The sequence below is a fragment of the Oryctolagus cuniculus genome, chromosome 19, assembly GCF_964237555.1.
Source record: "Oryctolagus cuniculus chromosome 19, mOryCun1.1, whole genome shotgun sequence".
In the NCBI taxonomy this organism is placed as follows: Eukaryota; Metazoa; Chordata; class Mammalia; order Lagomorpha; family Leporidae; genus Oryctolagus; species Oryctolagus cuniculus.
This window is the reverse complement of record NC_091450.1, coordinates 25,886,031-26,140,604: the sequence shown is the minus strand read 5'-3', so window position 1 is coordinate 26,140,604 and position 254,574 is coordinate 25,886,031. Positions and strand designations below refer to the sequence as shown.

The following is a 254,574-nucleotide window of genomic DNA, read 5'->3' as shown; positions in this document are numbered from 1 at the left end:
TGCTTGGGATGCCTACACCCCACACTGGAGTGCTTGCGCTTGAATCCCAGCTCCACTTCTGATCCAGCTTCCTGCTGATGCACACGCTGGGAGGCAGGCAGCAGGCGACCTGAGCTACTGCCACCCACATGGGAGCCCCAGACTGAGTTCCAGGCTCCTGGTTTTGGCCTGGCCCAGCCTGGGCTGTTGCAGGCATTTGGGGAGCAAACCAGTAGATGGGAGCTCTCTGTCTCTGTCTGCCTTTCAAATAAAAAATTTTTAGAAGGCGAAGATGGCCATGTGAAGCCAGAGAAACACAGGGAGAAGGTCATGTGACCACCAACGCAGAGACTGATAAGCAACTGTAACCCACGGATACCACAGAATGCTGGCAAACCACCCAGAAACTAGCAAAACCCAGGAAGGGCTCTCAGACAGGTAGTACAGGGAGTGAGGCCCCCCACAGACTTCTATCTCAGACTTCCTGCTGCCAGAACTGTGATACAATGTTTCCACTGTTTCAAGTCCCCCTAGTGCCTTTCACTGGTTACAGCAGCCCCAGACAACTTGGATACCTGCTTTCATGAAGCCCCCACCCACTGGATTTTGGGCTATTGCTACTGAATGCGCTGCATCTTAGCAGTTACATACATATTCCTTTAGGTGCCCCAGCATTGCAGGTGGCAACTAAGATCACTGTGCCACAACACCAGCCCCAATCAAGACCACTCTTAAAGTAATGATGTATCTTCTAATCAACAGCACTCCAGAGTCAAGAAAATAAAATAAAATAGGTAGATATCTAGCGGACTTTGGTATCATGAAGACAAGGATACCCTGAGTCCTAGGAATCAGAGCAGAGCCTGGCAAGTAGTGTTCTAGTTTAGTAAACAAATGTGTGTTGGGGCCAGTGCTGTGGTGCAGAGGGTTAAGCCACCATCTGTGGTGCCAGCATCCCATATGGGCGCTTGTTCAAGCCCCAGCTGCCCCACTTCCAATCCAGCTCCCTGCTAATGGCCTGGGAAAGCAGCAGAAGATGGCCTGAAGCAAGTACTTGGGCCTGTGCCACTCACGTGGGAAACCCAGAAGATGATCCTGGCTCCTGGCTTCAGCCTGGCCCAGCCCCAGCTGCCGATATCATTGGGGAATGAACCAGGAGATGGAAGATAGATAGATAGATAGATAGATAGATAGATAGATAGAACTCTGCCTTTCAAATAAATAAGTACATCCTTAAAAAATAATAAGTGGGTGTTGAAAAACAGCTTGGGGGAGGGGCCTGGATATTATCCAAAGGACCAGGGAAGAAACTGAACTAGGACTGGATGAGGCCCCAAGCAGAGATATCCACTCCCCCCGTATGAAATGCAGGCTTCTTCGCCTAGCCCCATGCAGCTGCACGACTCCATAATTCTAAAAAGATACCTAACTGTGGGCATTTGGTGCAGTGGTTAGGCTAACACATGGGACACCCACTGCCGATATCAGAGTGCCTGGGTTTCAGTCCTGGCTCCACTCTCACTCCCACTGCCTGCTAACACACACCCAGCAAAGCAGCAGTGACAGCTCAAGTACTTAGATCCCTGCCACCCACATGGGAAACCTGAGTTCTTCAATCTTGGCTTCTACCTGGCCCAGCCCCAGTTATTGTGGCACTTGGAGAGTGAATAAGCAAGTGAGAAGATGGGAGCTCTCTCTCCCTCCAGCCCCTGTGTGTGTGTGTGTGTGTGTGTGTGTCTTTGCTTTTCAAATTAAATGAGTAAATGAATAAGGTTCAAGTGTAAAAACTAGTAATCTAGGGAAGGCAAGGGCTAGGGGAGAGGTAATCTCCTATAGTGGGGAAATTGTGAGCCCGCGAGACACCTGGCCATGTCTGGAGACATGTTGTGGTTGTCGGGTGAGAAAGGAGGTATCGCTGGCATCATGTGGCTGGAGACCTGGGGTGCTACTCAACCTCCCACAGCACACAGGACCCTCCTTCCCCCCCGCCACACCCCCTCCCAATTACAATTATCTGGCCCAAGATGTCAACGGTGCCAAGTCTGAATAACCTTGGCCAGAATTCAGATTTGGTTTTATTTTAAGTGGGTTGTTGGAAAGAAGAAAGAGAAAATAAATGAATTAATGAATTGATGGATGGGTGAGTGGGTGGTGGGTGGGTGTGTGGATGGAAGAATGGCAGGTGAGTGATGACTGACTGATAGGTAGACAGACAGACAGACAGACTAGCAGATAGGGTATTTAGTGCAGCAGACTCATTTCCAATTACCTTGTAAGCTGTCTAACAGGAACAGGGTCAAGGAGCCACCCAGAGGATTTCATGGTGGGATGGAGACACAAACCCTGAAGACCTCCCACTGGCATCTTACTCCTCTGCTCCCTTTCTGTTACACTTGTCACCATTGTAATTCAGTAACAATTGGGTTTATCACTGAAGGACTCTCTCCCCTACTGGACCGTAAGCTCCAGGACAGCTGGACCATGTGACCTGCCCACTGTGGCCTCTCCAGCAGCGAGCTAGAGCGGTCGTGACTAGTTTCTCCAATAAATAAATGAGCGTCATTGATGACCGTGCTTTCAGAACCAGATCCCAACAAATGAGGCTCTGACACCTGGGATACCCAGAGGATGGCTGCAATCCACGCTGCCTTCAGACATCTGGGCTGTACCATCACCAGCCACGGGGTACGGGGTCATCTTTCCTTCCGTCTACACAGCATCATCATTTCATGCCTCGAAGCCAAGGGGCTTTTGGGTCTCCCTGGCTCCCAGACACATGCAGACCGGGAGCAATGCGGAACATGGTGCTTGAGAAAGCAAATCAGAATGCTGTGGGCCACGTGCAGTCAGGGTCTGGGAGCACGCACGCGGAACGCAGACAAATGTGTGGACATGTTTGGCATCCTTATTTTTCTCCCGAGTACCAATTACTCATCCGGGGCCCAAATGGTGGCAGGCTTCCCTCCCCAAGGGGACAGATTGCAGAAACCAGCGGAGGGACGTGGGTAGAGGGGAGGCTGAGGGGGCAGAATTGGATGGCATTCTTGCTGCAGATGGGGCGAGGGGGAGCACCGGGGAGCTGCTACGTTCCAGGGCAGCTGCAGCCTCCTGCAAGGTTATCTGGAGCGGGCACACGCGCGAGAGCAGAGCAACGGGGCAATAAAAGTGAGTCATCATCACCCAGCGCGAGCCAACTCAGCCACTCGGGGCTCGCCGAAGCGTGTCCCCAGATGCAAAGTTACTCGAATTCAGGAATGAGTTGTGCCTGCATAAAGGGCATAAAAACGTCTGTGAGCAGAGCATAAAGCCCGGGGCTGGATGGCGCCAGCATGGCCCACAAGCCACCGTGGTCAGCTGACAAGCGGCCCTGAGTCGCGGGCTGGGGACAGACACTGCCATGCCTTCTGGCGACATCTGTCCTCGGGCGCCTCACCCAGCTCCAAGGCTGCCTGGCTGTGCGACCTTGGGCAGGGACAGCACCTCTCTGATCCTCTCATCCCTAAATGATCCCCGAGGGCCTTTTGTACTCTGAAGCTCCTGTGCAATGTGACAAAGAGCCCTGCGCCTCATTATTTCCAGGGCTGACGTCTGCATTTCAACACAAGGTGTCTGCTCCCGCCAGCAGACTCCAGCCAAGGGTACTCGCTCCTGAACCCAACTGTCCACGTCCAACTCCTGGCCCCATCATTCAGAAGTTCTTTGACTTCAGGCTGCCGACTTCACCCCTCTGAGCCTCACTGCTGCATGCTGAGGATAACAGAGCCAACAGACAGGCAGGGAGCCTTATCCCAAGTCCCCAGACATCACCTTCCCATTGCAGTCACATTGTCCAGGCCCCTGAGGCTGAGGTTTCTGGAGCCAGAAACTGGCACGGAAGTCAGGGCGTCATAGAGCCACAGACAACCATCTGCAAAGGTCCCCAGCCTCCACGCCTTCTTCCTCTCCTTACCCTGCGTCAGCTTCTCTGTAACACCTGTTATAAGCCAAAATTATCCACTTTATTTACTCATTTATTATCCATCTCTCTGCATGCATCTAAGCTCCATGAAGTCACAGACGGTGTCTAGTTCTTAACTGTGTTCCCAGCGACTAGCTTGCATCTCCCAGGTGCTCCACACACCTGTCGTGGAGTGAATGAATGAACTGCCCGTTACCTAGCTGCTTCCCACATCAACCTTCCCAGAGCTTCTGGATGTCCCCACTTTGCAGGAGGGGAGACTGAGTGACCACAGGTGGGAGCGGCACCCAGGTCTGCCTGACTCTGAATCCCTCGTGCCAGCCCCTCCCTGGAAGCAGTCTGCACTCTGATGAAGTTTTGGCGACAGCAGCCAATCCCCTGTTCCAGCTCAGCGCCAGCAGGGACTAAACAGCTCCGATGACTGCTCCTAGGGCTCCGCCGCCCCGCCGGGTACCAGCATTCACGGGATCCCGAGCGCCTGAGACCACCCGGACCAGCAAGCCCGCTTGGCACAGAGTAAGCGCTCGCAAACGCTGAGGACCCCAGGCATGACCTCCTGCCCAGCTAGCCGTGGTCCTCTCTCCTCCCACTCCTCCTTGCCCCCGCCGTCTCCCGTGAGACGCACCCCCACCCCCAGATGGACCCCTCCCGCACTGTGCCGCTCCCGGCACACGCAGCCCGCGCGTGGGGCCGCCCCCGCGGTCGAGCGCCGTTTCCGGTTGTGCACTGCGGCTGCCCACGCCGGGAGCCCGTCCTCCCCGCCGCCTCCTCCGCCCACCGGCACGCACGGGGCACGCGTGGGCGCCGCGCTCCTGCCGCCTGTCGCGCGGCACCTGTGGGCGGAGAGCCAGTCCCGGCTGCCGCGGCTGATTCAGGACAGCGAGTGTCGCCACCCCCTCACTCCTTAATCCCCTGCAATCTGGCTGCCTCCCTACGTCCAAACCCCACCCCCACCCCCCGCCCGGGCGCACGTGACTCCCACTCACGGGTCCCGCGTCTCTGCCCGGCTCCGCGTGTGCAGCCCGGGGGCGTTTCATGGCGATCCCCGGCAGGGTCTTCTCAGTCCGTCCTCCGTGGCCGTGGCCCTGCTTGCCCCGAGCTTGCCTCCACACCCCTGCCCGGCGTAGCCTCACCCAGGCAGTGAGCGCGGCCACGTGGCTGGCCTTGGGGCTGTGGGCAGCTTGCCGGGCCTCAGTTACCCCCTGTACAATGGGTATCAGAGGCAGGATTTCTGTGGACGCCTATGTCGTGCTTAGCGCAGGGCCCACCGTCCCCCTGCCCTGCTGCTTGTTCGGCGCGGCAGCCAGGTGGTCTCGAGGCATCAATCGGGCCTGGACAATCGCTCACCTGTAACCCCACCTGGGGGCTTCTCGTTGCTCCTAGCATAAAGTCCAAATCCTCACTATGGCGAATCCGTCCCTGGCCATCCTGCCACCCCATGTTGGGTCACTCCTCCCTTGGCTCACAGAATTTCAGCCACATTGGCTTTCTTTAATAATAAACACTAATTCCAAATATAGTGAAAATTTAAATAGGTTGAATACGTTAAGTTCAGTCATTTATAATCTAATGTTGAAGGCACCAAGTCCATTCCTGTACCAGGATTGCTGTGTGGCTGCTGCCTGGGCTGGAAGCACTGAGCCCCGACTTCTCTGTGCCGGGGCTGTGCACCCAGCTCTTCTCTCCTCCTGCCCACCTTCAGGCCTCAGCTTCAAGGCCACCCCCTCCGCGGTCTTCCCTGGCCACAGAGAGAAGACGCCGACCACGTCCCCTCAGACCCCTGTGTCCAGGCCACCGGACCCATCTCTGGGCTGCTGCAGTACTGGCCGCTCATGGCTCACACCCAACCTTCCGAGGATCATCCTTGGCTAACGGGGGCCACCTCACCTAGGAGGTCATGTCCTCTCCCTGGCCAACAGCTGACTGATGGGGGAAGGGAGTCTCCAGTCCCAGCCTCCTTATCTACAGACAGGACAGCAGCCGGTGCTCCAGTGCCCACTGTGGGATTAAGCCAAGGCTGGACTTCTCCCGACGCCTCCACCTGACCCAGCTCCTCCCTGACTGCCCGTCCTTCCATGGCTCCCCCTCCATCAACCTCTTGAACAAGCGCTGGCGTCGCCCGCTCTGTTTCTAGGGAACCCAAGTTGACACACACCTGCTCCTTTAGAGCACCTGTTACACTCTTCAACGACTGTTCTGTGCATTCCCTTCCTGTCCCTGCCACCACAGGGCAAGCTTTGTGAGGACAAGACTCCATCACTTTGTACCCAGCACCTGGGTAGGGCTGCACATGCGAGGTGCTGGACAGCTGCTTTGTGAGTGAGTGACCTGAGCCACTGTGAGCTTCCGAGGGCTCTTCTCTGCTTTCTCAGCCCTTGACCCTCTCCTCAGGCCATGTGATTCCTTCCAGGGGACCTGCCAGGACCTCAAGCTCAGTGGGTCCCCGTGTTGATTCGCCATTGACCCTGGGGACAGCACCTCTTCCACTGACTTCTCTACCTCTGCTGCCGTTGGAAATGCAGTGCCGTGTCTGATTCATTCGGCTCAGCACCCCCGGAGCCAGCCCACATCCCCGAGCTGTCCAAGCCAACACATCCACATGGTCCTTCTCTCTGCTCCCCCTCCACACGCCCCACCCACCACACTCACAGCCTTCAGCCCAGCTCAGGTTCAGGTGTCCTACATGCAGACTTCACCTCTCCTGCATCTGTTCTGCATAGCCTGCTAGACTAATCCTCCCACTGCTGACCTCGAATCACGTCCCTCCTGCTCATAAAAGCCCTACAAGGCCTGAAGGGCCATGTCCCAGTGCCTGGCCTTAGCCTGGCACTCAAAGTCCTCAATGATCAATCCTCAAGCCACCTCTTCCAGCCTTGTCCATAATGCTAGGAATAGTGAGAACAGGTGCAACAAAGACAGCTGACCTCAGTAACTCCACCATGGGCCAGACCAGTCTAAAACACTCACAGCAAATGCCCAGCTCTCATAAGTACTCAGTGAACGTTTGATGATAAATGAACACAACGTGCTAGGTATCTCACGTACATGATTGTATATAATCCTCGTGACAAGCCAATGAGGTGAAGAAATGGAGGCTGAGATGTAGCTTATTCCAGCCACCCAGCTAGGGGGGAAACCAGGTCTGATCCACTGGAGGCCGATTCTGTAGCTCTATGGGATCGCCTGTACCCCGTTCCACCCTCTACCCCACGCCTGACACTGACTCAAGCTGGGCCTTTGCTTGGCACACTCTTGGTGTTCCTGCATATGCAGATTCTTTGTGACCTAACTCAAAAATATCATGTTTATTGAGAATTCTTTTCAGAACCACCCCCAGCCATTGTGTCTTCCATCGAAGTCCCAATGTGCTGCAATCCTCCCATGCATGGATTGATATATTCACTGAGCACCTCCTCTGGGCCAGGTCCACGTCAGATGGGTGTCCCCGAGAGGCGCAGACGCAGTCCTCTGCCTTCAGGGCTTCACAGCCAAGTGCAGGAGTTCATGCGTCCAGTGAACACTGGCCGGGCCCCGGCTTTGTGCCAGGCATTGTCCTAGGAGCTGCAGTACAGCAGCCAGGAAGAGTGATGGCGTCTGCCCCCACAGGACTTGTGCTGCCCGGGAAGGAGCAGACAACAAACAGTGACGACCTGTCCTGTGTACAGAGGGCTCGCTCTCCCAGTCGCTCTTCTGAGCACTCTGTATGCGTTACTGCTTGGATCCGCACAGCAACCCTTTGTCTCGGGTACTATTACAATCTCCATTTTATAGATGAGGAAACTGAGACTTGGAGCGGTCGAATAACTCAGTCAAGTTGCTCAGCTCGTAAATGGTGGACTGAGAGCTTAACGCAGGCCATAGAGTCAATGCTGTGAACCACTGCGCTGTGCTGCTGCCTGGGTAATTACCCAGACAGACAAGGCGCATACCCAACAGTGGGAATGCCGGGCTCAGGGACAAACAGGAACATGAAAGACACTGGCAAGGACATTGGGGCACTCGGGCAAGCCCTCCTGCGGGGTAGGCATCAGAGCTTAGGCCTCAACAGCAAGAAGGAGCAGACACAGACAGCGGCTTTCAACTGAGGGTGCTCCAGAACGCCCTGGAAATGTGAAAAGCAAAAATTCCTGAACTTCCTCCTAGATGTTCTGTGCTGAAATATAATAGTGGGGCCGGTGCCATGGCACAGTAGGTTAATCCTCCACCTGCAGTGCCGGCATCCCGTATGGGCGCCAGTTCTAGTCCTGGCTGCTCCTCTTCCAAACCAGCTCTCTGCTGTGGCCCGGGAAAGCAGTAGAAGATGTGGCCCAAGTGCTTGTGCCCCTGCACCCACATGGAAGACTAGGAAGAAGCTCCTGGCTTCGGATCGGTGCAGCTCCGGCCGTTATGGCCACTGGGGAGTGAACCAATGGAAGGAAGACCTTTCTCTCTGTCTGTTCTCACTGTAACTCTACCTCTCAAGTAAATAAATAAAATCTTTTTTTTTTTTTGGCCAGGCAGAGTGGACAGTGAGAGAGAGAGAGAAAGGTCTTCCTTTTCCGTTGGTTCACCCCCCAGTGGCCACTGCAGCCGGCGCGCTACAGCCGGTGCACCATGGTGATCTGAAGCCAGGAGCCAGGTGCTTCTCCTGGTCTCCCATGGGGTGCAGGGCCCAAGCACTTGGGCCATCCTCCACTGACTTCCCGGGCCACAGCAGAGAGCTGGACTGGAAGAGGAGCAATGGAAGATCTTTCTCCCTCTCTGTCTCTCCCCCTGTCACTCTACCTTTCAATAAATAAATAAATCTTCTTACAAAAGAATCATCAACCATTGCAGACATTCTAAGCGTCAGGTAAGAAGCATCCCAGGTACCAGACAAGATCATCTTCACAACTCAGTTGATGCCCTGGGGTTTCTGCTGACTGTCAGGCTCACCTGGAGGGCAAGTTGCTGGCTGTGACCAAGATGGCTGCAGTCCCATCAAGGCGGATCCCCAGCAGTGTTAACAAGGATGCGGCCGGGCCACACAAAAACAAAAAGGCCTGAATGAGGGCCCTGAAGACCATCCACACCCATTCTTGGCCAGACACTAGAATTTGTGAGTGCCTTTGTCACAGCTCGCCACTAAACTGTGCAGTGTGTATGGAATGAAAACCTGCACAATGTATCGGCTAAGGCAGGGTTTCGCGGCCTGGGCACTGTGGACCCTCGAGGCTGCTAGTTCTTGGTTGTGGGGTCATCCGTGCAGTGCAGGACGTTGAGTCGCATCCCTGGCCTCCACCAACTGGACAAGAGTGTCAACCCCATCTCGCCTCACAGCAAGCAAAACTGTCCCCTGCCATCGCCACCCTCCTCTGGAGAGCAGAGCGCCCTGGGGTTGAGAACCACTGGGGGAAAGAGAGGGGCTGTTGGGCCCTAGCAGGGTCCAAATCTTGGCTCTGCCACTTCCCAGCTGGGTGACCTGAAGAAAAATACTTAGCTTCTCTGTGCCTCTTTTTGCTCATCTGTTGAGTAAGGATGATAAAGTATTTGGTCTCACAGAGTCACCAGAGTTAAATGCAACAATACCCGTGAAATACACACGCAAGCGCTCAGAGAAGTCCAGCTGTCTCCGCTCCTGTGCTTCAAGGAAAACAGCACTCAGCCTAGGACTGGGCACAGAACGAGTACTTAACAAAGTCACCTAAGATTGCCTCTCTTACTGCTTTCTTACTCATACCTGGACTGCTCCCCCTGCCACCGTCGCGTCCTGGGCACCTGGCTGGCTCTCGCTCACGCTTGCCAAAAGGAAGCCAGCAGGCTTGAGAGGAGGCCGGGGAGGCTGTGCACATTCCGAAGACGTGACCTTGCGGCTCAGCATTCTTCAGCGTCTCTGAGTGAACGCAAGTTTTGCAGTAGGGAAGGGTTACTGTGTTTGCAGTACAGCAACTATACTCACAATCCAAAAATTTTCCAAAGGCTGTGTTCCGAAGAATACTAAGCTCAAAGTGCGTTTCTCTTTAAGGCAGGTTTTCGGGCCAGAAATGCAGGCTACCCTTTCCCTTCCTGTGCAAATCAGGCATGTTCCAACAGAGAAGACGGAGAAGCCCTGCGGTCGGCGTCACCAGAGCCTGGGCTCTGGGACCCCGGGGACCAAGTCTGGCTCCTCATGGTCGCCCCACTCCTGGCATAAAGCTGAGCCGAGGCATACTTAATAAAAATATGACAAATGAGTAAAGGAAACGAATATCTACATAAATGAACTTGTTAACTAAAGAATCCCGTTTGTGGTGTTTAACGAGGGCATGCCAAGCTTGTCAGACCACTGCACCGTGCACAGCCCCAGGACTAACGCCTCCCAGCCCACCCTTCCTGGGATGACGAGGTGCAGCGGAGCAGCTGCGGAGGCAGCCATGACCAGAGGGTCGTTCCTGGCATCGGTGGCTCCCAGAGATTTCATCTGCAGTGAAAACTCATTGAAAACATTTCACTTAAGCTCCAAAATGAGACCTAGGAGATGAAAAAAAGGAAATGCATTCTTGGTCGAAAGGATTCTTTTTCTTTAAAAATGCATTTATTCAGTCGAGAGACAGAGGCAGACAGACAGAAAGAGATACAGCGCTCCCATCTGTTAGTTCACTCCCTAAGCGCCTGTGACGGCCAGGGCTGGGCTGAGGCTGAAGCCAGAAGCTGGGTCACGCCCGTGGGTAACAGAGATCCGTCCTCTTGGGCTATCACCTGCTTCCTCCCAGGGTGTGCATTAGCAGGAAGCTGGAATCAGGTACAGAGCCAGGACTTGAACTCAGTCACTCCAATATGGGATGTAGGTGCCCCAGCTGGAGTCTTAGCCACTAAGCCAAATGCCCGCCCCAGGATTCCACGTTTTTAAAGCAACATGACAATCTCCGGTGCCATTCTGTGTGCACTGGCGTGGTGGAGGAAACACACAGAAGTGATCCCACTCTCGCTGCTCACAGCTGAACAAATGTCTGTCACAGCATGGGCACAGCTCCTACACCCCAGAAGACTGACTCTGAGTCACAATTCTATTCAACAGCGAGTCTTTGGCTTATGGAAAAAGTCAAGGAAGTTGCCTATTGCAAGCTTGTTCCAGGTTCTGACTTTTCAAGTATGTGTTTAAGTGAATGCCCACCTTGTCTGCTTCTAACCTGTCCCTCCAGGTGAACAGTTAGCAAACTAAGTCACCGTGGGAAAATGGGTTCCACAGGCACAAACGATGGCAGCAGACATGGGAGAACCTCCGCTGAGATGGAGCTGGGTCTCTGAGTGCCCGCTCCCTGCCAGACACAGTTCTAGGTATTTCACATGTGTGCCTAACTGATTCACCCAACATACAGCTCACAGAGCAGCACGCTCCAGCCCCGAGAGGTTCAGTGGCTGGGCCGGGCCCAGGACACAGGCCAGTCAAGGTAGGGGCTGGCCCACGGACCAGTCCCAGCACTCCACCCCGTAATCACCAAGGCTGCTCTACCGTTTAGAAAAGGCTTAAGATCTGCTTTACTTACACATTTATATAATTAATACTGGAATTAATTCTCTGCTGGCAGCATGGAAGACATGGGGAGAAACAGCCCGCGTCTGCACCCAGGATGCAGGAGATTTTTCCAGCACTTAATACCCCCAACTCGCTACTTAACAAGAAAGGCAAGAGACAGCTGTCACTTAAGAACTGAGCACTGCGCCGACTCTCCCCCTTTGTTGTCTTCTGTTATTGCCAAAAAACATCTAAAGCAAACAGAAAACTCCGGCATGCCAGCCAACTTGCATCATTTGAAGGAATCAATTACAAATGATGATATTCAGAGCAGTCATATTCCAGCCTACCTCCTCCTTCCCGCCCTCTGAACACTGCTTGATCGAATGTGAACACCAGGCCAGGAATTTCCCTTATATCTCATTTAATCCCTAGCTTAACCTGAAAAGTGACTTTTTAAAGATTTTATTATTTATTTGGAATGCAGAGCAAAAGAGAGAAGGGGTGGACTCCATCCACTAGTCCACTTCCCAAATGGCCACATTAGCCGGGACGGGGCCAGGCCGAAGCCAGGAACTCCATCAAGTCTCCCATGTAGGTGGCAGAGCCGTAGCACTCTGGCCAACATCCACTGCCTTTCAGGAACAATAGCCTGAAGCTGTGTTGGAAGCAGAGCAGCTGGGAGAAGCCAGCACTCCAACACGGGATGCTGCCATCACAAGTCGCAGCTCAAACCCCTGCACAACACTGGCCTGAAAAAGCAGACATTGGCCGGCGCCGTGGCTCACTTAGCTAATCCTCTGCCTGCGGCACCGGCACCCCAGGTTCTAGTCCCAGTTGGGGCGCTGATTCTGTCCCGGTTGCCCCTCTTCCAGTCCAGCTCTCTGCTATGGCCCGGGAGTGCAGTGGAGGATGGCCCAAGTGCTTGGGCCCTGCACCCCATGGGAGACCAGGAGGAAGCACCTGGTTCCTGGCTTCAGATCGGCACAGCGTGCCGGCTGTAGTGGCCATTTGAGGGGGTGAACCAACAGAAGGAAGACCTTTGTCTCTCTCTCTCTCTCTCTCTCACTGTCTAACTCTGTCAAAAAAAAAAAAAAAAGCAGACATTGCCCCCGTTTTAAAGATGAAAGGACTGAGGGTCAGAGTGATCCCATGTTTTTGCTATGATCATATTCTACTAAAGGACACAGGAAGCATTCTAAATGAAGCCTCTGTTTCCAAAAACTCTAGTTCTGGCTGTCCTACGCATTTGAAGGTAGATTCATCAGACAAGTCCCCCAAGCTCCAGAAAACAAATGTTTAGCCCAATATGCTCACAAGAGCTGGAGGTGCTATGTTATTACAATTGAGGTTCTGCTAGTTAAGAAGCAGAACCAATTAAAAGGCTATTTCCTTTGTTCTGAGCTACCTCAGGCTTGTTGACAAGATTGACAATACAGCAGAGTGATGGTTAATAACTCTGAACTGAAATGCTAGGAATCTGAGCAGAAGTGAAGGACCACATGATCACACGTAACCGTGGGTGGGGCTCAGTGGTGAGGCCAACACTTGTGAAAACGGAATTAATAGCAAAGCTTCTGGTATCCTTCCAGTCCATCAGAGTGTGACATGTTTAAAAAATGTTTTAATATTTTTCCATATTAATACAAATCAAGTAGAGACATAAAATCTCTGTGTCTTTCATTTCTTTCAGGTAGAAGCACAGTTTGCCATATTCAAATACAAGATCTTGATAACTAATGCTTGCCCATGAAAGACTAATAACAATGCATCAACGGCTACAATTTATTTCCCATTCTGCTTGAAAATGTTCAGAAAGCCCTAGGTGAACCATTTCTTCCAGAATTTTACAGCTTCGCTGATGTTTTCCAGGGCACTCATCCCAAACTGTGGGGGTGGCAGTGGGGTTGGGGATGTCCTCCTGATGCCAGAACCTTCATCTGATTATTTGAGTGTTTAAGATTCACTTATTCGGCCGGCGCCGTGGCTCAGTAGGCTAATCCTCTGCCTTGCGGCGCCGGCACACCAATTCTAGTCCCAGTCGGGGCACCGGATTCTGTCCTGGTTGCCCCTCTTCCAGGCCAGCTCTCTGCTATGGCCCAGGAGTGCAGTGGAGGATGGCCCAAGTGCTTGGGCCCTGAACCCACATGGGAGACCAGGCAGCCATTGGAGGGTGAACCAACGGCAAAAGGAAGACCTTTCTCTCTGTCTCTCTCTCTCTCACTGTCCACTCTGCCTGTCGAAAAAAGAAAAAAGAATAAAAAAAGATTCACTTATTCATTTGATGAACTGCTTTTGAGCAATAGTTTTGTTGTTGTTGTTGTTGTTGTTTTTTAGATTTTGTTTGTTTACTTGAAAGAGTTATAGAAAGGCAGAGAGAGAGAGAGGTCTTCCATCTGCTGGTTCACTCCCCCAATTAGCTGCAATGGCCAGAGCTACACCGATCTGAAGCCAGGAGCTAGGAGCTTCTTCTGGGTCTCCCACATGGATGCAGGGGTCCAAGGACTTGGGCCATCTTCTACTGCTTTCCCAGGCCATAGCAGAGAGCTAGATTGAAAGTGGAGCAGCCCGGACTTGAACTGGTGCCCATATGGGATGCTGGCACTGCAGATGGAGGCTTTACCTGCTACCCCACAGAGCCAGCCCCCAGCAATAGTTTTTTGTCTCATTCACTTTCCCTAACATTGAACTAGGGCAGAATGGGAAATGGACCAGGTTGAGCTCCATGGTCATAAAAAACAAACTAAATAAACTAACACCTGGAAGGTGTGTGACTATGTCACCGGGTATGTTCAAATCCAAACTCCAGAGCCTGTGACTGTGACCTTCTTTGGGACTAACATCTTTGCAGATACCAAGTCAAATGAGGACATAATTAGATCAGAACGGATCTTAAATCCAAAGACTGATGGGTTCCTCTGTAAGAAGAGGAAATGCGGCCGTAGACACAAGACACGTGAGGAGTGGGCCACTGAAGACAGACACAGAGTCTGGGGTGACACAGCTTCAGGCCAAGGAACACCACGGACTGACAGCACCACAGGAGCTAGGACAGGTGAGGGAGGGTTCTCCCCAAGACCCTTGAGAGACAGCACAGCCCTGCCGGTGTTTTCATCTCAGATTCTGGCCTCCGTAACAGTGAGAGAGGAAAGTTCTGTTGTTTAAACCACCCAACTGGTGACTGTTTGTTATGTAGTCCTAAGAAACCAAACAAACAACTAAGACAGTATCAGAGTAGGACATGGGGTACAAAGGAAATGCGGACGGCTGAGGGGTAGGAGTGAGCGTGGAGGGATGGGCTCATTTGGATGGTGTGGTCAGAGGAAGGCGGGCTAGCACAGGGGCAGGACTGTCAGACGCAAGATGCTTAGCTTGGGTGCCTGTGCTAGCTTGCACTGCTAGAACCAGACTCGTGTGAATGGGAGGCCTGAACAGCAGGTATTTATTGCTCACAGCTTTGGGGGGGGGGGGGGTCCAAGTTTCCCCCTGAGGCCTCTGGTCTTGGCTTGCAGTTGCTGCCACATCGCTGGGTTCCCACGGCCGCTTGTTTGCAGGTTTGGAGAGAGAGGAGGTGGGCACTCGGGATTTCCTCTTTCAAGGACATTAATCCTACTGGATCAGAGCTGCACCTTGTGGCCTCCTTTAACCTTATTTACTCCAAATAGAGAACTAACTACTCTTGGGTTAAGGATTCAACACAGGAACCCTGTGGGCACATGTGCATTCAATCTATAACAGAGATGATACCCCAAGTGAAGCCCTACTAACGATTCAAAACACACGGGTGACTGTGAGATCCTGGTGAAGCAGGTGCCAGTTCAGTTCCCCAAGTCCTTCTGCATGCGTTAGGACGTATGTCTCCTGCGTCCTGGCCCAGATTTGCAGATGTGGCCTCTGAGCCACACAGATGGGACCATTCTAGGGATCAGCAATCCATTTCATATTCTTTTTTTTTTTTTTTTTTTTTTTTTACAGGCAGAGTGGACAGTGAGAGAGAGAGACAGAGAGAAAGGTCTTCCTTTTGCTGTTGGTTCACCCTCCAATGGCCCCCGCGGCCGGCGCGCTGCGGCCGGCGCACCACGCTGATCCGATGGCAGGAGCCAGGAGCCAGGTGCTTTTCCTGGTCTCCCATGGGGTGCAGGGCCCAAGCACCTGGGCCATCCTCCACTGCACTCCCTGGCCACAGCAGAGAGCTGGCCTGGAAGAGGGGCAACCGGGACAGAATCCGGCGCCCCAACCGGGACTAGAACCCGGTGTGCCAGCGCCGCTAGGCGGAGGATTAGCCCAGTGAGCCGCAGCGCCGGCCCATTTCATATTCTAATAATGACAAGGTTGACACTGACATTTTCCATAAATCCATTAATTCCAAGTTTGTTTATGATCAGCAAACTCAGTGGGTCAGTGAGGTCTACTAAAAGCATTCCACGCCATAAATAAGGACAGGAATGGCTACATAATCAGCTGGGGCCAGTGCAAAATAAAAATGAGGTACCCTCGGCGCTGTGGGATAGTGAGCTAAGCCTCGGCCTGCAGTACCGGAATCCCCTATGGGAGCCGGTTCATGTCCCAGCCGCTCTATTCTGATCCAGCTCTTGCCATGGCTTGGTAAAGCAGTGGAAGATGGCCCAAGTGCTTGGGCCCCTGCACCCACGTGGGAGACCCAGAAGAAGCGCCTGGCTCCTGGCTTCGGATCGGCTCAGCTACAGCACTGCAGCCATCTGAGGAGTGAACCAGCGGATGGAAGACCTTCCCTCTGTCTTTCCCTTTCCCTCTCTCTGTCTATAACTCTACCTCTCAAATAAATAAATAAAAGCTTTAAGAAAAGAAAGAAACTGAGAGGCCCTCTGAGAAAACATTAAGAAGAATTCCAAGCTGGTGACGGCAGAGCACTAAGGCAGGTGAGGCGAGTGGCCCTGAGAAGCATCAGCCCAGTGCAACTGATTAAGACTCTTATCTGTGTGCGGTACACATCACCAAGAGGACCACGTGTTTTCCAGGAAACTGTACCATATCATTTAAAAAAATTACTCCTTTTTCATTTTACTTGAAAGGCATAGAGACAGAGAAACAGAGATCTGAATGGCTGGTTTATTCCCTAAATGCCCAAAACAGCCAGTGCTGGGCCAGGCTGAAGTCAGGAGCTAGGACTTGATCCAGGCCTCCCACGTGGACAGCATGGACTCAGGCACTTGAGCCACCGCCTGCTGCCTCCCACAGGAAGCTGGGTGGGAAGTGGCTCTGGGACTCTGCAGGTGCTCTGATTGGGATGCAGGTGTCCCACGCAGCTTCTTAGCCACTGCACAAAATGCCCAATCCCTGACCTGATGTTTTTGCTTTTTGTTGGTTTGTTTGCTTCCACTGCCCTCGCTCCCCAAGTTAAGGAAGGGTGATGACAATGCAGCTATAACCCTTTCCTCCCCAGGAGACCTCTAGGGTGAGGAGACGTTGGATCTGAGCTCTCCCAGGAGGTCAGAAGAAGTGGTAGAGATGAGACGAGAGTGGGGGCCTGGCAGACCCATGTAAGGACTGGGCTGCATTTCCACTGCGAGGAGACCTCAGCAGCAGGCTCGGGCAGGGCGTCGTGTGATCTGGCTTGACACTTCTGAATGCTGCCCCAGCTGCTGTGAGGAGTGCACAAAAAAAGATGTTCTTTGTGACCCTGAAAGTGACAGAATCGTGAGAGAAATGGTCAAAACTGCCGTTCAGACCCAACACAGCAGGTAGCACAGAGGTTCTATGTTAATGGTCTGGGTTTTTTTGTTTGTTTGTTTGTTTGTTTTGTTTGTTTGTTTGTTTGTTTTTAACAGAGTTAAACAGTGAGAGAGAGAGACAGAGAGAAAGGTCTTCCTCTTTCCGTTGGTTCACCCCCCAAATGGCCACTACTGCTGGCACGCTGCACTGATCCAAAGCCAGGAGCCAGGTGCTTCCTCCTGGTCTCCCACGTGGGTGCAAGGGCCCAAGCACTTGGGCCATCCTCCACTGCCCTCCCAGAGAGCTAGACTGGAAGAGGAGCAACTGGGACTAGAACCCGGCACCCATATGGGATGCCAGTGCCACAGGCAGAGGATTAGCCAAGTGAGCCACAGCGCCAGCCCCTGGTCTGGGTTTTGATTTAACTTTTATTTCCATGGCTATTTATTTGAGGTCTGTCTTCTTAGTAAACAACACCATGGAGCAGTTGCCTTGTTCTCAACTCTAAGGCCTAGCACAAAGCCTGGCACAAATTAACACCCAATAAATATTTGCTTTTTTTCCAAAGATGTATTTTATTTCTTTGAGAGGGAGAGACACACACACAGAGATCTTCCATCTGCTAGTTCCCTCCCCAAATGGCTGCAACAGCTGGGACTGGGCCAGGCTGAAGCCAGAAGCCAGGAGCCAGAGCACTTGGGCCCAAGCACTTGGGCCCATCTTCTGCTGCTTTCCCAGGCACATTAGCAGGGAGCTGGATCAGAAGTGGAGCAACCAGGACTCAAATCATCACCCATATGGGATGCCAGCACTGCAGGCAGCAGCTTCACCCACTGAGCCACAATGCCTGCCCCAGAATTGTTCTCTTGAAGCCAAATGCTTGTGTCGCTGTTTTCTCTTGGACTTCATTGTAGTATAATATAGATAACAGAAAGCTGACCATGGGAGTCACGTTTCCGTGTCCAGCGCCATGGCATTCAGTCCGCTCACGTCTTGTACAACCACCATCATCACCACCCATCTCCAGTAAACCGTTCATCAGCCCAAACTGAAACGCAGCACCCGTTACATAGCAACTCCCCTCACCTCCCTCCCAGCCATGACAACCACTGTTCTACTTTCTGTCGCTATAAATTTGACTATTATAGGTACCTTCTAAAAACTGCCTGGAATTCACTATAAAGTAATACAGAAAGAAATAAAGATGAATGAAACACACAAAATATTGTTCAATCTACAAAAGCACTATCCAATAGAACTTTCTCTAACAATGGAAACCTTCTACATCTAAGCTATATAATACATGTAGCTATTGCACCTTTGAAACAGAGTGTGATTAAGGAACACGATTTCATTTTATTTAATGTAAATTGCTACATGTGGCTGGCGTCTGTCTTACTGGACAGCAGAGGCCTATGATGGCTGGAGGAAGGTTCATGGTACCGACTCCTCCATTTGAGCATGTCTGAAGATTGTTATAATAAAAATGCATAAAATGACTTGGCTGCTTTCTGTCCTTGGGTAACCTTGGCCAGTGGCTTGTTCCCCTTCAGTCTCTCACCTGTAACTTGGGGCCCCATAGCTGCTGCTCCCAGCCCCTGCAGTTCCTGTGTGGCCTTGACATCTGCTGAGCCTCAGAGACTGCACATTCCCCAGCTGTCACCGGATATGCCCCCCCCCCCCCAGCCAGAGGGAGCCGCAGCAGCACTGGGTTTGTTCCCTAGCACTGGGCCAGCTGCACCCCATCCGGTCCTCCATCCAGCAGGCTTCAATCCCTGGCCCACCGATGAAATGATTCACACAAGTCACCTGCGTCTTCTCAGGAAGCAGGGTCACCTTAACCTCCTGTTACTACAGAAAGTGTTGGTTCATTCTCTTCCTGACGGCCACCCCACCCTGGCAGCCCTAAACGTTTTCCAGTGCCCTTCTCTCAAGGCTGAGTATGTGGCTAAATCCCTGCTGTTAAGCTCATCTGCCCGTAGTAAGATGCCCTGTATTCAACAATCTCATATTAGGGTGGGAGACCCTTTTTCACCCACAGTGTGAGCGGAAGGCAATTAGAATATATATCCCAGGGCCGGTGCTGGGGCAGAGCAGGTCAAGCCTCCACCTGCAGTGCTGGCATCCCATATGGGCGCTGGTTCAAGTCCTGACTGCTCCACTTCTGATCCAGCTCTCTGCTATGGCCTGGAAAAGCAGTGGAGGATGGCCCTAGTGCTTGGGCCCCTGTACCCACATGGGAGACCAGAACAAGATCCTGGCTCCTGGCTTTGGATTGGTACAGCTCCAGCCTTTGAGGCCATCTGGAGAGTGAACCAGCGGATGGAAGACTTCTCTCTCTCTATCTGCCTCTTCTCTCTGTGTAACTCTGCCTTTCAATTAAAAAAAAATTATTTATTTATTTGAAAGGCAGAGTTATAGAGAGGCAGAGGGAGAGAGAGAGAGAGAGAGAGAGTCTTCCATCTGCTGGTTCACTCCCATTGGCCGCAGCAGCCAGAGCTGTGCCAATCCAAAGCCAGGAACCAGGAGCTTCTTCTGGGTCTCCCATGTGGGTACAGGGGCCCAAGGACTTGAGCCATCTTCTACTGCTTTCCCAAGCCATAGCAGAAAGCTAAATCGGAAGTGGAGCAGCCAGTACTCGAACCAGCGCCCACATGGGATGCCAGCATTGCAGGCAGCAGCTTTACCCTCTACACCACAGCACCAGCCCTGAATAAATAAATCTTTTATATATATGTGTGTGTGTGTGTGTGTACTCCTAATACGATATTTTTGAGAATTACATGAAATGCACAGACAAAACTACTTTCAAAATCTCAATAAAAAAAAGTTAAATGCAAGGGGTTTATTAACCTTGCTGTAGGTTTTATTAATCCTCTGCAAATTGAGAAAGAATTCTCAGACTGTTGTTGCAACTAAGTGGGTGACTACCTGGCCCAACCTCATGATTCACCCCTAACTGCTCTGGTGGTTAAATAGAACCGCATCATCTTCTCTAACTCATGTTTGCTTTTCACTCCACGACCAATCATAAACATATTTTTACTTTGATTTAATCTCTTTTAAGAGCCCTACCTTATTTCGGTGCAGAGCAATATAATTAATCTAATGAACTTCCTCGCTGATCTCATCCGTTTCCGGTACTTTGAATTACTCTGAATACCCTCTAAATGCCGCTGACTCATTAATTTATGTCTCTAGCCCATTCATCTCTTACTCCCAGACCTGCGCACCCAGCTGCCCGCTTGACCTCTCCACTGGGGTGCGCCACAGGTTCTGCAAATTTAATGAGTCCCACCCACATCCCCTGACTCCTCCAGTGTCTTGTCTCCTTCAGACCAGCTTTTGCATCCTAGCATCCCCTCATTAATAAATGAAATTCTGGGGCCAGCAGTGTGGTGTATCGGCCTAAGCATCCGCTTGCCGCACCGGCATCCCAAATGGACACCGATTCTGTCCCGGCTGCTCTTCTTCTATCCAGCTCTCTGCTATGGTCTGGGAAAGCAGTGGAAGATGGCCCAAGTCCTTGGGCCCCTGCACCCACGTGGGAGACCTGGAGGAAGCATCTGGCTCCTGGCTTCAGATTGGCCCAGCTCCGGCCACTGCAGCCTTCAGGAGTGAACCAGCAGATGGAAGATCTTTCTCTCTATCTCTCCTGATCTCTGTCTGTAACTCTACCTCTCAAATAAACAAATAAAATCTTAAAAATAAATAAAATTCTGACTCAAGTTGACAATGCATTGGTATGAGAACTATGCTTTTTAATTTTTTAGAATTACCTTTTTAAGTGTCATTATTTTAAAATGTCAACAACTAGGAGCCAGTGTTGTGGCATAGAAGGTAAAGCTGCCGCCTATGATGTCGGCATCCTATATGGGCGCCAGTTCAAGTCCCAGCTCCTCCACCTCAAATCGAGCTGCCTGCTAATAATGCACCTGGGAAAAGCAGAAGAAGATGGCCCAAGGGCTTGGGCCCCTGCACTCACACAGGAGACCAGGAGGAAGCTCCTGGCTTCAGCCTCACCCCATCCCTCCCACTGCAGCCATTTGGGGAGTGAAGCAGTGGATAGAAGACCTCTCTCTCTGTCTCTCCCTCCCTTTCTCTCTGTAACTCTGTCTTTCAAATAAATAAAATGAATCTTTAAAAAAGTCAATAACCACCCCCTAAACACAGATGCTACTCAACTTACAATGGGATTGCATCCAGATAAATCCATTGTAAATTGAAAATATCATAAGTTGAAAATGCACATAAGACGCCCACCCTACTGAACATCTCAGCCTAGCATCACAGCATACTGTAGAGCATCCCGTGTTTCCTGTCTTCATCGGTGGCAGACTGGCAGCTGCGACGGCGGCCACCACCCAGCATGATGAGAGTATCGTACCACATATTGCTAGCGTGGGAAAAGATCAAAATTCAAAATGAAGTTTCTAATGAACGCATATTGCTTTCACAACATCCTAAAGTTGAAAAATCGCAAGTCGAACCATCATAGAAATTCAGGACCATCTCACTACATTTTTACTTTCTACATCACTTCCAGAAAGGAAAGAGTTACAGCAACCTCTGACCCATTCTTTCCCAACCAGGGAGCCCCTGGAAATGATGGCCTCCCCCAGACCCTCTTAAAAATGGGCAGTGTGTAGCAGAAAGAGACAGGGACTCCCTTCCCTCGCATGTGTTTAGCAGGATGAACTTGGCCCATCCAAATTGCTTACTGTGAGTAAACCTGGGGTTTTATGGGAAATGGATGGCTAAAGAATAGGAAGTGATTATCTAAGCATTTCTATCTATACAATTAATGGAGAATAAAACTGAAAAACCACAAAACCAAAACTGTGTGCTCTGAGGACAATGATCTACACCCATCCTTGGGTATTCATTGATTAATCCAAAACCAACACAGAACTATTAGGAACCTGCTCCCTCATAAATCCAGGCTCTTCTAGAAAAGGATGCAACATTTGTGCCCACATCTTTCTTGTACTTAGTTGGGTTTGGTGTTGGATTAAACTGATGATTCACAAATCTAATTTGACAAGTCAACTCTTTGTGCCAACACAATTTCCTTAAGGAAATTTCCCAAAAATGAAAATTACTTAACATTTTGAAAGTAAAAGAGAATGCTTTAGGATTGGAATTGATTTTTAATTGAAATTTTCATAGTAAATGAATATATGCACATCCTTAAAATTCTGCTCCATACAGTCAAGTTCTTCTCCTGAGAAGCTTCATCTACCTTCCATCACCCAAATGGAGCATGAGTGTTCCCCATTCTCACGTACCCATACCCCAACTCTGGGCTCAGTCATCTTTCCCACCAAGATCGGTAGAAATCAAAGGCGTCTCACGCCTGCAATAACAGTGATTAAGCGCTGGTGTTGTGACTCAGTGGGTTAAGCCACAGCTTAGGACACCTACATCCCATATCAGTATCAGTTCAAGTCTTGGCTCCTCCACCCCAATCCAGCTTCTTGCTAATGTACCTGGGAGGCAGCAGATGATGACGGCACCCCGATCCAGCTTCTTGCTAATGTACCTGGGAGGCAGCAGATGACGACGGCTCAAGTACTTCAGTCCCTACTACTCAAAGGGGAGAACTGGATAGATTTCCAGGCTCCTGGCTTCAGCCCGGCCCAGCTCTGGCTATTCCAGGCATTTGGGGAGTGAACCAGTGGATGGAAGGTATGTCTCTCTGTGTCTCTCTCCCTACTTACTAATCACCCTCTTTCCACCATGCTGGCTGTAAGTCCCCACTTTTCCTTGTTGTATTTGAAATTGAACCCAATCTCTTTCCCTGATTGTAAAACCCCGATTTGCAGTGGGTCCTTGGATAAAATTCTTACTGCCCTTTAGTAAGTGTGAGAATATTTTCCCCCTGAAGAATATGGACAATCGCAGCAGGACTGTGTACTACAAAAAAAGCAGATTCCTGAAAGGAAAATGGGATGCATTAAGGAAAAACAAGCCAGGGAGGTGAAAAAATACCGACAAATTTACAGTTGCAACGGCATCTATAGAATCACAATTTGGGAGCTGATCCATTGGGACTCCTCCACCCTCCTTTCCATTCTCTGATCTGAAAAGTCAAGCTCACGGGTAATTAGTCAACTTATTTAATCAATGCCTCTCTCTGCCCTGAATTTGTAATTTGATTTTCCTAATGATGTGTCAGCAATTTTGAGCCTTCTCTGATCTGTAAACTCTCAGAAAATAAACCTAAAGCCACATAGCAGTTGGCTGTGTCGCAAGCCTTGGAGGAGTCTCACATGTGTGAAGATGTGCTGTAGGGACCTAGGTGTGGCTCCCCAGCATTGTTTTCTGGGCTTGCTAGCTCAGAAGACTCAAGCCTCAAGAGGCTAGGTTTTTTCTGCTTTTTTAGGTTGGTTTTTTGCTTTTCGGTTTTAACATTGCTTAAGCTCCAAGACTCAGCTGTGCCTGAAGCTCCCTAAACATTTTGGTTAAGTTAGTCAGTACACTTTGTTGGTTGGTTTGGTTTTAGTATTGAGCTTGCCTCAGTTGCAACTTAGAAAGCTGTAACTAATACAATAGCACCCGGCAGGGTGGGTTTGAGGCACAGCAGGTTAAGCCACTGCTGTGGAGGTTACTACCTGGGCACCTGAGATGGCAAAGCCTCCAGCAACAGGGAAATCACCAGTCCCCAGAGGCAGGAAAGCCCCTAGGCAGCGGCTCCCAGATTACAGCCCACGTGGCAGCAGCCATCAGCTTCCAGGTGCCCTGGCTGCCCGCTATTCCCTTGCAGTATAGACAGTAAATCTAACTCTGCTCACGCTATCTGATGGCTCTGGTGAACTCTTTGACGACTCGCCACACCAGCCTCAGTCATAACCATTTAGCATGACCGCGTCCCATTTCAGAGTGCCTGGGCTCGTGTCCCAGCTTTGCTTCTGGCCCAGCTTCCTGTTAGTGCACACCCTGGGAGGCACCGATGATGGCTCAAGTGCTTGGGTCCCTGCCTCCCACAGCGGAGACCTGGATGGAGTATTCGGCTCCTGGCTTCAGACTGGCCCAGCCCTGACTGTTGTGGCCATTAGAGGAGTGACCCAACAGATGGAAAATCTCTCTCTCTGTCTCTCTCTCTCTCTCCCCATCTCTCACAGTCACTCTCATTCTAGCTCTGCCTTTCAAATAAACAAATCTTAAAAATATTTTAAAGTGCCATCTGATTTAGTAACATCAATAATGATAGTAGGAGTGTTTCTGTTTAACTACATACTATCACACAGATACAGAATAGAGGAAAAAGCATAAGACAGCAAAATCAGAAAGACAGACACATTTCTATCCCAGCTCACTCTTCCCTTGTTCCATTCATCTCTATTTTCTACTTCCCTTTTTACGTCTTTATTTTTTAAGAGTTATTTCTTAATTTCATTGAGAGACATGGCAGTAGAGAGGGACAGTGGGAGATCTTCCATTCACTGGTTCACTCCCCAAATAGCCACAACAGCTAGGTCTGGGCCAGGCTGAAGCCAGGAGCCTGAAACTCCACTTGGGCCTCCCACGCAGGAGGCAGGGACTCAAGCACTCAGGCCATCTGCTGCTGCTTTCCCAGGCACGTTAGCGGGGAGCTGAATCAGAAGCAGAGCAGCCAAGTGCTCCAGTATGGGAAGTAAGTCAGCATTGCAGGAGGCATCTTTACCCACACTGGTCCCTCCACAGGACTCTCATTCGAATCCAAGTCCAAGTTCATTAACCACCGGTGAAGACCATCCACAGTCTGGGCTTATATCCACCCAACATTTGTCCTGCTTTGAACATACAGTTCACTCATTCATTCAACAACAGAGTGCTGGCAAGAAGACAGCGGCTGGCACAGACAGTGGGCCAGGGCCACAACATGATTTTTGCGGCTTCTACGCATTCCACACCCTGGAGTCTCTCCCTTCATAAAAATAAATACGAAAAAAACCTATATTTCACAACTGCATTGATATGAAACCAAATAAAACCTAGGCTGGATTCATTGTTATATATTCATTATTATCATATTAAAGTGCTGCTTCTGATTTCAAAATAAAATTGAAATGAAAACATACTTAAAGTATCATGGCCCCAGGTGCTGCATCCCCCACGTCTACTGAGAAATTAGCCCTGGCCGGGGCTCAGTGAGTGGGCATGTGCACACATATTTGCATAGAAAATACCTACACACCTGAAGCTGCAGGTGGTCCAAGCATGCTTTCTCCTTCTTCACCTCTCTGAGCCTTTGCCTCCTCTGCCTACAAGTCAGTTTCTTTCCTTCTCTGCTGGTTGACAACTTTCAAACAAGTCCTTTCAGTGTGTGAGATCCGTTCGGGGACATGATACCACCAGCTGAATCATCTCTGGGTCATTTGGGGCCAGAGAAAGGACTTTTCAAAGAAATTCAGTAACTTTGATCAGCACAGTTAGGAGTTGCTGGCCTATGTCTTTATATTCTCAGCTTCTTTTGGAGTTACTCTAGGAGTAGCTGTAGCCAGGCCCGGAGTACAGTCCAACCCACCCGTCCCTCACCCACTAGCCTTTTGAATTGTGCCCTGCGACATCAGACAATGAAATCTGGCCATGAAGCAACCCCATTTGTTAATACTGTGCAAAACACTCTGCTGGGAACAGAGAGACGACCAGCCAGAAAACAGAACATTAATGACGGAGTTAAGAGTGCAGTGGAGAGCCGGCGACGTGGCTCAATAGGCTAATCCTCCACCTTGCGGCGCCAGCACACCGGGTTCTAGTCCCGGTTGGGGCACCAGATTCTGTCCCGGTTGCCCCTCTTCCAGGCCAGCTCTCTGCTGTGGCCAGGGAGTGCAGTGGAGGATGGCCCAGGTGCTTGGGCCCTGCACCCCATGGGAGACCAGGAAAAGCACCTGGCTCCTGGCTCCTGCCATCGGATCAGCGCGGTGCGCCGGCTGCAGCGGCGGCCATTGGAGGGTGAACCAACGGCAAAGGAAGACCTTTCTCTCTCTGTCTCTCTCTCACTGTCCACTCTGCCTGTCAAAAATAAAAAAAAAAAAAAAAAAAAAAAAAAAAGATCTTCCTAAAAAAAAAAAAAAAAGAGTGCAGTGGAGTAAACAAACCCAGTAGTGTGGCCCTCTCTGCGGAGGAACTCCCCACGCAGCTGAAGGAACGCCCTGTGGAGCGAGCTGCAGGGTAGTGCTGAAGGAGGCAGATCCACAGCCTTCCCACGCCTGCGCCCTTACTGCGATTTAACAGGGAGGAAGGTGGGTCCCGGTGGGAACTGAGGGTGCACAATGCTTGCTTTCCCCAAAAGTTATCTTTAGCGCCGGTGCCGCGGCTCACTAGACTAATCCTCCGCCTTGCGGCGCCAGCACACCGGGTTCTAGTCCCGGTCAGGGCGCCAGATTCTGTCCCGGTTGCCCCTCTTCCAGGCCAGCTCTCTGCTGTGGCCAGGGAGGGCAGTGGAGGATGGCCTAAGTGTTTGGGCCCTGCACCCCATGGAAGACCAGGAGAAGCACCTGGCTCCTGCCATCGGATCAGCGCAGTGCGCCGGCCGCGGCGGCCATTGGAGGGTGAACCAACAGCAAAGGAAGACCTTTCTCTCTGTCTCTCTCTCTCACTGTCCACTCTGCCTGTCAAAAAAACAAACAAACAAACAAAAATAACAACAACAACAACAAAAAAACCACTACCACCAGCCCCTTCGGTTTTGCCTCTCTTGGAGCCCCTCTCCTGACCATTCCATCAGGTCTCTAATTTAAATAAAGCTTGCTTTTCTCTCTGCCTTGTCTGCTTGCCTGTTTGGACATTCTTCTTCCACGTGAGACAAAGAACCAAGGTAATCTTCTCTCTGCAGCCATTTCACCGGTTACATCACCAGTTTCTTGCTTTTCTTGGTAAATATTTAGAGCAGTCACTGAGCGTGAGACTGTGCCAAGGCTGGATGCTCCTCTTCGAGGTGGTGGTCTCCCCCCACCCACGGGTAGATGCCCAAGGGACGTTTTCTCATCTTCTTAGCACTTGCTCTGCTAGGTAACAGTCTGGCCGCTTCTCCAGCCCCTAAAGTTATCTGCAGGCTTTCTGAGGAAAGAGAACACATATTTACCCTTGTATCATAGCACCTTGTCTGGCCCAGGGTAGATGCTGGATAACTCTTTATTACTGGAATGTCTGGAATTTTACCACCATTCATTCATCCAGTGGGTTAAGCACTATTTGCTGTCAAGAGGTCTCTTAAAATTCAAACTACCTTGGGGCTAGCACTGTAGCTTAGCGGGTAAAACCACTGCCTGCAGTGCCAGCGTCCCATATGGGAGTCCTTCCTGGCTGTTCCTCTTCCGATCCAGCTCTCTGCTATGGCCTGGGAAAGCAGTAGAAGATGGCCCAAGTCCTTGGGCCCCTGTACCCATATGGGAGACCTGGAGGAAGCTCCTGGCTTTGGATCCGCGCAGCTCTGGCCATTGCAGCCATCTGGGGAGTGAAACAGAATATGGAAGATCTCTTTCTCTCTCTGCATCTCTGCAAATCTGCCTTTCAAATAAATAAATATATTTAAGGAAAAAAAAGGAGCCTCTTTCTCACTCAGCCTTTCAAATAAATAAACAAATAAAAACAAAGAGGTCAATATTGTGGCACAGAGGGTTAAACTGTCATGTGTGATACCAGCATCCCATATCAGAGTGCCAGTCTGAGTCCTGGCTGCTCCACTTCTGATCCAGCTTCCTGCTAATGTGCCTGGGAAGGCAGTGGATGACAGCCCAAGTCCTTGGGTTCCTGCCACCCTTATTCCGGGAAACCGGAATGGAGTTTCTGGCTCCTGGCTTCAGCCTGGTCCAGATCTGGTTGTTGTAGCCATCTGGTAAGTAAACCAGCAGATGGGAGATAATCAATCAATATCTCTCTCTCTCTCCCTCTCTCTCTCTCTCATTGGAGATGGCTGCTCAGAAGTTCCTGTCTTTGTATTGTGCACTAGGTTGGGTCAAAACTAATATCTTAGCCAGCACCGCTGCTCACTAGGCTAATCCTCTGTCTGCGGTGCCGGCACACCGGGTTCTAGTCCTGGTCAGGGCACCAGATTCTGTCCCAGTTGCCCCTCTTCCAGGCCAGCTCTCTGCTGTGGCCCGGGAGTGCAGTGGAGGATGGCCCAAGTGCTTGGGCCCTGCACCCCATGGGAGACCAGGATAAGTACCTGGCTTCTGCCATCAGATCAGCGCGATACACCAGCTGCAGCACGCCAGCCGCGGTGTTGTGCCTGAGCGAGTGCTGACAGAGGAGCGCCACACACTGAAAAAGTTTTAAAGTCCTTTATTGCCGGCGGCCAAGAGTGGGCTCATGCCCCAAAGAACTCTCGACCCCGAGGCCCAAAGCTACAGGGTTTATAAAGGCAAAAACCGCAAAATCGGGAGGGGGAATACATGGTTGCTAAGATCAAAAGAGAGTACATAGTTACTGGGGTCAAGATAACCTAAGACCTAAGTGAAATTAATATTCATTATAATCTTGACAATACCAGTTACAATCTTAACAATTTTCAATTATGATCTTGACATTAATCCAATTATTAGTTTTAATTATATGTAAGACATAGACAAATCACATCTTTATTATTAACCCAGGTGCAACCTTTCTACTTTCAAGCTTGAGCGATCATGCTAGGGGGTTTCTGTGCTCTGCCAAGGGTGATGTAGTGCACTGTATTGTCCGACTATTTGAGATCATAGTTTCAGACCAGAGTCTCGGGGGGGGGGGGGGGTGCTTTCCCAGAATAGAGTCTCAAGTGCTCCAAAATGGAGTCCCTACTGTCAAGGTGCTACTTCAGCGGTGGCCATTGGAGGGTGAACCAACAGCAAAAGGAAGACCTTTCTCTCTCTCTCTCTCTCTCTCACTGTCCACTCTGCCTGTCAAAAAAAAAAAAAAAACTAATATCTTAGGCTCTTGCCTTTTACTTAGAGAAGAATTCTAAGCACAGGCATGCGGCATTGCAAGGTTTATTTACAAAGTGAGAAGAATACACAGGTACAGAGGGCTTCATTTAGGGAGAGTGGGCCAGGAAGGGTAAAAAGGGGAATTTCATAGCCTGCTCTGTTGGCCCTAGGTCCGAGAAGTAAGGAGAGAAAGAGAGAGAGCGCCTTCCCCGGGCTTCTTCTCAGTTTTGAAAGGGGGAGTGGTTACACAGCAGGTAAGGGGAGGTGCATCTTGGGGAGGAGTCATCTGTCTGATGATTGGATTACACGGGGTGGGGGAGGTGTGGCCTCAGGCTCAGGAACTTAGTCTGTCTCCCAGATTTTTCCCACTTCATTTGCACAAGAAAGAACTCAGATGTGAGACACAGAGTAGCAGTAAGCAGGCAGCCAAGTCTAAGGAAGAGAAGTAGAGAGTGAGTGGCAGCTTTGGGATCTGCAAGGAGGGGAGGCCTACACTCCGGGAATGGAGAGGCCTACTTCCGGGGAAGACAGTCCTCGTCAAGGTCCCTGCGGGTGCCTAAAGGTCAACCAGTGAGCTTCAGACCCGCCTCAACCTTTAACCCCCACGCCCTGAATCTATAAAAGGAGCTCTCCCAAACTCTGACTTCCCTGGCCTCTGCTCTGTTGCTCTGTTGGGACCAGGGAACCTTGCCCGGGAACGGAAGCCCAATAAAAGCCTGTGAATTAATTGATTCGTCTGCCTGGGAAGATTTGTTACCCGCTGGACACCTTACAGTGAGATGAGGACGTAAGCCTCAGCCACTGCAACTCCTAGCCTGAAAGCACAGGGACTTTTTTCCGCATTCTCTCAAGAAACCAGATCAATCCCACACCCTGTATTGTTCCCCACCCCACCCTCTGCATTCTTTTCCAAGTTTGAAAGCCTGTGAGAAGCAGCTCAGTGCAGCTCACCACCCTCCCCCTCCCGACCCTCAGCTATGGAAGCCCACCCTGAGCTATGGAAGACCCAGACCACTGGAGGGCCGAGCCCTCTGCCACATGTCTGCTCTGTGTGCATGCCCGCCGTCAGCCACCTCTGCGGGTTTATTTTTCCTTGACTAAATGTGTTTTGGCTGTGAGTTCATATCCTGTCTCTTCTGTTACTTACAGAGGGACCAGGCAGGCATCTCAGAGAGGAACTGAGAACCCAGCGTGCAGTCAGACTGGGGCCCTCTGTTTCTCCTCCCCCCACACCCCCTCTGGGATAGGGCTTGGTGGAGGATTTCCCAGGCATGGAATTCCTAAAATTCCCCCTAGAACTTCGTAAAGGACCTAACAGCTCCCTTGGTGTGGGAAGCAATGGGGAGCCACCAACCAGCTTATTGAACAATGGCTTCTGAGAGGTAAACTGCTTTGCTTCCTCACCACACAAAAGTTCCCATTTTGCTCCAAAACATTCCCACTGTTCTCCCTCATACATAGGCTAATGTCTGTCTACCCACCTAACAACCCTGCCTTTTTAATAAATCTTTTTAAAAATAATTAAGAGGCCCAAGAAGAACTATCTCCCAACAGCCAGGAGCTCACACTGTGTTGTGTCCGAATTTCCCAATCAATGCACAAGGCACAGTCCTGGATGCAAAAGCAGAGGCTGGGACCCCCTACCCGCACACAGCCATTTAGCCGGGCATAGGCAAAAGGCATAAGAGAGGTTTTCATAACCTCACACTTACAAGGGTGCAGGTTACCTCCTAAGTAGGTTACCTTCTTATTCTCTATATGGCAAGGTATTGGGACCTAACATGCTCATTGGTTCATTTAAACGTAAAGACTATATGCAAGGTGTCTGGCGCGTAACAATCTTCCCAGGCAGACGAATCAATTAATTCACAAGCTTTTACTGGGATTCCACTCCTGGGCGAGGTTCCCCGGTCCCAACAGAGCGGGGAACAGGGAAGTCACACGTCAGAGACTGGGAGGGCTCCTCCTATAGATTCAGGGCGTGGGGGTTAAAGGTTGAGGCGGGTCTGATCCTCACTGGTTGACCTTTAGGCACCCGCAGGGACCTTGACAAGGACTTTTCGTTCCCGGAAGTACGGGTAGGGACTCTGCATTCCCGGAAGTATAGGTCTTCCCTCCGTGCGGATCCCAAAGCTACCACTATATACGTTATGTGGCAGGAAGGCCACACAAAGGGGATGGCATGGGGAGGCACTGGCGGGGAGCATTGGGCCGTAAATTCCAGTTGAGCTGGTGGGGAGCAGGAGGTCATAAATTCCAGGAGAGCTTACTTTCTTTGTTCTCAAGGACCCGGCCTGCCCTCTTCATGGCCCAAGATGAGGCCTGTACAGCAGGCAGGGACTGCAATCCCTACAACTGTGCCATGCCCTAAGCTGCTCTCTAAGTCTGGCTACAGGCAGGCATATTAAAGAGTTTATAGCCAGATAACCACAGTTAACATTTACCAGTAAGTTTCTAGGTCTTTTCAGGGTCAGGATTTGAACCCAAGTGGATCTGACATTACTAGCATCCCCCTCTGTCCAAATACTCACTCACTGGTTAAACAACAAGAAATACATGTAGCTGCTTCCAATCCACCATGCTTTCCTACACTGCACTGGCCCAGACGAGACTGGGCCAGAGGAAGTCTTGGTCCACCCCAGCTGTGATCCAAGTGCCTCCCCCACAGAGCTACAGCTACTGTACCTACTCCAGAGTCGGGGATGCCTTTGTGTGTCTCAGACACAAGGAAAAGGTCCCGGTGGGAGCGGAGCATGAGGGTGGGCACCAGGGGCGGACAGGCAAGCTGGACTGTGCAGCTGCCCGGCGTGTGCACGACCTTCAGAGTGGGGGAACAGATAAGGCTGACTCTGTGAGTCATAGGCAAAAATGCTGAAATGATGGGAGAAGCAATGAGATTAATGATGACAAAGCATCGCTCGCTTACTAAGTGTTAATTATGATCTTTGTTACTCTGATATTTATTTTCTTTCGGTGGCAATATCAGCTCCATTTAACCGGTGAAATTGCTGCACTAAAACACACAGAGCCTGAGCTGACAGATTAAGCCGATGATAGAACAAGGAGTAAAACCTGGCTCTAGTTCTTCCCAACACACCATGCTGCCTGTCACAGCCAGCCCTGAATACAAATCGCCAATGGCAGGAAATGCGGCTACAAACCAGTGCCAACAGTTTACACAGATGCACTACGATGATGTCATTTCGCAAGTGACAGGTACATCATCCGCTCTCTTGAGCCCTGCCCAGCCCTGCAGTGGCATCTCCTGCCAATGCTAATGACTCCCAGGACTCTCCAGTACCCGACCTAGAATCTTCCAGGAAATCTACAATCCTAAACCAATGCCAAGGAACTGCATCGCCTGCCTCCTTGCTGCCACCACCAGACAGCCTGCACCAGGTGACGCCAGGGTATGGAGCCGGCATTTAAGGGGCACAGTATCTGCAGACGGGGCTATCCTGAGGCTCCACTCCAGAGTACCCCGCGTCTCTCTAGATCCAGCCCAGCCAGCTTCCCTTCGCCGCCAGTGAAGGGAGATGCCTCCGGTTCCTTCACTGTGCACTTGGTGACCTGCACTTTGGGTCTAGGTTTAAGCCCTTTCTCCAGAAAGACCCTTCCTTGACCTGCAGCCATCTGTTCAGATTGTAAGAGCTGTGCTGGGCTTGCGGCTGTCCAGGGAACAGAATGCATCTCCCCTTTACCTGACTACCTTGGAGTAGGAAGCGTGGAATGTCTTCCAGTCTTCAAAACACTCTCCTTTCTTTCCTCCCTGCCTCTCTGTCTCTGAGCGAGTGCAGTTGAACTTACACGTGTTCTGCAGCTATAGTGTGATTTCATTTCAAAATTCATCTGCAGTTGGTCCTGAGTTCAAATCTCAACCCTTCTAGTTCCAGATCATGCCCACAGGCAAGTGAGGCTCACAGCCTCCTGACCACAGAACTAAGCCGTGTCAACCCAGGGCTCAAAAACAGGCCTCTTGAGGTCAAATCTTGTACTCCATCAAAGCATTGTCAGGGCAGGTATTTGGTACAGCAGTTGAGACATGCTAGGTGTCCCATGTCCCATACTGGAGAGCCTGGGTTCAAATCCCAGCTCCATTTCAGATGCCTTTAGCATCCTGATAATCACAACTTGGGAGGTAGCAGGTGATGGTTCAAGCACTTAGGACTCTGCTACCCACACGGGAGACCCTGATGGAGTTCTGGGCTCCTGGCTTTGGCTTGGCCCAGCCCTGGCTGTTGTGGGCATTTGGGGAATGAACCAGTAGCTGGATATCTGTCTGTCTGTCTCTCTCTCTGTCTCACTGCCTTTCAAATAAATACAAATTTTAAATAATAATAAAAATTCTCATCCACACAGATACACATGTGTCCAAATCTTCTTTACTTTATGAAGGAAACAAAAGCATGTCAAGACAGTTCAACATGATAACAAAAAGGTTGTGAACATTAAAAAATGAGTAAAAGAAGGCTAAGCATGATGACTATTACCAAACTACACACATTTTTAAATGTCCTACCGGGCAATAACCTTCAGATTTATCTCCTCTGTGAGAAGGAAAAATTAATACACCTGGTTGAGTTTAAATTTTGGCCCTAACCAATTGTGTAAATAAAGTTGTGTTTCCCTAAAGAGAGAAATAAGCTTTAGGTGAGTTTGTTTAAAAACAAAACTAATGCGACACAATCATCTTGCACCTTGGTTCCAAATGTTAGGTGAGCTCCTTCACAAGTCTTAACCTCCCACACCATCACTGTTGCTCCTGTCCACGCCAAGGCAGCCACTGCTTGTCCCGCTCAAGAAATCCCCACCATCCCCATCCTGGGGTTTTCCTCTTCTGCACAACAGAGGAGTTGCCATACAACCCCAAACCTTGGTCTGCTCGCCCGACGCACAGAAAGCCAATCACTGCCATCAGGGTGATGGAAGGAGTTAGGTATCTACCTGCAAAGCACAGAGGAGCCAGGCATCTAGCACTTCATTCCCAGGCTCCCCGAGGGCTTAGGGATCAAGGTTCTTATGGACTGAAGTTGGGGCTGAGAGGCGCGTGATCAGCTTGTAGTCTACGTTTCTGGTTGGTCAGTGGTGCTTGTGCCCTTCCTCTGATTGGCCAGCATTGCCATGCTCTCGAGGGAATTTTTACAATGGCCAAATGGGCTTCAGTTGGTATGAGGGTAACATACAAATGGAAGTTACCTTCTGCCCCAAACCTGGAAGTTCCCTGACTGGGCCTCAAATTCCCCTACGTAAACCCCTCTGGATAATACTGGCCGACAAGGTTTTATATTTGTAGAAATAAATGAATTTTTAAGATTAATTTATTTGAAAGGCAGAGTTACAGAGAGGCAGAAAGAGAGAGAGAGAGGGAGAGAGAGAGATAGGTCTTTCATCCACTGGTTCACTCCCCAGATAGCCACAATAGCCGGAACTGCGCTGATCCGAAGCCAGGAGCCAGGAGCTTCTTCTGGGTCTCCCATTCAGGTCCAGGGGCCCAAGGATTTGGGCCGTCCTTCACTGCTTTCCAAGGCCACAGCAGAGAGCTGGATCAGAAGTGGGCAGCCAGGACCCAAACTGGTGGCCATATGGGATGCTGGTACTACAGGCCAGGCGGCCCTACCTGCTACGCCACAGTATCAGCCCCCAATAAATGAGTCTAGTGATACAACCTTGTAGGGCCAGCCGGACCCATCCCTCAATTCAGTGGCTAATCCTAAAGGACGGGCAAGGACAGCTTGGGCTAAGGGAGACAGACGGGGACTGTTTTGAAATCTTGCCTATATGCCTATACACACACACACACACACACACACACACATATATATATATGCCTATTGCCTATATGAGGGACACTCAGAGGGGTTCAATCACAGTCTCTATTCACTGCCTCTCCAGAGCCTCGTCTGGGCTAAGATGTGGAGACATCTCACCCTATAATGAGCAAGTCTAACCGTTGGTCAGGAGCCAGGGACACGAGCTTCCCTCCAGCTTCCAAGGATGTGACTCATGACGGGGGAAACTTATGTGCCAGCCCCTTCATCCTCTCCCTTTTGCTACTCTTGTATTGAAAACGTCGCCTTCTCACTGACCTTCTCCATTGACCTCAGTCACTGCTGGAAAGTCAAGTGCCTCCAAAGAAAGTCATCCTGTTCAGGAGCCGCTGAGCAGAAAAGCTGCTACTGGCTCACCGGGAAACGTATCGTGAGCAGAAAAAAAAAGTCTCCCGTTCAAAAGGGCCCCTGTGGTCCTGACCTTGTCATGGAGGAAGAAACTAAAGACTGTACTGGGGAAGAAACTGCATGGGAGCAGCGTTTTCTCCTCTTGTGGTTGTTTATATTTCCCCCTCATATTACTTCCATCCAAAGGACTGACTTTGGAATTAATGTCCTCAGAATCAATTAACTGTCACAGTAAACATTTTTAACTTATCCTTGGCATTCCTGGTGTCACACGACTCCATGGGAAGAGCCAGGGACAACTGCTGGGTTTTGATCTAAAGTAAGATACGTTCCCTCCTCTGGTCATTTTCCTTTCTGTTTGGAAGCTGGACCTTGGGCCACGGAAACAAGGACAACATCTGGAAGACGAAGGCACCATGATACGAAAGGACCCTGGCAGCTCTGCACAACAGGACCATCAAACTGCGTGGACTTTTCTGGGAGAGCGAATCTGAGGATACATGCATCTTTCCGCCTGTAAGCCACAGTTAACTGAGGTCTCTGCTGTGTACTGGTCTGCCCTTAATGTGCTATAAATCGTTCTGTCTTCATTATCGCAAGATATCATTCCTCTGCCCAAATACTCTGAATCATAGGAATCTTTTTTTTGCAGGAAATTAATCTCTCTTTACATTTCATTTTTCCCTTTGAAGTTCTCTCCTATTTGACAATTTCTGGACCTCATGATTTTGATTCCCCAAAGCTTTTTATCGATTACACAAAGCTGTTCAATTATTGGAATTCTCTCCATTGAGTATTTGCAGTGGGGGTGCAGGAGAACAGTGAGCTGTGTGTGTGTGTGTGTGTGTGTGTTTGTGTTACTTGGGAAACTCTAAAATGGTCAATCTTGCAGAGTGAATACACTAGCAAGAGGAAGGAGCCTTCTATATCGTTTTATTACCTCCTACACTGCTAAGGACACTTATCAGGTCTCTGTATTTCTTTCATAATAATGAGAATTAGTTAATAAAAATAAGTGAGCTTCTGGCTTTGATTCAGAAGTATACAATTTGGAGTTGGAAAGGAATTTAGAGGAATCCAAGCCAAGATGTATTATCAAGTGGAAAAAGAAGGAAAAAGCACTTGAAGGTTTGTTTGACTATTATGATCCTGTCTGGGCTTGTAAATTAAACATAGGACATACATATCCATGGAGGGGGTGTATGTAGACGGACAGAGCTCCATAAAACGGGAAGAACACATCCAAGGAGTGTACATCAAACTGTAAACTGAAGTTATTTTTAGAAGTTAAATATAGAGAGGAAGGTAGAAATCTGGCAAGCCCTTGGGAGGCCACATTCTGTGTCAGAGTCCCAGCTCCGCTTCTAATTCCAGCTTCCTGCCAGTGCACACCCTGGAGGCAGCCAGTGATAGTTCAAATCCCACCCATGCGGGAGATCCAGATTAAACTTCAGATTCCTGGCTTTGTTCTGGCCCAGCCCTGGCTCCCTGTCTCTTGCAGGCATCAGGGGAGTGAACCAAAGTAGTAAAGATTTCTTTCTGTCTCTGTCTCTCTGCCTTTTAAATAAGATGAAAATCATTAATTTTTTCAATAAATAAAAATGGGGGGGGAATTTTACTTTCCATTATATCTATTTTTGTAATGATTTTATTATATGGGTTCATTTTAATAATAAGAAAAAAACATAGATCAGAAAGGGAAATAGTTCAAACAATTTTTGAATTCCTTCTGCAACAGCTCTAACATTCAGGCTCTGGTTAAATAATTTCAATAAGAAGGATTCATTCATTCATTCATTCATTCAGAATGAATTCACCCAGGGGTCTGTACAAAATCATGGTTCATCATGCGAGGCCCTGGGAATACAAAAGTGAAATAAATCCAGAAAGCTCCTAATATTGGTAGGGATGGAGGCGCTCGGCCGGGAAGAAGAGAGTGGAGAGAAAAGCAGTGTCGCCAAGCATCGCACCTGTGTTGTTCACCGCTACAGCCCCAGCTCCTAGCCTAGCGGCTGGTACACGGGAGAAGCTTGGGGAACACAAGGGCATCTCACAAAGCGTGTGGAAAGTACAATCAGAGTTCATCTTAGTGCAGAACAAGTTTGAAATCCATGCACAGCTGTTTCACAGAGCACATTTCAAATGAACTTCTGAGAGCCCCCAAGCAGCGCCTAGGAAAGTCAGGCCTCCCAGCTGCCCACCCTCCCTTAGATTAGGGTGACCTTGCCTGCCTTCCGACAGCACTGAAGTTAACTCTGATCTGAGGGAGCAGTTCCGATTCTAATCACAGGACTCCTGAGATCACTTGCTTCGATGTTGCTGTGGATTTGTTCTGAGAGGAGGAGCGTGGTGGGGGCAAGAGGCGCAGAGTCACCACACAGACCCCGGGAGTTGGGTGAAAGCAGACCAGAGGTGAGTAGCCTGCAGACTCATTTATTTCAGTTGGTACAGCAGCTTATATAGCCAAGGCAGCCAATCCGGTCAAGGGGTGGTTTATGCCCTAACCAATCATAGCCTGTTGCCTGGCAGGCTCCGTTGGCATGTGGTTTCCAAAGCCATCCAATCACAGCCTGTTGCCAAAATCAAACTATAGAAAAGATCAACACCCAGTTGTCAAATTTAAAAATCTTTAGATATGACCCTCAGGTGCCTCTATTTGCCATAACCATATCTACCCTCAAGGCCCCCTTAGGAGTTATTTGGCAACAACATGGACTACTCTTTTGGGTGCACATAGCCTGGAGCGTGTGTTATAAAATAGTTAACAAAGTAGATGCCATCCTTATGATGGGACTTAAATTACTATGCCAATAAGATATTTATCACAGAGCCAGACATAGTGGTCCTACCCCTACCACAATGAGAACTGTCCACATTGATGCAGAATAGTATGCTCTTTCAAACATTAATGATAAATTTCCCAGGACAGGTTGACAATCATCTGCCAGCAGACAGGCTACTCTAGACATTACAAACCTTAGAAATAGACTATTTAAAACATTCTTTCCCTGCTAATCAACCTATACCCATGGCACCATGTGCGTTTATGGACGCCAGCAAGTCACTGTTTGGAATAGTGATCAAATCTTCAACAGAAAAAGATAAGATCCATAAGATCCCATGGGGGATCAACACAGTTGGGAGAAATAAGGGCAACAGTCAAGGTTCTACTCCTTAGCCAGGATGGGACAGTAAATACATTTTCAGACAGCAAATACTCAGAACAGATAGCAAAGATGATTCTTTTTGCAGTCTTTAACCCAACCAATAAGCCAACTGACCAGATGTTCACAATACTCAAAGAGCTAACTGAGAATAGAAAACACCCATGGTATATCTCACATGTAAGAACACATACTGGGTTACCTGGCTTTATTTTCCAAGGTTGATCGTCTTATCTCCTGCAACGCAGCTTCCATTGGACACCTAGAACAAGCCCATATTCTACACCAAAAATTTCATGTCAGCAAGCAACATAAAATTGCTTTTCCTGGAGCTAACAATGAGCCAAAGCAAATACCTAGTGCACTCTTTCAAGAATTGTACACCCCTCGCCCCATTAGGCCCACTGCAACAAGCAGGAGTGAATCCGCGAGGCCTTGCTCCTAATAAGCTCTGGCAAGCGGACGTCACCCACATTAACTCCTTTGGTAAACTTAAGTTTGTCCATGTGGTGGTAGATACTTATTCAAAGGCTGTATCTGCAACAGCCCAATCCGGAGAAAAGGCTAGTAAGGTGATAAAGGCAGTTAAGTCAGCCATGCTGGTCCTTGGTGTCCCCTGGACCATAAAGATTGATAATGGGCCAGCGTCTACATCACAGGAATTTAATTCCTTCCTGAAATCCTGGAACATACAGTCTGCCACAGGCATCCCATACAACCCACAGGGACAGGCAATCATTGAAATTACTCATAGGATGATTAAAGATCTCTTACAAAGACAGAAAAACAATCATATGCCCCCAGACCCACAGCTTGCTTTGACTGAGGCCCTTTTCACTAAAAATTTTCTTATTTTTGATTCCCAAGGGATCAGCCCAGCTAATAAACACTGGGGATCCTTTCCATCCCAGACCCCAGCCCCTATTGTTAGGTAGAAAGACCCCCTAACAGAATGGTAGGGGCCATACCCTCTGCTAACCAAGGGTCAAGGATATGCTTGTGTCTTTCCAAAGAAGGTGGGACAGCCCATTTGGGTACCAGCCAGAAACATCAAGCCTGCAACTGACAGCCAACCAGAACCAACTGAACAAGACTGAAAGTCCACCTTGTTAGCAGACGCACCTGCCCTATCATCCTACCCTGAGAAACTGCCCATAGCCACATCCACTACTGCTTTATACCCCACTAGCTCTGGTCAGCCACTCGAACAGCCCACATCCTGTGTACGGTTACGCCATTCCTGATTACCATTGTTCCTCATTCCTACCCCCATCTGAGTAAGCACTCCTGTGGTCTCCCGTTTTGAGCACTGGTTAGTCAACGATGGGTAAGATCCCCTGGGGGACAACCTAAGACAGGCACAGCTGCATATGGAGACCACATGGAAACGGGGTCAACAATGGTATGGCCAAGAATCAAAAATAAACGAAAAGGGGGAAATGTGGTGGGATGGGAAGGCCATGCCAAGAAGGCTGCTGGCAAGCAAGCATCAGTTACTCAGAAATGGCTTGGAAACAACATGGTAATGGAGCCTGCCTGGCAACAGGCTATGATTGGTTAGGGCATAAACCACCCCTTGACCGGATTGGCTGCCTTGGCTATTTAAGCTGCTGTACCAACTGAAATAAATGAGTCTGCAGGCTGCTGGCCTCTGGCCCACTTTCACCCAACTCCCGGGGTCTGTGTGGTGACTCTGCGCCTCTTGCCCCCACCACGCTCGTCCTCTCAGAACGAATCCACAGCAACACTTCTCCACAGATAATACCTAGATACCAGTACCGTCTCAACAAGGGTTTTGTTCAGGGGACTTCTAGATCCAGCAGGGAAACTCCAGGCCCAGAGCAGAAAGTACTGAAGCCCACCTGGCCATCACAAAAACTCCCTGAAGGGGTCGGCCGTGCTGACCCATTGGGAATTTGGACACGAGCTGAACGTGCAACCAGACCAAATAGCCACTGTGACTCCAATGAGCCCCCTGTCACCTGGCCAGAGGCAAACGTGCTACTGCCCCGGCCCTTGTTCCCGGCTCTCACTCCCTCCTTGCAGCTTCCTTACAAACTCCTCACTCAGCAGAACAACATTCTGTAGATGTCAGCCTGCTACCTCGTCATGTATCGATAGATTACACTTTCTCTTTCCTTTATCCTCAAACCTTGTCCACGTCATTCTGATTTGGCACTGTCGACAAGGATGAGCTTTCCAGAACAGCTGAACAAAGAGGAAGAGATGGCATCTCACCGGGTTTTCAGGTGGAGTGGAACTTGTATGACAATGTGGGGACAGATGAGACAGGTTCAACCCAGGCAGTAGTGACGTCAGTGGGGGTTGCGTCTCCTAGTACAGGAACAGAGAAGAGAAGGAAGGCGTAGTCTCTACTCCACAGACTGAGCCTTCAGCTAATACCTCTTACACCTCACACTCACTCACGCTTTGCTCTATGAGCAAAGGTGCTAGGCCATTGTGGTAATTAGAAAGTTAATGATTGTTTTTGTAGCTATTGTGAATGGGATTGATCTTAGAAGTTCTTCCTCAGCCATGGCATTGTCTGTGTATACAAAGGCTGTTGATTTTTGTGCATTGATTTTATACCCTGCTACTTTGCCAAAATCTTCTATGAGTTCCAATAGTCTCTTAGTAGAGTTCTTTGGGTCCCCTAAATAAAGAATCATGTCATCTGCAAAGAGGGATAGTTTGAGTTCTTCCTTCCCAATTTGTATCCCTTTAATTTCTTTTTCTTGCCTAATAGCTCTGGCTAGAACCTCCAGAACTATATTGAATAGCAGTGGTGAGAGTGGGCATCCCTGTCTGGTACCAGATCTCAGTGGAAATGCTTCCAACTTTTCCCCATTCAATAGGATGTTGGCTGTGGGTTTTTCATAGATCGCTTTGATTGTATTGAGGAATGTTCCTTCCAAACCCAGTTTGCTTAGAGTTTTCATCATGAATGGGTGTTGAATTTTATCAAATGCTTTCTCGGCATCTATTGAGATAATCATATGGTTTTTCTTCTGCAGTCTGTTAATGTGGTGTATCACATTGATTGTTTTGCGCACATTAAACCATCCATGCATACCAGGGATAAATCCCACTTGGTCTGGGTGGATGATCTTTCTGATGTGTTGTTGCATTCTATTGGCGAGAATTTTATTGAGGATTTTTGCATCTATGTTCATCAGGGATATTGGTCTGTAATTCTCTTTCAATGCTGCATCTTTTTCCGGCTTAGGAATTAAGGTGATGCTGGCTTCATAGAAAGAATTTGGGAGGATTCCATCTTTTTCGATTGTTCTGAATAGTTTGAGAAGAATTGGAGTTAGTTCTTTTTTAAATGTCCGGTAGAATTCAGCAGTGAATCCATCTGGTTCTGGGCTTTTCTTTGTTGGGAGGGCCTTTATTGCTGTTTCAATTTCTGTCTCAGTTATGGGTCTGTTTAGGTTTTCGATGTATTCCTGGTTCAATTTAGGTAGGTTGCATGTGTCCAGGAATCTATCCATTTCTGATAGGTTTCCCTGTTTGCTGGCATACAATTCCTTGTAGTAATTTCTGATGATTCTTTTTATTTCTGTGGTGTCTGTTGTTACGTTTCTTTTTTCATCTCTGATTTTATGGATTTGGGTCTTTTCTCTTCTTTTTTTAGTTAGTTGGGCCAATGGGGTGTCAATTTTGTTTATTTTTTCAAAAAACCAGCTCCTCGTTTGGCTGATTTTTTGTAATGTTTTTTTTTTTGGATTCAATCCTGTTGATTTCTTCTCTGATTTTAATTATTTCTCTTCTCCTACTAGATTTGGGTCTGGTTTGCTGTAGGTTTTCTAGATCCTTGAGGTGAATTGAAAGCTCATCTATTTGGTGCCTTTCCAATTTCTTGATGTAGGCACCTATTGGTATAAACTTTCCTCTTAACACTGCTTTTGCTGTATCCCATAAGTTTTGGTATGTTGTGCTGTTATCCTCATTTACTTCCAGAAAATTTTTGATTTCTCTTTTAATTTCTTCTATGACCCATTGTTCAGTCAGGAGCATGTTGTTCAATCTCCATGTGTTTGAGTATGCTCTAGGGATTCCTGAGTTGCTAATTTCCAACTTCATTCCTTTATGGTCTGAGAAGCTGCATGGTATGATTCTAATTCTTTTGAATTAGCTACAAAAACAATCAAATACCTTGGAATAAACTTAACCAAGGACATTAAAGATCTCTACAATGAAAATTACAAAACCTTAAAGAAAGAAATAGAAGAGGATACCAAGAAATGGAAAAATCTTCCATGCTCATGGATTGCAAGAATCAATATCATCAAAATGTCCATTCTCCCAAAAGCAATTTATAGATTCAATGCAATACCAATCAAGATACCGAAGACCTTCTTCTCAGATCTAGAAAAAATGATGCTGAAATTTATATGGAGACACAGGAGACCTCGAATAGCTAAAGCAATCTTGTACAACAAAAACGAAGCTGGAGGCATCACAATACCAGATTTCAGGACATACTACAGGGCAGTTGTAATCAAAACAGCATGGTACTGGTACAGAAACAGATTGATAGACCAATGGAACAGAATTGAAACACCAGAAATCAATCCAAACATCTACAGCCAACTCATATTTGATCAAGGGTCCAAAACCAATCCCTGGAGTAAGGACAGTCTATTCAATAAATGGTGCTGGGAAAATTGGATTTCCACGTGCAGAATCATGAAGCAAGACCCCTACCTTTCACCTTACACAAAAATCCACTCAACATGGATTAAAGACTTAAATCTACGACCTGACACCATCAAATTATTAGAGAGCATTGGAAAAAACCTGCAAGATATAGGTACCAGCAATGACTTCTTGGAAAACACCCCAGAAGCACAGGCAATCAAAGCCAAAATTAACATTTGGGATTGCATCAAATTGAAAAGTTTCTGTACTGCAAAAGAAACAGTCAGGAAAGTGAAGAGACAACCGACAGAATGGGAAAAAATATTTGCAAACTATGCAACAGATAAAGGGTTAATAACCAGAATCTACAAAGAAATCAAGAAACTCCACAAGATCAAAACAAACAACCCACTTAAGAGATGGGTCAAGGACCTCAATTGACATTTTTCAAAAGAGGAAATCCAAATGGCCAACAGACACATGAAAAAATGTTCAAGATCACTAGCAATCAGGGAAATGCAAATCAAAACCACAATGAGGTTCCACCTCACCCCAGTTAGAATGGCTCACATTCAGAAATCTACCAACAATAGATGCTGGAGAGGATGTGGGGGAAAAGGGACACTAACCCACTGTTGGTGGGAATGCAAACTGGTTAAGCCACTATGGAAGTCAGTCTGGAGATTCCTCAGAAACCTGAATATAACCCTACCATTCAACCCAGCCATCCCACTCCTTGGAATTTACCCAAAGGAAATTAAATTGGCAAACAAAAAAGCAGTCTGCACATTTATGTTTATTGCAGCTCAATTCACATTAGCTAAGACCTGGAACCAACCCAAATGCCCATCAACAGTAGACTGGATAAAGAAATTATGGGACATGTTCTCTATAGAATACTATACAGCAGTCAAAAACAACAAAACCCAGTCATTTGCAACAAGATGGAGGAATTTGGAAAACATCATGCTGAGTGAATTAAGCCAGTCCCAAAGGGACAAATATCATATGTTCTCCCTGATTGGCGACAACTAACTGAGCACCAAAGGGGAAACTTGTTGAAGTGAAATGGACACTATGAGAAACAGTGACTTGATCAGCTCTTGTCCTGACGGTTGATGTACAATGTAATACTTTATCCATTTTAGTATTTTGTTTTTCTTCTAGTACCATTGGTTGAACTCTGTAATTAACACACAATTATTCTTAGGTGTTTAAATTTTAACTGAAAAGTGATCCCTGTTAGGAATTTGGAAAACATTATGTTGAGTGAAATAAGCCAATCCCAAAGGGACAAATACCACTTGTTCTCCTTGATAGGTGACAACTAACTGAGCACCAAAAAGGAAACCTGTTAAAGTGAAATGAACACTATGAGAAACGGTGACTTGATCAGCCCTCACCCTGACTGTTGATGAGCAGCTTAATATGTTATCCCTCTTAGTATTTTTTTTTGTTTGTTCTACTTAATACTTTTGGTTGAACACTGTAATCAATACACAATTCTTCTTAAGTGCTGAAACTTAACTGAAAAGTGATCGCTGTTAAATATAAGAGTGGGAATAAGAGAGGGAAGAGATGTGAAATTCAGGACACGCTCAAGCTGACTTACCTCAAACAGTAGAGTTAGAAACATACCAGGGGATTTCAATTCAATCCCATCAAGGTGGCATGTACCAATGCCATCTCACTAGTCCCAGTGATCAATTTCTGTTCACAATTGATCATAATGATAGGACTAAGAACCAAAGGGATCACATAAACAAGAATACTGTCTGCAAATACTAGCTGATAGAATCAAAAAGGGAGAGAATGATCCAACATGGGAAGTGAGATACACAGCAGACCCATAGAATGGCAAATGTCCTAACAGCACTCTGGCCTCATAATCAGCCCTTAAGGCATTCGGATCTGGCTGAAATGCCCATGAGAGTATTTCAGGCATGGAAAGCCAAGACACCCTGGGGGAAAAAAAAACCTAAATGAAATATCTCCACGAGTGAGATCCCAGTGGAGAGAATGGGTCATCAAAGAAGGAGGTACCTTTCTCTGAAGGGAGGAGAGAACTTCCACTTTGACCATGGCCTTGTCTAAAAATGATCGGAGTCAGTGAACTCAGGGGGCTTCCATAGCCTTGGCAGCTCATGACAAGAGCCTAGGGTGATTACTGAGGCCATAAACAAGAGTGTCCATCTGTTAAGTCAACAACAGGAGTCACTGTGCACTTACTCCTCATGTAGGATCTCTGTCCTTAGTGTGCTATACATTGAGATTTAATGCTATAACTAGTACTCAAACAGTATTTTTCACTTTATGTTTCTGTGTGGGAGCAAACTGTTGAAACCTTTACTTAATGTATGCTAAACTGATCTTCTGTATATAAAGAGAATCGAAAATGAATCTTGATGTGAATGGAAGGGGAGAGGGAGTAGATAAGTGGAGGGTTGCAGGTTGGAGGGACGTTATGGGGGGAAGCCATTGTAATCCATATTCTGTACTTTGGAAATTTATATTCATTAAATAAAAGTTAAAAAAAAGAAAGTTAATGATATTCATCATAGCTTACTTTGATTTTCTTGCAATTAGTATAGATATTATATTTCTTTGGTATACTTCTGTTCCATTGTACCCATCTTATGATAAAAAAAAAATAAAAGAGTTTATCATTAGTTATAACAGGATATTTTACCTAATTGCCAAGCAGTCCCAAATTTAATTCATCCTTTTGAGGTAAACCTCAGAGTTTACTTTTGAGTTTGTTCATAATTTTCCTTACTTTCTCAATTTATCTACAAAGAAATTGTGTTACCTTTAAAATAGCAACTTTTTGAAAATTATAGCAACCATATTTTTTTTCTGTTACAAACACCCCAATCATTTTGAGGACAACAGGTATCACCCATAAGGGAAAATCAATCTTTCCCTGCCACTAAAAGTGAGAGAGACTGTTTTCCTCTCCTAGTCCCAGAACATTCCAGAGAGAAACCTAAGTATGTAAATCCCTCCTCTGACCTTTTGGTATCTCTGTAGATCTTTGTGAACCTCTTTGGGGTCCAGGAAACCCTTTTCCAATTTTATAACCCAGAATGTTCCTCAAAGTTCTGGGATTCATCCCTTTTGAAAGGCAAACATCTGAGAAGACAACACCCCAGTCTCCTGGTCAGTGTGCACACCTGTTCTTTAACAGGCAGGGAAGGGTAAAGAAGTTTGACTATAATTTTTCAGCCACCTCAGAGGGGAAACCCAGTGTCCTTACCATCCATCCCAACAAAAGAACTCCACAGTCCTTGTCCACAATGTCAAAGCCCCTGTACTTAGTGCTACCTGGATATGGATGGGACTTTTCTCTCTCTCTCTACAGATTTATTTATTTATTTGAAAGGCAGCTACAGAGAGAGACAGACAGACCGACCTTCCACTGGTTCACTTGGCTGGGTCAAATCAATGCCGGAAGCCAAGAACTCCATCCAGGTCTCCCATGTGGGTAGCAGGGGCCCAAGCACTTGGGCCATCTTCTGCTGCCTTCCCAGGCACACTAGTGTGAGGAGTTAGATGGGTTAATAGACAGTTAGAAAAGCCCTTGAGGGAACGAGGAACCAGGCGTCTGTAAACCTGCCAGCACTGATTAGACAAAAGGTGCTGTCCCAAGAAAATGAAGAGACAGTTAGGGAACACAATGGGTCCCCTATCCACAGGTAACTGTGGGGAATCCCACAGGAGTCCCAAAAACAATTCATGGATCACCACTTACCCAATGATCTGTTAGAGTTGGATTGCTCTTGCCACCCCAAAAACGCTCCAAGAGACCTTCTCTCATGCAATTAACAAAGGGTAAGGTTTATTGATGATCCGACATGTCGGGGCCCCCGTCCCAGTACAGGCGAGCGGCCCCAAATAGTCTTGGGTTGGGGTTTTTATACACGTTTAAACAAAGAAAATCAATCATTGCATAGATCAGACAGAGGTATAGAGTAAACAATTGATACAAGTGAAGTGATTTTACAACCAGTTGATTTATGAATACAGGGAGTACAGGATATCGAGTAAGGGCCTGATTAGACCTCAGAGAACCATATGGCCTATACAGGGAGTATCAAAAAGCCTCCTATTGCCAAAAGGGAGGGCCACACAACAAACATAACAAGGTTGCAGGAACTGCCTTGATGATACCTAGGAATGCAGCTGAATGGCGATAAGGGACACATGGTGGGGTCAGGGTTCCAGGAGGCAAAGAGATATACGGTGACTTCTTCTATCTTACTTAGGTGAAACTAAGGTTACGCTCACATTGGGGTAATTTACTGACTAATTAACTTTATAGAGAACGGCTATGCAGAGCAAGTCTAACGAGGTCAGGAAAGTTCACCAGAGGAGGTGGGGGGGGAGCGGCTTTTAACTTTTTAACCCTTCAGATCAAAAGGAGGTGGACCATGGAGAAATCCATTGGTAGCCCCAAAAAGAGTTATAGGTTACTGCTGCTCACAAAGCAGTAAAAATAATAAATAAAAATGGAGTTACTTATGCTAAGCCAGAAGCTGATGACATCACTTATGCCAAGCTCAGCGCTTGCCGGAAAGGTGCTCCTCTTCAGACTGAACAGACATCCCTGGGCAGTCTGATAACGTGTGTGCTACGGACGATAACCTCAAGTTACCTTCCTACTTGCACGGTGACTGGCCACACCCGAGGAACACTCCAGATACACCCTGCCCTAGACAGTGGGTTGGTGGCACCCCGGGAAACACTGAGAGGGAGCGCAACTGATTGGTGACGCCCGGACGCCTGCTGGAGACTCCGCTTTCCGAGTGGCAAGGACAACAAGGGAGCCTTTTCCACGCTCTCCATCCTCTCGGGGTGCATGGCCCAGTACGTGTGACCTCTGGATCTCCTGTTTCTTGGAGCTGAAGAGCCAGCCCATTACTCTGTAGCGGCACGAGGCGACTACTGGACCAAACTCCATCAGAGCCGATGCCTCGCCACCTCGCCTGGACCTCTCATCAGCCTGCTGCCAGACCCGACCACGGAGCTGGACCAGACCTCTCAGCAGGGGACCTCTCCAACTCCGCACTTCACAGTCCACCTGGGAACTTCAGGCCTACTGCCCAGAGTGACAGTCATCCCACAACTTCCTGCCTGTAAGCGACTGTTCAGAGATCCGTCTCTCTGTTAGGTAGGAAGTCAGATAAGAGCTTATGCGTGTGTGACAAAGGCCCAAAAAGTGGACATCTAGGTCCAGCATATGCATCTCAAAGTCATCCCAATAACGTTCCAGGGGCAGCCCAGTATTTGCATCCTGCCCTGCCCCTTCTACCCGATAACCTGCCAGGTGGGGGTCCCCGCCCCTTCTGCCTGATAACCTTCCAGGTGCAGCCCAGTATCTGCATTTCAAATATCCTGCTCCTCCAGAGGGTCCTGCCCAACCTTCCTCTAACCAGGGCAAAACCAGCCAGGCTTCCTCCTGACTGATAACTTCAGGGGGAAAACTCAGATAGGAATTTTTCGTATTTACATCCAAAAAGTCTTTTGTTTCAGGAGGGGAAGATGTGAGAAGGCAAGACCCATCCCCTTAAAAACACCCGGCTTCAACCAGACTGCACGCTCAGCCCTCTGCCTCTATGCTGAGCCACCCGCCTGGCTTAGCCAGGTGTACTCTCTCCACTAAACCTTGTAACCCCACTCTCCCCAGTTTGAGTGACTGGGCGCTCTCTCTCAGGTTCTGTCTGGAGAAGTGCCCAACAGTTCTTACGGATGTCCCTACCCTAATAAACCTTGCCATTTGCTTTCTACTTACTCTGTCTCATGTCTGAATTCTTAGTTGCGTAAAGACAAGGACCCTACCATTCTCCAGTAACACAACCACCTTTACTAGGTCTACTCCCGCCGCTGGATGCACTAATTAATTTTAAGAGATGTTCTTTGAATTTTCCGCAGAATGAGATGATTTGCTGCATGGTGTTATAATGTATGGAATGTCTCTGGAAACCCTATATAAACCCCTGCAAAGGAAACGAGAGGGGTCCTTGCCAGAAGACCACTGTGATGGTTGGAGGCGTGGACCCAGCCCCAGCTAGAACAATAAACCTCTTTGCTTTTGCATCACCAAGGGTTAACTGAGTCAGATCGGAGCCCTGGATGGAATTCTCTACAGTGAGAGGTGGGATCTTTCAGGCTAAGCTAGGGGTGCCCTGCCCCCAGTGATATGGGAATTCTAAACTGCAAAGCTGAAGTCCAGGGTTGTAGTTTTAGCTCAACCGCCAAGGAACAGTAGCAAAAGACCCTCAGGGCACAAGACCTCACAAAGGTATTCACTGTCATTGGTTAATCATCTCCACTTGAATTGCCACCAGATTCACTCAGCCTGGGGGTGGGGGGATATCTTTTCTTCCCACTTTAAGGAGACAATGGACCACATCCTCAGCCAACATTAATATCCTACAAATCTTTGCCACGAATTTGATTCAGATCTACCCCAAAGCACCACAGACAGATGATGCATAAAGCAAGCCTTGCAGTGTTTGAAATTTAATGAGTCTTCCCACTCTGGAAAATGTCTTTTTTAATATAATGGGCAAAGAAGGGCTTTGTGTCCAGTAAAAGGGCAGATTTTCTTTTCTAGGCAGTAATTATTGAACAAAACACACTCTCTCCCCACCCTACACCACCCCCCCCCCCAAAAAAAAGGAATGAAAGGATCATCCAAGCAATGTCTGAATGTTGGCGCTAGCACTTGGTGATAAGTGATCGGGTTAATGTGGTTATAAATATGCATTGTGTTTCTGCAAAATTCAATCTGGGAGAAAGACAAATAGCAGTTCCTTGATTTTTTTTGTCCCTTATCTCAGTTTATTGGTCATTGTAAATAAAGAGCATAAACTGGCAAAAGGCACAAATGTCAATATAAAGAGTGGAGTAAGATGTAACTGAACCACAGAGGATGAGTCAGGGGTATTCGGAGATGAGGACCCGGTTAGGCCGCCAACATCGCCGGTCAATGATGCTGGAACTGAGCCCCGTGTGTGCCTTTGCTGAGGATGCAAGATACTCTCAGGTTCTCATCTCCCACAGCCTCCCAGCCTCCTTCCCCACTTTTACCACTGCAAATCAACCTCTTAATAAGTTGTGCAGCAGGCCCTACAGGGTCCCTGATCATAAGATTCATGAGGTCATTCATCTCCCCCTAGGGATGATGTCTTGACATTCAGTCTTGTCTTGAGGGTTCTTTTTTTTCTAGGAATCTCAGGCCCCAAGCAAGACGTAACTAACACCTGACTGACCAAGGCTCAGTTTGCCATCATCGAAATTCCCAGAAGAACACAATCTTGCCAACCAATCACAGGAGGGCCAGGAACACTGCGGATCAACCAGGGCCTGCAAACAGCCGGAACACACACCTCTCAACTCCTCTATCTCTAAGCCCTTGGTGTGGGAGAAATAAGTCTTTTCTATCAAACCAAAGTGATTCCATGTTAGACTGTAGCCTTCCTTCATCTTATCTCTATAAAGAAGCTCCCAGTTCCGAGAATTGTGTGTACCAGGAATTGTGTAAGTTAAAAACAGCTTAAAGCAACTTTCCAACTTCCTGCTCTTTGCCACTTCCGCATTCTTGCCGGTTTAGACAATCGTGAAGTAGATTGTGAGCCAGAGTCTCAGCCAATGGGACCAAAGGCCAGAAGACCCCGCCCCATAGTTAAAGAATAAAAGAGCAGACTGCCCACCCCAGTGTGCTTGCTGCCTCAACTCAGGGATGCTACACACCGCTCTGCAGAGGTCAACTGCCTTGGCGAGATCTCCTTGTCTCTTGTGTGTCTCTGCACAACACCGATCTGCACTTCTAACACTGGGGAGTCCAGCGACCAAGCAACAGCTGCCTGGCTCCTTGCTCCGTGCGTTGCAATGAATGGCTTGCTTCTTCCTCGCCGATGTCAGGGGCTGGCTTGCTGCACATCAGGCAGGAGACTCAGGCTTTGGGAGCTCTGCCCTTTACTGCAGCTCTTCTCTTCTGCATGAGTTCATCTCTGGCTGTGTTTTGTTCAGTAAGGCCTAACAGCAATAGGCTCTTCTGATGGACCAAGGACACAAGCCTCAGCCGTTCTCCCTCACTGCCCAAAAGAGATAAAACTCTGGAATGTATCCCTTGCCCTTGAAACTCAATTGGGTCTCACACCCTATTTGCCTTCATACCCACCCACTCCCCGCCACAGCCACCTGAAAGCCCAGTGCTAGAATACTTGAAAGACCAGTTCCAGGAATTCCCCTCTGCCTGCTGCCCCCTACCCCAGCCCCAGCCCCAGCCCTCCTAAAATATGAAAAGGCCCGGCTTCTGGGGGTGGGGCCTTCTGCCACGTGTTCCATCATGTGCACTCCGGCAGCTGGTCACCCACCTCTACGGATATATTTTCTCTGAATAAACGCGGTCTGGTTGTAAATTCATACACTGCCTCCTCTCTATTCTGCACCTCTTTTCCTAACATTTTGGTGCCCCGAGTGAGGAGGCACCAATCTGCAACTCTTTTCCTAACATCTTCCATACACGTGCAGTAGGTTGGTGTAGGCACACTCTATGAGGCTCACCGGGACAAAATCGGCTGTCAACTGCTGACCGACGTCATCAGAGTCAGGGTGAAGTATCCGAGTTAACTTAGAAGTCAAAATGGGGACCCTAGTCTGGGCATTTGCTTGAGTAGAGAGCTCTCTGCAGGTTTCTGTTCAGTTAAAGCTTTTATGTTTTTCTCACAAAGTGAGCACATGCTTAAAGTCGGGTTTAAACAAGACAAATTCATGTCACAGCTGTTGTAAAGAAAAGGGATACAGATCAGAGAGGAGACAGGATACGAACTTGTAGCCAAATATATTCTGAGAAAATAAATAAATTTGCAGAGGTGACAGACCACCTGTCCATGTGTACACAGACCAAACACGTAGCAGAGGGCCCAGACCCCTGCAGGCCGGGCCTTTTTATATCTTAGGTGGGCTAGGGGTCCAGGGTATGGGGCAGTAGGTAGAGGTGAGCGTCTCCACATTGGCTCTCAAACCTGGAGAGGAATGCAGGGTGAGACTGAATTGGTCTCTTGAATAGGGCAGGGGTAACAAGAATCTAAAAAGACTGAGGCTCAGGTCCTTGTTCCACCAGCTGTTCTTTACGTTAAAGATCAAAGACGGATGCCTCTGGTGATAACTAGTAGATTTGCGTATTAACTAAGGGCTAAACTACAGCTTCTACCTCAGAGGATGGCTACTGCAGGGTGGACTGTCAGAGTAGACTCATAACAATCAGTTCTCTTCCCCATTCTCTTCCCGCGGCTCACTAGGCTAATCCTCCACCTGTGGCACCGGCACCCCAGGTTCTAGTCCTGGTCGGGGCTCCAGATTCTGTCCCGGTTGCTCCTCTTCCAGTCCAGCTCTCTGTCTGTGGCCCGGGAAGGCAGTGGAGGATGGCCCAAGTGCTTGGGTCCTGCACCCACATGGAAGGCCAGGAGGAAGCACCTGGCTCCTGGCTTCAGATCGGACTTGAGGGGTGAACCAACGGCAAAAGGATGACCTCTCTCTCTCTCTCTCTCTCTCTCTCTCACTGTCTAACTCTTTCAAAAAACAACAACAACAACAACAACAATCAGTTTTCTTCCCCATTACCAAATGTTCTAATAGTCTCTAGGACACTACCAGTTTCTGATCACAAGATACAAGTGAAGCATGTGGAAGGCTGAGAACTTCCCCACCAGAAAGCAAACGTCATTCCCAGGTCCTTTCTTATTTCCTTAGGACACACCCTGGCTCAGACTGCTCATACGGTAAGGGGATCACTTCCCAAGAGAGACTTGTTAAAACACTCTACATATCTACTTTATACTTCAACGGTTACACAGCTGATGTGGGCATTTCCCAGTGAGCCCAGGCCCATGGATCCACAGATTCCAGGCTTGCTCAGTATAAGCATTCCGGATTAAACAGGTTTTTCCTGCTAAAAGCAATCCACTGCTCAGGAAGGCTGGGACCAAGTCAAATCTCCCCCCTTATTCCTCTCCCAAGTTCCTTCCACTCGAGTGTTTCCACAGACCCACCACCCTCATACGAGAGGAGCTAACCTTGGCTAGAGGGATGGGTCCAATGATGGACCTGTGATTATCACATCAGAGTCCTCTAGATGTGACCAGGAACCAAGAGGACAAGAACGTTGTGCAGCGGTGTGCAAGCTGCTCACTGAACAACATGCTTGGCCACGTGTGGTGGCCTGTGAAATGTGGGACCCGGAGGCTGCTGGGGTACAGGAGACTGGTTTGTGTCAGAATAGAATGAAGCTGATATTTACGTAAAGAAGAAAACTGAGTTAGAAAGTGAGAACTGAGTCTAGCAACATTCGCATCCCAGTCATCCTAACTGGAAAAAAGAGTTTAGGATCCAATGTTCTAACCTGGAGATTTTTTTAAAGCTTGCTATTTATTTATTTATTTTTATTTGAAAGGCAGAGCAACAGACGGACAGAGAGCTCTTTCATCCTCTGGTTCGCTCAAGTGCCTGCAACAGCTATGCAGGGCCAGGTCAAAGCCGGGAGCCTAGAACTTCACCTGGATCACCCACACAGGTGGCAGGGGCCCAATGAGCCATCACTGTTACCTCCTAGGTTGCACATTAGCGGGAAGCTGGATCCGAAGCAAAGCCAGGACCCGAACTCCATCACTCTCATATGAGATATGGGCACTGCACCACCACATCCACGCCATCGAGGGTATCTTGACCCTCCAGACAGTCCTCCCTCCAGTTACATCCTTCGTCTGTCTCTCATTCTGCTGTGGTCAGGCTCCACTCCCCATCTCCATCGCTTGCCTGCTTTGTTTTTACTTCCCTCTCATCTCCCAACTCCTCCGCCATCTCCCTCCATTTCTCTCTCTTTCCACCGTATGAAACAACTTACAATTTCCTCATAATGTAACTAAAAAAAAAAGAAAAACCCAAAGTTCACTTTTTTATACAATTACTGAATATCATAGCTACAAATTATCAATGCAAATTAATACTTAAAGAACAAAACATCACAGAGGGTCAAATTTGCTTAGGGCTAAAAATTGACAAAAGAATATAATTTTCTCCATGAAATGTGTGTCTTTGCTAAATTTATCCCAGGGAAATAGGACTTAACCAAAATAATTGCCTCAAAATGAAATCAATAGTAAATTATAATCAGTATGTGCAATATGGGAAAAATAATAGATTAAATAAAATTTGTTGCAAAACTAAGTAGAAAACAATTGATTCCATGCCACTAATTATAGCAAAATAAAAGTGAAAAACATTCAACTAAAATTAGAGAAGTTTAATTGACCCATGTAGATAGCTCATCATGGAATTAAATTGGCTTGATGGAGTTCACTTTGGATAATGCTTTCTCAGTGAGAATTCACTCATACTAGCGTAATTTTGGTCTGTACATTTGTATCCCAAATGTCCTTCGTGTCAAACTGGTGTGTGAGAGGCTTACAACATGTCCCAGTGCCGGAGGCCAGCGCCACCTCTGACCACTCTATTTCTGCCCAATTTAGTTTCAGTTGGCTTTTGGGCTCTTCCATCCCAAAGTCCCCTGACTAAGAACAAAGATAACAAAGACCTTGCAGTTCCTTGGAGAGGAACATGCTCACCATCACACAGAGCAGGTGCTGGGAGACCATCTCAGGGTCTCAGTAATCAACTGGACTTTGGAAAGTAGAAATCTCAGTAATTATTCTGACCTGCTGCTTTATTCAGAGCCTGATACATACAGCAGCTGCTGGAAAACAGGTCTTAGGGGGCCAGCATTGTGACACGGTGAGGAAAGCTGCCACCCGCGACTCCAGCATCCCCTACGGGTGCCAGTTCATCTCAGCTGCTCCACTTCCAATCCAGCTCCCTGCTAATGTGCCTAGGAATGTAGCAGAAGATGGCCCAGAACCTGGGCCCTGCACCCACATGGGAGGCCTCAATGAAGCTCCTGGCTTCAGTCTGGTCCAGCCTCAGCTGTGGAGGCCATTGGAGAGTGATCCAGGAGATGGAAGATTTCTCTCTGTCTGTCTCTCTCTCTCTGTGTAACTCTGCCTTTCAAATAAATTAAATAAATCTTTAAAAAAAAAATGTGTTGGATAGGTGGATGGCTGGCTGGCTGGATGAATGTATAGATATACAAGGGCTTGTTTTTCCCAGTAAATCTAACTTCTGTCTTCTATCCTTGGCTTACAGCATAATTACAGGGGTTAAGTATGAAGATACCTAGATCATCCAATCTAGCCAATAGAATAGAACTCCAGAGATATAAATTACTAGGTAGGGTAGGATGTCAGGGCTGCTAACACTCCACACACCAGAGAACTTAGGAGAACGATTATTACTCATACAGAGGACTGTTAGAGAGAGCAGGGTGGGAAGACACAAACCCAGACTGACTGAGGAAGGTGAAGAGAGAGGAACGCGGGGCATTTTTAGTGGCTAAGAGATGAGGCTGGGGTAATTTCTTATGAGGTTTAAATTTCTCACAATACCAAAGGGGAAGGAACACATCTAATCAGTCTGTCCAGAAGTGGGGCCAATGAAAAAAGGCAAAGTGAGGTCGGAAGCAGCCAGCAATTAAACATCAAAACCCAGAGTTGGGGGCAGCTGTGTGGCCCAGGGGTTAAGAGCCCCAAGCCTCAGATTGGACCGACAGCCTGCTCCTGCTCCTGACTCCAGCCGCCCACTAATGCGACCTGGGAGGCAGACGCGATGGCTCCAGTAGCTGGGTTCCTGCCACCCATGTGGGAGACCTGGACTGAGCCCGACGCCAGGCTTCAACTTCTACCCAGATGTAGGCATCTGTGAGTAAGCCAGTGGACAGGAGCTCACTCGCTTTCTCTGTATCTCAAATAAAGTCATTTAAACATTAAAAACAAATCAGTGTCAGAGTCTTTAATACAATAACACATTCCTAACCTACTATATAGGGTCATTATGCAGATGAAATGAGAGAACAGCTTAGTTTTTTTGGAAACATTTTAATCTCATATCTGCATATGACTTCATCAACAACATGATAGATTAGGGATCAGCAGGCTTTTTTAGTAAAGGGCCACACAGCAAATATTTCAAATATTTTAGGTTTTACGGGTCATACCATCTTTGTCACAGATACTCAATTCACAGACAATACATAAACAACTGGGCAAGGCTCTGTTCTTATCAAACTGTATTTATAGACTCTGAAATTTGAATGTAATATAATTTTCAAATGTCATTTGAAAATTTATTATTTTTCAACCATAAAAAGATGAGAAAATCATTCTTAGCTCACAGGCCATACAAAACACAGGTGGTGAGTCAGATTTGAAGCACAGGCCAAACTTATCAAATGCTGTGATAAATTACCGTTACATTATCTTTCAAAAGTGTTCTCTCCCTCACTAACATTTCCATTGATGGAATACATTTCCCAGTTCTGTTGATGCTATAGTTGGCCATATGACTTGCTTTGGACAAAGAGATCTTAACAAGTATCAAGGATTTTGTTAACAAAAAAAAAAAAAAAAAAAAGATTGACATACAGGGCAAAGAAATAGCATGTACTTGAGAAACAATGAATTTCAATCCAGGTACACGGAGTCAAGGCGGCCTTCACAGTGTCTGTAAGACTAAGAGGGAACAGGTTTTTATTACAGGGGGTTTCCACAGGAAGTTGCCTTTGGAAGCAGTTCATGAGCCGGTGGCTGGGCAGGAATCCTGCACTGGAAACCCAGTCAGCTAAGGGGTGCTGGAGACCAGCAGCTCCTGGAACATTCTGTGTGTGGGCTGAGCTCCAGCAGGTGTGGGCGCAAGCCTTCTTCTTAGCTGCTTTCTTTCCTCCCACGACGTAAATCAAAGGTTGAAAGGCACTGGCACGGCTGGACTCACCCTCTTTCAGCTCTACCTTCACCATGACAGAGTTTCTCCGGGAGTAGCTGCCGCCGCTGCATCCCAGCCCAAGAACGAAGACGCAGGCAGCAGAGCTCGCCGCCCCGAGTAGAACCACCCACTAGAGCCTTCCCAGGAAAGCCAACTCCTCAGCAAGCCTGCAGATGCTTCAGAAATAAGAGCTGGTGCTGCGTGCAGGGGGCTCTGAACTGCTTATTACTCAGCAACCACTCGCGGATACAAGTAACATCACCACTTTAAAGCACCTGTGCCAGGGGCCGGCGACAAGGCGTAGCAAGGAAAGCTGCCACCCACCATGCTGGCATCCCATATGGGCACCAGTTTGTGTCCCGGCTGCTCCACTTCAGATCCAGCTCCCTGCTAATGGCCTGGGAAAAGCAGGGGAAGATGGCTCAGTGCTTGGGCCCCTGCTACCCACATGGGACACCTGAAAGAAGCTCCTGGCTCCTGGCTTCAGTCTGGCTCCACCCTGGCCACTGCAGCCATCTGGAAAGTGAACCAGCGGAGGGAAGATTCTCTCCCTCATCCGCAAACTCTGACTTTCCAATAAATCAATCTGTGAAAAAGAACCTGTGCCATGCACTGTTTCTGTTATGAGGCACTGCACTGATTTGCTTCTCTTACTTAATGGATTAGAAAGCTCTCGCTCCTTTAAAATATCCGAGAGGAGCTAACTGGGAAGGAAGAGGTTTATGCTGGCTTATACTTAGGAGGTGCACGGTTCAGGATTGGGCGGCCCCTGAACTTGGCCTCCGGCAGAGGCAGGCAACGGTGGAGTGGGTGTGGAGGAACATCACCTGGTAAGCTAGGAAGCAGTGACAGACACCAGAGGAAGGCCCGGCTCACAGAACTGGTCTTCTAGTGAGAGCTGCCATCTGAGGGCATGCCCCCCGCGACCCACAGACCTCCCTGTCAGATCCACCTCTCAGACGCCGCCATCAGATCAAATCCCGTCCGTCACCCATCAACCACAGACATCAATCCACTCACTGTTAACGTAAGGCTGTGGGGTTTAAACGCTGCGTGAGTCTGGGGAGCCAAGGCCTGCTCGATCCCTAACGTCCCTTCTCTGCCTCAGTTATTTTCCACACTTTACAGATCAGGATACGGAGGCTCTGACGTTTCTGAGAGGCTACAAGAGACAGGAGATAAACCCAGGTCTCTCTAGTTCCATTTGGGTTTCAAATTCCAGTGGTGCCACTTACTCGCCAGCTATACACTTAGCCTCTCTGCGCCTCAACGTGTGCATCTGGGAAAAGCAGGTAACAAGTATTATCAACTTCCTGTGGGGACTCGATGAGATGATGTCTGCAAACTATTCCAACACCTGCCAGACAGGAAGTCACAGATGTAGCCGCCCGGCACTGCAGTCACCGCTACTGGTAATAATGCGCCCTGCAAGCCATGCTCACACTGCTTCTCTTCCAGGAACACCAGCCCCGCCCCGCCCGCCCCACCCCGAGCTCTCCACCTGCCTGTGAGGAACAGCTCACTACCTGCCCTTGGGTGTCAACTCCACTGGGCTCCCCTGCGCCCCTGGATTTCTCATCTCGCAATTCTTAGTCCCCATTGCACTTGTGTGAGTCCCTCTGACACCAGCCAATTCTGACACGGTGACAGGGATCTCAAGGAGAGAGGCTTGCAAGCGGCAGCTTTCTGGGGACAGGCACGGGGCTGCAGCTAGGTCAGCCTCAGTGATCTGGGCACATGAAGGGTGACTTTGTGTGACAGTTGTGTAAGCAGTGCTAGGGCTCTGAGATAATCAAAAGTTGCGTATCTGAGCACGTATTAGAAAACTTACGGCTGTTTGTGCCGGGGTATATACGACAATGCCCTGCTTTCTCCCAGAATTGGGAGAGAAAATTCTCCTCTGACCTGCGGCAGGAATAAAAGCTGTTTTCCTGTTAAAAGCCTTGGTGTCCTGCATCTCTGTCTCAGAGTCCTGCTACCACACCAGCTGAGTGTCCTCCCATTCCACCCAATTACAATTCTATCCACCTGCAGGTAGAATCTTGCAAGTTAGAGACTAACCCTACTGTAGTGTGCAAGTTCTGGGCCACCTGAATGTGACTAAGCCCCTCTTTAGATCGGATAATGGGCTTGAATTGCTAGTGGGTATGTCTGGAATAGAGGTTCCCAGCTTTGTGCAAGAAAGAATTCAGGCATGAGACAGAGACTGGTGGTAAGACAGGTGGCAAGGCGTAACGGAGCAGGGTGTCCATCAGAATGGACGGGCACCTCTCCAGGTGGAATCTGAGAGAGACTGCCTCGCCATTCAGACTGCGGTAAGCACAGTTACGTAGTTTAATGGAGAGAATACACCCAGCAGACTACGCAGGCGACTCAGCAAAGAACCAAGGGAGCTAAGAGCGCCAAGAGCAATACACCTTCTGGACCAGGCGAGCGTCTGAGGAAGGGGCTGACAGACAGCACAGTCTGTGTTCAGACTGGGACTCACAACAGAATCTGGTCCAGGTCTGCTGACCATTTTTCCTTCCCTTGACCCTCTTCTCCTGGACAAAGGGTTTTCTGGCTGTGAAATCAGTAAGATTTCTCCCAAGGTTTTCTTCCAGTGTTGTATTGGGTAGGCCTCTTGGCATTAGGCAGAGAAGATCTTCCTGGGGTGTTTTCCTTGAGGGGGAAGGCCAGACCCTCCTACAAAATTACTGGGGATATGAGTAGGACATTGTAGTGTGAAATACTGGGCTGCACCTTTCTTAGGGCCTCAAATAATGACTCTGTCCTCGGTTTTAGATCCTGTGAGTTTAAACTTCTTGTTAGATTTGTTTTCTCCAGACTTGAAAAAGTAAAATTCTAGGTGGCCGTGCACATGAAACCTCCAACGGAAGCAGTTTCTGCAAGCTGGCATTGCATCCCCCAGAGAAGCCACCTCCTGCTGAGGAGCCACCTCCTGCTGGGACCCTGTCGTGACTCCCCTTCCCCACAACGCCCCCTTTTCAGCATGAAGTAGCCAGAGCGATCCTCACCCAGTCCCCCTAACAGATGTTAGGGTCCAATCCTCTTGAGGGGGAATGTGAGGAGTCACATGGGTTAATAGGCAGTCAGGGTGGTCCCAGTGGAATTTGGGGTGTAGAGTGCTTTCTTCCCCCCCCCCAAAAAAAGGTTATCTTTAGCAAGATCAAAATGTCCATCCTCCTTCCTTTGGAATCTCCAAATTTACCGTAAGACTAGCAAGGACGTGGTCATTTCATCCTCCCGAGCTCACAGTTTATTGTGAAAACAAATTACCTATCCCACCACTCTAGATGGTTTTTTGTTTTATCATGAGCAACCCAGATAGGATAAAGGATTATAAATCCAGTCTTTTGATGGGTTTTGTCCCTGCCTTGTAACTGAATGTCAACCAAAATTGCACTTAAAATCTCAATTGCCACTGGGTTCTTTGGGTTTTCCCTCTCCTGGAAGCTCTCTTCCATGCCGCCCTGGCTGGAGGTCTTTGACTCTGATAACTCTTGCTTTTAAAATCTCTAAATAAACAAATACTGGGCTGCTTCCAATGCGTGTGTCAGGCTGCCACTTTCCTTTCCTTGGGTACTTTGTTTTCCTCTCACACACGCAGGCTAATTTCTATCTTCCGATCTATCAGAATGGCTCAGAGAACTCCAGGAAACAAGGTACGTCTGGTGTTTACTGACTTCTTAGAAAGGACATAGCTCAGGGACAGCCACACAGAAGAGGTGTGCAGGGAGAGGACTGGGGAGGCTTCCGCGCTCTCTGCAGGCACGCCACCCTCCCAGCACCTCCACGTGCTCACCCACCCTCATGCCTTGCAAACCTCCTTGCTCAAGTTTTTCCCTGTTCTCCTCGGCCTCCGTCTCCAGCCCCAGCTCCCCTCCGGCAAGGCCAGCGGATGGGGCTGCAAGTTCCCACCCTCTCACCACTGGGCTTTCCTGAGCACCAGCCCCTTCCTGGAGCCACCAGGACGGGAGAGGGGACACCTTCAGTCACCTTATTAGCATAAACTCCCAGTATGGTGGATAAGGACTCTGTCATGAATAAAGCAAATGCTATGCCTTCATCCTCCTGGACATTCCAAGGGTTTTAGGAGCCCTGTACCAGGAACTAGGGACAAAAATCAAATGTATTTCTCATTATATTGCAACTTGACTGTCTCCCCTCCTAGATTCTGAATCTTGAAATCCTCACTACCTGCCCCCTAGAAAGAGGCAAAACGCACTTGCTGCTGTCGTCTGGCTGTCACGGCTGCAGTCTGCTTCCTGGTGGAAAGCCTACCTCAGAGCTGCCCAGCTCGTTCCGTGCCCTGAGTCATTCAGCAGAGGGGTTCACGAGCATGCTTCTGCATCCCCTTTCCCTGGGCCCTGAGATGGCTGCCGACTTGCCCAAGGCCTCCCATCTCTGCAAGAGCTCGGACTTCCAGACCTTGGGGTTCTCTTTCCATCTCCTCCTCAAAGACACCCAGAGGGCCTTTGAGCATACTGGTGATTGGGACTGAAAAATTTCTAAGCCTGGAAACATATCCCAGCTCTGCCTCCTCGACACCTCTCTTTACGTTGTCTTTGTAGGTCATCCTTTCTCCACAGCGGCAAAAAACAGACTGAGTCAAACAGACCCCATCACTCTGGACGCTTCTCTCTGCTGGGGCCACAAGAGCCCCACTGTGCGTCTGGAGACAAATGGTGGTCACAGCTCTGGGCTTCTCCTTCCAAAAATTCCCAACCGTCCAAGGTCAGAGAGAGACTAAAGAGAGGGCAAACACAAACAAGTGTCCCTGAGGATGAGTGATTTTGTCTGCATCCAGAAAGAAGAGTAACAAGGGAAAATGCACCAGCAGCTCAGCCTGAACCTCCTCTGTTCTAGGGGCAAAGGAGAATCCAAGTCCTGGATCAAATCTCTGCTCTTAGAGCAGAGTGACCTCTAAGGGTAGGTATGGCAGGGGGTCCTTAGGACACTGGCTACAGGATCTTGTGCCTCCCCTCAGCCCAGCACAGAGAGCAGAGGCCAAGACAGCAGGTGCAAGGATTGTGATCCTGGGGAACACTAGAATGTGCTACCATCTTCAGACACAGGGGTGCCCCACCACCCGCTGTGAGGCCAGTCCTACTGTCACCCTCGCATCCATTTCACAGACGCAGAAACTGACATTCCCAGGAGTGAGACGAACTTGCCCTGGCTTGGCTCAGCTCATCTGAGGGAGAATTTAAATCTGGAACAGGCTGGCTTCAAAGTCTGTATGTCCTCTGGTGCTGCTACTGTTGTGATTTTGCTTTGTTTTTAACTCTTCTATCTTGAAATAATTTTAGAGTTACAGGAAAGCTGAAAAATTCTACAGGGAGCTCCTGTACACCCTTCACCTGGACTCCCCGAATTTAAGTCTTATACAGTTCTCCTAACACCACCAGGAAATTATTGTTAGGACAAGCCTGTACAACAGGTCAAGTCCCAGCTGCTCCACTTCCAATCCAGCTCTCTGCTGTGGCCTGGGAAAGCAGTGGAAGATGGCCCAAGTCCTTGGGCCCTTGCACCCACATGGGAGACCCGGAAGAAGCTCCTGGCTCCTGGCTCAGTTCTGGCCATTGCAGCCATCTGGGAAGTGAACCATCGGATGGAAGACCTCTCTCTCTCTCTCTGCCTCTCCTTCTCTCTCTCTGTAACTCTTTCAAATAAATAAATAAAACTTAAAAAAAAAAAGAAGAAGGACAAGCCTGTAGACTTGCTCAGTTTTCACCAGTTTTTCCAGTAATGTCCTTTTCCACTGTCTGGGAAGAAAAACATTTCTCCGCCCTCTTAGGTTCAGTGACTGGGGCCCTGTGCATAAATGGACAAAAGACAGATTAGCAAGAGAAAAGACAGATTTTTATTCAGGTATGCATGTGCATTGGAGTTCACAGAAGGAAAAGAACCCAAAGAAAGGAACAGTCAGAATCAGGGGGCTTACGTAGCATCTTAGGGGAAAGAGAGAGGAAGGGCAGTTGTCAAGAAACAAAGGACTTTCTGGAAAGGTGAACAGACTGGAGAGAGGACAGTTTCTTGACGATGGCTCTGAGGGTGTCTCCAAGAAGGCTAAGCTGCTCCCAGGGATGAGTCGTTCGACAACAGAGGGGTCTGGGTTTTGGGGAAGCTCTGCTTTTAGGTGAGTAAGGGACTGCAGGAACTCAAAAACAATCTTTCTGGCACAATGGTTTTCCAGACCCTTTGCCGGCCTTGTTTTCAATTATGTCTTCTTGGTCTTCTCCAGTTTGCAACAGGTCCTCAGTCTTCCTTTATTGTCCTGACTCTGATACTTCTGATGAATATTTATCAGTTATTTTGAAGGAAAAACTTGAGGCTTTCTTGTGTCAGAGTGCACTGGGCTGGGGGTGACTAAGGGCACAAAGAACACAACTCATCACAGACTTTAGAGTAAGTGGGCCTCTCTATGGTTAAGGAAACAAGAGAATCTCTTAACACAGTACTTTGCCTGTCTCAGATTCCACCAAGTCAAACAATGTTTTGCAGCTACCCACTTACGCAGAACATCCAGTTGTGTTCCACGTATGTTAAGGTCAAGCCATAAGTCCTGTTAGGGAATGAGCACAGATTGGCTTCAACAAGTCTCTCAAGAAACTGCACTGATGAGGCTCTGCATTGTGGTGTAGCTGGTTAAACTGCCGCTTGAGTGAGACACCAGCATCCGCTATGGGAATACCAGTTTAAGTCCCGGCTGCTCCACTTCCAACCCAGCTCCCTGCTAATGCACCTGGGAAGGCAAAGGAAGATGGTCCAAATACCTGGGCCCCTGCCACCCACATGGGAGATTCCGGATGGAGATTCAGGCTCCTGACTTCAGCCTGGCCCACCCCTGGCTGTTGCAGCCATTTGGAGAGTGAGCCAATGGATGCAAGATCTCTCTCTCTCTCTTTCTATCCCTTGCCCTCTCTCTATCACTTTGCATTTCTAATAAATAAATAAATCTTAAGAAGAAGAAGAGGAGAACAAAGTAGGGGAGAAGAAGAGGAAGAGGAGGAAGAAGAAGAGGAAGAGGAGGAGAAGACGACGAGGAGGAAGAAGGGGGGCAGAAGTGGATGAGGAGGAGGAGGAGGAGGAAGACAGCAGGAAGAACAACAACAAACTGCATGGATACTGGAGATTCATTCAACACCCCGTTACTGGACTCACAACTAGCTTCAGTGTCTGACCATCTGCAGTTGACCCCGCACCCCTAATTCCTGACATGCCATTAATCATGTCTTCTAAGCACAGCTTCCCCTTTGGAACTGCTTAAAAACCTGACTGCCCTCACTCAGGAGGATGGCTGTTTGCCGGACATTAGTCCTCCACCTTCATCATCTGCCCGTAGATTATTAACACTTTCCTTTATCTTCAAACCTTGTCCTCATTATTCTGATTTGGCACCACGGACAAGAACCCAATTTTCAGTAATAGTCGTGGGTTTGCCTGAGAACAAAACAACAAATATGGCTGTGTGCTTGTTCTCAAGACAGGATATTATTACAGGGTCTTTTTCATAGAAGCAAATTATTATTCATTACAGTTATTCCGCCACCAAACATCTATTAAGCTTCAACTACGTGCCAAACATTATGCTCACTGCTCGGTATGGAGTCTTGCTTTTAATCTTCACAGAAATTCTATTTTTTTAAAAAACTAGTATTTTATTTATCTGAAAGACAGAGTTAAAGAGAGAGGTAGAGTCAGAGAGAGAAAGAGGTCTTCCTGTTAGGAAACTGGGGCAGTTTTAGCCAGGTGGCCGCATGGCCCAGCTACCTGTGCCAGGCTCCACCCCCATCCTAATGAGATTCTCTGCTCCTGCTTCCCTGCCCGCCCTCAGGCAAAGTTTTAAAAGGGCCCCTTCCTGAACACGTGCTCTCTTGGTTCTTCTCTCTAGCCTCCTCCTCTGGTCTCTTGGCTCTCTCTCTTGGCTCCTCTCCTCCTCTTGTCTCTCTTCTCTCTGTCTCTCTCTCTCTCTTACAGTCTCCTTCTCTCTCTTTCCCTTTGCCACCCCTTCACTCCGGTCTGTTGGGTGTTCTCCAATAAACCCTTTCCCTTACTCCGGTGTTCGGTGTGTTTTATGACGGCTAGCATTAATATATAACACTTTCAACCACTGATTCAGTCCCCAAATGTCCGCAATGGCCAGAGCTGAGCTGATTCAAAGCCAGGAGCCAGGAACCTCTTCCAGGTCTCCCATGTGGGTACAGGGGTGCAGGCGTACACCTTCTGGATAGGTTAACGCCGGCGAGACCTCGGAGACACCAGACGCGTTTATCGGCTTTTCAGCTTCCACTTTATTTTTCAGCAGACTCGCGTTACATGTCGCGAACGCCCGCCCTGTTACCAGCATTCATTCACAACTCCTTCATTCACCACTCCCGCTTACTACTGGTGTTCATTCACAGCTCCCGCCTGTTACCGGCGTTCATTCATTCACCCCGCCTGTTACCGGCGTTCATTCACCACTCCGCCTGTTACCAGCGTTCATTCATCACTCCGCCTTTTACCAGCGTTCATCCATTACTCCGTCTTTTACCAGTGTTCATTCCTTCACTCCGCCCACCGTCCACTTATTTATATATGATTCACGGAAAACATGTTACCAACTCAGCAAGAGTAAGTGTGGGAAACATGCAATAACAGGATGCTTAAAGTCAAAACAGGATCTTGCAATTAGCAACGGGCAGGGTGGAAAAAGCCCAGCACTAAACTTCTTTGTGCTTGTACATGTCGGGAGGGGCACAGCTGGCCAGGCTGTCCCGTTCCCCGACACAGGGGCCCAAGGACCTAGCCCATACACCACTGCTTTCCCAGGCTATAGCAAAGAGCTGGATTGGAAGAGGAGCAGCCAGGACTCGAACCGGCACCCATATGGGATGCCAGCACTGCAGGCCAGGTCTTTAATCCACTGTGCCACAGAGCCAGCCCCAGCAATTCTACTGATGTAGTCAGGTAGCTAGTGACCAATGAGGAGCTGAGAACTGCTGGCACCCAAGCCACAGTTGCAGACACTCCCCAAAACCTTCCCCGCTTCTGTGCAGATACAGCTGCCAGGTGGTGCTGGCTAGAAATCTCCACCATGGCTGCAGGCTCAGCTTACCTACTCCCCACCCGGCAAACATCATGATACTTCCTAGATTTAAACACCTGCACTGTTGCCCAACATGCACCAGCCGCCATACATCCTTGATTCCAACAGCCGTGTTGAAGCCCTGCACACATCAGACACCTCCTAGGGGCATGCAAGTGGGGAACACTCGAGCCCCATCCATAACTTCACCCTACTTGAATATTCAATTAATTGTCGCCCCAGGCACCACCCCCATCCCAGCTCTCCCTTAGGAGGTTGCCCACACTCTTGAGTGTGCCCTCCCTTTGCCTTCCCTTGCGTTCCTGCTTCCCCCCATCTACGTCACCTCCCTGAATTCTTTCCCCCCATCTACGTCACCTCCGTGAATTCTTTCACATGTAGAGACAAGAACTTAGACCATGTCACGCTGGGGGTCTTCCCCACAACTGTGAGATTGGGACTCTCCTTATCTCTGCTTCACAGACGGGAAGACTGGGATTCTAAGATAAAGATGACTTGGAGAGTAGAAAGCATGTGAAAGAAAGCAGTAGAAAGAATGCGGAGAGTAGAATAAGCAGAGCCAGAACTGGAACCCAAGTCTGTCTCCCTGAAGTCTCCGTTCTTTCTCTTCGTGAGAGAATTAGGATCACCAAGCCTGACTTAATCTGAAACATCTTGAAAACTGATCTGGGGCCCCTTGCATCAGAGAAAGGACAAATTCTGGAGTCAAGGTCCCAAGCTTGCATGGGAAAACTGTGATCAGAGCATGGCCAAGCCCTTGACAAGTGACATCATCAGCTCCGAGAAGGAAACAGTTGACTCAACACCTACCACCAAATCCTGTCGATGGCGGGCCACAGGCCAGTGCGTGGCTGGAGGAAACTGTCATATTATGATGGTGACAAAGAATAATGGTTGCCCAGATGATGGTAACAACGAAGACACTTGCTTCCTATGAGCTCCAGGGTGAGAGAGCAAGAGGAAGCTCATCTGGTCAAAAAAAAAGCTCCAAGTCATTTCCAAGCTAATTCAAACATTTAAAGAGAAACTGCTTTGAAGTTGGAAAAGAATGCAAGGGTTCTGTGACCAACAGAAGATAAAGAAAAAATTACAAGTATGTGTGCAGTAAATCTGTCCACAAAACAAGAGCCTGGTCATCTCTTATCACACATCATGAGTCTCTGGATACAATGCCGCTGTCCAGTCATTATAGACGCCTGCAGCCGAGAGGTAAAGGTGACCAAAAGTTCATATTCCTAGGAGATGTACGTAAGTCTTGCTTCCTTCATAGCTTCCCAACTGCATCCTAAATAGGGCTTCCTTTGAGTTCTATTACTTTTGTTGACAGTCTCCCTTCACACTGATGCTCAGAAATATGGTGCAATCTCTATTCCGGAGATCCCGGGAATGGCTGTTTTATGTATATGTGCAGCCTTAGCCACTGCCTTTTCAGTTTTCCCACACTCAATGTGATCTTAGTGTTAATATTGATTATGGTTATTGATATAATAGCATGGGGCAGGTGTTTGGTCTACCCATTAAGCTACCTGTTGGCAGGTCCATATCGCACTTCAGAGTTTCTGTATTTGATTTCTGGCTCTGGCTCCCAATTCCACCTTCCTGCTAACACAGATCTTGGGAGGTAGCAGTTGTTCAAGTATGTGGGTCCCTGACCTCACATGGGAGACCCAGAGCCTGGCCCAGAACCAGTAGGTAGCAGATCTCTGTCGTGCACACTTTTGCTCTCACTCTTTTCCCTCTCTCCTTCCCTCTCTTCTTCTTCCTCTCTCTCCTTTTGCTTTTTTTTTTTTAAATTTATTTATTTATTTGAAAGTCAGAGTTACACAGAGAGAGGAGAGGTAGAGAGAGAGAGGTCTTCCATCCGATGGTTCACTCCCCAATTTGCCACAACGGCTGGAGCTGCATCGATCCAAAATCAGGAGCCAGGAGCTTCTTCTGGGTCTCCCATGCAGGTGCAGGGGCCCAAGCACTTGGGCCATCTTCTGCTGCTTTCCCAGGTGATAGCAGAGAGTTGGATCGGAAGTGGAGCAGCTGGATCTCGAACCAGTGTCCATACAGGATGCCGGCGCTTCAGGCCAGGGCATTAACCCATTGTACCGGCCCCAGAATTTCCGCATTTTTCTAACTATTTTTATATGCTTTTTCTACAAAATTGCTGTCCCATGTCTAGGGCCCGTGTCTATCTTGTTTACTATTCCACCTCTTCACACCTGAACGCATTGCCTAGCAAGGACTCAATACACACTTCACTGTCACTTCTACCCACCGCCCCCATTCTGTCCCGTGATGGATGCTTACTCCTCATCTGAGACTGAGCTCCCTACAAGCAGAGCACAGGGAAAGCCTGCAGGTGCACACAGGGGACATTCTACAAACCACCTAACCAGTACCTCTCAACAATGTCATCAGAAACAAAGACAGCCCGAGGAACTGTCACAGCCAAGAGGAGCCCAAGGAGCTGTGACGACTGAATTTCGTGTGATGTCCTGGATAGTGGATAGAAGCCCGGAACGGGAAGGGATACCGAGCAGAGGAGAGACCTGAACAGGGGAAGTCTCAGCTGACCTGCAGTGCTCAGGAAGAAGAGAGTCCTGCCCTGAGGCAAGCTGGCCCAGCTTTGTAACCTTTTAGAGAGAATGTAAGCTCCCAGGCATCTCATCTCCCATCTGTGCACAGGGGAACTTAGGCCAGTGAGGGGCAAGGCTTTGGTAGAGGCCACAGACATAAAGCATTCAGTCCAGTATTCTGAGCATCTAGCACAGACCAACAGAATCAGAACCACCCAGAAGCCTTGTCAGAACACAGATTGCTGGGCTGCACCCTGAGTTCCTGATCCATGAGGTCTGGATAGAGATTAATAATCTGCATTTCAAACACATTCTTGGGTGCTATGGGTTACATCGCGTTCTCTCCAGACTCCTATGTTAAAGTCCTAATCCCCCATGTTACTGTATTTGGACTTCAGACTCCCAAGGAGTAATTAAGGTTAACTAGGGCTTTATTCAGTGGGCAGATGCCCCTATAAGAGGAGCAGACACAGAAGATCACTCTCTGCCATGTGAGAATACAGTAAGAGGTGGCCATCTGCAAGCCAGGAAAAGAATCCTCACCAGGAACTGGATCAGCTGACATCTTGACCTTGGATTTCCCAGCCTCCAGAACTGTGAGAAAATAAATTCTGCTTGTCTACGTCACCCAGTCTGTGGCATCTGCTTGGCAGTGCTAGCTGACTTAACACACAGGTGCACCTAATGCTGCTGGACCATGCTTGGAGAGGGCAGGTGCCGAGGGAGCACCGACCGGCGAGAGAGACCTGGGCTGGGTACCACTGGCATTTGCCGCTCTCTTCTCCCACCTTCCAGTCCTTCCCGGGAAATCTGAATAAAGTAAAGGATCTAACATATAATCAGATGGGAAATTAGAGTGCTCATCTGGATTCTAAAATCCCAGAAGACTCTTCTTACTAGTTTTTGAAGGGAAATATGAGTTTAGGGGCTGGCACCGTGGCACAGTGGGTTAATGCCCTGGCCTGTAGTGCTGGCATCCCATATGGGTGCTTGTTCATGTCCTGGCTGCTCCACTTCCGATCCAGCTCTCAGCTATGGCCTGGGAAAGCAGTGGAGGATGGCCCAAGTCCTTGGGCCCCTGCACCCACGTGGGAGACCGGGGGAAGCTCCTGGCTCCTGGCTTTGGATGGGCACAGCTCCAGCCACTGTGGCAAACTGGGGAGTGAACCAACGGAAGGAAGATTTCTCTCTCTCTCTCTCTCTCTCTCTCTCTCTGCCTCTCCTCTCTCTGTGTAACTCTGACTTTAAAAAAAGAAAAAAAAAAAGAAAGAAAGAAATATGAGTTTAAGCATTACTCAATACCTGGATCTGATAATGTCAGATACACACTATGGAAACACACTCATGCATGATGCAGTTAAATGCTTATTGGCCAAAGCAACCCCCCCTACATCTTCCCTCTATATGAAGTCAGCAACTGTGACTTTATAACCTAAATTTAAAAGTTCTTTTTTTTTTTTTTTTAAATAGCCATGCGTCCACACCGATGTAAACAGGTGACTGAATAAGTAAGCGGGGGAGAACACATTTATTGCACAGGAAAATTCCCATAATCCACAGAAATACTCTTCCCTTAAGGTGGGGAGCAGAACTCCTCACGCCTTACGTTGGTCGTGCAGAATGACTTCCTTGCAATGAGCACAGTACAGAAAGGAAGAGGTGAAGCGACTCTGTAGTGAGAAACCTACAACGCCATGTCAACCAGGTGATCAAGTCAACGCCAGCCAGGAGCAGCCACACCAATGGTACGTGCCCTTGATGTGATCTGGTAACGATGGCATTTTTCCTCTAGGGTCTTCCTCCGAAGAACATACAGCCCAAGTCTAATCAAGAGAAAGTCACCAGACAAATCACAGTGGAGGGACATTCTACAAACCACCTAACCAGTACTTCTCAGCATTGTCATCAGAAACAAAGACAGCCTGAGGAACTGTCAGAGCCAAGAGGAGCCCAAGCATCCTTGTCTGGCTGAAAAGCCCATGAGAGCATTTCAGGCATGGAAATCCAAGACACTGCTGCAAAGAAAATGTCCTACATGAAGGATCTCTGTGGGTGAGACCCCAGTGGAAAGAAGTTGCCATCAAAGAAGGAGGTACTTTTCTCTGAAGGAAGGAGAGAATTTCCTCTTTGCTTACGGCCTTGTCTATATACTGACAGAGACTGTGGACTCAAAAGGCTTCCATAGCCTTGGTAGCTCTTGTCAAGAGCCTTGGGTGATCACTGACATCATACATAAAAGTGTTCATTGTTAAATTAACAATAGGAGTCACTGTGCACTTACTTCCCATGCAGGGCCTCTGTCCTCAATGAGTTATGAGAATTAACTGTAAAACTCATTCCCAGTTTGTGTGTGCGTGTGCACAAATTGTTGAAATCTTTACTGAGTACAGAGTCAGTCTTCTGTGTATAAAGTTAATTGAAAATGAATCTTAATGGAGAATGGGACTGGGAATAGGAGAGGGAGGAGGGGGTGGGGTGGGAAGAGTCACTATTGCGATTGTTCAGATCACATCTGAAGTTGTACTTATGAAATTTGTACTCAGTAAATAAAAGGTTTCTTTGAGTGGGGGAGGAGCATAAGGAGCTGGGACCACTGAATGGGGCATCCTGGACGCCACCCTGGAACAGAAGAGGGAGACGAAACCAAGGAAATAAAATCCTTGCAGCTATCTTCTGCTGCTGTAATACGACATCGCACGCTACGTAAGTCTTCAAGAAAACAGGTCTATCTGGCTCAGCTATGCCGGTCCGAGTGTAACCACACTGCATACGCCTTTCTTTTCCTCTTCATGTTCTGATGAATAAAAGCTAAGTACCGAGCTTGTGACTAATCAGAGTGTCTGTCCAACTCAACAGGTAAACAATGCTTGCTTGAGAGTTTCAGAAGCCGGCCATGGGGTAGTGGGCTGCCGTATCAGAGCATCAGGCCCTCCCTGGTCAGCGTGACCAGGGGCCTGCAGGATGAAAGCAGCGTTGTGACGCCAGCCAGCCCCTTATCACTTGGCGGGAGGCCAACACGCAGCTGGCCCTCTCTTCTGTTCCCCTTTCTCCTGACTCCCCCATATCTCTTCTTCCTGCTCCTTTAAACATGTCCCTTGTTAGCTTGCAGTTAGGAGTAAAGTCTGCTTTCCTCCAGGAGAAAGCTGGCTTCTGGAATAAACCTGTTCCCCCTGCACCAACTTTTGTCTCGAGTGCCGGTTTCCGAGTGGTGAGCAGCCCAGGCCTATTTGTGCCTCATAGCACAGGTTTGAGGGGCTACATCTGGTGAAGACCTTCTTGCTGGCAGAGTCCTGAGGAGGTGCGGAGCATCCCAGGGCATGTGTGCCTATATCCTCTGATCTCTTTTCTTAAGATTTATTTATTTGAAAGGCTGAGTTACAGAGAGAGAAGGAAAGATCTGCTGGTTCACTCCCCAATGGCCACAATAGCCAAGACTGGGCCAGGCTGAAGCCAGGAGCCAGGAGTTTCAGCTGGGTCTCCCACATGAGTCCTTGGGCCATCTTCCACTGCTTTCCCTGGTGCATTATCAGGGAGGTAGATCAGAAGTGGAGCAAACCAATGCTCAGATGGGATGCTGGGGTCACAGGCAGCAGCTTCACCAGCTACAGCAGAACATCAGCCCCTCTGTCTTCTTATAAAGCTACCAGGATTCAACCATGGGAGCTCCACCCTGATGACCTTCCTAGCCCTAACTCCTTCCCATAAGCTCCACTTTTTTTATGATTTTATTTATTTATTTGAGAGGCAGATTTATAGAGAGAGAGAGAGAGACGGACAGACAGACAGAGAGGTCTTCCATACACTGGTTCAATCTCCAAATGGCTTTAACAGTCAGAACTGGGATGCTTCGAGGCCAGGAGCCAGGCAGTTTCCTCTGGGTCTCCCACATGGGTGCAGGGATACAAGCACTTTAGCCATCTTCCACTGCTTTTCCAGGCGCATTAGCAGAGAGCTGGATTGGAAGAAGAACAACTGTTACCGGAGAAGCAAAAGTTCCTTGTCTTTGCACAAGAAAGAATTTAGGCATGAGACAGAGAGCAGTGGAAAGCAAAACAGCAAGGTTTATTAGGGTAGGGGCATCTATAAGCACGGATGGGCACCCCTCCAGACAGAACCTGAGAGAGAGTGCCCAGTTCACATTTAGGCTGGGATTTTTAAGGGATGGGTCTTGCATTCCTGCCTTTTCTCTCCCCCTCTCCTTTCCCTCCAGAACAAAGAACTTGTTGGGTATAAATTTGAAAAATTCCTTTCTGAGTTTTCCCACTGAAGTTGTCAGACAGGGGAAGCCTGGCTGGCGTCGGCCAAGGGGTCTTCTCTCTAGGGGGCCTGCCTTAGAGGAAGGATGTTTATCAGGCCAGGTAGAAGGGGCAGGACCCCCTGGAAGGTCATCAGGGACTGGATGGGACTCTGAAGTGCAGATACTAGGCTGCACCTGGAAGGTTATGGGGTGACTTTGAAATGCAGATGCTGGACCGCTGTAGATGTCAATTCCTTAGGCCCTTGTCACACACACATAAGCTAATTTCTGACTTCCTACCTAACACAACCAGGACAGAACCAGCGCCCATATCGGATGTTGGTGCCACTGGCAGAAGCTTAGCCTACTATGCTACAGTGCCACCCAGAGCCCCACTTCTAAACAGCCTAGTCCAAGTCTCTACCCTCTCAACACTGCACAATAGGGATTAAATGCCAACGTGAGCTTCAGAGCTGACAAACCAAATTCAAACCACAGCATAAACCAAGGACTTCAGTTAATGTCTGTTTCAGGAAAATCTAGTGTAAGAAAATGGCAGCCCAAAGTGGAGGGTGAAAAAAAAAAAAAACAAAGAGAGAAATGGACAAATCCAGGACTTCTGAATATGCAATTTTGTGGGGACCTTACACACAGGAGCGGGGCTGACAGCAGCTGCAAGACTAGCAGGATTCTACAGTCCACAAGGGCAGAGACTTACGGTCGAGCTCAAAAGAAGGTGTCTGCCAATGGAAAGAGGACCACTTTTCAAGGAACACGAAAGGTGTTCAAGGAACATGTCCGGTATGATCCAAGTGTCAAACAGTCCTGCACCCAGCACTCCTCAGACCCTCCTAACCGCCTTATTGGATGGTTCTTGTACGTGCCCCAGGTGCAGGAACCTGGTCAGCTTTAGCTCAAGTGGTTACAATCAAGAAGTCACAGGTTACGGCAAGAGGCATCCCTACAATAATGATGCACCAATACTGGTTCACCGGGGTGGGTGTTTCAGAGCCATGGTTTAAGCCAGCATGTGGGACAACCCAGCATCACAGAATGCCTGGGATCAAGTCCTGCCTCCACTTCACATCCAGCTTCCTGCCAATGCACATTCTGATGATGGCTCTAGTACTTGGATTCATGCAACACATGCATGTGACCTGGATGGAGCTCTTAGTTCCTGGCTTCAGCTTTGGCTCACTGCCACCTGTTGCACACATTTAGGGAGTGAACCAGTGAATGGAAGATTGTGTGTGTGTATGTGTTTGTGTGTGTTTCTCTGCCTTTAAAATAAAATAAACTGTTTAAAAAATAAGTCACTGATTTTAATAAATGTACCATACTAATGTAAGAAAATAAGAAGAAATCAGGTTTAGGGTATATGGAAACTCTCATTACAACCTTCTCATGTTTTTCTTTAAATCTAAAACTATTTTTTAATTGTTTCTTTAAAAGGAGAAATTAATGATTTTTTAATCTATTGAAAACATGACATTAATTTAAAATAGTTCCTGAAATATTTGGATTCAGGAAGAAACTTCAGAATAAATCACATTAATAAAATATAGCAAATCTGCAGAGAAACTGATTTCTCTAGAGAGTAAGAAAATAACACCCAGCACCTAGACAATGATTCGAGGGATCAGAGCAGGAACATGACTGGGACAGGGAAATTATTCCAATCAGCCTCCTGCTGCAGAACCCATAAACATAAACATGAAACTATGCTATGAATCTCTGTGAGAAAAGAAAGGTGACCAATAGCTTGCGTTGCACTTCTCTGCCCACCTGCGATGCTATTCCTTGCAGATGGGGAACATGGGCTGCCAATGGCTCAGACAGACATCGGCTGGGGAACTTCCAAGTCGAGCCTGACTCTCGATGGGTTAAATCATTGTTACATGTCATTTCCTCTCCAGAAGATGGAGCTTTAGTCTAAAATATGGGTGTAAGACAAGCTGGCAAACGGGGCTCAGAGTGACAGAGCTCAAAGGATAAAATGTGGTCTCTGTCAAGGAGGGTTTCAAAAGCATTTTAAATCTCCTTGGAGATGAGTTTGACCTGATTCTCCAACCCATCATAAACACCCATTGCTTCAACTGCTTTCATCCAAGCAAAAAAAGGAAAATTTCAGTGGGAGTCATAAAAACGATTACGTATCATCTCATTTTTATATGGTATTTCTTTTCTCAGAAGTCTGAAGGCTCACTATTAACTTGTACGGTTCATCTGTTGAAAGCGGTGACATTTAAGTTCACTGTTCCAGTGAATTACGCAAATATGAATTGTATGAATGTTCTCCAAACTATTCAGATGCAAAATTGATCTCTTGTGCTTTATTCTAAAACAGATCAATGTGCCTTAACCCCCATCTCAGCCATATTTTTCTATCTAACCTCTCCACGTCAAACTCTAGGGAAGAATTCTGATTGGCATATTCTGAGTCGCATGCTCATCTCTGAGCTCATCATACGGACCACCAGGATAGCATCATGAGGAACCAGGCAGAATCATGTGCCCAGTCAGGGGTGTAGCCGGCAAAGGACAGCACTGTGATTCGTCACTATCCACCTTCTCTGAGGTCAAGGAACCTCAACAAAATTTGAGTTCTGTTAAATGGTGCTATAGTTTGAATATGATTTGGTCCCCAAGCTCATGCAGGACTTAAAATTCTAAAGTCAGAGCCGGTGCTATGGTGTAGTGGGCTAAGCCTCCTCCTACGTGCTAGCATCCCATACAGGCACCAGTTCCAGTCCCGGCTGCTCCACTTCCAATCCAGATCTCAGCTATGGCCTGAGAAAGCAGTAGAAGATGGCCCAAGTCCTTGGACTCCTGTACCCATGTGGGAGCCCCGGAAGAAGCTCCTGGCTCCTGGCTTTGGATCGGCCCAATTCTGGCCTCTGTGGCCAATTGGGGAGTGAATCAGCAGACAGAAGACCTTTCTGTCTCTGTCTCTCCCTCTCTCAGTAACGATCTCTCAAATAAATAAATAAAATCTTTAAAACTCTAAAGTCATAAGCCAGTGGGCATTAAGCAGGTGAAAACTTAATCCTACCACAGTGTTTAGGAGGTAGACCTAGTGGGAGGTCTTTAGGTTACTGGGAACATGCTATAGGACAGTAATTTGAAAGAGATGGGGGGGGTAGAGGGAGAGGGAGAGAGAGAGGAAGACAGAGAGAAAGAGAGAGAGAGAGAGAGAGAAAGTTGGTTATAAAAGCCTGAGTTGGGTCCAACCACTGTGTTTTCTGGCTCCACACATGCTTTCCCACTGCCCTCTGTTACCCTCACCAGGTGGCCAAGCAATGGGGTGATCTTAGCCTTGAGCTCCCAAAACTGTGAGCTAAACAAGATGTTTCTCTTAATGAAGTTGGTTGCTCAGGTGTTTCATAGTGGTAACAAGAGTTGACACATCACATGGGAGGAGGGGAGGAAATGGATGTGTTTAGACAATATCCAGTGCCTGCCACGCTCTATGTATCAGAAGGCAGTTGCTTCATCACATATGTATCAGAAGGCAGTTGCTTCATCACATAGCACCCTGAAGGTCAACTTTTAACAATAGGCATTCAGAGTCTGTGTTAGCCAGCTTCCCACTGTTTTCACGGGATTCCTGGGAAGGGCTGCTCTAGCTCGGAGGCTCACAGTTCACAGTCAGGTGGCCGCATGAGTCTGACATCCGGGGAAGGCTGGCGGCGGAAGAGCATTTGCAGAGGAAGGGTCACCTGGACAGCCAGGACCCAGCAGAGAGGGGCCCGGGAAGCACTCCCGGCTTATATGACCAACCTCTCATGGGAACCGCTTTCCTGGAGACTTCCTATCTGACCCACCTCTCAGATGCCACCATTAGATCGAGCCCCTGCACCCATCAACTGTTTACATCTGACATGAGTTTGGGAAGCCAAGGCCTGTTCAATCCTTAACAGAATCTGTAGGTTAGTTTGGTGGTTCTGCAGGTCTCAGCCGGCCTCCAGCGTAACACCTGTGTCAAGTGTGGGTTGTATAGGCAGCTTTCTGATCTAGGATGGGCTTTCTCACAAGATGGAGGGAAGGCTGGCTGTGCCTTAATAGGTTCCCCCACACGGTCTCTCGTTCTCCAGCTGGCTGCATTAGGCTTGTTCACATAACAGATTCACGGTTCCAAAATAAAGAGCAAAAGCCAAAGGGCCCTCCTAAGGCCTAGATCCAGAACTGGCACACCCTGAGTTCTACTGCATTCCACTGGCCGAAAAAAGTGATGCCACCAGTCCAGACTGAAGACCCAAAGAAATGGACTCTCTTTAAAAAAAAAAAAAAAAGATTTATTGATTTGTTTGAAAGGCAGAGTTACAGAGAGGCAGAAGAGAGAGAGAGAGAGAGAGAGAGAGAGAGAGTCTTCTATCCACTGGTTCACTTCCCAAATGGTCACAATGGCCAGAGCTGCACCGATCCAAGGTCAGGAGCCAGGAGCTTCCTCCAGGTCTCCCACGCAGGTACAGGGGCCCAAGCACTTGGGCCATCTTCCACTGCTTTCCCAGGCCATAGCAGAGAGCTGGATTGGAAGTGAAGCAGCCAGGACTCAAACCAGGGTCCGACTGGGATGCCAGCACTGCAGGCCACAGCTTTTACCTGCTATGCAACAGTGCCGGTCCCTGTCTGCCCTCTCTGTCTTTTTTAATAGTGCTGCAAAATAACATTGCAATGAACGTTCTTGGAGGGAAAAGTACAGAATTGTGGTCAGTTTCGCCATCAATCTGCCTTGTAATGTTTTTCATAGAGAGTAACCTTTGAGTATGCTTATATGGCTAGATCATATTTCTAAGTGTAAATGCATCACAATTGAGATGGAAAAAATCATGCAAAAGGAAATTTAACTATCTTCAAAATCATGCAACCTCACATTTTATGCAATCAAGCGATCGGACTGCTGTATTTTTTTTTAAAATTATTTATTTGAAAGTCAGAGTTAGGGATTAGGAGAGACAGACATCTTCCATCTGCTGTTTCACTCTCTAGATGTCCAGGTTGGAGTCAGGAGCCAGGAGCTTCATCTAAGTCTTCCATGTGGTGGCAGAGGCCCAAACTCTTGGGCCATCTTCCACACCTTTTCCCAAGCCATTGGCAGGGAGCTGGATTGGAAATGGAGCAGCCAACAGGAACCAGCGCCCATATGGGATGCTGGTGTCACAGGCAGCGGCTTTTACCCTCTATGCCACAATGCCAGCCACTGGACCACTGTATTTTGATGGACGTTTTGCTGCATTTCCATTTTACATTCAGATGCACACACATTGAGTGTAGGTAAGTTGACTGTTGACTCTCCAAGGACTTCCTGCTAAACCTGTTGACCAAGCAAAGCTAAGTGTCTTTAATTTAACACAGTCAGAGGGAAAAACCATCTGGACAGCATCTTGATGGTCTCGCAAAATGGGAAAATGAGCACTGAAGAGGAAAAACAGTTTTCCTCTACTTTCTTATGTTTTATAACTAGGGCCTACAAATTAAACAAAAGACCAGTGAGAAAAAGCACTCCATTTTTCTTAATATTTGCATGTATGTGTTCACAGAAAAGAAATAAAAACTCAGAAAAGCAGTTGAACTTGTAGGCTTACATACTCTTTCAGTAAAGGAAAGAAGGGGGCCGGTGCTGTGTGCAGTAGGTTAATCCTCTGCCTGCGGTGCTGGCATCCCATATGGGGGCCAGTTCTAGTCCTGGCTGCTCCTCTTCCAATGCAGCTCTCTGGTACAGCCTTGGAAGGCAGTAGAAGATGGCCCAAGTCCTTGGGCCCCTGTACCCACGTGGGAGACCCGGAAGAAGCTCCTGGCTCCTGGCTTTGGATCAGCCCAGGTCCTGCCATTGCAGCCATTTTGGGAGTGGACCAGTGAATAGAAGACCTCTCTCTGTCTCTCCTTCTCACTGTCTGTAACTCTGTCAAATAAATAAATAAAATCTTTTAAAAAAAAATAAAGGAAAGATGGTCTGGGCCTATAGGGATAATACATTTGGGAGGAGCAATGAGGAACTAGAGGATGGTAAGGGCTACGTTAGTAAGGTGAGGTCTGTTTAGATAAACTCATCTTGGTGTCAACTCCTCCTTTTCAAGATAAGAATTACTCTTGTCTCCCCGGTACTGGGATAGGGAGGTGCTTTTCTCAAAGGGAAGTGTAAGGCCTGCTTCCATGCAGATAACAGCAGGACAGAGAGGTCTTCCTGTATCTGTTGGTTCTCAACTGCCTTGTGCTCAAAATCATCCTTACTCCAAAGAAGCGTGATTTGGGGATGGCACAGCCTGGTCCCTTTCATTAGCAAGGGGCAGTTGTAGGCTGGGCAAAGTTTATGCCATAATAGCTTTAGGTGTGTGGGCACAGTGATCTTGAAGCAAGTCTTGAAGCAAATCTTAACAAGTAACCTATAGCTGGGTCATAGTTTTGTCTTCTAGTAACAAGCATTTCCTGGAATAAGCAGCTAAATGTTTTATATCTGGCTCCTCTATTATTTAATATCAGGATATTGAAAAGTGTCTCTGCCCCCAGAATCATTTAATTCAGGGACAGGAAATTATGTCCATTTTCATTCTCAGATATATTCAGTGTGTTTTATTTAGCCCCTACATTTCTCCAACTCCAGCTGTCTCTGGGTGAGATATTCTATGACCTTACTTCTTAAAAGTACAAGAAGATTTTGATCTGCACACAAAGTAGGTTTAAACGCAAGCAAAACAGCCAAGACAACATTTAAAAAGCGAGCTAAATTCTAAGTAGGGAATTAGTTGAAAGGCCTGATTTCACTATTTTTGCAACCAGGACACAGACTCCCACACAGCCTCTTTTAAAAATCGCTTTATCTTCAGAAAAGCCAGCTTTCTCAACCAAAGTTCAGTACATTTTTACAGTAACACTGTAAAAAGCTCTGACATTGACAGATTCCAAAGAAAATGAGGCAAGATATAAAACTTAGAATACTACTCATTGAACATATGGCTAGACGCTTTATTTAAAGGAGAGGACAAGGAATTCAGAAGGGCTATAATTAGGAAGAGGCTTCATGCCCAGCTCCCAAGAACAAGCAGCTTTCCTGGGACTCTGAACACTTAAGATAATGGCCCCTGACATTTTGAAAAATGGCCATATTGTACCAAGTCAAGAAACGTGACAAGGTACACTCTGTGAGCAGAAAACTGCATGAAGTGACATGCTTTCTATTGTCTATTGGCGAGGGTAAGACGACGGACGGACGGGGTCTCCTCTGTTGCTATGACGATCGTTTCCCTTTGTAAGATGGACAGCCACGCCATGACCTGGGGGGTGCAGCCGATGTGGTCACACGTGGAGCTAAGTGGGAAGCTGCCTTTCAGCCCCAACGTGCTCCATTCCGTGCGTCACACAGCAAGCCCCATCTCTCCAACGAGAGCAATCATACCTACACTGCATCCTTCCCAAAGCTCCACCGGTGCTGTCCTACTGCATCGGCCTGACCTGCATAACCTGGCTCCTGGTCCTCCTGGCAATTCTGACATGTGCCAATGCTCTTCCACCACGGTCTGCTGGAAGGCCTCTCTTCGCAGGGCTCTCCCCTTTGCCTGGAATGCTCTTCCTCTAGATCCTTGCATGACTGGTTTCTCTGTTCCTCCCAGTGGCAGGAAACTTTACCTTTGATGAAAGACCGTCCCTGGCAACCTAAATACCAAAGCTATTATTCCAGCCCATGCCTTTCACTTGTTTTCATCATAACAAAGACCTCCAGTTATAATTATCTGAAGTCTCTGTACATCTTGTATTTTACCGTCCTCCTGCCTAATAGAACTGGACTCCTATGGGGACTCTGTCAGTCTTGTTCACTGCACTGTCATCAGGATCTGCTATATTTAAACTCAAAAGACATTTATCAAACACATGAATGATAAAGGTCAAGTAAGGCTTTTGATTCATGGCATTCCTGAATTACCCAAACATGCGTCTGACTTCCCATTTCATTTTTCCCTACAAAAATGCCCCTTGAGTAAAATTTCCAGCCATCTGCAGGATCTCTAATGTGTGGTTCATTTCCCAATCAAATGGAATCACACCCTTGTCTGCATTTCTAGGTCTATAACTGAGTCTTTCCCTTCCTCATCGCGCGGAAGGTGTTTTAACTTGCGATGGTATTTTTACATGAATTTGCCTTGGTCTCCTGCTGGACTGGAAGTGTCTTGAGGTACTGAGCCATGTCCTCCAGCCCCCTGCTTTCCAGTCTTCAAACAGCTTGTGGAAAAGCACATGGTGAAAAAGCATGCATGGATTTCAAATTATTCCATTTCTCCATGAATTTTCTTAAGTCTCCCCGTAGTTGGCAGTATGGAGTGGATTTTAGACACATGGCCTGGATTTGAGTTCCTGCTGTAGGAGCTTAAGGCAATTACTTAACCTTCCGAACATTCATTTTCTCACATGTAAATTGGGGTGATCATAATAACGTTGGCAAACCAAGCCTGGCTCGGTCTGGAGCGGCCATGCTTTGTCAGTTGGCCAAGGCTGGGTTAGAAGGTGCTGGACCAGATACACCACGCACCCTCCGGAGAAAGCAGCACAGGCTGGGAAACTCTGATAAGGAAAGAGGTTGCTAGGCTAAGCCGGGAAGATCGGCTGTTAGGAAACACTGTTGATTTATTCTGTAGGCAAAGGCGGTCTCACCGCATTGCACTATGAAGACTTTTCAATACACAGGCAAGTTGTGAAAAGTTTCCAGTGAATACCCATGTATCTGCCACGCAGAGTCAACAATTAGCATCTTACTATAAAGTCTCTGCTTTATTATATATCTGTTCATTCCTCTAGCCATTCATCGACTTCTCCTGACGCTATGCAAGATTTTTGAGGAGGGCAATTATTGGCCACAGTGCACAATCCCTTTAAACTCTTCCCCACGCCTTTATGCTCCAGGTGCCAGACAGAAGGGAGTTCATCATCCTCTTGCTTTTCAGAGTCCTGAATCCAAATCCTTCACCCCGGCCTCTCTCATCCAAACATTCTGTTTCACAGACTTTAAAACTGATGACCCAGAAAACCACAATTTGTCTGCATGAACAAAATCAATCACCTCCACTCTGGGTTACTCGTTTTATTCTTTTAGCTTGATTGAATTTTTAAAACTCAATTGAAACGTGATATAGGGTGGTAATAACAAGTCAACAAGAAAAGGAGCATAAAGAAAAGTTTAATGACTCTCCGCCCCCCTCCAAGACCAAGGAGTTAATCACAGCTCTCCACTTTGAGAGCTCTTGACTTTGCTTATCCAATACCCTTGGGTAATGACACTAAGCCCTCAGGGAGACCTCCCTCTCCAAGTGCAGGAGCCCAAACCCTGTGGGGAGATGGACACAGGGACTAGGTCCTGCTACCCAAAGCATTCTGTCTACAGGCTATTGTGATGAGCGTGTGACTTAAACAAAAGCAGTAAGACTCAGATCCAAGACTTTTCCAGAATTACTGAGCAAAGATAGCTCTTTCCCCTGGGGCTACTCACCTATAGGAATATAAACCTATGAATCCAAGAGTCGATAGGTACAGAAATTGTCCTAGAATCGAGCTGGCAAATACGAATGGCCAATGTGAGGAAGAAGGAGGAGGAAGGAGGGGAGCAAAGAGAATGGGACTGGGCACCGAGGTCCAGCTCGGCCTGGATCCTATGCCTCTGGACTTTTCAACTGTGCAACTCAGTTCTTCCACACTTACTGCTTAAGCCAGCCTGGCTTGTGTTTCTGCCCCTTCTACTGAAAAATCACTTTCAATATTTTTTTATTTGGTTTATGAGTTATAAGGGTATTTCAAAAAGTCCATGGAAAAGTGGAATCACAAGATAAGTTTATCTGGGTGCAAAAAAATGAAATTCATGCATAGGTTTTTCAAAATATGCATTTTCTATTAACTTCCTGAAGACCCTTCATATGCATGAATTGCATTTTTTCCACCAATACAAACTTATCTTTTAATTTCATATTTCATGACTACCAAATTCCTACACGCAGGCCAAGATTTTCATCTAATTATAGAAGTTTCCACAGAAACTCTGTGTAACTGGGTACATACAATGGTCATAACCATAGATTTCTGTTCATTCTGGTTTATCTGTGCAAATATACTTGTAGCTAAAAATGGGTGTGTGTGGTAGGTGTGGGGAGAATTTTAGAGATGAAAAATCTGTGATTCTATTGACCATGAAAATGCAAAAGGAAATGTGGAATTGTTATAAAGTCCCCAGCTTTTCATGTAATCCCACGCTTCAAAGCCTTATTAAGAAGGGGCCCCCGATTTCATACCTTCTCAGTACCTCCCCCCACTTCCCTCAAACCTCCTTTCTAAAGCTGCATGAGAACGTAGTTATTTTGTTGAGAGACCAGCTGCTCTGCACAGGGAAAATGGATAACAAGCATGTCTCTGAGAATAACAAAGGAGGCTGGCCTTGAGGAGCAGGGAGTGAGGCTGATAAAAAGTCCTTGAGAGAGGAGTAAGTAGCTAAAAAAACAACACATGACTTTGGGAAACAGAGAGATCATTTTAGGCAAGAGAAGTAAACATTCGGGAGCCTAGACTGACAAGAGAGGAGGTGGGGGCAGGTCTGCATGGCCCAGGGAAGAGAACTTTAGAGAGATGAGAAGGGCATTGGGGAAACACCAACGGCCTCTGCAGCTGCTTCTTAAACCCTCAGAACAGGGACACGTCTTTACCCTGTCAGTGCGAAGCTGGTATGAAAAGTCTTCAAATCTAGTAACAACGTGAAGACATCGAGTTTTTACTGTGTGCCAGATCCTATCCCATTGATTTTCATACTTTACTCATTTAACCTTGCCAAAGAAAAATGGAGCTGAAAAACAAAACAAAAACAACAACAAAATTTACTCAGGAATTATTAATTATTGCAAGAGGGGAAAATAGACCTTAGTGAAAAAATGGACTCAATTCCAAATCCAAGGGCAATGGGAATTTATAGCCAAGGAGCATGGTCAGGGTCAGAGGACAGAAAAGCACTAAGAGGGAACTCAGGGGTTAGAGGAATCCTGCCAGACTGATTCGGCAGTCCTGCTGCAGGAATCGCCCGGAGGAGGGACTACGCCGTGTGACCAGACACTGAGGACAGAGAATGCTGGCTGACTCAGTGCAGCAGGATTCTTGCTAAAACTGAGCGCTACCGCAGACAAAAGAGGCCCAAAGTCGAGAACTCCCTGGGAAGAGGATTCAGAGAAATCTACAAAATGGTCAAGGAGAGACTCCACCAACCCTAAAGACAACTCTGATAGCATTACCTCCTCGTGTGAATGTGAACGCTGGGGACCGGGGAGGCCTGCTGCCCATGGCATCAACACAACCAAGGCCTGCTCCGTGTTTGGCCACTTTTTCCCAACTGGTGGTCATGTGATCCTCTCCAAGTACCTCAACTTCAATTCTTTGGAGGGTGATTAACTACCCTGAAGGGAGAAGATAACCCCTGTCCTCACCCATCACAAGGGCCATGGCCAACAGATACTGCTGTAACAAAAGCTAGGTTGGCAACAGAAAAACTTGATAACAGATTCATGTAACACAGTTTGGCATGCCTTCTGCCTGTAGCACTGACATCCATACTGTTGGAGGCATGCTATAGGCTGCATCCTGCTAATGCTAATCATGATAGGAGGTGTATTTTTTTCCCTCTCTCACAGACTCCCACACATTAGCATTAACAGGGAACCATGCCCATGCCCATGCCCGTTACCAGGGCTGGAGCCCCCCAGCTCCCTCCCCATCAGCTCGGACAGGGTGTGGCCAGCTTTAAGGACTGTCTGCTCAGGGTCTTTTACGGAACATTTTTCTGCTTCTCTGTTCAACCACACACCTGTCAGCAATTCCTGGAATAGGCTGCTTTTTTTTTTTTTTTTTTTTTTTTTAACAGGCAGAGTGGACAGTGAGAGAGAGAGAGAGAGAGAGAGAGCGAAAGGTCTTCCTTTGCCCCGTTGGTTCACCCTCTAATGGCCGCCATGGCCGGCGCGCTGCGGCCAGCGCACCGTGCTGATCCGATGGCAGGAGCCAGGAGCCAGGTGCTTTTCCTGGTCTCCCATGGGGTGCAGGGCCCAAGCACTTGGGCCATCCTCCACTGCACTCCCGGGCCACAGCAGAGAGCTGGCCTGGAAGAGGGGCAACCGGGACAGAATCCGGTGCCCCGACCAGGACTAGAACCCGGTGTGCCGGCGCCGCAAGGTGGAGGATTAGCCTAGTGAGCCGCGGCGCTGGCCTGGAATAGGCTGCTTTTGCAGAAAGCCCAGTTCCACGCTGTAGATGGTTATCTATGTGCTTAGGTGCCTCGTGGAGCAACCCTGTCACTGTAACTTCCTGATTTGGGGTTATGAAAACAAAGGAGAATGAAGAGTTGGAGCTCCATACTTGGGACCTGAGCCCTGTTCGAGTCTGCGTGGGGGATTCCAAGATGGCAGAATAGCGACTGGGCGACAACAGTCAAAAGTGGACAAAGTGCATTCTCAGGGCAGAGTTGCAGGGAAAACTGTAGTGGCGAGTCTGCAGAAGGAGGAGAGACGCTGTGGATCTGTGTGGAAGGTGCAGGCGCGCAGCAACAAAATCGGGCATAACAAACAATCCCAGCCGCCCCAGCCGGGGAAAGCAGCAGCCGTGGAGGGCAAGGCGAGATCAGAGTGCAGCGGCCCATGCCACTGGTGACGCAGCCACAGGGCGAGGCAGCAGACTGCACTGTCTGAGTCCAGCCCGGAGCCCTGAGCGGAACAGGGCGCATGCTCACCCAGACGGAAAAAAAGGGGCATGTCTCTCTCTCCCATCCCCCCTACAATGGTGCCTGAACTGGCTAGCGGGCACCATTCTGGACAAAAGTAGGGAGCCACTGCTGCAGGTCTCATGTGCACACCCAGCAACTGACGGGGACAGTCGCCATCTTGTCAGCAGAGGCAAACACAGTAGCTCCTGTGCACAAACCAGGGAACGAGCAGGGAGAAGGAGCCTTTCCAACGCCAGTACTGGCTGCACACTCTTGTACACGCCCAGCACAGTACTGCTGCACACTCTTGTACACGCCCAGCACAGTACTGCCTGCACACTCTTGTACACGCCCAGCACAGTACTGCTGCACACTCCTGTACACGCCCAGCACAGTACTGCTGCACACTCCTGTACACGCCCAGCACAGTACTGCTGCACACTCTTGTACTCGCCCAGCACAGTACTGCTGCACACTCTTGTACACGCCCAGCACAGTACTGCTGCACACTCTTGTACACGCCCAGCACAGTACTGCTGCACACTCTTGTACACGCCCAGCACATTACTGCCTGCACACTCTTGTACACGCCCAGCACAGTACTGCTGCACACTCCTGTACACGCCCAGCACAGTACTGCCTGCACACTCTTGTACACGCCCAGCACAGTACTGCTGCACACTCCTGTACACGCCCAGCACAGTACTGCCTGCACACTCTTGTACACGCCCAGCACAGTACTGCTGCACACTCCTGTACACGCCCAGCACAGTACTGCTGCACACTCTTGTACTCGCCCAGTACAGTACTGCTGCACACTCCTGTACACGCCCAGCACAGTACTGCCTGCACACTCTTGTACACGCCCAGCACAGTACTGCCCGCACACTCTTGTACACGCCCAGCACAGTACTGCTGCACACTCTTGTACACGCCCAGCACAGTACTGCTGCACACTCTTGTACACGCCCAGCACAGTACTGCTGCACACTCTTGTACACGCCCAGCACAGTACTGCCTGCACAGTCTTGTACACGCCCAGTACAGTACTGCTGCACACTCCTGTACACGCCCAGCACAGTACTGCTGCACACTCTTGTACACGCCCAGCACAGTACTGCTGCACACTCTTGTACACGCCCAGCACAGTACTGCTGCACACTCTTGTACACGCCCAGCACAGTACTGCTGCACACTCTTGCACACGCCCAGCACAGTACTGCCTGCACACTCCTGTACACGCCCAGCACAGTACTGCTGCACACTCTTGTACTCGCCCAGCACAGTACTGCTGCACACTCTTGTACACGCCCAGCACAGTACTGCTGCACACTCTTGCACACGCCCAGCACAGTACTGCTGCACACTCCTGTACACGCCCAGCACAGTACTGCCTGCACACTCTTGTACACGCCCAGCACAGTACTGCCTGCACACTCTTGTACACGCCCAGCACAGTACTGCTGCACACTCTTGTACACGCCCAGCACAGTACTGCTGCACACTCTTGTACTCGCCCAGCACAGTACTGCTGCACACTCTTGTACACGCCCAGCACAGTACTGCTGCACACTCTTGTACACGCCCAGCACAGTACTGCCCGCACACTCTTGTACACGCCCAGCACAGTACTGCTGCACACTCCTGTACACGCCCAGCACAGTACTGCCCGCACACTCTTGCACACGCCCAGCACAGTACTGCCCGCACACTCTTGTACACGCCCAGCACAGTACTGCTGCACACTCTTGTACACGCCCAGCACAGTACTGCTGCACACTCTTGTACACGCCCAGCACAGTACTGCCCGCACACTCTTGTACACGCCCAGCACAGTACTGCTGCACACTCCTGTACACGCCCAGCACAGTACTGCCCGCACACTCTTGCACACGCCCAGCACAGTACTGCCCGCACACTCTTGTACACGCCCAGCACAGTACTGCTGCACACTCTTGTACACGCCCAGCACAGTACTGCTGCACACTCTTGTACACGCCCAGCACAGTACTGCTGCACACTCTTGTACACGCCCAGCACAGTACTGCTGCACACTCTTGTACACGCCCAGCACAGTACTGCCTGCACACTCTTGTACACGCCCAGCACAGTACTGCTGCACACTCTTGTACACGCCCAGCACAGTACTGCTGCACACTCCTGTACACGCCCAGCACAGTACTGCTGCACACTCTTGTACACGCCCAGCACAGTACTGCTGCACACTCTTGTACACGCCCAGCACATTACTGCCTGCACACTCTTGTACACGCCCAGCACAGTACTGCTGCACACTCCTGTACACGCCCAGCACAGTACTGCTGCACACTCTTGCACACGCCCAGCACAGTACTGCTGCACACTCCTGTACACGCCCAGCACAGTACTGCTGCACACTCTTGTACACGCCCAGCACAGTACTGCTGCACACTCTTGTCCACGCCCAGCACAGTACTGCTGCACACTCTTGTCCACGCCCAGCACAGTACTGCTGCACACTCTTGTACACGCCCAGCACAGTACTGCTGCACACTCCTGTACACGCCCAGCACAGTACTGCTGCACACTCTTGTACACGCCCAGCACAGTACTGCTGCACACTCTTGTACACGCCCAGCACAGTACTGCTGCACACTCTTGTACACGCCCAGCACAGTACTGCCTGCACACTCTTGTACACGCCCAGCACAGTACTGCTGCACACTCCTGTACACGCCCAGCACAGTACTGCCTGCACACTCTTGTACACGCCCAGCACAGTACTGCTGCACACTCCTGTACACGCCCAGCACAGTACTGCCTGCACACTCTTGTACACGCCCAGCACAGTACTGCTGCACACTCCTGTACACGCCCAGCACAGTACTGCTGCACACTCTTGTACACGCCCAGCACAGTACTGCTGCACACTCCTGTACACGCCCAGCACAGTACTGCCTGCACACTCTTGTACACGCCCAGCACAGTACTGCCTGCACACTCTTGTACACGCCCAGCACAGTACTGCTGCACACTCTTGTACACGCCCAGCACAGTACTGCTGCACACTCTTGTACACGCCCAGCACAGTACTGCTGCACACTCTTGTACACGCCCAGCACAGTACTGCTGCACACTCCTGTACACGCCCAGCACAGTACTGCTGCACACTCTTGTACACGCCCAGCACAGTACTGCTGCACACTCTTGTACACGCCCAGCACAGTACTGCCTGCACACTCTTGTACACGCCCAGCACAGTACTGCTGCACACTCCTGTACACGCCCAGCACAGTACTGCCTGCACACTCTTGTACACACCCAGCACAGTACTGCTGCACACTCCTGTACACGCCCAGCACAGTACTGCTGCACACTCTTGTACTCGCCCAGTACAGTACTGCTGCACACTCCTGTACACGCCCAGCACAGTACTGCCTGCACACTCTTGTACACGCCCAGCACAGTACTGCTGCACACTCCTGTACACGCCCAGCACAGTACTGCTGCACACTCTTGTACACGCCCAGCACAGTACTGCTGCACACTCTTGTCCACGCCCAGCACAGTACTGCTGCACACTCTTGTCCACGCCCAGCACAGTACTGCTGCACACTCTTGTACACGCCCAGCACAGTACTGCTGCACACTCTTGTACACGCCCAGCACAGTACTGCTGCACACTCTTGTACACGCCCAGCACAGTACTGCTGCACACTCTTGAACACGCCCAGCACAGTACTGCTGCACACTCTTGCACACGCCCAGCACAGTACTGCTGCACACTCCTGTACACGCCCAGCACAGTACTGCTGCACACTCTTGTACTCGCCCAGCACAGTACTGCTGCACACTCTTGTACACGCCCAGCACAGTACTGCTGCACACTCTTGTACACGCCCAGCACAGTACTGCCCGCACACTCTTGTACACGCCCAGCACAGTACTGCTGCACACTCTTGTACACGCCCAGCACACTACTGCCCGCACACTCTTGCACACGCCCAGCACAGTACTGCCCGCACACTCTTGTACACGCCCAGCACAGTACTGCTGCACACTCTTGTACACGCCCAGCACAGTACTGCTGCACACTCTTGTACACGCCCAGCACAGTACTGCCTGCACACTCTTGTACACGCCCAGCACAGTACTGCTGCACACTCTTGTCCACGCCCAGCACAGTACTGCTGCACACTCTTGTACACGCCCAGCACAGTACTGCTGCACACTCTTGTACACGCCCAGCACAGTACTGCTGCACACTCTTGTACACGCCCAGCACAGTACTGCTGCACACTCTTGTACACGCCCAGCACAGTACTGCTACACACTCTTGCACACGCCCAGCACAGTACTGCTGCACACTCCTGTACACGCCCAGCACAGTACTGCTGCACACTCTTGTACACGCCCAGCACAGTACTGCTGCACACTCTTGTACACGCCCAGCACAGTACTGCTGCACACTCCTGTACACGCCCAGCACAGTACTGCTGCACACTCTTGTACTCGCCCAGCACAGTACTGCTGCACACTCTTGTACACGCCCAGTACAGTACTGCTGCACACTCTTGTACACGCCCAGCACAGTACTGCCCGCACACTCTTGTACACGCCCAGCACAGTACTGCTGCACACTCTTGTACACGCCCAGCACAGTACTGCTGCACACTCTTGTACACGCCCAGCACAGTACTGCTGCACACTCTTGTACACGCCCAGCACAGTACTGCCCGCACACTCTTGCACACGCCCAGCACAGTACTGCCCGCACACTCTTGTACACGCCCAGCACAGTACTGCTGCACACTCTTGTACACGCCCAGCACAGTACTGCTGCACACTCCTGTACACGCCCAGCACAGTACTGCTGCACACTCTTGTACACGCCCAGCACAGTACTGCTGCACACTCTTGTACACGCCCAGCACAGTACTGCTGCACACTCTTGTACACGCCCAGCACAGTACTGCTGCACACTCCTGTACACGCCCAGCACAGTACTGCTGCACACTCTTGTACTCGCCCAGCACAGTACTGCTGCACACTCTTGTACACGCCCAGTACAGTACTGCTGCACACTCTTGTACACGCCCAGCACAGTACTGCCCGCACACTCTTGTACACGCCCAGCACAGTACTGCTGCACACTCTTGTACACGCCCAGCACAGTACTGCTGCACACTCTTGTACACGCCCAGCACAGTACTGCTGCACACTCTTGTACACGCCCAGCACAGTACTGCCCGCACACTCTTGCACACGCCCAGCACAGTACTGCCCGCACACTCTTGTACACGCCCAGCACAGTACTGCTGCACACTCTTGTACACGCCCAGCACAGTACTGCTGCACACTCTTGTACACGCCCAGCACAGTACTGCTGCACACTCTTGTACACGCCCAGCACAGTACTGCTGCACACTCTTGTACACGCCCAGCACAGTACTGCTGCACACTCTTGTACACGCCCAGCACAGTACTGCTGCACACTCCTGTACACGCCCAGCACAGTACTGCTGCACACTCTTGTACACGCCCAGCACAGTACTGCTGCACACTCTTGCACACGCCCAGCACAGTACTGCTGCACACTCCTGTACACACCCAGCACAGTACTGCTGCACACTCTTGTACTCGCCCAGTACAGTACTGCTGCACACTCTTGTACACGCCCAGCACAGTACTGCTGCACACTCTTGTACACGCCCAGCACAGTACTGCCCGCACACTCTTGTACACGCCCAGCACAGTACTGCTGCACACTCTTGTACACGCCCAGCACAGTACTGCCCGCACACTCTTGTACACGCCCAGCACAGTACTGCTGCACACTCTTGTACACGCCCAGCACAGTACTGCCTGCACACTCTTGTACACGCCCAGCACAGTACTGCTGCACACTCTTGTACACGCCCAGCACAGTACTGCTGCACACTCTTGTACACGCCCAGCACAGTACTGCTGCACACTCTTGTACACGCCCAGCACAGTACTGCTGCACACTCTTGTACACGCCCAGCACAGTACTGCTGCACACTCCTGTACACGCCCAGCACAGTACTGCTGCACACTCTTGTACACGCCCAGCACAGTACTGCTGCACACTCCTGTACACGCCCAGCACAGTACTGCTGCACACTCCTGTACACGCCCAGCACAGTACTGCTGCACACTCCTGTACACGCCCAGCACAGTACTGCTGCACACTCTTGTCCACACCCAGCACAGTACTGCCTGCACACTCTTGTACACGCCCAGCACAGTACTGCTGCACACTCCTGTACACACCCAGCACAGTACTGGCTGCAGACCCTTGTACACGCCCAGCACCAGTACCAGCTGCACACTCTTGTCCATGCCCAGCACAACTGTGAAATGAGTAGGGTTGCAGCAGGTAGGGATTCTGCATGAGTGTGATTCAGGTTTTTGCCGGAGGGAAAAACCCATGCTCCCCACTGAATTTCAGTCTGGCTAGGAGGACAGACGGGTGCTGGACACCCACATACAACTCTGAGGTGCCCTGAGGCTCTCAGTGTATCACAGGGACCAGGGCTCAAGCCACCTACGTGGAGGACGCACAGGCAGCTAACTCTGGGAACGTCTCATTCTCTCTGAACATCTTTTGTGCAGTTCAGGCAGAAGCACAGATGAGTGCTGCACCCACTGAGGGCTAAACCTCAGGCACTGACCACCTTGGAAGAGAAGTGATGCTGCGATTACACCAACAGCAGTGACCAGAACCCCCTTTTGTTATCAAGAGATCTACCACACCCAATTGGGTATCACCCTGCATAACTGCCCCACCTTGGAGCATGAACCAGGGCTCCCTGGCCATACCCAGCACACACCTCTGGGTATTCACTGAATGAACAGACACTGCACGAAGCCACAAAGGCATAGTCCAAAAGATAAAAGCCATCAGAGGAAAACAACAAGAAGTATCTCCACAAATTCTAAAAATAAACGCAGAAATTCAAGTAACAAGATCAGGGAACACAACTCACACCCCACCAAAAGGAATGCAACAATACTTCAATACTAGAACGTAAAGACAAAGAGATTGATGAAATGCCTGAAACTCGGGGCCAGCACTGTGGCACAGAGGGTTAAAGCCCTGGCCTGAAGTGCAGGGATCCCATATGGGTGCTGGTTCTAGTCGTGGCTGCTCCTCTTCTGATCCAGCTCTCTTCTGTGGCCTGGGAAGGCAATGGAGGATGGCCCAAGTCCTTAGGCCCCTGCACCCATGTGGGAGACCCAGAAGAAGCTCCTGGTTCCTGGCTTTAGATCGGTGCAGCTCTGCCCACTGTAGCCATCTGGGGAGTGAACCAGCAGATGGAAGACCTCTCTCTGTCTCTACCTCTCTCTGTCAAATAAATAAAATAAATCTTTAAAAAAAAAAAAAAAAGAAAGAAATGCCTGAAACTCAATTCTAAATATTAATCATAGGATTACTCAGAAGCAACAAGAAACAAATCCATGAATTAAAGAAATTCATACATCTCATGAATGAAAAATTTTCCCATGAAATTGAGACTTTAAAGAGAAATCAAGGCCGGCACCGTGGCTCAATAGGCTAATCCTCCACCTTGCGGCGCCGGCACACCGGGTTCTAGTCCCGGTCGGGGCGCCAGATTCTGTCCTGGTTGCCCCTCTTGCAGGCCAGCTCTCTGCTGTGGCCCGGGAGTGCGGTGGAGGATGGCCCAAGTGCTTGGGCCCTGCACCTGCATGGGAGACCAGGAGAAGCACCTGGCTCCTGGCTTTGGATCAGCGCGATGCACCGGCCGCGGCGGCCATTGGAGGGTGAACCAACAGCAAAAGGAAGACCTTTCTCTCTGTCTCTCTCTCTCTCACTGTCCACTCTGCCTGTCAAAAAAAAAAAATGGAGTTGAGAAGCCATGTTAGTTCACATTTCAGACACACATACAACTGAGAATTTTAACTGGGCTGCCTCAATTGTGACAACAAACACAAACGCATGATGAATTGAAACTGGACCAAACTGCAATTCACTAGCCTTTGTTAACCCTTTGAAACCACCGCTGCTTCCCCTAAATTACTGAGAGATTGAGACAGCAGCTGAAACTGAGCCTCTATCCCTAATGCTTTTGATGCAGAATTTATCGGGCCCTCCTCTCTTCCTTAGGTTGCTGTTCCACTCTCTCCGGCTTGATTGCAAGTCAGCTCCTTACTAATGAGCTCATTAAATGGGGTGGTACATGGATCAGGCTAACCTCACAAGACCCCAGGTCACAAAACTCAAAAATCAGTGATCCCCGCTGCAGCTAACATTAATGCTGCACCCCACTTTAAGATGCTTCCCAGGAAGCCCAGATGCTGATCAAACAAAGTGACCTCCAGTCCACCCATGCACCCCAGACTGGAGTCCATTTTCCCATCACTGCATTCTCAGAACAGGCCAGGCATCTCCTGTCACTGACCAAAGGAAGGCCACATCACTGCAGACCAACCAGAGACCTGCACGTGAATTAATCACGTACTGCTCAATCCCAACTTTAAGATTTATTTATTTATTTATTTGAAAGTCAGAGTCACACAGAGAGCGGAGAGGCAAACAGAGAAAAGTCTTTCATCCACTGGTTCACTCCCCAGGTGGCCGCAACAGCCGGAGCTGCACTAATCTGAAGCCAGGAGCCAGGAGCTTCTTCCAGGTCTCCCACGTGGGTACAGGAGCCCAAGGACTTAGGCCATCTTCTGTTGCTTTCCCAGGCCACAGCAGAGATCTAGATTGGAAGTGGAGCAGCCGGGACTCAACTGGCACCCATACAGGATGCCGGGACTGCAGGCAGCGGCTTTACTCACTACACTACAGTGCCAGCCCCATGTGATCTTAAGCATTAAACATGGCCACCGTTTTGTAAAACCTCAGAGTGTACTTTCAAGAATACTTGAATTTGTGCTTTTCTGAAATGTGATCCAAACAAGCCCCAGAGCGGCTGTTCACTGGGCAGGCTGGTCCTCATCCATGTGGCCTCTCATCCTCCTGCGGGCATGGTGCCCTAGGCAAGGAGTCTTGAGACACAGCTCGGAAGTTGTCCAGCAATGTATCCACCACACTCTCATGACCACGGCAAGGCACAGGCTAGTGCAAATTCAGGAGCGGAGATACAGACCTTACTTTTAGATGCAGAGTACCAGCCAGCGCTGTGGCTCACTTGGTTAATCCTCCGCCTGCAGCGGCACCGGCATCCCATATGGGCACCTGATTCTATTCCCAGTTGCTCCTCTTCCAGTCCAGCTCTCTGCTGTGGCCCAGGAGTGCAGTGGAGGATGGCCCAAGAGCTTGGGCCCTGCACCCGCATGGGAGACCAGGAGGAAGCACCTGGTCCCTGGCTTCGGATCAGCACAGTACCAGCCGTAGAGGCCATGTTGGGGGGTGAACCAATGGAAGGAAGACCTTTCTCTCTGTCTCTCTCTCTCTCTCACTGTCTAACTCTAGCTGTCAAATAAAAAAAAATAGATGCAGAGTATCATGTTGCACGTATGCATGCTTACAGGGAGGGGAGGAATCCCTGCAGGCACTTTATAAACTGTGACAAACCAGGTTTCAACATCGTTTTCTGGACTTGCTGACAAAGGGCCTAACTCGAATAAAAAGGAGGCCAACACAAAGAGTGCTCAACAGAGAAAGGACAAGGAGTGGGGAACGACACTGCAAGATGCACTCCAAGAAGAAACCCCTGGTTGGTTAAACACCATTAGTCTACACAAGCAGACTAAAATACTCTTAGACCTTAAACTCTCTTGACTTTGTTAGTTATCTGGGTAAAATTCTAACTTCACAGACAGGGCTGTCAATCAGATACATCAAAGACATAAAACAATAAAAACCATTTCTAGCTACAAATTGCTCACACTTGTTACTAATCATCTGGACAGTGTAACTTGACCTTTTCTCAATTCCCACACTTTTTGTCTTCTCAACACATATCCCTGCTGATATCCTTGGCCACTTCCCACATCTCTGCTTCCTGGATAAAGAATGTATTGATGGGGCCGGCACTGTGGCATAGCGGGTAAAGCCGCTGCCTGTAGTGCCGGCATCCCATATAGGCACTGGTTCATGTCCCGGCTGCTCCACTTCCAATCCAGCTCTCTGCTATGGCCTGGGAAAGGAGTAGAAGATGGCCCAAGTTTTTGGGCCCCTGCACCTACATGGGATACCCGGAAGAAGCTCCTGGCTCCTGGCTTCAGATCAGCACAGCTCCAGCTGTTGTGGCCAATTGGGGAATGAACCAGCAGATGGGAGATCTCTCCCTCTGTCTCTCTCTCTCTCTCTCTCCCTCTCCTTCTCTCTCTGTGTAACTCTAACTTTCAAATAAATAGATATTTTTTTTAAAAAAAAGGATATATTGATGCAAAAACTAAAAGCATGTTGAACACCTAAAGCAGGAGTGAGGAATATCCAGCCATCTGGCCATATAAGGCTCATGAAATCATTTGGTTTAACACTGCCAAGGCAACTGCAGGCGAGACTTGAAATTCAATAAATCTATGAGGTTTTCTCATAGCAACAGAAATTTATATTAAGTGAATCCCACTAATAACATAAATTTTGAGGGACAAGCAAGGAACATCCATTACTGAACAGACAGGACCCACATGGGTACACGATGGGGTAGACACATAGGCTTCTCATTGGCTCCCCACAGCCCGCCTGGCTAAACTGCACTGACTCAAAGGACAGATGTTGCCAGGTAGGCTGGGAGGATGTGTGTTGGGACAGTGTAAATGCACTGTGGCAAACTGTGGTGGGTCCACCAGTGATGAAACAGATGCTGTAAAATGATTCTCCACAACACGGATGGCCAGCGGTGACGCTGTTGACTTCTTTGCTGAGAGAAGATAAATCCAATCGAACTCTAATCCACACATCCATGATCAACAATCCCTGAGAAAATGGAATCACCCCAGTCTCGGTCCAAGAGGTTTTATTATGGACCACTGCCCCAGGCACCAAGAAGGTCTCTGTGCACAGCTGTTGTATGGACCACTGCCCCAGGCACCAAGAAGGTCTCTGTGCACAGCTGTTGTATGGACCACTGCCCCAGGCACCAAGAAGGTCTCTGTGCACAGCTGTTGTATGGACCACTGCCCCAGGCACCAAGAAGGTCTCTGTGCACAGCTGTTGTATAGACCACTGCCCCAGGCACCAAGAAGGTCTCTGTGCACAGCTGTTGTATAGACCACTGCCCCAGGCACCAAGAAGGTCTCTGTGCACAGCTGTTGTATGGACCACTGCACCAGGCACCAAGAAGGTCTCTGTGCACAGCTGTTGCAGCTCAACAATGGGATGTCAACAGCAGAATCATGGGGCTGCTGCTGTGGTGTATTGGGTCAAGCTGCCACCTGCAGTGCTGGAATCCCATACAGGTGCCAATTTGAGTTCCAGCTGCTTCACTTCTGATCCAGCTCTCTGCTATAGCCTGGGAAAGCAGTAGAAGATGGCCCAAGTCCTTGGGCCCCTGCACCCGTGTGGGAGACCAGGAAGAAGCTCCTGGCTCCTGGCTTCAGATTAGCACAGCTCTGGCCATTGCAGCCATTTGGGGAGCGAACCAGTGGATGGAGGACCTCTCTCTCTCTCTCTCTCTCTCTCTCTTACTCTCTTTCTCTCTGCCTCTATAACTCTGCCTTTCAAATAAAAAATAAATCTTAAAAAAAACCAGTAGAATCATGAATAAATTTTATCAAAAACAGAGAGCTTAACAGCTGCCAGTTTAAGGAGTTACTGAATGATCCTGACTCTGAGTCCAGTGATCCTGTTTGTCTCTGTAAAGTGTGGTGGCTGAGCTGTGGGAACAAGCTCATCAGCTTTTACAACCTGTGGGATGAAGTCAAGTTGTACAGATGAAGGATAATCCTGTCAGGGAAACTCAAGACAGCAAGTGGCTGTGTGGAATCTATCACCCACGCAGGACATGACCAGGTGCCTCTCAGGGGTGGACGTCAAGCTGCAGGGCCCCGACCAGCTTCTCAGCTCCCTGCTTCAGATGTGAAAGCACTGGACACTAAATCAGGGCTGTGGAAAGTCGATCTCAAAAGGAATAACACAGCCGGCGCCATGGCTCACTAGGCTAATCCTCCGCCTGCGGCGCCGGCACACCGGGTTCTAGTCCCAGTTGGGGCGCCGGCTCTGTCCCGGTTGTCCCTCTTCCAGGCCAGCTCTCTGCTGTGGCCCAGGAGTGCAGTGGAGGATGGCCTAGGTCCTTGGGCCCTGCACCCACATGGGAGACCAGAAGAAGCACCTGGCTCCTGGTTTAGGATTGGTGCAGCGCACCGGCCGCAATGCGCCAGCCGTAGCGGCCACTTAGGAGGTGAACCAATGGAAAAAGGAAGACCATTCTCTCTGTCTCTCTCTCTCACTAACTCTGCCTATCAAAAAAAAAAAAAAAAAGGAATAATACACTGTATCTCCCTACTCTGAAAGGACAAACGCTTTCTACGGCCCCTGGATATGCCGTAGAAAGTGGGCAAGGCTGATGGAGGCATTGGATGAGAGATTCAGGGTGGGACGAGTCAACAGATGGAACTGAACATTCCCCATTCAGTGCGGAACCAGCTGAACACAAAATCATTCAGCTGCAATGAACGCTGGGTGTAACAACTTTCCACTGCTCGAGTTCTCTAAACGTTACATGTAAAACAATGATGGACTTCCCACTTGGAGGAGATACACACTGAAGCATACATCTGTATTCAAAACCTCCCATCGCAAGGAGTCGGCTGAGCCCGAGAAAGATTGACACAACCCTGGAAAAAAGCAGTTTTGAGTAGCGACATCATCAACACCGGCTAACATCATACACCTCACCAAAGAGAAGCAGTTTCTTCCAGCCATTACACTGAGGGTGAGTGAATTAAATGGTTGATCAAAGACCCTCAGGCTAATCTTTAAGCTGGAATTCTGTATGGCCTGTGAATGATGGTATAAACATCCAAACGGCCACTGGCAGAAAAATAAAAAGGCTCCCCATTCCTGCTGTAAGGTGTAACATCTTTCCTCCCAAGCAATCCTACGTGCAGAATTCTTTTGTTCTCAGACTGCACAGACACGTCAACACACACATCTGAATTTGGATCACAATGTCCTTGCCTTTCTGGCTCTTTCTTGCTGTGCTTTTAGCTCTTGTTTTCTCATCCCACCAAACACAACAGCTATATCTCTCAGGATCCTGAGTAGCAAGCAGTGGAGAACCATATTTATTGTCTTAAGCAGACAATAAATATGAGAAAACGTTGCCCTACAAAATTAGTTAAGTCCAGCCAAAGAGCAGACGTCAGCTGAGACACGCTGCAGAAGCCCAGGCATGGCACCAACGACCCGGTCTCTCACATTCTCCTCGCCTCCTCTAAAATTAGTTTCAAATAAAAGCTGTCTCCCAGTGTGGTCAACAGATGCCTGGCGGGAGCTCCAAGCTACAGACTTCTTCCCTTTTAGAAAAAGCAACAACTTGCCCTGAAGTTTCCCTGGAAATGGGAGGAAACCTATTTCCCAGAATTCACCAGCGTCTTGTCTCTTACTGGCCCAAATCTGGTCACATGTTCAGTCATGCACTCTGTAAACACAGGGAAACATTCTGAGAAATGGGTCATTAAGTGACTCCATCCTTGTGCAAATGTCCAGAATACACTAACCCAAGCCCAGGTGGTACAGGCTGACCGTGACAGGTGGCCTCTTGATGCAATCAAGAGATGTGACCCACAGCAGATGTCCGAGGCTGATTCTGGTTAATGCAACAAACTTTCATTTTAGAAGTAGATGGAGCACACTCTAAAATAATAATAATAAGCACATTATACTAAATAAGTAAACCAGCAAAATAATTGTGTATTATCATTATTGATGGAACAAAGACATAAGCCTCAGCCATTCGCATGCACTGTCCAAAAGACAGATAAACACTGGAAGGTATTCTTTGCCCTTGAATCTCAATTGGATCTCACACCCTGTTGCCTTCATACGGAACCCTGCATTTTTTCCCATGTTCCCAAGGCTCGCCCAGTTCCAGGAATTCCCCTCTGCCTGCTGCCCCCTACCCTAGCCCTCCTAAAATATAAAAAGGCCTGGCCCCTGGGGGTCGGGGCCTTCTGTCTCGTGTTCCATCACGTGCACGCCGGCAGCTGGTCACCCACCTCTACGAATCTATTTTCTCTGAAGAAATCCGGTCTGGCTGTGAATTTGTGCACTGACTCCTCTCTGTTCTGTGCCTCTTTTCCTAACATTTATGGTGCCCCATGTGAGGAGGCACCGATCTGTAACTCTTTTCCTAACAATTATCTATTATTATTACATACTATGCACCACTGTATATGCTATACTTCTATACAACTGTAGCATGGTAGGTTTGTTTACACCGGTACATGTTTACACAAACAAGTGAGAAATGCACTATGCTTCAATAGCTGTGACGTCACTGGGGAACAGGAATTTTTCAGCTCGATTATAATCTTATGGAACCACCATTGTCTATGTGGTCCATTCTGAGTGGCAACATCATTATATGGTACACGACTGCGTGTACTTCAGACAACTTACTGAGCCCCAGAGAATGAATCTATCCTTGCTGATTAGCTGAAGCTGATCACGTAGCACGCTACCTGATCAAATCTGTGGATGGGCTCAATACCACTTAAATGGATAGATTTTGCCCAAGAAAATCCAGTGGGCTTGGAGTCAGTGAGAAACAACGGGTGCTAGGTAGCAATCAACAAGACTCAATTACAATGGCTTAACTTCTAACTCTGAAATTCCACTGAATATATGTCTACCTTCCATAACATAGTAGGACAAAAATGCATGAGTGGAAAGCTTTGTAAAAGCTCCGCTGTTCTTACTGACAGAGGCAGGGAGGTAGCCAGCAGAGAAAAACGAAGACTGCCCGCACCTGCATCTCAGCCCCATGTGCACCAGCCAAACCTTACCCCTCCATCAGACACATGCCAGGGAGCCATACACAGCTGGAAATACCCAAAATGGCTGCAGGCTGAGTGCCTACAATGATAAAGAAATTATCATAATCAGCACACCCACTCCCACCATGCATCTGATGACCTGCCAAGGTTTACAAAAAGGGGCATAGAAATAGGTAGTACTTGAGCTCTGCCCCAAACTCCATCTGCTTTGAATATGCAATTAAGCCCTGCCTAGACACCACCCCCTGTGCCTGTAGATCCTATAAAGGATGACCCAAAATTTGTTAACTGCAGCATTCTGCCATGAGGCTACTCACTCTCCCCTCTCAGAGTATACTTTCTCTTTGCTTTTAAATGAAGCTTGCTCCTGTGCTCATCTTTATCTATGTCTCCTCCTTGAATTATTTTTTTTAAGATTTATTTATTGAAAGGCAGAGTTCAGAGAGGGAGAGAGAAGGAGGGAAGGAGGGAGGGATAGAGAGAGAGAGAGAGAGAGGTCTTCCACCCACTTCCATTCACTCCCCAGATGGATGGCCGTAATGGTCAGAGCTGTGCCGATCCGAAGCCAGGAGCCAGGAGCTTCTTCTGGGTATCCCACGTGGGTTCAGGGGCCCAAGGACTTGGGCCATCTTCTACTGCTATCCCAGGCCACAGCAGAGAGCTGGATCGGAAGTGGAGCAGCCGGGACTCAATCGGCACCCATATGGGATGCCGGCACTGCAGGCAGTGGCTTTACGCGCTATGCCACAGTGTCAGCCCCTGAATTTTCTTGCACAGAGACAAGACCCTGGACCAAGCTTAGCCAGGGACCTCTCCTACGATAATATCACATGTGAATGAGAGGTACGTGCTGCCCATGTACTTCCCACAAACCACTTCTCATATTCTTCTAGAACGTGAAAGTAATAAAACAAGTATCATGTTCTGTTAATTCATCAAATGACTCAACTGGCCTTGTGCCCGTTTTCTTATTTAATCTGTTTTGATGCCATGGGGGCATGTTCTTTTCATTATTTTACAACTTCATTAATTTAAGAAAACATCTTAGACCTCTTCTCATCCAAATCAAAGTTAAATGGATCTTGGCTCCTTCTGAGGAAGGAAGAGATTTTACAGGCAATTGAGCAAGTAAGAGGATAACTGACGGTCCACTCACCAAGCCGGAACAGTGCTTGCTGGCAGAACAGAGATGGAGCAGGGGCAGGTGTGTGCCCCTCACCCCAATGCCCAGGCCACCGGCGGCAGATCACAGGCCTAATGGAACCAGATCAAAGTCAGGAGATGAAGCCCAGCCTCCGAGTTCACCAGCACTGAGGTTAGAGTGTAGCAGCCCTAGCTACCCCCATCTTGATCTGACTGTGCAGCCACTAATAAGACTTGGCACCTTGGCCCCCTCCCACCACATCACTCTACCAGGATGTCTATCCTTTTCATTCTCAGCTTTCACCAGTTTCTGTAACCCAAACAAACTCTTTCTACAGGAAGTTAACTTCCTCCCTAGGAGGTCAGTCTGCAGGGGAACAGCGTCCAGCCATGTTAACCCTTACTCCTCGGTCCACCCCCTGGTTGCAAAAGATAGCTGCTATGTGCAGCATTGCACTCCATCAGCAAACCTGTACCTTGCCTTGTACCTGGTGAACCCATAAGGACGGTGGGGCCAGTCTCCAGTTTTCTGTAGGAGACCCTGAAGGATGATTAGAATAACGGGCAGGCGTTAGGCACAGAAGACACCCATCCTATAATGGAATGCCTGGTTGTGAGTTCCACTTCTGATCCAGCTTCCTGCTGATGCATACCCGAGGAGGCAGCAGTTAATGGCTCAAGTACTTGGGTCCCTGCCTCCCACATGAGAGATTCAGACTGAGTTCTGGGCTTCTGGCTTCAGCCCAGTCCAGCCCTGGCACTGGGGGAGTAAACCAGTGGATGGAAGATCTCTTTGTGTTTCTCTCTCTCTCTCTCTCTCTCTCTCTCTCTCTCTTCCCATCCCTCCCCCCATGTAAAATGAAAATAAATAAATTTTTGAAAAGAATGGGTAGGGAAAGGAAAGCCAAGAACAATACCTAATACTTGAAATCCTACCTGAAACCAAGGACCAAGGGATCCCAGACCAGAGAGTAGACTCCTAAGCTATTGATTGGATCCCTTTGGCCAGACATTCTGTCTCTGTATACATGGTTCTGATTATTCTATCTAGCCACCAGTACTAAGCCAAATGCAACAGTATGAAAGGGTACAGTCTATCCCTTGGCCAGCCAACAGGTGCTAGAGAACCATGCCATGGTCTACGAGCACCCTGATCAAAGCATTTAGGCATTTGTGGGAACCCTAAGACTTGAGTCACTTCATTGCCTATTTGGTACAGCAGAGGAGAGATCCCCCAAAGATCTGACAAGTTCATTAACCCCAAACCAGAAATGAAGCCCAACATGAAGTCATAGTATACAACATAGTTCAACGACTACTTCCAGGCCTGAGGATGGTTTTGGGACTTGAGTGGGAAGACTTAGAAAACTCAGAATGGCCCAGTGACCAGTCAGGAGACAATTATATTCCCTGAAGGCAGACTGAAGAAGGCTGTCACCATAGTTGTAGCAGTGTTTTGTTTTGTTTTGTTTTGACAGAGTTAGACAGTGAGAGAGAGAGACAGAGAGAAAGGTCTGACTCTGTTGGTTCACCCCCCCAAAATGGCTGGTACAGCCGGTGCGTTGCACCAATCCAAAGCCAGGAGCCAGGTGCTTCCTCCTGGTCTCCCATGCGGGTGCAGGGCCCAAGCACTTGGGCCATCCTCCACTGCACTCCCGGGCCACAGCAGAGAGCTGGACTGGAAGAGGAGCAACTGGGACAGAACCGGCGCCTCGACGGGGACTAGAACCTGGGGTGCCAGCACCACAGGGGAAGGATTAGCCTAGTGAGCCGTGGTGCCAGCCTGTAGCAGTGTTTCTTAATAGTGGTGGGCAGAAGCTTGGAGTGTTACGTGGGAGACCCGGAAGAAGCTCCTGGCTCCTGGCTTTGGATCAGCACAGCTCCGGCCATTGCAGCTACTTGGGAAGTGAACCACCAGATGGAAGACCTTTCTCTTTGCCTCTCCTCTCTCTGTGTAACTCTGACTTTCAAACAAATAAATAAATCTTTAAAAAAAAAAAAAAAGCTTGGAGTGTTGTTGAGACCTGAGTCTGCTGCTGTGACTGGTGAGCGTGCATGGCTTTGGAGAGAAGACGGGGTGCACTGCAGGACCATTTATGCCTTGGATCTTGGGTCCATTCTTGGTGGTTTCACGGGAAGACACTAGGTAGGGTGACAATGGATTGGACCAAGAGACCAAGAGTGTTGAGATGGCAACCAGCTGCCCCCTGCACTTCTGTTCCCAGACAGATGCCCCACCGCAGAGATGAGAATACTCCCCCAATACAGTCAACACAGCCAGCCTTGCCTCAAACATGCACATCAGACAAACTACTTGGCTGGTGTTTGGGGACATGCCAAACAGAAATGGCCGTTGTTCAAAATTAGCATCACGTTCAGGGTGACAAGATGTCCATCCTGTGACAGCCCTTTGGACGAGGTATCTGGGGAAGCAGCCAATTCTGACCCATCTTTAAAAGAGAATAAAAATGCACGGGAAAAAGAAGGACGTGAATACCTGACGCTCTCCCCAAAACCAAGGACCAAGGGACCCCAGGTCAGAGAACAGGAAGTGGGTCTGAGAACAGGAAGTCAGCCATTCCACCAGTCTCTATAGAAACAGGACTGTGAGTAACAGAGTAACCATGTGGGCTTGGACATGGCTGGAAAGAAAAACTGATTCGTGACACTTATTGAAGCACAGGGTCAGTTTCAGGGGTTTCAAGTGGTCCTAGCTGACCAGTTCTGGGACTCAATGAGGTCGGTCTACTGACTAAACACACAAAACCGGTATGTGACACTGGACCTTTGAGAACAGAAAAGCTCTATCCCTGACCAGTAAGGAAGCAATCAGGTATCATCCAAATCTGTCTCTGGTCAGAAATTTGGGGAAAGTCTTACAGATTAGATAGGACAAGGCTGGTATGCAGAAATGCTGGTGAGGCAAGTTCTGACTAGGGAGGAGTGAGAAGGCTTGGAATCAGACCAGCATGGGTTTTAAATTCTACATTTCCTTGTTCAGCAGACCACTCACTTCTGTGCTAATGAAATGTGCCTACTGGAAATCCTACTGTAAGCACATGTAGAATTGGCCCTGCAAGATGCTTGAGGAGGCCTTACGACTATCATTAATCTTGGAGCCATAGAGTGTCTTACGGTGTGTCACACTAATAGTAAGGAAGATTCTGTTCAAGGGGAGGGGACAGCACTATGGGTATAGGGAGCACTGTGGCAGGATTTTGCAGAGAGAGAGAGAGAGATTGAACTCAACTCTGAATGGAGAACAAGCAAATGAAAATTTATAGCTAAGGAGAAGAGAAGAGGGATCAGTGGCTTGAAAATTACAGAGAAGAAACGGCGGGTGTATGGTGCAATTCTGGCTCAACTAACTCAACCGTTACTGCTGAAGGCAGGACAGGCAATCAGACATCACTTGAAATGTGGTAGAGGATGAGAAACCCAATGAGATATTCTGAGAATACAGGAGGAAAAAACACTGTTTCTCCTATACAGTCACAAATCCCTTAACAGGGGCACGTTCTGAGAAACGTATCATTAGATGATTTTGTCATTGTGGATACAGACCTAGATGACATAAACTACCAAACACCTGGGCTATATGAATGTGTGTGTGTGCGCGCGCGCATATCTCAATGCTGTAACCTATTCCTCCTAGGACTACAATGAACAAAACAATTTCATATCAAATCAAGCACAACAGAAAGTGATGCAGTCAAGAGACTTGTTAATCACGAGAATCACGCGGCTGCTGCCACGGCAGTTTACAGTCAACTCTGCTTTGTAAGTAGGAGCGTACTCTAAAATAATAATAGAAAGTACTGTATAGGGGCTGGCATTTTGTCACAGTGCATAAAGCTGCCACCTGCAACATGGGCATCCCATATGGGCACAAATTCGAGTCCCAGTTGCTCCACTTCTGTCGGGGACCGCGCAACATGTGGCCTCTTAGTGGAAAGCTACTGAAGTAGAGCTAAGCAGCCCAGGCCGTAAAGTACTGATAACGCAACCCTGAATTAAGACTTTATGACCTTCCTCTGCTGGCACAAGCATTGCAGCTGCAGGATAAACTCCCCTCCTTCCCCTGCGTGACATCCTGCCCTCCCAGACTCCCCTCCTTCCCCTGCGCGACATCCTGCCCTCCCAGACTCCCCTCCTTCCCCTGCGCGACATCCTGCCCTCCCAGACTCCCCTCCTTCCCCTGCGCGACATCCTGCCCTCCCAGACTCCCCTTCCTTCCCCCGCCCGACATCCTGCCTTCACGATATATAAGTGCGTGGTTAAAAAAAGTAAAATCGCAGCCTGATCAGGACACTTGTCTTGCTGCCATCTTTGTGTCTCCTGTCCTCTTCATTTCTCCTTCTAGGTGCTCGGCCCCAGTTGCTGTCCCGCGGGACGCGACACACGTCTAATCCAGTTCTCTGCTAAATGGTCTGGGAAAAGCAGTGGAAGATGAACCAAGCACTTGGGCCCAAGCCACCCATTCAGGAGACCTAGAAGAAGCTCCTGGCTCGTAGCTTCGCCCTGGTCCAGTCCCACACCATAGCAGCCATCTGGGGAGTGAACTAGTGGTTGGAAGATCTCTCTCTCTCTCTCTCTCTCTCTCTCTCTCTCTCTTTCTCTATCCCCCCCTCCATCCCTCCCTGTGTAACTCTTTCAAATAAAAAAAAACTTTTTTAAAAAGCATTGCATAGTAAAAAATAAACCAGAAATATTTACTGCCATTATCAAATACTATGTACCATATATACTTACACATAGGCTATACCAGTACTTTTATAACTGGCAGCACAGGAGAGTTGTATACATACACATCACCAAACACTAGAGTAATGTGTTCTACTGTGACATTACAACATCATTAGGTAATAGGAATTTTTCAGTTCCATTATAATCGATGGGACTGATCACTGTGGTACACATGATCTGTCATTGACCAAAACATCACTATGCAGCAAATGACTATATGTCACAATATCACAGGAAATGACAAAAATCAGACATCAAAAGGAGGGGATTCTGGTTAAATAGACTCAGCAGGATTTCTGCTAAAACTGAGCAATGTAGAAATGAACACTGAAGTCTAAAAGTCAAGGACTCCGGCCAGCGCCGCGGCTCACTAGGCTAATCCTCTGCCTAGCGGCGCCGGCACACCGGGTTCTAGTCCCGGTCGGGGCGCCGGATTCTGTCCCGGTTGCCCCTCTTCCAGGCCAGCTCTCTGCTGTGGCCAGGGAGTGCAGTTGAGGATGGACCAAGTGCTTGGGCCCTGCACCCCACGGGAGACCAGGATAAGTACCTGGCTCCTGCCATCGGATCAGCGCGGTGCGCCGACTGCAGCACGCCAGCCGCGGCAGCCATTGGAGGGTGAACCAACGGCAAAGGAAGACCTTTCTCTCTGTCTCTCTCTCTCACTGTCCACTCTGCCTGTCAAAAAAAAAAAAAAAAAAAAAAAAGTCAAGGACTCCTTGAAAAAGAACTCAGGGAGACTGAGTAGAGTTTAGCCAAGGTCACTGAATGGCAAGTAGGGCAGGGTCATAAGCAATGCTTACAGTATTCTGGCTGGAACACCATGTCTTTCTCTATCTCTCAAAGACCCCACTGACTTAAACTGAGTGTTCACCATGCTAATTTTCCTGGGTCCTGCTGTGGCTTAATTAGCTTATTTTATACTTTGTCTATCAAAATCTGGGGAAATAAAACAATGCTGCCAACAAAGGACCCTGCCCGATCGACATGAAGACACAATTTAATATGGAGTAAGCATTATCTTACCTACATGAAAATCAGGGAGCAGGGAAGGATGGACAAACTAGGAACAGAATTTTACACAGATTTATAACGAAAAGTAGCCCAGAGGATCGCTGACACATCCCTTATCTCTGAGACTGCCGCCCATATAGCTCCCGAGGGACTTCCAGGTTAACCTTGGAGGTGCTGACAGCTCCAAGGATGAGAGAGCCCACAACTTGGCTTTGTAAAATCAAAAGGTTGCGCCTCCTGTATGGCCCACTGTATTTTCAAGGAGACACTCTATGAGGGTGAGAAGACACCTGCACAACCAGCTTTTACTATGCCCTTATTATCCATTATAATAGTGCTAGAAAATATTATCATTATTTTAATGTAATCTAAAGTGTAATCACATTAGCTTATTAGGCAACTAGTAGTAATAATAAGCAATGCTAAGTGTCTTTGACTTTATATATGTATTATGTTAGATGTTGAGCTATGTAATCCAGGAACTACATTAAGTTGATTACACTCCCCCTTCCCTCCACCTGGCCAGATGTGACCCAACCCTGACCCAGGTCCAGGAATGTAAAAGGGAGGTATAAAGCTTGAGATAACAACCAGCCCCTACCCTGGAGTTGGAGGCAGGTGTTGGGACCTATCAGAAGTGTCAACTTGATCTATGGCATTCCCCTGAAGCCTGCTTGGACACGATAATAAAAGCTCTGTAAGAACTGGGCTCGGGGCTTCTCGGGGGGCTTCCTCTCCTGGAGGCCCTGAGAAGCCCAAGTTCGAACTCGTAATAAAAACGACCCTGCTTATTGGCTTCAGCTTCGGTCTCTGGTGGTGTGATTTTCGGGGGACCACGGACTGCGGGCATAACAAATTTTGGGGGCTCGTCCCGGGATTCACCGAAGCCCACCCAGACACCTCGTTGAAGGGTCGTGGAAGGACCGGTCCGGGTGAGTTTGCCGGCATTGTCTTTGTGTAGTCGACTGTATTATCTGAGTTGCCTATAGGTTCTGTATCTGGGCCGACGAAAAGTCCTGGCGGACGCGCTATAGGACTGTTGGCGGGGCTGTTGGGAGAGGATCCTCGGACCCCATCTGGGACTATCAGTGTAAACTGTGGTCCATCTGGTCGGGCAGAGACAGCCCAACGCGCCTGCGATCTGCATCTGTGTGTCCGTGTGGTTGCGTGTTCCGCCGAAAGCTTTCAGTTTGAGGCTGTTATTTTCCAGGTTACCACCTTTGGATGAGAAAAGAGGACACTCTACACGTTCCTGCTTTGTTCCTTTATCTGACTAACCTCACCTTCCTTCCAAACATCCCCCTTTTTAACCAGGGCTCGTAGGTCCACGATGGGGCAGACGCAGACCACCCCCCTCACCATCATAATGGATCATTTCAGAGACGTGAGGAATAGAGCTTCTAATTTAAGCGTGGAAATCAGGAAGGACAAACTCGCCACTCTCTGTAGGTCAGAGTGGCCAGCTTTTGGTGTTGGATGGCCTCCAGAGGGCACTCTCGACCGGTCAGTCCTACGGACGGTTAAAGAGAAAATCTTTCTCTCAGAACCAGATGGCTACCCAGATCTAATCCCCTGCATTCTCGTCTGGCAAGATCTAATAAATAACCCGCCGGCCTGGCTGGCGCCTTTCCTTCCCGCAGCTAAAATTCTAGCCCTACAGCGCACAGGAGCGGGCGAGTAAGCAAAATCCGCACCCGCAAGGGAGGCTGCTGCTAAACCCCGAGCCACCAAACCCTCAGCTCCTCTTTACCCGGTCCTGCCTGACAGTTCAGATCCCCTACGCCTTGACCCTCCTCCATACCTGCTCCCTCATCCTAGGCCTGCAGAGCCAGTGAACGAGGGAGCACAGGCAGCCCCACTGGAGGGAGAGAGAGAAGCAGGGGCTGACCCAGGGGGACCAGCAGAAAGGACGAGGGGTCGCACCCAACGAGCGGCGAGCCCGCACCATCCTGATTGCACGGTGGCCCTACCATTACGAGAAATCGGGCCGCCCGATGGCACCGGGAACCCTAGACTTCAGTATTTGCCCTTCTCCACTAGTGACCTCTGTAATTGGAAGACTCAAAATGCCCGTTTTTCTGACAATCCCAAAGATTTGATTTCTCTTTTAGATAGCGTTATGTTTACTCATCAACCCACCTGGGATGACTGCCAACAACTCCTCCGAATCCTGTTTACCACAGAGGAGCGAGGACGAATCCAGTTAGAAGCCAGGAAATTGGTTCCTGGCGACGATGGTCAACCCACCGCCAACCCAGATTTAATCAATGATGCTTTTCCTTTGACCAGACCCCCACAAGATGGCTGGGACTACAACACGGCAGAAGGTAGCGGACGGCTGCGGGTTTATCGGGTCTCCGGACAGCAGCACGCAACCAGGAGACTTTAACCAAATTGACCATGGAGACTGGCGCAAACCGGGTAGCGGCACACAAGCCCACTAATTTGGCCAAGGTATATGCAGTTAATCAAGGAAAGACAGAGTCCCCTTCAGGGTATTTAGAAAGATTAATGGAAGCCTTTAGACAGTTCACGCCTATGGATCCAGAGGCCCCCGAAAATCAAGCAGCAGTAGTTACGTCGTTTGTAAATCAGGCTGCTCCTGACATTAAAAAGAAGTTACAGAAATTAGAAGACCTGGAGGCAAAGAACATTCAGGATTTATTTAGGATTGCCCAGAGGCGGCTGGCGGCCCGAAGGGGGCGGCGGCGCCTGGGGCCCTGGCCGGCCTGGGGCGCACCACCACCGCCACCGCCGCCGCCCAGCGCTCCGGACCCGCTGCCCTCCGGCTGCCCTGCCCGCGAGAGGAGCGGAGGCCGCCCGCGCTGGCGCCTCGCCGGCCCCTTCCCCGGTCGTCGCGGCTTACTGAGCATCTGCTGTGTGCTGAAGATACAGATAAAATGTCATTCCAAGCCTCAGGAGCTCACCCTCAGTTACGGGAGACCCTCGAGGAATGCACCCGAGGAACGGAGGTCCTCTTGCACACTTTGGGGAGCCTGGGCTACAGAGCACCCGCTAAAACGGCCCAATTCTGCAAGACCGAGGTAACATACCTGGGCTACCTATTGAAAGGGGGGCAACGATGGCTGACCCCTGCGCGCAAGGAGACTGTGCTCCGAATCCCCCAACCGCAGTCGCAACGACAGGTTCGGGAGTTTTTGGGGTCAGCCGGGTTCTGCCGATTGTGGATCCCTGGGTTTGCTGAATTGGCCAAACCCTTCTACCTGATGACAAAAGGTCAGCAGCCCTTCCAATGACAGAGGAGGCTGAACAAGCCTTTCAGCAGATAAACCCAGCGCTGCTCTCGGCCCCAGCGCTGGGACTCCCCGATGCCTCCAAGCCTTGTCAACTGTTTGTGGACGAGAGTAAGGGGGTAGCTGAGGGAGTTCAGACTCAGCCCATAGGCCCTTGGAAACAGCCTGTAGCTACTTATCAAAGAAACTCGACTCTGGAGCCGCTGGATGTCTCAGAATGATAGCGGCCACAGCCCTGATGGTAAAAGATGCAGACAAGCTAACCTTGGGGCAAGAACTGCAGGTCACCACACCCCACGCTGTTGAAGGCCTCCTAAAGCGGCCTCCCGGCCGATGGCTTCGCAGTGCACGGCTAACTCACTACCAAGGGCTGTTGCCAAACCCTCACAGAATTTTCTTTCAGCCACCAGCCACCCTAAACCCCGCCTCCCTGCTCCCCGACCCAGACCTGGAGGCCCCACTCCATGATTGTGCCGAAGTGTTAGCCCAGGTGCACGGAGTAAGAGAACATCTACGAGATCAAGCCCTGCCCAACACTGAGGTAACCTGGTTTATGGACAGGAGCAGCTTCGTGCATCGAGGACAGAGGTACACGGGGGCAGCGGTGGTCTCAGAGACTGAGATAATATGGGCCGAGCCCCTGCCGGCAGACACCTCGGCACAGAAAGCGGAACTGATAGCCCTAACCCAAGCTTTAAAACTAGGAAAGGGAAAAAGACTTACGGTCTACACTGATAGCCGGTACGCCTTTGCCACCGCCCATATACATGGGGCTATATATATTGGGAAAGAAGAGGTCTCCTAACAGCAGAGGGAAAAGCCATAAAGAAATCTTAGCTCTCCTAGCCACTTTATGGGAGCCAAAAAGATTGGCAATTATGCATTACCCGGGCCACCAAAAACCTATAGACCCCGTGTCAAGGGGCAATTATTTTGCTGATCAGACTGCTAAGAAAATAGCTATGTCCCCAATTCAGGCTATAGTCGCGCAACAACAATTCCCCGATCCAGGACCCAGGAACTTGCCTCCAACGCCCGAGTACACCGAAGAAGATCTGCAATGGGTAAAAACACTCCCTGAGGCACAGCTCCTTGATGGGTGGTGGAGAGACTCTGAATGTCGCATCATACTCCCCGGAAAACTAGGAGAAAGAGTATTACAAAAAATTCACCACAGCACCCGCCTAGGCACCAGGAGGATACAGGACTTAATGAGACAGACGAAACTACGAATAAGAGGCCCCCAGCAAAATTGCCCAAATTGTTGTCAAATGCAAAGTCTCTCAACTCACTAATGCAGGAAAGAATGCTCAGAATTCTGGAACAAGACAGCGAGGAGATAAACCAGGAGCCTACTGGGAAGTAGATTTTACTGAGGTAAAGCCAGGAAAGTACGGGTATAAATACTTACTAGTTTTTGTAGATACCTTTTCAGGATGGGTAGAAGCCTTTCCCACTAAGAATGAAACATCTCAGGTGGTGGCCAAAAAGATACTGGAGGACATCTTACCCAAGTATGGATTTCCAGTAATGATAGGCTCGGACAATGGACCGGCGTTTGTCTCTAAGGTAAGTCAGGGGTTGGCTTCCATACTCGGGGCGGATTGGAAATTACATTGTGCATACAGGCCCCAAAGTTCAGGACAGGTAGAAAGAAAGAACAGAACATTAAAGGAGACTTTAACCAAATTGACCATGGAGACTGGCGCAAACTGGGTAGCCATCCTCCCCTATGCTCTGTATAGGGTTCGCAATTCCCCATACAAACTGGGGCTTACTCCCTATGAAATTTTGTTTGGCAGGCCACCTCCCACCATACCTAATCTTAAAGAAAATCTGATTAAAAATGATGATGATTGGCCGGCGCCGCGGCTTACTAGGCTAATCCTCCGCCTTGTGGCGCCGGCACACCAGGTTCTAGTCCCGGTCGGGGCACCGGATTCTGTCCCGGTTGCCCCTCTTCCAGGCCAGCTCTCTGCTGTGGCCAGGGAGTGCAGTGGAGGATGGCCCAAGTGCTTGGGCCCTGCACCCCATGGGAGACCAGGAGAAGTACCTGGCTCCTGCCATCGGATCAGCGCGGTGCGCCGGCCGCAGCACGCCAGCTGCGGCGGCCATTGGAGGGTGAACCAACGGCAAAGGAAGACCTTTCTCTCTGTCTCTCTCTCTCACTGTCCACTCTGCCTGTCAAAAAAAAAAAAAAATGATGATGATTTTGAACTCCTGTCTTCACTCCAAATCCTGCAGGGGGTCCATGAACAGGTGTGGCCAAAACTGAAAGACTTGTACAAGACAGGGCCTCCTCCGGTGCCCCACAGCTACCGGCCGGGCGACTGGGTGTTCGTGAAACGCCACCGACAGGAAAACTTGGAACCCAGGTGGAAGGGACCCTTCCAAGTCATCTTGACGACCCCCATTGCCCTCAAGGCCTCGCCACCCTATTATGAGGCGTCAGCTGTGATAAGTCTCTCACCCTCTGGGACAACCCAAGAGGGCTGCCGCTGGCAGAGAGAGGTGGAATCTGGGACCACCTTACAGGTCGTGCGGGGTCGGGGAACGTGCATATCCACCACAGTTTCTACTGGATCGATGTGTAGTCACACTGTCCTCAGCAACGCCTCCCTGTTCTACCCAGCGCCAGGAAATACGTGGTGGGCCTGTAATGCTTCGGGAGTGACTCCGTGTGTGTCAGGGACAGTGTTACAAAGCAATAATGAATGGTGCCTTCTAGTTAGATTGTACCCTCGAATAATATATCATCCCTATAAGGAACCCCCGTCCAGCCTAAGACCCACCACGTCACTCAGCAGAGAGCGCCGGGAAGTGGCGACCGCTTTAATCACTGTAGCTGGCCTGTTAGGACTGGCAGGGACAGGGTTGGGAGCCACTGCAGTAGCCAAGCAAGGAAGCCAGTATTCAGCTCTCCGACTGGCAATAGATGAAGACTTAACGAGAATTGACCGATCTATCGCTGGCTTAACCAAGTCTCTCAGATCCCTGTCGGAAGTTGTCCTCCAAGATAGGCGAGGACTGGACTTGCTGTTTCTACAGCAGGGAGGACTGTGTGCCGCCTTGGGGGAGGAGTGTTGTTTTTATGCCGACCACACGGGGTAGTAGAGGACTCCATGGCTAAAGTACGCGAGGGGCTAGAAAAAAGAAAAAGAGAAAGGGAACAACAAGAAGGATGGTTTGAATCATGGTTTAATTATTCTCCTTGGCTAACAACCTTATTATCGGCTATAACTGGCCCTCTACTTCTGTTAATAATAATCCTAACCATAGGCCCCTGTGTGATCAACAAACTAGTAACATTTGTTAAAGACAGGATGAACACAGTTCAGCTTATGGTGCTGTGGACACAGTACCAACCCTTAGATGAACAGGAATTATAAAGCTTAAGACCTATAAAAGAGCCAAGATTGGCTCCAAATAAGTCTCATGTGAAAGGGGGGAATGAGAAGACACCTGCACAACCAGCTTTTACTATGCCCTTATTATCCATTATAATAGTGCTAGAAAATATTATCATTATTTTAATGTAATCTAAAGTGTAATCACATTAGCTTATTAGGCAACTAGTAGTAATAATAAGCAATGCTAAGTGTCTTTGACTTTATATATGTATTATGTTAGATGTTGAGCTATGTAATCCAGGAACTACATTAAGTTGATTACACTCCCCCTTCCTTCCACCTGGCCAGATGTGACCCAACCCTGACCCAGGTCCAGGAATGTAAAAGGGAGGTATAAAGCTTGAGATAACAACCAGCCCCTACCCTGGAGTTGGAGGCAGGTGTTGGGACCTATCAGAAGTATCAACTTGATCTATAGCATTCCCCTAAAGCCTGCTTGGACATGATAATAAAAGCTCTGTAAGAACTGGGCTCGGGGCTTCTCGGGGGGCTTCCTCTGCTGGAGGCCCTGAGAGGCCCGAGTTCAAACTCGTAATAAAAATGACCCTGCTTATTGGCTTCAACTTCGGTCTCTGGTGGTGTGATTTTCGGGGGACCACGGACTGCGGGCATAACAAGGGAAGGGGGAGGAAGCCATTACTTCTCTCCTCTTACTAAACAGAAAGCTTGAGGGCAGCCTTTGGTGGGGTATTAGGATGTCACTGGGGATACATCCCAGGTCCTAGTACCTGGATCTGAGTCCCTGCTGCACTCCCAGTGTCTGTGGCCTTCAACTGTGCACTTTGGGGGGTAGTGGTGATGGTTCCTCTGCCCTCAGTCCTTTTTATGAGGTAGGAGTGGTCCTTTATTCTTTTTTAAAGATTTCATTTATTTATTTGAGAGGTAGAGTTACAGACAGTGAGAGAGAGAGAGACATAGAGAAAGGTCTTCCCTCCTTTGGTTCACTCCCCAGATGGCTGCAACGGCTGGAGCTGCGTCTACCCGAAGCCAGGAGCCAGGTGCTTCTTCTGGTTCTCCCATGTGGTTGTGTTAGGTAGGAAGTCAGATATGAGCTTATGTGTGTGTAACAGGCCTAAAGAGAAGACGTCTATGTCCAACATATGCATCTGCATCTCAAAGTCATCCTGATAATGTTTCAGGGGCAGCCTGGTATTTGCATTCTGCCCTGCCCCCTTCTACCTGATCACCTGCCAGGTGGGGGTCCCCGCCCCTTCTGCCTGACAAATCTTCCACAATCTCCCAGATGCAGCCCAGTATCTGCATTTCAAACACCCTGCTCCAGATCCCAATTCTCTAGGGGGTCCTGCTCACCCTTCCTCTGAACCCAGGATGGCGCCAGCTAGGCTTCCTCCTGTCTGATACCTTCAAGGGAAAACTCAGATAGGAGCTTCTTAATATCCATAAAATCCTTTGTTTCAGGAGGAGATGTGTGAAGACAAAGACCCATCTCCTTAAACCCCCCCCCCCTCCCCCGGCCTCAACCAGACTGCGTGCTCAGCCCTCTGCCTCTATGCTGAGCCACCCATCTGCCTGGCCAGGTGTAATCTTTCCATTCAACCATGTAACCTTGCTCCGTCCTCCGTCCGAGCGACTGCACTCTCTCTCAGGTCCTGTCTGGAGAGGTGCCCATCTGTTCTTACGGATGTCCCTATCCTAATAAACCTTGCTATTTTACTTTCTACTACTCTGTCTCACGCCTAAATTCTTTCTTGCGCGAAGACAAGAACCCTGCCATTCTCCGGTAACAGTTCCAAGGGCTCAAGGACTTAGGCCATCTTCTACTGGTTTCCCAGGCCCCAGCAGAGAACTGGATTAGAAGAGGAGCAGCTGTGGCTAGAACTGGTACCCATATGGGATGCCAGCACCGCAGGCGGATTAACCTACTGTGCCACGGTGCTGGTCCCAGTTCCTTTACTGAATAAACAAATGAGTTGAGGGTCTCGGAATGTGCAAAGCTTTCTGGGTTTCTATTGCAGAATTTAACTTCTATGTGGTTATCATGGTGTCTCCTCCTTCCTGGCCCCAGAGGAAACACTGGTGCATCCTGGGAATATGGGTATATTACACTGACAGGATAAAGTTACTGGCAAGAATTTCAGCCCATCTGACCTAACAAACTCCCTGCCTAGTAGTTCCAGACACTTTCTAGATCCTTGATCAAGAAATTCACCCGAGGCAACTGCATGTGTGGAATTTTTCACCAGTCCACGGGATTCAAATTTTGGCAATAATGATCACAACAGTAATTGCTATTATTCATACTACAGAAGAAAATTCTAAGAGAACGACCAGAATATCTTTTCAAAAATGTATTTATTTATTTGAAAGGCAGATAAACAGATCTATCATGAGCTCATTCACTCCTCAATGTCTGCATCACTGATGGCTGAGCCAGGCCAAAGCCAGGAATTTAATCAACTTTTCCCACTTAGATGACAGGGTGTGTTAGCAGGACATTGGAATAAGGGGTGGAGCTACGACTTGAACCCAAGCACTCCAATATAGGATACCTGTGTCCCAAGGGGTATCCGTTTTTTTTTTTTTTAATATCCACTGATTTTTTTTAATTTATTTTTCTTTATTTTAGAGGCAGAGTTACAGAGAAAGAGAGGGATAGACAGAGAGAAAGGTCTTCCATCTGCTGGTTCACTCCCCAGGTGGCCACAATGGTTGGAGCTAGGCCAATTCAAAACCAGGAGCTTCTTCTGGGTCTCCCACATGGGTACAGGGACCCAAGCACTTGGGCCATCCTCCACTGCTTTTCCAGGCACATTAGCAGGGAACTAGACTGGAAGTGAAGCAGCCAGAACTGGAACCAGTGCTGATACGGATACTGGTGCTGCAGGCAGCTGCTTAACATGCTGTGCCACAGTGCCGGCCCCCCAAGCGGCATCATAACTGCTACACAAAACAACCCCCCCCAGAACGTCTTGTGTACGATATACACTTTTATATCTGCAAGTACCACATGAATACATTCCCGTAAAATTATCGAAATCTGTATTATACTGCATCTCCAACATACCCCTCACCCTGGCTACTTCTTTGAAAGGTGACTGAGACCTTTTGTAATGCGTTTCAAGAAACAAAGACAGAAGTGGTCTAACGGGTTGGGCGAAATTCTCCAGCTTCCTGGATCTCCCTGCTATTTCCCTCAAATCCAAGTCCCCCGGGGCATGGAATATCTTTTATCATCTGAGGGTTCTTATTTATTTATAAGAACCTTTATCTCAAAGTCAAGCCTTGCCAGACATAAACCCCAACATCTGGGTCCATGGATAGAAAACACCTGTTGACTGAGGGGAGGCCTGATTCCAAGGTCCTAAGGATGCCTGCTCTTTCCCTTCTCTCCCTCCCTTCCTTGTCCCTCTCCACTCACTGGAAGTCTTTCTGGCCAGTGTCTCACATTCCAAGACTTCAATTGCTAGTTTCTGATAAAGATGCCCGAAGCTCTCCCTGGGATGTAGCCCTATAGCCGGGAACACTCTGGTGCATCTCAGCATCAGAAAAACGTATATCATCTTTGACTGTTGATCTGAAGGCATCTGAGAAGCAGTGCAGGAGATTCCTCTGCCCCCAGTCGAGATGCTTAAAAGCTGGCTACCAATTTAAAAGACAAAAGGCATCCTTTCCATGCCCCAGGGAGAGCAGAGGTTAAGCACTGCAGACTACTCTGCACGCTCAGCAGCCTGGAGATGATGCCAGAGGAACCCACACTGGCCTGCCTCACTAATTAGCCTTGTTCTGCCAGGTTTCTGCCTTGCTCCAGTCATCACTCTACAGAGTGAGTCAGAACCCTTATTAAGTAAAATCCAGTCAGTTTCTCTTGGCCCGAAGTGTCCTTGTTTGTCCCTTATCAAAAGGAATTTACTGAATTAAGAATGCGGCACAGCTGGCTCTGCAAGGTTCTAATCACTGGACTCAAGAACTCCTTTGCTTCTCCAACAGATAAAACTGCTGGCCAGCATCGTCTGGAGGTGTTTGTTTAGGGGAATTACAGGTCGGTCGAGGCAGGAAAATTCCAGCTTTGGGGCAGAAGGAACTACCACTTAACAAGTGACTCCCGGATCACCTGAAGCCTACCTGGCCATCATAAAAGCTCCCTAGTGAGCAATGCATCGCCAACCATCCAAAGGAAACTCGTGAGCACCACTGACCAAACAGGAACTTGGACAGAAGGTCTACGACCGCTTCGTCCCAATTTCAATCTGTAAGAAGCTTCACTCCGAATTCTTTGCACAGCCTAGGAAGTAAGTAATGCTGCCTACCTCCTTGCTCTGCGCTTTGCCAATAAATACCCGCCTTCTTCCACCACCCCAACATCAGTGATTGGCTTTCTAGACCCAGGTTTGGGGGATCTACAGCAATGCCTCCAACTCTTTGGGGTGTTGTTCTGCAACAAAAGTCTTTTTCCTCTGCTTTACTGATTCTTTAAAAATCACTGTTGTTGGTTAAAAATACCAAGTAACTGAGAATCCAAAACCTCTTCGAGAACCACTCATTCTCTGCTTTTTTCCCACATATACATAAAATATGCACCTTAAAAGCTTCTGGGACAGCGCCACGGCTCACTAGGCTAAGTCTCCACTTACGGCACCGGTACCCTGGGTTCTAGTCCCAGTTGGGGCGCCAGATTCTGTCCTGGTTGCTCCTCTTCCATTCCAACTCTCTGCTGTGGCCCAGGAAGGCAGTGGAGGGTGGCCCAAGTCCTTGGGCCCTGCACCCGCATGGGATACCAGGAGGAAGCACCTGGTTCCTGGCTTCAGATTGGTGCAGCGTGCTGGCCGTAGCGGCAATTTTGGGGGGGGGGGGTGAACCAACGGAAGGAAGACCTATCTCTTTGTCTCTCTCTCTCACTGTCTAACTCTGTCAAAAAATAAATAAATAAGTAAATAAATAAATAAACGTCTGCTTGTCTTCGGTTTTCTATTCTTAATCTTTTGTAACAGAGGTCCAGCTAACAACCTACAGGGAATTATCATTTTTTCCCTACAATACCAATGTGTAAGACAAATATTACATTTTTCTGTTTGTTCTGCCATGTGAAAAAGCTGGAAGAATGGTCCTTTCCTCTCTCTCTACTGCCAACACGATGGTGATGAGACCCTAGCCATGCCCTGAAAGACTTCTCTCCATCTCCAGTCTGTCAACTCCCTGCTCCAAACTGGAGCCAACAATTGTCCCTATTATCCTTAGGATAAACTTTGAGCTCTTAGTCCGGTAAACCGGGCTCTGAGTCTTTCTTATGCACTCACCTTTCCCACATTCTCACTCCCCACACCTCTACTTTCTCTCTTCTTTCTAGGCAGGCCAAAGGATAGGCCCATTATTCCTTCTATCTACTCCCAAAATCCAAAATAGTTTTAAAACAAAAGAAATCATTTTCTCTGCAACAAATTCACTTGGTGGCAAAACCTTATTTGTGGCTATTTATGGTGTTGGGGGAAAATCTTCTCGTTCCTCTTTTTTGTGGTGGCCCCTGAATCAAGCTAACAAAAGACAGATTAACAGCATAAAAAATTATACATACGAACACAGGACCCAATAAAAGAAGTAGCTGGCTCATTAAATCATTTAGAGGTTTATCCACCTAACTTCTGTTGAAGGTATGATCTTGTAGTTCGGTTTGGTTTGGGTTGGGTTGGGTTGGGTTGGGTTGGTTTGTTTGGCTAGGAAAAGCAGAAGTGAGAGTTAGGGAACAATGCTGACCAGAGAGTACTCCCATCGCTGGTTTGTGCCGATCAGCCGCGCCAGTTGAAGAGAATCTGAAGGAGGGAGTGGAAATGAAAAGAGGGACAAGGACGCAGAGAAGGGAGCCAAGACAATGAACTGATCAAGACTCTTTTATTCCAGTGTCTCAGCGATATTTAGACATAACCAGTTGCAGCTCAAGGAAACACAAAAGATAACAACATATGCAAGCAACTTCTCGGACCTCCTGTGACGCAGATAATTGTAACAGAGTGTTCTTGATTAACATCCTCCTTCAACACGGGAGTACGTGCCTTTCTTATCCCAGGAATTCCACAAGCCAAGATTGGCCTTGACTTGTCCATAGGCTGCCTACACTGGTTCACTCCCAAATGTCCATGAAGCCCAAGCCAAATCTGGGAGAGATAACTCCATCCTGGTCTTCTACATGGGTGAGAAGAACTCAACTACTTAAGCCATTGCTGTTGCCTCCCAAGGTCTGCATTAGCAGAGAGCTGGAATCAGGAGCCAGAGCTGGGTATCAGATCAAGGCCCTCAATATGGGATAGAGATGTTTCATCTGACACCTTAACCATTAGACCAATTACTTATCTCCTAAGTGGCCTTTTCTGAAGTTATAGCTCCTCAAGTGATGTCAGTTCGGAATCATCAATATTCCAACTGAGCATATTTTGAGATGGCATATCCTTAAATCTTTCATTATCAATTTATCCAATCTGAGTTGGGATACTAGAATTGCTTTCAAAATATCTTTTCCAAGAACATCCATTTGCAACGATTTTTATGGATACATCTCTTTTTGATAGTAAGTTATACATGAAATTCCAAATGGCTACAATGGTCACAGCTGGGCCAGGCTGAAATCACGAGTTTCGTCTGGGGCTCCCACACATCTTACTCTATCCATGGGTTGGTTTAGGAATTGGGAGAAACGAAGACTTATAGATCAGACTGTTCTAATTTGAAGTTACTTTCAGACAGTCAGTACTACAATATATACTGCAGCAAACTTAAGTCCTTATTTAAATTTCCAGCCTGGGGCTGGTGTTAGGGGTTAGTGGGTAAAGTCACTGCCTATGACTGTGGCATCTCTGATAGGTGCTGGGTTTTGTCCCAGCTGCTCCACTTCCAATCCAGCTCCCTGCTGATGTGCCTGGGAAAGCAGCAGAGGATTAACCAAGTGCTTGAACCACTGCACCCACGTGGGAGACCCAGATGGAGTTCTATACTCCTGGTTTCAGCTTGGTCCAGTTGCAGCTGTTGTGGTCATTTGGGGAGTGAATCAGTGAATGGAAGATCTCTGTCCTCTGTCCCCCTGCCCTTCAAATACATAAACAAACCTTGAAAATCAAAACAAATTCTTCATCCAATACAGAAATCCTCTCCGTAAAACAGAGAAAGTAAAGTTTTATTATCGGATAACCATTAAACCAGAATATGAGGCATATCAGCGGCACTCCACTGGGAGACTGCAAAGACGGAAAGAAATCCCACGTTCTGGAGCAGGTATTTAACCCAGCGCTTGCGATGCTGCTTAGGATACCTGCGCCCCACATCGCACTGGCTGGTCTCTATTCCTAGCTCCTGCCCCACAAAGAAGCAGTGCTGGCTCAGCTACCTGGGTCCCTCCCATCCACGTGGGAGACCTGGACTGCATTTCTGACTCCTATCTTCATGTCAGCTCAGCCTCAGCCATGGCAAGCATCTGGGGAGTGGGCCAGCAGGTGCAAGTGCACTCGCTCTCGTTCTCTCTGTCTCTCTCTCCATCTCAAATAAGTAAATTAAAACTTAAAAAAAAAAAAAAAGCAATCTCACCTTCTCATCCTGGCAGCTCAGTCTGCAGGGATGCAGGTTGGCAGGACTGCTGCCATCGTGGTCTTATCTGCCACCTTGCCCACTGGTGACCCTGACAGTCACCCCAACCCTATGAAATAAAGTCATCAGGACAATCTGCCTGGTGTTTCATATAGGGCACAGAAACCTGGAATGTCCCTTATCTGATGCTTGAAATGCAACTATTTCTTGAGAAAGTCCAGGTACATTCACTTTAGCCAGAGACCACCTCTGCCTAGCTTGGCGGATAAACCCTCATCCCGGTGATCCGTTTCTCAGGGGATCCTCTCATCTCAGACTTCTGTTCAGTCTCTAAAAACATTATACTCTGTACAATGATGGGTTTGTCTGCCTCTTTCTTTGGTCTCTAGGCACTTTCCAGCTTTGGCAGCCAGTTCTTAGTATATACTGGGTTTTTACAAAACACACACCAAGTAAATGCCATCTATGACATTCACATTCTCAAGATAAATAGCCATCCCATCCCCAAACAAGAGCTTAACAGCACCATGCACCACACAACCTATCCTAAATTCACTTGTTAAATTGGGCGGTCTTCTGTGTTTGCTAGCTGGTTTTATCTAAAGGAAAAATACATTTCTCTTATCTTAATGATAAGAGGTAGTTTTGTGACTCAGAGCAAGGCATCCGCTGAAGTTACACTCCTACATAAAGCAGGAGACAAGGGCATCATCTCCCATGGCGGCTACTTTTCAGTGAGATGGTTCCCATGTCCTTGAGAACATACCCCTGCCTTTATATACAGCACAACAAAGTTAAACGCACATAACATACGGAAATGTGTGAACCCAAAATCTTCTAGGACAGTAGCAAAACGTATTTCACAATTTCTTTGCAACACTCCTCAACCCCAAAAATGAGTGTACTGTTCACTCAGGAGTTTAAAAACTCCACTTGCAAAGACAATATTTCCTATCAATTAAGAAAGATCTTTATTCTAATAAAATTTAGTTTAGTATATTCACATTGTTGTACAATCATCACATCTCTAGACCTTTTAATCATCCCAAACAGAACCTCTGCACTTATGAACAATTAACCACCCCCCCTTTCCCCAATACCATCCACCTTCCCCTACTCTCATCCCTGGTAATCAACATTCTACTTTCTTGCTCTATTTAATTTTCTAAGTAACTCATGTAAGTGGAATCAGAATAATCCCATCTATTTTCAAACACTTTGAAACATCCACAAAGACCAGGTATTTTAAATACAAATATATCTGAATACTCTGTATGCAGTACTGTTAAATAAAACTGTACACACACAGAAATAGTCATAATCTGAAGTATATTCTAAATATGATCACTTTGGCCTTGAACCATTCCCTCCTTCCTTCCTTCTCTCCACCAAATCCACTTGGCAAGTACAGGTATGCGTAAGGATCGGAGATGTTTGAACAAGTTCATTTCCAAAAGCAGAAATAGGCCTTTCTACGAATTGCAACATGAAATGCACAAAATCTGCTAATTTTACTAACTCTGTCATACACTGGCAACCTCCGTACTGCCTTGAGACTGCAAGTTGCAAAATGAGGACTCATTTGTATATATTACATATACACAGCCAAGCAAGCTACACACACAAAAAAACTGGTTGTGTCTGAAATTACCTAACAAACACACCAGCATATTATCTTTCGCATCTTCTTCCTTCCTAACTTCTCCCAACAACTGAAGAACAGTCAGTCATATCCTGTTCACAGAAGTAGTTTAACAATTCCATTCCTACTATTTCAGTAAAATTATGTTTATAGAGTGCTCACTCACTACTTGTACTTTAAACTATATTTTGGTCGTTTTGAAACATGCAGGGGCCAGCACCGTGGCATAGCAGGTGAGGCCACCACCAGCAGTGCCGGCATCCCGTGTGGGCGCCGGTCTGAGTCCCTGCTGCTCCACTTTCGATCCAGCTCTCTGCTATGGCCTGGGAAAGCAGTGGAAGATGGCCCAAATCCTTGGGCCCTTGCACCCATGTGGGAGACCCCGAAGAAGCTCCTGGCTCTTGGCTTTGGATCAGCACAGCTCTCGCCATTGGGGCCAATTGGGGAGTGAACTGGCAGATGGAAGACCTCTCTCTGCCTCTCCTTCTCTCTCTGTGTAACTCTTTCAAATAAATAAATCTTTAAAAAAATGGAAACATGCAAATGGACTAGATGCTTCAAAAAGGACTTTGTACACTCCATGCACAGCAGTCTTGAATAAACTGTACACCAGGAACAGTTAGAACCTAAGTGTCGGGCCCGGTGCCATGGCTCACTTAGTTAATCCTCCACCTGTGGTGCTGGCATCCCATATGGGCGCCGGGTTCTAGTCCTGGTTGCTCCTCTTCCAGTCCAGCTCTCTGCTGTGGCCCGGGAAGGCAGTGGAGGGTGGCCCAAGTGCTTGGGCCCCTATACCCGCATGGGAGACCAGGAGGAAGCACCTGGCTCCTGGCTTCAGATCGGCACAGCGCCAGCCATGGTGGCCAATTGGGGAGTGAACCAATGGAAGGAAGACCTTTCTCTCTGTCTCTGTCTATAAACTCTACCTGTCCAAAAAAAAAAAAAAAAAAAAAAAAGAGCCTAAGTGTGTTCTCACAATGAACATTTGGCTCAGCATTCTTCTCCTTGCTGTGTCTTCTCCACCAACCCCATGAGCTATCACGTTCAAATTTCTGAGATAATCTTGCATAGGAATTTTAATCTACAGCATAAAAATCATATTAAATTTAACAACTATACTTTGTCCTAGCCTGTAGTCTCTTTTCATTGAGAAAGAATGGATGCTGAAAACTAGGAAATGCACACTGTATAGTGCCCTGTAGGCACTGTAGTATACACAGTACAACAAAACTAAACGCATGCAACATAGTCTTAGCTAACAGCACACACCCTGACACAGAGCTCTTCCCACTGCCCGACTTCTCCCTGGAACAGGGCACAAACACAACGTGCATTTGCTCAGAGTGGGATGGCCACTCCAAAACAGTATTTCCCATGAACTTCCACACAGAGGTATTTATGAAACGTGTTTTTGCCACCTCTACTTTGAACAATATGTCAGGCACTTCAGAACATCTAAGAAGAGTACCTATGTCCCCAAAACGACTTAGCCTTGTCAACTATTCATAGTCAGGGATAAACCACACAGAGAAAACAATGGTTCCTATACGGAGATGTCTTCTAAGTATGACTGACAGAAGGGGCCTCCCTCCCTCCCTCCCTCCCTCCCAGCTGGCGGCTCCACGGCCTCGACTCCATGAACAAATAGGGACGTAGGTCCTGGAGGGCTCTAATTCCCCTTCAATAAAAGCCATTTCCACACGGCATTTTTATAATGTTTTAGAAACCAAGTAATCGGTTTGTAAACATGCCATTTTCTAACTACGGTACAATCTCTTCCTATCTTCGTTTCTAGGTATAGAGGTCGCCGACACTTTTTTTTTTTTTTGGACAGGTAGAGTTATAGACCACCACGGCCAGCGCTGCGCCGATCTGATGGCAGGAGCCAGGTGCTTATCCTGGTCTCCCATGGGGTGCAGGGCCCAAGCACTTGGGCCACCCTCCACTGCACTCCCGGGCCACAGCAGAGAGCTGGACTGGAAGAGGGGCAACCGGGACTAGAACCCGGAGTGCTGGAGCCACAGGCAGAGGATTAGCCTAGTGAGCCACGGCGCCAACACTTTTTTTTTTAAAAGCAGGTCTGTTCCAATCTTTCCTTAATTTTGAGAGTCGCGGGGGGGGGGGGGGGGAGCGTCTTCCATCCGCTGGTTCTCTCCCCAAATGGCCGCACGGCCAGAGCTGGGCCCATCCCAAGCCAGGAGCCTGGCGCTTCCTCCGGGTGTCCCCCGCGGGCCCAGGGGCCCAAGCTCTCGGACATCCTCTCACCTCGGCCAGGAGAGCGTCCCAGAGCCCGGCCACCGCCCCGGCCAGCTGGGCAGCCAGCGGCTACGTCACTAACGGTTCTGGCGTCCACCGTCGCCAGCAACGCCTAACGGCTCAACCGCCGGCCTCGGGCTGCCGGCCCCGGTTAGGCCCGCGGGGACTCCGAGGTGACCCCGGCCCCGGCTGGCTGCGCTGGGCCCCCGCCGCCCGCCCGCACGGCCAGCGAGCCTGGCCGGCGCCTTCGGCCGCCCGCCGCGGTGCCCTTCCGCCCTCCCTGAGGCCGCGCGTCCCGGGCCGGCTGTGCCTGGACCTGGGGCGCCCCTGGCGCCTTCGGCTCTCGGGCGCAGGGGCTCCGGGCCTCCTTGCAGCCTCGGGCCAGGGGGCCGCGGTCAGCCCGGGCCCCGCGGTCAGCCCCTCTGCCTCCCGGCTTCCTACCGCGCTCGCTTCCCCAAGTCGGAACTCCGGTGTTTTTTTTTTTTTTTTTTTTTTTTTTTTTTTTTTACCCCTAGCAAAACTTCCATCCCGCCGAATATGCTAGCCCTCAATATTCTTATTTTTCCATCCCACATTTTCAAGTTTCTCTGAATCCACAAGCTCTTAATTATTGCTATGAAATGAGAGAAAGCCCTCCGGATTTTTTAAGATTTTTTTTTTTGAAAGGCTGAGTTACAGTGAGTGGTCCTCACCTGCTGGTTTCTCCCCAAATGGCGCAACAGCCGGAGCTGGGCAGATCCAATGCCAGGAGCCAGAACCTTCTGGGTCTCCCACGTGGTGCAGGATCCCAAGCACTTGGGCCATCATCTGCTGCTTTTCCCAGGCCACAGCAGAGAGCTGAACCAGCAGATGGCAGATCTTTGTGATTTATTTGGAAGGCAGAGTTAGAGGGAGAGAGAGAGACAGACACAGAGAAGTTCCAGGGCTCACCCTGGCCGAAGCAGGAGCTTCCGTATCAGCAGCAGGGCGTCAAGTATTTGGGCCCTCTTCTGCTGTTTTCCCAGGTACATCAGCAGGGAGCTGGATTGGAAGTGGAGAAGCTGAGGCTGGCATTGTGGCATAGCAGGTAGAGCCACCGCCTGCGAGGCCCGCATCCCATATGGGTGCAGGTTTGGATCCAGGCTGCTCCCCTTCCAGTCCAGCACCCTGCTAATGGGTGGGAAAAGCAGCAGAAGATGGCCCAAGTGTTTGAGCCCCTGCCACTCACATGGGAAACCTAGAAGAAGCTCCTGGCCTCTGGCTCCTGGCTCCTGGCTCCTGCCTGGCCCAGCGCTAGCCATTTCTGCTATCTGGGGAGTAAACCAGTTAATAGATGATCTCTTTCTCCTATCCATCACTCTTGACTTTCATATAAACACATTAATCTTTAAAAAGACAGCTGGGATTCAAACTTGCCCACATACAGCAGTAAATTTGATGAACACCAGTGATATGGAGCTCCAGGGGTCACAGGATACTGCAGTGGGATACTCGGACAGAGAGGCGGGACACCGAGGCTCTTAACAGGAAAGCAGGCAGGCTCAGAGGAGTCTGTCTCCAGATCCTGGGCCCTGTGCAAAGCAGGGCATTGTCTTACATACACTGGCACAAACAACGGTAACTTTCCTAATACACATTTGATTGCATACGTCTTGACTGGATAGTTAGAGCTATAGCAACGCTTACACCTGCATACATTAGAATCCCCGCAGTTGACCTAGTTCTCTTGAGCTATTTCTCAGAAAGCCCCTTCCACTCCCTGTTCCCAGAACTCCTCTAAGGCTTTTGCATTTAGCCAGTGTTTTCTACCTTAGAGGAGGGGTCCCTGCAACATTACCTTTTCTCTGCAAATAATTTACCTTCAACCTTGGGGTTTGATGACACGTGGAGGTTAGTCCTGGTCCTGGGAGGTCCTAGGTTTGTGGGGCAGAGCCTTCTGCTGGCAAGGAGTCTCCTTGTTGAATCCAGGGTTCCAAGTAGGTGGGTCTCTTGGACAGGAATGTAAATGCAGAAGCTCTGGTAGGGTCATCCTCTACTGTGTGGATGGAGAAGTAGAGAAAACTGGACTATAGAGAAGATGAGAGTCAGAATCCCGATGGCTTTTCTATCCCGTGTTCTTGTCTGCTAGGGAACAGAGGGCCTCTTCAATTCAAAACAACATGTATGTAGCTAAGGTACCTGTGAAACCTCTAACAGGAACTCCTCATATCTGGCTATCTCGGAGACTTCTTGGAAAAAAAAATCTTGCTTTGTCTGTACCCTACCCCTGAGAACCTTGGCCCTGGCTGGTACAGTTTTTTCTGTGGCTGATATTGAAGGACCCCCAAAAGTGGTGCCCTTTTGTGATGACCCCAGAAACACAGACTCCAGACCAGGCGATGCAAAAAGCAAGAGGCAGTTTTTATTCCATTTGCGCAAATGGGCCCTCTGCTGCTGCAAGCAGCGAGAAAGAGAGGAGCCCTGAGCCCCGATTACATGCAGTATTTAAAGCGAAAAGCCACAAAAGTATCATAGATTAACATTCTACTTGGTGTACACAGCTCATTGGATAATTTTCAGCAATTGACCTAATATGGCAGTTTGGGAGCGGGTAGGGAAGCATAGTCAGTGGAAAAGTACTAGGTCGAAAGGGCATGACGGGGGGGGGGGTCGTTGTGAAAGGAGCCAAGAGCCGCCATAAAAAATGGCCTTAATAAAACAGTCCTGGGAAATGGGGAGTAAACTAAGTTCACAGAGAAAGCAGATAGCTACTACCCAGAGATAAGGGCTACTACCCAGAGATAAGGGCGACAGAACATCCTGGTATGCACCTAAGCCCCCTCCCCTGTGCTTGTTCAAGCTTAACAAAGAAACCGTGAGGCACGTAGGGCACGTAGCCATCCCTTTCTGCTCTTCAAGGACCCCCTCCCCTTGTCCAAGCTTAGACACGTAGGGCACGTAGCCACCCCTTTCTGCTCTTCAAGGACCCCCTCCCCTTGTCCAAGCTTAGACACGTAGGGCACGTAGCCCCCGTTTCTCCTCCTCCTCGACGACCTCCTCCCCTTGTAGTTACCCAATAAACTTACACCACCCTATAGTATGTTAATTTTGTGGTTTTGCCCCTTAAAAGCTATGTGAGGCCGGCGCCGCGGCTCAATAGGCTAATCCTCCGCCTAGCGGCGCCGGCACACCGGGTTCTAGTCCCGGTCGGGGCGCCGGATTCTGTCCCGGTTGCCCCTCTTCCAGGCCAGCTCTCTGCTGTGGCCAGGGAGTGCAGTGGAGGATGGCCCAGGTGCTTGGGCCCTGCACCCCATGGGAGACCAGGAAAAGCACCTGGCTCCTGGCTCCTGCCATCGGATCAGCGCGGTGCGCCGGCCGCAGCGCGCCGGCCGCGGCGGCCATTGGAGGGTGAACCAACAGCAAAGGGAGACCTTTCTCTCTGTCTCTCTCTCTCACTGTCCACTCTGCCTGTCAAAAAAAAAAAAAAAAAAAGCTATGTGAGATAGCTGCTTGGGGCTCCTCTCGCTTGCTTGCTGCTTGCAGCAGTAGAGGGCCCATTTGCGCAAATGAAATAAAATTACCTCCTGTTCTATTGCATCGTCTGGTCTGGAGTCTGTGTTTCTGGGGTCGTCACAAGAGGACACCGCTTTTGGGGTCCTACAGTTGAGGAAGAGAAGCGGGCTGCTACATGCCGTACGTGCCTTGCAGTTTTCTTTGTTCAGCTTGAGCAAGCACAGGGGAGGGGACCCATGTACATAACAGGATGTTCTGGTGCCCATATCTCCAAGTAATATTTAACCGCTCCTCTGAGAACCAGTTTACTTCCTTATTTCCCAGGACCTGCATTGTCTAGGGGGCTTTTTGCGGGGGGGTCTCACAATATCTGCAAACACAAGACCCACAAGACACGGTTCATTGTTAGCTTGAGCTCATACAACGGAAGCCCATCCTCCACATCTTGTGGCTGCTGTTGCTTCATGAGACATGGCCCTTCCTCTGTGAAGTAAAACTGTGTCCCTCCCTTTCCCATCCCCTTTCTGCAGCCTCGTGGGGCTGTTGCATCTTGAGGCGCAACCCGTTCTGTATGCAGCAAGACTTTGCCTATGTGTTGCTCCTAATCAGCCTTGGTTGTCCTGAGTACTTTGGCCCGCCGAGTACCTATCAATGCCATCGAAGCCTGGCTGTGGGTCTGTTCCCGGTCTCCCATGAGCGACTTTTAGTCTATTTTCAGCTACCTACAAGCTCTGTAATTGATAAACACCTGTCCTCTCTTCCTTGGACAACTTCCTTTTCATGGCAATTTCCACTAAACCCACCATTTGGCAATCACCATCACATTTTAGAATACACACACCCTTTAATGCTGTATATTTTTCTCTCTTAGGTGTTTAATTTATAGACCTAGAAGAACAAGATGAAGATATTTCACTGCAACAACGTTTATAATAGAAAACAGGGAGAAATGTATCATGTATGCTGCTGGACGCCCAGCGTAGTAAAGACACGATCGCTGCTTGCTCGGTTCTCATGGAACTTTATTCGTCCAGATGCAAGGTGAAAGAAAAGAAGCCAAGCCCCTCTCTCTGCACAATACTATCCCCCTTATATACCCAAGGTTCCCCTAGCAGGACACTCCCAGCAAATGGCAAGTCTGTTCACATGCAGTCCATGCAGGCACAGTCCAATCAAGTCGAAGTTCATCTTGCTCCATCGGGGTTGTTTGTGTGTCTTCAGGACATCCTGTGGTTAGCACTTCCTTGACTTGTTTTTCTCAGCGGCCAGCACTTCCTTAACTTGTTTTGCACAAGCTGTTACAACAGGCCATGCAAACAGCAAAGTGAGGAAGTTCCCACAGGTGGCCAGCCTGCGGTTCCCCACACTATGCCTTTCAGTTGGGAGTTGGCTAAATTACACCAACAAAATGGAAGTGTGTGTGTGTGTGTGTGTGTGTGCAGATAAAGTCATGATAAGAGGGTTGGAGTGAGGGTATAGTTATGTTTAATAATAAAGGCATTTCAATTTTTACTGTATAGAATGTTTCCATATTTGAATTTTATAAGGATATATACAATTTAGTACTTTTTTAAAAATTGAAATAATTTAATTGTGATGGTTTAAAAAATACCTACAAATTCTAGGATACTCTATTTAAAGGGTGACACTTCCTGTTCTCTTCAGTGTGGGATTTTCCAGGTTAATTTTTACTTTCTAGCTCAAACCTGGAATCAACTTCTTTTATATATTATTTTATTTGAAAGACAAAGTTACAGAGAGAGGTCGAGACAGAGAGAGGTCTTCCATTCACTGGTTCACTCCCCAGATGGCCCCAACGGCTGGAGCTAGGCTGATCCAAATCCAGGAGCCAAGAGCTTCTTCCGGTCTCCCATGTGGGTGCAGAGGCCCAGGGACTTGGGCCATCCTCCATTGCCTTCCCAGGCCATAGCAGAGAGCTGGATCGGAAGAGGAGCAGCCGGGACTAGAACCGGTGTCCATATGGGATGCTGGTGCTTCAGGCCAGGGCTTTAACCCACTGCACCACAGCACCAACCCTTGGAATCAACTACTTCTCTAGAATCTTTGTTTTCTTGAAGTGGGAACACTAAGGGAGAAACACTGACATTAGATTGGTCATTGTTGTTGGCTTTTTCAATGAGGAAGGCTAGGAAGTTCATATATTTATTTTGCTTTCCAAAGAGAAAATAGATTATGAGTTCACAGTGTGTAAAACTGAGTTATTTGGATTTATAGTGCTTTTGTGATATAGATGAATAGTTTCCCATTCTCCTGTTTTCACTTACCTTTTAAAACTTACATTGTCGGCTGATGCTGCAGCTCACTAGGCTAATCCTCCGCCTGCGGCGGCAGCACCCCAGGTTCTAGTCCTGGTTGGGGCGCTGGATTCTGCCCCGGTTGTTCCTCTTCCAGTCCAGCTCTCTGCTGTGGCCCGGGAGGGCAGTGGAGGATGGCCCAGGTGCTTGGGACCTGCACCTGCATAGGAGACCAGGAGGAAGCACCTGGCTCCTGGCTTCAGATCAGCACAGCACGCCAGCAGTAGCGGACATTTGGGGGGTGAACCAATGGAAGCAAGACCTTTCTCTCTGTCTCTCTCTCTCACTGTCTAACTCTGCCTGTCAAAAAAAATTACGTTTTCAATGACACAACATTAAATAATTTCTATTTTGTATCAAATCTCCTATTTTTAACCATAAAAAGAGACACAATTATCCACTCTTTTTAACATTTTTTTTATCCACTCTTTTTAAAGTACAGTGACTTATTTCTGGATCATTCAGATTGTTGTTGCATGACCAAAATGATTATCTTTTTTTGGTCCAGCTAAATATTTTTGACATAATATTTTTGAAGCAAAAAAGTAAAAAAAAAATGATAATACTGGAACCCAAGAAGATTACTATGAAAAAATTTAACAAAAATTTTACAGGGGGCCAGCACTGTGGCAGATCAGGTAAAGCTGCTGCCTGCAGTGCCGGCATCCCATATGGGTGCCAGTTCAAGTCCCTGCTGCTCCACTTCTGATCCAGCTCTCTGCTATGCCCTGGGAAAGCAGAAGATGGCGCAAGTCCTTGGGCCCCTGCACCTGTGTGGGAGACCTGGAAGAAGCTCCTGGCTCTTGGCTTCAGATCAACGTAGCTCCAGCCATTGCCACCACTGGGAGAATGAACCAGTGGATGGGAGACCTCTCTCTCTTCCTCTGCCTCTCTGTAACTCTACCTTTCAAATAAATAAATAAATCTTTTAAAAAATTTGCATAATTCTACATGAAAATAAGACTGTACATGTCAGAGCACTAACTACTTGCGGATTAGAAGGCTCAGTTTTGTTAACATGTCAATTGTCATATTTGTCTTTAACTCTGATACAGTGAATATCAAAATCATAACTCTTTTTGAAATATACAATAATAAATGAGTTCTGTAATTTATATGGAAATGGGAAGGACAAAAAAGAAGTAAAACAATTTTGGCCGGCGCCACAGCTCAATAGGCTAATCCTCCGCCTGCGGTGCCGGCACACAGGTTCTAGTCCCGGTCGGGGCGCCGGATTCTGTCCCGGTTGCCCCTCTTCCAGGCCAGCTCTCTGCTGTGGCCTGGGAGTGCAGTGGAGGATGGCCCAAGTGCTTGGGCCCTGCACCCCATGGGAGACCAGGAGAAGCACCTGGCCCCTGGCTTCAGATCAGTGCAGCGCTGGCCGCAGCGCAACGGGCGCACTGGCCATTGGAGGGTGAACCAACGGCAAAGGAAGACCTTTCTCTCTGTCTCTCTCTCTCACTGTCCACTCTGCCTGTCAAAAAAAAAAAAAAAAAGAAGTAAAGCAATTTTGAAAAAGAAAAATTTGGAATATTTATACTCTCTGATCTGCATATCCACTAAAAAGCCATAGTAATCAAAACAATATTTGATATTGCATAAGGATAAATATATAGGTCAACAGAAACAAATAAGAAATCTGAAATAGATCCATCTATTGTCAATTTCTTTTAGATAAAGGTGCCAAAGTAACTCAAAGTGGGAAAGAAGTGTCTTCAACAAGCAATACTGAAAGTGGGGGGAAAATATGAGCAAAAAATGAAACTGGAAGGTTTGGAACACCTCTACATTCAAGTTTTTCATAGCCCCCAGGAAGAAGACAGAGAAAGGAGATGGAGACCAACCTCACCAGAGACAGGTTGCTCTATTGAAGCAAGAGGGGCCACAGTCTGTTCTTGCATGCAGGGTCGGGCTTTTAGATGGTTGCAACTTGCCTCCAGTGGTAAAGGAAACTTGGCCTCCTGGGGGCTTTCTGCTTATCTGTTTTGCAAGCTGTTTGGTAAGGGGGCTTGAGAAAGGTCATGAGCAGATCTCACACCACAGTGAGGGTGGGGGTGGGGGGTGCCTCTGGCGGGAGGAAGTGGGGGAGGGTAACATTTTTGTGAGCCTTATTGCCCTGCAGAAAATCAACTCTAACCACATCATATACAAAAATTAACTCAAAATTGATCAATATCTAAATATAAGTGCTATAACTATAAAATGTCTAAAAGAAAGCATAAAAATGGATCTTTAGAACCGAGGTTTAAGCCAGGGCTCAGTGTACTGTGGACCAAATCTGGCCCACTGCCTGTTTTTGTAGATAAAATTTTATTGAGACAAAGCCACACTCATTTTTTTTTAAGATTTATTTATTTATTTGAAAGTCAGAGTTACACACAGAGAGAGAAAGGTCTTGCAACTGCTAGTTCACTCTCCAGTTACCTGCAATGGCTGGAGCTGCACAGATCCAAAGCCAGGAGCCAGGAGCTTCTTCTGGGTCTCCTATGCGAGTGCAGGGGCCCAAGGACTTGGGCCATCTTCTACTGCTTTCCCAGGCCATAGCAGAGAGCTGGAGCAGAAGTGGAGCACCTGGTTTGAACTGGTTCCCATATGGGATGCCAGCACTGCAGGAGGCGGCTTAACCTGCTATGTCGCAGCGCTGGCCCCATCAACACCTTTTAAAGCTATCATTCTGAGGGAGCCCAGGAAGAAGCAGGCCAGACTAACTCAATGCCACAGCTCCTTGCTAGCACATAACATACTTAACAAAATAGAATGAAAGCCCACTGTAACAAATATTTGCCAATGGACAAGACTTAGGCTTTAACAAAAATAAGTTATAAAAATCTCCATTAAGGCCGGTGCCGCGGCTCACTAGGCTAATCCTCCGCCTTGCAGCGCTGGCACACCGGGTTCTAGTCCCGGTCGGGGCTCCGGATTCTGTCCTGGTTGCCCCTCTTCCAGGCCAGCTCTCTGCTGTGGCCCGGGAGTGCAGTGGAGGATGTCCCAAGTGCTTGGGCCCTGCACCCCATGGGAGACCAGGATAAGCACCTGGCTCCTGCCATCGGATCAGCGCGGTGCGCCGGCCGCAGCGTGCTGGCCGCGGTGGCCATTGGAGGGTGAACCAACGGCAAAGGAAGACCTTTCTCTCTCTGTCTCTCTCTCTCACTGTCCACTCTGCCTGTCAAAAAAAAAAAAAAAATCTCCATTAAGTCTGCCTCTGCTTTCACAATAGCTATTGTGTAACCACTATGTTTGCTCTTTGGAAATGACATGCTAAAAACATACAAATACCTCCAGACTGTGAGACCCCAGTGGCTTGGTCTCTCCCTCTCCACCAGCCCCTCTGTTTGCCTCTTCTCTTCTCACCATTGTGTCTGGTCTCATAAAATGTCATCAACACGCAGATACCAACCAGGACTCATCTCACCAGTTTTCTAACAACAATTCTCTTACCTCTTGATTTCTTTTGTATTCAAATGTCAGAGCTGTTATTCACTCTCTTTTGAACAGAGTTTTCATTTTGTCCACTACCTGTTCTCTTTGTAGTTTTCATCAGTTTTAACCAAATGTGCCAGGTGCTTCAAGTTTAATATCATGTTACAAGTGTTTTCTTTGGGCTAAGCTTGCTTAGAATTCATATTACTTCCTTTATCTGTGTCTTTGTAATCCCCTCATTCTGGGACACCTTTTGTACATGCCATTGTTATGCCCAGTTCGATTGTCCCTAAAGACCACCAAGGGAGCTGATACTGCTGTAAAACACAGGAGAGTTTTATTGCAAGCTCCAGCATGGATCTGAATTGAGAACCTCGACTCTTCAGGTAACAGGGTTTTATAGGGTTTTCAGAGACAGTCCATACATTATAGCACCATGCAGCACATCATCTCATTCCACGGGAAATTCAAAGAACATCTCTTAAAATTGATTAGTGCATTCAGTGGCGGGAACGGACCTAGTAAAGGGGGATGGATGGCTTTGGGGTTGATGCTTTTTAAAATGATTGGCCAAAGTATAGGGTCTGAGCCGCTAGGGTGTAGGTGCTAAACTGCAGGGTTCCGGGATGTTATCAATCACCTTAACTGCCTGAGAAGACACCTGGAACTTTAGGTATTTCCCTGCTATCTGCTGATTGGCTGTTGCTAGGGGAGTTTATCGCAAGGGGAGTTTATTTTTGTTAGACCCTCTGAGTGAGGATGCTAACACATCGAGAGGCACACCCCAAAGACTCAGAGTCCAGACCGGCTGATGCAAAAGCAAGAGGATTTATTCAGCATCTGTGCAGACGGGCCTCCTGAACTCGGAGTCCAGAGAGCGCCCCCAGCACAGAGCCACACGGTTTATATACCCGCAGCAACCAATCTGTGAGCTGATCATGTGAAAGGCATGCATCCTCCATCCAATCAGTGAGCTGATCATGTGAAAGGCATGTGTCCTCCATCCAATCCGTGAGCTGATCATGTGAAAGGCATGCGTCCTCCATCCAATCAATGAGCTGATCATGTGAAAGGCATGTGTCCTCCATCCAATCAGTGAGCTGATCATGTGAAAGGCATGTGTCCTCCATCCAATCAGTGAGCTGATCATGTGAAAGGCATGCGCCTTCTGTCCAATCAGCTACGGGATCACATGGGAGGCATGCCCCTCGTCGCCATTTTGTTGTTTACTTCTTCAGCAGTTCCTTTCCCTGTCAGCGCCATCTTGTTCACCCTGAGGGGGACGACGTCTCGCTCCCTTCGTTCCCCTGGAGGGAAAGCAGCATCCCGCTTCCCACACCGTTATCTGAGTATTAGGAGGCATACAAACTGGGTTAGGTCTTAGCACAGCCAGGCGCAAGTGTCTCAGCTAGCTAAGCATAGGGTCCCTTATTTTCATAGCTGCACCTAATTTTAGCTCTGGGGAAAAAGTTTAGGGCTGTAATTTTTAAACTTTAATTTTATTTGGGGCAAAGGTGACTTCTTGTTTTTAATAGTGTTAGCTTAAGTCACTCCATCTTGGTTTGATTTTAAGGTTCTTCAATTTTATTTTTTTCAAGTGCTTTTGGCTTAGGGTTCAGGGCCTGGTCAGGCCCGAGTTACAAGATGGAGGCCTAGTCTAAAATAGCTGCGCCTTGATCCAGGCTCAGGTTTCTTACCCTTTTATGTTCTTTTCTAAATTATATTTTCCTCTGTGTGTTTCATTTTGGATATTTCCTAAGAATCTGTCTCTTAGCCTATCAATCCTATCTTTTGCTGTGTCCATTCTGTAGTTAAACACATCCATTGAGTTCTTAATGTCCACTGTAATATTTGTTATTGCTATGATGTACATATGTTTAACAGATTCAACTTCTATGGTGATATTCTCTATTATTTTATCTATGCTATTTGTCATTTTCTCCGTACTTCCATTAGCCTATAAATCATACCAAAGCGTTTTTATTTTTTAATTTGTTTGTAATAACTACATGTTCATAGGGTACAGTGTCATTAAAGTCCTTATCTTCAATCCAAATATCTATTTTATATGTTGCCCTGCTTCCCCTGAGCTGTTTTCTATTGATTATCTCTTTAATCATCTTGTTTTCTTTATGACTTGTAACTTTTGGTTGTGTGCCAGAATTTGACAACTGTTTGGAGAAGAAACCCATCTGTCAATTTGAGACTCTTTGAAGTGTCCAACTTTGTCACTTCAGTTCCACACGACTGCTAAGACTTGTTGTTTCTCTTTCCCCTAACAGTGGCCCTCTGTTCCTTGACCCATTTCCCAAATCATCAGTTGATTTCAGGGAACATTTTTCCTTCTCTTTAGATGTTTGGTCTTCATTGCTTCCATCCCTCTCTAATAACTTTGTGATTTTTTTCTCTAGGCATTGTCAATAGAAGCATTGGCCTACCAAGATCTCTGCAGGGGTTGACCCTGTGGGGAATCCCACAGGAGTCCCAAAGACGAGTCATGGATCACCGCTTACCCCACAACTAATAGGAGGTGGACCATGGAGAAATTCATGGTAGTCCTAAATGAGTTACAGAGCACGGCTAACCACAAATAAACTACAATAAGGTAGGAGCTGATGACACCATGTGTGCTAAGTTTAGTGTCTGCCAAGAAAAACATCTCAGACTGAACAGACGCCTCTGAACATGTGTCCTAAGGATGCTAATTTCAAGTCCTCCCGATAATAGCATGGTGATTGAGAGCACCGGACAGAGCTCATACTCCCTGTCCTAGACAGCAGACTGGTGGCGCCCGGGAAATTCCAGGACGCAGCTGATTGACACCCGGACCCCCACCAGGGGCCTTTTTCCCTGGAGTGGCAAGGATGAAAGGAGAGCTCTTTTCACTGCTCCCCATCCCCTCAGGGTGAACCTCTGGATCTCCACATGTCTAGAGCTGAAAAGCCAGCCTGTTGCTCTGTAGCAGCACAAGGCGACTAGGGAACAAACTCCATCAGAGCCAATGCCTCGACACCTCTCATCAGCCTGCTGCCAGACCCAACGGCAGAGCTGGACCAGACCTCTCAGCAGGGGACCTCTCCAGCTCCTCACCTCGAAGTCAGCCTGGGAACTTCGAGCCTACTGCCCAGAGTGACTTCCTGCCTGTAAGTGACTGTTCTGAGATCCGTCTCTCCAAGTGGTAACGGAGACTTCAGACTCTGGACGTTGGACTTTGACTTTTCATGACCGTGATAGGAACCTTGAGAATGCAGCATTTATAATATTAGCCATGTGTAATATGAAGAAATGTACCTCGACCCTATGATTAAGAATAATGCCATATGCTTTGCTGTACTTATATTACTATTATTGGATTGCCTTTGAGACTGCTTCGATGCTAGGTGTGTGTTAAGATCTGTGGATTAATGAATGTAACTGTATAGATTGGTATGCAGAGTAGTGAAGCCCTAGTGTGAATTGGTATGAGGAATCAAAACCTTTCATTGGAAAGACAGTCGTGTGTCCATGTGTTCCTTCTTCCCTGTACTCTGATGCGTTGCCCTTAAGCCCTGTCAAGCTGTGTGACAGTAGGTGCTGGCAACAGACCCACTTTTTCTTAAAAAGCTTTATGGAGCCTATGGCCTCTGCCACTGTCTCACAAAAGTGGCCATCCATGGTTCATACATGAATGAGCGTAACTCCGGCTATGGTTTTGATATGGCTTGAGGGTGTCCCCAAGAGTGCATGGGTTGGGAGGTTGGTCCCCAGTGTGTCAGTGTTGTGAGGTGGTGTAGAACCTTGAAGAGGTGGTGCCTAGGAGGAAGTAATTAGGTCACCAAAGGCACTGCCTTTAGAAGGAATTGATGTGGTTCTCATAGGACCGTAGTTTTCAGGGACGCTTTTTACAGAAGAGCAAGACTGGCCTCTTCCCAGTCTCCTGGCTTCCTGTCTGGCCTTCTGATCTCTTCCTTTCACGTGCACTCCACTCCACCCTGATGAGTCACAGTCAGGGGCAGGGTGAGGGGTGTTTTGACAGAGCTGGCACCACACTGTTTGGGCTGTTTGGACTTTTAGCCCCTCAAACTGCAAGGTAAATAGATTGTTTTATAAACTACTCAGCCTCTTGGATTTTGCTGTAGAAATGGAAAACACTAATATGCATACAGCTTTGTTGCAGTAGAATTGTATGTATCAAAACAGGTGGTCAGCCCTGATCACTTGCGTCCCGTAGGTCATAGAAGTCCTTACCAAACTTTTATATCTCTCTGGGAACCTTTTACACTTCTCAAACATGTCCTTTCTGTTGGAGATACTGCTCATCAGTTTATAACAAGCAATTCTGATAGCTAGGTACCATTCTGCTTGGTACAATATCAAACGACATTAAGCATTATCTTAACTGCCTATGTTCCTGAGATCAAGATTCTGGATCTATTAAGTATAAGAGCTCAGACCAGCAGTGAGTAAATTTATTGAAGTTCTAGTTTCTCTTTGTTGGACACTTTTTAACTGTGTCAGTTAAGTTTTCCCAGAAAACAAAACCAATAGAATATATATAAATTATTGTACATAGAACATTTCTTTGATTTTTGGTGGAGTTACATCCTGATAGACCCATCCTAAGTAAAAAATATCTAGGTTGAAAATGCATTTAAAATACCTAACCTGGGGCAGGTGTTTGCCATAGCGATTAAGTCACCACTGAGGATGGCTACATGCCATACCAGAGTGTCCAGCTTAAGTCCCAGCTACTTTGCTTTCAACCAGCTTCCTGCCAATGTGTACACTGGGAAATAACAGATGATGGGTCAATGACTTGGGTCCCTGCTGCCCACATGGGAGACTCAGGTTGATTCTTGGCTCCTCACTTTGTCCTCGCCCAGCCCTAGTTGTTGCAGGCATTTGAGATGTGAACCAGTGGATGGAAGATCTCTCTTTGTCTCTCTGCCTTTCAAATAAGATTAAAATTAATAAAAACAAATTTAAAATAAGAGCTGAGATTTTGAACCACCTAACAAATAAACACCTAAACTACTCTGTATCATCGCTTAGTAACAGTCCACTGTAGTATACTGATTGTCTCCTCTTAAGATCATGTGACTGGCTGGGAGCAGTAGCTCACTGCTACTGCCCAGCATCAGAGACAGTATCATCCCCCACATTGCTAGCCTGGGAAAAAATCAGACTTCAAAGTACTGTTTCTACTGAATGCACATCACTTTTGCACCATTGCAAAGTGGAAAAATCATAAGGTGAACTATTTTAAGTGGGGGACCACCTATATAGTACACATAGTATCTTTATATACATATATTGCATACATACATAGTATATATAGAGAGAGATTACACACATACACACACACACACACACACACAAATGAAGAGGTTTATTTTCTGAAAGCTGCTGGGCAGGTAAGCAAGCCAGAAATCAGGCAGGACTTCTGTGTTACGGTCTTGGGACAAACGTCCTTCTCAGGAAAGCTGTGTTTGCTCTAAAGGCTTTAAACTAAATGGATGAGACTCATCTTCATTATAAGAGTAATCTCCTGGCCGGCGCCGTGGCTCAATAGGCTAATCCTCCACCTTGCGGCGCCGGCACACCGGGTTCTAGTCCCGGTCGGGGCGCCGGATTCTGTCCCGGTTGCCCCTCTTCCAGGCCAGCTCTCTGCTATGGCCAGGGAGTGCAGTGGAGGATGGCCCAGGTGCTTGGGCCCTGCACCCCATGGGAAACCAGGAAAAGCACCTGGATCCTGGCTCCTGCCATCGGATCAGCGCGGTGCGCCGGCTGCAGCGGCGGCCATTGGAGGGTGAACCAACGGCAAAGGAAGACCTTTCTCTCTCTGTCTCTCTCTCTCACTGTCCACTCTGCCTGTCAAAAATAAAAAAAAATAAATAAAAAAATAAAAATAAAAATTTAGAAGAGTAATCTCCTTAAAGTCAATTGATTTTAGATGTTAATCACATCTACAAAATACATTCACAGCAATATCTAGAATGTATGTTTGGAGCACTATAGTCTTGCCAAATCAATATATAAAATTTAATATCACAATAATCAGATAAAGGTGTCAAAAATTCATTAAAATTGAATTGAAAGATGTTTCAGTGTAAAAAATGAAAAATATGTGCATAATTGTTTCCTAATCTGCATTGTCATAAACTTTTTTGAAGTACCCTCATACTTTAACAATATATATTAAAGTTAATAGTATTTCTACACCATAATTTAGTGTTTGCATGCATAATCAACAATTATACTTTGTCTGTAATTTCCCCTTAAATAATATTCAACTGTTTTACTTTGATGTATCTTTGTGGAAATTATACAATAAATATATGTTGAAAAACAATACATTTGTCCATCCACTTTTAAGAACTTATTTTAGGCCAGCGCCGTGGCTCACTAGGCTAATCCTCCGCCTTGCGGCGCCGGTACACCAGGTTCTAGTCCCGGTCAGGGCGCCGGATTCTGTCCCGGTTGCCCCTCTTCCAGGCCAGCTCTCTGCTGTGGCCAGGGAGTGCAGTGGAGGATGGCCCAAGTACTTGGGGCCCTGCACCCCATGGGAGACCAGGAGAAGCACCTGGCTCCTGCCATCGGATCAGCGCGGTGCGCCGGCCGCAGCGCACTGGCTGCGGCGGCCATTGGAGGGTGAACCAACGGTAAAGGAAGACCTTTCTCTCTGTCTCTCTCTCTCACTGTCCACTCTGCCTGTCAAAAAAAAAAAAAAAAAAAGAACTTATTTTACTGAGTTTCTATTATGTATCAGATAACAGAAATGGGTACATAACTAAAATTAGGTGTGGTAACTTTTATGAAACACTTACTACGGATCTGACACCCTTTAAATTGCTTTACCCATATTATTTCTCATCTAAAAGATGAGTCTCTGCTCTGAAGCTGCTCACCAACAGTGGGAAGAAATGAATGAGAACACAGACAACAACTGGACCAGAAAGTGGGTCCAGTCTTTGACATCACAGGAAAGAATTCCAGAATGAATGGAGGTTGAATTGAGCAAACGAGAAAGTTTTTTGTAAAACAAATACACTCTCTGGAGGGGCCGGAGAATGTCTGCCTAGGGGGCTGAGGAAGTTTCTCTTTTATTATTTCTATCTTGCTATGATGGGCAGAAAAATTCACAAGATAGGGAGGAGACTTCTAGGAATACGGTGGTTTTCTTTTTTTTTTTTTCCTAGAATAAGGGCATTACCTGTTTTCTTTGCTATTTCATTCAGGTCTGTCATGGCGATTTTGGAGATGGATCATGACTGTAACTGCAATATTAATGAAAATAAGTCTAGTATTAGTTAACGTGAGGATATGGTTGACAATATGTTTTATTTTTAAGATTTAATTATTTTGAAGAACTTGAGCCTGGTTCAAGGCACAGCTATTTTAGACTAGGCCTCCATCTTGTAACTTGGGCCTGACCAGGCCCTGAACCCTAAGCCAAAAGCTCCTGAAAAAAAAAAATAAACTCCCCTAGCAACAGCCAATCAGCAGATAGCAGGGAAATACCTAAAGTTCCAGGTGTCTTCTCAGGAAGTTAAGGTGATTGATAACTTCCCGAAACCCTGCAGTTTGGCACCTACACCCTAGCAGCTCGGACCCTGTACTTTGGCCAATCATTTTAAAAAGCATCAACCCCAAAGCCATCCATCCCCCTTTACTAGGTCCGTTCCCGCCACTGAATGCACTAATCAATTTTAAGAGATGTTCTTTGAATTTCCCGCGGAATGAGATGATTTGCTGCATGGTGCTATAATGTATGGACTGTCTCGGAAAACCCTATATAAACCCTGCAAAGGAAACAGGAGAGGCCGGCGCCGTGGCTCAATAGGCTAATCTTCCGCCTGTGGCGCCAGCACACTGGGTTCTAGTCCCGGTCAGGACACCAGATTCTGTCCCAGTTGCCCCTCTTCCAGTCCAGCTCTCTGCTGTAGCCAGGGAGTGCAGTGGAGAATGGCCCAGGTCCTTGGGCCCTGCACCCACATGGGACACCAGGAGAAGCACCTGACTCCTGCCTTCGGATCAGCTTGGTGCGGCGGCCATTGGAGGGTGAACCAACGGCAAAGGAAGACCTTTCTCTCTGTCTCTCTCTCTGTCCACTCTGCCTGTCAAAAAAAAAAAAAAAAAAAAAAAAAAAAAAAAAGAAAGAAACAGGAGGGGTCCTCATCAGAAGACCGCTGCGACATTTGGAAGCATGGACCCTAGCCCAAGCTAGAACAATAAACCTCTTTGCTTTTGCATCACCAAGTCTCTTGTTGGGTTAATTGAGTCTGATCCGAGTCCGGTCTAACAATTTGAGAGGCAGAGTTATAGAGAGAGGGAGAGGCAGAGAGAGAGGGGGTCTTCCAGCTGCTGGTATACTCCCCAAATGGACACAACAGCTGGACCTGAGCCAATGTGAAGGCAGAAGCCAGGAACTTCTTCAGGGTCTTCCACATAGGTGCAGAGGCCCAAGCACTAAAGCCATCTTCCACTACTTTCCCAAGCTATACGCAGAGAGCTGGATCAGAAGAGGTACAGCCGGGATACAAGCCTGTGCCTGTATCGGATGCCGCTGTTGCAGGCAGAGGCTCAGACTATTACATCACAGCCCCGGCCCTGGCCATTGCCTTTTCTGAGACATTTGCCAACCCTGTAGTTTCTGATTTGTTATGATATGCAAAGTCCTTGGGACTTACGAGGACAGCTGAGCTCTGCTCATATGTAGCTATTGGCCTATTCTAACATCATAATAAGCATTATGCTGAGGGTCAAGGTGGAGAAATCTGATTTAAGACTGAGGGGACATTAACCAACAAACACAAAGTCTTGAAATATTAGAGTATTTTCTGAAGAAGCTGGAAATAAAGAAGCTAAAAATGAGAATGGTAAGCCAATAAAAACTGACATAAATCATCTAGCTCCAAAATTGCTTTTCATAGTAAAAAATATAGTAACAACTATGTATTGAGCAACTACTACTGGTAGTTCCCTACTGAATATTTTACAAGGATTTAGCTCATGTATTTGAATCCATGCGATAATTCTAAGGGGTTACTTTGTACTCAGAGTCATGCATGATTTGTTATTTCACTTTATAAATAAGGAAATTGGGGTTTGAGGAAATCTGTCAGTCAAGGCTCAATCATGAGAAAAGAAACAACTTCACATTTTTTTTTTTGACAGGCAGAGTGGACAGTGAGAGAGAGGGACAGGGAGAAAGGTCTTCCTTTGCCGTTGGTTCACCCTCCAATGGCCGCCGCGGCTGGCACACCGCGCAGATCCGAAGGCAGGAGCCAGGTACTTCTCCTGGTCTCCCATGGGGTGCAGGGCCCAAGCACTTGGGCCATCCTCCACTGCACTCCCGGGCCATAGCAGAGAGGTGGACTGGAAGAGGAACAACCGAGGCAGAATCCGGTGCCCCGACCGGGACTAGAACCCGGTGTGCTGGCTCCACAGGCGGAGGATTAGCCTATTGAGCCATGGCGCAGCGAGAAAGGAAATAACTTCACATATTTTAAGCATCATGAATTCATTACAGAGAATTGGACACTTATAAACTTTCAGCAGGGTTCTAGGAGTTACCGTTACATTGGCTTTCAGTTGTACCGCTGTGTCTGTGAGGCAAAGAATAAGGAATTTGCTGGGCCTGTGCTGTGGCTCACTTGGTTAATCCTCCACCTGTGGTGACTGCTACTCCTCTTCCAGTCCAGCTCTCTGCTGTGGCCCGGGAAGGCAGTGGAGGATGGCCCAATTGCTTGGGCCCTGCACCTGCATGGGAGACCAGGAAGAAGCACCTGGCTCCTGGCTTCGGATCGGCGCAGCGCCGGGCTGTAGCAGCCACTTGAGGAGTGAACCAACGGAAGAAGACCTTTGTCTTTCTCTCTGTCTATAACTCTACCTGTCAAAAAGGCGGGGGGGGGGGGGGGGAGGATTTGCTGCTGTTGCTGCTTGGAGGCCAGAAAAAATGAGAAAACTACTGTCAATTGTCAGAGCTGTGTTCTATCACTAAGGCAAGGACTGATAAAGCCTATCTTTCTTTCACTTTCCAAATCACAGGAAGTGACACCCACTCGGTAAAACTTAAAAGACTCAAAAATACTGGCGACAGAGACATCTGGGAAATGCAGTTTCAGCCGTGCCCTAGGGAAAGCCAAAAAGGGTATGGTAATAAATGTATTATTTTTCTGTCGTCGCCTTAATAAATTAACACAAATTCAGTGGCTTCAAACAACACCTGCTTATTATCTCCTGGTTCTGTAAGTCAGAAGGATAGTGGATACAGCTGGAACCTTGCTTTGGGTCTTAAAAGGCTGAAATCAAAGTTGGCCAGGCAAAGCTCTGGGGAAGAATTTTCTTCTAAATTCACACTGTTGGCAGAATTACTTGCCTCATCATGATTTCTATGTGGTCCCTTCCATCGTCAAGGCAGCACCCATGGGTGAGTCCTTCTCATGCTTTGAATCTCCATGAATTTCCTTTGTCCTGCATCTAACTGACTTTTCCTTTTAGGAAAAGAGGTTCATAGGATTATATTGTCCTCACCTGGAAAATCTAGGCTCTTTGCTCTATTTTAAGGACCAGTTGATTACTAACTTTAATGATATTTGCAAAATCCCTTTTGCCATGTAATATAACATAACCAGAAAGGGAATACCAGAGGAGGAAAATCATGATGGTCCAAATTCTGCAACCATGATCCTCATTGGAGGGGAAAAATAAACATTCTGACACCAGAAGCTAAAAGAGTTGTTCAAGATCATTCATGTTCTCAGCTTTATAAATTCTAATAAGAATTATCATACATCAAGTGTCTATAATAAGCCAAGAAATGTACAAAAATCTTGACATTTGTTATCTCTTGTATTTCTTTTTAAAAAAATCAAATAGCAGGTACAACTGATAACTTGATGCCATCATCCCATATGGGCACTGGTTTAAACCCTGGCTGTTCCACATCTGATCTAGCTCTCTGCAAATGGCCTGGGTAAAGCCGTAGAAGACAGTCCAAATGTTTGTGCTCCTGTCACTCCGTGGGAGAACCCATGAAACTCCTTGCTCCTGGCTTCAGCCTGGCTCAGCCCTGGATGTTGTGGCCATCTGGGGAGTGAACTAGCAGATGGAAGATCTCTTTCTCTGTCTCTCTTGCTATAACTCTTTCAAATAAGTAAATAAATAAAAAAATCAAATAGCAACTTTAGACTTCATAGTACTTCATGTTACAATAATTAAATTACAGGGGTATGTGCTTAGTGTGGTGCCTAAGACAATTCAGAATTCAGTAAATCATTTATTCTTGCTAATGTGACTTCCATTTTAGAGATAAAATCCTTCTGATTCTGAAAGGTGACCTAACCTGTCCAAGACCAATGGCTGAACAGTAACCTGTATGACTTTGAATACAGATTGTTCAACTTGAAGCATATAAATGAATGTAATTCATGCAATAAACTGCATAATGGCCTGTTAAGATAAATTATAGTTAAAGTGACACATGGGCATCCCATTACCCTAAATAGACAATGGTTTTGTTAGGGTTTTCAACCACGAGGAGAATGACAACCAAGAGCACGCTGAGCAAATTGTTTTATTAGGGTGAAAAACTGTGGGGAGCAGCCTCAGGGAGAGAGGAGCTGGGGCTCATGAGTAGGGCTGGGGCTTTATAGGGAACTTGTGTCAAGGGAGAAGGGAGCTAGGTGGGAGATGGGTTGGAGCGGCTGACCAAAGGGATATGGGCTGCAGGCTGGAGCAGCTGGAGAGGATACCAGATACCGTGAGACAGCGTGTCCTTGACACAGGGAGTCCTGGGGCTGCCTGATTCATAGTTGGGGCAGTGATAGGGACTGGGAGGTACAGGATGTTTCCCTGATTTGCAGCTGAGACAAACTGTGGGAACGGTGAGGCTCTCCAGGTGCACGGCGCCTCTGTGTTTTGTTTTCCTGATGCCGGGAAAGAGTGGGGGAGATATTGCAGACCTGTGTGGATTCGACATTCACAGTTTCTAAAGGCTACTCACTGCTGACAGCTGACTTTGGACTGTTAAACCCAAATGTCTTATCTGGCTGCAGATTACCCATCTCCCATCTACTCCCACACCCTCTCTTTCTTTTTCTTTTAAGATTTTATTTATTTATTTGAAGTAGAGTTACAGACAGTGAGAGGGAGAGACAGAAAGAAAGATCTTCCATCAGCTGCCTCACTCCCCAAGTGGCCTCAACAGCTGGAGCTGAGCCAATCTTAAGCCAGGAGCCAGGAGCTTCTTCCCGGTCTCCCACGTGGGTGCAGGGGCCCAAGGACTTTGGCCACCTTCTATTGCTTTCTCAGGCCATAGCAGAGAGCTGGATCGGAAGAGGAGCAACTGGGATCAGAAATGGTGCCCGTATGGGATGCCGGTGCCACAGGTGGAGGATTAACCTACTGTGCCATAGCAACGGCCCTACCATCTCTTTCTAAACAATCCTACATACACCCTCAAACTCTATTCAAAATTAGTCTCCAAAACAAAAAGGGTGTGCAAATAATGGCACTACTTCACATTTTTGCCAATTTCCTTAATGTCTGACTTACAACCACTGGATTCTCTCATCTGCTTCTGTAATCAATCTTGTTGCAATCTCATACTTCATTTTTCCAGAAGCTTCTGGAAAATTCCATGACTACTGACTCTGAATCAAAGAAGCGTGTAACATTGTTCATGTTATTATAGAGAATACCGTCAACCTTTGTGATCCCTAGAATCTCGGACCATATTGGGGCATCTACTGGCTTGGAGTAGGTTGGACCTAACCTTCTAGAAGGCCTGTCCTTGCCTCTTTTTTGTAACCAGCAGTGACCACAGGGCAGGAAGTTCCACTTTTCGATGAAGAGGGCTTTTTCAATCCAGTTGAGGGACTTATTTCTTGTACTTCCCACAGAGAAGACTCAATGATCACCTACTGAAGTCAGGGTTAACGCCAAGACTGTCTCGCAGCGGATTTCACGAAATATGTGATGCAGCCAATTTAGGGATTCCCAGTTTCCGTAACGGGAAAAAAAAAAAAGAAAAAGAAAAAGAAAACAGTACTAGGACTACCATCTCGAATCGCAAAACTTATGGGGCTTAAAAAAAAACTGGGTAATAAGTGAAATTGCCACACATTATCCACATTATCTTTAAAAAATTCGAACAGAAAAACTACTAATTGCGGAGAAGAGCTGTTTTAGTAGCCACTTTTTTAAAAACTATACAAATATTCACAGGAATCAAATAACGGCTTAACTCAGCCGCGGGCGTTCGAGATTTGGCGAGGCAAGCCCAAGGGGCTCACGGGAAGAAGCGCACGGAGGGGCGAACGCTTGAGCCCTCGCCCAACTTCCACTTCCCTCAGGAGACTCTCCTCCCCGCCCACTCTCCCTGGTCGACTCTGATTGGCTGGGCTGCCGCGCGTTCGCGCTGCCATTGGCCAGAGTCCGCCGGGAGTGGGCGGAGGAAGATTTACCTCAGCCGGTCCTGGCGGGACAGTCATTTTGCTCTGTGGTGGCGGTTGGCGGCGGTTGGGCTGGAGCAGCGGTCCCCGCGGTCCGGTTCTAGGTACGTTGGCGTGCAGGTAGGAGCCCGCGGGGGCGATGGTGGTGGGGAGCGGGCTTCGCGGGCGCTGCGCGCCTCTCTGAGGGCTCTCGGCGGCGTCCTCGGAGCGCCAGGTGAGCCGGGCGGCGGCGGCGGCGGCGGGGCCCCGGCCTGAGCGGGCACTCGCCCGGGGCAGGAGGAGGGACGCCGCGAAACAGGGTGCCTGTGCGGCCCGCGTGGCGGTCGGTCTGCCCGGTGAGGCGGCCCCGCTGGCCTCTTTTTTTTTTTTTCCCCCCTCCCCTTGACCAGTAAGTAAAAGCTTTGGTCCCGTCCGGAGTGTTTTCACAAGTGAATGGAATAAAACTTGGTCCCCGCCTCCAGCTTTTGCATCTCATTCATTACCAGATTTCTTGAGGTGTTGGAGTTACCTTTATCTGAAAAAAAAAAACAAAACAAAAAAAAAAACAAAAAAAAAAAACAGCTGCCCGAACAATTAACTGGATCTTGCCAAGCGGCTCGAATAAGCAGTCTTAGGTAGGAACTTGAACATCGGCGATAACGTAAAAATCCGAGTAACTTGTGCCTGTATTGAGCTTACCTGTATTGGATGCTGTGATGGAAGTGTTTGTTTTTTTGTTTTGTTTTGTTTTGTTTTTAATGTGGAAACGTGTTTTTCTAGGTATCTTTTAAAAATTTTTTTTTTCCTTTTTATTATCTCTGCCCCCGGCTTTTTCCAGCTGTGGCAAGCAGGTTTAAGAATGTGTCTAAACAGAGGAAACAAACATTATTTTGCTTCGTTTCTGTGCTTAACACCCTACTGAGAAAACTGTACCTTTGTGTGTTACTATGTTGAAGGTTCTAATGTAAGCCAACACATGTTGCTTTGCTTTATGATGGGATAGTTTTGCTGTGCTTAAGATACACATGGTTAAGATTTAGAGGACAATAGTAGTAAATAATTCACCTTAGGAAAATGTTACATCCGTTTGGACTGTTGTTTCTAGATTGGAATTTAATACTATTTTCATTATGATTTTGTCATATTGTAGCCAGTAAATGACCTGCGACATAACTTTGCAAAACAAATGGGGAAGAAATTCAAGATAATGATAACTTATATAACAGGAAAGATATTGAAAATGCAAATATGAAGCATCTGAATGAAGGACTAATTACCTTGAATTCAGCTTTTGTGAAGTATGCCTTTCTTAGCTTGTTTATCCCTCAGTTCATTTTTAGAAGTGTTGGATCTTAATCAAATTTATTTACTTAACTCTCAGTCTTATCTACAGATATGTACAGACTACATCCTAAGATTGACTTCTGCCTGAACAGAAATGCATAAGCAATGCCTTTTTGGAAATCATTTGCCTCTTTTAAGAACCGGTGTATCTCGGTACATCTTGAATTTTCTGCTCTGCTTACATTATCAACCCTGTATTTCACCTCAGCCATTTTTTCCATTGTATTTTTTTTTTTTTTTGGCTACTTAATACCTTGAAGTGTATGAAACTATTATTGTATGATCCTTGGATCTTTACTTGTGCCCATATCATAGTTTTATTGTAGTGGATGTGTACAGTTGTATTTGATTTGATGTAATCAACTTAAGTAATGGATAGTTAATAAAAACTTAAAAACTAAATGTTTGAGTATTCTAATTAAGAAGTGAAGTAATACAGAAATACAAAGAACTATCTTTCATCTCATTCATTCTGTCTCGTAATCTTGTATCATTTCATTAGTTCTTCAGCTGAGTCTTAAACCTATAATTGTAACTGATTTGAAAGAAGAGCTCTTCATCTGCTGGTTCATTTACCAAATGCCTGTAAAGGCTGGGACTGAGCCAGTCCAAAGCCAGGAGCCAGGAAATCATTGTAGATCTACCACTCCATATTTGGAGTCACCCAGGTATTTAAACCTGCTGCCTCTAGCAGAAAGCTAGAATCTGAAGCAGAGCTGGGACTTGAACCTGGGCACTCTTAAATGGGATACAGGCATCCCTGGCAGCATCTTAACCACTGTGTCAAATGCCTGTCCCATACCTGCTTGTAAAAATGTTACAGTAGGATCAGGTAACTTTTTATCATTCATCTTCAATCTGGGCAGGACCAATTGTAGTCAGGCAATATCTACAGAGAAATAAGCATGATTTTTTGTTGGGAGGGCAAATGGTAAGATATTTGAATATTTGAACACCTAAGGATTTAAAGTTATAAGATGTTTACATAGATTTTTTCTAAATTTAACCATTATGTAGAGGCACTGTATGTGTCTACTAGGTAGGATAATTTGCATTAGTATACCTCTGTGTTATTGTGCTGTTGATGTGAAAAAGCTTATGAGATAGCTGTGACAAAAATTGCTAAGGCTAGTTCTGGTAGTTCTACAGTGACTTTAGTACTGTTTATTTTTTAAAGATTTACTTATTTGATGAACAGAGTTAATGTAGAGAGAGAGGGAGGAGAGTCAGAGAAAATGATTCCTCATCCATTGGTTTACTCCCCAAATGGCTGCATTAGCCAAGCCTGGGCTGGGCTTAAGCTGGGATCCATGAACTCCATCAAGGTCTCCCACATGAATGGCAGGGGCCCAAGCACTCAGCCTACCATCTGCCTTCCCAGGCACATCAGCAGAGAACTGGATCAGAAGTGGAGCAGCTAGGACTTGAACTGGCACTCATGTTGGATGCCAGCATTGCAGGCAGCAGCTTAATCCACCCTGCCATGCTGACACCACCCCATACTATTTGTTAAGGAGAGAATAGTTCTAGGTGCCTTTCCAGAGTTTCGTTTTTAATGAGTGAATATTTATTAAATATTTATTGATGTTTATTAAGTATTTTTTTTTTGACAGGCAGAGTTAGAGAAAGGTCCTCCTATTTCCATTGGTTCACCCACCAAGTGGCTGCCACGGCCAGCGCACTGCGCAGATCCGAAGCCAGGAGCCAGGCATCCCCAGTCCCCCATGCAGGCGCAGGGCCCAAGTACTTGGGCCATCCTCCACTGCCTTCCTGGGCCACAGCAGAGAGCCGGACCGGAAGAGGAGCAACCGGAACAGAATCCGGCACCCCAACTGGGACCAAAACCCAGGGTGCAGGCGCCGCAGGCGGAGGATTAGCCAAGTGAACTGCAGTGCCAGCCTGTTGAGTATTAATATTAAATATTTCAAAAACTTTTTTTGTTTTTGACAGGCAGAGTTAGAGACAGAGAGAAAGGTCTTCCTTCCGTTGGTTCATCCCCCAAATGGCTGCTGCAGCATCTGAAGCCAGGAGCCAGGTGCTTCCTCCTGGTCTCCCATGCAGGTGCAGGGCCCAAGGACTTGGGCCATCCTCCACTGCCTTCCCAGGCCACAGCAGAGAGCTGGACTGAAAGAGGAGCAACTGGGACAGAATCCGGTGCCATAATTGGGACTAGAACTGAGGGTGCTGGCGCCACAGGCAGAGGATAGCCAAGTGAGCCGCAGCACTGGCCTCAAAAACATTTTAACATGTCTGTGAAAGGCATTTCGCTCAGTTTATAAAGCCATATCTCTGCCCTCGAAATTCATTACTGATAATATGTATTTGTAATGAGAAATTCAGATAAAAGAATGTTGAGGAAAGCCTGTTTCTAAAGGATTTAATAGACCTTCCATTTGCTGCATTACTCCCTAGATGGCCACAATGGCCAGGGATGGGCCAGGCTGAAGCCAGAAGCCAGGAGTTTCTTCCAGGTCTCTCGTATGGGTGGTGGGGGCCCAGATACTTGGGACATCTTCCACTACTTTTCCCAGGCCATTAGCAGGGAGTTGGATTGAAAGAGCAAAACTAGGGCATGAACCAGGACTCTTATGGCATCTCCATAAGACACACAGGTCTTAGGAAAGCCTTTGAGTGATCTTTAAGCCCCAAAGAAGTGTAGACTAGGAGAAAATGTTGATCTGTGACAATTCTGATGAATTTGGAAAAGTGAAATTAAGTTTTATAGGAAGGCTAGATTGATAGCTCCAGGGAAAATAAAATATTGTGTAAGGTAATGCAGTCATAATGTATATGACTAGACAGTATTGATTTAAATGAGAATGAGTTATAGTAAGCTTGTGGAATGTAGAAAAGAACTAAATCTTCATTGTAATAATGTTTGTCCTTCAGTATCCGTAGCGGCTTGGGGTAGGACCCCCAGCCAATACTAGAATCTGCAAATTCTCAAGTCTGAATACAGAATGGTGTAGTATTTGCATATAATTTAGTCATCTTCCCATTTACTTTAAATCATCTCTAGGCTGCTTCTAATACAATACAATGTAAATAGTTGTATTTAGGAAACACAAAAAATTGTACACGTTCATGAACTTAAAAGATGTGGAACCCTTGGATCCAGAAGGATTACTGTGTAGAAAATTGTTAAGTATGGCTAAAACTTGTAGCCTAAGAAACGCTGTTAAGACCATTATAAAATACTGATACTTTTTTAAAAAAGGTGATTATCATTAGGTATTATGGAGTATTTTGATTTATTTGAAAGAGTTGGAGGGAGGCAGGCAGAGAGAGGGGGAGAGAGAGAGAGATCTCACTTCGACTGGTTCACTCCCCAAATGGCTGCAATCACCATTCGGAGCTGGGCCATGCTAAAGCCAGGAATTCTGTCCTGGTCTCCCATGTGGTTAGCAGAGGCCTGAGCACTTAGGCTGTCTTCTGCTTTCCCAGGTGTTAGTGGGGAGCTGCATCAGACCAGTGCTCATATGGGACACTGGTGTCACAGGTAGTGGCTTAATCTACTTTGCCACACATTGGCCTGTAGCAGCTATTTTATTTTGAGCATTTTATGCTTCATTTTATACTACGGCCTTGGCTTTAAAAAAATTTTTTTTGGCCATCCCACTATGTTGATGCTGCTGATCCATAGCCCGTACTCAGTACAGTAAGAATTAGTGCATACTCAAGATATTAACTGTCAAATGGTACAACCTGGCCAATAAAGTTTTTGTTATTTTGTTAACCACCATATACCTGTTAAGGAAACTTTGTCTCTTCATAATACCATGTCTATAATTTGTACTTGTAACATGAGATTTTTTAAAAAATTTTAAGATCTTGGTTCAAATACTAGCTTTGAATGGTATGGCTTTAAAAATACTCAGATTACTTAGGCTTTAAAAATTTTTACTCTTAAAAGTTCAGTAGGTTTTAAAGATTAAGTATTACCCTTTAATGTATATAATGTATTAAGATACCATCTTAATTAGAAGCATTCCTGGAGACAGACATGTTTCATTTGAGGAAGCCTAATTCACTGGGCAGCTACAGCTTCAAACTATATAAGGGAAGAAAGTAAATGACTCCATAATCCTAGTATTCTACTCTCGATACTCCTGTTTTAATACTTGGGAGTTTCTAAACAGCACAAATTTGAGCATATCTATTAATCCCCAACATTATTAGAACATACATAATGTTCAACATGTGCAGCTTTTATAAAAACCATGTAGTTAACCTCAGCTGTCAAAAGATTGAAATTATTAATAGGTTATTGCCTGATCACAGTGTAATTAAGCTGTCAACAACAAAATATTTCTAGAAAATTAATTGCTTGGAATCCATAATCAAAAGAATTTGTAATGTAAATTAGAAAATATTTTTAAGGAAGTGATAAGACAGGATTTATCATAGTTTATGGATTCAGCTAAAGCAAGGTTTAGAGGAGAATTTATAGCTTTAAATGCCATATTAGAAAAAAAGGGACTCAGGGCGACATTGTTGTATAGCAGGTAAAGGTGCTGCCTGGGATGTCAGTATCCTATATGGGCACCAGTTCATGTCGCTGTTGGTCTGCTTGCAATCCAGTTCCCTTCTAATGGCCTGGGAAAGCAGTAGAACATGGCCTATGTGTTTGGGACTCCTGCCACCCATATGGGAGACCTGGTTGAAGTTCCTGGTCTTGGCCTGGTCTAGTGCTGGCCATTGTGGCCATCTGGGGAGTGAACCAATGGATAGAATATCTCTCTCCCTTTCTCTCTTTCAAAATAAATAAGTATTTAATAAAATGAAAAAGGGATTGATAATTGAAACTCCTAATTTTCATCTTAAGCTGGACCAAGAACAACAAATAAAATTGAAAAGTGACAAAACCATAATATCAGCAAGTAAGGATGCAATGGAACACTGTATGATAACAAACCAATAAAGCTAAAAGAGCATTTAAAAAAATATATATTACCTTGAAAGGCAGAGTGAGAGAGATCTTCGATATGCTGGTTCACTCTTCAGATGCAACAGCCAGGGCTTGGCCAGAGCAAAGCAAGGATCCTGGAACTCCATCTGCATCTCCAATATCCAGAGCAGGAACCCAAGTACATGGACCAACATCTGCTGCCTTCCCACGTTCATTAGCAAGAAGCTGGATCAGAAGCAGAGGAGCAAATTCTTGAATGGACACTGACAAGGGATGTGGTGTCCCAAGGGGAAGCTTAGCCCACTGTACCACATGCCTGCCCTGATAATAATGAATACTTTTAAAATCTTGATAAAATGGATACATTTCTGGTAAGAATGAGAATTAAAAAAAAAAGTATTACCAGTTACCAAGAATGAAGGACAGCATTACGGATTACTAATACAGACTGTTAGGAAGAACTTCATGGTGATTAAATTTGAAATGGAAAAGAAGTGAAGAGTCCTATATTTGAAAAATTTGTGAACCTTTTAATTCTGGGCCCACATGATATTAGTGGTGAACTATTTGAACATTTAAGGGGAAAAAAAACAGCATTCACACTTGAACTTTTCATAGAATAGAAAACAGCTTCTTAAGTTCATTTTATGAGGGCCAGCGTAATTTTGATAACAAAACCAAATAAGGAAAAATTAAAATAGTCCTCTCAATCTGCAGGGGATGCCTGAAGCTAATGAATAGTACTGAACCCTAATTTATACTGCAAATTGAACACCCCTCCCATCATAACTAAGTGCTTATCACATGCTTTTAACTTTGGCAGTTGGAGGTGTAACAGCAAAGCTAGTCTGAATTTCTTTTTCCTTGACAGTTTTACAGGTTCTTACCTTAGGTCTTAGAAACCTCAGAATATTTTTTTCTAATTGCCAATTTGAGAATTTTCACCTCACTTCTTTTGGCTTCTGTTTGGCGTATCTGAAATGCCAACAGCCCTGTTGCACTTTGGAGTGTTAAAAAAGTAAGTGTTGCTTGAACCCAAGCACTGTGATGCTGTGACAGTGATATTATAATTGGCTACTAAATCTAAAATGGCTACTAAGTGACTAACATGGGTAGCAGTATACAACAGAGATACTCTTCCTATTCAGCCTTTATTCCAATGTAAGACAGCATGAGATTGTGTCATACTACTCAGAATGGTATGAAATTTGAAAGACATAACAGTCTAGAAATAATCTAGGTTTAATATATATATATATATATTTTGAAGGCAGAGTGGACACAGAGAAAGGTCTTCCTTTTCCGTTGGTTCATCCCCTAATGGCTGCTGCGGCCGGCACACCGCAATGATCCGAACCAGGAGCCAGGTGCTTCTGGTCTCCCATGCGGGTGCAGGGCCCAAGGACCTGGGCCATCCTCCACCGCACTCCTAGGCCACAACAGAGAGCTGGACTGGAAGAGGAGCAACCAGGACAGAATCCGGTGTGCTGGTGCTGCAGGCGAAGGATTAGCCTATTGAGCTGAGGCACCGGCCGTATGTTTAATATTTTTAAAGAAAAATATCTTCATTTCAGTAGATTATGAAAGCGCATTTGATTAGGTTGAGCAAACATTCAAGATAAATTCCTAGGAATTAAAGGCTAATTAACTAAATGTGGAGAATACACAGAATAAATTGTAGCAAACAGTTGTGTAAATAGCACAGTTAAACCTCACATCCTGTCGTTAGTTGGTAATGAGAGAAGAACGTTTATTAGCAGCGCTCTACAAGCACTGGAGGTTGTAACTAATACACCAAGAAAAAGATAAACGGAAGAAGGAAGGGCAAGAAAAAAAAAAGTGATTATTTATTCTAATAAAGGAGTTGAAGATAGAAGATACCAATTTTTAAAAGTACTGATGATATTTCTAAATAATAGAAAAACTTTTGAAAATGCCACCATTTACAGTGTATTGAGCACCTTATGCCAAAGGCCGAGAAGGAGTAGAACAAAAAACTTGACATAAAAACACAAAGTAAAATGGCACTCAGTAGTCATGTAAAATGGCAGAAACTGTATTGGAGGGAAAAATAGTAAACAACTGTATGCTGTGTAAAGGAGACAAACTTTAATTTTAAAGATACAATTAGATTACAGTAAAAGGATAAAGATTACAGTGAAAGGATAGAGAAACTAGCGTGACTATACTGATACTAGACTTAATAGACTACAGCAAGAAGAAAAATTGCGATGAAAGGCATAAGAGTCCTTCATGAAGGTATTACAGTTATAAATATGTGCCTAAAAATAGTAGCAGGATATATGAAGCAACAATTGACAAATGAAGAAATACATAATTCAACAATAACTGGGGACTTCTATATATCGCTTTCATAATGAATCAACTAGAAAGATCTGCAAGAAAACAAGACTTGAGCATTACTGTAAGTGAGCTAAAATAAAGACACATATTTTGAACAATCAAGGCAACAGCAACAGGGTACACATTCTTTTCAGGTATACATAGAACATTGTCTAATGCAGAAATTTAAAAACATTGAAGTAATATATACATTATCTGAAAACAATGAAATTAGAAATAAATACCAAAAAGAAATGTGAGAAAATCACAAATACGTAGAATATAACACACTCTTAAATAATGGGTCAAAGAAATCATGAAGGAAATTAGAAAGTACCTCAAGATGAATGAAAATGAAGACACATCATATATAAACTTTTAAGAGTATAACTAAAGCACTTCTTAGAGAATGATTGTGTTGAGGTGGGGGCGGGGGATTCTCAAGTGAATAACCTTTCACTGTGAGAAACTAGAAATAGGCAAGCAGATATAACCTAAACTTATCAGAGTGAAGGAAAAATATGAGAATAGAAATTGAGAATAGGAAAATAAGAGAAAACAAAGGAAACAAAGTTGTTTGAAACTACCAACAAAATTGGCATTTAAGAAAACTCAAAATTGCTAAAATGAGGAATGAGTGACCTTCTGAAAGTTTAAAAAAAAAAATACAGGGGTATGATGATGAACTTTGGTGTCAAATTCCTTACCCAATTTTATTTTTGGTTTGTCATAGTGTTTCCAAATGAGATTAGAATGTGAATCTGGATGGATTAGGTGGAGGACTCAAGCGTTATCAGTTAAGTATTTGGAGAGTCTAAGTATAGAAGGTGAACTCTTTCTCAGAGCTGGGACATACTTAACTCTTGCCTTGGACATCAGATACTATTTCAGCCTCAAAAAGATTTATACCCTCAATTTTCCTGCTCTGAAGCCCTTGGACTTAGAATGAGCGTTGCTATAAAGCATCCAAGAATTTGCAGCCTACAGATCAAGAAAACCTGTTGTGAACTTCTCAACTGCCATAAGCACATGAGCCAATTACCCAAGTAAATCCCCCATTTGTATGTACACACATACCTCCTACTGGTTCTGTAGCTTTAGAGAACTCTAGTAAAAAGGATATACTGTGGAACAATTTTATGCCACTCACATTAAATAGATGAAAGGGATGCCTAAAATGACTACCAAAACTGACTGATGAAGAAAATCTGAACAAACCTGTAACACAGGCTGAATAGGATACAAAAGCCACAAATTACATGGCTTTATTGGTAAATTCCACCACACCACAAATTTAAGATAGCATCTCTTGTGGGCATTGTGGCACAGAGGGTAAAGCCACTGTCTACAGTGGGGACATTCTGTATGGATGCTTGCCTAAGTTGCTCTACTTCTGATCCAGCTCCCTGCTAATGGCTGGGGAAAAGCAGTGGAAGATGACCTACAAGTGTTTTGGCCCTTGCCACCCATATGGGAGACCAGGAAGAAATTCTTGACTTTGGCCTGGCTCCACCCTGGCCATTGTGGCCACTTGGGAAGTGAACCAAAAGATGTGAACTTTGTCACCAGCTCTCTATGTAACTCCGACTTTGGGATAAGTGAATGAATGTTAAAGAAAAAAGATACCAGTTTTAAACAAATTTTTCCAAGCTGTAGAAAAAGATGGAATACTTTCTAAGTCATTCTGTAGGCCAGTTTTCTGATAACAGTAGGTCAGAACATCATAACAAGATGAAACTGCAAAACAGCATTATGAATATGGATTCAGAAATTCTCAACAAAGTATTAGAGATTCAAAATCAACAACATAGAGCAGGGCTGGGGCCCATGGACCATATAAGGCCTGAAAAGTCATTTGTTCTGGCCCTGCCAAGGCAGTCCCAGGTGTGACCTGAATTTCAATAAATCTATAACAGTCTAACTTTTAAATTGATAATTTTGTATGGTCTGTGAATGAATGATGTTAAAATACCCAAATCGCCTTTGACAGGAAAAAGGTTCAACACCCCAGATGTAGAGAAAGAATTATGGACCATCCTAACAAGAGCTTACCCAATAATGCAAGGCTAGTTTCCCATCTAAGAATCCATGAATATAGTATTACTATGTCAATGGAAAGAGAACAAAGTCACATGATAAGCATCTTCTCAAGCGTTGCTTAAAGTCATCTTCTGACAAAATCTAATGCCTCTCTGTGATAAAAATATTCAACAAATCGCTTCTCGGCCTTTTGGCTAAGATCAAGTACAAAGATATTTGACAAAGTAGGAAATATTTGACCTGTCCTTAACCTTACAAGAGGCATCTGGGGACAAACACTAACATATATGGTTCTAAAGATGGAAGATTTTACACATGAATCTACAAAGATAACCGCTTTGGCCACTTTGATTCAGCATTGTGTTAGAGGATCAAGTTTGGACAATTAGTCAAGAAAATGAAATAGAAGCATGAAGATTGGAACTAGAGGCTGGCACCACAGTTCAATAGGCTAATCTTCCACCTGCGGCACCGGCACCCAGGTTCTAGTCCCGGTCCGGGCGCCGGATTCTGTCCCGGTTGCCCTTCTTCCAGTCCAGCTCTGTGCTGTGGCCTGGGAGTGCAGTGGAGGATGGCCCAAGTGCTTGGGCCCTGCACCCACATTAAAGACCAGGAGAAGCACCTGGCTCCTGGCTTCGAATCAGTACGGTGTGCTGGCTGCAGTGCACTGGCCGCAGTGGCCATTGGAGGGTGAACCAACAGTAAAGGAAGACCTTTCTCTGTGTCTCTCTCACTGTCCACTCTGCCTGTCAAAAAAAAAAAAAAAAAAAGATTGGAACTAGCATTGGTATAGTGGGTTAAGCTACTGCTTGCAACGCTGATGTCATACAACAAAGCCCCAGTTCAAGTTCCAGCTGCCCTGCTTCCAGTCCAGCTCCTTTCTGATGCACCTGGGAAAATAACAAAGGTGGCCCAAGCTCTTGTACCCCTCTCACCCACATGGGATACATGGTTTCTGGCTTTTGTCCAGCCTTGGCCTTTTTGTTAGTGAAACAGCGGATAGATGTTCTCTTTCTTTCTGTGTGTCTCCCTCTCCACGACTGTGGCTTTCAAATAAAAATCTTTTTTAAAAAAATTGAGATTGAAAAGGAAGAGATTAGATATAAATGACATGTACAAAATCCTAAAGAATCTGTAAAAAACTATTGATAAAGACAAGCTCAACAAAGTTGCAAAATACAAGATGATTGTATAGAAGTGTGTTATTTCCACATGTTGTCAAAGACAGCTTTTCTAATTTATAGCGGGTTTTATTACATATAGCCCCTATATTAGCATGTGGATTTGTGATGTTTCAGCTTTGGATTTAACATCTTGTCTACTGGGTTTGTCAGGGTACTGGATACTTTTCAGGATGTAACTCCATTGTTAAGGAGCATCTGTACTTGCAATGAACAGTCCAAAAATGAAAATAAGAAAGCTTTGATTTGTAATAGCATCAAAAGAATTATAAGGTATACATTCTGAAAACTACAAAATATTGAAAGAAACTAAAGACCTAAATTAAACATGAATCAAAGAACTTGGTAATACCAAGGTAGCAATATTTCCCTGTATATTTTGCATCTTAACCCTTTGTCAGATACATGATTTGAAAATATTTTCTCCCATTTTTTAGGTTGTCTCTTCACTTTGCTGTGTTGATACTGCTTGTTTGATGTAGTTGACAGGTATTCAGTGACTGAAGATATACAGGGTGATCAAGGTTAGTTTACCTGTAATTTATTGGCAAAGTTTTACTTTATAGAGGGAGGGCAGTGCCTTAAGCAACAGCATAGGGCAAAGAAAAGGCTATGAAGAAGAGCAAATGTGTAGGTAAACAAGAAGCAACAGCTCTAAAAGCCTGGGGAGATGAATTAAGTTTTACTTCCCGGAGGAAAGGCTGTGAAGGGCTATGTCTCAAGAAGCAGCAGCACTGAGAAACTTGAAGGAATTATTTACATAAGTTGGGCTTAAGGCTGCATGAGATGGAGATACCAACAGTGGTATCTGACAAGTCTTGTGGTTGCCTGTAACAAGTAGACAGGAAGCAAACAGAATGATATGTTTAAGAACAAGGTGTGAAGAGTTCCCGTAAAAGATGATTGGGCGGAAAGAAAACTTAAGTGTACATTTTAGTTTGAGCTGAACTTTGTGGGGTAGGGGTTCTTTTACCCTAACACTAATCCCATTTGTTTGTTCTTGGTTTTGTTGCCTGTGCTATATCCTCCCCTCCCAAATCATTACCTAATCTAGTAGTAGTATTATAGTTTCAAGTCTTAATATCTAAGTAGTATATTTTAAGTTGATTTTCATATATGTTGTATAGTGAAAGCCTAATTTCTTCTGTATGTGAATGTCCAGGTTTCCCAACACCATTTATTGAAAAGACTGTCCATTTCCCATTGTGTGTTACTGACCTTTTGTAAAAAATCAATTGAAACACAATGTTGGGGTTACTTTTGAGTTCCCTTGTGTTCCATTGGTCTGTGTGTCTGTTTTTATGCCAGCACCATGCAGGATTTTTTTTTTTTTTTTTTTTTTTTTTTTTTTTTTTTTTACAGGCGGAGTGGTCAGTGAGAGAGAGAGAGGCAGAGAGAAAGATCTTCCTTTTTCCGTTGGTTCACCCCTCCCCCCCAATGGCCACTGCAGCCGGCGCACTGATCCGAAGCCAAGAGCCAGGTGCTTCTCCTGGTCTCCTATGCGGGTGCAGGGCCCAAGCACTTGAGCCATCCTCCACTGCACTCCCGGGCCACAGCAGATGGCTGGAATGGAAGAGGGGCAACCGGGACAGAATCCGGCACCCCAACCAGGACTAGAACCCCGGGGTGCCGGTGCCGCAGGCGGAAGATTAGCCTATTGAGCTGCGGCACCTGCCCATGCAGTTTTGATTACTAAAGCTTTGTAGTATATTTGAAATTGGCTAATGTGATTCCCATAGCTTTGTTCTTTTTACTCAAGATTGCTTTAGTTATTCACAGTGTTTTGTGGCTGCACATGAATGATCTATTTTAAGACTTATATGAAAAGTGTCATTAGAATTTTGATAAGAATTGCATTGAACTTTTAAAAATTTGTATCATAAATACAACATTAGGAACATAGTAATTCTTCCCACCCTCTTACCCATTTCCCCCTTCCTCCTCCCTCTTCTGCTTAGTCTGAGAAAGAAAAAGGAAGGAAGAAAAAGAATGGAATTAAAAAAAAAAAAAACTAAGAGAACTGCTCCTCAACAGTCTAGACAAGGGCTGTTCTATGTACTGCTTCTCAAAGGTGATTTCGTTTTTTTCCCCCTCCTCTTTTCCTTTCCTTCCTCCCCGTTCTTTCCTTTTAGAAACTTAATTGTCTTTAAAGAAGAACTCAAGGATGGTATATCTCTTGTGAGCTCTTAGACATATTTTTTTTAAAAAAAGATTTATTTATTTGAAAAGCCGAGTTATGGAGAGGCAGAGGCAGTGAAGTACTCCACAGCACTGGCCCTGACATAACTAACTTATGAGACATAATATGATCTTCCATTTAATAGGCTGAATAGAAGTGATTCTTGGGAACAAGTTTTACTATTAAATCTCATGATGTAACTCTTTAAGACAGCGGTCCTGCATGGGAAGTTAGTGCACAGTGACTCTTGTTGTTTATTTAACAAATAACACTCTTGTGTATGACAGCAGTAATCACCCAAGGCTCTTGAAATGAGCTGCCTCAGCTGTGGAAGCCTTTTGGATCCACTGGCTCGACAAATTTATAAGCAAAGTGGAAGTTCTATCCTTTCTTCAGAGAAAAGTACATCCTTCTTTGGTGGCCATTTCTTTCCACTAGTGTCTCACAGGGATCCATAATGTAGACATTTTTTTCCAGAGTGTCTTGGCTTTCTGTGCCTGAAATGCCCCATCTGGGCTTTCTAGCCACACTGGAATGCCTTTAGGGCTGATTCTGACATCAGAATGCTACTTAAAGCAATTGTCATTATATGAGTCTGCAGTATGAACTACTTTCCCTGTTGGAGACTTCACTCCTTTTTAATTCTGTCTATTATTGTTTCTAAACACTTAGTCCTATTCATACGATCACTTTAACCTTGATCCTGTCTATACGGTCACTTTACCACTTATTCCTCTCCTTTTTATCTTTAAAACACTTAAGCTACTCTTTTTTATTTAAGGTTTTTTTTTTATTAGAAAGGAAGAGTTACAAAGAGGTAGAGAGAGAGAGAGAGGTCTTCATCTGCTTTATTGCTAGCCAGATGGTTTTAACGGTCGGAGCTGAGCCAATCTGGAGCCAGGAGTTTGTTCTGGGTTTCTTGGGTACAGGGGCCCAAGCAGTTGGGCCATCTTCTGCTTTCCCAGGCCATAACAGAGAGCTGGATCACAAGCGGAGCAGCCGGGGCTCAAACTGGTGCCCATATGGGATGTTGGCACTTCAGGTGGTGGCTTTACCTGATACGCCATAGTGGCAGCCCCTTAAGATTCTATTTTTATCCGCCAGCTTAAGGGATTTTGGGGTCCTATGCCTAGTTGTTAAGCCTTACATTTAGAAGTAAGTCCATAGGAATGTATGTACAACTACACTGCTTTGCAGTTGTGAACTTCATACATTTCATAATTAAAACTTTAAGATCTTGGTAATTCTTCCTACTGTGCGAGCCCTGCCACCCACACTCCCACCCCATTTCCTCACCCCTTTCTTATTCTCACCCTTATTCACTAAGATCTGTTTATACTTAACTTTTTACATATATATGATTAACTCTATTAAAAGTATAGTGTTTAGGCCGGCGCCGTGGCTCACTAGGCTAATCCTCCACCTGCCACGCCGGTACCCCAGGTTCTAGTCCCGGTTGGGGCGCCGGATTCTGTCCCGGTTGCTCCTCTTCCAGTCCAGCCATCTGCTGTGGCCCGGGAGTGCAGTGGAGGATGGCCCAAGTGCTTGGGCCCTGCACCCCATGGGAGACCAGGAGGAAGCACCTGGCTCCTGGCTTTGGATCAGTGCAGTGCACCGGCCGCAGTGCACCAGCCGTAGCGGCCACTTGGGGGGTGAACTAACGGAAAAGGAAAACCTTTCTCTCTGTCTGTCTCTCACTGTCTAACTCTGCCTGTCAAAAAAGTATAGTGTTTAGTGATTCATACGAAAAAGATGAATAAAATATTATAAAGGAAAAGATAGTCAAAAATGTGGAATGAGAAGCTGTTCCTCAGCAGTTGAGAGAAGGCCTGTTCCAAGTAATTTTCTCAAGAGTGTCCATTTTGTTTCTACATGTTGTCTTTAAGGTGCTATGTTACCACAGGGAGTGCACACAGAATTTGTCTCTTTGGAACTGGCTTAACTTAGTATGATGTTTTCCAGTTTCATCCATTTTATTGCAAATGACCTGGTTGCATTTTTTTTTTTTTTACTGCTATGTAGTATTCCGTGGTGTATATCCTGCATAATTTCTTTATCCAGCCTTCAGTTATTGGGAATTTAGGTTGATTCCATATCTTTGCTATTGTGAATTGAACTGCAATAAACATGGAGACACAGAGAGCTCTTTCATATGCTGATTTCATTTCCCCTATATAGATTCCAAAGAGTGGAATGGCTGGGTCATATGGTAGGTCTGTATTCAGACCTCTGAGGATATCTACACTGTCTTCCATAGTGGCTTTACCAGTTAACACTGCCACTAACAATGGATTAGGGTACCTTTCCCCCCACATCTTCACCAACATTTGTTGATTTCTGTGTGAAAGCCAGTCTAACTGGGATGAGGTGAAACTTCATGTGGTTTTGATCTCTATTTCTCTGATGGCTAGCGATCCTGAGCATTTTCTCATGTGTCTGCTGGCTATTTGGATTTCCTCTTTTGAAAAATGTCTAATTCCTTTGCCCATTTCTTAACGGGATTGTTTGTTTTGTTGTTGTTGAATGTCTTGATTTCTTTTATATATTCTGGTTATTAATCCTTTATCAGTTGTATAGTTGGTGAATATTTTCTCGCATTCTGTTGGTTGTCTCTTCACCTCGCTGATTGTTTCTTTTGTAGAGCAGAAGCTTCTCAGTTTGATGTAATCCAATTTGTTGATTTTGGCTTTGATTGCCTGTGCTTTCAGAGCATTTTCCAAGAAGTCTTTGCCTATGCTGATATCTTATAGGGTTTCTCTGATGTTCTCTAATAATTTGATGGTGTTGGGTCATAGATTTAGGTCTTTAGTCCATTTTGAGTGGATTTTGGTGAAAGATGTCAGGTTAAGGTCTTGCTTTATGCTTCTGCATGTGGCGATTCAGTTTTCCCAGCACCATTTGTTGAAGAGACTGTCCTTGCCCTAGGGGTTGATTTTAGAACCTTTGTCAAAAATAAGTTGTTTGTAGATGCTTGGGTTGATTTTGGGTGTTATTCTATTCTGTTCCATTGTTCTATCCATCTGTCTTTGTACCAATACCAGGCTTTTTTCATTATAACTGCCCTGTAGTATGTTTGAAATCTGCTATTTTGATGCCTCCAGCTTTGTTTTTGTTGTATAAGATTTCTTTAGCTGCTTGGGGTCTATTGTGTTTCCATGTAAATTTCTACATCATTTTTTCTATTTTTTAAAGAGATTTATTTTACTTATTTAAAAGTGAGAGTTAAAGAAAAGGAGAGGCAGAGTGAGAGAGAGATCTTCCATCCTCTGGATGACTAGCCAAGTGGCTGCAATGGCCAGAGGTGTGCTGATCAGAACCCAGGAGCTTCTGGGTCTCCTACATGGGTGCAGGGACCCAATGATTTGGAACATCATCTACTGCTTTCCCAGGCCATAGAGAGCTAAATCAGAAGTGGACCCGCCAAGAATTGAACCAGTGCCCATATGGGATGCTGGCTCTGCAGGCAGCAGCTTTACCCATTACACCACAGTGCCATCCCCCATCATTTTTTCTATATCTGAGAAAAGTGTCTTTGGTATTTTGATTGGTATTGCATTGAATCTGTAAAAGGTTTTTGGTAGTATGGACATTTTGATGCTAATGATTCTTCCAATCCATGAACATGGAAGATTTTTTCCATTTTTTAGTGTCATCTTATATTTCTTTCTTTAATGTTTTATAATTCTCATCATAAACATCTTTGGTTAAATTTATTCCAAGGTAATGGATTTTTTTGGTAGCTGTTGTGGATGGGATTTATCTTAGGAGCTTTTTCTCAGCTGTGGAATTGTCTGCATGTACAAAGGCTGTTGATATTTGGGTCTTAATTTTATATCCTGCTACATTTCCAAACTGTTCTCTGAGTTTCAATAGTTTGTTAGTGGTTTCTTTTGGATCCCCTATGTATAGGATCATGTCATCTGCAAATAGGGATATTTTGACTTACTCCTTCATTATTTGTATCCTTTTGATTTCTTTTTCTTGTCTAATGGCTCTGGCTAGAACTTCTAGGACTATGTTGAAAAGCAGGAATTGAACCGGTGCCCATATGGGATGCTGGCACTGCAGGCAGCAGCTTTACCCTTTACACCACAGTGCCAGCCCCCATAAGAAATTACTATAAAGTACTGTATGCCAACAAAACGGGAAACCTAGAAGAAATGGATAGATTCCTGGGCACATATGACCTACCTAAGTTGAGCCGTGAAGACGTGAAAAACTAAAAACACCTAAAGGGTGAGAATGGGCACCCTTGTCTGGTTCTGTATCACAGTGGGGTTGCTTACAACTTTTCTCTGATCGTTAGAACACTGGCTGTGGGTTTGTCATAAATTGCCTAGGTTGTGTTGAGAAATGTTCCTTGTATTCCCAGTTTGTTTAAAGTTTTCATCATGTAGGGGTGTTGTGTTTTATCAAATGCTTTCTCTGTGTCTATTGAAATAATCATATGGTTTTTGTTCTGCAGTTTGTTAATGTGATACATCACATTGATTGATTTGTACATGATGAACTGTTCCTGCATACCAGGAATAAATCCCACTTAGTCCTGGTGGTTGATCTTTCTGATGTGTTGTTGGATTCAATTGGCTAAAATTTTGTTGATGATTTTTCCGTCTATGTTCATCAGAGAGATTGGTCTGTAGTTTTCTTTCTCTGTTACATCTTTTTCAGGTTTAGGAATTAAGGTGATGCTGGCTTTATAGAAAGAATTTGGGAGGATTTCCTGCTTTTCAGTTCTTTTGAATAGTTTGAGAAGAATTGGAATAAGTTCTTTAAATGTTTGGTAGAATTCAGTGGTGAAGCCATCCAGTCCTGGGCTTTTATTTATTGGGAGGGTGTTTACTACTGCTTTGAGTTCTGTATTGGTTGTTGGTGTTTTTAGGTTTTCATGTCTTCACGGCTCAATTTAGGTAGGTCCTATGTGCCCAGGAATCCATCCATTTCTTCTAGGTTTCCTGTTTTGTTGGCATACAGTACTTTATAGTAATTTCTGATGATTCTTTTTATTTCTGTGGGGTCTGTTGTTAAGTTTGCTTTTTCATCTCTGATTTTGTTAATTTGGGTCTTCTTTTTTTTAGTCGGGCCAGTGGTTTGTCAATTTTATTTATTTTTTTGAAGAAGAAGCTCTTCGTTTTGCTGATACTTTGTATTGTTTTATTGGTTTTAGTTTTGTTGATTTCTTCTCTAATTTTACTTATTTCTTTTCTCCTGCTAGTTTTGGGTTTGTTTGCTATTGTATTTCTAGGTTCTTGAGAGGCATTGATAGCTCGTTAATTTTGTGTCTTTCCAATTTCTTGATGTAGGCACCTATTGCTGTAAACTTTCCTCTTAACACTGCTTTTGCTGTATCCCATAAGTTTTGATATATTGTGTTGTCATCTTCATTTGTTACCAGAAATTTCTTGATTACTCTTATGATTTCTTCTGTGACCCACTGTTCATTCAGGAGCATGTTGTTCAGTCTCCGTGTGCTTGTATATGTTTTGGGGATTCCTGAGTTGTTGATTATCAACTTCATTGTGTTGTGGTCAGAGAATATTTTTTGAATTTGCTGAGTTGCTTTATGGCCTAGCATGTGGTCAATTCTAAAGAAAGTTCCATGCACTGGTGAGAGGAATGTATATTCTGTTCCTGTAGGGTGGAAAGCTGTGTAGATACCCGTTAGGTCTCTTTGGTCTATAGTGTCGATTAAGTCTTTTGTCTCCTTGCTGATTTTCTGTCTGGTTGATCTGTCCATTGCTGAAAGTGGGTATTAAAGTCCCCCATTATTATTGTTTGAGTCTGTGTCTCCCTTTAGATCCCTTAACATTTCTTTTACATACCCAAGTGCCCTGTAATTAGGTGCATATACATTTATAATAGTCACATCTTCCTGTGAATTGATCCCTTAATCATTACAGAGTGCCCTTCTTTGCCTCTTTTAACAATTTTGTGTTAGTCTGATATTAGGATGGCTACACCAGCTCTTTTGGTTTCTGTTGTCATGGATACCTTTATCCTTTCACTTTCAGTTTGCATGCCTGTTTTTTGGTGAGATACCCTTCTTGTAGGTAACAAATACATGGGTTTTCTTTTTTATCCCATTCAGGCAGTCTGTATCTTTTAACTGGAGAAGTGAGACCTTTTACATTCAGGGTGACTATTGTTAAGTAACTGTTTTGCCCTGCCATATTTCTGTTACTAGTCCTATTTTTTTACTTTGTGTTTCCTTTGTACTTTTACTGGGTGCTTTTCTACCTTCACCTTCTTTCACAGTGATGTTCCTGTTTCTGTGTGTAACATATCCTTGAGCATCTTTTGTAGGACTGTGCAAGTAGTTGCAAATTCTTTCAATTTCCATTTGATACCAAAAATCTTTATTTCACCTTCATTGATAAATGAGAGCTTTTCAAGGTATAGTATTCTGTGTTTTTTCTCTAAGGACTTGGAATATATCTCAACAATCTCTCCTAGCCTGTAGGCTTTCTGGTGAGAAGTCTGCTTTGAGTCTAATTGGCATTCTGTTGAATGTGATCTGGCATTTCTCTTTGTGCACATTTTAGAATCTTTCCTTTATCTTTTATTGTGAAGAGTTTTACTACAGTGTGTCATAATAAAGATCTTTTCTTGTTGTGTCTATTGGCAATTCTGTGTGCTTCTTGTATTTGAAGTTCCCTTTCTTTCTCCAAATTGGTGACGTTTTCTGTTGTTATTTCATTAAAAAAGCCTTTTAATCTTTTCTCTCCTTCCACTCTTTCAGTAACTCGTAGGACCCATATATTAGGTCATTAGATTGTATCTTGTAGATCTCCAACAGTGTTTTTTAGTTTTCTAATTTATTCTATTTTTTGGTTTGACTGTAAAATTTTTAGGACTTTGTCTTCTAGTTTTGATATTCTCTCCTGTCTCCCCTACTCTGTTGTTAATACTTTTCACTGCATTTTTTATTTGAACTATTTAGTTTTTTGTTTATAGAATTTCATTCTGCTTTTTCTTTTACTATTTCAACATCATGAGAAAATTTTTCATTTTAGTTCATGAATTTGCTCTGGTTGCTTCTAAGTAATCTGATGATCAATTTTCAGTGCTGCATTTCTGGTGTATACCCTGTTTTCATCTTCACCTTCTACTATTGAAGTACGGTAAAGTTCCTTTGGAGGGTTCTTAGTGTCTTCCTTATTCTTTTATTTATTTATTTGATTTGAAAGGCAAAGCAAGAGAGAGAGAGAAAAGAGAGAAGGAAAGATTGATCTTCCATTTGCTGCTTCACTCTCCAAATGACTACAGTGACCGAAGCTGGGCCAGGCTGACAACACAGTCTCTCATGTGAGTGTCAGGAGCATAAGTATTTGGCCATCTTCTGATGCTTTCCTAGGCATCAGAGCAGGGAGCTGGATTGAAAGTAGAGCAGCCAGGGTTTGAACTGATGCTCACCCTTGTTAGAGGCAGCAGCTTAACCTATTGCATCACAACACCAGCTTCTAATATACTTAATTTATTACTCTGTTGTGCTACTGATTGGTACGTGACTGCTTTCTACTTTCTGGATATTGTAGTGTTACTAAAGAACATTTTTGCACTTTGACCAGGTAGATACATTTGCAGACATTATTATCTAGCAGTGACAGAGCCAAGTTACAGAGCACATATATTCAGTTCTAGATTTGTGCTACCACCAGTATTGTATGAAAGCACCAGTTTCTCCACATCTTCACAAGCCTCAGTAGTATTTTTATTTTTAGTTATTCTGCTGGGTAATACATAGAAGAATCTCACATGCTTTTATTTGATAAATGGGGTACCGATTCATCTGCTATTCATCATTTTTATTTCTTTTGTGAAGTGCCTGTTTAAATGTTTTGTTTTGTCTGTGCACACGTGTGTGAGCCTTAGAGCTTTTTACAAGGATCTGACCACTGCAGAGGCATGAAAATGTGCTCCGGTTTTCATCTAAAACCCGTTTTACAGTTCACATTTAAATATGCCATGCTTTTGGAGTTGATTTTGTTCTTGTTCTTTATTATTTTTGAGTTGACTTTGAGATACAGTGTGTGGTAAAAGATTAAAGTATGTTTATTCGGTTTACTTAATTCAAGACTGTCCTTTCTCCCATTTTACTACAATATCACCTTTGTCAGAGGCAGGTAACTATGTGTGAAGCTATTTTTGGATTCCTGTATTGTTTCATTGGTACCACTCCCTCTATTACTACCACCTATTTAAAAGTGATATCTAATATTTTAGGTCTTCTTATTTTGTAGTTCAAGACTATCTTAATTACTTTGTCCCTTGAATTTCCATATAAATTTTAGAATTGGTTTATAAATATACATAAAACAGATACTGGGATTCAAAAGACTACATTTTTAAAATCTGTATATCTTAGTCCATTTTCTGTTGCTAATAACACAATACCACAGACTAAGTAAGAAATTTTTATTTTTTTTCCCCAGAAAGCTTTTATTTAAGGTACACAAGGTTCATGCGTTGCAAAAAAACAACTTTAGGAACATAGTGATTCTTCCCACCTTACCCGTCCTCCAGTTATAGCAAGTAAATAAGTTATAAAGAAAAGAGGTTTGGTGCAAGGGGCTGCATCTTGTGATGGATGGCCTTATTTTTGGCAGTGTACTGATGTAGTGCAGGTTATCATTTGGTAGGAGATAAGGGGCTTGTGAGAGACCTAGTAGTGGCTTTTATAGCAGACCCACTCTGGAGGTAGCCCATTAAACCATTTATTGAATAAATGGATTACTCATTTTTGAAGGTTGAACCCTAATTACCTCTTTTTTTTTTTTTTTTTTTTTTTTTTTTTTGACAGAGTGAACAGTGAGAGAGAGAGACAAAAGTCTTCCTTTGCTGTTGGTTCACTCTCCAATGGCCGCCGCGGCCGGTGCGCTGCGGCTGGCGCACCGCGCTGATCCGATGGCAGGAGCCAGGTGCTTCTCCTGGTCTCCATGGGGTGCCGGGCCCAAGCACTTGGGCCATCCTCCACTGCACTCCCGGGCCACAGCAGAGAGCTGGCCTGAAAGAGGGGCCACCGGGACAGAATCCGGCGCCCCGACCGGGACTAGAACCTGGTGTGCTGGCGCTGGCCCCTAATTACCTCTTAAAGGTCCTACCTGATTCCACTTCATAATATCCCATAATGAGGATTAAATTTTAGCATGAGTTTTAGAAGGGATAAACCACATTAAATCCATAACATATATATTACATGTATTTTGTATGCATCAAATACAGAAATTTTAACTGAAAACTGAGATTTTGGGCCTTACTTTAGGCCATTTCCAAAAGGCCTTGAGAAGGATCATAACAATGTGTTCACATGGTTGGATATTTTTGTAAGATTTACAAAAGTAAAATATTTTACCTAGTAACTTAAGATTTATGATTCTTTTCACCTTGATTTTTTCCTTAACCTCTGTGTTACCTGAAAATAGAGTGGCTTAAGAATTTTGTGATTGGGCTTATCCTTAATGTGGGTTTAAAAGGTTATGTTTATGGTTCACTTCTGAGAATAGGTAATTATAACCTTTTGGCATAATTGTAAGGTAAATGTGATATTTGGTGCCTGGCACCTGAAATGTATGAATGGTAGAGATGCCAACATTTGAAATTTATGAAGCTAGGAAGTAGTAGGAAAAATTTCCAATCATCTGATGTTTGCAATTTCAAGTATAAGGCTTAGTTCTCATGAGTTTCTAGTCAAAACCGAACTTCTGTGAGAAATATTCAGTAACACAGCACATTCAATTATCAGTTCACCATATGTAGATTTTCTTTTTTGCTAGACATTTTGTCTTTGTAATTAAATTTTTTGTTGTTTATAGGGCACAAAATATTGCAGTATCAACAGAATTACCTCTTAGAAAAAGCTGCTTGTTTTATGCATTCCAATAACTTTTTTTTTAAAGCAAAAAGTATCCTTCACACTGAAGGGAAGACTTAGTTGTCTCTTTTCTCTATGGGAAATAATGAAAAAATTGTATTCATAAAGAATCAGTCAAATAATGTGCAATCCTACCTATAAAACAATAATCTATAGGTTTATCAGGCTCTTAATGGATTGTATGATGTTTATAAGAGTACATGTCAGGTTTTTAAAACTTACACTGTGTATACATAACTTATTTTCTTGTTTTAAATATTTACCTCAACCTAAGGCCTCACAAAACCTGTAACTGTTCCTTATCAAATAATATTTTCGATTAAAATAATATAGTATAAGAAAGCTTCAAGTAAGAAACTAGATAATGATAAATGAAAAAGTTATTCTTGCACTTTTGGCTGAGTTATTTGTGCCTTAAGCCCTAGATTCTTTGACTTTCAAAAATTTTATTCATTTGAGAGACAGACAACTCCCCAAAGGCCCAAATGGCTTGGACAGTCTGAGACTGAAGCTGGGAGCTGGGAATTCCACCCAGGTTTCCTACATTGGTGCCAGGGATCCAGTTACTTGAGCCATCACTATTGCCTCCCATGGTTTGCATTCAGCCCCTGGAGTTACGAGCCAGAGCTGAGTATTAAACCCAGGTGAACCACTTTGGAACTTGGATGCCTTAAACAGCCTCTTAATTGCTAGGCTAAATGCCTGCTGCTTGTTCCTGACTTTGGGTTTGTTTAGATAATTAGTCTATTTGTTAGATAACTAGTATATTGTGCCTCAATATAGAATAATTCATTTTGCTTGCTTTTATTATGCCTTTGTAATCTGGCAGTACTTCTTTCTTTTAAACCATGTACTAACCCACATTTCTGATCAAAGATGATGTGAATACTGAGGGATCAACAATGAATTACTTTGCGATGTATCTGATTTTTACTAAAATTATGAAAAATATTATGTAAGCCAAGTTAAATTTGAACTTCCATTTTTATGTTACATATCTTAATGCTTGTATGAGGATTACTGTACCTCTGATTATTGTGGAAATTTGAACATTAGGAAAGCTTAAAGGGTGCTGATAAATATAGAAAATGTAATGTTCTATACAAAGCATTGTTTTTTATTTTTATGAAGAGATGCCACCTAATCTTTAGGTTATCTAAATGATGGCCATCTTGGATAATCACATCAACAGTGAATGTTTTATTGCTCATGTGATATAACAAAAAAATCAGATAAATTATCAGGACTAGTTTTAAATAGAAGCTTACTCATAATATAAAATTTGAGTTTATATAGCTTAGATTTCTAGAAAAAAAGTGTGTTTCTCAGTGACAAAAGTGTGATTTCTAATAGGAGTAATTATCTAAATTTTGAGATCCACAGTCTTAACATTATTTAAATATCGTTAAGGAAATAACATTCGAGAAAAGCATTTAATTATGATATTTTAAATTTTAGGTTATGAAAGATGGCAAATCTAGATAAAAGTAAACCGAAGATATTAAAAGCCAAAAAAACAATGCCCACAAGTTGCCGGAAGCAAGTAGAGATCCTGAATAAGTCAAAGAATGTTGAAGCATTGAAAACAGCATCAACTGGGAGTAATGTTCCAACTGGTAATCTGAATTTAAGTACTGGTTTCATAATAAGCACATCTAGACTGTCTCAAAATGTTGGTTTCTCATTGGACTCTAACAAAAATACAGTGTCCTCAGAAAAAAACACAATAATCCCTCAGAATTTAATAAAACCAGTTGAAGAAAATGTTGATTCAGAAACCAGATTGGAATGTGTTAATGAACATGTTACATGTCCTAACCAAAAGCCAAGAAAAGCAATAGATTCTCCCAGCAAACTCTGTATACAAAAAGCAAAAGATTCATGGGATACTTCTGAAAGCCATTTTGAATATCATACAAGTGTAACAAGTTCCTTTTTTGAACATAACAAGAATTCTCATCTGAAATCCATTTGGTGGCCACCCTCTCTATTGAGTAGTATACTTCAAATGCCAAAGGCTACAGAAATGAATACCTTGGATGATAAGAGAATTGACAACATGATATCCCTTTCAAAAACAAGCTCCAAATCAGTGTCACTTCATAAAAGGCAAAATGACATTTTAAGTTCAGATTCAGATTTTGTGCCTGTTGAAAAAACACCTAACTTGAGTCCAGTCAGTTCCAGCAACTGTGCTGCTAAAGTTTTGAAAAGTGAAGAATACAATAAAAACTGTTATTCCAGCATTTCAAATTGTGAAAGTACCGAATCAGAATGGCAATCATCACTTGACACTGATGGAAATAACAGTAAGTGTGTGTTGATGCATCTTTTAGAGAAATTAATCTAGTCACTTTCCTTTGAGGGATTTTAAAGCCTCATATACAGACAGAGTACATATGAGTGTAGGCAAGGAAACAGTAAATGATGACTAATTATTTTTAGAGTATCTTGTTTTAAACCATTTTTTAAAAAAGATTTATTTACTTGCAAGGCAGAGTTACAGAGAAGAAGAGATCTTTCATCTGCTGGTTCACTCCCCAAATGGCTGCAGTGGCTAGAGCTGAGCCGGACTGAAGCTGGAAGCTAGAATTCCATCAGTGTCTCTTACGCGGGTGGCAGTACTTGGTCATCATCCTCTGCTTTCCCAGCATATTAGCAGGGAGCTGGATCAGAAGTGGAACATAAGGGAAATGCACTGGCACCTATAGGATATGCTGGTACTACAGGTGGTGGCTTAGCCCACTGTGCCACAACGCCAGCCCTTCTGAGTCATTCTTGATGGGGAGAGCTAAAGTATTGTTAAAAGAGAAAATTAAAACGAATTTAGTTTTGCAGATCTTAATTGGTTTTATTTATAGTTCTTGGAATTGGGCAGGAGTTTGGACCAAAATGATTCAATTTTTGTTAATAGAGGAAAGGAAGTGAAACTTAGAGAGGGGAAGTGAAGTGCAGAGACAGCCTGATAACCCAGATCTGCCTTGAACTCAGATAACTGCCTGATAACTCAGATCATGTCTTGAAGAGCTGGCCAGTTGGGATTGGCTGAGGCTCAGTTGCAGTCTGTATGCATCAAGTTTGTTTACAGTTCACTCTGTATAGAGAAACCTTTAGGCCAGACTTAAAATATATACAAAGGCTGCTTTAGGCAAAACTTGATTCACTTTAACAGTATCCACCATATCAAAAAGGAAATCTGACAAATAACTAGTTACTTTCTCTTGATTGTGCAAAAAAAATCAAAAGGTGGTTTATGGCAATCATGTATTCATTTTATCTATATCTCTTATTTTAAAGTTTTACTAGATTTAAAAGGCTAGTTGAAAGAGTGGGTTTTTAAAATTGTTGGTGAACACACTTCATTCTGTAGAGCTGACCTGTATGTAAATCATATGTTAAGTATAAAATGACAATAGTGTTTGTGTGTGTGTGTGTGGAGAGAGAGATAAACACTAAATAATAAATGAAATTCTAGAGTTGTAAAGTCATTAAAATATCAAAAGGATATGTTGGTTATTTAAACAGAAGAAGAAACTTGAGGTTTTTTTTTTTTGTTTTTGTCTCAGCTACAGAATGATCATCATTTAACAAGATGTATTTAAAATTACTTAAAAGTAATAATTGGATAACCTATTAGGAATATATAGGACTAAGTAACTGTACTCACATAAAAGTAAGCAGAATGATTTACTTATTGTAAATGATTAAATGTTATTATAATTTATTCAGTTTTCATTGGTAAAGATATATTTAATAAAGTTAAAGGAGAATGTATCTGAGACCAGAACCCTACCTAGGATATAAGGAGTAGTTTGGTGTTTCCATTTGCTTAGAGGGTTCCTAAATTAGGTAGTTCTTCCTTCTCTAATTTTGCATCTCTCTAAGGCCAAAATCAGAAGAAGAGGATGTTTTCAGAAAACAAAGAAAATGCTAAGCGCATGAAAACTTCAGAGCAAATTAATGAAAATAGTCGAGTAACCCCAGAAAGGCAAACAGCATTGCTGGAAAAGGTAAAAATTGAGACTTTAAACATTTGCTTCAGAAACTTTTACTTTTGGTGAGTACAAATGTTAAATTAACTGATCTCCACAATGACATAGTACAGATGACTTTGTTAATAGAAAATAGGTTTTTGAAAACTGAATTAGCAGACAGAGCAATTAGGGACAGATAATTTTTTTAAATATCCAAAACAGCCCTGATTTCTAGAAAATCATCTTGGGCATAGTAACTGAGAATGATCTGTAGGTACAGTTCTGTTGTACTAAGAGAATGTCTTCAGTCGTTCTACACTCAGATCTCTGTGTGAGTCATGCACTAAATGACCTGGAGCTTTGCTGAACAGTCCAGTCTTTGTATTGGTCTTTGAACTGCAGCTATAGCTGCTTGTAGACCTCATCACAATTGATCACTCCTTCATAGACTCAAAATAACACAGAAGTCCATTGCAAAATCCTATTGCATTCAGGTTTAATTGTCCTAATATCCACATTTACATGGATATACTGCATTATCAGATACTTTGCTTTAGAGCATCATTAAACACACTTCTTTCATTTTTCCCCATTCTATATGATGATACTACAGTCTCCATTGATGTCTGATCATCTGTGAATAGAAGTGTAATGAGCTTCAATTTTAATATATTGACTCTAATCAGGACCTGTTTTGATGATTGTGTTTTGCTATTTCATTACTATTTGACTGGCACCACTAAAAGTCATTACTTGATAGATGAATGTCTCTCAGCTGTAATGGACCAAAATTTCCCTATCCAAATAATTCTGCAAGCTGTTTCAGAAACAAAAGCACTACTGTTTTCTTTTTTTTTTTTTTTTTTTTTTTTTTTAACTTTTATTTAATGAATATACTTTTCCAAAGTACGAATAATGGATTACTATGGCTTCCCCCCCATACCGTCCCTCCCACCCACAACCCTCCCCTTTCCCACTCCCTCTCCCCTTCCATTCACATCAAGATTCATTTTCGATTATCTTAATATACAGAAGATCAGCTTAGTATACATTAAGTAAGGATTTCAACAGTTTGCTCCCACACAGAAACATAAAGTGAAAAATAATAGATGATTTTTTTTAATGATGATGAAATCAGATCAGACCTATTGTCATGTTTAATCCCAGTGAGAGTCAAGTTGGGAGTTGATAGTTTCTTTTCTTTTCTTTTCTTTTTTTTTTTTTTTTTTTTTTTTACAGAGGATCAGTTTAGTATGCATTAAGTAAAGATTTCAACAGTTTGCACCCCCATAGAAACACAAAGTGAAATATATTATTTGAGTACTCGTTATAGCATTAAATCTCAATGCACAGCACATTAAGGACAGAGATCCTACATGAGGAGTAAGTGCACAGTGACTCCTGTTGTTGACTTTACCAATTGACACTCCTGTCTATGGCATCAGTAATCTCCCTATGCTCCAGTCATGAGTTTCCAAGGCTATGGAAGCCCCTTGAGTTCTCCGACTCTTATCTTGTTTAGACAAGGTCATAGTCAAAGTGGAGGTTCTCTCCTCCCTTCAGAGAAAGGTACCTCCTTCTTTGAAGACCTGTTCTTTCCACTGAGATCTCACTCACAGAGATCTTTTGCCAGAGTGTCTTGGCTTTCCATGCCTGAAATACTCTCATGGGCTTTTCAGCCAGATCTGAATGCCTTTAGGGCTGATTCTGAGGCCAGAGTGCTATTTAGGGCATCTGCCATTCTATGAGTCTGCTGAGTATCTCACTTCCCATGTTGGATCACTCTCCCCTTTATTTATTCTATCGGTTAGTGTTAGCAGGTACTAGACTTGCTTATGTGCTCCCTTTGACTCTTAGTCCTTTCATTATGATCAATTGTGAACTGAAATTGATCACTTGGACTAGTGAGATGGCATTGGTACATGCCACCTTGATGGGATTAAATTGGAGTCCCCTGGTATGCTTCTAACTCTACCATTTGGGGCAAGTCAGCTTGAGCATGTCCCAAATTATACATCTCTTCCCTCTCTTATTCCCACTCTTATGTTTAACAGGGATCACATTTCAGTTAAATTTCAACACTTAAGAATAACTGTGTATTAATTACAGAATTAAATCAGTCATATTAAGTAGAACAGACAAAAAAACTACTAAGAGGGATAATGTATTAAGTTGTTCATTAACAGTCAGGGCTATGCTGATCAAGTCACCGTTTCCCATAGTGTCCCTTTCACTTCAACAAGTTTCCTTTTTGGTGTTCAGTCAGTTGTCACCGATCAGGGAGAACATATGGTATTTGTCCCTTTGGGACTGGCTTATTTCACTCAGCATGATGTGTTCCAGATTCCTCCATTTTGTTGCAAATGACTGGATTTCGTTGTTTCTTACTGCAGTATAGTATTCTAAAGAGTACATATCCCATAATTTCTTTATCCAGTCTACCGTTGATGGGCATTTAGGTTGGTTCCAGGTCTTAGCTATTGTGAATTGTGCTGCAATAAACATTAGGCTGCAGACCGCTTTTTTGTTTGCCAATTTAAATTCCTTTGGGTAAATTCCAAGGAGTGGGATGGCTGGGTCGAACGGTAGGGTTATCTTCAGGTTTCTGAGGAATCTCCAGACTGATTTCCATAGTGGCTTGACCAGTTTGCATTCCCACCAACAGTGGGTTAGTGTCCCTTTTTCCCCACATCCTCGCCAGCATCTGTTATTGGTAGATTTCTGAATGTGAGCCATTCTAACCGGGGTGAGGTGGAACCTCATTGTGGTTTTGATTTGCATTTCTCTGATTGCTAATGACCTTGAACATTTTTTCATGTGCCTGTTGGCCATTTGGATTTCCTCTTTTGAAAAATGTCTATTGAGGTCCTTGACCCATCTCTTAATTGGGTTGTTGGTTTTGTTTTTGTGGAGTTTCTTGATCTCTTTGTAGATTCTGGTTATTAACCCTTTATCTGTTGCATAGTTTGCAAATATTTTTTCCCATTCTGACGGTTGTCTCTTCACTCTCCTGACTGTTTCTTTTGCAGTACAGAAACTTCTCAATTTGATGCAATCCCAATAGTTAATTTTGGCTTTGACTGCCTGTGCCTCCCGGGTCTTTTCCAGAAACTCTTTGCCTGTGCCAATATCTTGAAGGGTTTCTCCAATGTTCTCTAGTAACTTGATGGTGTCAGGTCGTAGATTTAGGTCTTTAATCCATGTTGAGTGGATTTTTGTGTAAGGTGTAAGGTAGGGGTCTTGCTTCATGATTCTGCACGTGGAAATCCAATTTTCCCAGCACCATTTATTGAATAGACTGTCCTTGCTCAAGGAATTAGTTTTAGATCCTTGATCAAATATAAGTTGGCTGTAGATGTTTGGGTTGATTTCTGGTATTTCAATTCTGTTCCATTGGTCTATCCTTCTGTTTCTGTACCAGTACCATGCTGTTTTGATTACAACTGCCCTGTAGTATGTCCTGAAATCTGGTATTGTGATGCCTCCGGCTTTGTTTTTGTTGTACAAGATTGCTTTAGCTATTCGAGGTCTCTTGTGCCTCCATATAAATTTCAGCACCAATTTTTCCAGATCTGAGAAGAAGGTCTTCGGTATCTTGATTGGTATTGCATTGAATCTATAAATTGCTTTTGGGAGAATGGACATTTTGATGATATTGATTCTTCCAATCCATGAGCATGGAAGATTTTTCCATTTCTTGGTATCCTCTTCTATTTCTTTCTTTAAGGTTTTGTAATTTTCATCGTAGAGATCTTTAACGTCCTTGGTTAAGTTTATTCCAAGGTATTTGATTGTTTTTGTAGCTATTGTGAATGGGATTGATCTTAGAAGTTCTTCCTCAGCCATGGCATTGCCTGTGTATACAAAGGCTGTTGATTTTTGTGCATTGATTTTATACCCTGCTACTTTGCCAAACTCTTCTATGAGTTCCAATAGTCTCTTGGTAGAGTTCTTTGGGTCCCCTAAATAAAGAATCATGTCATCTGCAAAGAGGGATAGTTTGAGTTCTTCCTTCCCAATTTGTATCCCTTTAATTTCTTTTTCTTGCCTAATAGCTCTGGCTAGAACCTCCAGAACTATATTGAATAGCAGTGGTGAGAGTGGACATCCCTGTCTGGTCCCAGATCTCAGTGGAAATGCTTCCAACTTTTCCCCATTCAATAGGATGTTGGCTGTGGGTTTTTCATAGATTGCTTTGATTGTATTGAGGAATGTTCCTTCCAAACCCAGTTTGCTTAGAGTTTTCATCATGAACGGGTGTTGTATTTTATCAAATGCTTTCTCGGCATCTATTGAGAGAATCATATGGTTTTTCTTCTGCAGTCTGTTAATGTGGTGTATCATATTGATTGTCTTGCGCACATTAAACCATCCCTGCATACCAGGGATAAATCCCACTTGGTCTGGGTGGATGATCTTTCTGATGTGTTGTTGAATTCTATTGGCGAGAATTTTATTGAGGATTTTTGCATCTATGTTCATCAGGGATATTGGTCTGTAATTCTCTTTCAGTGCTGCATCTTTTCCCGGCTTAGGAATTAAGGTGATGCTGGCTTCATAGAAAGAATTTGGGAGGATTCCCTCTTCTTCAATTGTTCTGAATAGTTTGAGAAGAATTGGAGTTAGTTCTTCTTTAAATGTCTGGTAGAATTCAGCAGTGAATCCATCTGGTCCTGGGCTTTTCTTTGTTGGGAGGGCCTTTATTACTGTTTCAATTTCTGTCTCAGTTATGGGTCTGTTTAGGTTTTCGATGTCTTCCTGGTTCAATTTAGGTAGGTTGCATGTGTCCAGGAATCTATCCATTTCTGATAGGTTTCCCTGTTTGCTGGCATACAAGTCCTTGTAGTAATTTCTGATGATTCTTTTTATTTCTGTGGTGTCTGTTGTTACATTTCCTTTTTCATCTCTGATTTTATTGATTTGGGTCTTTTCTCTTCTTTTTTTAGTTAGTTGGGCCAATGGGGTGTCAATTTTGTTTATTTTTTCAAAAAACCAGCTCCTCGTTTGGCTGATTTTTTGTAATGTTTTTCTTGATTCAATCCTGTTGATTTCTTCTCTGATTTTAATTATTTCTCTTCTCCTACTAGATTTGGGTCTGGTTTGCTGTAGGTTTTCTAGATCCTTGAGGTGAATAGAAAGCTCATCTATTTGGTGCCTTTCCAATTTCTTGATGTAGGCACCTATTGATATATTTATTTATTTTTTATTTATTTTTTTTTTTTTTTGACAGGCAGAGTGGACAGTGAGAGAGAGAGAGACAGAGAGAAAGGTCTTCCTTTGCCGTTGGTTCACCCTCCAATGGCCGCCGCGGTTGGCGCGCTGCGGCCGGCGCACCGCGCTGATCCGATGGCAGGAGCCAGGAGCCAGGTGCTTTTCCTGGTCTCCCATGGGGTGCAGGGCCCAAGCACCCGGGCCATCCTCCACTGCACTCCCTGGCCACAGCAGAGGGCTGGCCTGGAAGAGGGGCAACCGGGACAGAATCCGGAGCCCCTACCGGGACTAGAACCCGGTGTGCCGGCGCCGCTAGGCGGAGGATTAGCCTAGTGAGCCGCGGCGCCGGCCGGCACCTATTGATATAAACTTTCCTCTTAACACTGCTTTTGCTGCGTCCCATAAGTTTTGGTATGTTGTGTTGTTATCCTCATTTACTTCCAGAAAGTTTTTGATTTCTCTTTTGATTTCTTCTATGACCCATTGTTCATTCAGGAGCATGTTGTTCAATCTCCATGTGTTTGCGTATGCTCTAGGGATTCCTGAGTTGTTCATTTCCAACTTCATTCCTTTATGGTCTGAGAAGCTGCATGGTATGATTCTAATTCTTTTGAATTTGCTGAGACTTGCTTTATGGCCTAGTATGTGGTCAATCCTAGAGAAGGTTCCATGTACTGCTGAGAAGAATGTATAATCTTTAGCTGTAGGATTGAAAGTTCTGTATATATCTGTTAGATCCATTTGGGCTATAGTGTCGTTTAAATCTACTGTATCCTTGTTGATCTTCTGTCCTATTGATCTGTCTATTTCTGAGAGTGGAGTATTGAAGTCCCCCAGTACTATTGTATTGGGGTCTAAGTCTCCCTTTAAGTCCGTTAACAAATCTTTTAGATAAACCGGTGCCCTGTAGTTAGGTGCATATACATTGATAATTGTTATATCTTCCTGTTGAATTGATCCCTTAATCATTATGTAGTGTCCCTCTTTGTCTCTCTTAATGGTTTTTGTGGTAAAGTTTATGGTGTCTGATATTAAGATGGCTACGCCTGCTCTTTTTTCATTTCTGTTGGCATGGTATATCTTTTTCCAGCCTTTCACTTTCAGTCTGTATGGATCTTTGTTGGAAAGATGTGTTTCTTGTAAGCAGCAAATAGATGGGTTTTGTTTTTTAACCCAATCAGCCAAACGGTGTCTTTTAACTGGACAGTTCAGGCCATTCACGTTCAATGTGACTAATGATAAGTGGTAACTTTGCCCTGCCATTTGCCAAAGATAAGTTCTAATATATGCTTTGAATTCCCTGTGATCTTTTGCTGTGAGCTTTCCTTCCTTGGTTTCCTTCCTTTACCTTCTTTCATATTGATGACCGTGTTTCTTTGTTTCTGTGTGTAACACATCTTTAAGCATCTTTTGCAGGGCTGGACGAGTGGCAACAAATTCTTTCAATTTCTGTTTGTTATGAAAAGTCTTTATTTCACCTTCATTCACAAATGATAGCTTTGCAGGATATAATATTCTGGGCTGGCAGTTGTTCTCTCTTAGTACCTGGGCTATATCTTGCCATTCCCTCCTAGCTTGTAGAGTTTCTGATGAGAAGTCAGCTGTGAGTCTGATTGGAGATCCTCTGAGAGTAATCTGACGTTTCTCTCTTGCACATTTTAGGATCTTTTCTTTATGTTTCACTGTGGAGAGTTTAATTACAACGTGCCGTGGTGAGGGTCTCTTTTGGTCGTGTTTATTAGGGGTTCTGTGAGCTTCCTGTACTAGGATTTCTCTGTCCTTCTCCAAACCTGGGAAATTTTCTGCTAATATCTCACTAAAAAGGCCTTCTAATCCTTTCTCCCTCTCCATGCCTTCAGGAACTCCTAGAACCCGAATGTTGGGTTTTTTAATAGTATCCTGAAGATTCCCGACAATATGTTTTAGATTCCTAATTTCCTCTTCTTTTCTTTGGTCTGACTGTATCCTTTCCTGTTCTCTGTCTTCTAAGTCCGATATTCTCTCTTCTGCTTCTCCCATTCTGTTTGTAAGGCTCTCTATTGTGTTTTTCATTTGATCTATTGAATTCTTCACTTCAGTCACTATCCCAGTTTCCTGTTGTACTAGTTGTTTCGTTTCATTTTGATTCCTCCTTAATATTTCATTTTCACGAGAGAGATTTTCTATCTTGTCCATTAAGGATTTCTGTAGTTCAAGAATTTGTTTTTGAGAACTTCTTAATGTTCTTATCAATTTTTTGAGATCTGCTTCTTGCATTTCTTCTATGTCATCATCCTCATAATCTTGAATTGGGGTGTCTTTTTCATTTGAGGGCTTCATGGTGACTTCCTTGTTTTTATTACCTTGGTTTTTGCGTTTGTTATTTGTCATATTGGAGATATTTGGTTTCTTCACTGTGGTGCTTTTTCTTGTTATACTATGACTCTAGATTAAGTGGACTACCTGTTTTTGATGGAGCCTTAGGGCTTGAGATGGGTGTGGCCTGAGAGCTCTGTTTGGTGTGCCAAAGGTGACACTCCCAGGTTAGGCGTGGTAAACCTCTCTCTCTCTCTCTCTCTCTTTTTTTTTTGATTCAACAGGGAAGTTATTCTGCACAGCTGAACAAAGTTGGAGGTAGTTAGCAGGCAAATGATATACCCACAGGAGCCAGAGATCAGAAGCTCTTTCCCAAGGACCACACAGGGAATCTGTTCGGCCCTTAGAGTGGGCTCAAATTCTCCTTCAGTCTCCCACTGGGTTGCCAAAGTTACGGAATTGTAGCGTCTCTGGAGAGTGCTCACGTGAATTCCGTGAGTTCTCTCCCCCACCGTCTCTTTTTTCACAGTCTCAGTTCAGTAGCACCATAAATTTACTAAGTCCTAATCTCCTATTAATTCGCCCCACCCAGAGTCAGGTTTTACTGCTAGGCTCAGGGCCGGTGCAGACCTGAGGTCGCTCTGCTTATGACGTATGTCCAAGATGGCGCCTGCTCTTTGTCTTGCTCGCCCTTGAGAGGTGAGCGGAGAGAGAGAAACCCGTGTCCGTACCAGTCACCTTTTTTTTTTTCCCTCTCTCTCTCTTCCAGTTAGCTTGGTGAAGTCCCCCCCGCCCCGGGGGTCGTTCCCTCTAGTCTTCTCTCTCCGCTTGCCTGCCGGTGTCTCGGGTTATTGAGGTTCGGCTCACCTCGCGTTCCAGCGCTGGTGTGTTGAGTCTGCCGCTGATGTCCCGAACTGTGGGCTCCCACGCTCTCCACGCAGGTCTGCTCCCCTTCCAGCGCCGATGTGTGGACTCGGAGCCCTGGACTTCCCAAGTCTCCCCGCTGTTGCACTCCCCTTCGAGCACTTGCGCGCCGACCCTGCAGCTTGCGCAGCTCAGTCCCGCGGCTCGGCTTCCGTGGCTCCGTCCCGCGGCTCGGTCCTGCGGTTCGGCTTTCGCGCGCGGTGGGCGACCTTGTTCTCCCAGTAGGTCCTCCGATTCACGCCCACTGGATCCAGAAGAGTTTTGTCTGCAATATTTTCCTGGTTCTTTTTTCTGAGGCTACCGTAACTCCCCTTTTATTAAACTAAATTTTCCCGGACTATCGGTGCGTGCCCTCACTATTCCGCCATCTTGGCTCCGCCCCCCTTTTTTTTTCTTTTAATTTTTTATTTGAGAGGCAGAGTTAGAGGTACAGAGAGCAAGCATCCTTCTGCTGGTTCACTCCCCAGATGGCTGGGCCAGGCCAGAGCCAGGAACTTCATTCTGGTTTCACACCTGGGTGGTACAAGTCCAAATCCTTGGGTCATCTGATGCTTTCCCAGGTGTATCAGTGGAAGCTGGATGGGAAGTAGAGCAGCTGGGACTTGAACTGGTGCTTATATAGAATGCTGGCTTTGCAGGTAGAGGGTTAGGGTTAATCTGTTGTGCCACAACACCAGTCCCAATACTACTACTGTTTTCTAAAACAGACTGTTACAGTTATATTGTTATATAACCTGTGAATATGTATTCACCTAATAAAGGGAAATCTTTTTGAAAGACTCATGCAGATCCACCTTAAAAGGTGAGTCATTAGTTTTTCTCTTTCTGCCTGCCTTTTTCTCCCATACAGGCCAGAGGAGATACTAATGAAAAACATATGTAATTGCTCTATTTCTGGCAGGGATGGAATAGTAGAACTATGGATGAAGCCTAATGATTTTGTTATCCAAGAAAAAAGATAAAGAGATTCTAGCCATGTCTTATTCTCAGTGATTAGTGGCTGCATTCAGAAATAAGTTATGATACAGACATGGCAGGACAGCATTTAGCCTTTGCATGTCTTGATTTCACTGGTATAGAAAAATCAATATATTCCTTGTTGCTGTCTACCTCCTAAAATATATGACCCAAGTTGAGTCAAAGAAAATAGTTCTTTGTACTGAATTTAGGGAATATTATTTATGTGTTACCTACCCTCAGAAGTTTCTTGCACATTATCCAAACACAACTTGGGTAGTAGCTAATTCTTTATTCCTATCTCTAAATAGCTAGCTTTCCCTAACATATTGTAATTCCTGTTCAAACAACTGCCTCTAAAGCATGTCTGTGTGTTTATCATGTTTGTATTTTGTTGATGTGGGGCCCCTGTTTTGATGTTGTTCTCTGCTGACAGTCCCAGCACTGTTATTTCTGATCATAACCTCAAAACTGGCCGAATTGGTTGCAGTTAAATTAGAAAAGGGCAAGAATTTTGTCATGTAATGTACAAGCTGTTCACTTTTCTCACCATCATAGAAAGTTGGGGGCTGGATGTTATGTTGCAGCCTGTTAAGCTGCCACTTGGAACGCTTGCATCCCATATCAGAGTACCTAATATCAAGTCCCACTTCTGCTTCAAGACCAGTTTCCTGCTAATGCGCACCCTGGAAGGCAGTGATGGCTCAAGTACTTACATTCCTGCTGCTCATGGGAGATCGGCAGTGAAGATCTGGCACAGCCCTGGCTGGTACATGAATCCATCCTCCCTCTCCCTCTCCCTCTTCCTCTGCCTTTCAAATAAAAAAAATAAATTTACAGTTTAAGAAAGCTTTGGCAGATTTATACTTTCTACAAACTTTAGGCCAACGTGGCTGCCATCTGCAAATTGAAGTTAGGAATTGCATTAGATTCCTTAATGTTGGACATATTACTTTTGGTAAAAGACATTATGATGTATTTGTTGGAGGTTAGTGTGTTTTCTGTATAATGAATACTATAAATGAGAACAAGTATCAGCTCTGACCAAGAGGAATCACTCCTGGGTGGGCATTTAGTCCAAAATAATAAAATTTAAGGTTCTGCCTGTATCTGAATCACCAGGAGTGCTTGTTTAAAGTGTGATTTATTTTTCCTTTTTTTTAAAGATTGATTTGAAAGGCAGTTACAGAGAGAGGGAGAAACAGAGATCTTCTGTTTTCAGGATCACTCCCCAAATGGCCTCAATGGCTGGAGCTGGGCCAATCCAAAGCCAGGAGCCTCTTCCAGGTCTCCCACATGGGTGCAGGGTCCCAAGCACTTGGGGTATCCTCTGCTGCTTTCCTAGGCACATTAGCAGGGAGCTGGATCAGAAGTGGAGCAGTCAGAACAAAAACTGGTACCCATACAGTATGCTGGGTCCACAGGCATCAGCTTTAAACTGTTGAGCCAGAGTGCCAGCCCCAGATTTTGTGATTTTTAACAGGTATCTCATGTGATACTTCCTAACTAGAGAAGTTTGAGAAACACTGCAAATGTGTCTCCATCTTGGAAGCATGTAGTTATGTCTCTCCAAGATTTATCTGGATATAAACATCACATACTGACCCCCGCCAGTTACCTGGCAAGCATATAGGGATCCATAGAAACCATACTTGGGTAACAGATAATAGCTATAATAAAAACTGTATGTGTCTATGTTTTTACATATAGGAAATATATGTATATTGAACATTTATTCATTTAATCAAACATTTAAAAGTTGTGAAAGTAAGAACCACAATCATGTCTTAATAATGTTGAAAAACCAGGGAAGAATTGTGAGTGAAGCTTATAGATGAAGTCAAGTAGATGATAATGGTAAGGAGTGGGAGTAATTGGAAACAAGAAGGGAAGATTACAGAATATGATCATTCTGGTGACATCAGTATAAGAGTTTAACATAGGAACTGTATGTTGCAATTTTGAACACCATGACGCAAGACATTAGGAGAAGATAGAATTATTAATATCTTAACTATATCACAGCAGGTGTCATTATTAAGAGTCTACTTACTCTGATAGGAAAATTGCTTACAGGAAGAAGTTACACACTGAGTGAAAAACTACAATGAATGTTTCTGAATGTGGCTCAGAGCTGTTATTTTAAGTGTGCATTGAAATAAAATTGTTTTAGAGATTTATTTATTTGAAAAGCAGTTAGAGGGAATGACGGAGAAAGTGGGGTAGAGGGTGAGGTGGAGAGGGAGGTCTTTCATCTGCTGGTTCACTAAAATGGCTGCGATGGCCAGGGTCTGGAACACCATCCTGGTCTTCCACAGGAGTGACGGGGACCACAGGACTTGGACCATCTTCTGCTGCTTTCCCAGGCACATTAGCAGGGAACTTGATTGGAAGTGGAGCAGCTGGGACTCACTGGTAGGGACTTGAACCAGCTACTCATATGGGATGCCTGCATCCTGGGTTGCAGCTTAGCTCTGTACATCACAGTGCAGGACCCAGCCAGTCTAATCTTTGAAAAACAGATAATGAAATGCATTAATTTTTCATTTGATATTTACTAGAATCTGTCAGAATGGCATGTATTGTCCCTGACTACTTTGAATTTTAACATAAAAAAGCTACCCCCTTTAAAAAAAAATTGGTATATTTGTAATGGTGATCATTTTACATGTATATTTCCCTCATATCAATTTACTGTTTTCCATTTTATGGAACTGTTACCTATTACTTTATTATGTTCTTTTTTTTTTTTTTTTTTTTTTTTTTTTTTTTTTTTTGACAGGCAGAGTGGATAGTGAGAGAGAGAGAGAGACAGAGAGAAAGGTCTTCCTTTTGCCGTTGGTTCACCCTCCAATGGCCGCCGCGGCCGGCGCGCTGCGGCCGGCGCACCGCGCTGATCCGATGGCAGGAGCCAGGAGCCAGGTGCTTTTCCTGGTCTCCCCATGGGGTGCAGGGCCCAAGCACCTGGGCCATCCTCCACTGCACTCCCTGGCCACAGCAGAGGGCTGGCCTGGAAGAGGGGCAACCGGGACAGAATCCGGCGCCCCGACCGGGACTAGAACCCGGTGTGCCGGCACCGCTAGGCGGAGGATTAGCCTAGTGAGCCACAGCGCCGGCCCTTTATTATGTTCTTATAAATCCTTTGATAATCACTCATTCAGTAAGCATTTATTGTATCTACCAATTTGTAGACAGGAAAAATGAAGTCCAGAGCTGCTGTGACTTCCTAAAAGCCATGTAGCTTTTTAATGTCAGGGTCAGGTTTCAAACTTGTGTAATTTGTTCCATGTCTGCTATAGACCAACTATTCTCATCAGTCTCTGGTTTTCAGATAAATAGAGTTCCTTTTTATGGAACACATCTGTATATTTAAACATTGGGTGAGTTTGATATTCAAGTGCTGCAAAAATTATTAGTATAGTATTAAAAATATTAGTATACAAATGTATAAATAAAAGTATTAGTACAGTAAATCCAAGAAAATAGCAAAGCAATTTTTTTAAATGTAGAAAATTAAACTTTAAAAATTGAAACCTCAGATGTCTTGTTTTTTATCTTCAAACTCTAGGTCAAACATTTGATTCAACAGGAAATCTGTAATACAAATTTCAAACAATTTGATAACAAACTGAAAGAATTGAATGAACGCATTGAGAAGATGCAGTGCAAGAACAAACATGAAGCAGTAGCTAATGAGCTCTTTGTAAGTTTCTAACTTCATTTGAGTCCTTTTAAAAAGTAGAATTGGATGATATCTTACTGGGAGAGGAAAACAATAATGGACAACCCAAATCTGATGTCTAGCCACGTGATTAATGTAAGACTGCATCACAGAGTTGAATTGTATTGCATTTCAGCAACACCGGCCCTTGAGAAGTGCTCTTTTTTTTTTTTCATCTTTCTTTATTTTTTTCCCTAAAAAACCTCTTATTTAATGAATACAAACTTCAAAAGTCACTTTTAGGAATATAGTGATTTTTCCAGTCATACCCACCCTCCCACTCCTACCCCCACTCCCACCCTAACTCCTCCTCCCTCTCCCTCTCCATTCCCAGTCCCATTCTCTGTTAAGATTCATTTTCAATTAACTTTATACATGGACAGCCAACTCTGTAACTAATAGACACAGACTGAGAACAAGTTTTACAGTTAATTCTCATAACTCATTGAGGACAGAAGTCCTGCATGGAATGTAAGTGCACAGTATGACTCCTGTTGTTAATTTAACAATTAACACTCTTATATATGACCTCAGTGATCACCTGAGGCTCTTACATGGGCTGCCAAGGCTATGGAAGCCTTTTAAATCCACAGTCTGTCAGTATTTGGACAAGGCTATAAGCAAAGTGAAAGTTCTCTTCCCCCTTTAGAGAAAAGTACATCCTTCTTTGATAGCCACTTCTTTCTACAAGGGTCTCACAGAGAGCCTTCATCTAGGATTTTTTTTTTGCCACAGTGTCTTGGCTTTTCCATGCCTGAAATGCTTTCATTGGCTTTTCAGCCAGACCAGAATACCTTAAGGGTTAATTCTGAGGACAGAGTGCTATTTAAAGAAAGTCATTGTTGGCCGGCTCCGTGGCTCAATAGGCTAATCCTCCGCCTATCAGCGCTGGCACACCGGGTTCTAGTCCCGGTCGGGGCGCCGGATTCTGTCCCGGTTGCCCCTCTTCCTGTCCAGCTCTCTGCTGTGGCCCGGAAGTGCAGTGGAGGATGCTTGGGCCCTGCACCCCATGGGAGACCAGGAGAAGCACCTGGCTCCTGGCTTCGGATCAGCGCCATGCGGTGACCATTGGAGGGTGAACCAACAGCAAAGGAAGACCTTTCTGTCTTTCTTTCTCACTGTCCACTCTGCCTGGAAAAAAAAAAAAAACCTTATTGTTCTATGATTCTGCTATATGGACTGCTTCCCATGTTGGAACATTCTCTCCTTATTAATTCTTTTATTATTACTAGGCACTTGATCCTATTTATATGATCACTTTAACAATCCTATCTATTAACATCACTTTAACACTTAAGATGGTATTTTTACCACCGATCTTAATGGGATTTGGGGACCCATGGCAAGTTTTTTTTAAAGTTTTTATTTAATGAATGGATTTTTTCATGGATACAACTTTAGGAATATAGTGGTTCTTTTCCCCATACCCACCCTCCCATCCCAACTCCCTCTCCCTCTCCCATCTCCTTCTTCACTATGGTTTATTTTTAGCTTGATTTTATATACAGAGGACCAACTCCATGTTAAGCATAGATTTCAACAGTTTGCACCCATGCACATACACAAACATACAGAGTACAGTTTGAGAACAAGATTTGCAGTCGATTCTCATAGTAGAACTCATTAAGGACGGAGGTCCTACATGGGGAGTAAGTGCACAGTGACTTCTGTTGTTCCTTTAACAATTAACACTCTTATTTATGACGTCTTATTTATGTTTCTTATTTATGAGCTCTTGCCATGGGCTGCCAGGGCTATGGAAGCCTTTTGTGACCATAGACCCCATAGGTATGTGGACATGGCCATGGCAAGTTTTTAAATTGTAACCTTATGAGTAGGTCTGTAGGAATGTATGCAGAACTAGACTGCTTTACAGTTAAGAACTCCTCCTCCCTCTCTTATTCCCACTCTTATTTTTTACTGAGATCTACTTTCAGTTGATTTTATACACATATGATTAAGTCAAGAGTTCAACAAATAGTATGAAGAAGAAGAGAAATGCTCTTAGAACTACTAGGCATTCTACGTGAATTGATAGGTTTATTGATTAGGCCATTTCTTTTCATTGTTAATATATCTTTTATTTTTTAAGATTTATTTACTTGAAAAACAGAGTTACAGAGAAAGGGAGAGCAAAGAAAAAGGTCTTCCATCTCCTGGTTCACTCCCGAAATGGCCGCAACGGCTGGAGCTGAGCCGAACTGAAGCCAGGAGTCAGGCATTTTCTTCCAAGACTCCCACATCAGTTCAGGGGCCCAAGGACTTGGGCTATCCTCTGCTGCTTTCCCAGGTGCATTAGCAGGAAGCTGGATTGGAAGAACAACGGCTGGAACTCAAACCAGTGCCCATATGGGATGCTGGTGCTACAGGCTAGGGCTTTTTTTTTTTTTTTTTTACAGGTAGAATGGACAGTGAGAGAGAGAGACAGAGAGAAAGGTCTTCCTTTTGCCGTTGGTTCACCCTCCAATGGCCACTGCAGCCAGTGCACTGCGCTGTTCCGAAGCCAGGAGCCAGGTGCTTCTCCTGGTCTCTCATGTGGGTGCAGGGCCCAAGGACTTGGGCCATCCTGCACTGTACTCCCGGGCCACAGCAGAGAGCTGGACTGGAAGAGGAGCAACCAAGACAGAATCCGGCGCCCCGACCGGGGTGCCGGTGCCGCAGGAGGAGGATTAGCCTATTAACCCACTTTGCCACAGCACCGGCCCCTAATATATCTTTTGTTAGAGCTTATACAACCCGTTTCAAACTATCTTGGAATCTTTTTGTCTTGTTTTATTCTTCTGAGGTTACCTGCTTATTGGTATTTTTACCATTGTTTGTTCTCTTGCACACCAGTTAAAAGTTTGATGTTCTTATTTTTCCATTCTTGATCATTACACCAGCATAGAATGTAATTTGAATGTTTTTGCTTATATAGTCAACCTTCTATATTGTTGAATTCTTGTATCTGTGGATTCAGTTAACCACAGATCAGAAATACTCAGGAAGAAATTGTATTTATTGAATATGTACAGACGTTTTCTTGTCATTATTCCCTGTGAATCTTTATACAGCATTTACTTTGTTTAGGGACTAAATGTAATCTAGAGATTGAAGTCTACAGGAGAATATGTGTAGGTTCTCTGCAAATATGATACCGCTTTACATAAGAGCTTTGAACATCACTGGAGTCAATCCCCATGGATACACAGAGACAGTTGTCTAAGAATTTCTCATTTATTTAGGTGAATGCCTAAGTTTCACAAAACTACCCTGGCAAATAACTTCTCCTTCTATAAGATATTTAGTATTCTGTTTAGTATTTGTTTTTGTCTTTTTCTTCTAGGCAAAAATAGCAAAACTTCAGAGACGTATTAAAGCAGTATTATCATCTCAGAGTATTCGTATAGAACCAAATGTGTCTACTAATACAGCCTATAAGGTTGGTATATAAACACAGGAGTTTTAATAACCTAATTGATTTACATTATTAGTAGTTGTGTTATCAGAAATAAATATATTTCCAAGCAGGACAGAAGGCTTAAAGGGTAACAAGTTTATATTTAGAATGTTTCCATGATTGTATCTCTGGAGGATATACCCTTAGGTGCTAAACAATTTATTTCTTTTTAGGCAGTACAGAGGAATTGGCGATTATCTAAACTACTTCCCTACCCCATCATTTTATAATGAAATGTATTCAACATATACAGCAAACTTGGAAGAAATTTTACAGTCAAGACACATTCATGGGCCAGCGCCATGGCTCACTTGGTTAATCCTCTACCTGCGGTGCTGGCATCCCATATGAGCACTGGGTTCTAGTCCTGGTTGCTCCTCTTCTAGCTCTCTGCTGTGGCCTGGGAGAGCAGTGGAGGGTGGCCCAAGTGCTTGGGCCCCTGCACCCGCGTGGGAGACCAGGAGGAAGCACCTGGCTCCTGGCTTCGGATCAGCACAGCACCGGCCGTAGTGGCCATTAGGGGAGTGAACCAACGGAAGGAAGATCTTTCTCTCTGTCTGTCTCACTCTCTGTGACTCTACCTGTCAAATAAAAAAAAAAAAGACACATTCCTAGATTCTATTTTTTTTACTATTTGACTATACTTTTGTCATTTATCTGTCAATCTATGCATTCTTCTAAGCCAATTTATATTGGTACATTGAAAATGGTGACATTTTATGTCAAAATACACTTGGAAATGTGTACTTTTTCAGCTTAATTTTTATTACGCATTTTTCAATTTTAATTTTTAATTAGCTTTAAACATTCAATATAGCTCATAGATAGAATTTTTTAAGAATATTTTATTTATATATCTGAGAGGCAGAATTAGAGACAAACATCCTCCTTCCACTGGTTCACTCCCCAAATGGCCACAACGGCTGTAGCTGGGCTGATCCGAAGCCAGGAGCCAGGAGCTTCTTCAGGGTCTCTCACATCGGTGCAGAGGCTCAAGCACTTGGGCCCTCTTCGACTGCTTTCCCAGGCCATCAGCAGGGAGCTGAATCAGAAGAGGAGCAGCCATAATATGAACTGGCATCCATATGGGATGCTACTGCCACAGGCAGAGGCTTAACCTTCTATGCTACAGAGCCAGCCCCTCATAGATACAAGTCTAAGAATGTAATGATAGTCCCTTCCTCCTTCTTCCTACCCTCCAGCATCCCTCCCTCTCCCTTTTTTTAGTTTTTGAGATAATATATTTTGATTTATATTACAGTAAAAAGGCTTAATGCTTCACTAAATAGTTTAACATGTAAAAAACCAAAAACCCCTAGTTTAGTGGGAATTAGACAATGGCTATAAACAATAATTGAACAGAAATATGACCAATTTATCCATATACAGTAAACTTGAAGGTAATCATAGATCAATGGTATAATGCTCTTAAACCTTGGCTTGACAAAGGTATAAAACAGTTTACAAAACTGTGTTAGTACTGATACAGGCATTTCATTTCTTTTTTTTTTTTTTTTTTTTTTTTAATTTTAGCTCTCCCATATAAGGGAGAACACACAGTATTTGTTTTTCTGTGTATGGCTTATTTTTCTCAGCATGATGTTCTGCGGTTATGTCGACTTTGCTGAAAATGGTAGAATTTCATTCTTTTAAATAGCTGGATAATTTCCATGCTCTCTATATACTGCGTATTCTTTATTCATCTGATGATAGACACCTGGGTTGATTAGAAATTTTGGCTATTGTGAGCAGTAAACATGGGAGTGTAAGTTTATCTTTGATACAACATGTTCATGTCTTTTGGGTATATACCCAGTAGTGGGATTGCTGGATCATATGGCAGATCTATTTCTAGTTTTTAAAGAACTCTCCATACTATTTTCCACAGTGGCCACATTAACTTACATTCCCACCAACAGTGTTTAAGTGTTCCTCTTTCTCTGGAAATATGTACTTTTAAAACATTACATATACATTACAGTGATATAGTATGTGTTACAAGTAGACTTTTATGTAAACTTTAAATATTTCCTGTGCATATTTGGTGAATTTTTTTCTTATAATGTCTTTATTAGGATTTGACTTCAGATTCATGTTAGCCCCAATAAATGAATTGGGAAACACTTCCTCTGTTTTCTTAGAGTTTGTCTAAGATTTTTATTATTTCTCAAAGGTTTGAGAACCCACCTCTGAAAACTCGCGAGGTGAGCAGCTTTAAGATTTCTGCCTAAAATTTTAATTCTTTTTCATTTTGTCTCAGTTTTGTAAGTTTACTTTGCACAGTCTGTTTCATCTAAATTGTATAATTTGTTGACATACAGTTATTTCTAAAACTCCATTTTCCTTTTAATGGCTGTAGAACTGTTGTGATATAGTCTACTTCATTTCTGGTGTGGTGAATCTATGTTTCTTTTTTTCCTTGATCAGTCTTGATGTTTTTAAAGCTGTTCTCTATCTCCTTTACATTGATTTCTAACTCTTTTAAATTCTTTGGATACAGTTTATTCTTTTGTTTCTAGCTTCTTCCAAAGTAAAAGCAGTTTTTAACCTTTTCTTCTACTAGAAAACATTTAAAGCTAAATTTCTATCTACGTACCAATTTTTCTAAGCACCTTGTAAGCATTTGCTTTCTGTTATGCTTAGGTTATGCATTTCATAGTGCAGAGATTTTAGTATAGTCTTCGATATTATTTTTGTTTTCCATCAGGCTCAAAATAATTTCTAGTTTCCCTTGTGGAGTGGGTTGTTTGGAAGTTTGTATGATTAATTTCCAAGTGTTTGGAACTTTTCTGTGTATATTTTTTAAAAAAAGATTTATTCTGTTTATTTGAAAGACAGAGAGAGGTCAAGACAGAGAGAGGTCTTCTTCCTTCCACTGGTTCACTCCCCAAATGGCCGGAATGGCCAGAGCTGAGCTGATCCGAAGGGAGGAGCCAGGAGCTTCTTCTGGGTCTCCCAAGTGGGTACAGGGGCCGGAGGACTTGGGCTATCCTCCACTGCTTTCCCGGGCGAATTAGCAGGGAGCTGGATTGAAAGTGGAACAACCAGGACTCAAACCGACGCCCATATGGGATGCCAGTGCTGCAGGCCAGGGCCTTACTGTGCCACTGTGCTGACTCCTTTTGTATGTATGTTATTTCTATTAATTTATAATTCATTTTATTGTAGAATATCCTGTGTAGCACTTTAAGAGTTGTTGACATTTATTTTATAGGCCAGCATATAAATTTACTTTGGATATTTCACGTACAGAATGTTGGGTACATGTTCTTTTTTTTAAGATTTATTTATTTTAAAGGCAGCTTTATAGAGATCCATCCATCTTGCATCTGCTGGTTTACTCCCCAAATGGGGCAGTGGCCAGGACTGGGCCAAGTTGAAGCCAGAAGCCTGGAACTCCATCTGGTCTCCCACTTGGATGGCAAAGGTCCAGGGACTTGGGACATCTACCACTGCTTTCCCAGACATATTAGCAGGGAGCTAGATTGGAAGAGGAACAGCCAGGACTCCAGTTCATGTGGGATTCAGGGATCTCAGGCAGCAGGTTAACTTGCTATTGCTCATGCTGGCTCTTAGTACAATGTTGTGTAAATGTTACTTTTGCATTAATTATACCAAGTTTGATAGTATTGTTTAGACCTTCTGTAGTTGTGGTTGAGTGAATAATGGCTTCCACAAGATACCTATGAGATAACCTCCAGAATCTGTGGATATGTACTTTACATGATGAAAGGGGCTCTGGAGGTGTGATTAAATTATTAAATGCTTTCATTTGGGGGATTATCCAGAATTATCCTAGAGTAATCACAAGGGTCCTTACAAAGAAGAAAAAGGTCAAAGGCCGAGATGGGACAGTGGAGGCAGAGCTTAGAATGTCACGCACTGGAGATGAGGAAGAGGTCAAGGAACACCGGCAGCCTTGTACAGCTAGAAGAAAGCCTCCAGAAGGAGTGTCCGCACTTTGGATTTCCGCTCAGTGAGACCTATTTCCAACTCTAGCCGCCACAACCATGTTAGAATAAACTCTTGCTGTTTTGAGCTCTTCATTTTATAATAATTTGTTAAAGTAGTTCAAGAAATTTAATACAGAATTTGGTGCCAGGAAGTATAGGATGTTCCTGTGGAAATGGCTTTTGGAATTGCGTAATGGGTAGAGGCTGGAAGAATTTTGCAGAACATGATGTTTAAAGAGCTTATATTGTCTTGAAGAAACTCTGTTAGAAATGTGGATGATAAAGACTGCTTGTGAGGGCTCGGGAGGAAATTAGGAGCACAGTAGAGAAAACTTATGTAATCTTAGAGAATACTTAAATCTTCATAAACAGACTATTGGTAGAAATATGGACATTAAAAGCACTGTTGAGGAGGACTTAAAAAGAAATGAGACCATTACTGAGTATTGGAGGAAAGGGGATTCCTCTTATATAGTACCAGGAAACTTAGCTGAATGGAGCCCTTCAGTTATGTAGGAAGCTTGGAAGCAGTGAACTTGATTCTGAGCAAGGTGTTGAGGGAAGATTTGAATACTTTCTTCTTGTTTCTGAAAGTAAAATGTGAGGGGAAAGAAAAAGGTTGAAGGAGAAACTGTTGAGCAAAAAGGAGTCAGGGCTTGGTCTGGGAAATTCTCAGCCTATCCAGATTGCAAAAGATTCTAAAATTAGAAGGCTCATTGTCAGAAAAGCATGCTCTGAAGACAAAGCCAAGGGTGCAGCTGACCAACCTCTTGCTTGTGCCTTGGAAGGATCAAATGGTCACAGTATTCAGCCATACAGAGGTGCTTGGAAGAGATTGGACATATACCTCTCTCAGGCTAGTTTTAGATACAGCACTTAGGCCCTGGTTTCCTCTTGTGAACTGTAGTTCTAAAGACAGTTTGGAACTTTTCAAAGTTCTTGCAGTGCTATCTTAATTAGTGTCACTCTTCTGGCTGTACTAGGTCTCCCATTTAGTCCTTGCAGATGTCACCTCCATCCCCAGTGTTGTGGGGTATGAGTCAAGGAAACTGCCACTGCAGTGGATTGGGCCTACTGCTGTCCCAGGTGTGGAACATGCCCTACCACTGACCCGCATGGTAATGGCCATACTGCTGTTGCAGTGGATTGGACCACTGCTATTGTTGGTGTGGAGTTCTGGAGATTGGTTCCTAGTTGGTCTCTGTGAACACTCTGCTACAGCTGATTAGCCTGTTGCTGCCCCAGATATCAAGTGGGGACTGAGCTGACACTACTTTGGTGAAGTGGATTAGCCACTACTACTGTAGGTTTAGGGTGAGAGATAGGTCCTTGGCTTCCTTGGCACCTGGTACAGGATGTAAGAAAAAAGAACACTCTGTACACTCAATGTGGTGTTGATCTTCCCTTGTAAGATTCCCAGCCAGACTGTCTTTGTCCCTCACACTTTTCACGGTTGTTTCATGGCTATTGGTTGAATTATTTCCAAGGTTGTAAATGTGGCAGTGATTGGGAAAAGCAGAGAAGAGGGGGTCTCTGCCACTTTGTCCTGGAACTGAAAGGATATCAAATATTTTTGCTGTTGCTTTCCAATATTATTTAAAGCTGTTTCTACATATAAAATCTTCTTAATATTTCAGAATTCTTTTTATGTCTACATTTTTATTCATGTTGTCCCTTAGGAAAGTCCATCAATTGGGCAATCCATTGGTCCTTTTAGACTGGTTAATATACAGATATTTTAAATGCTGCAAGTTCTCAACCAAAGTGTCAACTAAATGTTTCACTCTGAGTTTTAAACAGACACACCAACTGGGAGAGTTATTTGGCAATCTGGTTTCTATTTGTTATGAGAATTATAACAAAAAGTAAAAAATTTTCTTGTTAAAGTCTGAGGGTTTATTACCTCTCAAAACTTAGTCTAATAAAAATGAAATGTCTAAGTACCTAGATGTTTGTTTTTTCTTCTTTCTATCCAAACTAGGAAATTATATGTATCATCATTTTTATTTCTTTGGAATTTTTAAAATTCCTTTTGAAAGAGAGATCACTTACGGTCATCAGTCATTGAAATCTGTACAATTTACTGTCTGTTTCACTGTATGTAGAAATATTTTGAGAATATTTTCCAAGTAAAATTTTTATCATTAATTTTACCCTCCTCTCAACCACTTTTTCCTCATTTAACATTTTTACTTTTTGCCCATTTAACAGGTTACAAATTTAGAGACCATGAATTTGGGTATGAATTGCGAGTCAGTTAAAAGTCTATGTGAAAGAATGACTTCTGTGAACTCTGAAGCAAGTGAAAAGATAAATTTGTCACCAGATCATGTTGAGTTCGTTTCTGATAGGTAAGCATTTCTGCAAAATGCATAAACTTATTTATCTAAGTATGTGCTTGTAAATATATACCCATTTCTTAATTCAGCATCCATCAATTAAAAGCTTCACATTCAGATAAACTTTTTTTTTTTAAATCCATTTAGGAAGAAATAGAATTGGTTCCCCAAAGCTTTTATCGCTGTTGTTTCAACAGTACTACATTTCGAATTGGTTATGTGATAAAGTTTTTTATTGTGATGTTTCCCATCATTGTCATAGTGATTGGAGTGACCCAGTGGATCACTCCAGAGGTTTCTGATTCTACTCAGGAAAAAAAACAATCAAGGTCCTATAAAATAGTAGTTTTAAAGAAATTACACAGAAGAGTAGGAAAGACTAGGGGCAAAAAATACCTAAAGTTAGTTCCTTGCCTGTTGAAAGTAGTATTATAGTAACTTTGAATTTAGGTGAACATATCAGTTTGTCCATATGTCTCAACTGCTTTATGACTCAGTCTGTAATTTAGTCTTAAGGTTGGGGCTGGTAAGGAAGAGTAAGTTTATTTTAACACAGAAACATGATTGGTGATTCTGGCCTCGATTGTTTTCTGGGTGTATGGAGGAACAATATTAATGAATTTTTTTCTCATCACTGGTTATTATTAACAGTTTTAGAGCTTTATAATATTTATTCTTCACATTCATTCCTTGAAATGCTCTATATAGAGTTTTACTTTTATATATTAAATTATAACTTGGATTTTAAAATGATGCAAATACATAACCAAAAAGTAGAGATTAAATGATAAATGATCCTGCTGTTTGAAGAGCAACACCTTTCCTCCAAATAACTATTTCATACACAAGGATGCTGTAAAAGAAAGGTGAAGCATTACTTACCCCCATTTACAGTAAATTCTTGGTATTTGGAGGGTTAGCATGCAATTTTGCCTCTTTAGGAGATACCCTAATAATTCCATGATATTGAGGCCTGTACTTTAGCTTTGAGCCAAGAAGCTGCTTAAAAGAAGGCATTTGGTTGTTGAAGGTAACAGTCACATTTCAGTAAGTCTTCGTTGTTACCCCTTGTTGATGCATGTACTAGAACTCACAGAGTGACAGAAAAGAAAAGCAGTTATGACAGAAGTGAAATGTTAAAGAAACCATTAAAATAGCAACCTTATGGACAAACATGTCCAATTTAATAGAGGCTTGCATTTACAGTATAAACAAATCCACTTTATTTTCTGTACTGAAAGAAGAACGTGCCATTTTTGCAACTGTTTCAGGGAGTGCTCTCAGCGCATGGTGAGTGTGCGAATGGGTGTAACAAATGGTGTAACTTGGCCCTGATGGCTTTGATGGTGAGTTTTACAAAACATTTAAGGAAGAAATAATACTAGCTCTAAACAAAATATTTCCTAAGAATAGAAAAAGAAGGAACATTCTTTGGTTCATTTACCCTGATACTAAAGTCAATTGAAAAATTTTGCAGAAATGGAAAATACAGACCACTTAACCCATGAAATAGAGGCAGATATTCTAAACAAGATACTAGTAACCCAAGCCCAACAATCTGTGAAAGTTGAGTTGGTTTTAGGAGTGCTTCAACACTGGTTTAACGACAAAAATCAATTGATGTAATTTTTCCAGGAGAAAAATTAGTATCAACTCACAACAGGTGCAAGATTTGGTAAAATACCAACTTATGATTAAAACAGATTCTTGGCAAACTTGGAAAGGAGGCAACTTCCTTAATCTGATTAACTATCTATAAATATTGTAAAGCTAATCTGATGGTAGAACATGAGAGCTGTTCCCTTTGAGATTCAAAACAGCCGAAAGATGCTTGCTGTCACCACGTTATATAACATGTTGGATGTACTAGCTAATTTAAGAATGCAAGAACTTGGAAATTAAAGAAAAATGCAAAGAATTAGTAAAGAAAGAGCATTGATGTTTGAAGTGGTATATAGGAAATCCAAAGGAACTATAGATAAATTAATAGAATTAATAAAAAATAACAAGATTGTTGAACTCAGATATAAGAAATCAATTGTATACCTCCTATATACTATATATAAACAAGTAAAATAATTTTTTTAAAAATTACAATATCATTATAACATCAAAACATGTAAATACCTAGAATACATTTAATGAGATACGTGATAACTAAAGGAGATTATAAAATATTATTGATAAATAATAAAGGAGAATTAAAGGGAGACATTTACTTTTTGGACAAAGCAGTATTATAAAATGTTTCCACTTCAGTTTTATAGAGTAGAATTTCAGTCAGTATTCTAGTTTATAATTTTATGTAATAAATAAGCTGTCTGGATTTGAAAATGCATTTGTGAATGCACCAAGTCAAGATGCCAGCATACTTGTGAAGTAGAGCAACAGCGTGCAGTTCAAGGAATTTGCCATCAGATGACAGATCAGGACATCACAAAGCTATAATAATTAAAGCAGCATAATGTTGGCAGGTGTTAGACAAGTAGATTGGTGTAATAGAGTCTAGGATCTCATGCATATATGCACGTGTAATATATGATGGGGACTATGGCAGATCTTTGGGGAAATAATTGATTTTCAGTAAAAGATTGTCTCAATTTGCTATTCATGTTGGGGAAGATATGAAATTGGACCCTCTCTATCTGGCCATACAAAAATATTAATCTGTGGATTGAGGAACTATCTAAAGGAAAACTATAAAGCTCCTAGAATATTAGAATGTCTTCATGAACTTGGATAAGGAAAGAGTTCTCTTTTTTTAAAAAAAATATATATTTATTTGAAAGGCATAGAAGCAGAGCTTCCATGTGCAGGTTCACTCCCTAACTGCTCACAAAAGCTGGGGCTAGATCAGGCCAAAGCCAGGAGCACGGTCCAGGTTTCCCACATGTGTGGCACAGACCCAACTACTTGAGCTGCCTCCCAGGGTGCACGTTTGCAGGAAGCTAGAATTGGAAGTACAGACAAAACTTGAACCCAGGTATTCTGATAAGGGGACATAGGTGTCCCAAACAGCTGCTTAACCACTGCACCAAACACCCGGCCCCCAGGAAATATTACTGAAGACACAAATGCCCTAAAAGAAAAAACTTTGCTGCATTACAGCTAGAAATTTCTTTTCTTAAAAAGCACTATAAAGATAGTGAAAAGACAAGCCATCATGTGTGAGAAGATATTCAGAGCACATATAACCTGTGGAGGACTTGTACTCAGAATATGTGTGTGGGTGTATATATATATGTATAATACATATATATGTTTTATATTAAGAATTTCAACAAAGCATTGAGTAAAAGCCAGATAATACAAAAGAGAAATGGGCAAAAGGCTGGTAGGAGCACATTCACAAAAGAGGAATTCCAAATGACCAATAAACAAGAGAAGGTGTTTATCTTCTTTAAAATAAGTAAAATGCAAACTAAAACCACGGTGAGAAAATAGTTAGGATAACAAAATAAGACGTTTGAAAATTTAACAATACCAGGTGTTAATGAGGTTGTGAAGTAAAAAGAATGAATTGTTCTTATTTAATATTTTGCTTTTGGGTGAGTAAATTAGTATAGTGTTGTAGGGAATAGTGGACATTATCTAGAAATAATGAAGATCTAAATATCCTTCCATATAGCAGTTTTATCTTTTTACACATGTACAATAGTATATATGGAAAGGAAAGTTTATTAGCAGCTTTTTCCATAACAGAAACCAGCTGTCCTAAAGATTATGATATAGAAAATATGTCCATCCACAGTTGAAAGAAAAATTGCAGTAAATCCATACAGCGGATTCCATACATTAATGAAGGAACCATATTCACATACAGTAGTCTGTTACTCCCACAAAAGCATTACTGTAAAACAGATTTTAAAAAAAATATTATTTCATTTAAATGAAGCTCAAAAATAGCAACACAAAATATGTTACTTAGGGATCCAAGGTTAGATGGTAAATGTAAAGAGTAAAACAAATTAATATCACACATGCTATTTTGGGGGGAAGTTGATTTTAAATATATTTACCTTCATGGTGGCTACATCTAGAGTAACAGCTTTACAATTATTCAGTAGAACATGTATTTTTAAATCCAATTTGAAAATGATTGTCTTTTAAACAGAAAAACTATATTTTAATGTAATCTTATTGGTGTTATTGTCGGCTCATAAGTCCAGTCTTAATATTTGTTATCTATTTGTGTAATCTCATAAAATTTATTTATTTTCACATTATTTGAAGGCAGAGACAGAAATCTTCTGTCCACTGGTTCAGTCCTCAAATGCTCACGTAACTGGGACTGGGCCAGGCCCAAGCCAGGAGTCCAGAACATCCAGGTCTCCCATGTGGGTATTTGAGCCAACACCTGCTACGCCTCAGGGTGTGCATTAGCAGGAAGCTGGATGGGAAGCAAAGGAACTGGGACTCCAGCAGGCACTGCAGTGTGGAATGCAGGTATCCCAAGCAATGACCCAGCTGCTGTGACAGTCTCATCCCTTTTTGTATTACCCCTTTATTGTCCTTTCTTTCTGTCTGTGTTTGCTCATTTTATCTATTCCTGTTCATTTTAGCCTTCTTTTGAATTTTTTTCTATTTCCTGTACCTTAATTATACATCTTTAATTATTTCTTTAAAAGTTATCCTAAAGATCATGGTATGGGTTCTTAGTTCTAGAGAATCTACTCTTAAATATTTTGTTGATGTATCATATGAAGTATGCTTTTTACATTTTGTAGACAATGCTTGACATCAGAACACTTTAGCAAAATGGAATATGTTCCCTAACTTTAGTGTTTTTATGTGTTTTAATCTTATTTAAATCCCACAAGATATTATTGCTATTATATGTAAGTCATTATTTATTTAGAATTACCCACATATTTACCCTTTCTGTTGCTTTTTTTTTTTTTTTCTTTTTTAGCTTCTTTGAAAAGTGGAGAGGCAGAGGCAGTGAGAGAGAGAGCTGTCTTTCATCCACTGGTTCACTTCCCAGATGGCCACAATGGCCAGTGCTGGGCTGGACCAAAGCCACGGGCTTCATCTGTGTCTCTCACATGGCTACAGGGGCCCAGTCACTGGGCCATCATACACTGCTTTTCTCAGGAGCATCATCAGGGAGCTTGATCAGAAGTGGAGCAGCAGTGGGGACTCAAACCAGCACCCATATGGGATACTGGTGCTGTAGGCGGCAGCTTAATCTGCTATGCCACAACGCCAGCCTCTGCTCTTCATTTCTCCTCTCCACCTGGGATCATTTTTATTCTGCATGAAGAATTTTATTTTTTTCTTTTTTAGTTATACACAGGAGAAGTTCTGGAAATTGTCAGTTTTAATCAGGAACAACTTCTTTTTTTTTTTTTTTTTTTTTTGGAAAGACATAGAGCTCTCATCTGCTGGTCCAATTCCCAAATGCCTGTGATGGCTAGGCCTGGGCCGAGACCAAAACCAGGAATTAGGAAATCAGTCCAGTTTCTCATATGGATGGCAGGAACACAATCAGTTGAGCCATCACTGCTGCCTCCAGTTGTTCTTGAACCTAGAGTTGGATAGGAACCAGGTACTCTAATACGGGATGTGAGCATCTTGACCAGTAGACCAAAGGCCTACCCCATCTTTAGTTTTTGTTTTTGTTTTTAAGCTTTATTTATTTATTTATTTGAAAGGCAGAGTTACAGAGAGGCAGAGAGAGAGAGAGAAGGAGAGGTAGAGAGAGAGAGAAGGAGAGAGAGAGAGAGATCTTCCATTCACTCCCTAAATGGCTGCAATGGCTGGAGCTGGGTCAATCCAAGGCCAGGAACCAGGAGCTTTGCTCCAGGTCTCCCACACTGTTGCAGGGGCCCAAGGACTTGGGCCATCTTCTGCTTTCCCAGACCATAGCAGAGAGCCTGACCAGAAGAGCAGCTGCGACTCAAACTGGAGCCCATGTGGGATGCCAGCACTGCAGGCGGTGGCTTTAGCCACTATTCCATAGTGCCAGCCTCCTGTCTTTAGTTTTGATGAAAATTTTAACTTTAGTATAGAATTGTAAGCTGGCAGTTCTTTTCTAAGATTTATTTATTTATTTGAAAGTCAGAGAGAGATGGATCTTCCATCCACTAATTCACTCCCCAGATAGCCACAGCTGCTTGGACTAGACCAGGAGTCAGTAGCTTCTTCCTGATCTCCCACATGGGTGCAGGGGCCCAAACACTTGGGCCATCCTGTGCTGCTTTCCCAGGTGCATTTGCAGGGAGCTGGGTTGAAAGAGGATCCAGTTCAGTCTTGAAACAGCACCCACATGGGATGCTTTTGTCTCAGGCAGCAGCCTGGGCAGTTATTTTCTTCCAGTGGTTTCAAAATGTCAATATGTTGTCTTCTGACTTTTGTGATTTCTGTTACAGATTTTCAACATCAGTCTTATTGTTGCTTCTTTTAATACAATAGCTCAGCTATTTTGAAGATCCTCATCTTTGGTTTTCATCACTGTACTCTGAGATGCTAGATGTGTGTAAGATGAGTATTTCTTTTTTTAATTTATAGGGGCTCGGCCCTTAGGTCTATTGTCTGAGGTCTTCAGTCAGTTTTAGAAAATTCTTGATCAGTGTATCTTCAAATGGTACTTCTGTGCCAATCTCTATCTTCTCCCTTTCAGGTATTCCAATGGCATGCTTTTCTTTGTACTGCTAACTCAGTGTTAAACCTTTAATTCTCTCTTCAGCTGCCTTCAACTGGCTGTTAAACACTTTTTTTTTTTTTAATTTATTTGAGAGGCAGAGTTAGAGTGAAAGACACAGAGAATGCTGGTTTATTCCCCCAAATGGTCGCAATGGCTGGAGCTGGGCCAACCCAAAGCCAGGAGCTTCTGCTGGGTCACTGCATGGGAGCAGGAGCCCAAGCACTGAGCCATCCTCCACTGCCCTCCCAGGCTATAAGTCGAGAGCTGGATTGGAAGAGGAGCAGCCAGGTGCCCACATAGGATGCCAGTATTGTTGGTAGAGGCTTTGCCCACTATGCCACAATGCCAACCCTGAAACATATTAAATTCTTGTGTATAAAATTCTTTGTTTTTTCAGTTATCTGATTTTCATTTTTTTTTTATAGATGTAAGTTGCCTGGTGAAATTATTCTTCTTGCCATCCATGTGTTAAACATTTAAGTAGCTGTTATTTTCTGATCCATTTCTGATGATACTCCTGAGTAACTTTAAAAAAAAAGATTTATTTGAGGGGCTGGCATTGTGGCATAAGAGGTAAAGCTGCCACCTGCAATGCCAGAATGTCATATGGACACCGGTTCACGTCCCAGCTGTTCCACTTCTGATCCAGCTCCATACTACTAGCATAGGTAAAGCAGTGGAAGATGGGAGTCCTGGAAGAAGCTCCTGGCTTTAGCCTGGCCCAGTTACAGCTGCTGTGGCTATCTGGGGAGTGAACCAGCAGACAGAAAATCTATCTATAACTCTTTCCTTCTCTCTTTCAGACAAATAAATATTTTTAAAAAGTATTTATTTGAAAGGCAGAGTGAGAGACAGACAGAGACCTTCCATACACTAGTTCACTCCCCAAATGGTCAGTGTCTGAGGCTGAGTCAGGCCAAAGCCAGGAGCCTGGAACTCATCTAGGCCTCCCACATGGATGGCAGGGGCCCAAGTACTTGGCCATCTTCTACTGATTTCTCAGGCGCATTTGCCAGGAGCTGGGTTGGAAGGGAAACGGGGATTCAAAAAGGCCCTCTGATGTGGGATGGCCAGCGTTGTAAGTGGTGGCTTAATCTGCTGCGCCACAATACCAGCCCCTATCTGGGTCACTTTGAGTTCTGTTTTGCTTTGTCCTGTTAGTGTACCTGCTAACTTCTTGTTTGAATCCTTGGTAGTTTGTATTGGAAATTGTAAAGGTTCTGAATGATGCTATGTTCCATCAGATTGGATTAACCATGTACTCTAGAAGGCTGCAGAGAGGCATGGCACTTGCAGTGAATTTTTTTATTTTTTTTTATTTATTTTTTTTTTTTAAGATTTATTTTCATTTGAAAGGCAGAGTTAGAGAGGCACTGGTTCACTCCCCAAATACTCTCAAGAGCCATGGCTGGACAAGGCTGAAGCCAGGAGCTCCCATGTGGGTGGCAGACACCTAAGTACCTGGACCATCATCCACTACCTTTCCAAGCAATTAGCAGGAAGCTGGATTGGAAGCAGAGCAGCTGGGGCTTGGATTGGCATCCTGATATGGGATGTGGGCACCTCAGGCAGCAGCTTAACCTGCTCTGCTACAGCACCTACCCTGTGGGTTTTAAAAATGTCTACAACTTCCTTGTTGATACCCAACCCTTTAAAAAGTAGAGCCTAATTTCCATTGTGGGCTATACTTAGTGTCTCACTTGTAATGAATCAAATAACAAAAAAAAAGACAGTATATCAAAGTTGACGTGCTGGCTTGTGTTGTTTGCTCTGAAGTTAATTGCCATGTCACAAGGACATCCAGGAATCTGCAGAGTTCTGCATGGTGAAGAATCCTGCCAATTTCTAGGTGAATAAGTGATTTGGGGAACAAATCATCTATCCTTGATCAGATTTTCAAGTGACAGCAGCTCCTGCCAACATCCAGACTGCAACGTCACGAGAGGCTGAACCAGAATCCCACAAAACTCCTTATTTGCCCACAGAAACTGAGATAATAAACGGTTGGTTTTTTAGGTCATATGTTTTCAGATAAATTATTATATACATAATACAGCATTTCAGTCCAATCAGGAATGAAGCAGAACTGCAGTCCTTGTAAGACTCAGTCCTTTCTTGTCCCAAATCCAGTGGTGTAGCCGTCTCAGAGTTCTGCCTAAAACCTTGGGCTGTGTCCTATGGTTCCCCCTTTATTTGGGGTTTTATATTTCCAGTTTTTGTATCTCCATGACCAGTTGCACTGTGATTTCATTCACATTCTGCTTGGCTTTTTAGGATTTCTCCATAGCCAAGTGGACCGATTCTTTAAGAGGAGCACCAATTGCAAGTGTCTGGCTCACCTCTCCATACCCTCTTCATCTCTGGGATCTTGTCCTTCAAGTCCTGGCTGCTGCCACATCTCTCATGTCTTCAAACAGATAGCTTAATTTTTTCTTATAAAAGGAGTTAGTCAATAAAGCTTTTTACATTCTTCAAGTGTGAGGGCTCCATCAAAGCTATTCTACATATCACATGGACTTTAATATATTACATAGTAAACAGCAGAAGCAGATTTAGATCCAGACAGTCTGTCTCTGGGATCCACATTCTTAACCACTGCATGATAACACCACCTGGACAAATTAATTACTAATCTTAGACACAGAAAATTTTTCCCGAGATAAAATAGTATAAAATGTATGTTAGGCTCATTGAAACTACCATGGAAATAATCAGTTTTCCTCCTAGATATCATTCATTAATAAAAAGCTGTTACTGGTAGCAGTTAGAACAGTTTTCTAAAAAGTTACATACAGGGGCCGGCGCCGCGGCTCACTAGGCTAATCCTCCGCCTAGCGGCGCCGGCACACTAGGTTCTAGTCCCGGTTGGGGTGCCGGGTTCTGTCCCGGTTGCCCCTCTTCCAGGCCAGCCCTCTGCTGTGGTCAGGGAGTGCAGTGGAGGATGGCCCAGGTGCTTGGGCCCTGTACCCCATGGGAGACCAGGAAGAAGCACCTGGCTCCTGGCTCCTGCCATCGGATCAGCGCAGTGCGCCGGCCGCAGCGCGCCGGCCGCGGTGGCCATTGGAGGGTGAACCAACGGCAAAGGAAGACCTTTCTCTCTGTCTCTCTCTCTCACTGTCCACTCTGCCTGTCCAAAAAAAAAAAAAAAAAGTTACATACAGGGACTGGCATTGTGGCATAGCAGATAAAGCTGCCGTCTGCTGTGCTGGCATCCCATTTGGCTATTCCACTTCCTGTCCAGCTCCCTGCTAATGTGCCTGAGAAAGCACTGGAAGATGGCCCAGCTGCTTGAGCCCCTGCACGCATGTGGGAGACCCACATGAAGCTCTTAGCTTTGCCCTGCTCCAACTCTGGCCATTACAGGCATCTGGGGAGTGAATCAGCGGATGGTAGATCTCTCTTTGTTTACCCCTCTCTGACTGACTGAGATTTTTAAGTAACAAAATTTTTTTAAAAAATTACATAGCATTAAATGAATATGAATAAGCTACTGGAACAAACTGTGGTTTACAGATTATAGGTGTTTATCATGATAAGCATTAATAGCTTTATTCATACAAACTTAAAATTTTTTTGGAAACTTTTTAAAAGCTTTTTTTTTTTTTTTTTTTAATTTGAGAAGCCTAGAGAGAGAGCTGCCATTCACTGGGTCTCTCCTAAAATTCCCACAATAGCTGGGTCTGGACCAGTCTGAAGCTAAGAGCCAGGAACTCAGTCTGGTCTCTTTTATGGAGGGCAGGGACCCAACTACTTGAACCATCACTTACTCCCTCTCAGGTTGCACATGAGCAGCAAGCTGGAATCTGGAGCAAAATCAGATCTTTAATCCAGCTGCTCTGATAAGGGATGTGGGCATCTCAATTGGGCATGAAGCTGCTGTACCAAATGACTGCGTCCCCATACACATTTTTAAAATTATTTTTAAAAGTTGACATGGTACCAAATGACAACCACAGAAACAATATTTGCATACCTTGGTGAATTCTCACAAAGTAAATGGATCACCGAGACAGGAAATGCCAGTGGCATTCAACGAACATCATGCCTCTCTCCCAGTCACCAGTCCCACCCCCGCCATTACTGACCCAGGCAGCCACCATCCCGTGTTCTAATACCACAAGTTGTTATTGCTTGCTCTCCATCTTCATAGAAATAGAATCATACTCGTGAATCTTTTGTGTCTTGCTGCTTTTCCCTCGTATTATACAGACCTCAAGTTCATTAAAAATAGAATTAAAAAGTTAATTTTGTTGTAAAAAATTTTGAAATCTATGCATATGAGAGCCTTTAAAACATTGGTGGAAAAATATACATTATGAAAAATGAATGGAATTCAAAACTTTTTTGCACCAACATCTTTCAACTGTATTTTCTATGAACATTTTAAAGTTCACTTGTAACGTGTAGTGAGACCAATCCATACTGTCGTTTAGCAATAGTAGTTTGTTCATTCTAACGGCTGTATACTATCCATATTATGAAAATGCCAGAATCTATTGAGTTTGTGGGCATTTGAGATATTTTGCAGGTTTGGGACATTACAAATGGTAGCTACTGTGTACATTCTTTTATGTGTTTTTGGTGAATATATGCTCATACATACATAGCTATTTCTATGGAGTTGCTGGGTCCTAGGGTATCTGTATCTGCAGGTTAAGTATCCAGCAGTTTATCAGAAGGGTTTCATGTTATCTTTCAAGTACATGAGATTTCTGTTACTACATCTCCTGCCAGCACACCTGGTGTTATTTATTTTAGCCATCCTGGTGTATAGCATCATATTGTGGTTTTAATTTGTCTTTCAAATAATGAAGCACATTTTTACAGGTCAGCCATTTTCAGATCATCTTATGTGAGTCTGAGACTTTTGCTCTTTTTAATTTTGTGGTGTTTATCTTTTTTCCAAGTTTTTAACTGATATAAATCTTTTTACTTCCCTAATAGAATCTTTATATAAATTGACTATATTTTGTTTAAATGTCTTTATTATAGATTCTAGTTTTCTAGTGAATTCTACATCTTTTTATAAATTTCTTTTACTCTACATTCTTAAAACTGTTAATCATATTTTAATGCTCTTGTTTCAAAACTTCAGTATTTGGATTACCTCTATATCTGTTTCTTTTGTTTATCTGTCAGTTTCCAGTCTTTTGAAGTATTATTGAAGCTCTAAACATTTGCAATAGACACAGTTCATCCTTTTCTCTGCTTGGCAAGCAGAGTACACATCTGATGATCTAAACTACAGAGGGAATGGTATGACAAAACTAACATTTAGATGTGAATATTAGTTTTTTCTCCTAGAATTTCATTGGTAGATTTGATATGAAAAATTTACTGAAGTAAATTTTTTAAGATTTACATGGGAAATAGCTGACTTCTCAAAATGAAAATGAATATCTAGAAAACTGCTGTTACCCATGTGAAATTAGCCTATAGGAATTGATTTTTGTTGTGAACAACTTGAAAATTAGGCTATAAAAAGAATAGTGGAACTCAGGATTATGATGTCCAGAGAAGGAAGCAACTTAAGTGTGTCCTACCGTTGGTCTAGCTTATTGCCTAGAGGCATTTTTCCTTTCAAGGGAACAAGAGTAGGACTAGTGGTGGTGCTGAGTTTATATCTGAGAGAGACTGGAGAGTCTGCATTGGCTAGAAGTTGTGGAGGCAGCACCGTTAAGAGAAGAAATGGCACAGAGATGGAATTCTGAAAATGAGCAAAGGGGGCTTCTTGAATCATTGGCTAAATACAAATCTGTTCCTACAAAGGATGAAACTACATGAGTCTGATGGAAGAACCTTTGGAAAAAAGGCCAAATGATTCCTGGAGGTCATATAATTTGCTTCCCCATTAACTAGAAGTTGAGCTAGGAACATTGTGTTTTCCCACGGCCTAAAGTGAGTTGACCTTATAATGAGCAACAGGTAGCATCCACAGAGGGTATGGCTTTAGTAAGGCTAAATTAGTCCTGCACTGAAGACTGCAAAGGAGCCACACAAAAAAGCTAAAAGTAAGCCTCAAAGGAATCAAATTAATCCCAAGTAATTCAACAGTATATGGACAAAAACCAACACTTTAAAATGAAACGATGTCCATTAACCAACAGGATAAGTTTTATAATGTCTGACATCTAATCAACACTTTCCAGGCACGCAGAGTCACAAAAAATATTACCCATTTAAGAACCACTATATTCTAAAAAGCTGTACCTATGAAATTTATTTTAAAAATATTACCCATTAACAAGAAGTATGAATAATAGTCTTGAAATAATATATTTGATGGACTTAGCAGACTACATAAAAGAGCAGTCAATACACACTCAATGGTATAGAAGAAAACATGAACATGAGAGAAATGGAAGACAATAAAAAGCAACTTGAAATTATAGAAATGAAAAAGACAAAAAGTGGGTAAAATTAGCAAAAAGTAGTTAATTATCAATTTTAGAAATCAAATTGAAATCAAATGAAATTAGAATATAAATTGTTCAAACTAAAGCATGAAGAGGAAAAAGAATGTAAAAGAAATAAAAGTCAACAGAGTACCAGAAACTTGTAGAACAGTATCAGGCAGTTTAATATACTCATCACTGGAATATTTTTACTAAGGGGAAGATACAATGTGTGAAATTTTTCCATAGGTGATTCAAATTTTAAACCCATAAATATTTAAAAACTTAACAAATCCCAAGCCGAAGAAACATAAAACCATGCACAGTCATCATCATATTGGATTACTGAAAGTCAGTAGTGAAGAAAACAGACTTAAAAAGCAACCAGAGATGGGGGCTGGTGCTGTGGTGCAGTGGGTTAAAACCTCAGCCTGCAGTGCCAGCATCCCATATGGGCGCTGGTTTGAGTCCCAGCTGCTCATTTTCCGATCCGGCTCTCTGCTGTGGGCTGGGAAAGCAGTGGAAGGTGGGCCAAGTGCTTGGGCCCCTGTACCCACGTGGGAGACCCAGAGGAAGCTCCTGGCTTCGGATAGGCTCAGCTCTGGCCATTTGGGGAGTGAACCAGCCGATGCAAGACCTCCCTCCCCCTCTCTCGCTCTCGCTCTGTCGCTCTACCTCTCTCTTGCTCGCTCTGCCTCTCTCTCTCCCTCCTTCCCTCCCTCCCCCCCCCCCCCGTAACTCTGTCTTTCAAATAAATAAAATCTTAGGAAAAAGCAGCCAGAGAAGGAAGACATCACATAGAAAGGGATAAAAAATAAGGATGACAACAAACTTCCTGGTCTAAGCTGGGCAAACCAGAAGACATCTCTACAACATTAAGATGGAGAGCTGTCTCTGAAGTATTGAAAGAAATTGTCCCTTCAAAATTTTATTCCAAGAGGCTGGCACTGTGGCATAGCTGGTAAAGCTGCAGCATTGGCATCCTATGTGGGTGCCAGTTCAAGACCCAGCTGCTCCACTTCCGATCCAGCTCCCTGCTGGTGCACTTGGGAGAACAGTGGAGGATAGCCCAAGTGCTTGAGTCTCTGTACCCATATGGAAGACTCAGAAGAAGTTCCTGGCTCCTGGCTTTGGATGGGCCCAGCTCTGGCCGTTGCAGCATTTAGGGAGTGAACCAGTGGATGAAAGATCTTCGTCTTTGCCTCTCTCTCTGTAACTCTTCCTTTCAAATAAATACGTCTTTAAAAAGAAAAATTAAATACCAAGTGAAAATATATTTCAGAAGTTTTTTGGGGGAAAAAGACTTTGAAAATATTTTAACATGCGGCCGGCGCCGCGGCTCACTAGGCTAATCCTCCGCCTTGCGGCGCCGGCACACCGGGTTCTAGTCCCGGTCGGGGCGCCGGATTCTGTCCCGGTTGCCCCTCTTCCAGGCCAGCTCTCTGCTGTGGCCAGGGAGTGCAGTGGAGGATGGCCCAAGTGCTTGGGCCCTGCACCCCATGGGAGACCAGGATAAGTACCTGGCTCCTGCCATCGGATCGGCGCGGTGCGCTGGTTGCAGCGAGCCGGCCGCGGCAGCCATTGGAGGGTGAACCAACGGCAAAAAGGAAGACCTTTCTCTCTGTCTCTCTCTCTCTCTCACTGTCCACTCCTGCCTGTCAAAAAAAAAAATATTTTAACATACAGTTTACTTATTGTTGAAGTGCCAATATATAATTGAGTCCATGCAGATGATGTATTGAGTGTATAATCTAATTAGCATTTCTGTATCTTCAGGTATTACTATATTTTATACATTGAAAGCCTTTAGTTATTTTGAACTGCATAATTAATTGTTGTAGACCATGATGTCTCTAGCATTAGAACTACTCTGCCTCCTCAAATGTGACTTGGGACCTGCTATCCTTCCCCACTATGCTTCTAGCCTTAGTGCTCTCTACTTGCATGTGACAGCAGTCTTTTTAAAGATTTACTTATTTATTTGAAAGAGAGGTCTTCCATCCACTAGCTCACTCCCCAGATGGCTGCAATGGCCAGAACTGAGCCAGTCTGAAGCCAGGAGCTTCTTCCAGGTCTCCCACATGGGTACAGGGGCCCAAGAACTTGGGCCATCCTCTCTGCTTTCCCGGGCACACGAGTAGGGAGCTGGATTTGAAGTGGGACTGCCAGGACTCGAACTGGCACCCATATGGGATCTTGGTGCTGCACTCTGGGGCTTTGACCCGCTGCCCCACAGCATCAGCCCCAGCAATCTTTTTTTTTTTTTTTTTTTTTTTTTTTTTGACAGGCAGAGTGGACAGTGAGAGTGACAGAGAGAGAGAGAGAAAGGTCTTCCTTTGCCGTTGGTTCACCCTCCAATGGCCGCCGCGGCCGGTGCGCTGCGGCCGGCGTACCGCGCTGATCCGATGGCAGGAGCCAGGTGCTTCTCCTGGTCTCCCATGGGGTGCAGGGCCCAAGCACTTGGGCCATCCTCCTCTGCACTCTGGGCCACAGCAGAGAGCTGGCCTGGAAGAGGGGCAACCAGCACAGAATCCGGCACCCCGACCGGGACTAGAACCCGGTGTGCCGGCGCTGCAAGGCGGAGGATTAGCCTAGTGAGCCGCGGCGCCGGCCCAGCAATCTTTTTAAACTAAAAACTATGAGACTCATGTGTCAAAAGATTTGAGCCACAAGAAATTTTCAAGGAAGTTCAGACAGAATAAAAATAGTACTAAATAGAAATTTGTGGCTATATAAAGTAATGTGGAATCCTAAAAATTATAAGTGGGTAAATAGAGAATATCTTTGTATTTCTATATAGTTTGTATTAAAAAGTACTATTTTTCTATAGTACGTTTATGTATAGGCAACATGCAATTGAAATTTGAAATTTAGGCCGGCGCCTCGGCTCACTAGGCTAATCCTCCGCCTAGCGGCGCCGGCACACCGGGTTCTAGTCCCGGTTGGGGCGCCGGATTCTGTCCCGGCTGCCCCTCTTCCAGGCCAGCTCTCTGCTGTGGCCAGGGAGTGCAGTGGAGGATGGCCCAGGTGTTTGGGCCCTGCACCCCATGGGAGACCAGGAAAAGCACCTGGCTCCTGGCTCCTGCCATCGGATCAGCGCGGTGCGCCGGCCGCAGCATGCTGGCCGCGGCGGCCATTGGAGGGTGAACCAATGGCAAAGGAAGACCTTTCTCTCTCTCTCTCTCTCTCACTGTCCACTCTGCCTGTCAAAAAAAAAAAAAAAAAGAAATTTGAAATTTAAAGTCATTTATAATATCAAAGGATATGATATACATAGGAGTAAACAAAAGCATGTGTAAAACCTAGGACTGCAAATTTTGCCAAAGAAATTAAAGGAAATGAGAAATAGTAAAAATTAAGAGGAATTAAAAAAATAAGAAAAAAGATGTGCCACATTTGATGATCAGAAAATTTATTATTGAGCTATCACTCATCTAAATTGTTTTAAACATTAAATACAGTGTAAATCAAAATTCCAGCAGCATTTTTGGTAGAAAGTAATGAACTGTTGAAAATTTTGTATGAAAATGCAAAGACTTTGAAGAGGAAAATGTTGTTATAGAAGAAGTACAGAGTTGGAAGTCTTACACTACCTACATTCAAGATTTATAAAAGCTATAGTAATGAAGACGGTAGTGTTTGCATAAGGGTAGGTTTATAGTTCAATGAATAGAGAATATGGACACTTGTAGTCCATAAGTTTATAACTAAGGTAATTTAATAGGGAAAATTCTATTTTCAATAAATGTTTCTAGAATAATAACTAGAGGCTAAAAGTGATATTATATACAAAAATTAACTCAAAATGGGCCATAGATCTAAATGCAAATACTAAAAATATAAGACATATATACAAGAAAATGGTATAATTACACTGTATAGACAATTCTTGTAGCATTTTAATGAGCTTAAATTTGTCTCGAGGTTTTCTTAACAAAATTCTGATTTGAAATGTCAGATTTGGATTGGTATGTAGCATAGCAGTTGAAGAGCCGGTTAAGACACCCACATCGCACATAGAAATACTTGGATTCCTTTGATTCCAAGCTTCAGCTCCTGACTCCAACTTTCCTGCAGCACAGAACCTGGGAGGTAGCAGTATTGACTCAAATAATTGGGTTCCTGTCTTTTTGTGGGAGACTTGATCGAGTTCCTGACTCTCAGCTCCAGTTTTCTATGGCTGTTGCAGGCATGTAGGGAGAAAACCAACAGATAGGCTTTTGTGTGTTTGAAAATTCAAATTTGATCAAAATCATAAAAGTAGGGACAGGTTCAAGAAGATGATCTTCTGGCTCAGAATATTTTCTGACTGTCATCAGTGTCATTTACTGTCATTGCCTGAGATTAGAAAATTCATGGTAAATACTGCTGTTGTAGTGATAAAATATAGAGTAGTAGCAGTTTTTTAAAAATTGCTTTATTGAGGCCAGCACTGTGGCATAGTGGGTAAAGCTGCCACATGCAGCGCCGGCATCCCATATGCACTCCGATTCGGGTCCCGGCTGCTCCACTTCTGATGCAGCTTTCTGCTGTGGCCTGGGAAAGCAACAGAAGATGGCCCAAGTCTCAGGGTCCCTGCACCTGTTTGGGAGACCAGTAAGAAGCTCTAGGCTTCAGGCTCCTGGCTTCGGATTGGCCCAGATTCATCCGCTGGGGCTGTTTGAGGGAAGGATGGAAGACCTCTTTTACGTTTCTGCTTCCATAACTCTGGCTTTCCAAATTCATAAATAAGTCTTTTTTTAAATAGCTTTTTTATTAGGAAACTGAGTCTTTCTAGGTCTCACTGGGTTTTTTTCAGTTACAGGGCTGTTAAATTTTTTATGAAGGCTAGTATATGTACTAGAGTGATTTTTGTTTATACATTTACATATATTTATATATTCATTATGAATAAGTCCCTACTAAGTGTTATGGGTCTGTCATGGGATTTCCATGAACTTTTGGCCATATAATTGAATCAGTAATACATAGTGTTTCTTCGGTGCTTGTATTTATTGCCTTCCACAACTGTACAAAACATGTTATGAAATGTTAACATAGAGGAGTTCTAACCACTAATTGCATGTTAAACCTGATTATGCATGTTTAGTTTATTTTTGTTTTTCAATTTTTTTTTTATCATTTTAGTAACAGTGATGATGTTATGTTGGTTTCTGTGGAAAGTCCTAATTTGACAACTCCAATTACATCAAATCCAACAGGTATCTTAAATTGATTAGAATATGATCTATCAAATTTAAAAAGTTAAACCAATGTTTAAAATAATATGTCTTAATAAAACAAATTTAGATCTCTTCTTTAAAATGTTCCAATTTTCATCTGTTTAATATTACCTAAATACATAAATGATTCCTAATATAATTACCATTTCTTCTTATTTTCTTAATTTATGGCCTCTTGTTTCTTCACTATGTTTGTTTAAGCTTTTACAAGTCATAAAACTGTTTCATTTTTACTATTTTTTAAATTTTTAATCCTGGCTTCATGCTGGTGTTGGTGGTTTGTTTTTTATCTTTTTGTTTTTATTTGTTAAATTGTCTTATAGTTTACATTATGTTTAAAGCTTGTCTCTTCTTTATTGTCTTTGATTTTTTTTTAACTTTTGTCTTCATTGTAATATGTAGGTTGCTTCTTAAGAGTTTGTGCTTTTTAGACTTACATAAAAAACTTTAACCTTAGATTTCCAGTGATAAATTTCATCTCTTAAAATAGCCATCTTGTTTGGCCCTGAAGTTTTTAATCAAAAAAATTTTTTTTTACCATATTAGAATACTTGCATTTTAATTTCAGGAAGCTTTTACTCCAGTTCTGTAGCTACTTAATTGTCCTTTGGTTTGGACTGTTGAGACTGTGAATTAAGGATTACAAAAGATGTCAAGTATTTATCTAAGGCTTTCTACTAGCCATAGGAAGAGTTCTCCTAAGCCATCTCAGGCAGTCTGTTCTGAAGAAAACATTGTGTTCATTTTCAGGTTTATTTTTTCAAATGCTAAAATAATATCCAGGTAGATTTTCCAAAAAAGTGTTAGCAATATGGTTGTAAAGTTACAGAAGGAAAAAAAATCTTTTGATTAATAATTATGTTTTCTTTACTAGATTATTCATCTTTGAGACAACAAAGTCAATGGAATTATTTTTATGAATACATGATTTACTAGTTAATGTGTTTCAATGTTTATCTGTTACAAAGTCTGCAAGTATTTAATAGTTTAGTAAATTTGTCAGATGTATTCACATTTTAATAATTTTCTTTCAGATCTGAGAAAAGTTACATCTGAAAATTCTAGTAGTTCACTTAATGTGGAAACAGAAGTTGTGGTAGGTAACAAATAGTGTTTCTAATTATTGTCCATTTAAATATGTTGTAGAAATTTTATAGAGTTGCTATGTGTTGGAGTAACTTAGTTTTGTCATTCTTTGGCTACGTATATGGATGAGGTGAGGTAGGTTTCCTCCCTCCCCTAATTTGTGTGTGTCAAATACAAATTAATGTCTGACTTTTTAGCATGACCAAGTTCCAGTTAAGTTTAAACACTATACTAGTCTGACTATTTAAGACAACCAGGTTTGCATCCAGCTTACACATTGAAGTCTGATGTGTTAACATAATTGGAAATTTAGTGTCTGACTCGTTAGTATAACCAAGTTTCTATCCAGCTCATACATTGACTGGTTAGCATAACTGATAAATTAACGTGTGATGAGTTAGCATAACCAGGCTCCCTTCCAACTTACACATTGTATTAATGTCTGACTAGTTACCATAATTGAAAAATTAATGTCAAATTTTTTAGTTAATGTATCTGAGTTCCAGACTAACTTACACACTGGCTTATTGTCTGGTAAGAGTAACTGATAAATATATGTGCTACCATGACCAGGTTCCAGTTTAGCTTATACACTGGAAAGTAGACAGCTAATGGTAAACATAGGTACAACCATACTCATAGACCAAGTTTTTGTTTTTTTTTTGTTTTTTGTTTTTTTGTTTTTTTGGACAGGCAGAGTGAACAGTGAGAGAGAGAGAGAGACAGAAAGGTCTTCCTTTTCCGTTGGTTCACCCCTCCAATGGCCGCTGCAGCCGGCGCACCGCGCTAATCCAAAGCCTGGAGCCAGGTGCTTCTCCTGGTTTCCCATGCGGGTGCAGAACCCAAGCACTTGAGCCATCCTCCACTGCATTCCCGGGCCACAGCAGAGAGCTGGACAGGAAGAGGAGTGACCGGGACAGAATTGGGCATCCCGACCGGGACTAGAACCCAGTGTGTTGGCGCCGCAGGCGGAGGATTAGCCTGTTGAGCTGCGGCGCCAGCCTAGACCAAGTTTTTTGACTGTTAGTCATATTCTCAGAAACCATTCAATATATGAAAGAGGTTGTCTTTCATAATAGAGTTAAATTAAACCATAAGAGCTAGAGCTTCTAAATGATAATTTAAAAATCACGTGTTTCACTTTGAAAACGTTTTCTGCTCTTAAAGCAAAACTTTTTTAACAATTTCTCAGGCTGCAGAGATGAGGAAACTTGATTGTGTAATCGATTTGACAAAAGAAGGCCTACCCATCTGCGACACAGGTAAAGGATTTTTTTTTTCTTTAATCAAGTGGAAAGGCTAACAACTCAAATTGCACTAATCCTACTTATGAACCTTGTTTTGTTGTGCTTGTGTATTTATAGCTGTTTGTGGTTTTATCACATGTAAACTTGTGTGACTGTCAATATAATCTGAGAGTAAAACTGTTCTGTCACCTTGGCTCCGTCAGACTTCCCTAACTTGACACACCACCTCCTGCCCCAGTTCCTAACTCTGGCAACCACTCATCATTCCTTCATCACTGTTAGTTCATGAATGTCACATAAATGCAGTGATACAATATGTATCCTTCTGAGATTGGTGTCTTTCCTTCAGTGTGATTGTCCAGGGTTATCCACATTGTTGTTATGTATCAGTAGTGTGTTCCTTTTTATTACCAAGTAGCAGCAGTAGCCCATGGTATGGATTTACCTTAATTTGTTTATCATTTACCCATTGAAAGACAACCTAGATTGTTTGGTAGTATTATGCACACAGAAGCAGAAACAGGGATAAGATATGAAAATGTAGAGGCAAAGTGGCAACAGTATCCTCTGTCTCAGATGTAAAGAAAAAGAAATAAAATATAATTTCCTGGGGCTTGGAATCAGGTATAAGGTCTCACCCAAATTTAATGAAAAGTATAAATCCATGTATTTAAGAAGTTGAATAAACTCCAACCAAGATAAACACAAACATAGCAACACTTCATAATCAAGTTCCTAAAAAAACAGTGATGGGGCCGGCACTGTGGCGTAGAGGGTAAAGCCACCGCCTATAGTGCCGGCATCCCATATGGGTGCGGGTTCAAGACCCGACTGCTCCACTTCCAATCCAGCTCTCTGCTATAGCCTGGGAAAGTAGTAGAAGATGGCCCAAGTCCTTGGGCCCCTGCACCCACATGGGAGACCCAGAAGAAGCTCCTGGCTTCTGACTTCAGATTAGCGCAGCTCCAGCTGTCGTGGTCAGTTAGGGAGTGAACCAGCAGATGGAAGACCTCTCTCTCTGCCTCTCCTCCTCTCTCTGTGTAGCTCTGACTTTCAAATAAATAAATAAATCTTTAAAAAAAAAAGTGATAAAGAGGAAAATGAAGATAAACTACAGATATTACAAAGAAATCCAAGGTTCCTAGCCAGGAATGTCAAGTGTCATCATTCCAAATAACTGTGAACCTAAAATTCTATATTTGGCAAATTCATAGGTGTTTTTCAAAACAGAAAGCAAAATTAAGACTTTGCAAATAGTTTGTTGCCAGTGAACTTTCACTATCAAAATGAAGAAAGTTCTTCAAGTGAAAGGAAAATAATTTCAGATGCAAATCAGATCTACACTGAGTAAAATAACACCAGATTATGGAGTTGATGCTATATACAAATGTTAACGTATGAGGACAATGGGGCAAAAGAGAGCAGAACAATGGAAGTGTGCTTTTATGAGAGTCTTAGGTTATATGAGAATTATTTGAATATAGACTTGGTAAGTTAAAGATACATAATGGTAATACCTACAGCAACAGTTTTTTCTCTGAAGCAGTAGTAGAGCTTGTAAACCAACAGTGGAGATAAAATGGGGCTTTAAAAATACTCAATCCAAGATAAGCCACAGAACAGCAGATAAAGAGCCAATAAGACTTACAGCAAACAGAGGACAAGGGAAGTTTAAACCCAACTCTAATGATAAGAAATGTAAATGATCTCCGGACTCCATTAAAAATCAGACATTGTTATACTAGGTAGGAAACCAAGGGTCAACTATATGATAACTGTTACCTGTGTACTTTAATATAAATACACAGAAAATACAAATAGATTCAACGTAAAAGGATAAAAGAAGATAACCATTAGAAAGCTAGAGTAGCTGTGTTACTGGACAAGTAGACCTCAAGCAAAATATTGCCAAAATATTGACAGGAAAACATAGTAATCTACTTGTGTATTCACTTGAGTAAATGGCAAAAGCCTTGATGCAAAAACTTATAGGACTGAAATAATAAATAGAAAAATAAAGTTATAATTGGAGATTCCAACACTGCTACCTAGTAGTTGATAAAAATTGGAGGCAGAAGGTCAGCAGGGCTATAGAAGTTTAAGCCACACTATCAACCAACCTAACCTAATTGACACTCAGCCAACCATAGGTGAATACCTACTCTTTTTTTCTTAAATATTTATTTATTTGACAGGGAGAATGACAGAGAGGGAGAGAGATTTTCCATCCACTGGTTCACTCCCCAAATGGCTACAACAGTTCGGGTTGATCCAGACCAAAGCCAGGAGCACAGAACTCCACTTGGACTAGGTAGCAGGGGCCCAAGCATTAGGGCCATCTTCCTCAGCTTTCCCAGGCACATTAGCAGAGAGCTGGATTAGAACAACAGTCTATACTGGAAGCCACACCAGTATGGGATGCTGGCGCTCGAATGTGGGCTGCCTGTGTGGCAAGTGGTGGCTTAACTCACTATGCCAGCCCCAGAATATACAGTATTTTAAGTGCATATGAAACAAGATAGATCAGGTTCTATACTGTAAAACAAGTCTATGTAAAAGGATTGTATAATATAGAGCATAGTTTCTGACATAACACCATAATAGGTAACAGAAAGATAGCCAAACAATCCGTTAGTACTTAGAAATTAAACACACTTTAAAATAACCCATGAGTGCCACAATGCTGGCCCCTAAAAAGGCTTTTTAGTAGTAAATCAAGTGACTAATAAAGCAGCTGTGAAACACAATGCAGAACCTTGGTTATCCTTGTCAGTCCAAAGAAAGTACAGGGGCCAACGTTGTGGCACAGCAGATTAAACCATAGCTTGCAACACTGGCACCCCATATCAAGGAGTAGGTTCAAGTCCTGTCTGCTTTGCTTTCAATCCAGCTTCCTGGTAATGTGTCTGAGAAAGCCAGTAGATGATGGACCAGGTGCTTGGGCTGCTGCCTCTCATGATGGAAAACTAGGTGGTGTTCCTGGCTCCTGGCTTCAGCCTGGCCCAGCTCTGGCTATTGTGGCCCTGTGGGAAATGAACCAACAGATGGAGGATCTCGATATCTCTGTTTTTTTCTCTCTCTCTCTCTCCCTCTCACTCTCTTCTTCCCTCTCCCTCCCTCCCTCTCTCTTCTTCTCTCCCTGTATTACTCTCTACCTCTCTTTCCCCCTCTCTTCCCCTCTCTCTTTCCGTCTTCCCACCACATCCCAGCCTCACTCCTCACCACTTCCTGCTCCCATCACTCATGTCAAATCCCAAATTCCATTTGGGAGACTCATGAAGTATATTATATGGTTATATTGTTGGTCACAGGATTTTTACTGTTTATTAGATTTATTCAGATTTCTGTAACTTAGCTGTCCAGGTAGTCCTAATACTTTCCAACATGAACCCATTTTCTTAACCATCCCTGTATATACTCTCCTCACTTGTTTTCAAATATTCTTGCACCTACTACACTCTTTCTCTCCCCCCTCCGTCCCCTAGTCCACAATTGATAACAAATTTCTTTCAAACTAACACAGACCCCTCATCAGTAGCGAATTCTTTAACCCTCACCTGCATAATTTTTCACTTGAATTCCCAAGACTTGTGTGTGTTACTGTGAACATGAATGGCCCTGTGTTGCAGGCATCCTGTGTGGTCTAATAGAGGAGAACACACCTCTAGGATCACTGAGCAGGGATCCCTCTCCCATGTGTAAATAGACCTCCTTCCCTGTTGCTAGTGACACATGTGTTTACATTACAGAGAATTTTGTCACCTTGAAGGAAAATTGTGTACATTCAGTACCTTTGACATTTGAGCTTTTTTTCAAAAAGGTATTTCACACTTGTAGTTTTAGTTAACACCTACAATATAAACTTTTTGCTTAGAGGCTATGGAATGGATTATTGCAAATACATTTTTACTTTACAACCTTGTCTTGTTCACAGAAAGTCCAGTGTCTACCTTGGAGTCAGTGTTGAAAGCTGTTTTAAACACCAAAGAAACAACCCCAGTGGCACAGAAAGCAGCCCAGAATGCAGCCCAGGTACTGAGATGAAACGCTCTGTAGAAGTACCTGTTTTACTCTTGAAAGAACATTTGGTACACTTTGATTTGCTTTTTTTTAATGTCCTCTTGTGAATCTGCTTATTAGCATAATTAAAATAATTTTGTTGCATTTCCCAGAAACTAGAAATTAAATACATTATTTCACCCAACAAATTAGAACATATTTTTGTTTTAAAAGTAACATCTGGGGCAGGCATTTGGCACTTCTTGGGGTGCTTGCATCCCTTATTGGGGTGCCTGGGTTCCACTCCCAGCTCTCTGGCTTCCCATTTTCAGCAGAAGATGGCCAAGGACTTGAACCCTGCCACCCAAATAAAAGACCTAGACTGAGTTCCCAGCTCTTGGCTTTAGGCTAGCCTAGATCCAGCCATTGCAGGCATTAGGGGAGGGAACCAGCAGATGAGAGTTGGGTCTCTGTCTTTCTCCTTCTGTCCCTGTTTCTCTGCCTTTCAAACCAAACAGAGTAATAGCCGTTGTTGAAATAAGTAGAGGGAAATAGGTGCTGTCACGCACTGATGGTTTTCATGTAAATTAATGTGTTTCAGAACAGAATTTGGAAATGACAGAAATGCTATCCAGAATGTCTGAAACTTAACCCATTCTGGACTGGTGATATTCCAAAGTATAGAAATCTTAACTCCAAAAGAGATTTATGCTAAAAAAAAAAAAAAAAAAAAAAAAAAAAAGAGTCTGAATCCAGCTCACATATTCTTGAAATATCCTTTTATTGTTTTGATAAAGAATGGAAAATATCTGTACAAATCTACTTGACCCCAAATATCTGTACAAATCTACTTGACCCCTTTAAAATAATCAGTATCTACCAAACTAACTGGCTAAACTTTCTTACTAATGTGCTTCTAGGTTCTTGATTCCTTTGATCACCTGCCACCTCTCCCAGAACCACCACCACTACTACCTGAGATAGTAGACAAAATTCGAGATACGCTGCCTCCCCAGAAGCCTGAGCTCAAAGTGAAACGGGTGCTGAGACCCAGGGGCATTGCTCTGACTTGGAACATATCCAAAATCAACCCCAAGTGTGCACCTGTGGAAAGCTACCACCTCTTCCTGTGCCACGAGAGCTCTAACAGTAAGTTGATCTGGAAGAAGATTGGAGAAATTAAAGCTTTACCACTCCCCATGGCCTGTACTTTATCTCAGTTTCTAGCTTCCAACAAATATTATTTTACTGTCCAATCAAAAGACATTTTTGGGCGATATGGACCATTTTGTGATATAAAATCTATCCCTGGTTTTTCTGAAAATCTTACCTAAAAAAAAAGTGTTCAATAATTATATATGTTTTGCTTCTGAATGTTTTTTTTTTTTGTATTTGTTTTGTTTACAATGTTTCTGTAACACTATTTGTCATTTTTAAGGGCTGTTTGATTGTGAATGGTCTTCTTCTGTATGTTGTAAGTCACCTCTAGTTTCATGAATTTCTGATGAATTTTGCATTCAGTGTGTACTTTTAATGTCTATATTGTAAAACATACACTATCATGGACCCATGTTGCTAAGGTGTGTTGTGAGCAGTACCTTTGGTAACTATGGAGCTGCTGCTGCTGCTGCTGCTATGAGAAGCCCTAGACTATAGGCAACCATGGAATATTCTGTTGATAATGGCTGTTTGTGACCTACTGTGCTCAGTTATACTGCAAGAAAAAGTGCTCTCTTTACCAAGGCCAGATCATCCCTGGGGTGTGTCTCAACTAACATTTGAAGAAAAGAAATATCCTCCCAGTCTGTTTAAATTCTAAGTGGGTTATTAATTTGTGTACTTCCTTTTTGGTGGGGGAGGGGGTGGAGTTTGTCATTCTTTGGGGAGGGAAATAGTCTGGAGAGTTTTCCTAAATCTGTGTATAGTTACATTTACAAATTAACTTAGATTGTGTGCTACATACACAAAAACAGTATCTCTTAAAAAGCATTGTTGGATCCATTATTTCAGCCTCAAATTTAAGGCTTTAATTAGCTGATTCCCTGAATGCTACCATTTGCTCATTTCCTGGTTGCCATCAGTACTCAGAGTACATAACACTAAGGGGCTCTTAGAGAGATCTCTTGCACACCTGTACCTGAGAGAACAGACTTGAGGTGCCTCTGGTACAAGTAGCCAAGAAATTCTGGACGTGTGAACAGAGACTGCATTGTAATGCAGGGCCCAAAGGAGACCAACTGGAAAAGTAAATCTGGCATGTGGTAAAAACAAAAATAACATTCTTTCCTGATAGGTAAAGTTCTGAGATTTAAAAAATGAATAAAGAGTGGTTTCCTTTGGCGTTGTATGAATGCCTTGACTTCTTCAATAAGAAAGTTATTTTTTTTCAGACTCTTATGTCTTTTCCAGAACATGTAAACTGAAAGACCCAGATTCTGAACCATATCTGAGGGCATGGACTGCCCTCCATGAGGTTTTGTTCAGAATCAGTGACTGGGGGGTGCCCTGCAGCACAGGGCAAGAATTCACCATGAGCATGACTAAAAAAAGACCTGGCCCCGTGAGCAAGGTTTTGGTGCCTAACACTAAAATTGAAGCTACTGAATAAGTTGGCATCTGGAAAGTTGATTGGTGCACAAGTCTCAAGTAAGGAGCTTTCACAGTGATGGCAAGAGGCAGGAAGGCTGATAACACCAGACATAGCGGTGTGGGCTCAAATACCACAGTAGTTCTTGTCTTTTGTAGAGGCAAGGGCAAGATTCTCAGCCTGGCTCTCTTCTGGTGTCTTTGATAGCTAGGTAAAGGACAAGAAAGTCTTGCCCAACAGTCACTTGGTACTAACACACTCAGGAAGTACCTGGCTTGCAGTGGGAAGCCTTTCTGCCTTCCTTTAAGCAGTAGAACCAATCTGACTGATGAGCTAAACACTGACAGTGTCAGAAAAAGCCATGGGGTCGCATATGGGATCACGTATTGCTCAGATACACATCTGATTGGCTTATCCTAAGGCACATGTCTAAGCTGCAAGGTAGACCAGGAAAGCAAACCTTTGGTCTTCAATGCGAAGTGCCCTCTGCTACCCTTTGAGACTTACAAGATGGATGTGGGTATTCTGGACTGTGTCCCTGGTAGTTAAGCTGGAGCTACCTGTCCTTGGAATGCAGTTCCCAGCTGGTTCAAGGTTACTGTTGGTCACAAATATTGCCTCAAAGTTGGAAAGCATAAATGGAGCCAGTGTCATGATTGACATTCTGAAGGTTGGTACTAGCGTCAGCGTGACAGGTAGTGTGCTTGGTCCCAGCACTGCAGTGGCTGTTTGGCTGTTTTACTGGCTCACAGGCCTACCGCTGCCATCAGAGCCACCTTCAGCTATCCTGAGTACAAGGCGTGTCCATGTGCCACGCCATGCTTTTCCTAGAGCCCAGGATTCCCAGGGTGCCAGGGTATGAAGGTTGGAGTGGTGAGAGACACATTCAGATAATACTTGCTTTTCCCACACCCAACCTACTTCCCTGTCTGACCGAACCATGTTGACTCCAGGATCAACACTAGACACAGGATAGTTTGCATGGCCTTTTCCACCAGCTGTCACCCTTTGCCAAGTCTAGCATCAGTGGCTCTCAGACCAGAAGAATCCCCAGGCAAAGCAGTACACTTGCCCTGGAATGCTGGGTAGTGTGGCAGCTTTCCCCGACTACCCTGGAAGGCAGCATGGGGGCTGGCATGTGAACCTCACATTCAGATGTGGAGTCTGACTGTGACTTGGGCAATGCATTCTACCCTGAGCCTCCTTTCTCAGTGTATGAAATGAAGGCAGTACTGCTCTCCTATATTCTGTCATTGCCTGCCTGCCTTTTTCTCCTCCTCTCTCCTCACCCTTTTCTTCTCGTTTTTTAACCAGTTCTATTATGTGAGAATAAGAACTCTGATACAGGACCTCTGTAAAGAATGAGTTTAGTAAATTCTTTCCAGTCTTAGGTTGCTTCAATATCCATTTTGAATGCAAGTTGCATTTTCTCATACCAGAGAAGCAAGGCTCTGCCTTCTTCCAGTTCCTCGGTGTAATCCCTCCAGTTAACTGCCTTAAACAGCCGCCTCAGGCTGCCTATCTCTCAGTGGGACAGCTAGATACAGCCTATTTGCCTCACCCCCACTGACCCCACACCTGGCACAGACTGCACAGATAGGCCCCAGTGACTGTTACTTGGTCCCAACATGCTGTTTACTCCAAACACTCAAATTGGAACACCCTGAGGGAAGTTAAATTGAGTGTCACACATGGGCCAACAAAGACTTTTAGTCCCATAGGTCCCTCACACTGTCACTTTTTGTTTTTTTGTAAGATTGATTTATTGGTAATGCAGTGTTAAAGAGATCATCAATCCACTGTTTTCTCCTCAAATGGCCGCAGTGATCAGAGCTGGGTCAGGCCAAAGTTAGGAGTCTAGAATTCCATCTGGGGCTTCCACATGGATATAGGAGCCTAAGGACTTGAGTCATCTCCTTCCCAGGCACATTTAGCAAGGATCTGGATTGGAAGTAGAGCAGCAGGGACATAGACCAGCACCCATGGGAGATGCCGGTGTTGCAGGCTGCAGCTCATCCTGCTGTGCCACCAAGCCAGCCCCATACTCAAATTCCTGCTGATTGAGCTCCTTGCTGTCTCCAGACTTCCCATCTGCCCTTGTGGCCACAACTTTTTTTTCTTTTTTTGTTATGGCCACAACTCTTTTTCAGGGTTCTGTAATAAAATACTTTTGTTGCTTCCTGTATTTTTCAAGTTGTTTCTTCTGTGTCTCTCATGCTAACTCTCCTCCCAGTCAAGAGTCTCTCCTAGACAGGGGCTTTCTTGGTCGGAGTATACTGACACATGTCAGACAGGAGCCACAGGGTGCTGCCAGTATAAACAAGCTTCCTTTGAGAGGGGCACTGGTTATTGGGTCATCAGACCACCCACTGGGATAAAGAAGTGCACGTGGGGATTATAAATTGGGAGGATTCCGAAATGGTAGAACAGGGAAGGAACTTACTGCTCTAGTCTAGGGGAAAAGTTACAGAAACCTTGTAGGGGCTGATGCTGTAGCATAGAAGGCTAAGCCTCCACTGTCACACCAGCAGCCCATATGGGTGCTGGTTCATGTCCTAGCTGCTCCTCTTCAGGTCCAGCTCTCTGCTATTGCCAGGGAAAGCAGTGGAAGATGGCCCAAGTCCTTGGGTCCCTGCACCCAAGTGGGAGATCCGGAAGATGATGCTGGTCCCTGGCTTCAGATCAGCCCAACTCCAGCTATTGCAGCCATTTGTGGAGTGGAACAGTAGATGGAAGAGTTTTCTGTCTCTTCCTCTCACTCTGCTTCTCAAATAAATATAATATATTTTTTTAAAAAGATGGAGAGAGTGCAATCCTGGGAAAGAGGGTGAAAACTGCAGGGGAAATGCCACGCAAATTAGAAGGGCACAGTGGATCTACATGGAGGGTATGGACACACACTGCTCAGGACCTCAGCAGGCAAGAGCCTCAGTAGCAGCTTTGGAAAGTGATGTAGGACCAGACTGCAGCAGCCCAAACCATGGGCGATAAAGCTGCAGGAAGAGCCTGGTATGAATCTTGGAGCCCAGTGGGAGACAGTACACCTTGCCATCCTAGAGAGAAAAACAAAAGGGGAGGAGAGGGCACGTTTCCCTCTCCCCAACCACCTAGCACTGGCATCCTCTAGCTGAGAGAAGGCGGGCACCATTTTGGACATCCATAACAGCTGCACTAGCTTGTGACCATGTACCCAGCAACCAGCTGAGAGGAGACTCCTGAGTCTGGTAGGGAAAATTGATGGGGCTGGGTGCTAGAACTGTGAAAGCACTGGCTGTGTGGGAGTGCTGTGGCTGGGTCTCTGAGCAGTCACTGTGGGCGGCTCCACAGCTCAGGGCTCCCTGATTGCCTGGTGAGGGTCATTGCTACAGGACTGCACACGCTTTGTGTGGCTCTTACAGAAGCATAGATGAAAATTACACCCACTGAGACTAGCACATGGGCTCTGAACTCCTTGGAGGAAAGGAGGTGAGCATGAGACTATGCCAAAAGAACTGATCAACCCCCACCCCCCAAACTCCAATTAAAAGAGATTTACCACAACCAGCTTTGGTGTCACCTTGGACACTCCCCTTACCCTAGAGCACTGAACAGAGCTCCATGGCCACACCCAGCACACACCTCTGGGTATTCACTCAAAGAGCAGATACTCCACTAAGCCACAGAGGCTTCTCCAAAGATAAAAGACATCACAGGGGAAAAGAAATAAATAAACCAACAAGTATCTCCACAAATGCCCAAAATAAATGCAGAAGTTCAAGAAACAAGAATAAGGAAGACAACATTATGCCACAAAAGGATATAACATTTCAGTACTAGAATGTGAAGATGAAGGGATTGAAGAAATGCCAGAAATAGAATTAAAACTAACCGATTGTAGGATTACTTAGAAGTAATTATAAGCAAATCCACAAATTAAAGAAATCCATACCCAATATAAATAAAAATTTTTCCCATGAAATTGAGATTTTAAAGAGAAATTGAAATATTGGAAATGAGGAATTTAATAGATCAAATAGAAATGCGGTGGGAAGTCTTAACAGACTCACTGAGGCAGAAGAAAGAATATCTGAGTTTGAAGAAAAATGGCTGGAAATTTTACAGTTAGACCAAAAAAAAAAAAAAAAGGAAGAAATCAGAAAACTAAAAAATAGTGTTGGAGATTTTTGGGATACTATCAAAGGACCCAGGATATATGGGTCTTAGGAGCTCTTGAAGGTGTGGGAAGAGAGGATGGATTAGAAAGCCTTTTTAGTGAAATAATTACAGAAAACTTCCCTTATAGAAGTAATGGGACATCCAAGTACAAGAATCACATAGAACTCTAATAGACATGACCAGAAAAGATCTTCACCATGACACATTGTAGTCATACTGTCCAGCGTATAACAAAAAATTCCAAAATGTGCATGAGAGAAACCCAGATTACTGTGTTTCTGCCAGATTATTTTCAGATGATCTCCAATTAGACTCATGGCTGCTTCTTATCAGAAACCCTAAAAGGCCAGGAGAGAATGGTGAGATATATTCCAAGTCTTAAGAGAAAAAAATTGTCAACCCAGAATATTATACCTTGCAAAGCTCTCATTTATGAATGAAGGTGAAATAAAGACCTTCCATAACAAATAGCAATTGAAAGAGTTTGTCACCACTCATCCAGCTTTCCAAAAGATGCTTAAGGATGTGCTACACACAGAAATATGGGCATCATTATCAAAGAAGGGTAAAGCAGACAATCTCCCAGTAAAAGTACAAAGAAAATCCACAGAAAACAATAGGAATATTTATGGAAAAATGGCAGGGTTAAGTTATTCCTTATCAGTTGTCACCTTGAATGTAAATGGCCTCAACTTTCCAGTTAAAAGATGCAGACTGGCTGAATGGATTAAAAAAATAAAACCCATCTATTTGCTGCCTACAAGAAACACATCTCACCAACACAGATACACACAGATTGAAAGTGAAAGGGTAGAAAAAGATATTCCCTGCTAGCAGGAACCAAAAAAGAGCTGGTGTAACCACCCTAATATCAGAAAAAATAGACTAACACAGAAACTGTTAAAAGAGACAAGGGCACTCTGTAATGATTAAGGGATCAATTCAACAGGAAGATTTAACTATTATAAATATATATGCACCTAATTACAGGGAACCTGGCTATTTAAAAGAAATGTAAAGGGATCTGGGGCTGGCACTGTGGTGTAGTGGGTAAAAGCTGCCACCTGCAGTGCCAGCATCCCACATGGGCGCTGGATTGAGTCCCAGCTGCTCCACCTCTGATTCAGGTCCCTGCTGATGGCCTGGGAAAGCAGTGGAAGATGGCCCTAGTCCTTGGGACCCTGCACCCATGTGGGAGACCTGGAAGAAGCTCTTGGCTCCTGGCTTCAGATCGGTGCAGCTCCAGCCATTGCAGCCATCTGAGGAGTGAACCAGCAGATGGAAGACCTCTCTCTCTCCCTCTCTCTCTCTGCCTCTCTGTAACTCTGCCTTTCAAATAAAGTAAATCCTTAAAAAAAAATGTTAAGGGATCTAAAGGGAGACATAGACTCAAACAATAATAATGGGGGACTTCAATACCCCCACTTTAAGCCAGGGGCAGATCAACCAGACAAAATCAGCAAGGAGACAAAAGACAACGCTATAGACCTAAGAGACCTAATAGGTATCTACAGAGCTTTCTAACCTACAGGCACAGAATATACATTCTTCTCACCAGTGCATGGAACTTTCTCTAGGATTGACCACATGCTAGGCCATAAAGCAACTCTCAGCAAATACAAAAAAATTGAAATCATGCTATACATATTCTCTGACCACAATGGAATGAAGCTGCTAATCAACAACTCAGGAATCCTGAGATCATATGCAAACACATGAAGACTGAACAACATGTTCCTAAATGAACAGTGGGTCACTGAAGAAATTTTAAAAATTTCTGGAAACAAATGAAGATGACAATACAACATATCCAAACATGGGATACAGCTAAAGCAGTGTTAAGAGGAAAGTGTATAGCAATTGGAGCCTACATCAAGAAATTGGAAAGACACCAAATTAACCAGCTGTCAGTGCATCTCAAGGACCTAGAAAGACTGCAGCAAACCAAACCCAAAACTGGTAGGAGAAAGGAAATAATTAAAATCAGAGAAGAAATCAACAAAATCAAAACCAACAAAACAATACAAAAGATAAGCAAAATTAGGGCCTGCGGGTGCTGTGGCTCACTTGGTTAATCCTCTGCCCGCAGCGCCGGCATCCCATATGGGCACTGGTTCTAGTCCTGGCTGCTCCTCTTCCCGTCCAGCTCTCTGCTGTGGCCCGGGAAGGCAGTGGAGGATGGCCCAAGTCCTTGGTCCCTGCACCTGCATGGGAGACCAGGAGGAAGCACCTGGCTCCTGGCTTCGGATCAGTGCAGCAACAGCCATAGCGGCCATTTGGTGAGTGAACCAGTGGGAGGAAGACCTTTCTCTCTATCTCTCTCACTGTCTATAACTCTACCTGTCAAATAAATACAAAAAAAAAAAAATCAGCAAAATGTAGAGCTGGTTTTTTGAAAAAAAATAATAATAAAATTGACACACCCAAGTAACCAAAAAAAAGAAGAGAGAAGACTCAAATTAGTAAGATCAAAAATGAAAAAGGAAATTTAACAACAGATACCACAGAATTAAAAAGAATCATCATCAAAAATTACTACAGGGGCCAGCGCTGTGGCATAGTGGGTTAAAGCACTGGCCTGCGGTGCTGGCATCCCATATGGGCACTAGTTCTAGTCCCAGCTGCTCCTTTTCCAATCCAGCTCTCTGCTATGGCCTGGGATAGCAGTGGAAGATGGCCCAAGTCCTTGGACCCCTGCACCCACGAGGGAGACCCAGAGAAAGCTCCTGGCTCCTGGCTTTGGATTGGCACAGCTCCAGCCATTGCAGCCATCTGGGGGGTGAATCAGCGGATGGAAGACCTCTCTCTCTCTCTCTCTCTCTCTCTCTGTCTCTGTCTCTACTTCATCTGTAACTTTCAAATAAATAACATAAATCTTTTTTAAAAAGTGACTACAAAGAGCTGTATGCCGACAAACAGAGAAACCTAGAATAAATGGATAGATTCCTGGATACTTACAACCTACCTAAATTGAGCCATGAAGACATAGAAATTCTAAAAAACAAAACAAAACAAAACAAAACCATAACCAAGACAGAAATTCAATCAATAAAAAAGACCCTTCCCCTTCCAACAAAGCAAAGCCTAGGACGTCATGGCTTCACAGCTAAATTCTACCAGACATTTAAAAAAGGACTACTTCCAATTCTTCTCAAGCTATTCAAAACAACTGAAAGGGAGGGAATCCTCTCAAATTCTTTCTATGAAGCCAGCATCACCTTAATTCCTAAACCTGAAAAAGAAGCAACTATGAAAGAGAACTACAGACCAATTTCCCTGTTGAACATAGATGCAGAAATCCTCAACAAAATTCTAGCCAATTGAATCCATGAACACATCAGAGGTTATTCACCTGGTCCAAGTGGGATTTATCCCTGGTATGCAGGGATGGTTCAACATTTGCAAATCAATCAATGTGATACATCACATTAGCAAACTGCAGAACAAAAACCATATGGTAAAGTGGCAGGATACAAAATCAACACACAAAATCAATAGCCTTTCTTTTCTTTTTTTATTTATTTGACAGGCAGTGAGAAAGAGAGACAGAGAGAAAGGTCTTCCTTCCAATGGTTCACCCCCCAAGTGGCTTCTATGTCTGGTGCTGCACTGATCCGAAGCCAGGAGCCAGGTGCTTCCTCCTGGTCTCCCATGCAGGTGCAGGGGCCCAACAACCCGGGCCATCCTTCACTGCCCTCCCGGGCTACAGCAGAAAGCTGGACTGGAAGAGGAACAACTGGAACTAGAACCCGGCGCCCATATGGGATGCTGGCACCACAAGTGGAGGATTAACCAAGTGAGCCACGGTGCCAGTCCCAAAATCAATAGCCTGTCTATACACATACATTGCAGTGGCTGAGATGGAGCTTCTAAGATCAATCCCATTCACAATAGCTGCAAAAAAAATTAAATATCTTGGAATAAATTTAACCAAGGACATCAAAAATCTCTATGATGACAATTATAAAACATTAAAGAAAGAAACAGAATACACAAAAAATGGTAAAACCTCCCATGTTCATGGGTTGAAAGAATCAACATCACCAAAATGTCCATACCACCAAAAGCAATCTACTGATTCAATGTGGTACCAATCAAAATACCAAGGACATTCTTCTCAGATCTAGAAAAAATGGTTCTGAAATTCATATGGAGACAAAAGAGACCCTGAATAGCTAAAGCAATCTTATACAACAAAGACAAAGGTATCACAATACCAGATTTCAAGACATACTACAGGGCAGTTATAATCAAAACAGCCTGTCTACTGGCTCAAAAACAGATGGATAGACTAATGGAACAGAATACAAACTCCAGAAATCAACCCATGTCTCTATAACCAACTTATCTTTAAGAAATGAGCTAAAATCAATCCCTGGAGCAAGGGAAGTCTCCTCTACAAATGGTGCTGGGAAAACTGGGTCTTCTCATGCGGAAGTATGAAACACTACTCCTACCTTACACAAAAATCCACTCAAAATGGATCGAAGACCTAAATCTATGACCCAATAACATCAATTTATTAGAGAACACTGGGGAAACCCTACAAGACATTGACATAAGCAAAGAGCTCTTAGAAAAGACCCCAGAGGCACAGGCAATCAAAACAAAAATTGGGTGCCGGTGCTGTGGCACAGTGGGTTAAAGCCCTGACCAGAAGTGCTGGCATCCCATATGGGTGCTGGTTCTAGTCCTGGCTGCTCCTCTTCTGATCCAGCTCTCTGCTATGGCCTTAGAAAGCAGTAGAAGATGGCCCAAGTCCTTGGGACCCTGCACCCACATGGGAGACCTGGAAGAAGCTCCTGGCTCCTGGCTTCGGATTGGCGTAGCTCTGGCTGTTGCAGCCATCTGGGGAGTGAACCAGCAGATGGAAGACCTCTCTCTGTCTCTACTTCTCTGTAATTATGTCTTTCAAATAAATAAAATAAATCTTTAAAAAAAAAAAACACCCAAAATCAAATTTGAAGCTTATGCACTGCAAAAGAAACACTCAGTGAAGTGAAGAGCTAACCGAAAGAATGAGAGAAATGATTTGCAAACTACACAACCGATAGAGTATTAATATCCAGTACTAATTAAGAAATGGGCAAAGGATTTAAGCGGGCATTTTTCAAAGAAGAAATCCACATGGCCAACAGACCCATGAAGAAACGCTCAGGATCACTAGCCATCAGGCAAATGCAAATCAAAACCACAATCAAGTTTCACCTCACTCCCATTAGAATGACTTTCATACAGAAATCAACAAACAACAAATGCTGGCGAGGATGTGGGGGAAAAGGTACCCTAATGCACTGTTGGTGGAAATGTAAACTGGTAAAGCCACTGTGGAGGAAAGTACGGAGATACCTCAGAGGTCTGAATACAGACCTACCATGTGACCTATCCATCCCACTCCTGGATTTTACCCAAGGGAAATGAAATCAGCATATGAAAGAGTTATCTGTATTCCCATGTTTATTGCAGCTCAATTCACAATAGCAAAGATATGGAATCAATCCAAATGTCCATCAACTGAAGACTGGATAAAGAAATTATGAGATATGTACACCATGGAATACTACACAGCAGTTTAAAAATGAAGTCCTGTCTTTTGCAATAAAATGGATGAAACTGGAAAACATCACACTTAGTGAAATAAGCCAGTCCCCAAAAGACAAATATCATATGTTCTCCATGATCTGTGGTAACTAACAGAGCACCTAAAAGGCAACCTACAGAAGTGAAATTGACACTTGAAGATCCAATGACTTTCAACAGCCCTTGTCTCGACTGTTGAGGAACAGTTTTTCTTTTTCATACAATTTGTTGAACTCTTTACTTAGTATGGAGTTAATCTTATGTGTATAGAGTTAATTGAAAATTGATATTAATAAAAAATAAAAATAGGAATAGGAGATGGAGGAGGAAGAAGAGTGAGAGTTCTGGTGGGAGGGTGGGTAGGGAGGAAGGAATCACTGTTACTAAGTTTGTATACCTTAAGTAAAAGATTTCTGGGTTAAAAACTAAAATTAAAAAAGAGTGAATTATAATTTGAGAAAAATAATTACCCATGGAAGGCAAACTTGACCACTGCTCCTGGAGTCCTCAATGCAAGGCTAGATTTCACAGTCACTTTTTAAAGAGAGACTTCAATCAAATTAGAGGGTCACACTTTTAAACAACACAGAAGGCAGCCATAAGATGAGAGTTTACACATTACATGGATGATGCTAACAATCACAGTGATGGCAATGTCAGGAGTTAACGTTTCTTGAACACTTACTATGTGCCAATTACTATGCCTAATGATTTAAGATTTATTTATTTGAAAGACAGAGTTACAGAGAGAGGTGGAGATACAGAAGTCTTCTACCCGCTGGTTCACTCCCCAGTTTGCTGCAATGGCTGGAGTTAAGTCAATCTGAAGCCAGGAGCCTGGAGCTTATTTAGGGTCTCCCAAGCGGGTGCAGGGTGCCAAGCACTTGGGCCATCCTCCGTTGCTTTCCTAGGTGTATTAGCAGGGAGCTGGATTGGAAGTGGAGCAGCTGGGGCTTGAAGTGGTGCCCATATGGGATACTGGTGCTATAGGTCATGGCTTTAACCCACTGTGCTCCAGTGCTTAGTGATTTCTGTGTGTATTATCTAACTTAATCCTCACCTAATCCTAGGAGATCAATAATGTGTTTATTCCCCTGTTATAGTTGAAGAAACTGCTGAACTGCTGCCTAGAAAGTTTAAGTGATCTGTCCAGACTGGTAAGTGTGGAACAGGGGATTGAACATCAGCCATCAGATTCTGGAGCAGCAGCTCCAGCAATGGACCTCGAAACAGAGACTCTGAGTTCTCTTTCCAAGGCTGATTTGAAGATAAGGGCCAGGTGTGCCCTTGGCAGTGAGCAGTCTTCACTTGAGATTGGATCAGTGGAATGATCCATGAACACAGTTCAAAACAGACTTTTCTACCAAACAAGGGTCCTAGAAATGTCTTCACAGTGAGGGGCTTCTCAGCGCCGTGGAAGCCATTGGTGATCTCAGCACTAGCTCTGACATTCACCCAGCATTTGTTATTTTATTTTAAGATTTTATTTATTTGAAAGTCAGAGAGTTACACAGAAAGAGAAGGAGAGGCAAAGAGAGAGAGAGAAAGGTCTTCCATCTGCTGGTTCACTCCCCAATTGGCCATAATGGCTGGAGCTGTGTCGATCCAAAGCCAGGAACCAGGAGCTTCTTCCAGGTCTCCCATGCAGGTACAGAGACCCAAGGACTTGGGCCATCTTCTACTGCTTTCTAAGGCTATAGCAGAGAGCTGGATCGGAAGCGGAGCAGCTGGGTCTTCAACCAGCACCCATATGGGATGCTGGCGCTTCAGGCCAGGGCTTTAACCTGCTACACCACAGCACCGGCCCCTCACCCAGCATTTGAAAAGAAGCTCTGGACACAACTTGGGTCAACCAAGGTCCTGGGAACTGAGTTCCTGGCAGGTTCCTTTTTGGCCATCCAGTTGATCTACCCCTGTTTGATTGTCACTTGATAGCCAAGAAGAGATACCCACATTCCACATTAGAATTCCTGTATTCCATACTGATCTCTAGCTCCTGACTCCAGCTTCCTGCCAGTGTAGACCTTGGGAGGCAGCAGTGACAGCTCAAGCAGTTGGGTTCCTGTCACCCACATGAGAGACCTGTGTTGAGTTCCTGGCTCCTGGCTTGGGTGGACCTGACCCAACTTCGGCCAATGTGGGCATTTGGGAATTAAAAAGCAGATGGGAACACACCCTCTCTCTGCCTAGAAAATACATAACTTTTTTAAGATTTATTTTATTTGAAAGGCAGAGAGAGCGGGCGAGCGCACGAGCACACTTCCATCTGCTGGTTCACCAAGCAAATGCCTTCAAAGCCTGGGACTGGGCCAAGCCAAAGCCAGGAGCTTCTTCTGGGCTCCTCTGGGCCATTCTCTCTGCTCTCCCAGATGCATTAGGGAGCTGGATGGGAAGCGGAGCAGTCAGGACTTGAACCCTCACCCACAAGGGATGCCAGTGCTACAGGTGCCAGCTTAATCCACTATGCCACAACACCAGCCCCTAAAATACATAAAATTTTAAAATAAAGTTTTTTTTTTTTAAAAAAAGGTCAAATTAGAGGAAAACCACAATGCACAATAAGATAATATAAAGTACCCATGACAAAGCAAGTCCTCTTTATAAATGGTAGAGAACAGGCCGGCGCCGCGGCTCACTAGGCTAATCCTCCGCCTTGTGGTGCCAGCACACCGGGTTCTAGTCCCGGTCGGGGCACCGGATTCTGTCCCGGTTGCCCCTCTTCCAGGCCAGCTCTCTGCTGTGGCCTGGGCGTGCAGTGGAGGATGGCCCAAGTGCTTGGGCCCTGCACCCCATGGGAGACCAGGAGAAGCACCTGGCTCCTGCCTTCGGATAGGCACGGTGTGCCAGCCGCAGCGTGCCAGCCGTGGCGGCCATTGGAGGGTGAACCAACGGCAAAAAGGAAGACCTTTCTCTCTCTCTCTGTCCACTCTGTCAAAAATAATAATAAATAAATAAATGGTAGAGAACAAACAGTAAGAAAAAACTGACGGGGCCAGACCTGTGGCACAGTGGGTTAAGCCACCGACAGCCCCAGCATTCCTTATGGACACTGGTTCCCATCCTGGCTGCTCCACGTCTGATCCAGTTCCCTGCTAGAGCAGCGGAAGATGACCCCAGTGTTGGGGCATGAGAGACCTGGATGAAGCCCCTGGCTGCTATCTGGCCAAGCACTGGCCATTGCAGCCATCTGGGGAATGAACTTGTAGATGGGAGATATGCCTGCCCCACCCCCCCCTCTCTCTATATATATTTATATATATATGTATGTATGTGTGTATGTATGTATGTATATGTATATATAAAACTTTCAAAATAAATTGATGCATCTTTTTTTAAAAAAATATTTATTTGAAAGGCAGAGTTTCAGAGAGAGAAGCAACAGAGAGCTTCCGTCTGCTGGATCACTCCCTGAACGGCTTTATGAACAGGGCTGAGTGGGAGCTTCTTCTGGGTCTCCCATGTAGGTGCAGGGGCTCAAATACTTGGGCCATCTTCTGCTGCTTTTGACAGGGGACTGGATCAAAAGCAGAGCATCTGACACTCAAACTGGCACCCATATGGGATGCTGGTGCTGTAGGTCATGGCTTTAACCCACTGTGCCACAGCATCAGCCCCTAAATAGATCTTTTAAAGAGAAGAGGGGGTTAGAACCACAGTAAGACACTACTTCATCCTCATTAAGGTGGCCATTACTTTAAAAAAAAAAAAAAAAGAATAGGGGTGGCTGTTGTGGCATGGTGCATCAAGTCACTGCTTGGGACATTCCCCTCCCATTTCAGAAGCCCCAGCTTTTCCACTTCCAATCCAGCTCTGCTAACGTGCCTGGGAGGCAGCGAATGATGGCTCAAGTGCTGGAGGCCCAGGTGGAGTTCTTGGCTCCTGACTTCCACCTTCAGCCCCAGCTATTGCGAACACGTGCAGGGTAAACCAGTGCATGGAAGACCTCTCCCTCCCCCTCCTCCCGCCCCCCCCCCACCATCCCTATCACTCTGCCTTTGAAATCAATCAATAAATCTTTTTTAAGAAAACAGCCCTAGGGCCCGTGCCGTGGCTGAATAGGCTAATCCTCCACATGTGGCACTGGCACCCTGGGTTCTAGTCCCGGTCGGGGTGCTGGATTCTGTCCCGGTTGCCCCTCTTCCAGGCCAGCTCTCTGCTGTGGCCAGGGAGTGCAGGGAGGATGGCCCAAGTGCTTGGGCCCTGCACCCCATGGGAGACCAGGAGAAGCACCTGGCTCCTGGCTTCAGATCAGCGCAGCACGCCAGCCGTAGTGGCCATTTGGGGGGTGAACCAACAGATAGGAAGACCTTTCCTCTAACTCCACCTGTCAAAAACAAAAAACCACAGCCCTAAATGGTACAGACACTGTGGGAGGATTGGGTCGTCCTTCAATAAACTCAGCAGAGGCACCGTGTGGTCTAGCAATTCCCAAAGAGCCGAGACAGAGAACAAGTATGTGCATAGCCGTGGTCACAGCAGCGCCAGTCCTGACGGCCAGCGGAAGCAACCCCAGTGTCCCCGGGATAAACAAATGGCTGCCAGGGCCCAGGAGGGCAGGGTCAGCACTGGTGCCCCATGGGCACACAGTTTGGAAAGATGACCAGGGCCCAGGAGGGCAGGGTCAGCTCTGGTGCCCCATGGGCACACAGTTTGGAAAGATGACCAGGGCCCAGGAGGACAGGGTCAGCACTGGTGCCCCATGGGCACACAGTTTGGAAAGATGACCAGGGCCAGGAGGGCAGGGTCAGCTCTGGTGCTCCTTGGGCACACAGTTTGGAAAGATGACAAGGCTCTCAAGATGAGTGGTGGTGGCCATTGTACAGCCATGTCATTTACTTAATGCCACTAAACTGTACACTCAAAACGGTTAAGGTGGGGTGGGTGTTGTGGCTTGGCGTGTTAAGCCACCACCTGGAACACCCACAGCCCATATCAGGGTTCTAGCTCCTCTGCTTCTGATCCAACTTCCAGTCCACATACCTTGGAGGCAGAAGATGAAGGCACAAGTACTTGGATCCCTGCCATCTACACGGGAAACCGGGATGGAGTTCCAAGCTCCTGGCTTCAGCCTGGTCCAGCAGCCCTGGTTGTTGTGAGCATTTGGGGGGTAAACCAGTGATTAGAACATCTCTCTTCTCCATCTCTCCTTCTTTGTCACTCTTTCAAATCACTTTTTCCCTAAAAATGGTGAATATGGTACATTTTATGTTTATTTTACCATAATTTTTAAATTTTTACAATTTATTTGAAAGGCAGAGTTAGAGAGAGAGAGCTAGAGCAAAAAACCTTCCATTAGCTGGTTCACTCCCCAAATTCCCACAATGGCCAGGGCTCTGTCATACTCAAGCCAGGAGCCAGGAGCTTCTTCCAGGTCTCCCATGTGGGTGCAGGGGCCCAAGCACTTGGGCTATCTTCTGCTGCTTTCCAAGGAACATTAGCAGGGAGCTGGATCAGAAGTAGAACAGCCAGGTCTACAACCAGCACCCATATGGGATGCTGGCATGGCAGGTAATGGCTTAACCTACTATGCCACAATGCTGGCTCCTACCATAATTTAGAGGGGGGAGGAGGGAGGGGAAGGGAGAGAGAGAGAGAGAGAGAGAGGGAGGGAGGGAGGGAGGGAGGGAAAGCATAAAGCAAAAATTAATTAGAAGGGACCCAGAGCCATACAAAGGCTTGGCTTGGCATTGGTGTACTTTGCAGCCACTGGAAGCCACTGAATGAGCCAATACAGAATGCAGTGTGGAAAGATGAATTCTCTTCTCCTGCACCCGAGAGAGAAGGAAGAACCCCTGCAGTTATTGGCATTCGATGGCATAACCTTTTTCTTTTTTAAAGATTTATTTTATTTTTTTGAAAGGCAGAGTTACAGTGAGAAGGGAGAGACACAAAGATTTTGCTTCTGCTGGTTCACTCCATCAATGGCCACAACAGCCAGGGCTGGACCAGGTTGAGCCAGGAGCCAGGAGCTTCATCTGTGTCTCCCACGTGGGTGGCAGGAGCCCAACACTTGGGCCATCTTCTGCTGCTTTCCCAGGCACATTGGCAGGGAGCTGGATTGGAGGCAGAGCAGCCAGGCCCGGAACCAGCACTCTGATATGGGATGCCGGCATTACAGGCTCCGGCTTAACCCAGGGCACCACAAGATAGCCCCCCATTTCTCCTTTTGATCGCTAACACGCCGTCATCGCACTGTGTGTCAGCAGTCAGTCACAGGTAACAGGCATGGTTCAGAATGCACCAGACACACAACTGCTGTTACTGAGCCACCTGTAAAATTCAAGTTTGGTCTTCCTGTGTTCAACAGCCTTGGGCACCAAGAAGCCCCGCCCTCCCTGCTTCCTGTAGCACCACGTGGCTGCTGCTCCTGGGCACACCATCTCTACACTCTGACATCGCTCACCCTTGGTTCTGTTACTGACTCGTGTCTGCCTGCTCACACGGCTCGGGCTTCCCGGTGCCCAGCCTCTCTCTGCGCCAGACTCGCCGAAGTCTCCAGAGCTGAATGGCTGTCACCGCCCACGTTCAATGCTGTGTGCCTTGCTTAGTGAACCGCTCTGTCCCTCAGCTCCATCGCTGGGCTGGCCCTTGGGCTTCGTCCCTCCCCTCTGTTCCCAAGCTCCTCCCTCACTAGGCACCGAGCTTGTCCAGCCAGATGTGTCTCTCGGCATTTAATCTTGATCAGCTTGCACCTGCTCTGCACTGTAGAGAAAAGAGGTCTTGCAGAAGGACCACGCTGGGGCCAGCCTTGTGGTGTGGCAGGTCAAGCCAAAGCCTGAGACACCGGCATCCCATGTGGACGCTGGCTCGTGTCCTGGCTGCTGCACTTCCGATCCAGCTCCCCGTGAGTGCCCTTGGGAAAGCAGTGGAAGATGTCCCAAGTACTCAGGACCCTGCACCCACATGGGAGACCTGGATGGAGTTCTTGGCTTCAACCTGGCCCAGCCCTGGCCATTGCAGCCATTGGGGAGTGAATGAGCAAATGGAAGATTCTCTCTCTGCCTCTGCCTCTATGTAACTCTGACTTTCAAAGAAATAAATAAATCTTTAAAAAAAGAAAAGAAAAAACAAAGGCAAAGACTAAAGGAAGGGAAAATCAGAAACCCCGCGCTTCCTCACTGCACACGTCCCAGAGCAGTCGGCCATGGAGACGGTGGATCACTCAGAGACAGGTATGGAGCTTGACGAGATCCCTTACAAAACCACCATGTGAACATATTCCCAAGGGCAAAGTACAAACACGGCGCTAAGAAATCAAAGCGCTCTCTCCATCACCTCCCATCCCCGACTCGCTGCCCGGAGGAGGAGGAGGAGGAGGATCAGGAGGAGGAGGAGGAGGAGGAGGAGGAGGAGGAGGAGGATCAGGAGGAGGAGGAGGAGGAGGAGGAGGAGGAGGAGAGCTCGCCTGCCAGTCTGGGGTGTGTCCTCCGCATTTGTCTCTGTGCATTTACGCTATCCCATCTTCAGCAGAGTGTGTGGGGCGCCCTCCTCCACGCTGGGTTGTTTACCTGTCACTAAGGTTAAGGCAAAACTATCAATCTGATGAACTCCTGTGTCTCCTCTAGATGGATTTATTTCCTGCTGCTGACAAGTTGGGGATCACGAGTAGACGAGAGTGTGTATTTGGGTTTGAAGGAGTTCCTGTTCCCTTTTCTCTCTTACTATGTAGCCCCGGGGGCCGGCATGGTAGGCAGCAGGTTAATTTGCTGCCTGCGACACTGGCATCCCCTGTGAGCGCCAGTTTGAGTCCTTGTGCTCCATTTCCTATCCAGCTTCTTGCTAATGCACCTAGAAAGCAGTGAAGATGACCGAGTTCTCGGTCCCTGCTACCCCCGTGGGAGACCCGGATGGAGATCCAGGCTCGGGGCTTGGGCCTGGCCAGCCCTGGCAACTGCAGCCATTTGGGGAAGAGAACCAGCAGATGGAAGGTTTTCTCCTTCTCTCCGGGTCTCTCCCTCTCTGTCATTCTGCCTGTCAAATAACTCTTTTTAAAACATATAAATGTAGCCCTGGATAGGTAGCTTCACCTGTCTGAGAATGTTTCTTCAACGGAATGAAAGGACTCGTTAAGCTCTCCGAGGTCCCTCTTAAGTCACACACGTTACGTCAGGGTCGGCGGAATCTGCGAGTTGTTTGGGAGATCTTTGTGAGGTTCTGCCGATCGACCAAACTCAGACTGCGAAAGCAGAAGCAGAAAGGACTTTCATTGCGGGGTCTTAGAAACTGTACTTGGGGAGACACAGGTCCAGATAGCTGTGAGTCAGCGTTCCCGAACAGGGCAGGGAAAACGAATTTCAACAGGTCAGTAGCAACTCCTTTGCAGGCCCCCCCTATCGAAACAGACAAAGGACAGGGCCTGTGTGACTGACAGAAGGGCAAGAAAAAATGCACATGATTGATAATGCAAGACTCCCGGAAGCTCCCTGTCTGGAGTCTGGCTGCAGGGTGACCGGCTGGGTGTCCGCAGAGGTCGCCGAAGGGCACACTCCCAGGCTGCAGCCAGCGGGGAGCCCGAGTCCTTCTGCACGCTCTCCCGGCTCCACCTCAATAAACGCTTCATGCTGTTTTCAGCCTACCTTGCCTCCCATCGCCACGGTTCTTACGGTTTATTCCAGTTCAGTACCTGTATTATTAGAGGGTATATTTCAGAATCCATATAAACAGAGGTTACTGAAATGTGCGTTGATACTTATTTTCGTCACGTTGTTTTGTGGGTTTTTTTTTCTTCATTCTAGGTGGTTTTGTGTTTGTGATTTTTTTCTTTCGTTCTTCTGTTGAAATGCAGCTCGGCTGACAGCAATGGTTTTTCCTCGCTCTCAGCGACTTCTCAGATGTCAACGTGCATTACTTTGAAACTGTTATGGAAAATTGCAAACATACACAAGTAGAAATAATTAATATAATAAGACCCTATGTATCTGTCAAAACAAACAAACAAATTTGGCCTTAGGTAAACAGGGGTTTTGTTCAAAAAGACCAATTGTAATAGGACAAACGCTCCCACCACGTGATCTGCATCAGAGTCAAGGCTGTGGAGGTTACTTTCACAGGGAGAAAGCCGTGAGGGAAGTGGGGTGACAGAGCCATTAAACACCCAAGATTTCCGCCCACGGATCCTTGGGAGGGGCTGCGGGGAGAGGACGGAGGGTTCCACATTCCGCTGAGGTCCCAGTGTTCACCCAAGTTCAAGGATGGGCCAACAATGAAAGGCCAGGGAGAAAAATGTCTAAGATGTGGTCAGGTTAGCAGGCATTCTGTGTAGACCCATCAGTGAGGACAGACGGCTCAATCATTTGTCAGACGAATCAACAGGTGTTTAGTGTCTGACCTTGTCCCAGCAAGATCGACAAAGGGCCCAGGACTCTTAGAAAGTAACGTGGGGAAAGGCTGTGTTTCCTGAGAAACCGAAGGCTGGAGGGGTTTCTTAACCATCCGGAAACACAGGTGCCAGGTAACACTCAATACTGTAATAGTCATCACTACTCACCTTAACACTTGTGTTTCTTTTTACCTGTGTAAGAAATTTATTATTTATTTTTTTGACAGGCTGAGTTAGACAGTGAGAGAGAGACAGAGAGAGAGGTCTTCCTTCCGTTGGTTCACCCCCCAAATGGCTGCCATGGGCAGCGCGCTGCGCTGATCTGAAGCCAGGAGCCAGGTACTTCCTCCTGGTCTCCCATGCGGGTGTAGGGCCCAAGGACCTGGGCCATCCTCCACTGCCTTCCCGGGTCACAGCAGAGAGCTGGACTGGAAGAGGAGCAACTGGGACTAGAACCCGGGGTGCTGGCACCACAGGCAGAGGATTAGCCTAGTGAGCCACGGCGCCAGCCTATTTAATTTTTATTTGAAAGGCAGAGCAACAAAGGGAGAGACAGAGACATTGCATCTATTGGTTCCCTTTCCAAATGACCGCAACAGCCCCAGTTGTGCCAGACCGAAGCCAGGACCATGGAACTCAGCGTAGGTCTCCCACATGGGCGGCATGGACGCAGTGACTTGGGTCACCGTCTGCTGCCTCCCAGGGTGCACATTAGCAGGAAGTTAGAGCAGAAGTGGAGGCAGGGCTTGACCCAGGCTCTCCAGTATGGGATGTGGGCAAAGCCCCCGCACCACAACTCGCATCCTGAGCAGCAGAGCTCGGCCCCAACCCTGGGCACTGGACCACAGCGTGAGGGCGTCGGAGGGGAATCACGGGGGCTGTGCCAAACGCTGGCCCTTAACAGTCTTCAGCTCATGCCGCACTTGCTTATCTAGACCTCACACCCAGCTTCTGCCCACACCACCCACCACAGACATGCAGGACATCACCTCACTCATCTTTTTATATGAACAGACATTTATATAAAAAATTTGGGGGCCGGCGCCACGGCTCAATAGGCTAATCCTCTGGCTGTGGTGCCAGCACACCAGGTTCTAGTCCTGGTCGGGGCACCAGATTCTGTCCTGGTTGCTCCTCTTCTAGTCCAGCTCTCTTCTGTGGCCCGGGAGTACAGTGGAGGATGGCCCAAGTGCTTGGGCCCTGCACCCCATGGGAGACTAGGAGAAGCACCTGGCTCCTGCCTTTGGATCAGCGTGGTGCACCAGCCGTGGCGGCCATTGGAGGGTGAACCAACGGAAAAGGAAGACCTCTCTCCCTGTCTCTCTCTCACTGTCCACTCTGCCTGTCAAAAAAAATTTTTGAATTTTATTTGAACAGTATTCTTCCCCCACATAGTCAGAGGTTTTCCAGTATCTCTCTAATTCCTTCCAAACCTGAGAAGGGCCTTAGCATGACTTAACTCCAGACACACAGCTGCTACTTCAGCAAGAGGTTTAGACTCACTCTTATTTTTTTAAAGAGCTAATTATGATGGTTTCCGGTCAATAATTGTTTAATTTATTGATGTTTTATCAATTTCTGCAAATTCCTTACAATGTTTTCATTATTTCACATTTTTCTTTTTTCTTTCAGTTAGGGGCTATGGGTGTGAATTTCTCCCGCCGTGAGTGTGGCTACGATACCTTTACCCTCACTCTGAAGTTGCAGCACAGCTGGGTGTAACATTCTGCATGGTAAATATCCCTGTCCCCTTTGGAGATATTATCTGGCGGATTTACCTGGCATCTGTCATGCTTCGTGAGTCAGTTGCCTTTCACTTACGAGTAACATTGTTTTTCATCCTGGTGCCTCTTACTATTGTCTCTCTAGTTAACCAGACAGTATGTGTTTCCTAGACATGCTGTGTATCACAGGGAAAATGCAGCACCAGCTATGAAATATTTTTCCACAACACTACATCCCAGGGAGCCTCTAGATACAACCTCAGTTACAGGACATGAGGAGATGGGAGCTGCGGCAGCACTTCAGGGACACGCTGAGCCAGATGTATTTCCTCCACGTGTCAGAAACACTATAGGAAAAACGACTTAGTTCCCTCAACCAACAAATGGCTAAAAGAGGGAAGAGAGAGATTATAACTGTTTAAAACAATATTTACTTATTTGAAAGATGGGGTTAGAAAGATGCAGAGGCAGAAAGAGAGAGAGAGAGATCTTCCATCCACCGGTTCACTCCCCAAATGGTTGCAACAGGCAAAGCTGGGCTGATCCGCAGCCAGGAGCTTCTTCCAGTCTTCCACATGGGTGCAGGGGCTCAAGCACTTGGGCCATCTTCCACTGCTTTCCCAGGCCATAGCAGAGAGCTGGATCAGAGGTAGAGCAGCTAGGTCTTTCACCAGTGCCCAAATGGTTTGCCGGCACTGCAGGTGGTGGCTTTACCCACTATGGCACAGCGCCAGCCCCTAAATTATGACTTTTTAAACACTTTAAGAAACATCCTGGGACCAGCACTGTGGCGTAGCGGGTAAAGTTGCTGCCTGCAGTGCCGGCATCCCATTTGAGTGCCAGTTTGAATCCTGGCTGTTCCATTCCAATCCAGCTCTCTGCTGTGGCCTGGGAAAGCAGTAGAAGATGGCCCAAGTCCTTGGGCCTCTGCACCCACAAGGCAAACCTGGAGGAAGCTCCTGGCTCCTGGCTTCGGATCAGTGCAGCTCTGGCTGTTGCAGCCAACTGGGGAGTGAACCAGTGGATAGAAGGCCTCCCTCTCCCTCCCTCCCTCCCTCCCTCTCTCTCTTTCTCTGCCTCTCCTCTATGTAACTCTGACTTTCAAATAAATAAATCTTAAAAAAAGAAAAAGAAAAAAGCAGCAGTAGCGGAGCAGCAGGGACTCGAACCAGCACTCAGATGGGATGCCGGCACTGCAGGTGGCAGCTTTATCTGCCCTCATAAATTATTTCCAAATAATATTTTTGTAACTTTTTTCATTTTCATCCTTTTTCAACTTATTTTTTTGTACAAGGAGTGAGGTAGGGATCTAACTATATTTATTGAATACCCAGTTTTGCAAATACCACTTATTTATATACACTGCCACTTTTATGAGTAACTAAATCCCCATATGCATTTACGAGTATTGATCACTGGGGCTTGTCTGAGTGACCTTAACCCTGACCCCACTAGTTGAAACAGCCTTGCATTCCCTGGAGGGTCCCGGGAATTCCAGATGCTTCTCACTATGGATAGCTAATGAATTCTGCAATATTCTCTTTACCATACGCTTTTGCTCCAAACTGCTATGACTCAGGGTGGTATCAATATATTTACATGCACTTCCTCCATGATTTCACAGTCCTCTTGCTCTCTGTCCTTGGATGCCACATTGAGATTTTGAAGCCTGGTCTGTACTTCCCCATCAATATACAGACTTTATTTGCAAGTGGGTGACAGGGGCAGGAGTCTGACATAGCAGTCTGGACTATGGGACACCCGCAGTCATACTGGATGTCTTGGACTCAAGTCCTGATTCCAGCGTCCTACTAATGCGCACCCTGGGAGACAGCAGGGGATGGCTCACGTAGTTGGTCTCTGCCACCCAGATGGAAGACCTGGACTGAGTTCCCAGTTCCTGACAAACTTTGGCCTGGCTCATCCTTGGTCCCAGCAGGCACTGCATCAGTGGATGGGGTCTGTCCTTCTGCCTTTCAAATAATCAGATGCACAGAAATTCGCTAGCACTTTTTAGATCGTCATAGGATGGGGTGACATAAAGGGAACATAGAAGGGAAATGAGAGGGACAGAGTTTTGCATGAAATGGAGTAAAGCTTAGGTAAGAATTTTAGAAAATACAACAGAATGTAAGTAATAATTGCCTTAGTCATCAAGGGCTTTGTCTCTGCCCCCTCCAGTGAAGGAGACCCAGATCTCCTGAGAGTCCTGGCTTCAAAGAAGGGCATTCCAGCCGCAGCAGTGCCTGGATGGCTCCTCCCCGGGGGCCTCAGCCAGCAGGAAGTTGAGAGTGGAAGAAGAAAGAGGGAACAGTGGAACTGAACCCCACGTGCTCAAATCAACACCCGGCCTAGCTCTTAAAGAGAGCTCAACCCTGGCCCCGCATCTGAATCTCCTGGGAAACTTAAAACACACCCATGTCCTGGAGCAATGAAGTAAGAAACCTGTCGCCATAGGAATTTGAGGTTCACTTCTTCCTTGTGTCCTTGTGATAAAAATGTGCAGCTTTAGAAACAATGCAGGAATGTATTTTGGCTTTATTGGGCCATTCTAAAAGTTCAGAAAATCGGTCTAAGGACAGCTGAGTGAAGTGAGTTCCTTTCACAGTCCAAGGAAATGAAGCCCGGACCCCAGTGCCTCGACGTGGTCTTTGTCAGGCTCCAGTCTCCCACCCTCAGCCTTAGTTCCTCAGTCTTCACTTTGATGGGTACATATCACCTCCTACAGTTAACTCAGTAAGTCAAGGGAGTGGCACGAGACTAAGTCCAGACCCCCCAAGACCCCAAATCACAGAGAAGTCAGTGATTACGTCCTCTATACTTCCCATCCCAATGCTCAACTCTGTTTTAAAATTGTCTCAGGAACTCCAGGCCCCAGTCAACACAATTGTTAACATCCATTCTACCCATAGACCCCAGACAGACCAGAGCCCACTCCACCATCACAAAATATGCCAGTCTCCCATCGCTGACCAATCAAAGGAGGGCTACAAGCACTGTGGACCAACCAGAGACTCTTACATGAGCTGATCTCACACTGCACAAACCCAGATTTGATCTATGAGATCAATGCCCTTAACCTTCAGGGAGTTCAGGAATGTAACCACAGCCACCTGACTCCTTGCTCTGCACTTTGCAGAATAAACTACTTCCTTGTGCCCCCCCTAGTATCAGTGACCAGCTTGCTGCGTGTTGAGTGAGTGGATCCAGGTTTGGGGCTTCTACAACACATCTAGGATATTCAGGATCACGACCTCTTGAGTTTTAGCCTGGCCTAGAGTTGACCATTGTAAACTGTTTTAAAAATGCACATTGCATTGATGAGAGTCCTTTGGGTTACAAGCAATAGAAATCAACTTGGGCTAAATTGAAAATAACGTACAGGAAAGCCACTGGCTGACCCACAGAAAGACAAAACTATGGGCAGAATTTGAGACGCTCCCATTGGAATGGTGCAGCAACGTTCTGTGGGATCTTTCTTAAAGTTTAGGTAATCTGGGGCTGGTGCTGTGGCACAGCAGGTAAAAGCCACAGCTTACAGTGCTGGCATCCCATATGCGTGCTGGTTCAAGTCCCGGCTGCTCTACTCCCGATCCAGCTCTCTGCTATGGCCTGGGAAAGCAGTAGAGGATGGCCAAGTCCTTGGGCCCCTGCACCCACATGGGAGACCCAGAAAAAGCTCCTGGCTCCTGGTTTCAGATCAGTACAGCTCCGGCCATTGAGGCCAATTGGGGAGGGAACCAGCAGAGTAAAGACCTCTCTCTCTCTCTGACTTTCAAATAAATAAATAAATCCTTTTTTAAAAAAAAAAAAAAGTTAAATTGTTACCAAAAAAAAAACCCTATAGATAATCTGCAGAGAAATTCTTGAACCAGACACTGTACTAGGGGATGGGGTGATGTGAGTGACATTCCCATAAGGATTACGTGAAAGGTGGGAGAGATACTTCCCCAGGTAAGTGCAGGGTCCTGCTCTCCCTAAGTGGGGAAAGAGATGAGCGGTCTGTACCACATAGATGCTTAAATGGGTAGGAGGTACTGCTACGCTAGACTAGCTGGTGGACTTGACCTACCCGATAATTCTGCCTGTTAAGCAACATACCACAGCAAAAGCCAGAGCCAAGCTCAACAGGCAACTAATTTGGGAACTAAGATCTCAGTTCAGGAGCTAACACCATGAGCTTGTGCCTCCAATCAGGTAGCAAGGATGACCTATGCTGACTCGGGGCTCTTGGCTGCCACCTAGTGGTAGCAATGATGGGACCCAGTGCCCAGGCTACCAGGTTAATGTGGTTAGGAGTCCACCTAAAACATTACCTGTCGGCTGAGCCAGGAGCTGGACATGTAAGTAGGGGCTATAAAGACACATTGTTCTATCAAGGTGTGCTCCCGTTGCCAGGGAAGGAGAAAGTGTACCCCACGGGCAGTAAGTTTTCCAATTCCCATCAGCATTTATCTGCATCCCAGGTAGTAGTTGGCCACTCCCCAAAAGGTAGGTCCACAGCCTAGAACCTGTGCGTGTGCCTCTTTGGAGTAGGATCTCTGCAGGAAGACTCTCAAGGTGAGGTTACCTTGGATTATCCAGCTGGCGCCAGCCCAAGGATAAGACACACAGAGACAAGGAGAGAGGTGGCAGCTGGATAGAGGTGGAGGCTGGAGTGACCCAGCCACAGGCCAAACAATGTCTGGGGCCACTGGGACCTGGAAGGGGCAAAGAAGGTTCCTCCAAGGGGCTTCCAGACAGAGTATGGGCCTGACGACACCTCTAGAATCTAATTCTATATTTTTAATTTTTATGTGTTTAAATGGCAGAGATACAGAGACAGAGAGAGTGAGCTCAGGCCCTGGTTCACCTCCCAAATGCCTACAACAGCTGGGGCTTGGCCAGGCTGAAGCCAGGAACAAGAACTCAAGCCCGAAACCCACGCAGGTCTCCCCCATGACTGACAGGATCCTGACTACTTGAGCCATCACCTGCTCCCTCCCAGGGCGCACATTAGCAAGAGGCTGTACTCAGAGGCAGAGCCAGGACTCGAACCCAGGAACCCCAATATGGGACGTGTGGGTTCCAGGCAGCCTCTTACCTACTACACCAAATGTCTGCCCGGACTTCTGTTGTTGAAACCACCAACATCCTGAGAATTTGGTTCAGCAGCCCTAGAAAGATAATGCCATTGATATCGCTGGGCACTAGGACTTGTTCCAAACAGTGGTGTTGGGCCCCCACCCCACGTACCACCTAGGTGGCACCTGCTGTATACTCCTAGCCTCTCAGATTGCTGGGGCCACTGAGCCCATTGATATGGGAAGTGCAGAGCCATCCGTCAGTCAGCTCAAGGGTCTTCCCTCAGTGAGTTTTGCCCAACACCAGGAATTCAGACAAAGGCCCTATATTTAAGTGACAGATGGCAATCGGAGCAACAAGAGCTTAGAGATAGACAATTGCTATATTACCCATTACCACAAACCCAGGGGGATAGAAAGAAATTGAATAAGAAGATCCCTGCAGTGGAGACAAATGCAGTCCAGCCGGCTCTGAGCTTGCTCCCTTGAGGCATTGTTGAGGGGATATGCAGTGACCTTGGGTTTCTATCCAGGTTGGAGGAGGTCAGAACATGGCGCCTCAACATGCGCCACCCTGGCGTAAGGGTTATCTTGGGCTGAAGGTAACGGAGACAGAGCAGGCACAGGGAGAACTCTCTGCCTCCCCCTTCCTACCTACAGGCAGGCACACGATGTCTCTGTGAAGGTGACAGCAACTTCCCTTTGTACAGGTGTCCCCTCTCCCATACCAGGACAACCAGAGACGGCTCTGAGGTCAGTCAGCAAACACACCTCCTATTTTCTAGTTACCGTCCCATCATCTATCCCCCTAGGAGCCAAACCCCCTTTCCCCCGATGTGTCGCCCTTCATTAAAATGGTATAGAAGCCAACCATTTCTCTGGGATTTCTCTTCTTTTTGCAAAGTCCCTGCACACATAGGCTATTAACATGCATATGTGTTCTTTCCTGTGAGTCTATCTTTTGAAAGCTTAATTCACAAGCCCCAGACACAGAATCCTTAAGAAAGCGTGGAAGGAGAGGTCTTTCTTCCCTACAGTGTGGACTAAGGATGGAAAACCAACCTCAGGGTGAGAGGCTATGCCCATGGGGTTCCAAGCATCAAAACACACAGGTAAAGTCAAAAAGACAGTGACCATGGGAATGGCAATGCTATTAGGACATATTGACAGAAGAGCTATTTGGGTTAAGGGGAAGGAAAAAAAAAAAACAGTTAAAATTCCAGTTGCCACTGGTCAGCCAACAAGCCTCTCCCACACAGACAGCAAAGTAACAACCCACACTCCAGGATGTGACATCTGTCTCAGATCTCTTTGAAAGGAACGATTCCCACCACTTCAAAATTACAGCAGAGGGTTTGTGGGATGGACAACCATTCCCCAGTACCAATAAAATGGAATTCTTTAAAGATCGCAGGAAGTTTGATTGATACGGCTAATACCACGGAGGAGACACAGGGACAGGCTTCTGGCATCATGGCGACTCCCACACCCCACTTCAGTTCTACCTGCGTTTCCAGCTTCCCGCCCATGTGCGCCCTGCAGGCACCAGGAGAGAAGTCAGGTACTTGGGTCTCTGCCACCTGGACCTGGACTGAGATCCTGGCTCCTGCCTTCCGCTTGGCCCAGCTCTGGGCGCTGTAAGCATCTGGGAAGTCATCTAGTGGTCGGAAGATTCTCTCTCTGCTTTTCAAATAAATATTTTGTAATGAAGGCAACGGGTATGAATACTCTTACTGGTGACTGTGGTAAGCACACACAGAGGTTCTTTTGCTTACTGACAAAGGTAACTTGTCTGACCCGTGAAGATGATGTTTCTGTGCCCAGGACTTACTTGCAACTATTTCTTTTTTTTTCTTTTTTTTTCTTTTTTTTTTTTTTTTTTTTTTGACAGGCAGAGTAGACAGTGAGACAGAGACAGAGAGAAAGGTCTTCCTTTTTGCCGTTGGTTCACCCTGCAATGGCTGCCGCGGCCAGTGCATCGCGCTGATCTGAAGGCAGGAGCCAGGTACTTATCCTGGTCTCCCATGGGGTGCAGGGCCCAGCGACGTGGGCCATCCTCCACTGCACTCCCTGGCCACAGCAGAGAGCTGGCCTGGAAGAGGGGCAACCAGGACAGAATCCGGTGCCCCGACTGGGACTAGAACCCGGTGTGCCGGCGCCGCAGGCGGAGGATTAGCCTAGTGAGCCGTGGCGCCGGCCACAACTATTTCTAATCAAGTTCTGCTTTCCTGGAGTTGGCAGTCGGACAGCCTGGGGTGGAATGGACATAGCCAAGATAACACCAGTGATCTATGACATCTGATTTTTTTGCGACTTTTTTTTTTTTTTTTTTTTTGACAGGCAGAGTTAGACAGTGAGAGAGAGAGACAGAGAGAAAGGTCTTCCTTCTGTTGGTTCACTGCCCTAATGGCCACCACGGCCGGCGCTGCACCAATCCGAAGCCAGGAGCTGGGTACTTCCTCCTGGTCTCCCAAGCGGGTGCAGGGGCCCAAGCACCTGGGCCATCCTCCACTGCCCTCCCAGGCCACAGCAGAGAGCTGGACTGGAAAAGGAGCAACCAGGACTAGTACCCAGTGCTCCAATGGGACTAGAATCCGGGGTGCTGGCGCCTCAGGCAGAGGATTAGCCAAGTGAGCCCCGGCGCCAGCTGCGACACCGAGTTTTAACCACTCATATTCAAGCGAGTACTGGGCTTGGGGTTGGGGGAGAGGGAGTTGTTAATGACACAAGCAAGTTGTGGCGTTGGTGTTCAGAGTGCCTGTGAGGGGTAGACACAGCTACGACGGCACAGGTGACTCCACGATCAACACAGACCCCTCCTGCCACCACAAGGACCTCACGGCATGATTATTTGGGATCAGGGGCATTTTCTGGGCTGCCTACAAGTCGCCTTGGTCACCACACACCTTG

General features: G+C 45.5%; 1 protein-coding gene and 2 long non-coding RNA genes across 25 annotated transcripts; 2 read left to right on the top strand and 1 right to left on the bottom strand.

The window, feature by feature from the left end:
• Nucleotides 1–26,736: 26,736 nt before the first annotated feature.
• Nucleotides 26,737–126,197, bottom strand: LOC138847155 (uncharacterized). Its single transcript, XR_011384808.1, has 3 exons — nucleotides 125,350–126,197; nucleotides 101,508–101,605; nucleotides 26,737–27,125 (listed from the first exon to the last, which is right to left on the bottom strand). It is a non-coding gene; the product is annotated as an uncharacterized lncRNA (long non-coding RNA).
• LOC127491438 (uncharacterized) lies at nucleotides 125,464–140,726 on the top strand. Its single transcript, XR_007920102.2, has 3 exons — nucleotides 125,464–129,852; nucleotides 132,801–132,984; nucleotides 136,958–140,726. It is a non-coding gene; the product is annotated as an uncharacterized lncRNA (long non-coding RNA).
• A 7,151-nt stretch (nucleotides 140,727–147,877) lies between these two features.
• On the top strand, nucleotides 147,878–253,043 carry ATF7IP2 (activating transcription factor 7 interacting protein 2). 23 transcript variants are annotated; one of them, XR_011384806.1, is made up of 16 exons: nucleotides 148,090–148,196; nucleotides 149,112–149,259; nucleotides 160,216–160,302; nucleotides 173,287–174,137; nucleotides 175,714–175,838; nucleotides 188,758–188,892; nucleotides 192,236–192,331; nucleotides 198,514–198,653; nucleotides 216,810–216,883; nucleotides 217,939–218,000; nucleotides 219,183–219,252; nucleotides 223,172–223,269; nucleotides 224,157–224,385; nucleotides 236,662–236,715; nucleotides 246,510–246,610; nucleotides 248,783–253,043. XR_011384806.1 is itself a non-coding variant. In XM_051847408.2 (14 exons), the coding sequence occupies exons 5-14, from the start codon at nucleotides 173,297–173,299 to the stop codon at nucleotides 224,568–224,570; spliced, it is 2,055 nt and encodes a 684-aa protein (XP_051703368.2). In that variant the 5' UTR covers nucleotides 147,880–148,086; nucleotides 149,112–149,259; nucleotides 149,355–149,458; nucleotides 160,216–160,302; nucleotides 173,287–173,296; the 3' UTR covers nucleotides 224,571–225,583. The 23 variants fall into 23 exon arrangements, 21 of the variants coding, with proteins under 21 accessions (XP_051703375.2, XP_008255930.2, XP_008255931.2 ...); XR_011384807.1 differs by lacking the exon at nucleotides 236,662–236,715; XM_051847408.2 differs by lacking the exons at nucleotides 148,090–148,196; nucleotides 236,662–236,715; nucleotides 246,510–246,610; nucleotides 248,783–253,043 and adding exons at nucleotides 147,880–148,086; nucleotides 149,355–149,458 and having other exon boundaries at nucleotides 224,157–225,583.
• The last annotated feature ends 1,531 nt before the right edge of the window (nucleotides 253,044–254,574 follow it).

Bases quoted from the DNA above. Each gene is read 5' to 3' on its own strand.
- ATF7IP2 (XM_008257708.4), top strand. From the start codon at position 173,297: ATGGCAAATCTAGATAAAAGTAAACCGAAGATATTAAAAGCCAAAAAA. The intron at 192,332-198,513 runs GTTGGTATATAA...CCCATTTAACAG, and splicing joins CTACTAATACAGCCTATAAG to GTTACAAATTTAGAGACCAT. The intron at 198,654-216,809 runs GTAAGCATTTCT...TTATCATTTTAG, and splicing joins GTTGAGTTCGTTTCTGATAG to TAACAGTGATGATGTTATGT.